Consider the following 278780-nt stretch of genomic DNA (forward strand, 5'->3'; position numbering starts at 1 on the left):
AAGATTGGGTAACACTGTTCTATAATTTATTCTATGACTCCCCTTCAATAGCATGTATTTATTGTCCAACATATTCATCCTTCTTATATCTACACAATATATGACTATCCACCTTTCCCCACCCTACCCCATTTTTCTGACACACTTCTTGTGAATTGCTACTTTCGAGTCACCTTTAACTAATTAATGGGGCAGTCTGTGTCTGCCCTTCCAGCCAATTTACATTAAAGCACAGGACAGAAAATTAAACTTATCAAATGCTCTGGCAAGGAAACTTTAACTAAGTAAAGAACCAATAACCAGGATGATTAGGGGACTGGAGACTAAAACATATGAAGAACGGTCGCAGGAACTAGGCCTGGCTAGTCTAGTGAAGAGAAGGACCAGGGGAGACATGATAGCATCTTCCAATATTTGAGGGGCTGCTACAGGGAGGAGGGGGGTCAATCTATTTTCTAAAGCTCCTGTAGGCCAGACAAAGAATAATGGATGGAAACTGAACAGGGAGAGATTTAACCTGGAAATAAGGAGAAATTTTCTGACAGTGAGAACAATCAACCAATGGAACAGCTTGCCCTCAGAAGTTGTGGGAGCACCATCACTTGAGACTTTCAAGAGGAGATTGGACTCCCATCTGTCAGAAATGGTGTAGGTTCTCCCGCTTGGGTGGGAGGTTGGACTAGATGACCTACAAGGTCCCTTCCTTTTGTTAATTTTTATTTATTTATTTATTTATTTATTTGATTTGCCAATTGTTTACAAGATAATAAGTATAAGTGTATACATAGTTGTGAATACATGAAATGGGTACATATAAGAAAAATAAAAGAATAAGAGAAACAATAGGACAGGGACGGTAGGCACGTTGGTGCGCTTATGCACGCCCCCTATATTCATGTAAGGCTGAATGTGAAGAACATTTTGCCGATACATTAATCTGTAAGGACAATATCTGTTATTTAAATGCAATGAGAACCACCTTTCTTTTCAGGATCCTTTCAGAGTTGCAAAAATCAGGAAGTCATTTAAAGAACAGCAAGAAGTTAAGAGCTTTTTCCAGACCACTGTGAGACTATCTGGTCACTATCCAGAAATTCTGCAGGCCAGCCAAGTATTTATACCAATATTAAACAATCCAGCCAACAAAGCAGAAATCAACGCACCAGCTCCCAATATTGAAGCATGAAAGACAAAAACTGCGGGTAACAGAAGGGCCGTGGTTTTTTTTTTTAATAGATTATCACCTTGGTTTGACATCTTTAATTTCATCTGCCAGTTTGTCAGTAATAATCACAACAGAAATAGAGCTGGAGCTTTGATCTTCTCAAGTAATGCAACAGAAACACACATGCTTGCAAAGAGAATGTACAGATGTTCCCTGCTGTGTCTATCCCACCCCTAAAGAGCTCATGGGAAGCTGCTACCTCCTCCCCCTCCAGTAGAAGAATGAAATATTTTGAGGAATATTTTAAAAAGGCAGGATCAAATATTTCCCCTAAAAGAGAAATTAAAAAAAAATCTTAAGAGAGATAGAAATTCAGAGCCCCATCCCCCCTGACCCCAAGCAGATACTGAGCTGGGGTAGCTTTTAGAAATGCGGATTTGGTAATCCATTATTCCCTGCAGCAAAGTCTGAACAAAGACAGATTAGCCTTCACCCAAGAGCCAACACAGGGCAAAGCCATTGCCATAATAGGAATTATTGCATCACCCTCCAAACTTCAACCAAACTTAGCTCAGACAAACACTTAGGTTTTGTACTTTGCCTATAGAGCCAGCTATGATCCCTACATAACTCCCACATGGCACCATGGGAGTCTGACAACAGCCAATAGAATACATGTTCTTGCACAGCAACAGGAAGCTCAAGTTCAAAGCCCAAGAGAAGTTATAAAAAAAACCCCACTCTCAACTCCATATGGTCAGCTGCCCAGAATGACATGGGCTTGGTGGTTCTGCTTCATCAATAAGTGGACCCTCTTTCCAATCAGCCTCCAGCCCCCATTTTGTCTCCAGGGCCTTTCTCCTGGCTTGGAACTGAACCAGGTGGATATTTCTTCAACAAGCTGTTTTAGATTTCTCCATAAAAGAGTTTAACAAAACGCTGTATGCAATTCCTGTGTGGCTCATCTTCGTCTCAAATTAGATGTTTTGCCCAGATGTATATTGCTTAACCAGAGCAGTAGACGTGATCCTTGGACTCAAGCTCTAATGTCCAGTTGAATTATTTCTTCTGGGTTGTCCAGAAGACATCTGCTTTCGCACGGCCATAGATCCTTGTCTGTGCAGAAACAAAATAGAAATAAAATAGACCTGCTAAACTAGATCAGGGCCACTATACCATAGTTTACGCTCTGGGGATTCCACAATTGGATTGATAAGAGTGCTCCTCATGTAAGGCTGAATGTGAAGAACATTTTGCCGATACATCAAGTGACGGTTGCTTCTCTTTCAACCTTTGCTTTGTTTGGAAGACTGCTAGTCTCCGGATCTGGCTTACAGCCAGAGTCCATACAAAGCAGAGGCAGGCTCTGCACACACTGTAACAACCAGTCTGCCTAGTGCAGAACCGAAAATGTGAGCATGTGGGCGCAGGGATTAACTAAACACAGGGATTAACTACGTGCGGCAGTTGTGGTGAGTAGAGCGGACAAGACGCGGAAAGCAGCTGGGCTGCATGGGCAGGGCGACCGAACCAGATATATAGGATGGGATAGCACCAGGGCGGGTGAGTGGGCCCAGCCGGTGGTTGGAACTACCGGTACAGGTGAGCCAGTCTGAACCGGCAGCAGAGCACCACTGATACAAAGTACATGCGACTTTCCTCTTTTCCCTTTGCACACTGTAAGGCAGAAAGTCCTGGAGACAAGCAGGCTTTTTGCTGGAGTATTGTCCCTTTTTGGACCTTTAAGAAATCATTTCTAAATGCTGTAAATGGATTTGATTCAATGGTGGGTTTCAAAGTAGTTTACCACCGGTGAGCGTGGCTTGGTGGGCGTGCTTTGCATGCGTGCACACATTTTGCGTGTGCACACGCACCAAACGCATGCTTTGCGCACGCGCAGAGGCTGTCCTGCTCACCTCCTGCAATCCTGCCCGCTCTCTGTGTCTCCCACAGCTGACGTGCGGCACTCTGCTGTGCCGCGCAAAGCCGCTGTGCTTCAAAAGCAGGACATAAAGGTCAGTATGGGAGCCCAGGTGGGCAGGCTCAACAGCGGATCGTCTGAGAGAACCGGTCCAGCCTCAGCTGATCTTTGGCGCTACCAGCTCAGCAGAACCAGGCCAAACCGGTAGCATCCCACCTTTGGTTTGGTTCAACTCATAGGAACATGCTGTTCGAATATGAGCCCTTGTGAATGAATCAAAGTGTTCCAGCCAGGGATGGCTGCAAAATAAAGGTACTAAAGCCCACCTGAAAAAATACAGAGAAGAGCAACCAGGATGATTAGGGGACTGGAGACTAAAACATATGAAGAAGGGTTATAGGAACTGGGCATGGCTAGTCTAGTGAAGAGAAGGACCAGGGGAGACATGATAGCGGTCTTCCAATATTTGAGGGGCCGCCACAGGGAGGAAGAAGGGGTCAAGCTATTTGCTAAAGCGCCTGTAGGCCAGACAAGGAATAATGGATGGAAACTGAACAAGGAGAGATTCAACCTGGAAATAAGGAGAAACTTTCTGACAGTGAGAACAATCAACCAATGGAACAGAAGTTGCCCTCAGAAGTTGTGTGAGCGCCATCACTTGAGACTTTCAAGAAGAGATTGGACTCCCATCTGTCAGAATTGGTGTAGGGTCTCCTGCTTGGGCAGGGGGTTGGACTAGATGACCTACAAGGTCTCTTCCAACTCTGATTATCTATTATCTCTCTACCAGAAGAACAAGGGACCCTCAAGGCTGGAATTAGCCTCGTCTGACCAATTAAGTGTACGTTTCACTTCTCTGCAACAGAGTCACCTTTGAATATCACAGAAAATTTTCTGCAATATGCTTTTTTACGCCGCCCCAAGATATTAATTTCTTTTTCTTTTCCAATTGCAAGATAGCTAAATTCTCCTCCACCCCTCAACATTTGGTTTCTCAAAGTAGGGTATATTTTGTATTCAGGAGATTTTAGCGCATATATTTTGCCTTCTGCCACACAAATTTCCTCTTTCTGGGAGACGATCATAGCAAATCCTTCCATGCAAATGTTCAAGCTGCTCTAAATTCATGCTCTTTAACTTCAAGCTGCCCTAAAATCTCTTATGCAACTTGCTGGAAAATAACATAGCTGACTTTCTTTCTGGTTTTTTTTTTTCTTTCTTTTTTTCCTTCCAGGAGAGCTATGGGTTTTATACACCGTTGGGGTTTTTCTTTTAATCAAGAAACATGGTTATTAGCATACCGCATCACAGAATAACGGCGTTAAGGAACAGTACCAATCATTGGCACCGGATGTGTTCCGTAAAGAGACATTGCAGGTGGTGCTGCCACACAGCTGTTCTCAGCTATTTTTGAGGCTTTGATATTTTTGATCTGAAGGAGTTGAAATGAAAAAGAGATTGTAAAAATGGGAGCCCTGCCCCTGGACATCACGCCAGTCAAAATCAGAATGGGAACTGGTGAGATTTCCCTAGCATATGGCCTTATGGCTGTTTTAACCCAGCTTTTGACAATACCAGAGTTGACCTTGGCTGCTTTCTTAAGCTGTGCAGAACTGCCCAGATAGTATTTGTTGTGATCCATTGTTGGAATGTATTTCTATGCAACAACTAACAGTGTTTATAAGTTTGGATTTATGGTATACATACTCTTGCTTTTTTGTTCTAAGTAGAGTTTCCTGTTTCCTATTACAGTTGAGTAGTAAAGCACATGGTGACTGTACTCATTGTTTGCTCTTTGGTGCTATATATAAACAGTACTGGAATGGGGACCAGATGGAAATCCCAGATCTATGGATTGAATTGGGGAATCAAAGAACTTCCTGGAAGCAGCCATGACAAATCATTTCCATATGGTTGCCTTGACAAGGCTGCCATGGCCTTGTCTAGGCATTCAGAAGGAATCAATGTGGATCACCCAAGAAGCCCTTCTCCTTCTCTATTGTTTCCATGGGTTTTTTTTTTTTTATAGTTGGTGAACTATAGGTAGTCCTTACAACCATTTGCTTAGCGATTGTTCAAAGTTACAATGACACAGAGAAAGTGATTTATGACTGGTCTTTGCACTTAACAGCATGATCAAAATTTGGATGCTTGACAACCGGCTTGTATTTACACAATTTGCAGCATTCATATGTCATGTGATCACCATCTGCAACCTTTCCAGCTGGCTTCAAACAATCAAAGTCAATTTGGAAACCTGGACTCACTTCACAAACATGTGATTCGCTTAACAACTGCAATGAGTTGCCCAACTGTGGCAAAAAAAAGGTCATAAAATTGAACACAACTCACTTAATCACCACCTTGCTTAGCAACGGAAATCCTGGTCCCAATTGTGGTTGCAAGTTGAGGACTACCTCTATTCTGTGGATGTATCGAGTGGTATAAAGATATACGAAGTGAAGAAATCCTCCATTCTTTGGCCATTAAAATCACTTGCGGCATTGACTTTGTGAACAGGATGTTCGGGGGGAATACAAAGTGTGTGTCCGGGTAAAAATAATCAAGATGGTGGCACTGACCTAAAAAAATAGGAGGGGCTTGAATTGCTCAGGGTTTTTTAAAATCTATTTTTCTCCCCCTCCCCCAACTCTACTGGTTTTTCAAGCTACTCTAAGGAGGAGGGACATTTTTCAGTGAGGAAAAGAGTGTCCACACAAAGTTGTGCTACTCTCTTGGTTTGCTATTAAGTTCAATTGAGAAACAACTTGCTCAGTTGCTAAGCACAAGTAGAAGCAGAGGTGGTATTCAGCCAGTTCTGGCAGGTTTCTGGAGAACCGGTAGCAGAAATTTTTAGTAGTTCAGAGAACTGGTAAATACCACCTCTGACTGGCCCCACCCCCATCTATTCTCTGCCTCCCGAGTCCCAGCTGATCAGCTGGGTCTTCTTTTGATACTGTGATGACCCAGGGCGTGGCACAAAAATAACAAAGTCACAAAAGTAGATAAATCTCTTTAATACCTCCAACTTGGCCCCCAATGTCCAGTTATCCTCAGCTGGAGTTCAAACTCTTCCAAAAACAATCCACAAAAGGAAGAAATGCAGTTCAAACCCAAAGTACAGATAAAGTAGAAATTAAAAAACCAACAGAAACCACGCTGAAATAATTAACACGACAGGCCAGGATAATAAATTACAGACTTCCAAAAGATAACGAAACACACACAGTTGGGAGGACGCCAAAACCCAGATAAGACTTGACAAACCAAAATAATTCACGCTTTGCTTCCAGTGCAAGCACCCTCTTTATCCTGTTTTCCCAGCTGCAGCTAATGAAGGGAATCAGGGCCTTTTTCTCCCCTGTAACCCACGTTACTCCCTTATCCGTTCTTCCCTGCGTGCCGTAGGATGAAGAGGGGGTGGCCCTGGGTCTTCCTCTGAATGCCCAGCTGGACTGTGCCCTTCCTCCATTTCTTCCACAGCCACCGGAGCCACACTCCCACTCCCTGTCAGCTGCTCAGTCTCCCCCTCAGAATCAGACTTCAACAAGGGCATGACAGTTGCCCTGCACAGGAGAATGGAACTGGAAAGCAGGTTAGTGGAGTGGGGAGGAAATGGAGATTTTACAGTATCCTTCCCCTGGAATGGGGTGGAAATGGAGATTCTGCAGTATATCCTTCCCCTGTCATGCCCACCAAGCCCTCCCCACAGAACCAGTAGTAAAAAAAATTGAATACCACCACGGAGTAGAAGAGTCCACTTGAGTTCAGCAGGGTCTTGAGGCAAGGAGAAAAGGAGGTGGCTTCTTCTTAGAAGAATTGCACAGAGAATAAAGCAGCTTTGCAAAAACGGACAATATTGGCAAGCAGCTTTTTGTGGGAGCTGAATACATTGCTTAATGAACAATAATTATTTAACTTCTACTTATCCAGCTCCTCTTTGAAGGGCATATTATTTCAAGTATTTTTAGATGTGAAATGAGGGCAGCATGATACAGGACTTTCAAAAATAAAAAGTGGGAGAAAAATCATGTTTCCTGACATTTTTCAGCTCTTGAATCATGACAGCTTCCTTTTAAAAAAAAGAATAAAAGAATGATAGCTTTGAATTATACCGAGCGCCTACTTTTAGCCAAAGAAAATTATAGGTTCAGGTAACTCAGAAATGAAAAGAAAAGCAACTTTGTAAAGATTTGTCACGTTAACCTTTTTGTTCACATTTTAAAAAAGAAAATGGCAATGTTCTTTCTTCGTGGATCTCAAAGAGACTGTCTGGCACTATATTGGTTTTGTTCTTTACTGGAATTGGCACATCCAAAACATTCAACATGAAGATAGTTCTCCCTCCCCTCCCTCCCCTCCCTTCCCTCCTTCCTTCCTTCCCTTCTTTTCTCCCTCCCTTCCTCCTTTCCACACCCAAAACATTCAACATGAAGATAGCTCCTCCTCTTCTTTCAACTTCTTTTCTTCCTCCCTTCCTCCCTACCTCCTTTCTCTCCTTCTTTCAGGAAGGATTACTGAATTTAGTGGCGAAATGAACTGTTCTCAAAACAAAAGGACAATTCATAATTGGACGATGTGACCAACCAGGGGTGGGGAGAATGCTTGTATAGTTAAACAAGCTATTGTTTAACTATACAAGCATTGCACGGGGAAAAACCAGAGTTGGTTTTGATTCTTCAGTACCAAAATGGCGTGTTCAATACAGTTTTGCTTTTGGGATTTCAAAGTTCCTGAGAGTGTCTATTTTTCTTGGATTTGCTAGTCGGACAGTTGACACAAAGGTTATGCAATGGTTGCCAGGCAACCATACCCAGCTCCAAGTATGTGCATCAGGAATTACCAATTTACTACCTCAGAGCAGTATGTGACTACCAGGGTATTCGGATTTTCACCTTTAGGCCTCAACATCCATCCTTGGTTTGACCAGAAAAATCGGTTGAACAAGGAAAGGTGGCCACAAACTCCTGATTGGCTCTCAGCGTAGATGACCAGGCTGAGCATGAGGGTGGGGTCAAATGTGTTATCAGTTTGGAGTCACTCTGCTTTTTGTACTTGAACCTATCTCTTAGAGTTATTCTGAAGAAAACGTGGGTATGAAGGACATGAAAATTCAAGATGCAGTGATGAGAAAGGAAACCTAGACAAATTCATGAAAGACAAGCTATCAATAACAACACATTTTTACTTTAAATCCTGGAGGCTGGTGTTGGAAGAAATATCCTTCTGGGTTTAGTTCCAAGTGGGGAAAAAGACACTGGATTCATGGAAGTCACTTGAAAAGAAGGTTTAATGGTGGGCAGGACCACGTGCCTTGCAGCTCCTGAGCGAAAATGGAAGAGATGCTGAGAGTCCCTTGGTTTTATACCATGTCTGTTTTTAAGAGGGCTTAGGGCGGCGGGGGGCGCACCACGGCACCATCCCGTCCTATTGTTTCTCTTTTTTTTTCTTTTCCCATTTCTGTTCACAACTTGTTACACTTTCTTTTATCTTGAAACAATTGACAAATCAAATAAATAAATAAATAAAATAAATACCCTCTGTTGGGCCCCACCTTAGTGTTTCCTGTTCCTGTGTAAGAAATGTATCCCAGGAGCTAACTTTGTAGGCTTTGTCTGGACCACATGGCTTCACCTGAATGCTGGCTGATGCAATCTTCCCAGGTCATTTGGTGAGATGGGTAGAGGACTTTGTTATGTAGAATACTCTGGCCCAGGCCTTAATGGCCCACCCGTTATCAAAGGTGGGGGTGAGCTTTTGCTTCTAAGGTGAGTTTCTGCTTCTGAGTTTCTACTTCTCTTTTTAGGGGAAATATTCTGCCTTTTTAGTATTTCCTGGAATATTTCATTCTTCTAGGAGAGAGACGGGTGCTAACTTTTTACACCGAGAGATGTTGTTGAAGGCATCTCTCTCAGCAGATTGTATGTGAGGATGTAGGGAGTGAGTCATACATTTTTTGTAGAAATAAAATAAAATAGACCTGTCTGTGGATATCTCTTAAGTATCTGGAAACTATGGAAACAGACAGCTGGACTAAATAGGCCTTTTTATCTGATCCATTCTGAAATTAGTTACGTTGTCAGAGGGGAGGGGGGAATCAAAATTGAAAGAGAGAGCTGTCCATACGGACACCAATGCATTTCTTGGAAATTCCTTAATCGAGGAAAAAGATGAGTAATAAACCTTCCTTAAAACAGTTTTTGCGGTTCTTCTATGCAGACCTAAAACACTGACCTTTCGCAAAGTGCTATTTTCCACGAGACCCCGGTCTTCGAAAGAAGATATTTCAAGAGCTGGGCATCCTTATTATTCCCCTCCCTATCGGCTGGAATAAAAAAACAACATAAAAAATTAAACACCTAGACTGCATTTATATTAAAATGGCATTTGGAGCGCCTTTGTCACTTGCTGGAGGCCGCCCAGACTCTGCCGTACTCACACTAAGTAAACCTGTGAATAAGCTGCTGTGTAGGAAGGCCATGCCTACACAAGGAGGAAAATGGGATGTGTTAGAGCCGAAAGTTAATGGTAGAAGTCGAAGCAGGGGATAGGATATTAAATAATCAGAACTCCGCAGCAGGCAATGATGGGCTATTTTCCACGCGTGGCTCTGGTTCTTTTAAGTGCACAATGGATGCCCGGATCCTGTCGACCAGACCTAAGGGGAGAAGGGAATTCAGATGAGGAGCACTGAAGCTCAGCTGCCTGATTATCCTTTCATATATTCAAGAAGATACACAGATAGATCAGCACGTCTTTTCACTCTGCAAACATCCAGCTTACGTGACAATCGGTAAATGCCCTGCTCCAGTCTGCTCCTTCTTTGTGAGAGGAAGATGGTGTGGTCAGAGCAATGGGGTTCTTCTGCTCCCCTCAGGCCCAGTAATGAGAGAAGCAATGGATCCTTTATTTTTTATATTTTTTGTGGTCTCTGCATACAATACTCGACATATTTTTTTTAAAGCCACTGAAATATGAATCAGTTTCAGAAATAAATAGTGGCTTCTCCATTCTCTAGTGTGAAACTCAAGGCCTGAGGGCTAGATACGGCCCATGGGGTGCTTACATCTGGCCCACAGGCCACCTTGGAAGAGCAAAGGAACAGCCCAGGGTGCCTCTGCCAGCAAAAAATGGAGCTCGGGAGGGCCGTGCACAGCTCTCCTAGACTCCATTTTCAGCTGTGATGGCCTCCTGCTGCTCTCTGCCAGTGAAAATGGAGCTTGGGGGGGCTGACCAAGCTCGGTTTTCACTGGCAGAGGGCAGCAGGAGGCCGTTGCAGCTGAAAATGGAGCTCGGGAGCCTATTTTTGCTAGCAGAGTGCTTGGACCACCACAGATGCCCTCACCACAAGTTATTTCAAGCTGGCCATGCCCAGCCTGGCCACGCCCACCCTGGCCCCTGAGGTCAAACACAACCCTGATGCGGTCCTCAATGAAATCGAGTTTGACATCCCTGTTCTAGTGCCTTCTTCCCTATTTCCCCAACTTAAAATACACTCTTATTATTCCTTTTGGAAAATTAGGCCTCAAGATTGCCCCTGCAGGATATACCAATCTTTAAAAAAAATAGAGCATTACATAATGCTACTTTCATCTGTATGATCAGTGCAGTACATTCCTCGCTTATTTTTATGAATCGGTTATGCATAGCTTCACATCCATGTTTTATGTATATATTGCCTTCAGAAGTTGTGGGTGCTCCATCACTGGAAATTAATAAGAAGAACTTAAACAGCCATTTATCCAGAATGGTATAGACTGCCATGTGGGGTGAGATTGTACCAGTTTGCATCTCTTCGCTAGAACCGGTTAACATTCTAAGCAGTTTGGAGAACAGGTTGTTAGAAGAAATTACTGTCCTACTCCTGTAAGGAAGGCAGGAAGGAAACATTCTGGTGTTGCTTACAGAAACTGCCTCTCCGTTAACCCTTATTACCTTCTTGGCAGGACTAGACTTCCTGTCTCAGGAACGTCTCTGGGGTTTTTTTCCCCTCCTTTGCTGTACTTTGCTTGTGTGGAGTGACCATTCAAAGGTACAATGGCACTGAAGAAAGTGACTTATGACCCTTTTTCACACTTACGACTGTTGCAGCATCCCCACAGTCATGAGAGGTCAGGCGAGGAGACGGGTGCCTCAATGTGAGTGATGTTGAGTTGGCCACACCCAGCCAATAACATGACCACCAAGCCATGTCCACCCAGTCACATGACCACCAAGCCATGCCCACCACCTAAGCCACGCCCACAGAACCAGTTGTTAAAAATTTTGAATCCCACCCCTGCTGCCATGGTGGCGAACCCATGGCATGCGTGCCAGAAGTGGCACACAGACCAATCTCTCTGGGCATGCCAGCCATCGCCCATTGCTCTTCTGGGTTCCAGTGCATGCATGCATGCCAGCCAGCTGGTCTTTGCATGCACGAGAGTGCTGGAAACCAGAAGAGCAGTTCCCAGGTGCGCATGTGCATGCTGGGAAGCTGAGCCTCTGGTTTCTGGCACAAACATGCACACCGGCCACCTGGTCTTCTCACATGCATGCACACCAGAAACCGGAAGACCAGGTGGTGGGCGCGCATGCACATGCCAGAAACCAGAAGCTCAGCTTCCTGGGGCTGGGGAACTACTCCTCCGGTTTCTGGCACTCCCGCGCTCATGTGCCAGGGAGCTGCTCTTTCGGTTTCCGGAGTTCACACACACATATGCGCACACTCCCATTTCAGCACTCGGTGGCGAAAAGGTTCATCAACACTGGTATAGAATCTGCTGCTTGTGTAGAGGGTTGGACTAGATAGAAGACCTCCCCCCAAATCTCTTCCAACTCTGTTATTCTATCTCTCATTTCCTGACACTTCTCTTTCCTTCAAAATTTAAATATTCCTTGCAGGAATTTTTCATTTCACTTTTTTTCCCCAGCATTGTTACAAGCCAAATCTGAACTACAAGAGAAGTAGAAATTAATGTCAAAAGGGTAATGGTTGAAAAGATATGTTGACCATTAACAAATCTGTTCTGTTTCAACTTGGTTCCAAGTAGATCTACAGAAAAGCCAACTATCTAGATCAGTATTTCTCAACCTTGGCAATGGTTGAGTTCAACTCACAGAATTCTCTAGCCAGATCTTCAGAATTGGCAATATTCTTCTATTCGGATTATTATGCCTTGATGGATGTCAACAAAACACACTTAATAATGTATAAAGATCAGTGTGTCTAAATATTTTGAATCATCCTTCAGTAAAATAACACAGCATAATGCCATTAGCATTAATCTATAAACTCCGCATATGATTTGATTTTGCACAAACACGGAAGCAGTAAAAGAAGCACCAGTTAGTGGATATTATGAATTCAACATTCAACAAACATTAGAAATTCATCAGATACATGATTGAACCCAATCAGTTAATCAGGACGTGATTGCTTCCAATTATGCCAAATTTCTTCAACTGCTTTAAGATGATACAGGGAGACTTTGACTTATGACCAGTTGCTTATTGACCATTCAGAGTTACGATGGAGCTACCTGGGAGCATTTACGATGCAGTTCTGAAGTGACCAAGACAAAACTCACTTGACAAATGTTTTACTTAACCACAGAAATGTTGGGCTAATTTGTGGTCGTAAGTCGAGGACTACCTGTATTTGAGGTGGGACAGTTTCAAGCTTTTCTTCTATGAAAACCACCTAAGGTTATGTCTGCAAAGATATGGAGAAAAAAATTGTGCCTCTGCCTACCAGCATCCATCGGTATTCATCTGGCTAATGTCCTGTCAGTGTGAGAGAGAGTTGAGGGCTGTTTGGAAAGTGAAACAGTATTTGCTGTGTGAGGAAGGAGACAGCAAGGAGCCTGGGCGTGGCTTAGCTCAACTGTTCTGTCCTAAAGCTGCTTGGTGCTGTGAAACTAAAACTGAAACTCCTCTGCTTGTGTTTTGCATTTGGAAGATATTTCTTTTCAGGTGGGGAGGGGGAGTAGAACTCCTTAGCATCAGAGTGTGTTAATAATAATAATATAGGAAAAACTAATGCTCTGATGGTCATTTCGAAAAATCCTTTCTCAGTGAGCACCTAGAAGCCAAGAGGAACATACGTGCCAAATTTCAAGTTTGTAGGCTTTTTGGTTCTGGGGATTTTGTGATGATGCGTGAGTGATGTTTCACTTTTATATAATGTATATAGAAGTTATATCCTTCAGAAATAGAGCAACATCTAAACCTTCTGTGTTCCTTGAAAACTATTTCTGCCACACAAGAAATGTTAACCAACCTGCCGATAATTATCTTCTCTCTTAAATGGTTTATGTAGATCTAAACAGCATTTTGCACTTTGTGATATTTTTACATTATACATATTATATCCAGGAGACAAGTAAGGCTGAAAATACAGTAGTCCTATTTTAGGAAAATGCATATCAACTATTATTGATTGTGTCGGAGTGGTTCCTTACAAGAAAGGACAGGCAAAGGTTTTAAGATAGGAAGGATTTCAGGGCTAAATTATCTGTAGTAACCATGTGCTTTTTTCAAATATGAGTGCAATTTCTCATGGAAATGATGGCCCTTCAGAGGCATGGATGTCATTAATGCCAAAGAGTGGGGCATTTTCTCAGATTTGATTTGTAACTTTAATGTTCCTCTATTAAAATTGGTCTCGGAAGAAAGAAAAGAAGTGTGTGAATCACACAGTGGTTTCCCACACTGTGGTTTGCTTTCCCCCCCATTTTGCAGTTGAAGTAAGTCATCATCAACTTCTTGGACCAGAGGTTGCTTCCATAGGCAACATCCCAGTTGATCAACACAGCCACCAACCTTTTTTCGGATTGGCTGTGTCCCCTGCATGGACCAGACACACAGGAGAACCAGGACCTAAAATGAAATGAAGGCATTTTGGCTCCCAGGTGTTTAACACACTCATCATTCAGATTTGGCATGGCTGCAAACTAGTCCTTAAGCTACCAAAGGTGTTTGTGCCAAAAATGGGGGCTCATCTCTAAGCTTTTGTCTACAAAGATGCTTAAACACCATGAGCCACACCCATTTTTTTCTCCTCTTTTAATAAGCATGCTGCTCTTTTTAATTTTGGCTGGTCCAATTCCTTTTGGACAAAATGTATTACCAGCAAAAACTATGCAATATTGTACATGCTTTGAAGAACTAGTGACAATGAATATTGCACTGAATTCTTTTTCCCCTCTGACTTAATTTTTTTTGGGGGGGGAGAGGGAATCCATCTGCTGTAAAAGTTTCTTTGATTTTTCAAGCTAAGCCTCACCATTTTGTGTTAAGACTCACCAAGTTAATTTTAGGCAAATGATGAATGTGATCTTTGCTTTGTAGGTGGGAACAGATGCTATTTATGAAACAATTCCCTTGAGGGGGGATTTCTAAACCTTTCCATCACTTAGAAACAGATGGGCTTTGCTTTTTTACAGGATTTCTTTTGCTTATGCTGCAAACATTTTATTATTTCTGTCCAACGAGGAATGGATACATAGCATGAAGCATCAGGCTAATCTCTGACTCCTGATGTATCACACCGATGCTCCTTACAGGCCGCTTTAATGTGCTCATGAATCATGCTCTGATTCATAGCCAAACTTTCTGGCACACTTGCAAATACACGGGGCTGTGGAGTCATCATCTCCCACCAAAACAACATCAGAATCCATAGAAGGTGAGCATATCACATCTCTAAATTTGTTTTTTCTGCATTTTTGCCCCTCAGCATGATCATGACTAGGAGTGTTTACAACAAGGGTGTCAAAGTTGCGGCGTCACATGACATATCATGACTTTCTTCCCCTTCACTAAACCGGGAGTGGGCGTGGCCAGCACGTGAGCGCATCTGTCCCACAGGCCTCAAGTTTGGCACCCTTGGTCTACAACAGGGGTGTCAAACTCGATTTCATTGAGGACTGCGTCAGGGTTGTGTTTGACCTTGGGGCAGTGGGGGGGCGTGACCAGGAGGTGTGGCCAGCTCGACGTGCCTCATCGAGACTCCATTTTCGGCCACAATGGCCTCCTGCAGCCCTCGTCCAGTGAAAACGGAGCCCGGGCTCCGTTTTCACTGGCAGGGGGCTGCAGGAGGCCCTCGTGGCTGAAAACGGAGCCCAGGAGGGCCGCACGTGGTCCTCCCAATCTCTGTTTTTGCTGGCAGAGGCACTGCGGGCCAGTCCTTTGCTATTTCCAGGCTGTCCCCATGAGGCAGATCTAAGCGACATCCTGCCTGCGGGCCTTGAGTTTGACACCCCTGGTCTACAAGGTATGATCAAAAAAGCGACCAAAACACAGCTCAGGAACCTGTTTTCGCTGCCAGAGGGATCAGGCCACCATAGGCACCTCTAACATGAGTGATGTTGAGCTGGCCATGCCCACCCTGGCCACACCTACCGGGACCCCGATAAACACAGCCCTGATGTGTCCCTCAATGAAATTGAGTTCGACACCCCTGACTTAAGGGGTTGGGAGTGGAAGGCACCATTTTATAATGGCTCTCCTGTGCTGCAGAGCTCCACATCCTCTCCTCTGGTTTAACATCTATATGAAACTTGCACGTTAAACATATTAAACTCTAAATGTTAAGCCTGGCTCAACATTTACATGTAGCATCAATATGCTGAGGAAGCCCAATTATGTATCTTGATCCTGGGCCAATCAACTGATTCTCAGCATCTTGATACCAGAAGAATTACGTGGAATAAACGAATCAGCACTCACGTGTTGGGGTGGTTCACGGTTGATCTATTGACTTCACAGCAACCCAGTTTCTATGTTCGGCAAGAATGGTTGACCCATGTAAAGCTAGCACTGAGAGCGGCTGCTCTCAGAGACACTGATGCTGTTGAGGTCTTGTCCCAATGTCTAAACAGGCTGGGGAGGAAAAGTTTCAGGCTCAATCCAGACAAATTGAGTTGCTTCTAGATATTTCGGCCCCATTGATCTTGGATGGGATTGCATTTTCCATTCAACACCAGTAGTGCACCATTGGGGGAATTGTCTCAGACTCATAGCTCTGCTCAAAAAGACGTTAGTAAATAAAAATAAAGAGGCTCCCAAGCTTTCAATCATATCATTAGGAAGTAACTTAATTCTGCCCATTCAACATTGATTTTGGGTAAAAGTTGCTTTTTTTTATAAAAAAAAATCAATATTTACATGGTGTGTTGTGAGTTAATTTTATGAGTTTGCTTGCAAGCAAATTTTATGTGATAGACTCAGGCAATAGATTGCAGAAAGGTAGATCTCTGAGTGAATCTGTGATTCTGCAAGCACCTCAATCTGCCTGTCTGCTTTGCCTGATTTTGGCTCTTTTTAATTAAAAAAAATTCAATATTTACATAAATATTTACAATATTTACATACAAGCCATGCCCAGCCAGTCACGTGTCCACCAAGACACGCCCACAAATTAGGCCACGCCCACAGAACCAGTTTTTAAGAAATTTGAATCCCATCCCTGGTTAGAAGTTCAGAAGAGTGGCGTTTTCTGAAGTGTAATTCTAGGTCTGCAATTAGAGGAGGTAATACTTGCTTTTCCACCTGCATTGTACTATTTATTACATTTCTGCATGGAATACAATTGAAATAATTTACTCAAAGGCAGAGACGAAAACCCAAGAGCTGTTGCTGCCCTGGTGTGAGAGATGATGAAAAGAGAATGGGTAGTAGCCTTTTAAACCATAAAACAAGTATGCTTTTCAGGAGTAACTCAGGGTTATCTTTTCCATTCTTCTTTATGTGACTTCCTGCAGGCATAAAGCTATCATATTTGCGTTCAGTCATGGGACTGATGGCTGTAGCCCCACATTTTAAAAGTAAATTGAATCCAGCACTTTGAGGCAAAAGAATTATATCCAACTGACAAAGATCAATGGCAGAAAGGTAGATTTGGCACTGACATACATTCACACAATGTGGTTGTGTGAATTCCCAGCAAAGTTTGGGTGAGAGGAAGAGAGTTAAGGCAGTACCTTCTTAAGAGTTCTCAGAGGATATCTTTAGTGAGGGAATAGTTTGTTATGGCAAGATTTCAGTCTAGGGGAGAGGAAAAATAAAGGAAATTGCTTAGAAGAAACTCAGTTTATCTCTCTTTGTTTTTGGACCTAATGATCAATCTTGCCAAACTTAAGCAAACCACATCAATGATGCACGATATACTTTGACAACTCTTAGGGAGGAGCAAGGGACACAGTGGCTCAGTGGCTAAGGACGCTGAGCTTGTTGATCAGAAAGGTCGGCAGTTCGAATCCCTAACGCCGCATAATGGAGTGAGCTCCCGTTACTTGTCCCAGCTTCTGCCGACCTAGCAGTTCACATGCACGTAAAAATGCAAGTAGAAAAATAGGAAGGCAACAGCGTTCCGTGCACCTTCGGCCTTTAGCCATGCTGGCCACATGACCATGGAGACATCTTCAGCGCTTCAGCTTTGTAACAGAGATGAGCACCATCCCCTTGAGCCGGAAATGACTAGCACGTATGGTGCAAGGAGAACCTTTATCTTTATGGAGGAGCTCTTCCTCCCAACCAAGCTATCTAAACTTTGCTGTCTCTTGCTCCTCTAGGGTGCAGCTCCTCCCTCCAAATACACAGCATGTAATTTGCTCTGGTCCTGGCTCTAAACTCAGATGCTGAGTCTGAAGCTGAAGAAGCCCCTCTAGCTGGTTCTGTGGGGTATCAGTTTCAGGAAGGGCAGAGCCAGACATTACTCACAGTTGCACCTGAGCATCTGGACTTGGATCTGGACTTGTGGAAGATGTAAGGCTTTTCAGTCCCTGCATCAGACAAGTAGAAAGGAGAGCAGAATGGCGAAAGTCTATTAGGCTACTCGTTTCCCCCAAAATAAGATCTACCCTGAAAATAAGCCCTAGCATGTTTTACACGTGTCTAATATAAGCCCTACCCCCCCCTTCCCCAAATACGTAAGCCCTACTTAAGCACCTGCCAGGCCAGCTACCCGCTCATTCTGTCCGGTTGCTCACAGTGCTGCGGCCATGAGGTGAGGCCAGTGGGGGTGGAGCTGCCCCACATTCCCTGCACCGGCTTACCTCAGGGTCCCCGCAGCCAAGCCCTCCACACCCCGACAACTGCTTCATGGCCATGGCACTGGCACATCACTCGGCCACCTGCTCCGTTGCAACCACAATCAAGCGGAAGCCATATGGGGTCCTGCTGGACAGGACTGCCAGAGCTGCCGCTGCGAGGTGAGGCAGATGTCGGGGCATGGGTGGCCTGGCTGGAGGCGCCATGAGGTAAGCCAGTGTGTGGTACATGGGGCAGCTCCACTCCTCGTGGTGGCAGCACTGGTGTTCCTCACAGCCTCACGAGCAAGCAGGAGAAGTGGCCTCCTGTACATGGGGGGTGGAAATAAGACATCCCCTGAAAATAAGCCCTAGTGCTTATTTTGGACCCCAACAGAAAATAAGACTGGGTCTTATTTTTGGGGAAACACAGTACTTACCAAGCCAGACTCAGCAAGTGAATTTTGTTTCTTGGTCCTTTTGATTGGCTGACGATCTTGACTCAGCTCTGAAAAGCTTCTTCCACATGCTGGGGTTCTCAAAACAAACCTTTCAGACAAGCTTTATCCTTGTTTACATTCTTATCAGTGATGGGATTCAATTGTTTTTGCTACCGGTTCTGTGGGTGTAGCTTGGTGGGCGTTGCAGGGGAAGGATACTATAAAATCTCCAGTCAGAGGTGGTATTTGCCGGTTCTCCGAACTACTCAAAATTTCTGCTACTGGTTCTCCAGAACTTGGTCAGAACCTGCTGAACACCAGCTCTGTTTGTTAAGTTCTGTGTTTGTGGGTTATGGCTGGATCCATAGTATCTTCCTTTCTATTTTCTTAGAGCTGGTCTGAAGAAAGAAGACTTTGTTATGACAAGAATATCATAGCTGGAGGTAAAGATGGCATTTGTCATAGGTGTCTTCTACTCAGTGGTGGGATTCAAAAAAATTTACTACCGGTTCTGTGGGTGGGACGGGGCTTGGTGGGCGTGGCAGGGGAAGGATACTGTAAACTCTCCATTCCTACCCCAGTCCTGGGGGAAGGTTATGTCGTGACCTAGGCTTCCTTAGAAAGTATAGAAAACAATCTTAACTAGATTTTTCCTGCTTGTCGGCCGCGAGCGGCAGGAATTGCAAAGCTGCGCGATCCCTGCCGCGCTAGCCCGTTTTGGGGCTCCGACCCAGACGGAGACGAGCTAGGCTGCCCTGCAGGGGCAGCTGAAGGTAGGGGGGATCCGGAGAAGGGTTTGGGGGTGTTGCAGACCCCCTCCCGGCCGGCAGAACCCCTTTTCCCAGGACGGTGCAGCGGCGGAACCGTAATGGCCGCCACAAAGAAGCTGGCAGCCGGGTAAGAATGCGAGGAGGAAGTGGAGAAAGTGCTTGAGAGGAGAAAGTTTTTCTTGGTTCCTAGGACTCTAAGACATATTTAACAAAATTCCTGAAAAGTATGACTTTCTGAATGATACCTTCGAGAAAGAGGAAAAAAGTGGCAGTTTAATGGTGCTGAAAGGATAGCTTACCCCTCTTTTTTACGGAATAAAAAGTGAACATTAAGAAACCTATTTTTTTAGGTGAAAACTGGCTCTAAGCGGTGAGTGGGAAAAGAGGGGACTTAAAAAAAATATTTGTATGCTAAGACTTTGTTGGAGGAGATGCCTTAGGATTGAAAGACTAAAATATATTGTAATAAGACTTTAAGAAACAGATTTGGACTTTCCTTTTCTTTAATTGATACTACCCCAGGAGGAGAGTGGGAACTCTGTCTTGGTTTGGACTGACTGAGAACTTTGGGATTGGTCTCATTTTTTCCTTTGGAATATTCTGGCTGTTGTAAGAGAAAAGAAAAGAAAAGATTTATAATGGCTTCTTCTATCGAGGAACTGAGAAAAGACTATGAGCAAGCAAAACAAAATGGTAAAGCTGGTTTGAAAGAAGCCTTCCTTTTTTTTAGAAATGGCGCTTATTAATTATCAACAAACATTGCAACAGATGAAGACAGCAGAAGAAGAACAAAGAAAGGAAGCCATCTTTAATAAATCTCAGAACTCGACCAAGAGGGAAGGAAGAGGAAAAAGAAGAGAAATAAAGGACTTAAGATTTAAAAAACATTTAAGAAAGGGAAAAACAAAGTGCAAAATCAATATAAGGATGGTAAACAAAAGGGAAGAGGAATGCGACAGAGAAGGGAAGCCAGTAAGGCAGAGGCTAGAAGAAGGGGGCTAGAAGGGGGCAAGAAAGGTTTGTTGGGGGAAGAAAAGAAAGGGAAAAGGTGGAGAAAAGTTACAAAGTTTTGAAATTAAAATGAAGAAAAAAAGAAATTTTTTAGAGATAAAGGATAAGTATAATTTCTTCAAAGAGATTTTGCAAGGTACATAAGATGATATTGTAGTATTGTATCAGAAATAGAAAATTTAAATGGCTTGAGAGTTGATAAGAGATTAAAATGTTGGAATGTTAATAATGATTGGTTTGAAAATATAATATGAGGGGAGATTTAGAATATTAAACTTTAATTAAAGAGTTTATTAAGATTATGGTATTGATGTTATTATAAAACCTTCATTATAGTATTTTTGTTTTTAATATTTTAATCTATTGCTTAACTGAGATTATGATTTATGTATTTAATTAAATTTTAGATGTATTATTAAGATAGTTAGAATGTATCAAAAAATCGGATTGGGTATTTTAAAGATTAAAAGATTATTAATTTAGTGGGGAGATAGAAAGGCATCATACTCTGATTAGTGATTTCAGGAGATAGTTTTCTTTTTGGAAATGGTTTAAAAGGAATGAGACAAAGGTTAATAGAGAATGGACAAAAGATATAAATATAAGCTGTGAATCACTCAAAGGCTTTACATACACTCTTCTTTAAGATGATTAATTAAGATGCAGCCAGAGAATTCAGAAGAGTGTAAATATGCCAAACCAATAAGAGTCAAAACAGGATTTTTAGCTTGAATGGTAAACGAACTAATAAGTCTCTGATATGTAATGAGCCTGATCTAAGTTGACCCTGCTTTTCAATGCTAGCTCTGCGCATACCCATTGCGAAGGAAGGCAGCCGCTGACTGACAGTCTGTCAAGCCCCATCTTTGCCTCTAATGGCGGTGTCCTCCTACGGATCTTCCTCAGCCTCCAGGCCTGGCCCAGGTTCCTCCCCAACCTCTTCACTACTGTCTAACTCTGCTGACAGCTCCATCACTGCCAGTGGGCCACAACAAAATACTGCAAAATCCCATTCCCTCCCCACCCCACTAGACTGCTTTCCAGCTCCGTTCTCCTATGCAGGGCAACAAAAGAAGACCCAGCTGATCATCTGGGACTTGGGAGGCAGAGAATAGATGGGGGCGGGGCCAGTCAGAGGTGGTGTTTGCCAGTTCCCTGAACTACTCAAAATTTCCACTACCGGTTCTCCAGAACTGGTCAGAAGTGGCTGAATACCACCTCTGCTTCTACTGGAGAATTCATGGATAAAATCTGCCAGGGATGTTCAAAATTACCCTCCTCCCCATTCATAACAAAGAGCCATCATTTTCTTTCTCAAGAAGTTGGGTAAATCCATGAAATTAAGAGTAATCTTACCTGCTCCAAGGACAGCAAGATTTTCAGGCATTTAAAATGCATAATTAATCTGAAAAAGTGATGGTTTTTTTGTGTGTGTTTTGTGAACTGAGCCCAAAATAGACTTTAATCTTTTTTTTTCTAAACTATTAGACTGCATTTTAAATACCAAGGGGATTCATATATTGACCCTGCTAAGCTGTCTTTAACCAGTTAATTAAACTCCAATTGCCTAAACTCACAAAATGTGTTATGTGAAAATCAAAACAGCAGTATGAAATAGGATGACACATGAGCCCAGCTTACACAGTAACATTCTGATTTCCATAATTTGTGCAGATCATAAATATTTGAAATAGGCCATTTGACACACTAAGAAATGCTCCCTCCTCCCAAATTAGCTATAAACAGGTGAGAAGGGAAAAAAATCACCAAGCCACACCTGTAATGGCAGAATGAAAGTGGGAATGGTGGTTGCAGATAGAAAGTCCATACAGAGAGTGGCAAGGACAGCCGAGAAGATTATAGGAAGCTCGCCTCTTGTTATTCAGGATACTGCTTATAAGCACTATGTGCTCAAAGCATTGTTAGAGACCCCACACACCTATTTCATGGTCTGTTTCTGTTGCTTCCCTCTTGGAGAAGGTTTTGAAGTATTTCTAGCAGGACTGATTCTGTAACAGCTTTATTCCCTATGCCATCCATTTGGTAAACTCGTAAGGTTCATTTTTCTCACCATATACATTTATACATCCAGATTAGACTGTGGTGTTTCTCTGCATCATATGACATATGTGGGTATATGCATTTTTGTATTTATTTATTCATTTTGTTATGTTTATGTAGTGTATGTTGGAGATAGAGACCCTTTGAGAGCTGCATGCAATTACATTTTAATGTAACTACATTTTAATGTATGTCAATTAGTGTACATTAAATTATAACAATAGAATAGAATAGAAAGTTATTCTGAGTTCTAAATGGACTGGGCAGAAATCAAGAATACTGGCTAGAGACCTGGCAAGACTTTCAACCTCTTCCCCCAACCCTGAGACAGAGAGATTTTATAGGTTGTCAATTCCCAGGCTGTCTTTTCTCCCTTCCTCACCAAAGAGGCTTTCGGGCCATGATGGGATTCAGCTTCTTGCAAAACGCAAAAATTGCAAATTCTGCCAAACGCACTTCAGGAGCTGCTGAGGGAAGAAGTCATGCAAACCAGGGAAAAGGTAGGAAATGCGAGGGTAGATTAATTCAGACTTTTTCCAATCACAGAACCTATGAGTTAAAAATCAAATATCTGAAGCGTAGCAGCCCACCTAGTCCATATCTTTCTCTGCTTCCGTACCTTTTAATACAGAGAAAAGGCACTTTAATCCATGCTGTGATTCCTAGGTCAACTTTGCAGGCATATAATGCATTACCTTTTTGCTGGAGCAGTTCTTCTAAAGAACCAGAGATGACAAATCTTCTGCAGAACTCAGCTTTTTGCAGTCTTTAGAGGTGTTTCTAAGAAGTGTGGGTAGTGATGGAAGGGAAAAAAACTTGCAGAGTTGAGGGATGAGATCCGCACTTAGCACAAAGTGTTTTTGGTAGCATAAGAGTTTAGGTTGGACTCTTGGAGGTTAAAGGTCAGAGTTTTGGAGATTCTCAAGCAAAAAAAAAATCCCCAACCTACTTCTAGGAGGGGATCTGGAAACTTTTACAAGGCAAGGCTCACCTGTTAATCAATTGATGCCCCTGAAAAGTTGGTATCCTGGTCTTACCCACTCCCTTAAATGTAAATTTGAAGTTATCCAAGGGAGTCCTGTATGTGAGATTGGCGAGGATATACAGTAAATCAAATATAAATAATTTTGACTTGAAAACATTTATTTGCAATGATAGGTATTAGCAAAGTTCATTTAAATTAAAACAATCCATATCAGTTCAATATATCAATATATCCCCTTCACTACTTAACAGCACTATAAATAAATACACAAACCAATGCAACAGGCACACTCTTTACCTTTTTGCATCCAGGACCACTTTGACAGTTTAGTGAAACTTAGAGATCCCTTTACTGAAAAATATATAGCATGATGTGAAATAGATTGCATTACAAAGGAAACCAACTATGCTCAAAGGCAGTTGAGAAAAATATTGGTGTGCCCCCAAAACAGAAATATAGGGTTTCACAGGCTATTTTGTTAATCCACGTAATAATTTAGATAGGCTTATCAAAGGTAGCAAACCTCTTTGGAGCTAGAAGCCAAACATCATTTGGTAAGTCTATTCGAACATTATTTTAGGGAAAATAAAACTGCTGATTCATTCCCAGGTGGAAGCTGAGATCCTAAAGCGCTCAGGTGAACAGATCACAGTTGATCAAATTACATGCCTGGATGTTTTTAAGCCAAACTTGGATACCCATCACTCAGGAAAGCTTTAATTGGGATGCTGACACACACACACTTTCCATTTTACTACAGATTTTTAACTGTAAAAGCCTCCTCGATGTCCAGCTCACTTTCTGGTCTACCTTTCAGGGGCGTTTTTGCCACCGTTTTCAACCTCCAAGCCCAGGCATAGGATCTCCAGGTGGTGCCCCGTCTAAATGTTATGTTGCCGAAGTCTGCCCCCTGCTGAAGAGAAAGAGGACGACACTGTTTCAGCCCTGGCTGGATCCCTCGAGGATCCATGTTGGTAAGCCGTGTGTCCCGACCACCCCTTCGAGCCCTGGGATTTCCAGCTGGTCTCCCATCCCGGCACGAAACCGGTAATCGGCATCCGATATCCTTACGCGCAGGAGGGCGCAGCGCCCCAGCCTCAAAGTCCTCCGCCCGGTTGCCCAGGCGACGCAGGCCACGCCCCGCGACGCGCCGACCTCGCCTCTCCCTGAGGGCGGGGCGGCGGCGCTTGCCGGAAGCGGAAGCCGCTGCCGCTCCTCCCGGGGAGCGCTACGGCCAGGAGGAAGCGGTCGCCGCATGAGCCCATCGGCGGTGGGTCTCTCTCGAGTGGGAAAGCCCGGGCAGGAGCGGCGGCGGCGGTGGGTTGTCGATGGCAGGCGGTCCCTTGGAGGGGGGGCGGGCTTTCAGCGCCTTCCTTCGCCGCCTTGGAAAAGCCGGCCCCCACCACTGGCACTGAGGATGGGGTGGGGGTTGCCCATGGCTTCTCCCTTGGACGGGAGCTTCCGGTTCTAGCGGGAGGGAGCAGCAGGCGGGGAGGCCTAGACCGTCCCTCTGTAGGGAAGCCCAAGCCGGAAGCGCCGGGGGGCGTGGCCTGAGCTTCCCTGAAAAGCGCGGGAAGGCCCTGGTGGAGGCCTTGCCTGGGACGCCCGATAAGACCCCGATGGGGCTGCCGTGTGAAAACACGCGCAGTTTGAATGATAGTGTTCATTGTTGGCTTTTGCTGTAGTGTAGAGCGGTGTTTCGCCATCTCATCCCCTTTAAGATGGACTTCACCCCCACCCCCCCAAATAAATCAACTGGGGAATTCTGGGAATTGAAGTCCACCCAGGTGATGCGGTTGAGAAACAATGGCGTAGAGAGAAATACAAAGCCTCATTTCAAAACTGCTGGCCGAGAGAGAGAGAGAGAGAGAGATGGTTGTGGAGACACGTTAAATGTATTTTTCTGTTCCTAGTATTAATTCTGAATTTATTTCTCCTCTGGAAAGTGTAGAGTAGTCCAGTATTTGAGGGGCTGCCACAAAGAACGGGGTCAACTTATTCTTCAAGGCACCTGAGAGCAGGACAAGAAACAATCCTTGGAAACTAAGAAGCAACCTAGGATTAAAGAGAAACGTCCTAAAAGTGAGGAAATATTGGGACAGTTTGCCTTCAGAAGTTGCGGGTGCTACATCACTGGAGGCTTTTAAGAAGAAACTGGACAGTCACTTGTCTGAAATGGTATAGTAAAAGTAGCTCCATATTCTGTCTTTTGGTTACAGGCTCCCTCCTCCTGTGTGAGGAAGGAGCAAAACTAAGGCAACCAAGCCTTGTTCCTAACGCTGCATGTGTGATATAGTCTCTTGTAGGGGGTCCTCTTTCTTCTTTACTACTTTCTCCATTTTGGACCTGCAATCACAGCATTGGGGTTGTTGCAGACACATAGGAGTCATTTTGTTGCTTCTGACCCAGATCTTTGGGTCATCATCCTTTTGGGGGCATGTTGGTTGGAAAACTGGCTTTTAACCCTTTTCGGCAGCCAGTTTGACTGGGCTAGGCTTGGTATCCTTGCTTTTCCTCCACAGCATTATGACCTCATCAGCTACCCATCAGAGCTGGGTAGCAGATCCAGGCACAGTTTTGCTGGTGGGGGCTTCTCAGTGGAGGGAGACCAGGAAGAAAATATTTGTGGAGGTCCAGATTTGCAAGGAGAAGGCTTCTGTGCAATTTATGGTTGGGTGGCACTAGATTCTTTAAAGAAACATCTTGTTGGTCAAACAAGAATTCCTATCCAGAATCCCTACTGCCAGGAATAAACACATAAAACTTGATGACTATTGGATAAATCTGGAGTTTTAAAGAGACTGTGGGAAGTCTAATAAAGTGGCTGCTTTGCAAGATGACCTGTCACAAAACAACTTCATGGAAGAATAGAAAATGAACCTGTCCTCCCACTATTTTCTCTATATAAAAGTAAACCATGGTTTTACTTTTGCTTTAGGGGAAGATATGTATGCACATTTCCAAACAACACACTGGGGTGTGACCATTTTCAGTTTCCTAAGAATTCTTGACTGTATGCAAGAACTAGAGCATACTTGGAAATTCCATAGCAGATGTTGATGCTTTGTACTGTGCTAACTTTTTTTATTTTATTTTTAAAACCCTTTAAGATGTGGAACTTGCATGCCTCCCTTATTAGGAACCAAAGAGTTGCTGTGTGAAAAACCCTGGCCATCCAGAGTACTTTGGGGCTGTTTTTATAGTATCTTTTTATAGTATTTCATCCAGCCAGAGAGACATCAGATGTGTACATATAGTGGCAAGGATGATGGTTAGTTGCAACCTGTCAGCAATGTGCATTTTGGCTCTCAAGAAGTAACTCGGCGTTCCTTTTTCTTCAAGCCCCAAGATAGACTAGAATCTTCCCAAATCCATATCCTTCATAGCTTTTATAGAACCAGTGTCTCTGGGAAACAACAGTGAGACATCTGAACTAAATTTGCCTCTTCCAACAACCCAATTCTGTATGAAGATGTGGAATATAAGTAATGCCATTCAGCAGATCATATTCTCATGTTACTGTTATTACTGGCATATCCCAGTTTTTCTGGGGGATTTCAAAGTAGCTTACTTTGTCTCTTCCACAATTTCATCTGTGTAGCAGCAGCTCTGGCTGGTCAGAAGTGACAGTTCCTTGAGATTGTATCTTAGTAAATAGGGTACCTGAAATGTTACGCAACATTATTACTATCTTTGGTTTCAGATATTTGTTGTATAATCTACTTAATACCTCTTTGGTTATCAGGCTATAAAGGTCTTGGTTTTGTCATCCTTTTTTCTAAAAACTAGATCTGAAAGACAACTAATTATTGCTTGCTGTGATGCAGTAGTGCTATAAAATGGCTAAGAGAGTGGCAGAGACTGAGCTGACTGACAGAAACTGGGATCAAGAAGAAGAAACTGAGGAGGTAAGCGCTATTTCATTAACTTAGAACGGGGCTCTCCAAACTTGGCAACTTTAAGACTTGTGGACTTCAACTCCCAGAATTCTGGGAGTTGAAGTCCACAAGTCTTAAAGTTGCCAAGTTTGGAGACCTTTGACTTAGAGAGCAACAGTACGTGAAGTACACAAATGTATGTCACTGTATTTTTGGTATATGGGAAAAAAAATACTTTGCAAAACTGGGAAGGTAATGGGCCAGTCTGTCCACTCTTTCTTGAATGTACCAAGAGTCGAGACCTAAACAGACACAGGGAAAAATCCATTTCATATAATTTGTCTCTCTATGAAAAGTCTGGGGTTACCAGTGTATTGGTTATTGTTGTATTAAAGTTGACCTGTCTTGTGTGATTAAAAAAGATGAACTCATGCAGACTTCATTGGTAATGCAAGCCAGTTATAACTGGGCTTATTGTAACCTTTGAAATTTGGACCTCTGTTTTATTCCTGATGATACAGAAACAAGCTTCTTTAAACTTTATTATCTGCCCTGATGGGGCCTCACTAATGAGGGAGTCAAGCCAAAAAGTAACTCACATTTAAGTGCTTCTGTGATGAGCAAGGGAAGGAAATCACCCATTTGTGCTGAGCCACAGGTATGGCAAGGTTGTGTAGGTTCTTTGTGTAATGGCATTGCCTTCAAAATCTCCTGAGATTTTGATAATTACACCCCAATATCTTGCAAGGTTTCAACCATGCAGAGCCAATCTGGAGCCATGTGCATCATTTCAACTATTTGTTTTCTCTGCCTAATATATCCTGTTAGTGCGTTGTAACAGGGCTGAGTTTCTTCCTGGGATTGATGCTGAGGTCTTGGTAGTGATGGCTTTCACAATGTTTAGTCAAGATGGCTAGTCATATAGATCAGTAATCTATAAAGCAATTGTTTCTATTGAGAATATTACCAACAAAACACAGTTTGAAAAACAGTATAATTAGGGTAGCTTTTATTCACATGTGTCATTGGGTAATTGTGTTTCAGTTCATGTTGCAGTTTCATGCAACGTAACAGCTACAGGAGAAATCTGCTATTAAAGTTATATTTTGACATAATATCAGCATGATTCTGACTTCCAAATTCTCCAAACAGATCTGAATTTTGCGAATGCTTCCAATAAAAATTGGTAACTATTCCAAGCAGTGGTGTGAGCTTTCTAGAAAATTTTGATTTAATTATCTATCCTTTGTGTATATCTTCCATGTCTTCCATGTTTTATCATCAGTTTGCTTAAGATGTTAACTCATTCTTTAGTTGGCTTAAGATTATTCATTATTTCGAGTAAATCATAAGTAGGCTGCGATCCTGTGATCCCCATGTTGTGGATCGCACCATAGTTCAGAATTCCATTCTCCTCTGAGGGGAAATTTGTTGATTCCTTTCCATCCGTTATGGAGAAAGTTTTATCATTGTCCACATGAGTGTTTCTCAGCCTTGACAACTTGAAGATGTGTGGACTTCAAACTCCCAGAATGCCTCAGCCAGTATGTTGGCTTGAGTATTCTGGGAGAGTCCGTACATCTTTTAAGTTGCCATGCTTGGGAAACACTGGTTTATATCCTTTGACTGTGTGCCCAAGTTATTCTTGTGTTTATAATCAAAATCTACTAGTGTGGGGCAGCATGAAGATGTTGGATTGGCCCTGTTCCAAGAACCATGTTCCATTTCCCTTTCAGCCATGGATCCCCCTTGGGAGACAGAACTACCCATCCTGTCCTTCTCAGCCCAATCTGCCCCCCAGTTGCTGTAGGAGAATAACTAGACTGATCACTGTAGCCCATTTAGAGCTCTTGAATGTACTGATTGTCCTCAACACTATGTCTCTTGGTTTAATGATAGTTCAAAATTACAACCTGGGACTACACCATCAGAAAAATGGTCTTACTAACTGTACTCACACGTACGACTGTCACATCAACCCCTGCAGTCATGTGATGGTAATTGAGGTGCATGACAGCTGGCTCTCCTTTACAACCGGTTGCAGCATCTTACAGCCACATAATCGCAATTTGCAATCCTTTTGGCCAACTTCTGGCAAAATCTGCCCACTGTACAAATTGTCATAAATTTGGGTCCAGCTTGACTTGCAACCCCAAGAACTTATAATAGAAATTCAGGTGCCAGTTGCAGTTGTAAGATTAACCTATGAAGTGGGTTTTATATATAGTTTTAGTTTACTTTATTGTCATTGCACCTCATACAACGAAATCAAACACCATCTTCAGTGCACATCATGACCATGAAAATAAACATAAACACACATCCTTCATCCTTCACTCATTGAACCCGAAACCCCCGACACTACACCAACACTGCACTATACAGCAGAATTCAAAAGAGCTACTGCCCTGGGATAGAAGCTGTTTTTCAGCCTATTTGTCATTGTTTTTATTATTCTGTACCATCTGCCAGATGGTAATAGTTTTAAAAAAAAGGGTTCCCAGGATGAGATGGATCTTTGAGAATCTTCTGAACTTTCTTAAGGCAGTGGGAGCTCTAAAGCTCTTCCAAAGAGGGGAGAGGGCAACCAATGATCCTCTGTGCAATGACGTTCACCCTCTGGAGTGCTTTCCTATCTGCCCCTGTGCAATTGGCAAACCATACAGAAGTACAGTATGTTAAAATGCTCTCTATGGTGCAGCGGTAGAAGGTCACCAGCAGTTTTTCATTCACTTGTTGTTTTCTGAGAAGCCTCAGGTTGTATAATCTCTGCTGGGCCCTTTTGACCAGGGCTGCAATGTGGGCACCCCAGGTCAGGTCCTCTTTTAGGGTAACATCCAGAAACTTAAAACTGGCCACTTGCTCTACTCAGTTTCCATGGATAAGCAAGGGCTGGATGTCTGATCTGTTCCTTCTCTAGTCCACTATAAACTCCTTGGTCTTATTGGTGTTGAGGACCAAGTTATTGTCTCCACACCACGAAAGCAACCGGTCCACCTCATCTCGGTAGGCAGACTCATCCTGTATATATAATATGTATGTATATGTATATGTATATGTGTGTGTGTGTGTGTGTGTGTGTGTGTGTGTGTGTATGTATATGTATATATATATGTGTGTATGTGATCTTGGTTATTGGTTGTTCGTAAGATTGAAGTATCTAGGAACGTTTGATTGAATTCTCACTCTGAGAAGCACAGAGCTGAAGACAGAAGCCTGAAGATGATGAATGAGACTTCATCAAACGTGCCTGTATGTACCCGAGAACCCAGAAAACATGTGTGTGTGTGTGTGTGTATGTATGTATATATATATATATATATATATATATATATATATATATATATATATATATATATATATATATATATATATATATATATATATATATGTATGTATATGTATGTATATATGGTGTATATATGTGTGTATATATGTGTGTGTATATATATATATATGTATATATATATATGTATATATATATAGTATATATATATATATATATATATATATATATATATATATATATATATATATATATATATATATATGTGTGTGTGTGTGTGTGTGTGTGTAAGAAAGAAGTAATTCCATAATTAAAAACTAACATGAATGTTGGAATCTCTTACAGGACATCCTTGTTATCTATAAATAGAAATAATTACGGCTTTTCTGAAAGCAATTTAATGATTTCTAAAGTTCATTGAGTAAATTGCAATAAATATGCTTCTTAAAAATAATGACTAATTTGAGGGAATCTGTCAGTTGACATATTTTGGGAAATATTTATGGAAAACATGTTCTAAATATTTTGAATAAGTCAGCAGCTATGATATCCACAAATGATTCTTAAGTAATCATCCTCAGTGATGTTATATAATTTGAATATGCCAAGCGATTGCTTATTGCAATACAGGTTGAACCTTGTGGTAGATGATTACATCAAAGCGCTGGAGTTGTTTTTTCAGGCTTTTTTCATTTTGCTTGTCTAACAATGTAAACATTCTCTGCAGGTAGGAACTTTCTCCGTGGCCAGTGAGGAAGTTTTGAAAAACAGACCAATTAAGAAGGCAAAGCGTAGAAATTTGGTGACTGAGGTATATATAATTTATCATTTTCAAACAAACTTTCTGCTAATTTGTCTAATTCCTTGCATTGCCTAAAAATAGTTTTGTCACAAACTGCTAGCTTATGATATAAACAGAAATCTTAACTAAATACTTGGACTAACATACTCAGTCTAATATAGAATTGAATTTCTTTTAAATTTTTGATGCAAAATGTCATTTGAAATTCTAGAAGATTCATAATGCATGAAATGTCTCTCTGAGGGAGCATTTGAAGAAGATAAGAATTCTGGAAGATTTTCATGTTTCTAGCCATTATTTTTCTAACAGCTGGGGAAGAGAGAACTTTCTTTTTGTGGTTAGGTCCAACTATTAAAAAAACTTAGCTTTTCACTATTTGTATGGATCCCTTACACCAGGGCTGTCAAACTCCCGGGCCTCGGGCTGGATGCATCTTGCGCTGGCCACACCCGGTTTAGCAAAGAGGGGGAAGTCCCAATATGTCACGTGACACCACCACGACCACGGGAGTTTAACACCCCTGCCTTACGCTAATTAATAATAAAGGAAATTGAGTCCCCTTCCCAGTCTTGAATCTCTCATCCAGAAACGGAATGGATTATGTTGGTAAACACTTGTATATTTTAATAGTAAAAACTTAGTTGGCAGAATGTAATATTGTACTTTCTTCAGGATTCTGATAATTCCAAACAGTTATTCAACTTCTATTATATGTGCATCTGAATCATCTGAATTGGAAAACCAATATTTATGGAATTAAAAATGCTGTTATTTAACAGGTTGTTTTTTTTTATTCCTGTTGATTTGTAGTGAATCCCATATGCTCTTTCCAAACTCAGTTTATGACATAAGAAAATGCTGGAAGAGCTAGTAGGATCTAGGGACTGAACTCAATGTTTTTTAACTTCAGCAATTTTTAAATGTGGTTTTGAACCTCAGATTCCTCCAGGCTTTGCTAATTCTGCAAATCCATATGATTTCCAAGTCTAGTGAAATTGCCCTCCCTGAAACTGAAGCTGAGGCATACATTGGTTTGTGAACACTCTAGTACAGGGGTCCGGTCCACGGCTGCTTAGGAACTAATCCTCTGCAAATCCATATGATTTCCAAGTCTAGTCGGTGGCGGAAATTTTCCTCCCTGAAACTGCGAAGCTGAGGCATACATTGGTTTGTGAACACTCTAGTACACAGATCATCTTTTAGAATTATGTACTCTTTAGTCATTTGTAACTTAATGCTTGAAGAGGGCTAAAATAGCTCTGTGTTACTATTAAGGATGTGTAGAACATTCTGAATTCAAAACATTTCTGTTTCAGCAGGTCAGAATAACCTGCTTTTAAAATAAGAACAGGGAATTTAGAATTAAAAACATTTTGCCTGCTCTGACTAACTATTGATTTGTCTTTGTACAGCAAGAAAAGATGGCTAATGGCCTTTAGTTTTGGGTCAGGGGATTGACTAGTTTATGCTGTTGGTATTTTCCCTGAGATGGAATCGGGGGTATTTTTCTTTAGCAGTGGTCCAATATAATTTGAATTATACTATGCCTGCCTGCCTATCTATCTAAACCAGGGGTGTCCAACCTTGGCAACTTTAAGACTTGTGGACTTCAACTCCCAGAATTCCTCAGCCAGCTTTGCTGGCTGAGGAATTCTGGGAGTTGAAGTCCACAAGTCTTAAAGTTGCCAAGGTTGGACACCCCTGATCTAAACTATCATCTCCCCAGTACTTAACAATGCTAAATCATATTTTAACCTTTTTGACACGATGGAGTGGTTTTTTAAAGCAGTGATCCATTATAATTTGAATCATACTATCTATCTAATCTATCTGCCTATCTATCTAATTATCTGATCATCTCCCAGTACTTAACAATGCTAAATCCTACTTGAACCTTTTTACGGAGAAATTTTTAAGTTGCTGTTGAGTAATTATAGGATTTATGTGGTTTCGCCCCCTCCCCTGCCCCACTGGTTGATGGTTCATTTCTAGAGAATCGGGCTTTTCAAAGGCCACACTGTGAACTCCAAGTCCAACAGAAGGTGCCTTGTAATGTGCTGAGCGTCGCTCAAAAAAAAGGAAAGTGGTTTTTCAAAATGTTACTTTGGAGACATGCTTGGAGGCTCCTGCCCAAGATATTTTGAGTTTAAAAAGGCATCCTTCCATGGAGATTTTGTAGAAATGGAATGGCCTTTTGTTAAAAGCAGTGGCTGAAATAACTGGAAAGTGCCCACGACAAGCAACATTTGGGAGAAATAAACTAAGAAATCTATTTTAGAGGTAGCACTAAGCTTTTATCTTTGAACCAGCTTCTGATTCCTGATTACGGTGGCCATCAGGAATATCTGGGGTTTACTGCAAATGCAGCCCTCATGGAAAAAAATAATTCTGAATAGGCACAGGATGGCCTTGTAATCTGAGAGATGCAGAACAACTTATTTCTGTTTTTTTTTTTTTTTTCCAGTCAGAAGGTGGCGGAGCTTTTAAGGGATTTAAAGGTTTCGTTTTACCTTCCGGGACTAATATTTTTTCTGGTTTCGGGAATGGCTCTGGAACAAAATCTTTCGGAGGGTTATCCAATGGTGGCAGCAGCTCCAGCAGCATTACACACAGCACATCGCTCCCCAGCTTAAAGACGACTTCAGAAACAGAAACGACATTTAGTAAGTTCATTCTTTTTCTTTTCTTTTTTACTAGGGGGAAATAATCTTAATATCTTCCAATAAAAAACATGTTTTTTTAAATGCTCTATGGCAGGGCTCTCCAAACTTGGCAACTTTAAGACTTGAGGACTTCAATTCCCATAATTCCCCAGACAGCATGGCTGGCTAAGGAATTCTGGAAGTTGAAGTCCACAAGTCCTAGAGTTGCCAAGTTTGGAGACCCCTGCTCTATGGTTTAAAAAGGAAGGGTCACCTGAGGAGAAAGCTGCATTTAATCTAGTAGCATGAAGCTATATTTTAACATAAATCCAGTAAGTCCTTGATGGCAATTTCTGTTGTGAGCAAGGCAGTTGTTAAGGCAGTCATACCCGATTATACAACCTTTTTTGCCACTGTTGATAAGTGAATTGCTGCAGTTGTTAAGTGAACCATGCGGTCCTTAAGAGAATCCGGCTTCTTCCATTGACTTTGCCTGTTGGAAGTCGTCGGGAAGGCCACAATGGCAATTTTGTGTGACCTCCTGATACTTCAAATGTTGCAAATAAGTGCCGATGACTAACTGTCCTACTATTAATGTGAATCTGTCTCTGGAGATTCTCAGTCATCCAGGTAATAGTTTTCCCAAAGATGCTTTTTTTCCCCCAAAAGGCAACTGGACTTCCTTGTTTTTTCTTTGAAGACATTTCGCTTCTCATCCAAGAAGCTTCTTCAGCTCTGATTGGATGGTGGGGAATGGAAGGATTTATGTTCCTTGCAGACAGCTGGTCACTTGCATCCTTTTAGAGCAGGGGTGTCCAACCTTGGCAACTTTAAGACTTGTGGACTTCAACTCCCAGAATTCCTCAGCCAGCAAAGCTGGCTGAGGAATTCTGGGAGTTGAAGTCCACAAGTCTTAAAGTTGCCAAGGTTGGACACCCCTGTTTTAGAGGGTCGTTGAAGCCACTTGGGGGTTTAATCTGTGTCCCCAGGGTCATCTGAGTAGTGCAAATGGGTGTGGAGCCTCTGCAGGATGTTCTCTGCCTTGTGTCCCTTCACGGTAGAAGACAGGCGCAGGCTGTTGGAGATGAGTCTGTTGTCTGCATCTCAAACTGAAGCGCAAATGGTTCCTGTAGTCTGCAATTTTCTTCTGGAAATCCGCTCATACTCCCTCACCATTTGAAGGAGGTTCATCCCAAAGTGGATATAGCTAAATGTCTGAAGAGTCAGAGCTGAAGAAGCTTCTTGGATGAGAAGCGAAACATCCCCAGAGAAAAACCAGAAAATCCAGTTGACTCAAAAGTCCCAAAATGTCCCAAAAGCATCTGTGGGACATTGATGTGAATCATGTGGCTGTGGGGATGGCAAGATGGATATAAGTGCGAAGACTGATCACATCTTAATTTTTGTTCAAATTGTAACTGAACAGTTGCTAAATAAATGGTGGGAAGTCAAGGGCTACCTCCATCCAGTATTGCCATTGGAACTGAGTCCCCAAGTTTTGAGGGCCTGTTTGGAACTTGGGGTACGCTGCAAAACCCATCCTTGGTCTCGGTGTTATTCTGCAAGATCCTTTCTTGGAAGGTTTTGGTTGTGATGTATGTTTTGCATCCTTAAAGAAGTACTTCTTCTAAGTGCCATTTGGACCCCATTCTTCACACCTTTCCAGACATAACAGGCAGCAGTTGTTAGATAAAACATAGAACCTCTAAGAGAGAAAATGAGTGTTCGTGCTTTTTTGTTACTAAGAAATACCAATCGGCTGGATCTGGTTACAATTCAAATAGCGCTATCTGAATCATTTATTGAGTCTGGATCCAGATCTCAAGAGGGTTGAAAATGAGGTTCATGTAGGTTTGCAAGGGCTCAGTGATGATCCCAAGGCCTGGCTAGAGGGTGACCCTGCTTTTAGAACCTCTGATCATCTGCTTACCTGTCTCCAAATTGCATCTTATTTATTATATGCAGGTTTATTTCAGGTTGTTTTTAAAGAGATGTTTACTATCATGGGATTTTTTAAAAAAAACAAAAACACCTCTATCCTTAATATCCTCAATTCTGATTATTAAATTTGAAATTTGGTCTCAGGAAAAGAATGGATTCAATTATCTCTGATCTCATGCCTTTTATTTTTCAGTATAATTCAGAAAGTTACTCTCAGTATGATGAATGTAATAAAGATGTTGGGGAAGAGAACACTGTTCACGTTAGAGCAGATTTATGTATATAGCAATTGCAGTAGCCCTTAGACTTATGTACCACTTTACAGGCCTCCCTAAGCCGTTTACAGCATATTGTTTCCAACAATCTGGGTCCTCATTTTACTGCCCTTGGGCGGATGGAAAGCTAAGTCAACCTTGAGCTGGTCAGGATTGAAGGAATGGAACTGCTGGCAGTGCGAGCAGAATTAGCCTGCAATGCTGCATTCTAACCACTGCATCATCAGGCTCATATAATATAATAAGCCCATAGAAATTACAGATTGCTCATCTTTTGAACTAAGTTGTTTATAAACCTGCATTTCTGTGATGGCTGGGTGAGGAGGGTGGACGGAAGTTCCTTCTTTGTGACTGGTAGGGAAACAGAAGTAAAAAAAAAATTATCAATCAGCCGAAGAGGGATTCCTTCCTCGGTCAGCCAGCCTGCCACATCCCGCTGCTCGGCTGTGGGAAAACTACATTCTTTCTACAGTAGACATCGGAGTGAAGAAGGTTGGCACAATAAGGTGGGGTGATCCTTCTACCTGTCCTGCCCCATCCCTAAAGCAGAAGTCCTGGTTGGCTTTTGGATATGACGCTGCTGCTTAAATTGCATGAGGCTCTGGGCCCCTTTTGTGCTTGTCCTCTGATTATATTCCTTACATTCAGCTATAAATTGTCCCCAATCAAAAGGGTAACTTTTCTACCAGTTTCCAGCGGAAAGATGAAGAACAGTATGTGTTTTGAACAGTAGTTCACCTGAAGTATTTATCCTGGAGAAATCTATTTTTTTTCCAAATCCTTCATCATGAAGCTACCAATTTGTCCCTGAACATTTGGGCGTTTCTATTAATATTTTAAAAATGCAATCCCTGAAACAACCCAGCCCCCCAAATATTGTTATTTGACAGCAGACATTGCAGTGCTTGTTAAGATCCATTTTGCAAAGAGCTAAGCTTGTTACCAAGAAAGCAACAGGTGGTTTAATTTAATAGAACTTTCCTTAGAGTTTTAATCATTCTGACGTCTTGAAGGATGCTGGATGCGAGTCCAAAGATTATATTGTTCGGGTTTTTCTGGTTGTTTTTTTTTTCAGTATTCTTTCTATCAAAATGCTGGCCTCATACTTGTTTAGGTAATGTGGCTTTTAGACAGGCTGCTAGATTTTGGAGGCCTCTCCCTTGCTTTTTTTTTTTTTTTTTTTAAAGGTGATTCTCCACAAAGGTGGTTTGTAATAGCAGTCCTTCGATATTTTCCTTTTTTCCAGATTCTGTGGTCTCCAGAGGCTCAGCAAATGATGTTAGAGTTGAGAAGTCCTCTGCACATACGGAAGCCAATAGTGAGAATCCAGAGCCCTTGTCTCCCGGACTCACTCAGACCAAAGCCTGCAACTCGAAGAGCTATCATAAACAGTTGGCCGCCCTCAATTGTTCTGTACGGGACTGGATAGTCAAACATGTCAATGCCAACCCGCTCTGTGACCTGACCCCCATCTTCCATGACTATGAGAGATACTTGGCTGACATAGAGCAACAGGGCTTTGATGGCAACGGCAGCTCTGGAAGTGGCGGCGGCGGCAGCAAAGCCTCCGAAGCTCAGCCTCGCCCTGCGTTTGGGAGCACGAACCTCCCGCAGAGCTCCACGTTTTTCTTCAACAGCAGCAAATTGGAGGAGGCCCCTGGGAAGAAAACGGAATTGGAAAAGAAAACAGAACTCAAACCGGCAGCTGCCTCTTCCTCCTCCTCCACCACCACCTTGTTCATTTTTGACAAAAGTGACAAATCTGGTCCGGGTTCAGGGCCGACCGGGTCTGGATTCTCATTTTCCTCTGGAAATGGAGGGTTGTTTGGCAAAGACGCAAGCCAGGCTAAGGTGGCTTCTTCCTTTTCCAATAATGCATTAGACACTCCGGCCGAAAAGGCTGGCAACGCACAAGGTGAGTATGATGTTGTTTTAGAGATTGAGAAACGCTGTGGTCCCATTTAAACTCTCTGGTGGTCTGTCCCTGCATTCGTTTGGGGGTTGGACTGTCAAGGTTTACAAATTCACTGTCATGGTTCCGAGTAAATGCTCCCAACCAATTCAAGACTCTGAGGCCTTGGCTTCCTCAAAAATCCTGTATATTGGGTACAACCTATCGGCACGGTCAGGTGTAAAACCAACACTGAGTAATCCCCACGCTTTTGGTATCATTAAAGAATAGATCCTGTCCACCACCATCCCTTGTGTCACAGGCCACGTTAGCCAACCAAGCAGGCAGCACTCCCTCCTGCCGCTGCTGGGGTGCGTAGATCTGGCCTTGGTTCTTAGGCGCCCTTATCTTTGTTATGAGGGGCACATTGGAGCAAAGCATTGTACATTTCATAGCCCCCTCCCTCTGTCCCCCTCCCAATAATTATGGCAACTAAGAAAGAAAGCAAGAAAATAGGGCTTCGGCTAGTGTCGTTTTGAGAGTCGACATTCACCACATTTGTTTGGGGAGGGGTGATTATTGGCTGCATGTCCATTAGTGTCCAGATTAAATGCGAGGTACTTTCCCCCGATCTCTCTGTTGCAGAGAATCGAAAGGGAGAAGCTGCAGGGGAGGAATTGTTTGGACTGCCAGGGAGCATTTTGTAGCCCCTCGTGGCTTGTCCCCAGCCACCAAGCTGCCTTCTACTAGCCAGAGCGTGTTTTGTGCTTCTGCTGGCAGGCTATGACAAGCAGTCTTAAGCCTGGCTCAAACTTTCCCCGGAGTCCTGCTAACGTATACAAAAAGGACTCAAGTTATCGATGCCTAAATAGCCAAATAACCACGTTGCCAGGGACCTTGGAGGTCTTCTAATCTAGGGATGCCCAGCCTCTGGGCCGTGGCCTCTTCAAAACCGGGCCGCGCAAGCAGGTGAGCATACTTGCGCGTGCAGCTCCATTTGCACGAGTGGTGTGCGCCGTTTGCACAAATGGAATGTGCTCGCTCATAATGGGTGCCTGCCAGTGGTGGCATTCAAATTTTTAAACTACCGGTTCGGTGGGCGTGGCAGGGGAAGGATACTGTGAAATCTCCAGGTGGCATTTGCTGGTTCTCCGAACTACTCAAAATTTCCGCTACCGGTTCTCCAGGACTGGCCAGAACCTGCTGAAGGCCACCTCTGGCGCTTGCCGTTGCACAAAACTATCTCGTCTCTTCCCTCTCCCCCCCCCGCCAGTCTGCCAAGCTGAAAAGGTTGGGAACCTCTGTTTTAGTCCAATCCCCTTCTTGAGCAGAAGACCCTGTGCCATTCTGGACAAATGACCGTCCAATCTCTTCTTGAAAACCTCCAATGGTGGAGCATCCACTACTTCTGACGGCAAGCCATTCCGTTGGTTAATTCTTTGCAGTGTCAGGAAATCTCTCCTTAGTTCTAGGTTGCTTCTCTCCTTGATTAATTTCCATCTTCTTGTGTTGCCTTCTGGAGCTTTGGTAAATAGGTTAACCCCCTTTTCTCTGCGGCAGCCCCTCAAATATGGGAACACTGCTATCATGTCACCTCTAGACCTTCTTTTCTCTAGACTGGCCATAACACAATTTCTTCAACTGTTCTTCATATGTTTTAGCCTCCGGCCCCCTTAATCATCTTTGTTGCTCTTCTCTGTATTCTTTCCAGAGTCTCTACGTCTTTTTTTATATTGTGGTGACCAAAACTAGGTGGAGTATGCCAAGCGTGGTCTTACCAAAACCATCCCTCTGTTAATGCAATCTAGGATTGCATTGGCTTTTTTGGCTGCTGTAGCACTCTGCGGGCTATATGTAAGTGGCTGTCTATTAGGACTCCTAGATCTCTCTTGTAGTTACTGCTGTTGAGCCAGGTTTCACCTAATGGTACCTGTACATTTGGTTTTTCTTGCCTAAGTGTAAAACCTTTCATTTCTAACCATTGGATTTCATTTTATAAGATAGGGACCAATGTTCATGTTGTTGAGATCTTTCTGGATCTTGAGCCTGTTTTCTGGGGTTTTGGCTATTCCTGTCAGCTTGGTGTTGTCTGCAGATTTGATGAGTTCTCCTTCTATTCCCTCATCTAAATTGTTCAGGAAGATATTGAAGACAGAACCTTGGGGTACTGCACTGCTTACTGTCCTCCATGTAGATGTATTTCCATTAAGGACTACACTTTGAGTGTGGTTTGTCAGCCAGTTACAAATCCATTTGGTGGTGATGTTGTCTATCCCACATTTTTCTGTCTTACCAAGAAGTAGATTGTGGTCTCCTTTGTCAAATGCCTTACTGAAATCCAAGTATATTATATCCACAGCATTTCACTGTTCCGCTAATTTAGTCACTTTGACAAAGAATGAAATAATATTTGTTTGGCATGATCTGTTTTTGATAAAATGTTGGCTTCTGGTTATAACTTTGTCTGTTCCAGTTGTCCGCAGTTTTGTTGCCTGATTATCTTTTCAAGATCTTCCTATGTGTTGATATCAGGCTGATTGGTCTGTAGTTGAAGATGGTTCAATGGTTCCAAGATCACATCTACCAGCTAATTCAGAACCCTGTGATGTAATCCACCTGATCCTGGTGATTTGAACTCATCTAGAGTGGACATGTGATCTCTTACCATTTTATTGCCTGTTTTAATTTATATTTCTAATTATTTTTTAAATTTGTTGCAAGTCTCTGTTCATTCTGAGTGTTAGCTTTCCTGATTTCATCTTTGTAGATTTGGACTATATGCTGGTATTCTGCCTTAGTTATGTGTCCTCTTTCCAATCCTTTATATGTATCCTTTTTGTCTTTCAGTTTATCAGAGAGTGCTGGTTTCTTTTTTGATTACTTTTCTTTTTCAAAGGCATTGTGGTGGACAGGTCTTTTATCATCACTTTTTTCAGAGTCGCCCAACTTTCTTCAGTTGTTTTCCCATTTAAGATTTTCATCCATGGAATCTTTCCCAAGTTTACTTGAACTATATCCCGTTTGCTCCCCAAACTTTGAGCATTAGTATGTAGGCATCTTAAGTCCTTTATGTCTTACCCTCGGTATGCTTCCTAAATGTCCTAGGACATTCGAATTTGAATTTTTCTTATTTTCCATCATCCCTACCTCCTCCTTGGATTGGATGTCTTGGGGTTTATGCTTGGGATTAGGTCCTAAAGATCCTAAAAATTGGTCAGTTTTGAGCCAATTGCATCAAAGAGGTGTGTACACCCTTTAAATTCAAAAGTGGGATGTTCCAATTTACCAGAGGGAAGTAGGAATGGTTGGAAATGAGCTTGATATGATAGAAACAAAACAAAGAGCTGGCATTCAGGCTGGAAATAACTGTTTTTAAGCTTCAAACGTTTCGAAATACAAAATGTTTTGAATGCCTCTGAAATATTTCCATATATTTTCATTCAGGGCCCACACCCAACAAGATTTTTTTACATACAGCAGTACAGTTTCCCAAACAGTAAAGTTTCTGGCATGAAATGTAATTCTGATCTGAAATACTTTTCCCAGCAGGGGTTGATGAAGAGGAGGAAGAGCCTCCCAAAGTAGTCATTAATGAAGTCAAAGAAGAGGACGCCTTTTACTCAAAGAAGTGAGTTGCTTTGGGGCTTGCAAGTAAAGCTACATGATCAGCATTGTGTACATGTATCAAAAGGGGGCACGATGGGTTGATGGTTAACACTGCTGAGCTTGTCAGCTGGAAAGCTGAGAGCTCGGGTTTGAGACCCAAGTGCTGTACAATGGGTGAGCTCCTGTTCCTTGCCCCAGCTCCTGACCCCCTAGCAGTTCGAAAGCATGCAAATGCAAGTAGACAAATAGGTACCACATCAGTGGGAAGGTTACAGCTTTTCATGTGCCATGGGGTATAATGCTGGCCACGTGACCACGGAAATGCTTTCAAACAAGAGTGGCTCCCTCGGCTAAGAGATAGAGATGACCACCGTCCTCTAGAGTTGGATATGACTGGACAGGAGAAATCTTTACCTTTATGCGTATACTAAGTTTTATAACATGGTATGCGGCTACCTCAATTGCTTTAGCTACTATGTGGGAAATCCTCAAGTTATGACCCTAATGGAGCCTGCTGCTGACATTCATACCTGGTCATGGTTGTAAAGTGGATGGGTCGTGTGACCGATCCAATTTTATGAAGTTTTTTTTTTTTTTAAGTGAACACCATGATCATAAAGTCACCCAGTGCTTCGCTGTGGGCATGGTTTTGCCAGAAACTGGAAATAAATGCTGGCTTGTGACAAAACCGTTCTCAAATGCGGTCACATGGCCAGGAAACACTGCAAATCACAGTAAATGCAGCCCAATTCCTGAGTGCCCGAAGTGTGGTTACAGGACCATGGGGAGGGGCAACTGATGGAACTCTGAATCTGGGTTGTGTGTAACCCCCAGGTAGGTACATCAGAGCTTTTGAATGGTCGCTAAGTGCTGGATTATAATTTGAGGACTACCTGTATCGCTTGCATTCTGTTTCTTTACAACTCAACTGCTTGCATTTACCAGTTGGTTGCATTTATTACAGAATATGCTTAATGGAAGTATTTATCTTCATTCAGCTGCTTCTGGTCTATTTCCTGAAAGTGACCTACATGAATTTTGAATCCTTTTGACATGTGATTCAGTCAGAATGAAAAAGAACTCATTGATTTCTGTAGATCCTCCAGAATAATATTTGAAAACTAATACAAGATACTTAAAAAAAAAAACATTAACTCGTTATCTTGGTACAGGTTCAGTCGAGGGCATCTTCAATATGTGTACCTTCACTTCCCAGACAATGTGCTTTTTTTAATAATGAATGAAGGCGAAAATATGTGTCCCAAGATAATGTTGCAGGACCCAATCTTTTTCTTTCTTTCTTTCTTTTAGGTGCAAAGTCTTTTACAAGAAAGATAACGAATTTAAAGAAAAGGGAGTAGGAACGTTACATTTAAAACCCTCCAGCAATCAGAAGACTCAGTTATTAATAAGGGCAGATACCAACTTAGGTATGTGACTTTTCTTAAAAATTGTTTTGCAAAATACGCCTTTATTATAGGGTTTAGGCTTTTCAAAAATCCATGAATTATTGATTGGCTAAAAACACAATTTAAACCGTATTATGGAACAAACCCCCCACAATTTAAAACAATGAAAGTATAACAAAAAGTAGCAAAACATCCAAGGTGTCCTTAAAATTCCCTACCCAGCATACTGGGAGTTGAAGCTCATACATCTTAAAAGCTGTTGAGGTTGAGAAGCACTGGTCTAAATAAAAATGTGTTGCACGTTGTTAGAAGAACATAAGGGGAGTTAACTGAATCCCTTCTAGCAGAAACTTTTTCAGAACTTGCTAACAATATTGAGAAAAGCCTTCTCATGTTGCCAGTGTATACCTGATAGCCTAAGAGAAAATCTGAATGCCTGAGTAACGCTAAGTACGTAACACTAAGACACAGTATGGTCTTTTTGCTGGCTTGTTTCAAGTCAAATTGGGCTTTATCGGCTATAACCAAATCCTTGTACTGTGTCCCAAAACACGCTAGCACAGGGGTGTCCAACCTTGGCAACTTTAAGACTTGTGGACTTCAACTCCCAGAATTCCTCAGCCAGCTTTGCTGGCTGAGGAATTCTGGGAGTTGAAGTCCACAAGTCTTAAAGTTGCCAAGGTTGGACACCCCTGCGCTAGTAGTTTCACTAGTAGTAATGAACTGGTTGTAAGAGTTGCATGCTTCATAAGCCAGACCAGCTTCATTCCAGAGGCTCTTTCCAGGCACTTCAAAAGCTGAGCCACCTACCTAAAATACATTGCAGTAGGTCATCTGAGTTGAAAAGAAGGAAGAGATCACATTGCTAGGTCTGAGATTTCCCCATCGGTCTCAACTATATCTCATGAACTGTTGGAAGCCCAAACATCCAGGGAACACATCTAAAGTACACGCTCGAATCTCCAGAGGAGATGTAACACTGTCCAGGAAAGCTGGTTTTGAGTGACACCAAGGCTCTGCTCATCTGGAATCGGGTTCAGTTTGTTCTTATTCAAAACTATAAAGCCCCGTGACATGCTGTAGGCAGGTCCCTTGCACGTAAATAAAAAGGAGAGAGCATTTGAGAAGAAGATCTTGAGAATTAATCTCTGCAAAGATTGGGCCTTCTGGAAAGCAGTCCCATTCCACCCAGGAACCCTGAAAGGTTGGTGGTATCAGAATGCACCAAGAGGCCCAGCAAAAGTATTATGGGTACATTCCCAGTGTGAACCATTCATCTAAGACGACCAAAGTAACCTTATCCCAATAAACAGGCCTTCCCTCCATGAACCTGCCCAATGTTTATTTCAATTAATTTTTTATATCCCCAGACTCATACAACCCTGGATACTTTTAAAGGAATGTGTGAAATTATTTTAAGAAAAGGGCCACTAAATTATAGTGAGAGATTATGCTGCATAAGCCCAATAGATATAAATGTGTAATTTTGGCCCTTATGTCTGTCAAATAGCTACTAGGTTACACACACACACACACACACACAGGCATCATCAGATGCTTAGTGTTGTGGTTAGCTGGCAGCAGGTGCGTATGGCTGAGGAGGCCAGGACCATTAGGGAGTGGACTGCTGCCTTCAGAGAGTGTGGGGGCAAGTAGCAGTGATGAGGAGGTTCCCAAGGAGCCTGTGCCAAGTGTGTGTGCACAAAGGATTGCTCAGAAGAAAGAGCAGCTACAACAGCACTGGCGACTCGGGAGTAAGGCTGCAAGATAATGGCCCCTCTTTCAAGAAGATAAAAGCCAGCTGTGAAACGAACGTACTTTGTAGAAGGCAAAGTCATTTTGAAACTCAGCCTCGTGGACATTACAGTATCCTGAGTTTGTATTTGAAGATTCTTGTATTGCAAATTATTTCTTCTCTGGTATCTTCTGGAAAGTCTTGCAGTTTGGCAAGGCTTGTGCTTATTACAGCTAATTATTTTGTAAAAGCATTACAAGGTTTCTCTTCCTTTTGGATTGTGTTTGATTTTTTTGAAAAGGACGGGTCAGAACACTTAGCAACAAGCTCACCTTTAGAGGTGGTGTGATTTTTAGCCTTTTCAGCCAGTTTCTGGCCCCCACAAAAAAACAAACCCACCCAAAGGAATGAATGGCTTCACCTAAAAGATTTCTGGATTCACTTAACAACCACCCCGCATGGATGCTTCAATTTATAACCGTCGTGATGTAATAGAAATTGCAGACTCTATTACGGTCACAAAGCCAGGGACTACCTATAATTCAAGTTAGGTTTCATTGTTTTCCCACAGTAAATTTGACTTTCCTTCCTTGCAGGCAACATATTGCTGAATATTTTGCTGCCTCCCAAGATGCCGTGCTCGAGAACGGGGAAGAACAACGTTCTCATTGTTTGTGTCCCAAACCCCCCCATCGACGAGAAGAATGCCACAGCCCCCCTGCCCATATTGATAAGGGTCAAAACAAGTGAAGATGCAGATGAGTTGCACAAAATCTTGCTGGAGAAAAAAGAGGAGGCCTGAGACTTGGCGTTTCCAGTCTCGGGTGGAACCGTTGCCGCTCTTTTCCCCACTTGACTCTCTAGTAGTAACTTTTTAACTCATTGCTCTCCTATTTTAAGGACTGTCTTAGAATTTCTGAAGGGTTTGAATGAGGGGCAAAAAAATAGAAGGTGGCCGATGAAACTTATAACCTTAGCATGGATCTTTTCTCCTCTTCCAATTCGAAATATCTACTGTGCAAACCATCTGTCAATAAAACTTGCATACGAAATGCAAAAAAAACCTCGATTGATTGTACATGAAAAGTAAAGTTGCTAAAAGCCCCCCAATTCGTACCTATTCATCTACAGATGGTGTAGCAAGAAAATTATGTGTTCGAGAAGGGGAAAAATAAGATAGGCAAACTGTTATTTTCCATCTGGATTTGAAAGCTTTTCCTATTAGGGAAATTCCTTTTACAGTTTGTGTTCTGTTAAAACCTTTGCTTTTAAGTAACAACTGTTGGGAGAACTTTGATTTTAGGGAGTCCAGGAGATACTTTGAATGTTATCTGGAGAACAATTCTGAAATAATTGTCATGTCTTGGCACTTAACCACAAGATTCAGAGCCCAAAGAAGGTGGCGTCAAGAAGCTTGAGGCAAATTCCTGAAAACCTTCATTCATCTTAATTCTAATTAAGAGCCCATCGATTGGAGAATTTGGTCGGGGCTGTTTCTTCCTTCGTGTCCTTTAGCTCTTCCCAATCTGTGTTTTGCATCAGTTGAATTTACAGCTGCCTATCCTCTTGTTAAGTTGGGAGGTGCAGGTAGTCACAGCAGTTCATTTAGTGACCATTCAGATACAGAATGGCACTGAAAAACAATGACCATTTTTCACACTTAGGACCTTGTCAGCATCCCCACGGCCATGATCAAAATTCGGACACTTGGCAACTGACTCATATTCAGGGGTGGGATGCAAATAATTTTACTACCAGTTCTGTTGGTGTGGCTAAGTGGATGTGGCCATGTGACTGGGTGGGTGTGGCTTTTTTCTCTTTTTTTTGGCCTGAGCCTCAGGGAAGCTTCCTGGGGGAGGGGGCGTTTTTGCTCCCAGGAGGCTTCCCCGAGGCCCAGAAAGGCAAAACACGGAGCGTGGGGCCGCGTAGGACCACCACCCTATGCCCCTTTTTGCCTCCTGGGCCTCAGGACAGCCTGGGTGAAGCAGTAAGACAGCGAGGGGGATCCCTGCACAGCTGATCGCTGGAACAGCTGATCGTTGGGAGAAGGGGAAAAAAATGCCTTAAGGAGTGACTGGGCGGGGGAAATGCAGTCAGCGATGTCAGGCATGCGTGGGATGGTGTGCATGCGCTAGAAGGACTGGGAGGGGAGGAGCCAGCCCAGGGCACGATTTGCCTGTTTTCCGAACTGCGCAGAATCGTAACAGCCGGTTCTATAGAACCGGTCCAAACTGGTAGAATCCCACCCCTGCTCATATTTATGAACTGTTGCAGGGTCATGGGGGTCTCCTTTTGCGTCCTGACAAGGAAGCCAGCTTCACTTAACAACCGTGTCGCTAAAGAACTGCAGTGATTCCCTTAACAGCTGTGGCAAGTAAGATCGTAAAATGGGGGAAAAAACTCACTTTTCAAGGACATTTTGGGCTCAATTGTGGTCGTAAGTCTGGGACTACCTTTACCCTCTTGATCCTTGTACTCGGTCCTCAAGTTCTGCAGTTGTCCATGGTTGTTTAAATATCTTCTTATTGGAGACAGAATGTTCCACAAGAAACTCATCATAGTGAATCCCCCAAAATAAGAACGAGTACTATAGAAGAAGAAATATGAGTTAATGCCTTCTTTAAAAAAAATCAGATTGAAGTTCTGGATACCTTTAAAGGAATGTGTGAAATTATTTTAAGAAAAGGGCCACTCTATAGTGAGAGGTTATGCGGCACGAGCCCTATAAATATAAATGTGTAATTTGGGGCTTTATGCCTGTCAAGTAACTCCTGGGTTAATTTGTTAATATTAAAGTGGGGGAAACATGAGAAATGCTTATGTGCATATTGATATTCTGGAAATATTCATATTGAATGGCCAAGAGTGTCAGTAATAGTATTCTTATCTTTTTGGAAGGTGTCTTTAATATCCTCCATGATTTTTTCCCCTTTTTACTCTGATTTGAAGCCTGTACAAGTGAATTGTCTGCTTTTTCTGATTAACAGACAACTGATATATGCATATTTCAAACAAAAATTTTATTTGGAGACGCTTCATCTTACAGGAATATATGTTTGTAGGTATGCATATGGCAGATTGCAGAGTAAAGCGTGTATATAGAAATGATCCAAGTTGAAGAGAAACTGACATTTCAAACAGGAACAACAATTGTGCCTGACATTTTGGAAAGCTGCTTAAAAGGCTGAAAGTGTGCTCTTGGGCAAGGCAAGTCAATTGATTGCTGGAAAGGTATAAAAATTAAATGAATAAAGCAAATAATATACCAGGACAAGTAGAATGAGGATAGGAAATCCAGACACTTATGCAAAGAGCTACTTTTGAAAATCTAAAGCTCTAAAAACAAGTTTAGCTCTTCAAAAATGTCACGAAGGATGGGCTTCAGAAAGGAAGAAAAAGGGCATTTTAATGTCAAGGAGCTTTTGATATTAGCTGTCGAGCCTAATGTAGGGCTTACGCTTCGTTTTCTGTGTTTCCTGCCCCCAGATGATAATGTTTTTCATTGGTTGACATTGGGTGGCGCAGAGCAAGGTACACTCAGGGTTGGGAAAAAGGCTAGGACATGCAAGTGTAATCTGCTTATTTTAATGTCTACCTGCACGATTTCTACCTGCTTACGTTTCAATCTATTTTTAATGAAACACGTTTTAATTAGTGGGGCGTCTTCCCTGTTGCTTGAAATTAGATTCCGGTAAAAGAAATCCTGCACTGTTTTGATGCTGACCAAAAGTGAAGCTCTTACAAGGAAAGCCAACATCACAAGCTACTTCAGGAAAAAAAAGTTCTATGAACTAATTATACCGGCTCGTTTTGGGGAGTGTGTGTGACAATTGCCTCGCCTTGTTCCTTGGGGAATTATTCCATTGAAAGAGCCTGGGACCTATGCAGAAATGTTTATTTCTGCATCTTTTGGAGCATTTTGCTTTAACAGATTAACAAAGTTGGAAGGGATCTTGTAGGTCATCTAGTCCAACCCCCCCATCCCTGCCCAGGCAGGAGACCCTACACCATTTCTGACAGATGGCAGGCCAGTCTCTTCTTGAAAGCTTCCAATGATGAAGCTCCCACAACCTCTGAGGGCAACTTCTGTTCCATTGGTTGATCTGTCAGAAAATTTCTCCTTATTTCCAGGTTAAATCTCCTTGTTCAGTTTCCATCAATTTTGCCTTGTCTGGCCTTCAAGTGCTTTGGAAAATAGCTTGACCCCTTCCTCCTCTCTGTGACAGCCCCTCAAATATTGGAAGACTGCTATCCTGTCTCCCCTGGTCCTTCTCTTCACTAGACTAGCCAGGCCCAGTTCCTGTAACCGTTCTTCATGTGTTTTAGTCTCCAGTCCCCTAGTCATCCTGGTTGCTCTTCTCTGCACTTTTTCTAGAGTCTCAACATCTTTTTTATAGTGTGGTGACCAAAACTGGATGCAGTATTCTAGGTGTGGTCTTACTAAGGCTTTATAGAGTAGTATTAGTACCTCATGTGATCTTGATTGTATCCCTCTGTTAATGCAATTTAGGATTGGATTGGCTTTTTTGGCTGCTGCCACACACTGCTGGCTCATTTAACTGGTTGTCCACTAATACTTCAAGGATCCCTCTTACATTTACTGCTATTAAGCCTGGTTTAACCCAGTCTGCTGCTCTTGAAAACGTCAGTCAGCTCTTTGTGTGTGTTTCAAGCAGCTTGTGTGGATCGTGGGAGTGCATTATACCACTTTCTGCAAAAGGTCAAGCACTCTTCCTCCCCTCATTCCCATAACTAATTTATACATTCAAACTCTGTCATTTTCTAAAATAGAAGAATTAACTTCAGGATTAATCCATTCCTTGAAAAGATTGAAATTATGGCAAGAATCAGAGTTCTTAGGTGGAAAAAGGCATGCATGTAAACTGTAAAATTCTGGTCTGGGTTGTGTTTCTTTGCTCCTATCCTGCCTTTAAGAACAGGTCTTCTTTTTGTGATAATTTTGCAGGATCTCATAAGAATTTGTTTTAAACTATTAATGTGGTTCCCCTCTTTTTTCTGGTGCAGAAATGTCCCTTTAAACAAGTCAGTTAAAAAAAAATAATCTTTACCGTAATGACCCTATTTGATGAAGGTATGTTGTCTTAATTTGCAGCAAAATCACTTCTCAGCTTGTAAAGTGGGATTTTCTTCTTGTAGTAATTATTTCCTTGAACTCACAAAAATCTTGGGTCACGGCAAAAGTAAACCGTTCGGAGCAACTCAACCCCCAATTTTGTCTTTTCTCCAAATAGCAAAATGGGGCAGATAGAATTCCACCGATGCGATGAACCTGCTTCTAGGCTGTATCATTTTAGACTGTCTTCCCTAATCCGGTACCCACTGTGTAGTGTTAGGACTACAACTCCCATCATGGTTGGGCATTGTTGCACAGCCAGTCCAGAAACAGAATTATTGCAATCATAAAGGGGTAAAATCCCCTTTGAAATATGATTTTCCTGCAGATTCTGTGGAGATTTTTATGAAGGAGAAAATGGGTCTTGTAGTTTCTGCCCCACTGCTCTCTCATTTGAAATGCATGTCAGCAAAATACATGCAGCTACGTAAAATAAACAGGTGGGCCTCTAACTTCTTGTATTTCCTTCTAAGGAGAAAAAAGGGTAAAGGCTCCACCATTGTAACATTCTAAATTATTTTCAACAAAAGCTGCTCCACATGTCCTACAAGTGACTTGATATACTGCATAGTGCATGGAAATAATGCATAAGAACTTAATGAATTGCATTTAAAAAAATAATATAGTTCCTTTTCTACTCACTGTCAAAACAAGTTTCTGATCTATGCACTACCATCCAGGCATTACTCTAGGTCTAACCATTGGTCGTTGAACAAAAGGTTTTTCACCTGTTACCCAGAAGCTGTGTTTTCTGGAGAAGTGGAAAAGAAAAGAAAGAAAATCTATAGAAATGTGAATAAACAAATGAGATGTTGATTCTGAATTGGATTATTTGTGTGGTTATGTAAGAATAGCATAAGCACAGAAGTCATTGGCTTGAGACACTTCACGTAGCTTTGTATGTCTAAAAATCTTAGTGCGATAAAGCTTTCAACAAACAGGACTCGTACCAGTGTTGGAAAAAGCAGTGTTGTGGCTTGTGTTGACCAAGGCTCCTTGTATGACGTTGGAAGTTTTTGTACGAACTGTAGTTGGATATATGTTCTCTTGAGTGAAACAAAGTGTATTTCTTTGGTGATCTCTGAGCTTGGTTGCTTTCTGGCAGATGGTTGATTCCTCACATTAGATCCTTACGGGCACTGATGATGTAACCTAGTTAAGGTAATGAAACATCTGCAAGAAACCAACCAAGCTCAAGGACTACTCATTTCAACCCTGAGCTACAAATATTCTCCTTTATAAGTAAGTGTATTTCTTCTCACCTGGACTATGTTCCAAATCTGCAGGAAGCCCAAGGCAAGTCGGACTGAAATGGAACAAATTGTCAAGTACCCAAGGCACAGCAGGTGGCTGCAACCCTCCCTCATTGCCAATCCGAATCCCTTTGTGAAGCTCCGGTTCCCATCTGTTGCTCTGGAGGACTGCAAAGGGCACCGTGGCAGCTATTCCAATAACTATAGTAAGAGTGCAATTACCACTTGGGTAAAATGCCATGGAGATTGGGAGGAGGAGCAGCCTGTCCTTGCAGTCATGGGTTCCCCAATCAGACTCTGGAACTGCAAAGCAAGAATGGACAGCAAGAAACCTGCATTTTTTTTTAAAGAGGAAGAATAAATAAATGATTATTTTTTTAAAAAAGGTAAGTAGAGAGTTCCCATTTGGGGAAATTAAAGCTCACCCACTCATTTAAAATCCACTTTTTTTTTTCTTTTTTAAAATAAGGAAAGCAGGGTGTTTTTTTTAATCAAAACCCAAATCTTAACCTCTTCAGACAACAAAATACAACTTTAGCATTATTCTAGAAATATATTTATAATTTCTTTATGGTCCGAATATCACCATTTGTACTTCTGCATCAACAGGATCAAACTGATGTCTTAAATTTTTGAGTGGCAAGCCAAACTAAAGTCTGAGTAACCGGCAGTTCAATAAAAGGTTGGTGACAAGAACCAGTTTAATATAGTGATGATGGTAACTAAAGTACAAACCAGGAGACTGAGTTCTAGTCGTGCCTTAGGCATGAAAACTGGCTGAGTGATTTTGGGCCACTTATTTTCCCAGCCTAGTCCAGTTCATGGGATTATTGTGATGGAGGAAACAGGAGTCTCACAAATGAAAGCGGGACTTAAATATAACAAATGAATAGTCAAATGATCCAACTCCACTAGGTTAAATGATGACATTTATTATTATGAAAAATTCAGAAAAGTTCAATGCTGCCACTGGCAGTGAGATCATCTCTTCCCTCTTAAAGTTTTACATGACTTAATTCCAAGAAAGTGGGAAGTAGGCATTTTGCTGAAATCAAAACCACATATATATACATTGCCAGCTTTAAAAAGGTAGACAGAATGAATGTTCATCTGTTTAATTAAAAAGGAACAACGAACACACAATGAGTCTTCCAAATCTTTTGGAGGACATCTCCAAAATGAGAATTGGAAGGAGCTGCAGTTTACTTTGATGAGAAATGTTTTCGGTCTGCCTCCTGGAAGTGTGGAAGCAAAATGCTGCCTTGGTGTAGGATTTCACATCATTCAAATAATGATTTGCACTACTCAGGTCACCCTGAGGACACAAATAAGCCATCAAGTGGCCTCAACGACTTGTCTAAAAAGGATGCAAATGACCAGCTGTCTGCAAGTAATATAAATCCTTCCATTCCCCACATCCAGTCAGAGCTAAAGAAGCTTCTTTGGGATAAGAAGCAAAACATCTTCAAATAAAACACAAGGAAGCCCAGTTGCCTCCTGAAAAAGCACCTTTGGATCGATCATTCAAATAACTTCCTCTGGGTCCTTGAGTGAACCCAAAGTTGTACAATGGTTTTGCTTTGTTCTTCAGAAATAAGGTGGGCGAAAGGAGACCACACGGGGCTTCCCATAGCAGCCTTTTCCCTTAAAGCGGAATTGAAGCAAACTCCCCCTTTGAAGCTTTGCCCTCTCCCACTTCTAAGCCTTCTGGAACGTTCTCTCCCTAAGGCATTATGAACCCATTTGCTATCAGCTGCTGTTTCCTATTGCAAGTTCTGAAGCAGCATCATTTTTTCAGAGCCCCAGCTTGTCAAGACATCCCAGAATTCTGGGCTCCTCCATCTCAAGACAACAGGTGGAGATTCAAATGTTTTCCGTGCTCTTTTATCTGGCCGTCTCTCGGTTCAGGAAAAACAACCAGCTTGACCTTCCGTTCAGAATATTGAAGAGGGGGCATTGGTCCACCATCTGAGGGCCATAAGCACTTTTTTTTAATCAAAGCAAAAATGGGCTGAACATTGTGCCAGCATTTTGAGAGCAAAGCCTTGCCTTTGGCAGCCGGTATTCTGGCATAAACTCAACCTGCAGGCAGGGAGAGGTCAATCGTTATGTAGTTTTTAAGCTTTGACTTTGAATCTGTATCTCAGTATTTTTCAACCTTGGGAACTTTTAAGATGGGTGGATTTCAACTCTCAGAATCCACCAACAAGCTGTGCAGAGTTGAAATCCACCCATCTTAAAGTTCCCAAGGTTGAAAAATACTGCATTTGTAAGGTACAACATCTGGTTACCCAAATTCTTCTAGTCATCCATTAACCAATGGTTCCATTGACCTTTCATTCCAAACATTAAGAGAACTACAAAGGCGGAGTTGATATAATACTTTGATATAATACTTGGTGGTAAATTAAGGGTAGTATTTCAGATTCAGCGTGTTTCCTAAATACCAAGGAGGGTTTTTTGTTGGAGGGGCGAGGAGGAGGCCAAAAAAACCACAGGATTGTGGTGGGTTTCTTGAATTATCCCTTTTGTAACTGCATTTCATCACACACACACAGCAAATCCTCCTGCCAAATGCTATCGTCCTATTGATACAAAAAGTAAATGAGATAGTGATTTATAACCTGCTGATTTATAAGGCTTTCCCATTGGGTATCTGTTGGGCAGAGGTGGGTTTCAGATTTCCTGGTGTTTCACCAGGAACTGTGGTTGGCATCTTCAGAGGTAGAGTGATCTGCCAAGCATACCACAAGCAACTGAGCAGGGAGTGACTGAGCTCCTGTTTTTATAGCCAGGTGTCCTGACTTCTGATTGGTCTCTAGCCAAGTGGTTTCTGATTGGTGCAGGTTACTGAATTCTTTGTGTGCCCGATGCCAATTGATCAATTTGATGATGGTGGTTCTTCATTGGTGTTTTATGCTGGCTACTGATTGGTTGTAGGTTCTGATTGGTTAATCTCAGCAGCAGTGTCCTAACTGGATCCTGGTCCAAGGAAGTTTCTGTTTTGCACAGTTTTGGGAGATGATTTCTGGTTGGTCCTGCATTGGGGTAGGATCTTGATGTGGCTCAGGAGAGGACGCCTGATGTGATCACTATGTTGTAGCACATATTCCCACTGATGATTTTTCAAGTCTGTCTTAATCTGGCATGCTTCTTGTGTTCTTCCAATCAGATGTGGAAACTGTTTTATGACCCAATATCCACAGCTACCGGGGATGCAACAAACCCCAAATGCTGTGAACGGATCTCTACCATCCTTGGTTGATCAATGGATTTTCTTAGCCAACCTTTAGATGACTTTAACATTGCCCTTTTCTAATTTTTTTTAACTATTGGATCAATGGCCTTTTCTATGTAGGGCAGAAATGTATTTCTTTAAAATGATGTACAAAATCAACACTCAACCAGTCAAATCACAAAATGTTAAAAATAAAAAATCTGGCCCCAATCGATGCTTCCGTGCCGTCATCAAATCTTCTCCCAACAATGTGGGGGAAAAGCTGGGGGTCTATAAAGCCTTATGAGAGGCTAAAAGGGTTGGAGGCCTCCCTATGTGCAGGAGGTAACGTTTGTCTTGCTCAAAGTCTGAAGATGTCATCCACAGTTGCTGATGAAATGTCAAGAAATTTGTTGTCTAGAGCAGGGGTCTCCCACCTTGGCAACTTTAAGACTTGTGGACTTCAACTCCCAGAGTTCCTCAGCCAGCAAAGCTGGGAGTTGGCCGCATGCCTTAAAAGTTGCCAAGGTTGGAGACCCTTGGTCTACATCACCACGCTCATTAAACCCTGAAGCCAACACTGCTTCTTGACCAAGTCTTGCCAGGAGCCTCAATGCAGAAAAAGAGCTTCAGAGACCTTGAGTGATGGTAGTTTATGTCAGTGGTCGCCCAGGAACCACTGGTGGGCCATGAGAAAAATTTGGTGGTCCACAGAGAAATGTCACCCCCAAAGCAATTAATCCAGGCTGCGCGGGAACACAAGGCTGCGCCGCCCACATGGTCCGTGGGAACACAAGGTTTGCGTCGCTTGCATTGCGAACAACACAACGTAGTGAGGGGAGGGGGAAAGGGCAGTGGGGGGGGGGGGGAACTTGCCCCACTTACCCCAAGCGCCTGGCCCAGCCACCGGGCTGCTTCTTTCTGCTTCTTTCTTCTTCTGCTTTTGGCTGCATGAAAGGAAAGCAGCCAAAGTCTTTCTCTCTCTCCCCCAAACTCTGCCAGGAATGAGTCTTTGGGACCCTACAAGGCCTCCTGCTCCAAGAGGCTGCACCAGCACAAGTCTCACAAAGACTCATTTCTGGCAGAGTTTGGGGGAGAGAAAGAAAGACTTCTGCTGCTTTCCTTGCATGAAGCCAAAAGTCTCTCTCTCTCTCCCTCCTTCCCTCCCTCCCTCCGAGAATGGATCTGGAGACGGTATCCTGTGATCCCAAATAAAGAATGATCGATCGATAGGAAAACGGGGTGGGGAATTTTCCTGCAGAATTTTTTTTTTTTGGGGGGGGGGGGATTTTCCCAGGGTCTCTGGTCTGCAGGATTTAAAATTATGAGTCTGGTGGTCCCTGAGGTCCAAAAGGTTGGCAACCCCTGGTTTATGTGATCCTACTTCTGACCTTCACAGGCTCTCCACCAGCAAAATGATATTCAGCTTTCCGCTGGCTTGCAACAACTCCCAATAAAATCAAAGTCCATCTGTGTTTATTCAGGCTTATATCCAGAGAACTTACCCAGGGGTGCTTTTCGTTTTCTCACACCCTTCCGAGCTGCCAAGCAATTTGTTCAGCTAGGCATCTTGCAGGGACCCGCTCCTACAAAGAGTAACTGGGTACAAACTGAATGAGCTTAAGGCATGACATTCAGTGGGAAGTCAGTTTATCCTTATTAAACCAAACTTCAGACTCGGTTCCCACAACCTGTTTAATAAGATGGGGAGTATCTGTGTTGTAAGACCATAAAATGGAATCAATAGATACAATCAGATTTAGCAAGCCCTAACTTGCACAAGGTTAAATTAACTCTCTCAAGTCAGTGGTGTTGCAGGCCCAGCAACACCACATCAATTGTCCTCTTCTTCTTAGCTACACCTCAAAGTTAAAGAGCTAAGAACAAGGAGTGGCTTTAAAAGTCAAGTCTCTTCCATCCAGAATATACCTGCAGTGAACAAGCCACACCCATTTGCCCAGCCAATGAGCAGGTGAAATCTTGCTGAGGAAGGCATCTAGATTCGGGTTCTCCAACCTTTAAGGACTTGTGGACTTCAACTCCCAGAATTCCTCAGCCAGCCATGCCGTGTTGCCTGAGGAATTCTGGGAGCTGAAGTCCACAAGTTTTAAAGTTACCAAGGTTGGAGAACCCTGATCTAGATGAAGCTTTCTTTGGGGTGAATTGCTGCTTGAGGATTCTATGATCGCCTAAGGAGGATTTTTTTTCACCCAAAGGGAGATTTTGGATTAGGACAGGTCTATAATTAGTAAAGAAACCTGACTAGATTAGTAGCAAAGAGGCTATAAAGCTGTGATGGCGAACCTATGGCACGCGTGCCACAGGTGGCATGCAGAGCCATTTGTGCCGGCATACGAGCTGCAGGCAAACTTACCTCACTGTGCATGTGTGCACCTCAGAATTGATTTTCGGCCAGCTTGAGGCCTTTTCAGCCTCCCAGAGGCTTGAGTAAGGCTTCCGCAGGCTTTGCAAGCCGAAAACTAGGCCTGTTTCATCACTTCCTGTTTTTCTGGAAATACCGGAAGTGACAAAACGGGCCTAGTTTTTGGCCTGTAAAGCCTGCAGAAGCCTTCCTCAAGCCTCTGGGAGGCTGAAAAAGGTCTCAAACTGCCCAAAAATCAGCTGTGAGGCGCAATGCAGGTGAGGGGGTGGGGCATGCATAGGGGTTGTAGGGGGGCACGCATTGCCTTCTGGGTGCTGGCACGCGGGCGCAAGTGTGCAAGCACGCACACAATTTTTGGCACAGGAGCCCAAAAAAGGTTAGCCACCACTGCTATAAAGGGTTATATCATATTATGGTCAATATATGATAAGGTAAGCCAGAATTGGTGTAGGATTAAAAAGAGGGCATCCATGAAGCAAAGGAAAAAAAAGAATGGATCTTGGGTCATTTAATCCCAACTGCCATCTTTAACGTTGCACTTCTCTCCCTCTCCCCCCCTCCCACACACACTGGGCACCCCTCACCCTAATCCTTGTGTGGTTCACTTCGAGTTTTTAAAGGCGTACACACGTTCATATGTAAACAGGCTGAGCTTCATCTTGTAAACACACAGGGGGAAAAAAATTGTATTATACATTTAAAATAAAAAGTGCAAATCCACCGAAGACGAGGAAGGAAGACGCCTGACATCATACGCCGGTATCTCCTTTTAAACACTTAAAGGAGAATCCATTTTAAAATAATAATAATAATAATAATCAATGCATGTGTTTCCAGGAAAGTAGTGAAATGCCCTCTTCTACTACAGCTACATTTTTATGCAATCTTCAGACACGCATACAATTGAGCAACGATCCCAAATCCACAACAATGAACTCTGTGCTCTCTCCAGAATTTTGCCTCCCCGTTTCTAGAAGAACATCGGGGAGAGCGTTAAATAAGAACGAGCCTTCTTCCGTTAACTGAGAAACCACAGCAACACACACACACACACGTCAGTTTGAGGGGAACCATTTGAGCTGATGGGATAGTCAAAAAGGGTTTTAGGAACTTACTTTGATTCATTTTAATTTTCCAATTGTCCAGGCTGAGGTTCCTCTGGATTTCCTTCCTGTCCTCCAGTTAGTGTATTCTTCCTCAAATCAGAAGCCCCCAAATACTAGAAGCCAATGATGCCGGATCTCAACCCTTAAAAGACTTTTTTTTTTTTTTTTAAAGCTGGGCTTTTTTTTTTCTTTTTTTGCTGATCTTTGGTAGGTGAAGATGACGTCTCAGAATTCATCTGTGCTACGAGGCTTTACACAAAATATATTCCCTTTGAGAGAAGCAGAGAAACCTGGCCGTCGGATTCCCCTCAGCTCCTCCATGAACCTCCATGATTTCCAACCCCTTAAACTTCCCCACTGATGTTATGCTATTTCACGATCCTAACAGATTAAAACGCTTAAAGGAGGCCGAGGTTTTGCTTTCTTATGCACATGAAAAGAGCAATGTTCATTGACTCATCAGTTATGAAATCCTAGGCAAGGTTGTCTCACAGTATATAAAGATTAATGCATTTTGTACAGGTTGGTTTCCAGTTATGAAAGTAAATTATGAAAGTAAACGCTAACCAATGGTCCATAAAACATCGCTGTTGGAATTTTTTTTTTAATATGCAGCCCCTACTTCTATGATGGTGGTGGGTTAGTTTTGTTTCCCCTTGTTTCCTTGTTTTCTTTTCTTTTCTTTATTTTGCTTTAGAAATCTTCTACCAGTTTTACGATAAAAGCCAGTTCTGTTTCTCTTAGGGGAGGAAAGAACAAAGAGGCACTTCTTGATTGGCTGGTAATTCCTAGAGATCCCTTTTTTTTCAGAGTCATGTTCCTGACACAAGTAGCGGCCGTGTGACAGAAGACAGCAAGAGATAAGTTTTATTTTTAGGCACTTGGCTGCGAGTTTTCCAAGGCAGCACACGGCTCTTGGCTATGACATCAGAATCGGTTTCTGTCGCACCTCCAGAATATCTGGGCAAAAGAAATAATAATAATAGGATGACAGAGGGTTACAGGGGGAGGTTCAAAATCCATCTCTTCTACTACCTAGAAATAACCTACGGGGGATACTTGGACTTCATTTCCTTCAAGAGGTATGGAGACCATTAATGAGGCATTTATGAGCAACAGTGTGGTGGAATGTAGTCTGGATTCACAAGAGGGAGGGGCTGTTTCTCAGAGGGCAAAGAGACAGCAGAGCTTGGAATGCCTGGGGGGAAGGAAGAGGACAAGGCCAGAGCCTTCCTAGTAGTTCGCAGAGTGTTTCTATAGTTATTGCATATAGTTGCTTTAGTCTGACAAGATTCTGTCTGTAGACAAACAGCGCTAAAGAAACCACTGAGAAATTATCCATATATTGTTCTTGGCTTCTTTACATGAATTATTCTTGTGAGTCCCTTTTAAATGAAATAGTTGATCTGTAACTAATTATTTGCCTTTATTTCAACTGAGCCAGGTCAATCTATAGAACTATAGATCTAAAAATCTGGTGCACAGATGCCACTTCACATTTTTCTTTACTTACGCATTAGCCCTGATTTGGATCCGGGCCAAAACCAGATTGTCAGTCCAACAAGGCAGATCAGGTTTAAAAAAAAACAATGCCATATAAGTCCAGATTATTTTTATTGCAATAGCTATAATAATAGAATCTTTCTAATCTTCTCCCCTCCCCTTCAGGTGAATTAGGGAGGGGCTTGTCTGAGACATTTTCTCAAGTTACTTTCTTGGCCTGGGCTCAGGTAATTCTTATTTCACCCTTGACTTACTACAGAGATCCCCAAACTTGGCAACTTTAAGACTTGTGGACTTCAACTCCCAGAATTCTCCAGCCAGCCGTCTTAAAGTTGCCAAGTTTGGAAACCTCTGACTTAGTAGCTGCTATTCTCTTGTCCTTCAGAAGCCTTTTACACAGACACGTTGGCATACCGTATTTGCCGGCGTATAAGACGACTGGGCGTATAAGACGACCCCCAACATTTCCACTCAAAATATAGAGTTTGTTATATACTCGCCGTATAAGACTACCCCCTCTTCCACACACCTTCCACTTTTGCACTTTTTTTTTTTTTTTTTTTGACGCACTTTTCTGCTTTGGACAATTTTGAAATGAGCTAATCCAATTTTGAACCAAGAATATGCAAATAGCTATGGAGTTTAGAAATGAGTTTTAAAAATATTTTTCATTGCTTACCATTAAGCGTAAAATATGTTGTAAATAAAATGAGAACACAGGAAACATTCTCTTCTCAATACAGCTGATCTCTCTCTCTCTCTCTCTCTCTCTCTTTCTCTCTCACACACACACACACCAAAAAACCCGGACACTGAAAAGGCTGCCAAGGAACAGTATATTCAATGCCTTCTCTTTAATCAAGAAACAAGGAATTCCTTAGAATCTTTTTTTTTCCCCAAGTGGCCCTCTTTAAAAAAAAATATGGAGGTAACACTTTCATTCAAAAGTCTTCCAGTATTTGGAGTCGCTCAGACATATTGAAGTGAGGCAGGAGAGTCAGTGAAATTTGAAATGATCCAGCTACCGTTTTCTTCCCCTCCGCCCGAAGGCCATTATCTCCACGTCAAAACGAACGAGGGGAGGCAAAGAAGCCAAACACGCTAAAAAGGATCTCTTTATTTTCCTACACAAGGTCACACCTACTTTTCCGCATTCAAAGGACAACCTCTCCTCACCACCACCACACACACACACACACCCCAATACCCCAAACAATGTTCTGAGCATTAATCACCATTGCTACATTAACCTGGTAAATTTATACCCTGCCTCCCCAGTGTTGCTTTGACGGCAGGATTTCACACAGCGGGCGCTCGCTCGCTCTCTTCTCCGCTCTCCCACCGTTCGCACATGTTGGAAGCACCGTAAAACCTGATAACCCACGCGGGGCTCCCCATCCTTAACCTACAGCCGCCCGCATGCAAAACCTGCGTGCAAAAGAAAAAAAGAAAAAGAAAAGTACGCCGCACGTGAGGATCTTCGAATCCTCTCCTCCCCACACCGCTAAGGAAGGAAGAGGGGGAAAGGTTGCGCAGCGCGTGGCGAGTGACACCCGCCACACACACACACACACACACACACACACACACACACCCCGCCCCCCAGCCTCCTCCCGGCTGCAACTCAAGCTCGAAGTGGGAGTCTGGAGTCCTCCCGGCGTATAAGACGACCCCCACTTGGAGGCATGTTTTTCAGGGCAAAAGTCATCTTATACGCCGGCAATACGGTAGTTTCATTCTTCTGCAACTTCCCTCCTAAAATTTCCTCATCTTCCAAGTCTTCATCAATCCCCAACCCAAGGCCCCACTTCTCCCTTTACCTCTAGCCAGTGGAGACCTTGCCATGCGGACGGAAGATAATGGGAGTCCAGCATGGGCACGTGATTCTCTATCCGAGATGAGGAGTGGGACTGCTAGGACTAGAACTTCAGAGGGTCCCTCAGGAATAATTGTTAAGACCCTGTTTTCTGGAAATAGCTGAAGGAGTTCCCAACAGAGTTTCTGGCTCACAGGAAAGCTAAATTGTGCACCTACAGAGATTTGCACCAAACATTTTTATAACACATGCTAAAGGGACATGGTGGCTCAGTGGCTAAGACGCCGAGTTTGTTGATCAGAAAGGTGGGCAGTTCAGCGGTTCGAATCCCTAGCACAGCGTAACGGAGTGAGTTCCCTTTACTTGTCCCAGCATCTGCCAACCTAGCAATTATGAAAGCATGTAAAAATGCAAGTAGAAAAACAGGGACCACTTTGGTGGGAAGGTATAACAGCCGTTCCGTGTGCCTTCGGCATTTAGTCATGCCAGCCACATGACCATAGAGATGTCTTCGGACAGCGCTGGCTGTTCGGCTTTGTAATGGAGATGAACACCGCCCCCCTAGAGCCGGAAACGACTAGCACATATGTGCAAGAGGAACCTTTACCTTTTAATGTCTGAAGGTGAAAGATGTCAGATGAATGAGCAATGGGTATCAGTGCTTTGATTTTCTGAATGTCCCCATAGAACTCTTGGCAATTTTCAGAAAATTTAAGAATCTGCACTGAGATTTAGGAGGGAGGGAGGAAGGAAGGAAGGAAGGAAGGAAGAAGGAAGGAAGGAAGGAAGGAAGGAGGAAGGAAGGAAGGAAGGAAGGAAGGAAGGAAGGAAGGAAGGAAGGAAGGAAGGAAGGAAGGAAAAGTGAGTTATCAAACTCATTGGTAGATAAGCAGAGAAGAAGCACCATTGTTCCACCCTCTTCATTCATTCCAGGAGATACATACCTAAGGAATTTTAAGAAGGTAGGAATTGAAAAGCAGAGCAGCCTTACCAGTTAAAATCCGATGCAACGGCAGCGTGACATAGGTTAAGTGTGCATAGAGGAGGAAGTTTTCATCCGTTCGGTTCAACTTCAGCCAAGAACCCACAAGGGAGCGTCCAGTTCCAGATAATGACCGGGAACGTAGGTTTGTTGCGTTATGCAAATCTGTCAGAGAGAAGACGACTTCAGGAAGGAAATGGATGCATATTAATTTCTGTAAAGAATCAAACTAGGCGGCCTGGTTGGCTCAGTGCCCCCATATACCAGACATCATTGCTGAGGGAAAAGACGTCAAATCCCGGCCTTCCAGTTCACTGTCACATTTAACAGCAACTTGCTTTATTTATGTGGAGAATGTTTCCTTAGTTCAGTGATCCCTCTCTCTTTTTTCCCAATGATCTTTCAGGTAAAAAAAAGGACTTTAGCCTTGAATCCTTGATAGGGGAAGGAAGAACTGAACCCAGTAACTGCATTCAGTCTTTCACTGATTGTTTTTCACCCCCCTTTAATGTGTATTTATGGCAATAGAATAAAAGGAAAGAAAAATACCCATAGTATTTTTAGTTAACGGAGGAGGAGGAGGAGGAGATGATTTATGCATCTCAGCAACCTCCTGCTGTGGGTCTTCTCAAGCAGGCAGGCCGAAGATCCACTGAAAGACTTTGAGGGTATCTGCCAAACATTGAAGACTTTCTGAATTTGCTGTGAACTCTGCCTCTTCCCAGACTCTGACTTCCTCTATAGCAGTGGTCGCCAACCAGTGGGCCAGGGACAACCAGTGGTCTGCGAGAAAATTTTGGTGGTCTGCAGAGAAATGTCATCCCCAAATCCCACCCTTGAATTCAAAAACTCCAAATCCGATTTAGCCATACTAGTTTATTCTGGCAGCTCACAGCTTTTGGGTGGTTCTGAGGTCTAGGACAGGGCTGTCAAACCCAACGCCCAGGGGCCGGATCTGGCCCATGGGGTGCTTAGATTTGGCCTGTGGGGCCACCCTGGAAACAGCCAAGGACCAGCCCACAGATGGCCCTAACGAGCTCCGTTGTCGCTGGCAGAGGGTTGCAGGAGGCTGTTGCAGCCGAAAACGGAACTCGGGAGTCCGTTTTCGCTGGCAGAGCGCTCAGGCACCCCCGACACGAGTGACATCGAGCCGGCCATGCCCACATTGGCCACGCCCACAGTGGCCCCCTGAGGTCAAATACAACCCTTATGCTGCCCTCAATGAAATTGAGTTTGACAACCCGGTCGAGGACAACTCGCCGTGGCCAACTCGCCATGGCTACTTAGCCACAGCCAACTTGCTGTTGCCAACTTGGTACAGCCAACTCGTCACAGCCAACTCACCATTGGGACAAAGGTTACACAATATTGAAGAAATAGTGAACTAGAATCATTAAGGAAAGGATGCAAAAGGAGGGACAAAATGAAATGGGAATAACAAAAATTAAAATACATTTTAATCGTTATTTTTAAAAATGAAATACAATGGTCGAATTTGGCCTGTTGTGAGTTTTCCAGCGGTGAATTGGCTGCGGTGAATTGTCCTGTGGCGCGTTGGCTGTGGCGAGTTGTCCGGGGCTAATTGGCAGTGAGTTGGCGGCAAGTTGGCTGTGGCGAGTTGTCCCATTCCGGCCTCTGAGAATCTCTCAGCCTAGCAAAATTCAGAAGCAGACCGTTGAATGGGGACAGTTTGATTCCTCTCCCACTTTCCCTGGGAAGCAAACCCAAAGAACATCGAGAGCCTTCCAACAAAAGCAAGATGCAGAAAAGGCAGAAACATCTGCCCACCCATTCATCCCATTTCATCCTTCCTGACTCCGTGGCCTTTTAGCATAATAGCAATAGCACTTAGACTTATATACCGCTTTATAGTGCTTTTCAGCCCTCTCTAAGCGATTTACAGAGTCAGCCTCTTGCCCCCAACAATCTGGGTCCTCATTTTACCCACCTCGGAAGGATGGAAGGCTGAGTCAACCTTGAGCCTGGTGGGATTTGAACTGCCAAATAGCAGGCAGCTGGCTGCAGAAGTAGCTTGCAGTACTGCACTCTAACCACTGCGCCACAGAGGCTCCTATAATGCTATAAAGCAGTGGTCCCCAACCTTTTTGTACCAGGGACCGGTTTCAAGCAGAAAATTTTTGCAAGGACCGGGGGAGAAGGAGGGGGCTTTTCCTGTCGCCGCAGCTATTCCAAACGCCCGTTCACCCCCACCCCCACCCCGCCCGCCCGCTCAATCCACAGTGTCCCGTTCTGCCTGCCTGCCTGCCTGCCTTAGTTTCTGGTTGTTTGGGAGCAGCTTCGGCTGAGAATAACTATTCGCTCTTTTACTCAGCCGAAGCTGTTCCGATTCAACCATTAACGAAGGCAGGCAGGCAGGCAGAACGGAGCACTGGGTTGAAATCCGCGCGGGCGGCGAGCGGGCGGGCGGGCGAGCGGGCGGACGGGGTGGGGGGTGGGGGAGAAACGGGCGCTCGGCAACAGGAAAAGCCCCCTGCTTCTTTGAAGCAGTTTCTTCCTGTGCTGGTGGAGGAGCGAGAGAGAGACTGAGAGAGCTGACCCAGAGAGAAAGACAGGCTTCGGTTGCTTCCTCCCTCCCCTTCTTTCATTTGTGTCCTTGATCCCTGATCCCAGCAGCATTCACCGAAGGTGAAGAAAGCCGCCATTTTTAAAAAATCTTTGCGGCCCGGTAGAGAGTGCTCCACGGCCCGGTACCGGTCCGCGGCCCGGTGGTTGGGGACCCCTGCTATAAAGAAAGGCTGGTGTCCACCCCAAGCTCAACCGAAGCGTTCTCCCCAATTCTCACACCTCCATCTTCATCATCCCGAAAGAATTCCTCGCTGTCGTTGGCTGAGTGGGATTTCTTCATCTCTGCGATTCGATTTCGGGTCACTTTCCTCTTGAGAGACGGGGAGAAAAAGGAAGGCCGGCTGTTGCGTTCTGGAGTTGGAGGGGTGCTGAAGGACGTGACCTAGGAAGGGGAGAGAAAACAGCAACAGGTGAGAAGCAACTGAGGTTTATATTGATCGTCTTTGATGGTAGCCAATTCAGGCCGTCCTCGACTTACAGCCATTCAATCAGTGACCATTCAAAGTTACAACAGCACTGAAAAAAGCGACTTATGACTATTTTTCACACTTATAACCAGCAGCAGCCCCATGGTCGTTGTCATCATCATCATCATCTTTTAATGATCCCATAATCCTTTGCGGGGTGGAGTCTGGGCAACTGAATGGAGCTAGCAGTGTGTGTTAATGGCCAGATGCCTTTCCTGTTGCCAATGCGGAGTTTTGTTCAGCAGATATATTCGCATTGCAGCATCCCCATGGTTATGTGATCAAAATTCAGATGCTTGGCAACTGACTCATACTTATGAGGGTTGCAGTGTCCCAGTGTCTTGTGTCCATCTTTTGTAACCTTCTGACAAGCAAAGTCAATGGGAAAGCCAGGTTCACTTAACAACCGTGTTACTAACTTACCTAACCCTAACCGCAGTGATTCACTGTGGCAAGGAAGGTCGTAATAATGGGGCAAAACTCACTTAAGAAATGTCTTACTTACCAACAGAAATTTTGGGCCCAATTGTGGTCATAAGTCGAGAACTACCTGCATTGCCTTCTAACTGCAGACCAATGAATAAAAAACCCCAATTCATTTCTGTATTATTATTATTATTATTATTATTATTATTATTATTATTATTATTATTATTATTATTATTATTATTAATAATAATAATAATACTTTGAATGGTTCTATCATTCAAAATGGCTTACACTGTACCTTTTGGTGTTCTGAATAAGCATACATAAACCAACTTTCACTTATGGACACTGATCCATCCCCTGACTCTGTTCAACAAGGTTCCCTAAAATATTGAGGTGTTTAACTCAGAAATGACCAATTGGCTGTCCATCAGCCCTAGTTGACACTTGGAAGCTTTCTAAGGTGAATGGTAGCGGAGTTGAACGGCATGCTGAAATTTCCACTCATAAAGCCAAGCCATCGGCTTCCACTATTCTGAGAAACAGCTTTTAATATATTGCCTCTTGTGCTGAATTTTATTCTGATGCTCTGGTCAAGGCCGACCAAAATTGCAACAAATGGCAGAGACAACATGGCGCACTGTCTCCAATAACATACTTTGTTAAGGTAATAAAGATTTAATAGCTGGCCAGATGCTGTAAGGCTGCAAGCCAAAATGATGAACTGAGGATGAGTCAGCAGGGTACTGTCACTTTAAGAAGCTGTCTATATAAGGGACGCCATGTGAGGGCGTCTTTCTCTCTCTCATGTTCTATCTCCATTGTGTAGTTCTCCGTGTAGAGTTGAAGATTGATTGATTGCCTGGTATTTGCCTAACACGTGTATGTATGTACAGCATATAGCAGTCTTGTATATTAACCACTGTTAAAAGACAAAGACTCTGTGTCCTGGGTTTTGCTCCTGGGTTTTCTCAAAATAGTAGTCACGCTGTAAACACTCTGATAGACTTTATTCTTTCAAGAAGCTCACGAAAGGAGAGAAAGGAGAGAAAGGAGAGAATGTCATTAACAAAGTTAACTTACTCGCTCATGCAGCGGTGAGCCTGGGTTTGAATCTTCTTCTGTACCGTAAGGAGATGTGTCACCCGTGGAAATGCGACCCACTGCCATTTCCGCATGTCCCTTGGCCTGAGGCCCCTTCATACGCACAAACTCCATATTATTGTATTTATAAAAACCAAAGGACATCCTCTGTGCCATTTTGGCTGCCACGCTCACCTGCAAAGGGGAGTCAACATTCAAGCCACTGCATCATTGACATGAACTGGCATGGACCTCTTTCAATTCAATTTTTCCACGGTGGCGCAGCGGTGAGAGTGCAGTACTGCGGGGCTACTTCTGCTGCCTGCCAGCTGCCTGCAAGTTAGCAGTTCGAAACTCACCAGACTCAAGGTTTGACTCAGACTTCCCTCCTTTTGAGGTGGGTAAAATGAGGAGCCAGATTGTTGGGGGCAAGAGGCTGACTCTGTAAACTGCTTAGAGGGGGGCTGTACAAAGCTCTGTGAAGCAGTATATAAATCTAAGTGCTATTGCTATTTTCTGTGAATTGGGCACTGCCTCGGTTACCATTAGGGGACATAATATCTTAAAGAAAGATATGATCAACTCTCCAAGAGTAAACAGCAAATTTTCCCACATTCAATCACCATCCTTGTAGACTTTTTTGATTGGACCTACCACTGTTCTCTAATTGTGGCAAGGCTCCGGAAAGTAATATTAAGAGAAATTTCTAACAGAATAACAGAGTTGAAAGGGACCTTGGAGATCATCTAGTCTGACCCCCAGCTCAGGCAGGAAACCTTACACAATTTCAGACAAATGATTGTCCAATCTCTGGATGGAAGTTGTTCCACTGATTAACCGTTCTAACCGTCAGAAAATATCTCCTAGGTTGCTTTCTCTTATTTAATTCAGGTCTGTGCCATTTGTGCTACAGGAGGTTACCCGGGCCTGACCCGGTATTTAATATCTATACAACAAATCTGTTTCCTCCCATTTTGATCAGTGGAGGAAACACTGCCTTGTTTTAAACAGGTGAAATGATTGGAGGAGGGACAGAAGACATCAAGGTCCTTCTTTCCCTAAAAGTAGGCTTCGAACTCCTGCTCTAAATACAGACAAGAAAGCCTTTCCGGTTGCCCCATGTTGTTTGTCTAAGAGACAATCTCACCAGGGGGTGGGCTGCTGGGGGCATGCAGGGGTTCAGGAGAGCCCCGAGCTAAGATTATGTGCAGTTCGGAGAACCCCCAAATCCCACTCCTGCCTGGCCCTGCCCACCCTGTCCTGCTCCTCCCAGGAGCCACCACATGGCCCGTTTTGAATGCAGGTAAGTGCAGGGTGCGCGCAGAGGCTTGGGAAGGGCAAAAAACGAGCCTCCGGGAAGTTTGGGAAGGCCAAAAATGGGCTCATTCCCAGCTTCCAGAGAGCCTCCAGAGCCCGGGGAGGCTGTTGTCATGCCCCTGTTGGAGTCTGACTCCAAGGGAGAGGCGGAACAGCCGACAGGGACTGGAAGTGTGGCTCCGGAGGTTGTGGAGGAGGCTGGGCAGTCAGAGGAAGACACAGGCCCATCCCTTCTCCATCCTAGGGCACACAGGGAGGAGAGGATAAGGGAGAGACGTGAATGGCGTGGTCTACTGGGGGAGGAAAGGGCCTTGATCCTCTTCATGGGCTGCAGCTGTGAGAACTGGTTAAAAGGACGGACATGCGTATGGGCCAGTGCTGGAAACAAAGCGTGGAAATATCTCTAGTCTGTCGTTCCTCTCTGAGTTTGGCGTCCTTCCCAGTGTGTGTTCCGATATCGGTGGACGTCTTCAAGCCCTTATCTTGCCTGGTTCCCTTAATTGCTTCAGTGTGGTTTGTGTCGTTTTTTACTCTTTATAATTTATAGGCATTTTTAGTTTAAACGGCATGTCCTCCTTTTCGTAACTGCTTGTGGGGGAGTTTTTTGTCTCCATATTTGGAGCTTTAAAGCAAAGTGAAGGAATAAAAGGGCCTTCAGTTGTTTTTGTGACTGTGTTTATTTTGTATCCCACCCTGGGTCATCACAGCTGTTTTTGCCCTCTGGGAGGCTCGAGGAAAGCCTCCAGAGCCCGGGGAGGGCAAAAACACCCCCCTCCGCCAATGGTGTAGGAGGCCGACTAGGCCATGCCCACCATGGCCACACCCACCCAGCAACCGGGAAGAAAATGCTTTGTTAAAATTTTTGAAGACCACCCCTGAACCTCACCATCTGAAGGACACTCACCCTGTTATCATAGACCTTCTTGAGGGCCTCATAGCGGATGGATCCCTGGAAAATAACACCTTGGAAAGTGTTGCTTTTGTCACTGGCCACCAGCTCCACACAAACCATCTCGCCTTCCCCTACAGTCATGTCACTAAATACCTAACAAGACATCCAAATAAATCAAAGGAAAAAAATAAATAGCTGTAGAGAAACTCAAGGCCATTTGTCATTGCCTATGGCTAAGTCAGATGACAAACTGAGATTTAATAGCAGCGCAGGGGTCTATACCAGGAAACCAGATTCTCAGTAAAAGGTCTGGGGGCACGGAATCTTCTAACCATTTTTTTAAAAAGTAATTTTATTATGTAAAAAAACACCCCTAAGTCTATAATATTTCCTATAATTTACTGCAAACTAAACCACCATTCAGATCAATGTTTCCCAACCTTGGTCATTTTAACTTGAGTGGACTTCAACTCCCAGAATTCCCCAGTCAGCCTAGCTGGCTGGAGAATTTTGGAAGTGGAAGTCCAAACATTTTAAAATTGCCAGGGTTGAGAAGTGCTGATTTAGATAAGGGAAACAGTGTGAAAAGGCAGACTCAGAATCATAATTAATACCACGAATAAAAAGGACATTTAATGTATCTTAAGCACAATTTTTCCAAGCCTCTAAAACCAGCAGTTTTGTGATGCAATCTAAAAAAGTAGGTGATTTTTAAAAATTAGGCTTTATTAATATTCGATGCAAGTGATTTAATACCTTTATGTAGCAATGTTTTCTGCCAATTTACAGTGGTAAATTTAAATTCTAAGTAAGCAGAGCTATGGATCTATAACCTAAACAGCACTAATTGCACCATTAAAATTATTATTATTATTATTATTATTATTATTATTATTATTATTATTACAACTAGGGGAAAATAAGCAGGAAAAAGAAAAGAAAAAAAATAAAGGATCTTTACAAAATTTGTTGTAAAACTTCAAAGTAACCATGATATAAATTTTCCATATTAAAATATCTTCTATCATTCTGAAATTTTACGTGCATATAAGTGTTAGATTACAACCTCATAATTAATGACTGTTGCCAATATAACTCAAGTCATACGTTAAAAACTGAGATAAAGAAGCTGCAGTAATTTATATCTTATCTGGAAAATTTGGTGTGTTGTAGAAATCATGAAAAACTATCACTATCTTATGTTAGGAAAAACCCAATGATTGGATGTGTTATAAGATGTGATTTCAAAAATTTCCACATTCAAGTTAATCTCCATATCAGATTAATTTTTTTAGACATGGAGTTAATTTTTATAATTACCGTATTTATCGGCGTATAACACGCACAGGCGTATAACACGCATCTTCATTTTAAGAGAGGAAATTTCAGGAAAAAAAATTAAATTTCTAAATAAAAACTTTGAAGCAAAATAAGGGTAGCTCAGAACTTTTTTTATTAATATTATTACCACTTATAAGGTAAATCAGTGGTCCCCAACCTTTTTGTACCAGGGACCCGTTTCAAGCAGAAAATTTTTGCAAGGACCGGGGGAGAGAAGAGAAGGAGGCTTCGCTCTCGCTGCTCCACCATCCAAGGAAGAAACTGCTTCAAAGAAGCGGGGGAGCTTTTCCTGTCGCCGCAGCTATTCCGAAGCGCCCGTTTCACCCCCACTCCCACCCCGCGCGCTTCAATCCACAGTGTCCCATTTGCCTGCCTGCCTGCCTGCCTTAGTTTCTGGTTGTTTGGGAGCAGCTTCGCTGAGAATAATAACTATTCGCCTCTTTTACTCAGCCGAAGCTGTTCCGATTCAACCATTAACGAAGGCAGGCAGGCAGGCAGAACGGAGCACTGCGGGCGGGCGGGCGGGTGGACGGGGTGGGGGGTGGGGAGAACGGGCGCTTCAGGGAAGCTGCGGCGACAGGAAAAGCCCCCGCTCTTTGGAAGCAGTTTCTTCCTGTGCTGGTGGAGGAGCGAGAGAGCGACTGAGAGAGCTGACCCAGAGAGAAGGACAGGCTCGGTTGCTTCCTCCCTCCCCTTCTTTCATTTGTGTCCTTGATCCCCGATCCCAGCAGCATTCACCGAAGGCTTCTTAACATTATATCGGCATATAACACGCATACATCATTTGCCCCTATTTTCAGGGGAAAAAAGTGCGTGTTATACGCGATAAATACTGTACACACACTCCCAAAACTTCCACATTCTTCTACACGAGGGAGCCAATCTGAGAAAGGACCTACCTCTTCAAAGTTGTCAATCATAAAAAATATGTTTGGATAGCTAATCTTCGATTCCTCGCCCTTGCTGTCCATGGGGTGTTTACTTGGAGATGCGAAGACTTGCTGGAAAACACCATTTGGAAAATATGATATAGCTTGATATGTATGTATGTATGTATGTATGTAATGTTATTCAGCTTTGTTCGGGTATTTTCCCGAACAAAGTCACAGGTCATAGCATCAACTTCAATGGCACCAAAACCCTAGCCACTATAGAAAATCCCAGCCACAGAATCATCAGAGAAGCCATAGAGATTGAAAAAAGACCAGAAAGCATGAACAGAAGAGATGATTCCACCAGACTGTCAATCATTTGGAAGCCTGCACTCACAAACAAAAAAATCTCCACACCACTAGCCAGGCAAACACCTGGGCACAAACAGATCCCCCCTGATACCTCCAGCTCAAACACACCCCAACCAGGCACCCAGATGAAACGGAGCTTCCTAACAAATGATAGCCGTCCATTTACTCGGAGCCAAGCTGCACTAAAAGCCTCCGATACAGGAAACACAATGCTGCCAGCCAATCAAGACACAAAAAAAGCCACAAAACAGACAGAAGATATTAGAAACACCAATCAAGCAGAACACAGCAAACTCCAAGACCAATAAACACAGACCAAGACTCCCAACCAATCAGGATGAAGAAAAAACCATTCTGGCACAGCAGTAGGCTAGCCCCAAATTTAAAACTGAAACAACTGTAAAAGTCTGACTCACAGACAAACACAATACAGAAGCCTGATGATGGCAGATGAGATTCTGCCGAAACGTTGCTACAACTTTAAAAGCACAACTATAATGACGTGGGAAATGTACAATCACGGTCTGGTAACTCCTGCGACGCAGCTGGAACTAATCGTATCGGCTCTGCCGTTCCATTAGACTATTTCAGTAACGTGGAGAGGGGGGAATCTGCTGCTTGGGTAACAGTTTATCCTCCATATTAAATTACCCAGGCCTCGTGCTCTGGAGAGGACACTCCAGCTTTGCATACCGCATTGAAACAACACAGAAAGTGGCAGTTACTGATTTCATAGCATGATACCATAGTCTCTTGAGACTGGAGGATGCCGATTCAATACTGGGTCATGTGGCCAGGAGGTAAAGAGGACTCCTTTAAGATGGAGCACCTCCATTAAGATGGATTTTGTCATAAGCTCCAAGCTGAATTCAGCCCATTTTCAAACTGGATTTTTCTTTTTGCTGGCTCTCCCCACCCTTTCCCCTCACAATACAAATGAGGCCGTGTTCTGTTCAGTTTGGGGAGGTTATCCTGCAGATTGATAGGCAGACAGAATCCTGAACTTTTCCCCATAATTTCTTTCAGTCACTCTGTTGACTTGGGAATAATATGAAGAGGTCTGGCTTGAAGAAATGGGAAGGAGAAGAAGAAGAAGAGGAGGAGGGCTTACCTCTTAATTTGATGAATGTATTATGACAACTTGACATGGGGGATTTTACTAAACCCATTTGAAATGCTCCTTAAAGCTATTCTCGGGTTATGCCTGGGGCTATCACTAATTAAAACTACTTGAGCTATATAAGAACGCCATAACATTAGTTCATGGGGCGTGGGGAAAATGGGGCAAAATTGAAGCCAAAAGGAGGAGACACCCTTCAAAGTTCCCAAATTGCAGAAATACTCACCTGGGACTTCTTTTTATGGATGTGAATATCCCCTCCATCGGAACGAGTACATACCGCACACGTCACTATATAATCCAGCTGAAAGAAAATCAAAGTATTGGTAATGAAACACCAATCAGGCATCATGTTTCTCATTAGGTTTTCCTTTGTCTACATGTCCAGATCCGCCAATAGAAAATATGAGGTCCTTCGGTTTTCATTTAATGAAATAATCTGAAGCTACTTCACCACAGAAGTCTTTCATGTTTCATGTTCAATTGCAACTAAAGATCAACACAATCCTACTGGTCACTTACTAGGTTTTCTATAGCTCTTGCCCCTTCTTGGATCTATGGGCTCTTATCTCTCCATCGTTTCTCCTTCCAACCTTCTTTTCCCTAATTTGTGTGCATCTGAAACTTTCTCAGACTTCAGGTTTTTTTTTTTCTTCCTTTGGCTCAGCCCATTCCTTCCGTCCTGCATCCACCTGAGCACTGAACTGAATAGATCAATTGCTGAATGGCAAGTGAATTCTCCTTCCTGCTCTATTGCTCAGCAAACCATCCAGAGAAATTCCAGCCACCTCCAGTCATAAAATTATTTAAGCCAGTGTTTCTCAACCATGGCAATTTTAAGACATGCGGACCTTAATTCCCACATTGTGTGGACTTCAGCTACCAAGATGAGTGGACTTCAATTCCTCCCCCCTGCTGGCTGGGGAATTCTGGGACTTGAGTTCGACAAGCTTCAAAGAATCATACAATCATAGAGTTGAAAGCAACCTTGGAGGTCTTCTAGCCAACCCCCCAACAAAGGAGTCCTTGTTCCATCCTAGAAAAATGGTTGCCCCATTTCTTTCTTGCAAATATCCACAGATATTTTCCATACCTCCAGGAGGCAAGCTGTTTCTTTGATAAATTGTTCTCACTGTCAGGAAATTCCTTCTTATTTCCAGAATGGATTTCCTTCTGATGAGCTTTCCATCTGTTGCTTTTTGTCCTGCCCTTTGGAAAATAAGTTGACCCCTTCTTCTCGGTGACAGCCCTTTAAGTATTGGAAGAATGCTATCAGGCGTCCCCCTGAGCTTTGTCTTCATTAGACATTTCTAAGTTGTCAAGGTTGAGAAACACTGCTTTGGGCCATTACAATGTGGCTTTCAAATGAGAGAAGAGCATAAAAAAGATTATTTAAAGCAGGCCAAAGGACAAGAAAAACTCAAAGTTATGGAAGAGTGATTTCCATGGAGGCCAGCAGATTCAACGCTTGGTAATTTAGCTGGTTAGTTGCCTTCCATCTTGAATCTGCAAACTCACAGCACAGCTACCTTTCTGACATATCAAAAGATTAAGGAATAGGACAGTTTCAATTATATCAATATTCTTTGAAGGAAAAATGTTCAAACTCTTCCTTAGGAAAATACCACACCATTGCCGATCAGCCTTACAAATAAATAATCCCTCAAAGGTGGAATAGAAATCTAACAAATAAACTTTTATCCCACAAAATAAAATATGTTTTCAAAATTTAGCTGAAGGGCTGTTGATTAATCTATTAATTCTTGGAGTTGAGATTAGACAAGGAGAGGGGAAAAATTAAGATGTGGGGGCAACATGAGGCTTAAACACCTCTTGAACCCTCCACTCCAAACAAAGTTCCAAATATTTCGACCCTATTCACTTCTAGAATTTAGAATCATCCAAAGGGTTTGTTCACACCTTTGTCCCCTAACACAGGGGTCCTCAACCACCAGGCAGCGGACCGGTCCCGGTCCGTGGAGCACTCTGTACCGGGCCGCAAAGATTTTTTTAAAAAAAATGGCGGCTTTCTTCGCCTTTGGTGAATGCTGCTGGGATCGGGGATCAAGGACACAAATGAAAGAAGGGGAGGGAGGAAGCAACCGAAGCCTGTCCTGCTCTCTGGCTCAGCGGCGGTTTCCTCCCGCCTCGTTCCTCTCTCAGTCGCTCTCGCTGCTCCACCAGCCCAGGAAGAAACTGCTTCAAAGAAGCCGGGGTGTGTGTGTGGCTTTTCCTGTCGCCGCAGCTCCTCCGAGCGCCCGTTACCCCCCCGCCTCGCCCGCAGTTCAATTCAGTGCCCGTTCTGCCTGCCTGCCTGCCTTCTTCGTTTCGGAGCAGCTTCGACTGAGAATAATAACTATTCGCCTCTTTTTATCAGCCGAAGCTGCTCCGAACGAAGAAGGCAGGCAGGCAGGCAGGCAGAACGGAGCACTGTGGATTGAATGCGCGGGCGGGTGGGGTGGGGGTAAACGGGCGCTCGGAGGAGCTGCGGCAACAGGAAAAGCCACCACCCCCGGCTTCTTTGAAGCAGTTTCTTCCTGGGCTGGTGGAGCAGCGAGAGAGTGACTGAGAGAGGAACGAGGCAGACACCTGAGGGAGGGAGGGAGACACCTGAGGGATGGGGCTGAGGGAGGCAGGGCCGAGGCGCTCCTGAACTTGGTGGTTTGCTGGCAGACGTTTTATTACCCGACTAGGTAACAACATCAGATGTTACCTAGTCAGGTAATGAAACGTCTGCAAGCAAACCACCAAACTCGGATTCTTCCCCGGTCCTTGAAAAAGTGTTTGTGCTTGAAACTGGTCCCTGGTACAAAAAGGTTGGGGACCACTGCCCTAACACACTGAAATACTTGAAATGTTTTCAAAAAAAAAAAAAAACAACCACCCAGATTTATTTATGCTCTTGGCTTATTGCAAGAATTTGTTGGCAGCGTTTCAGTTTCAACAACAGAACACTGAAGGTAGATGAAATCACAAATTAAAACCCAATTGGACAAAACAATATCAAAGGTTTGGTTGGTTGGTTTTTTTAAGAAAAGCCAAAAGGAGGGCAACTTTCTATAAATCATTACAATCTCTGGAAATGAAACAAAATCACAAAGGAGTGTGTGATGTCTGGCACTTTGATTAATAACACCAAAGCTAATTTAAGACTGACAAACCTCCACAAACAATTTTTAAAAAGCAGTCTTTTTTTTTTTTCACTCCAAGTGGCTGCTTTGTCCAAGAGGCACTCACCAAGCAGAGAATGAATAACACATAGTATCTTTGTCCACTCTGCACTGCTATAGGAACATCAGAGTACATGTAGTGTCTTTAGTCAAGCTGAAATTGCTGAGGAACAGATAACCTTACTACAGGTTTAAACAGATGGAAAGTCTCAAAATGACCAAGTGATTGATAGATCGTGCCAATTCAAGCCAAGGTACCATTCTTATTCTCAAAATACCCTGCAAATTGCAGGCATCCCCTCTCCTAATGCCAGCAACCTTTGGAGAAGAGAAAAACTGAAGTCACCTTCTGCAGTATAAGGTTCAGGTACACGCTCTCCTCCCAATCAATATCGGGATCTCCCAAACCTGGAAGCTTCTTGGAATCTCTGCGGTACACTTCAACTTCAACCTGCTAAAACAAAGCCCAACAGTGTAGGTAAGAATCACACTAGAACTGGAAATCTAATATTTGGGGAGTTCAGAAGCTTCATAAGGAAGGACGATGATTAATTCACAGGCTCAGGATCAAGTCACACACATTCAAGTCAAATATGGATAGCAGTAGCACTTAAGACTTATATACCGCCTCACAGGGCTTTTACAGCCCTCTCTAAGCAGTTTACAGAGTCAGCCTATCATCCCCAATAATTTGGGTCCTCATTTTACCCACCTTGGAAGGATGGAAGGCTGAGTCAACCTTGGTGAGATTTGAGTCAACCTTGGTGAGATTTGAACTGCAAAATTGCAGGCAAGCCAGCAGGCATCAGAAGTAGCCTGCAGTACTGCACTCTAACCACTGCACCACCGTGGCTCATACCTGAACCTAAGTCCTCCATTTTCATCCCATATATTCAATTTGAAGTAGGAAAGAGGTTCCCATCGCTTTCTTCTGAACAAACAGCCCTTAAGAAAAGTTACTTTTCCTGTGGTAGATTTCAGTAATGTAGTGTCTAACATCTTTCTTCCATTCAGTATTTTTACTCTTATTGCCTCTTCTGTCACATTATTGCTAAGTTATATGCCCTTTATCAAATAATGACCCTGATAACACTTATGAGATATCTACACAACACTCTACATTTAGAATGTGGCTTATAATATCCACCAAAAGAAAATGACAGATTGGTAATATGTTGATTTCTACAGTGAAGAGGTTGGCTAATCTTGAAAACAACTGAACAAGGTTAAGAAAAGTTGGTATTTTCCATTTAATGTTGATATTTTGGGGTCAGCAGGTTGGAAATTAGTGATTATGGTGGCATCTTTTGATTATGATTTTGTCAGATCACAAACATAGCTAGATCTGTAGCCCAGGATAAGTACCGTAAGTCAGGAAAGTATCTTAGAAGACTGCAATAGCAAGGCACATTGATGTTGTTGTGAAGAAACCTACATGGAGATTGTATAGTCCCTATGGGTCATGCTTGATTCTAGGAATTCTTTATCTTTTAATATTGGCTTCGTTCCTTGCCAAAACTGCTATGTATGTAAAAGTCCTTTGAGTACTGCAAAAAGCTTATACTTTTATCAATTAACAGTTGTGATATATTAAAAATCCATTGTGTTTGTTGAGATCTTTTGAGATGGCCTGAAACCTTTTGATGTGGCTTCAGCAATCTCTTGCTCAAGGATGCTGTTCAATGTTTTTCCAGAAATGCTGAAAGGCTCCAATATTACAGTAGTTTGTCCTTGTTTTGAGCCCCGAGGTCAAACTGGGTGTCCATTATTTCTTTTGTGGAAAGTCTGTCTCGTTTGTCCTATCCAGAATCCAGAGGCCCACTGCTGACACCCTACATACACCTATTCCATGCTTCTGATCAAATGAGTTGCTGATCACCAAAGCTTATGTCTTTTAATGAAATGTGTTAGTTGGGCAAATGTGTTAGTTGGGCAAGGCAATATTTAGATTGTAGTGATTTTAAACATTGTGTAATTAGAATTAGGGTCCAATTGTGTTCCATCTACCGATAGAAGTTGGGCCAGTCAGTGGCTTTGCCTGGAACAATTTGATGGAATCCAGACCCAATCCAACCCTCCCTCCCCCAACACAATATAGTAAAAATTTCTCAATAGCTGTTTTACGGCTCTGTCAGGCGTGGGATTCTACCAGTTCGAACCTATTCGCTAGAACCGGCTGTTAACATTCTAAGCAGTTTGGAGAACCGGTTGTTAGAAGAAATTACTGGGCTAATCCTGTAAGGAAGGCAGGAAGGAAACATTCTGGGGTTGCTTACAGAAACTGCCTCTATGTTAACCCTTATTACATTCTTGGCAGGATTAGATTTCCTGTCTCAGGAATATCTCTGGAGATTTTTTCCCCTCCTTTGCTGGTACTTTGCTTGTGTGGAGTAACTATTCAAAGTTACAATGGCACTGAAAAAAGTGACTTATGACCCTTTTTCACACTTACGACTGTTGCAGCATCCCCACAGTCATGAGAGGCCAGGCGAGGAGATGTGTGCCTCGATGTGAGTGATATTGAGTTGGCCACACCCAGCCAATAACATGACCACCAAGCCATGTCCACCCAGTCACATAACCACCAAGCCACACCCACCACCTAAGCCACACCCACCACCTAAGCCACACCCACAGAACCGGTTGTTAAAAATTTGAATCCCACCCCTGGTCTCTGTCCTTCCAGAGTTACGCCTTCCCATTTTGTTTCCATAAAATGGGTATGAAAACTGCTGACAATGGAAGGTATATATGCTTATTCCTAGAAGATGCCCAGCCAGAGTAATTTCTGGGAAATTCAATGATTCAATCTTCTACCTGTAGCTCTCAGATGTTTTCTCATAAATTCATTCATTCATTCATTCATTCATATATATGTGTGTGTGTGTATGTGCGCGCGCATAAGTGCACCATCGTGCCTACCGTCCTTGTCCTATTGTCCAAATTTATTCGTACCTATTACCTTGTAAGTGATTGACAAATCAAATAAATAAATAAATAAAATAAAATAAATATATATATGGTATTGGCGTATATATGATACACTAAGGAAGGAAATAGCTGGTGACACAAGGTGTCATCCACTTTTCACCCTAGAGGGAGAGGAAAATATATGGAAAGCTCTTATCGGTCATCCAGAGTTTATTTTAGAACTAACCACATAGGAAAATGTAAATGTTCTCAGTGAAATGCAGCTTCAGCTTTCAAGATCGTGCCTACAGCATGCAGCTGATGGTCTTCGATGGTGGACATCATTTTACAGGCTGCACTTATGCTTGCAGTTTGGCTTTGAGTGTCTCATACTTTTTATGTGTGTGTAAGCCACTAGGAATTATTGGATTCCAGTGGCACATAAATGAAAACAAGGAAATAAGTAAATTGCATTGGGTTTCAGCAAGTACTGAAAGAGTTGCAAATAATTCATTGGAAAAGGAAATACCTCTATTAACACGTCCTACTATAATTTGGTTGATTTATAATTCAATTTGCAGTTATGCTATTAAAAAGTAGCAGCTCTGTTTTCATTAGTTTGAATGCAGGAAGAAATGGATAAAATGTCATTTGTGGTTCAGGTAAAGTCAGGAGGGAAGCAAAATGGGGGAGATAACAATAATTCATAGAGAGTGAAATATTTGCAGCAAAGAAAGAGCGAACAGCGCCTTAGCATTTAAAATGAAGAAGAGCTAGACCGAGATTGGACAAATTATGAGCGGATTATCGATGAATCTGTATTCTGAAGATTAATGCATTATCTCTTTCTTGGAAGATCAGTAATCTAGGGACAAATATCACAATTTCTATTCTCACTGCCACCATCAATTCAGCAAACCTCCATTCTCTAAAAGTTGAGAAGTTTACACGCTTGTATCTTTCAGCAAAGTGAACTGTTGACTCAGACAGAAAGAGAAAAGTCTAGCCCAGGCTTGCTCCTGTCTTAGAGTGAGTTATTTTCCTTTCTATTTAAAAATCACAAGTGCACATCCCAGCCTCGAGCTGTAAACTCAACTCTTTTTAGTGTTTGGTTTGAAGAAAAATCTCAAAAATGCTTAGCAGGTCATTTTTACTGCTCCCCTTTTCTACGTGGCAGATATTGCCAGAAACTGGACAATTAGTGCTATGCAGAGTCCTGTTTGCTTCCAATCACTTTCCAAATATAAATATAAATAAATATAAAAATATAAAAATATAAAAATATAAAAATATAAAAATATAAAAATATAAAAATATAAAAATATAAAAATATAAAAATATAAAAATATAAAAATATAAAAATATAAAAATATAAAAATATAAAAATATAAAAATATATAAATTCTGCTCTTGGGTTGCCAAAAACGAACATCCAGATTCATTACGTGATCAACCCTGATTTAAGAGATGGACTGCTGGGGGTTTGCAGGGGTTTGCGAGATCCTCTAGCTAAGATTCTGCAGTTCAGAGAATCCCCAAATCCCACTCTTGGATGGCCCCACCCACCCACCCCTCCCTTCCCAGGAGTCCCCACATGGCCCATTTTGGATGCAGGTAAGTGCAGGCCGTGTGCGGAGGCTTGGGAAAAGTAAAAACCGGGCCTCCCGGAAGTTCGGGAAGGCCAGAAACAGGCCTGTTTCTGGCTTCCGGAGAGCCTCTGGAGCCCACGGAGGCTGTTTTCGCCCTCCCAGAAGCTCAAGAAAAGCCTCTGGAGCCTGGGCAGGGCAAAAACTCCCCTTCCGCAATGGTGCAGGGGGTGGGCTTCAAAAATTTTAGCAACAGGTTCTCTGCCTGGTTGCTGGGTGGGTGTGGCCATGGTGGGAGTGGCCTCATAGGCCTCCTGCAATACAGCGGGGGTGCCCTCCCCAGCTCCGGGAGGCTTTCCTCGAGCCTCCGGGAGGACAAAAATGGCCTCCCCAGGTTCCGGAGGCTCTCTGGAAGCCGGAAACGGGCCCATTTCTGGCCTTCGCAAACTTCTCGGAGGCCCATTTTTCGCCCTCCCCCCAAGCTTCCGCACACGCCCTGCACTTACCTGCATCCAAAACGGGACATGTGGGGACTCCTGGGAGGGGGAGGATGGGATGTGCGGGGCCAACCAGGAGTGGAATTGGGGGTTCTCCGAACTGCACAATCTTAGCTAGGGGCTCTCCTGAATCCCTGGGAACCCCCAGCAGCCCAGCCCTACACCCCTGTATGCTTTTCTTCATGGATTTTAGCAGAGCAATTAACTGTTTATGTGTATGAATTATGACCACAATTGGGATCAGAATTTCCAAGGCTAAGCAAGGCAACTATTGCTAATTGCAAATATTAAATGAATCACTCAGTAGTTCAGCCAATCCCTCACTGTCTTTGCTTGCCAGAAGGCATCTGGAAAGATTGCAAGTGGTGATTCCAGGACCCGGGATGCTACAGATGTCTAGTACAAATATATGGAGGTGACCAAGTATCCAAATTGTGATCGTGTGAACAATGGGGATGCTGCGGCAGTTGCAAGTGCGAGGACCAGTTGTTAAGTCACTTTTTTCAGGGTCATTTGTAACTTCAAACTAAGCAATGGTTTTAAGTCAAGGACTACCTGTAACGTCTTCATAAATCATGTTGAATTGCATTCTTGGAAAGTATATAAATGTCTGCGAATCTGTCCATCTTTTCTTTCTTTTTTTAGTTTTTTACAGTAATAATAAAAATGGTAGAAAATACCTAGCATTAGTAGAGTCAATGTTCAATGTTATTTCGATCCTTGTAAAGTCCTGAAGTGCGTTTCAGAGGTGGTATTCAGCCAGTTCTGACCAGTTCTGGAGAACTGGTGGTGGAAATTTTGAGTAATTCGGAGAACCAGCAAATACCACCTCTGACTGGCCCCGCCCCATCTATTCTCCGCCTCCCGATTCCCAGCTGATCGGCTGGGTCTTCTTTCTCCAGAACTGGTCAGAACCTGCTGAATACCACCCTCTGTGTCAGCTGTATTGTATGACAAGGAGTATTTATTAAGCTTGAGATGAGAGGCAAAGCTTCACTCAGTCTGATCAATTGTAAGTGACAATCAAGTGTGGAGTGGATCAGCCTCCAGGTGACATCAAGACAAGCCAGGAGATTAGGAATGGTTGTTGTGTTGAGATCAGGCCATCTTCCATGGCCTAGCTAATCTCACCATTTATAACATGGATTGTGGAAGAAAAGAAGCTGGAATGTCAAGATTGAACTGCTTTTCTTCTTTCAAACCTCATTGGCTTTTCAACTTGCCAATGAACTATGGGGAGGGAAGGGTGAAATGGAATGCTGAGAACGTATGCGGAGATCGTGAGAGTCAAGGTCACCACTGCAGGTGCTGGAGAAAGAGAAGGACTGTTCCCATAACAAAAGGATGTCTCATAATTGGACAATGTGATCGCTCAGCAGTAGAGAAAAGAGGAAGCTGTTGTTTAACTAGGCAAGACTTTGTGAGGGAAAACCCGTGCTGGTTTTGTTTCTTCAGTACCAAAATGGTGTATCCAATAAAGATTTTTCAACCTTGACAACTTTAAGATGTGTGGACTTCAACTCCCAGAATTCTCCAGCCAGCCATGTCGGCTGGGGAATGCTGGGAATTTAAATCCACACACCTTAAAGTTGCCAAGGTTGAGAAACACTGGCTTTTTGAATAGGCCTGAAGTTTAGGTGGGCCCATCATTAGCAAATAGCAGGCAACATAATAGGGGATTTCATGCATATTTATGGAAGCCAAAACTCAGGAGGACTCTGGTAGCCCTTTTTCTCACTTACACATTTTATTAAAAGGCAGAGGTTTTTGTGAGCATGCAAGAAAGCATCAAAAGGTTTCTCTAATCAGCTCTGATTTAATTCAAATTGGAGACTGGCAATTTGAAGAGAGAAAGATTTGAACATGCAATTTGAGAGCAAAACAATTCAATTCGTTTTGGGATCTAATTTAAAAAGGAGACCTTTTAGATTGAAGCTGCCTATCAATTTGACAAATAAATAAAAATTAACACTGATTGCTTGCCACAATATCCTTTGCCAGATACAAGGATTATTAGAATCGTTTATTACTGTATTCCTTTAAATATGCAAACACTGTTTTATTGCAGTAGTAATCAAGAGGGAGCTACTGAGTTCAAAAATGCAATATTGTTCATGCCCAAGGGGATTTTACATCAAATAAACAGAATTGGTACAAAATTCCTGTTTGTATTCAATCTAAGAAGTGACAGGTGAAGATGGCTATAAATCACAAAACATTAATTTCATGCTTCACAAATGAAGCAAATATTTAACCAAGTGAGACTTGTTAAACCCACATGGGGGAAGGGGAGGGAACTTTTGTCAAACTAGTTTTGCTTTTCGAGATTAACCTGAAAAGAGAACACAAAATCAAATATATCAAATAGTTGCCTGCATTTGTATGAAAGTATGTCAAAAGCTGCATTTCTAGAAATATTTTCAAGTAGAGAGAATAAAGCTGAAATGCAAGATTAATAGGAGTCATTATTCTCTTTTGGTTCTGGGAAAAACTGTCAAAAGTCCAAATGAACACAAATTTAAAAGCAGCTCCAATCTTTATGCAATATTATGAGATGTATAATTTACATTCATAACCGCAGAAGATTTTTCTTTACAACATAGGATAATGCTGTATTTTTTTTTCTTTATTTTAACCAGCGATTCAGGCTGGTTGGGGTGAACCAGATGTTGGTTAATTTACATCCGGTTTGCCAAACCGGTAGTTGAATTGACTGGCTGGTCCCGCTTGCCCCTCCCCTCCCCGCCCTCCCAGGAGTCTCCACGCAGCCCGTTATGGATGAAGGTAAGTGCAGGGTCTGCGCAGAGGCTCTGGGAGGGTGAAAACAATCCTCTCAGAAGTTGCGGAAGTCCAGAAATGGCCCTGTTTCCAGCTTCCAGAGGGCCTCTGGAGCCCAGGGCAGCCTGTTTTCGCCCTCCCAGAGTGCTTCAAAGCTGCCCAGGCCCAAGGGAAGCCTCTGGACTCTGGGGAAGGTGAAAAATGGGCCTCCCGGAAGTTCCTGAAGTCCAGAAACGAGCCTGTTTCTGCCTTCCAGAGGGCCTCCAGAACCCGGGGGCGGCCATTTTCACCCTCCCAAAGGCCCAAGGGAAGCCTCCAGACTCTGGGGAAGGCGAAAAACGGCCCTCCTAGAAGTCCTGGTAGGCCACACCCACCATGGCCACGCCCACCCAGCAACCGGCAAAGAACCAGTTGCTGGGATTTTTGAATCCCATCCGATTTTAATCATTTTCTTCTCTCTGTCTCTGATTCTCTCTGCCTGCCCTCTATAAGAGGGGTCCCTAACCCCTGGTCCATGGACTAGCGCTGGGCCGCGGCATACCAGAAACTGGGCCACACAAACAAGCGAAGCCCCATCCGCAGCATGCAGGCAGCATGCAAAACCACGCTCCCTCCAGTCCATGGAAAAACCTTTCTCCGGTTCCTGGTGCCCAAAAGATTGGGGGGCCATTGTTCTAGAACATTCTCCCTCCAGGGAATAAGAGAGACACCCTGTTGGTCTTTTGGAAGGCCTTGAAGGTTACAGGTCTGGGTCTGGGGTCCCGCGTGTTTGAAGGCCCCCATTTCCTGGCTATGCTAACATCTGCCCACTATAATATTTCTTAACTGCAACCGGTATGTATATTTAATTTTCCCTTTTGGGCTCTGCTTTTTAATTGCTTTTATGTTTATTTGCCACCAAGAATCGCTTGCTTGAGATGAGTGAATGAATGAAGGAATGAGTGGATTGATCGATCAATCAATCAATCAATCAATTTCTTGGATTGTATCAATGTCATAAGATAATGTTTTAACAGTGTTCCCAGCCAACACACCTTGCTTCAGATTTGCACCAAAGAAATATATTTATTTTAACTGAGTAAAAAAAGAAATCTCTCTTCAGTTGAAATCAGTATCTGTGTCTTTGATCTACTTTCTAATTTTCTCTCAGCTGAAGAGGAAACCCGTTAGCCATTTATGAAAGGAGAACAAAAACGGCCTTTCTTGGGAGTTCCAGCTTGTTAATCAACCTACCTTCTTTTCTTCTACGCCATCTCCGCCAACGTAGGCCAGCCTCCTGCGAACATAAAAGAGCATATCATCTTGCCTCGGGGCCCATTTCTCCATAAAGTAGGTGGAAAACATCCATGTCCAGAATACGATGCGGTCATCTTTGAAAAACCCTAGCAAGGAAGTCAAAGGAAGGATTAAGAATCAGAGATATCAGATTGCATTCATTGAGTTTAATATAAAGGTATCAACAGAGGTGGTATTTGGCAGGTTCTGGAGAACTGGTAGCGGAAATTTTGAGTAGTTCGGAGAATCAGCAAATACCACCTCTGACTGGCCCCGTCCCCATCTATTCGCTGCCTCCCATTGAGTCCCAGCTGATCAGCTGAGTCTTCTTTGGTTGCCCTGCACAGGAGAACGGACCTGGAAAGCAGGTTAGTGGGGTAGGGGAGGGAATGGGAGTTTTGCAGTATCCTTCCCCTGCCACACCCACCAAGCCATGCCCACAGAACCGGTAGTAAAAAATTTTGAATCCCACCACTGGGATCAATTGGAAAATTGGCAAGCAGCTCAGATGGCCTCCCTGATGCCCAAGCCTTGTCTCATCTTATATGAACCTTGTTATTCATTTAATTTGTATCCTACCTTTATTATTTTTACAAATAAAACTCAAGGCTGCAAACTTATCTTCTTCTTTACCTTCCTCTTCCTATTTTCCATACAACAACCCTGAAAGAGACCCAAAGTCACCCAGCTGGCTTTCATGTCTAAGGCAGGACTTGAACTCACAATCTCCTGCTTTCTAAGCCTAGTGCCTTAAGCACGAGACCAAATCGGCTCTTACGACATCTAAGTTCCCATATCACTTTAGGACAAAATCCAAGCCTAGCCATCTCTATATTTCTTCAGCTGCAATGCTCAGGACTTCCCACAACAAAGACCACAATTTCATTAAATCCCCTCTATTGTAAAAATCAGTAAAAGATAGAAACACTTTCAGGCAAAGTGATCACTGTTGAGAGGGAAAAGTTTGCTTGCTCAGAAACACACGTGCATGGTGGGGAGTATTTTCATGAGGCAAATCATTGTGAAGCTCATTAGAATTTGACCTCCATTTATTACTGTCTGTTACTTAAATCTGTCAGGCAAAAAAAAAAATGGAGACTCGCAGCATCTCGCCAAGGCAATTTGGCAAGATTCTCCTACATCAATAACTTCATTGCAACCCTGCGTCGGTTTGCTTTCACATTGGGCTTGAAAAAAGTCATTTCCCAACCGTTTGGCAGGGACCAAAAGATGCAAAGCAGAAGCAAAGAATTGAGTTTGACACCTGTCAAATAAGCATATAAGCAGGAAGTACTTATTGTAAAACATCCCAGAACAATCTCTGGTGTAATTTAACATGAATTTAGGAACGTTCGAAAGCATGAATGGGAACCTGGGAGTCTACACTCTGCAATTCCCTATCCCCATCATTTTCTTATCATTTCCTTTATAGTTCAGCAGCCTTCAAGCCTTATGGCTTGAAATAATTCAAAAATACATATTTAAATCAGTAAGAAAAGTCTTTGGATCAGGGTTTCTCAACTTTGGCAACTCTAAGATGCGTGGACTTCAAGTCCCAGAATTCCCTAGACTGTCTGGCTGAGGAATTCTGGGAACTGAAGTCCAATACCTTAAAAGTTGCCAAGGCTGAAAAACACATCTGGATACCTATACCAAGCTGCAGAAAAGTTTTTAAAAGTACAAACCCATTTTTTGATAGATAAAGGGAAACTAACATGTTATTTCAGTAATCTAAATATATTTTTCTATTTATTCCTATGATGTTCTTAAAAGCCAATGACGTAATGAAGAGAGACTCACCCCTGCAGCCAATCTTAAATTGGATACTCAAGTAGAATTAGGGTAAAGTATTACTCTACATTTCAGCTGCAAGCAATGTTGGACAGTACACCAGGTGTAACAAATGGCTCAGCTAATCCTCCATGAAGGTTCTAACTCTTCCATCAAAATTCATTCATTCATTCATACATACATACACTCACACACTCCAGGCTTAAATTTTCATGTTTAGAATAGTGAAATAACCATAATGGTTAATAGAGTTTTACTGTTAATAACACCAGTGTATTTTCCTCAGAGCCAGCAACGTATATTTGATTTAGTGAAGGTTTCCTTCATTAAGAATAACAAATTAAGAAATGAATAGCTCAACTAGCTCTATTTTTAAGGTTGGGTGCCACCTGATCCACTTATAATTGCTTCCTTCTCCTTGAATTTACACAAAGCACAGAATCTCCCTGGTCCTAAATCCAGTTTCCTAACCATTACATCCCATTGGTCCTATACAGTGCATTTTTCTAATCCAAAGGTTAATCACTGATTAGGTCTATTATCTAAGATGTTCTGCTCATGCAAATTGGCATTACCACACACTACTTTAGAAAGTGATTATCTTAACAGTTATAACCTTAAAGGGATCAGGAGCTTCAATGACCCTGAGAGCAATGCTTAAGGGAGCACGAGCGCCATCCTGGTCGAGATGAAAGGGCAAGGGGTGAAGTGAAGGAAACACCCCACCCCAGAGAATGAAATATTTTGGGGAATAATAAAATAGGCAGAATAATAAATACAGATTTGGTAATCCATTCAGAAAGACTGGGTCAGACAGAAACTCCAGATAAGCAATTAGGCAAGACAAGATTAGCTCAGACAAACACTGAGGATTTGCGTTTCCTCTTTTGCCTATAGAGCCAGCCATGACCCCTACATGACCCCATAGAAATTAAAAAGGTATAAAATCCCACCCTACTCGCAACTCCATTTTGTCAGCTGTCCCAGGATCCCATGCTGTTAGTGGTTCTGCTCATTAATAAACCAACTTTCTTTCCAATCAGCCTCCATTTTATTCCCAACTTGGAACTGGAACTGGATTTTTCTTCCTACAGGCTGAATCTGCCGTCTGTCAGCAAGCTTTGTTCATGAGTTCACGAGATAAGCGAAGCCTGGAAAGCTATGAAAAACTTAAAACACTGTTATCCACCTTCCATAAGATGAGTTCACGCATTAGAAATAAAACTGTTTTCACAGCTTCACTTCACAGGAAGCAAAATAAACAAAGTCTACATGGCAGAAAGTCAGCACTGATATTTCAACTCTTAAACTGGCTGCACTAACAGAAACACCCCAGAATTAAAGGGCATCCGTCATCTGGTGCACCGAAGTTGTAAGCACAATCTTTCCCGTCTTATTAAACAAGGTTACTAACAATCTGTCATTGCCCAATGATAAATTTCATAGAATAGCCAGAAAATGATATAAACAGCGGCAACCTGGGAGGTCACTGTGTCCTCAAACTGATATTTTCTCTTACAAGAAACTGTTTGTTTTGACTATCAATCAGCATTGCAGGGTCATTTTAACTTTCTGAAAAAGAGAAACTGAATTCTGCAAAAACTATTTTTCCTCACCCAGAATTTGGGACATCCTGGTTAGTGCTTTATTTTTTTAGCAGCGTAAAAAGAGCCTTCAGTCATTGTAGAAACAGCTGAGAGAATTCTCCAACAGTCTGAAATTTTAAATCCATTCTGGATTGTTGAAAGAGCAAAGGGGAGATGAGATGTTCTTGCATCCAGTGGGAGGGAGTAACCACTGCTAGATACGGAGCAAAGCAAGCTGCGACTTGAGGTTGTGAAAATATTGATAGAGTAACAATGGTAACTGAGCAATAGAGGTACTCCTTATGACCACAATGGAGCCCAAAATTTCTGTGGTTAAGTGAGACATTTGTTAAGTGAGTGTTGCCCCATTTTATGGTCTTTCTTGCCATAGTTGTTAACAGTGGTGGTATGCTACCGGTTTGGCCCAGTTCAGGTGAACCGGTAGTAAAAATCTCTATCGGTTTGGCAGAACTGGTAGTAAAAAAAAAAAGCCTCCAACTATCAGCTGAGAGGATAAAAGACCGAAAAGCGCATGGGAGGGGGAGGGTCACTCCTAGCTTTTCCTTTCTTCATCCTCTCAGCTGATTGGCTTATTAGGTGCGTGAGCGTTAAGGGCGCACACACGCACGCACGATCACCACCGAAGCGGTAGCTAAGGTAGGATTTTGTTAAGTGAATCACTGCAGTTGATAAATTAGCCCAGTTGTTAGTGAATAGCAATAGCATTTAGACTTATATACCGCTTCACAGCCTGACTCTCTAAGTGGTTTACAGAGTCAGCTCCGTATCACTGGCAAGAGTTGGTTCATTTCAACACCAACCCGAAATTTTCGTTTTGACTGAAGAAGTTACTTGGATGAGTAATGAAGCGCCTCATTTTTAATAAACTTTGGTCCAATTGCCATGATTTGACCTTTTTTGAGATCTGCCAAAGCGCAATCTGCACTTGGGAAGGCACTATCAACAAAGAATCATTTATTATGTTAGGGAGTCATGGTACCACAAAACTTGAGAATATCTGCCTTAGAAAAAACACAAGTTAACCCACTGCATACTAAGACATAACTTACTTTAACCATGGGCTTACTGATCAAGCCACAATGGCCTGATTAATGCATGGAAACCATAAAGCATAGTTTACAGGCCACAAGTAGGGCGTGTCAAATTTTCCAACTTTCAATTTCCAAACATTAGGGGTGCTCAAAAGTTGTGACATGCCTTGGGGATTGTAAAGGTATTTTGATTACTTTAATGTAATTTGGATGTGTTTGATACATAAACATTTTGATACATTTGAACATTTTATTTGTTTCATTTGCAGCCATGTTCACTCATTTCATTAAAACAAAACTGAACAAAGCTTAGAATAAAACGTTAATCCGGCCATTATAGACCTTTCAGATTTTTGCTAGGGCTAACACAGGAGGGAGAAAAGAGGGGTAGGGAGAAGGGGACAGAACGTGACAAGATACCCATTTCTTGGAATAAGCTTTTAGCCAAATATAATTTAGATTTTTCCCTTGTTTCTGTTTGGACAGGTATTTGCTAAAGGCTACTTAGATAGAAACATAATACAATCATCTGAGAAAATGAAATGTAGAATCATCTGATTCAAACAGTCTTCTCTCTTCCAAATTAAAGGCTTCAGGAACGGGGAAATTATTTCAGGGTACACAATTTATTTACCTCAATCTACAGTCCAGAGGAGAAAAACATGTCAGAAATGAGCTGATGCGGGGATAGAAAGAATCAATAATGATTATGACTTGGAGTTACTTTAGCATTTCACCTGAATCCCAATTTAACCTCGGAGAAAGCTGCTGTGATATTTCATGAAGCGTGCCAAGCAATTATTCTGTATAGCAACATCAGCCTCAGGGTAGCAATAAGTCAACTAACTGAACAATGAACCTGAGCAGGCAGAGCTGCTCTCAAGCAGGTTATGTATGGCAGAGCCAAATAATATTTCCCTTTATTAGACCTTTCGATTTTTCACCCATTAAAGGAGAGATAACTCTTGTGCCCTGAAGAACATTTCTCTCAACACAGATACCCACAAATGTTTACAAAATTCTCAAAGTTCTTTTGTGTTCTCGCTGCACCTTTATGAATAGAATAGAATTCTTTTATTGGCCAAGTGTGATTGGACACACAAGGAATTTGTCTTGGTGCAAATGCTCTCAGTGTACATAAAAGAAAAAATACATTCGTCAAGAGTCGAGAATCATAAGATACAACACTTAATGATAGTCATAGGGTACAATAAGCAATCAAATTATACTAGGAAACAGTCAATAAAAATAATTAAGATACAAACGACAAAGTTACAGTCATACAGTCACAAGTGGGAGGGGATGGGTGATAAGGAGTGATGAAAAGATTAATAGTAGTGCAGACTTTGTAAATAATTGGACAGTGTTGATGGAATTATTTGTTTAGCAGAGTGATGGCATTGGGGAAAAAACTGTCTTTGTGTCTAGTTGTTCTGGTGTGCTGGGCTCTATAGCGTCGTTTTGAGGGAAGGAGTTGAAACAGTTTCTGTCCGGGATGTGAGGGGTCTGTAAATATTTTCACAGCCCTCCTTTTGACTCCTGCAGTATACAGGTCCTCGATGGAAGGCAGGTTAGTAGCAACTGTTTTTTCTGCAGTCCTAATTATCCTCTGGAGTCTGTGTCTGTCTTGTTGGGTTGCAGAACCAAACCAACAGGAGCAACACAGACTTCAGAGGATAATTAGGACTGCAGAAAAAAAACAGTCCTAGCCAAAGATATTTTGCTAATTGGACAAAATAAAAGAGGAATAACCATACTCTCCTTAAAGGCAGTATGAACATATTGATTCCTTTGTAATCACTGTTTACTGGTGAATCAACCTGCAACTATCTACAACTGATAAATTCCTAGTTTCAATATGACCTCCCTTCAACCTGGATTGACATCAATACATACAGTTTGATTACCATTTTAGTCTTTCATCCATCCATCTTCATCATTCATTTATCCTTCACTTATTTGCATGTTTTCACCAATTCCCATTTCATTAAATGAGACTTATCGGCTTGATTAAACCCTTCCTGTTTTTCAGATGGACAACTTATCTATTTTTCTTTCATTTATTCATTTCATTTATTAATTTAGACCAGGGGTCCCAAACTCAATTTCATTGAGGGCTGCATCAGGGTTGTTTTTGACCTTGGGGGGGCAGGGTGTGTGTGGCCAGTGTAGGTGTGGCCAGCTCGACATCACTCGGCCCGGCTGGGCTTCATTTTTGGCGGTGACAGCCACCTGGCAGCCTCTGCCAGAGAAAATGGAGCCCGGGGAGGCTGTACCCTGAGCTCCATTTTCACTGGCAGAGGCACCGCGGGCCGGGCCACTATTTCCAGGGCTGCCACGTGGGCCAGATCTAAGCACCCCGTGGGCCCAGGCTGGCCCATGGGCCTTGAGTTTGACACCTCTGATTTAAACTCTTTCCCATTTACCTACTCACTCTTCCACCTCCAATGTCAAACCCAGATGGACCCTATAAATATGAATTTATGTGCCCATCATAGCTTTAATCCACTGAAGTTCTTATAGAACATTTTTTTAATAAGATCGAGAAGATGTAGACCGGATTACCAACCTTAATCACACCCATATCACGTGCTGCATTCCCTATCAAGGTCCAGGTATTTCATTTTAGAGTGAGTTTGGAAATGTGGAGATTTTTTTTTTAAGTTGCAATATGTCAATTGTGGACATTAAGTCCCACTTTTTATGTGTTACTGAGTCCAGGATGGAAGGGAACCACTGTCTATCAGCAATCATGATTAGAGGCAGAATCCTGCCATGAGGTCAGCCTCAGTTGCTGCATGATAGATTAGCCTCATTTATATCATTGATCCAATATGCAGAAATGTAATAAAGGGGTAATGAAAGAGCCAGAAAAAATATTTGCAGCAAGAAAGATCAAATATTCTATTTGGGGGAGGGAAAATGTTACTTTAATTCTCCCTTGCAATAAATACATTTTCAGGCTCAAGCTTAACTTAGGGGACTGTCCCTTGGAGCTGTTGCGTGCAATTATTTTATTGAAATAATTATCACTGGTAAGAATAACAGTTTAAAACAACAACAAATCAAACAAAGAGTGTTAGTGACCACTATACTGAAATAAAAATGTGCTTTTTAAAAAAATGTTCAGTGCATCATTAAATAATAAGTGCTAAAGAACATTGATAAAATTACCCTTGAAGAAGGAAACCTAACTTGGTCAAAGGCTTTTTTTTTCATAGCTGCATTTCAGTTTAACATTAATAGAATATCTTGAATATGAAGGATGTTGCCTATATTGCTCCTAATGATGCCATGTCTATACATATTTATTATATGCAATCTCTTGTTCCCTGAAGCACAAATAAGGCTAATGAAATTCCTCACCGACACAAGATTAGAACCTGATAAAAGTATGGAGGCTCACCAAGGTATCTGCTTCATTGGGCTAATTCAAAATTTGCTTTCATTTAAATGAAATGAAATGTAATGCAGAGCACCAATTCTTGCCTCATCTCCATTGTAGCTACGAATCTGATTCCACAAAGGCAAATGGACATCCTGAGTGGCGCAGCGCAGTGTTTTGTTTGGAAATTTCCCTCTTCTGTGCAGAAAGAATGAAGTGCTCAAGGAAACAGCTGGGGGAAAATCCCGCAGAACCCAGGGGAAACAGTACTACTACAAAACCAATGAGCAGAAGCCTCTCAGCCATGAGAAAAGTACCTGAATTTCCAGGGATTTCAAAAGATGTGAGGAAAAGCAGATTTGACCTACGTATTCCAAAGTAGGCAGATCTTTGGCATGTATGTGACTTTTATTACATCTACAATAAAGCCACTAAGTTGTGACTGTGAATTTTTTGCTGCGAGCAAGTTCCTGAACACGGAGTGAAGTGTCTGCAGCACTGCAGAAACTTTAACATGGGTGGACTTCAACTCCCAGAATTCGCAGTCAACATGCCAGTCGGTGGTGGGATTCAAATAATTTAACAACTGGTTCTCTGCCCTAATGATTTCTTCCAACAACCAATTCACCAAACTGCTCAGCAAGTTAACAACCAGTTCTCCCAAAGTGGTGAGAACTGGCTGAATCCCACCACTGATGCCAGTAAAGGAACATGACCATGATAGAGATTTGCTATATCCATTCATAGCACAACCGATTGGTGAAAAGTGCCTTAAGTTCTTAAAAAACATATAAGTGACTCAAACACCCTCCCCAAATTCACTAAACTATAAAAGGAGGAATATATAGCACAGACATACTTGCAATAATTCTATTATTATGGCCAATCTCAATTTAAAAAAAATACAGTTTCAGCCATTCTCTGAAGTTGATTCCTTGGTCTGGTCTACATGATGGAGATGACAGAAAGAAAACCACATGGGAAAGTGATGGAAGGAGGGGAAGAGGGAGGAGAGGAGGAGACACTTAGCTAGCCAGCCAGGTCACACAAATCAACCCTGACAATCAATGGAGTGACAGATGCTGCAGCCAGATTGCCAATCTAAGAACCTCACTAGCAGTGGCAAACACCACAACAATGGAGTTCACCTTTCCCTCTTCCAATAAATTAGTCAGGAGACAGGAAAATCCAATGTAGGTCACGGCCAGCCAAGGCAAGTGCTAGACGGAGGCTTCCATTAATCTTCTTTCATCGATAAGCCCTGCTCACTCACTTTCACAGGCTCTCCTCAGAAAGGCCAAAGCAACATTTGCGGCATTGTGTGTCACCTGCTCTTCTCCTTTCTTGACGAGCTGCAACATGGAGATGGATGTAGAAAAGCAATGTGGCTCACAATGTGACCTCACAACTCTGCAACCCTAACCCTGACCGTCTGGCCCTCACTGGGTCTCCCCATCTAAACCACCCCCATCTAAAACTTAAATTACAAAAACTTTGAGAAATGTGCTTGTGTTTCCCCTATAAAACACAGTGGTTTTTTTTGATGTAGGTACATTATTGCACAGTCCAAGTCATCTCTCAGTGGCATTCACCATCCTTACAGAATTAATAATTCCACCGGGATTACACCCCAAAAAGATGAAGATATGTGGGGTTTGGATAGCAGAGGTTTTGTTCAAATTCTTGGCTTGTTACTGCTTTGATTCAGCTACTTTACTTGTAACCTAAGAGTACTGTAGTTGTGAGTATAAAATAGGCAACATGCCTGCTCTTTGAACCTTCTTAGTGTTAAAGTTGGATATAACAGTGATCCCCAACCTTTTTGACGCCGCGGCCCGGTACCGGCATCAGCTGGGCGCCGCGGCCCGGTACCAGCATCAGCTGGGCGCCGCCATCATCTTTTTTGATGACCCGTCGTGCTTCCGGTGAGCTTTCCCTACCCGGAAAAGCTCACCGGAAGCACTTTTTCATGAAAAAAAGATGGCGGCGCCCAGCAAGCCGCGGCCCGGTAGGAGTTGTTCTGCGGACCGGTGGTTGGGGACCCCTGGGATATAACATTACATACTGCTTTCCTGTATTCTCTCATTTATTTCTTACAATTAACCAATTTAATTTGATTGTCTCAATAGCAGTGCATAAAATTAATCTGCTCTTGGGACTAGATGTATCAGCCACAAGAATTGGTACCATTCTAAGAAGTATTCATGCTATTCAGTTGCTTTTTTTCTATTCCCGATGACAAGAATAACAATTTTACAGATATTCAATTTCTAATAGCTGACCCTGCCAAGCAGCCAAGTATAAAGCATTATGAAACATTTTACAGAAAGGGTAGCTTAATACCAAATGAATTCAAGTGGCTGAGCTCCCACAGTTCATCAGAAAATAGGAATTCAAAGATTTCAATCATCTTTTTTTTTTTTTTTTTGCAATTGGAAGGAAAAGAATTCCCCTAATGCTTCAGAAGCCACCATGTCCCTATTGTTTCCCCCTATAGTTGACAACAATTAACAGAGTAAAATCCACAGGGTCTCTTTTCCCTTTATGGATTGGTCCCCATCATCTAGTATCCAGCACAGCCTACAACACGAATATCTGATCATAATTAGTATTACTGGTGGATCAATTTGAGGATGATCCTAGATAGTTCTTCTCTAGTTAACTGGCAACTACCCAATTGCAAAAAAAAAAAAAAAAAAAGCAAAACTTGTCATAATAATGCAGGACACGAAATCCTTGGTTATTTTTTGTCTTAGCTTGTATCTTGGCAATAGATGTTAACTGCGTTTTGACAAAGCTGGTCATTATAATATCAATATCAATATAATATCAATATCAATATCAATATTCAGCAAATATATGTATTCAGCAGTTAAAACTGAATATAAATGTACAATAAATATTATCAACACTGATTACCACCAAAATATATGGCCAACTAAAATCCAGGAAATTTCAATCGAACCATAAATAAAATGGCATTCAAAATGCCCAGGAGGATAGGTTTATTGGTAGAAGACATTAAGTGGGGCCTCATGCTGGTTTTTTAATAAAGAAAGTTCATTCAACACCATAATGACTTTCTATCTTGTGATCAGACAGGGAAGGTATTAATGATTTCAAGCTTTATGAGGGCCATCTAGTAAGAGGAACAATTTTAGGTACAGTCCCAAATTAGAATTTACAAATGAGAAACAGGTACTGGATTTTAACACTTCAGAAGTTAAACACAGTACAGGCAAGAAAAGGACAGTGGCATTGATTGCTTGGAGTTCAGTGTTATACTACATATTCTGCATCAACTACAATGTGTTGATTGCCTTCATCCAATACTTAATCCACCTGAGAAGATGCCAAAACATGGGCCATTTCATTGTCCACACATTTGAAGTACCAACCTAAATTCCTTAATAAGCATTTGAACCTCTAACAACAGGTGAGTTATTATCCACCAACCACGCAATTATATCATGACAGAGTTTCTCTTGGCAACTTTTAAGATGTGAAGAGTTCAGCTCTCAGAATTCCAATATCAGCCAATTCAGACTGTTTATTTAATATCGTTCACCCATAGCTATAGCCAATAGACGACTTGTCTAGAATAAAAATAGTGAAGAAGAATTTATTAAATTCATATGCCACCCGACTCCCAACGATTGTATGCTTGTCCTTCTCATCTCAGAAGAACGTCAGATGAAGAAGAGGTGACGTGACCACAAGGGCAGAATCTAGATGATTTGCAGATGAGGACATGGGAAGAAGAATTGTGGCACTCATCCCGAGTCATTGAGTAGGCCGAAAATTGGAAAAGACAAGAGGCAAAATGGAATATTGGAGCAGATGTCCTTCCTAGATGAAGACCTCTTATATTATATATTGTTGATTGTACCCTATGACTATCAGTAAGTGTTGTATGTTATGATTCTTGATTCTTAAGGAATGTACCTTTTCTTTATGTATACTAAGAGTATTTACACCAAGACAAATTCCTTGTGTGTCCAATCACACTTGGCCAATAAAGAATTCTATTCTGTTCTGTTCTGTTCTGTTCTGTTCTATTCTATTCTATTCTATTCTATTCTATTCTATTCTATTCTATTCTATTCTATTCTATTCTATTCTATTCTATTCTATTCTATTCTATTCTATTCTACTCTACTCTACTCTACTCTACTCTACTCTACTCTACTCTACTCTACTCTATTCTATTCTAGAGAATGAGCAACAAATAGCTTCTCGTCTTCTTGGAAAAGTCCTTGTGCTCTGCTTCAAGCTTGATTTTCAGAAGATGCCAGCAACTGCCATTCTTGATACAGTTATGAATATCAGATGCAACTAACTTATCTGCTCCTTATGACCATGGCATCTGTTTTTTTGGTCTGCATTCCAACAGCTTGACAAACTGATATCCTGGCTTATCGGATTTTTTCCATTCTCCCTCTCTCAGCCCTAGGAAGAAGACACTTCAATTTATTCCCTTTGTGAAAACACTAATTCTACTTGAAGACAATAATTTTGCCTTTGACACAACTAAAAAATAGAAGACAAAACTAATGTCTTTAAACTTGATGAATTTTTGATGCATTCTGTTCTTGTTCACTGCAAACATCTGTCATACTTCTGCTTTAGCTTAGTGCATTTGATAAGAAGGAATCTATCTTTGTTGGAAGCCTCCGGCAAGAATGTTTCTACCCTTATTATCAGGTATCTGGCATCCAGGGAGACTTCATCTGCCTTAATGTGTAAATTAATGGAAAGTTCTGACTTTTGTCCTTGAAACGTATCTGAAAGTTCTCAGAATCTGGAGATGGCTTTGCTGTTACAATCATTCATAGTACTCAGGCAGTGCTTTTAAGTATGGTTTCTTGATATCATTGTTATCTATATTTTTCTGGTTTTTAGTTTAGTTTAGTTTTTTGTTTTGTTTCCTCAAGCATATTTTAAAATACAATTGAAGAATTTCAAACAAAATCCTGGAGAGATTTATAACATTTATGCTCTGTGCCAGCTTTCATGGGCTGCTAAAACCTGACATTTTTAGCCTTATGATAGGTAACCAACAAAAGCAGCTATTTTAGACTCAACAGTTACCCCCTTGATTTTCTATAAGTCATCCAGTGCAAGAAGGGAGTGAAGGAATGGTTTCCTGAAGAAGTTTAGGGTAATCCATTTTGATAATCTCCTGTATAAGAGGAGGAAAAAGAGGGGGTTGAGTCTCTGTTTATTAAGCAATAGAAGTGAGTAGCCCCTCCTTTGCATCCAATCTGACTCTTGGTGACTTCATAGAGGCATCTATGTTGCTTTCTTGGCAGCATTACAAATGAGGTTTGCCATGAGTTGTTTTCCAACTTTCCATCCCTAGAATTCCCTAGTAATCTTGCACTCAAGGATTAACAAAGGCCAAGCTTGCCATTATTCTAGAAAAAATTGACATGTCCCTCAAGTTGAGTTCAATTTTGGTTGGCAGCATGGATAAATTAGTGTTATTTTCTCAGTAACAATGAGGAAGTAGTTCCCCACCACTCCCAATTTAACACACAGCCGCGGGACTTCCTTGGTAGTCTTGTTACTCAATTTCAAAGACTTTCCAAGAAAATGAAGTCTCAACTATGCTCATTTACAGAATGGGAATTCTTCAATCTAAAAAATGCATCCATGCCGGAACTGTGCCAATTTAACACACAGCCACAGGACTTCCTTGGTAGTCTTGTTACTCAATTTCAAAGACTTTCCAAGAAAATGAAGTCTCAACCATGCTCATTTACAGAATGGGAATTCTTCAATCTAAAAAATGCATCCATGCCGGAACTGTGCCAATTTAACACACAGCCACAGGACTTCCTTGGTAGTCTTGTTACTCAATTTCAAAGACTTTCCAAGAAAATGAAGTCTCAACCATGCTCATTTACAGAATGGGAATTCTTCAATCTAAAAAATGCATCCATGCCGGAACTGTGCCATATTTCTTACAAAATGCCACAGAAATGTTTTTATTACTACCTGCTATATTTCAGTCTCAAATTCTTCTATTAACTTGGTGGCTGTTGAAGGCTTTGTCATCCAACTGGCAATATTTTTGCATTTCCCTTCAACCAATTCCACTCAAGGTGGTAAGATGGCCGACTCCATGAGGCCTCTGCTCATTTTTCAAAAAGGTAGCTCTGGAAACCTTGTCAGCATTTTTTTTACCATCACTAATAATAGCAGAGAATTCTAAATAATGACCTTCCAATCTTGGAGATATTCCAAATGCAGTTCCAAGAGACCTACTGAATTAAAGGAGAAAAAGAAACCACTGAATGGTAGCCAAAGCATATGTTGCTTATCCTTAAGGCAACCACATCTCACATTAGTAAGGAAAAAATGTAATTTATGGCCAGAACGAGCAAGATTTTAGAGCAGTGTTTCTCAACCTTGGCAACTTAAAGAGGTGTGGGATTTAACTCCCAGAATTCCCCAGCCAGTTAGGCCTTAGTTCCAGAACCAAGCATACATTTAGCAGGCATAAGATACAACTGATGCACCCAGACAGGTTTTATTCAAGCTTTCTATTGGCAACTGAACTCATGGCCCCTTATGCTTTTGATGACTAAGATTTGGCTACATACGCCTAATACTTCTCAACGAGAATGTGACCAATCACATGGTCCCTGTGGTCAATATAACTGAAAACACCCTACAGGATATAGCAATAGCAATAATACTTAGGCTGACTCTGTAAAATGCTTAGAGAGGACTGTAAAGTACTATCAAACGGTAGATTTACGGTATATACCATTTCATAGTACTTTCCAGCCCCCTCTAAGCAGTTTACAGAGTCAGCATTTTGCCCCCAACAATTTTGGGTCCTCATTTTACCAACCTCGGAAGGATGGAAAGCTGAGTCAACCTTGAGCCTGGTGGGATTTGAACTGCCAAATTGCAGGCAGCCAACAGTCAGCAGAAGTAGCCTGCAGTACTGCACTCTAACCACTGCGCCACCGAGGCTCATATTCCCCATATAAAGACTCAATTCTGGAATCCTTCTTTAAAAGGCCTGGGAAAATCCTGCCATAGATTTTGGAAGGCATCTTGGGGGGGAAAACAGCACTAACCTGGAGTGAAATTAAACTTCTGATGTCTTAAAACCTTGCTTAGCACTTTAAGAAGCTAGACAGAGTTTATAAAGAGCATCATGGCTAAACCTCATTGCCATGCTTTGGCTATTCCAAGAAGCCAAATATGATTTTTTTTTTTTTAATGATGTTTCATCACTTAGAATAAAGGACATTGAAATGTCCTTATTAGTACAATGGAGTTAAAGGCTGAAGCATATTCCAGTACATTTTTCTCTGTAAGTTCATGGGCAAAACCTACAGTATTTAAATGCAAATACAAGTTCTGTCTGCAAAGGAAGGAAAAATTAACTGTGATGCTTGACACTCATTTCAAAAGTGAACAAAATTCACGTGTTTCAATGTTGACGTCACTACTTTTCAGCAACAGACACAATCCCCAGCATTTCTAAGCTGCCAAATTCTCAGCTAATTCATGAGAAAGGGTAAGGGGGGAAAAAACTACTGTCATGACAATAATACAAATGGAATGACACAAATGCACAGAAATTTGCCTACTACAAAGGACAAATGAAATGGAAGTAGAAGATACCATCACAGGAGGAAATAATTAAGAAAAATATTGGAATGTGCTGAAATGAGTAGATTGACATTTGAAATTAGAGAACAAGAGGATAAACAATTTTATAAAATTTGGGATCTTTTCTATCAATGGTTAGATAACAAAGTACAGTAATGAAATGTAGATTTCTAGAAAATAATAAATATATAAAGATGTACTTTTTTATTATAACTACAAAATGATTTTAGGATAGATTTGGGATGATAATATGAACTGTTATACAATAAACTAAGTAAATTATGGTTATCTTGTAAAACATGAATGAATAAAAGTATAGTCAAATGATTGATTAATAATGATACTAAGGTATTTAGTTTTTGATTGACAATATGAGATTATATGTAATGTAATTGTAATTGAAGACTACAAAATGGAAGCACAAAACAATTTGTAAACCAACCGGCACACTGTATGTACACCTATGGAAGATAGCTTGATGTTTTTATGTTTTGTTTGTTTATGTTTGTTTTTAAAAACCAATAAAATTTAAAAAAAGAAAAGAAATGGAAGTATCTATGACTTAATGTCTATGGAGATTCTCAGTCATCCAAGTCATGATTGTCCCAAAAGTGCTTTTTCAAGAGGCAACTGGACTTTCTTGATTTTTTTTCTTTGAAGACATTTTGCTTCTCACCCAAGAAGCTTCCTCTGCTCTGAGCTGAAGAAGCTTCTTGGATGAGAAGCAAAATGACTTCGAAGAAAAACCAGAAAGTCCAGTTGCCTCTTGAAAAGGCACCTTTGGTGTTTCTATGACTTAATTACCAGATTGTCAGATGGGAAAAATTAAAAGTAGTTCTCGTGAGGTGCTCTCTGAGCTTGCTTGTTTTCTTGCAAGACATTTCATTACCAAACTAAGTAACACCCTCAGTGCTAGCGTTACCCTAATTTGGGTAAAGAAATGTCTGCAGGAAAACAAGCAACCTCAGAGAGCACCAAGGATCGGTCATGTCAACCCTGAGCTTCAAATATCCTCCTTTAAAGTAGTTATCCTTCTCGAAGTCCAAAATATATACAAGTATGTGTGCATAACCTTGTTTTTTGAAGCAAAGCTAATCGGTAAATCTATGATGTGGCTCTATTTACAGACGTTGAACTTTAAGACTGCCAACAGCAACAGTCATAATTAGGATTTATATATCTCAGAACAAAATACTCAAATTCCTTGTGCTGAAGTCCCTTTGAATGGATTTCAGCTGCCCCAGATTTCATACAGCACTGAAAAAGAAGAGAGAAGTTTGTAAGGAGAGGCAAGGAGAGAAAGCTTTCCTATCATATGTAAGTCTTTGCTTCAGTGGTGAGATTCAAAAATGGGCTTGGTGGCCATGGCAGGGGAAGGTTACTGCAAAATCCCCCATTCCCTCCCCACCCAACTAACCTGCTTTCCAGCTCCGTTCTCCTGTGCGGGGCAACAAAAGAAGACCAAACTTATCAGCTGGGACTCGTGAGGCAGAGAATAGACGGGGGCGGGGCCAGTCAGAGATGATATTCCGAACTACTCAAAATTTCCGCTATCGGTTCTCCAGAACTAGTCAGAACCTGCTGAACACCACCTCTGCTATGCCCACCTAACCAAATATCAGGCTAATCTTAGCAGACATCTTTGCAAATGATTGGTTCCAAGTTAGACAGTAAAATATTTAATTAAGCACAGAATGAATTTTACTGATTTTCACACAGGAATCACCAACCAAAATAGCACATTGTAAGTACAAATCAGGAGAATATCTCTCCTGTGGATCTCTTTCCTTAGCCAATTCTATAACTCCAGTCTTTCCCTTTGAACGGAACGGGACAATTCAGCGTCGCCAGCTTGGCTCCCTATGAAGGCATCCACTGTGATTAATTTTATTTCATTTCCACTATAAAGACAGGCGCTTTCAAACCCTAATAATCCCACCAGAGAACCAACATTGCAGGTTTCAATCTGCAGCTCAGCTGATCTAGTTCAAAGCAACTGATATAATATGATAAGTGTAGGGACAAAGATCCACGCCAGAGTCTGAAAACCTTCCTAATGCACACCCAAAATGAAAACCCAAGATAATTACAGCAAGATTGCTCTCTCATTTAAATTCCAAGGTGAGCTCATGGACGTAAATTGACTTCATTAATGATATGCTTTTGCTGGCAACCAGAGAAAGAAGTGGGAGCATTGGAGCATCAGCCTTCTGCTTGGGCATGATTAAGCTAGAATTCTAGTTAAACAGACAACATGTGACTGACTGTGCACCCAGCAATTCTCAGGCAATGTACGAAACAGCAGCTGGAGACTTTAAAAAATTTACAGTACAGTAATTACTAGCTGGATACCCGTGCTTCGCTAAGAAATTATGTGATCGGGCTTAGTTTTTTGGGAGGAAAATAAGGAGAAAAAAATTCTGCCTCTGCTTACCAGCATCCATCAGTATTCATCTGGCTAGCATCCTGTCAGTGTGAGAGAGTTGTGGGCTGTTTGGAAAGTGAAATAGCATTTGCTGTGTGAGCAAGAAGGAGACAGCAAGGCGTCTGGGTGTGGCTTAGCTCAACTGTTCTGTACTAAAGCTGCTTGCTCCTGTGAAACTAAAACTTGACTCCTCTGCTTGTGTTTTGCAGGTGGGGAGGGGGAGTAGAACTCCTTAGCATCAGAGCGTGTTAATAATAATATACGAAATACTAATGGCCATTTTGAAAAATCCTTTCTTAGTGAGCATCTAGAAGCCAAGAAGAAAATACGTGCCAAATGTCAAGTTTGTAGCCTTTATGGTTCTGGAGATTTTGTGATGATGCGTGAGTGGTATTTCACTTTTATATACTGTATATAGATTAGTTTGAAGCCAGTTCTACAAAGCACAGGACCCAAGCATAATTTTATTCATATAAACCAGGGGTCCCCAACCACCGGGCCGCGGACCGGTACCGGGCCGTGGAGCACTCTTTACCGGGCCGCAAAGAAAAAAAAAAAAAAAATGGCGGCTTTCTTCGCCCGGTGAATGCTGCTGGGATCGGGATCAAGGACACAAATGAAAGAAGGGGAGGGAGGAAGCAACCGAAGCCTGTCCTGCTCTCTGGCTCAGCTCTCTCAGTCGCTTTCTCGCTCCTCCACCAGCCCAGGAAGAAACTGCTTCAAAGAAGCCGGGGTGGCTTTTCCTGTCGCCGCAGCTTCCCGGCGCCCGTTTCACCACCCGCCCGCCCGCTCGCTCGCAGTTCAATCCACAGTGCTCCGTTCTGCCTGCCTGCCTGTCTGGTTGTTTGGGAGCAGCTTCGGCTGAGAATAATAACTATTCGCCTCTTTTTATCAGCCGAAGCTGCTCCGAAACGAAGAAGGCAGGCAGGCAGGCAGGTAGAACGGAGCACTGTGGATTGAACGCGAGCGGGCGGGCGGGCGGGTGGGGTGAAACGGGCGCTCGGGAAGCTGTGGCGACAGGAAAAGCCACCCCACCCCCACCCCGGCTTCTTTGAAGCAGTTTCTTCCTGGGCTGCTGTAGGAGCGATAGAGTGACTGAGAGAGGAACGAGGCAGACACCTGAGGGAGGGAGGGAGGCAGACACCTGAGGGATGGGGCTGAGGGAGGCAGGGCCGAGGCGCTCCCTGAACTTGGTGGTTTGCTGGCAGACGTTTTATTACCCGACTAGGTAACAACATCAGATGTTACCTAGTCAGGTAATGAAACGTCTGCAAGCAAACTACCAAACTCGGATTCCCCCCGTCCTTGAAAAAATGTTTCTGCTTGAAACCGGTCCCTGGTACAAAAAAGGTTGGGGACCACTGATATAAACCATTACTGCACTCACCACTACATAGTCAAAAGCCCTGGGGCAATTATATCCACTACCCCAAAAGAAGTTCAAATGTGAAACAACATTCAAAGACAATTGGACTAAGTAGATTCTTTCATGCAGTGACGAGGGCAATAAGAAGATATAGTTATCTTCAGCAAATCCCCATCAGGTTTCATATATTAGTTCAATAAAATAAGAAATGTTGGCCAACACCAAGTTCTGACATTCTGTAAGAAAAAAACAGTTCAAATCTACAAATTGAGATCAGTAACACTTTGGGGTCAAATTACACCACATTGCTAACAAATGTTTTTAGCCACCACATTACAAAAAATATACTGGAGACTTTGGGAAAAGTGCCGAGAAGAACTAAGGTGATTAAAGGCTTGAGACTAAAACCTATGAAGCATGGTTGCAGGAATTGGGTATGGCTAGTCTAGAGAAAAGAAGGACTAACTAACTGTTGACAGGATAGCAGAACTCCAGTATTTCAGGGGCTGCCACAAAGAAGCGGGGAGGGGATCAACTTATTTTCCAAAGCACCAGAAGGTAAGACAAGAAATGATGGATGGAAACTAATCAAGGAGAGAAGCAACTTGGAATTAAGGAGAAACTTCCTAACATTGAGAACAATCAACCAGTGGAATGGCTTGCCTTCAGAAGTTGGTGCTCCATCACTGGAGGCTTTTAAGAAGAGCCTCTTGTCTCTAATTGTATACGGCAGTGATGGCTAACCTTTTCGGTACCAAGTGCCCAAAGTGTGTGCTTCCCCCGGAAAAGATGCCCGCTTCCCACGCATGTGTGCACATCCCCCGTGCATGCACCCTGCCCCCGCACACTCCCTGCCCCCACATTTTATTTTATTTTTTATTTTTTTTATTTATTTATTTAATTTTTATTTATCAATTGCTTACAAGATAATAGGTATAAGTATAAACATAGTTATGAATACATGGATACATATAAGAAAAATATAAAAGAAACAATAGGACAGGGATGGTAGGCACATTGGTGCGCTTATGCACGCCCCCTACAGGCCTCTTAGGAAAGGGGTGAGGTCAATAGTAGACAGTTTAAGGTTAAAGTTTTTGGGGTTTGGGGAAGAAACTACAGAGTCAGGTAGAGTATTCCAGACATTGACCACTCTGTTGCTTAAGCTGTATTTCCTGCAATCAAGTTTGGTGCGATTAACCTTGAGTTTGTATCTATTGTGTGCTCTTGTGTTGTTATGGTTGAAGCTGAAGCATTCGTTGACAGGTAGGACATTGCAATGTATGATTTTATATACCATACTTAGATCAGACTGAAGACGGCGTAATTCAAGGTTACCTAGGTCTAGAATTTCGAGTCTGGTGGCATAAGGTATTCTGCAACGAGTAGAGGCGTGGAGAACTCTTCTTGTGAAATATATGCACATATGCCCAGCAGAGACCCAGAGACCAGCTGGCTGGCGGGAGGCATGCATGCATGTGTGGTGAAGCTGAGCGGGGGCGACGGCTTGTGTGCCCACAGAGAGGACTCTGTGTGCCACCTCTGGCACACGTGTCATAGGTTTGCCATCATGGGTCTAGGGTCTCCTCCTTGAGCAGGGGTTGGACTAGAAGCCTCTATTCAAATTGCATTGATTGTAAACAAGGCAGGACAAAAGTACATCTATAAACAAGCTGCCAGATCATTCAGACACAGAACAATGGAAAGGTTGGAAGATATCATGGTGATCGTTTAGTCCCCAGTAGGAATCCACCTTTGCAACAGTTTAGACAAAACCACCAAACATGCTGTAGGCTCATGAAATTAATAATGCATTTAATGCCCTTTACTTTATTCCCATGCTAGATTAAGGCGGGGGAGGGGAAGAGCTAAAGCTAAAACTCTCCTTTCTCCGATTGCATCCATGTAGATCTTTAGGAAAGAAGAAAACTTGGCTTCATTCATGAAAGTCATGGGATCAATGCAGGGGTGGGATTCAACTGGTGTTACTACCGGTTCAGTGACTATACATTTTGCGCACCAGACACGCTACACACGCGTGTAAAAAAAACCTTAAACTGTGCCGCCCGGAGAGCTGAAAAGCACTGCGCGCAGGTGTGCAGCGTTTGAAAAGCCTCTTTTTTCCTGCTTTTGCAACCTCAGCTGTGCCGCGCAAAGCAGCTGAGGTTGAAAAAGCAGGAAATAAAGGACAGGCGGGCAGGTGGGCCAAACAGCAGCAAACACAGAACCGGTTTGGTGCCTGCTGCAGAACCGGGAGCATCCCACCCCTGGATCAATGGCTCAGCCTTGAGAGCTGAGTGTCTGTATCTGCTGAGAGAATAATGAGCTTCCTTATGCATTTTGTTGGTTCTTGGGAGAATCTGCTTAACCTTTCAAGAACAACTGATCTTGAACAACTGTTTTTCACCTAGCATTTAGGCTGGAGAAATAAGTCATTGGTGGTCTTGCTCCACTTACATATTCCCGAGTCCTAGTTTCCTTTTTATAAATCAAGGCTAACTTGGGAGTGTGAAGGACGGGATATAAGTATGATATTGAGAATGAATAAAAAGGGAGATCTTGATTAAAAGTAGGTTCTCCTGTTGACATTAAATATGTGTCATATTTTATTTTAATCCAACAGATTCACATGCAAGGGCAATTTTGTGGCACTTATGCTAGGCTTTCCCGAGGTAGCATATTCCAGATGTGCTAAATCACAGTTGTCATTAATTTTCAGCAGATTTACTTTAAAGCGTAGATGAGAGAGACAGACTCCCTCAGTTCTACATTATCCAAACAAAGCCAAAAGGGGGAGAAAGCTTGATGCACAGAACTGAAAATAAGCATTTCACACTACAAAGCCAGCACCTTACTCTGCAGCCAAATTCAGCAGTGAAGCCACTCTCCAAAAAAATCATGTTGTCCAATTACAGTCTGAGGTAAAATCTGGCAGGCTTTCATACTGTTAACGTGTAATACTTAATATTTAAGTATTAATGTCAACATTTAATAGCTTAATACTGTTAATGCTAATATTTAATAGTTTAATACTGAGCAGGGGATTGGACTGGAAGACCTCCAAGCAAGGGGGGGGGCTGCTACTGGTTTACACAGGTTTGGGCAAACCAGATGCTAATGTTACATCTGGTTCGCCGAACCGGTAGTTCCGACGACTGGCTGGCCCCGCCCACCTCGCCCCTCCCAGGAGTCCCTACACGGCCTGTTTGGATTCTAGGTAAGTGCAGGGCCCACGTGGAAGCTTGGGGGGAGGGACGAAAAAACGGGCCTCCTGAGAACCTCTGGAGCCCAGGGAGGGTGAAAAATGGGCCTCCCAGAAGTTCTGGAAGGGTGGAAACGGTCCTGTTTCCGGCCTCCAGAGGGCGGGGAGGCCGTTCGCCTCCTGGAGGCTCAAGGAAAACCTCCGGAGCCCAGGGAGGGGAAAAAGCCCCCCCGCCCTTGGTGCAGAAGGCCGTCTAGGCCACACCCACCATGGCTACACCCATCTATCCACCGGGCAGAGAACCAGTTGCTAAATTTTTTGACGTCCACCCCTGCCTCCAAGGTCCCTTGTTACTCTACTGTGACACATTTCAGCCACTGGGGCAGTTGTGCAAAATCTTGTTCCATGGAACGGGACAAACCATAGATTGCTCCTGTTTTCTTTCCAAATTAAAAAAAAAAAGTAAAATAAAGACTGAAAATAAAGACTGTCGAGAAATCTTCTCTTTGGTTTTTTTTTTCTCCCTGGGCAGTCTTCTGAAAGCACACACAACACTGATCCCCATTGTAGGAAGCAGCTTCTGCCTCCAGGATTCCGTGTAAGTCTGCCATGGAAATTAACAGACATAACAAAGAAACAGAATTAATCATTCCACTTTTTATTCATCTGTGATTCATTAAAGTTGATTAAGAAGCACGCTGTCTAAACTCTTCCCTAAGGATGTTGTTGAAGAAGCTACAAGAACTGTAAGCTTTGATTGGGTACATTTTAGTCACATATAATTATGGAAAGTTTTGATCTTTGATGTTTCTCCTGTGTGAATTAGGACTATGCAAAGATTTTGAGGAAGCTGCAGTGTAAGATTTGGTGGTGCAGATAAAGCACCTTTCTTGGAGTGGTGCAGTGGCCTAGAGGTGGACCTCTTGCCTCACAATCTGGAGACTGTGAGTTCGATCCTTGGTGGGAGGCAGATATATTCTTATTGTGCCCAGAGAGAGAAATATCTGTTAAACAAAACTCCGCATTGGTGACAAGAAGGGCATCCGGCCATTAAACACTCTGCTAGCTCCGTTCAGTTGCCCAGACTCCACCCCGCAAGGGATCATAGGATCATTATAAGATTATGATGATGATAAAGCACCTTTCATCAAAGTGTGGAAGGAGCCATAAACTTTCAGGGTTTTGTGTGTATATGTGTGTCTGTGTTCTCCAAAGCTTTGAAAGGTATCTCTTTGCTTCACTAGCACATTTAACACACAGGCAACACAGAACACCTTTTAAAGCAACCATGTGGATTTTGTAAATGACTCAACTTCTTTAATGCTCCAAAGAGAGAGGTTTTATTCCCATTAATGCTCTTTATAGATTGCTTCTTTTGAAAGTTTTGCCAACCTTCACAGGAGTGCATCACAAGTCCCCAATGTTACACTTTCCTGATCAGAAACGGAACTACAGTTCAACCTCAGATACCCAAATGTCAATCATCCAGAACATTTGCTGAAATGTTCAAAGTCCCAACATTCAATTCAGCCCGATCCATCCGTCCGCATGATTTATGGAGCCACAAAATCAGTAGAGGGGATTGAAGCTGGATGAGAAGTTGTCCTTCAGAGCAATTCTTCTCAAAAGGAAACCTGGCTGCTACGGCATTTGCCCGAAAAACAGCTGATTGCTGTAGCGTGGGCTTTGTGATTGTAAATCCAAGAAGGGAAATAAATCCAAGAAAATCCAAGACAAAACTTTGAAGAGAATCCAAAGAAATTAACTCTGCCTTTTTGCTCTGGAGCTCTCGCTAAACGCGTCTTTCTTGGGCTGAAGACTGAGACAAAACTGGGACACAGTCAAGACAAGCATGGCTACAAACTTTAAAAGGACTCAGTCTCTGGGTAGGAAGACAGAGCTAACCCATTCTTTCATCAGCACACTGGAGGAAGTCTTCTTCTGAGGTCCTCACTTTTTGTAGCAAAAGCCTTTTAGAGAACCCACCCAGGCAAACTGAAATAATCACATAAAATCACATTTAAAAAAAAAAAATACAACCAGCAAGTTTGTTGGAAAAAACTATTCTGTGAGCGGGGCAGGGGTGACCATATATTTAGTAGGATAGGGAGGGTGATCTCCTCTAGACATTTTGGACAAATTCCCCAAAAGCCCCATCAAAGGTAGCAAAATGGTGAGGAGACCCACAGAACTTTGATCAGACTTTACTTTTGAATTCAGAACACAGGGAAGTATCAATCGCCTTATTCTTGCTGACCAACCATTCATCGCACCATTTAAGATCCATTTCCAAAACGCTTCTCTCTCTCCCACTTCTTCACCGATTGACTGAAAAAACCAAGGGTGTCAAACTCAATTTCATTGAGGGCCGCATCAGAGTTGTGTTTGACTTTTGGGGGGGTCAGTTTGACATCACTTGTGTTGGGGGCACCTGTGGTGGCCAAGTGCTAAGACAAAACTTCCCTCAGACCTTCCCTCACTCTCATTATAATCTTCCTCCCTCCCTCCCTTCCCTCTTCATTCTCCTTTCTTCTTCCTTCCCCTTTCCTTATTTTTCCTTCCTTGATCTCTTCCCATCTTCCCTTCTTTTTCTTTGTCTTTCCTCTTTCCCTTTCTCCTTTCCTGTCCCTTCTTGCAAAAGGGGAAACATTTCTCCTTTTGTTTTGTTTTTAGTGTGTTTTGCTAGCCCCCTGCCAGTGAAAATGGAGCTGGGGGGGGGGCACGTTTTCACTGCCAGAGGCAGTCATGGCCGAAAACGGAGCCTGAGAGGACCGCACATGGCCCTCCCAAGCTCCCTTTTAGCTGGCAGAGGCACTGCGGGCAAGTCCTTTGCTGTTTCCAGGGCAGCCATGCAGGCCACAGGATCCCCAAAACCATGTGTGTGAGAACCGAGAGAACCTTACAGTGAGAGCATAAGAGATGCCCTCCCGCACACCATTTCATGCGACACTTAAAAGCTGGCTGCCCTTTCCCTTTCAATACATCTTGAGGGGTATTGATTGTTTAATTTTAGTATTGCTTAGTTTTAATTTCTTGTATGCCAACTCAGAGTTATTGCTATGAGACCAATAGCATAAAAATTAATTAATTAATAAATAATAATAATAATTAAAAAAAACATAAAATAAAATTCCTTCTCCTCAAAAACAAATTCTTTATGTACGCTGAGAGCACATGCACCAAAAACCAATTCCTTGTGTGTCCAATCACACTTGGCCAATAAAGAATTCCATTCCATTCCATTCCCAGGATGCCATTGTAACGTATCTCATGGGGCCTCATCAATAGCCAAGAGGGGGCTCGACCCAACCCCTTTCCAGGACTGATCTATAAGTTTGACCACGTTATCTTGGAATATGGGACGTTAATTTTGCTCTGCAGAGTTTCTCATTCCACTCTTGCCTTTCTTCCTTCTCTTTTTATGTATGAACACAAAGCAACTAATCTGTTTACATAAAATCCTGATCTGCCCATCTAAAATTCTGTGGTCTCTCTGGGTCTTGCTGCTAATGAAAGATCCACAGGATATTAAAAATAAATAAATAAGATGGAGATCCAGGGAAAACCCAGCAGAAGACCATGTGGGGGAAACTGTCCCACTCTTTCCATTTTTTTTGTGCTCTGAAGATCCTTCCTTTTGTATCAGTGGATCTGTGGTGGGGGGGGCATCATGACATCATCACACACATGATGCACAATGCCAATTGCACAATGACATGATGTCACATATGATGTCACCCTGGTTTGTTCTGGTCTCCTCTTGCTAAGTGACAACCTCCATCTCATATGGGAAAGAAGTTTCAAGGAGTTACCACCGTCAGCTGAGGACCTTTACTGGGATCAAATTTTATGGAGACAAATGGAAGAACCAGGTCAGATTCCTGCCTAAACACCCTCTCAGATGATACTGATTCGCGTAGGGTTTTGAAAACTTCCACATCCTCACTAAAACATTGCATGGAAATTAGACATGAAAGTCAGATTATTTTGATTTCCCTGGCTAGGAAATTCTATTCTCAAAGAAATGAAAGCAAGTTTTAGAGCAAATATTCTTTTCACATACTCTAGACCTGAGCTCTGCCAAGGAAAATAAGCACTATGGCACAAAAAACCTTTTCACAAACACAAAAACAATGCACAATTCCTACAGTCCTTTAATTGTAGTTCCTAAAGTTCCTACAGTTCTTTAATTGTGCAACAGATCCACAATAAAAATTAGCGCAAATTTAAATTAGATATGGAAAAAGTAAACATTTTCTGAGCTGGCTTTATGGATATGTCCATGAGGTTTCCTTGGGAAAAACTGTATTTTTTTGCCACTGCCTTCTTCTGGATATCGCTTCTGGCTTCCCTTCAACAAAACATTCCTTGGCTGGCTTAGCGGCCTCATATCCATGGACTAATCAGGTTTTCTATTGTTGAGACACGAGATGAGCAAAGAGAAGCCCTGAAATATCATCTAACAGAGTTGTGCAAAAGCCATGTTGCATACCATTAAATTAATATGAGATGATTATGCAAGGTGTGTCCCAGAAGACAGAGTTTAAAAAAAAGAGAGTATCTAGAATCTAGGTCTTTTTTTTTTAATGTGGCACACACCAAAACAACACAAAGAAAGAAAAAAAGATATTCATCATGGTTTCCCAATTCGAATATAGTTTTTGAGGGCAGATCAACATTTCTGCTTCCTTTATCTTGTAAGCACCTGATTTCTGATTGTGTGTATACGCCACAACTGAACAGAAATGTGGTAATTCGAATCATGAACAGACATAGCTCAAACCCATAGCTCAAACCTCAAATTCTGCTAGATTTCTCTTTACCAGGAGTTGAACAAACCACAGTTTAAAACTCAAGACTTGTTTTCCTACCAATTACGGCCTCCTCTCGCCTGTCTCTGATGTGCTTGGGAGAAGTGAAAGGGGATGCACAATGCAATATTTGTACAGGGGAAAGGACACAGTACAGAAATGTGTTCAGCTGCTTCTGTTAGAGTTGAAGCCACAGAACACGCCAGCTCCAGAACTTACTGTCATTGCAATAAAACACCCAGAGACTTTTAGCTACTAGGAGGTTATTTAAAAAAAAAGAATAAGGAATAAGCAGAGGGAGCAAAATGCAAATGCTAGTATTCCTTGTTACAGGCCTGCAACAGACCACACAGATAAATTGGTTTTCAAGACAATTCCACCTGTAATTGAAACCCTCATGGAAACTAAACTATCTAATTTTTCAAGCAGTTTCTTTTCCTCTTTTCCTTTCTGCTTACTTTTTTCATAACATGCATACACAAAAACAATTAGCAATACAGCGGAAGCCTTAGTATTAAGCGTCATGCTTAAGATAGGAACCTTCATTATACAGCAACGTTATTTAATGCATTTTGTAATAAACACTCCGCTCTAAATATATATTTTAAGCAATATCATGTTCATTAACATTAATATTTTCAAAAAAAAACCCCACCATTAATACTGTAACATACATGCCCAAGAGACTGCCTGGACTGCAGTTTTCTTGGCAAGGTTTTTCAGAAATAGTTTGCCACTGTCTGTTTCCTGGGCCTGAGAGAAAATGGCTCGCCCCAGATCACCCAGCTGGTTTTATGCCTAAACCTCAAACACTAAACCAAAATCTCTCTCCGTCTGTCTCTCGACACAGATAGAAATAAGAGATACAGGAGGCAAAGGTGATATCCAGCAGGCTCTGACCAGTTCTGGAGAACCGGTAGCAGAAATTTTGAGTAGTCCAGAGAACCGGCAAATACCATCTCTGACTGGCCCCGCCCCCATCTAGTAGTATGTGGAATATTGCCACTAATCCCTGAAAAACAAACAAAAACGTGTTGTTGCAGAAAATCCCCCTGGGTAATAGGTCAGAGAAATTGCAGCAAACTCTCCTGCTAAGGGCTTCTGTTTGAACAGTAGTTAATATTACCAGGCCTGTAGAAAAGGCCTGGATTGATGGAGAAGAGAAAGCAAATAACTGGTAGCGGTGGAGAAAAGCATGATTTTTTTCCTGACTAAAAATAGAATAAAAAGATATTAGAAGCAAGAATTTGCTATTCAAAGATCAGCAAGTGCAGCAGAAGAGGGAATTTACAGTACTATCCTTCTAGAGCAGGGACCCCCAACCCCCAGTCCACAAACTGCCACCAGCCTGTGGCATGCCAGCAACCGGTCCACGCAAACAAGCAAAGCCCCATCTGCGGGATCATAGGTGGGATTCAGCAGGTTCTGACCAGTTCTGGAGAACCAGTAGCAGAAATTTTGAGTAGTTTGGAGAATCGGCAAATACCACTTCTGACTGGCCCCGCCCCCATCTATTCTCCACCTCCCAAGTCCCAGCTGATTGGCTGGGTCTTCTTTTGTTGCCCTGCACAGGAGAACAGAGCTGGAAAGCAGGTTAGTGGGGTGGGGAGGGAATGGGGATTTTGCAGTAACCTTCCCCTGCCATGCCCACCAAGCAACTCACATACACAACCATTAGTAAAAAAATTTGAATCCTACCACTAACAGGAGATAGTCCCCTACTTACAATAGTTCATTTAGTGACCGTTCCAAGTTACAACAGCACTGAAAAAAGTGACTTATGACCATTTTTCAGAGTTACAACTTTTGTAGCATCCCCATGGTCACATGATCAAAATTTGGAGGCTTGGCAACTGACTCGTATTTATGATGGTTGCAGTGTCCCAGGGTCACGTTGTGATCCCCTTTTGGGACTTTCTGACAAGCAAACTCAACGAGGAAACCAGCTTCACTTAACAACCGTGTCACTAAACAACTGCGGTGATTCTCTTAACAGCTGTGGCAAATAAGGTCATAAAATGGGGAGAACTCACTTAGCAAAGGTCTCACTTAGCAAGGACATCTTGGGCTCAATTGTGGTCATAAGTCAAGGACTACCTGTACCCTCTTGATCCCTGTACTTCGGCCCATAAGTTCTGCAGTTGGCCGTGGTTATTTAAATATCTTTTTATTTTTATTATTATTTTTATTATTTTTATTATTATTATTATTATTATTATTATTATTATTATTATTATTATTATTATTATTATTATTATTATTATTATTATTTATTATTATTAATTATTATTATTTAGTTTTCAAAATTTAAAAACAAAAAATAAAACTTTATACATCATTATATCAACATCAAGACATCTTTTACATTTATCATCTTTCTATATACACATTTCTTTCATTATACGATTCAACTTAATATATAAATATAGATAGATATGAATATAGATATAAGTATTTACATAGTTTCTTATTCTTTACCTAATTGTCATTTTAATTTCTTTTTATTCTTAAACCATTCATACCAGGCATCCCAGACATTATAATTATCATGGACAATTCAGCTGCCAATAATATATCGACTCTTCTTTATCTCTTAATTTCATTGTCAGTCTGTCCATCTCTGCACAGTTTAATTTTTTTTTATAACAACATCCTCTGATGGTACATTTTCCTGCTTCCAAAATTGTGCATAGGAAATCCTAGCAGCTGTTAAGATATATAGCATAATGTATTTATCTTTTTTATTATATTTTTATGTTATTATGCCTAATAGAAATAGTTCGGGTTTGGGTTCAATTTTCTGTTTTATTATTTCTTCTAGCCACAATCAAATTACATTCCAATATTTCTTGACCTCTGGGCAGGTCCACCACATATGAAAATATGTACCTTTTTCCTTTTTACACTTTCAACAGCTTGGGCTTAGGTTGAACATTTTTGTTAGTCTAGCAGGAAGAAGGTACCACCTATAAAACATTGTATATAGATTTTTGTTTAAATATCTTCTTATTGGAGACAGAATGTTCCACAAGAAACTGATTGTAGTGAATCCCCCCAAATAAGAACTGGGAGTACTGTAGAAGAAATTCAGAAGCCAGGTTCACTTAACCACCGTGTTACTAATTTAACAATGGCAGTGATTCAATTGTGGCAAGGAAAGTAGCAAAAGGGGGCAAAACTCACTTAACAAATGTCTGACTTAACAACATAAATTTTGGGGTCAATTGTGGTCATAAGCCAATGACTACCTGTACAGATTAGATAGAGATGTTGATAGATATCAATCTAGAAGAGGAAAAAATATTTTAAAGGGATCATGCAGAAACTCATTCAGATTTGAACAATGCAGCCTATAATCTACAAGAAAAGATTTCCAGCAGAAATTTTTATTTATATATATATATAATATACATCCATGCCCCCAAAGAGGAGAGTTCATGACCAGAATGGGCTCAGCCCCCAAAAGAGACCACAGTTTTAAGGCCTACTCACTCTGGACAACGTTTATGGCACCCCCAGTCTGACTGGAATTACATGCGATCAACCAAATGTTCTAAGTCTTGTGGATTAGAAATGGCAGCATTGTAGAAACCTGGAAAAGTTTCTTCGTGCCCTGTTTAGAATATTCTTTTTATACATCATTTTGTTATATTTTAAGATGCAAATAATACGTTAAAGCAGGGGTCCCCAACCACCGGTCCGCGGACCGGTACCGGTCCGCGGAACAAGTCCTACCGGGCCGCTGGTTTGCTGGGCGCCGCCATCTTTTTGATGAAAAAGTGCTTCCAGTGAGCTTTTCGGGTAGAAAGCTCACCGGAAGCACTTTTCATCAAAAGATGGCGGCCGCGCTCGGTGAGCTTTTCCGGTAAGAACTACCGGAAAAGCTCACCGAGCGCGAGCCGCCATCTTTTCATCAAAAAGATGGCGGCGCCCAGCTGATGCCGGTACCGGGCCGCAGCGCCCAGCTGATGCCGGTACCGGGCCGCGGCATAAAAAAGGTTGGGGATCACTGCGTTACAGTATGTTATTGGGTACAGTCAGTGTTATTTACGCTCTTAACCAAAGATTATTAATATTATGATGATAATTTAAATCTTAATAGATAAGGAAAAAGGTTGTGTCAATATTTTGGCTTCTGGGATGTTCATGTAAAATTGTTTGAATTTTATATTTAAAACTGAAGGCAATAAACTTGACAGCTTTAAGACTTGTGGACTTCAACTCCCAGAATTCCTCCTCCAGTGATGTTAACTCAGGAATTCTGGGAGTTGAAGTCCACAAGTCTTAAACTTATCAAGTTTGAAGACCTTTGCAATAGACAATTGTAAAATTAAATTACAGTAAAATTAAATTACATTAAATTACAGTGTATTGTTATCTAATAGCAGCATTTCTTAATTTAATTCTAATATTCCTACCCCAGAAATACTTGGATCCTTTATTTCAGGCAGTAAAATGCATTTGGCCCATCCTAATATGAAAAAAAATATCCAGTATTTTCAAAGAAAATTAAAGATCAAATCAGAGGGTAAAACATGAATTGTAGATATTACTAGACTAGAATAACATATATCTTTTATACTAAATAAACTGAATCTTCTAGAATTTTCTAATCTATACAGTAGGATTAATGTTGGCTTTATTGAGTTTTTGCAGTTATATATTCAATGGCAGATCCTTTGGAAAAAAGCTGTAAATCTTACAAGATACAAACTTCTCTTCTTTCTAGCAACAATTATTCAGGACCTTTTAAAAGATTAGGCAAATGAAGAGTATAATCATTTTTGCCAGGGGCAAAAAAAACCCAAAATATTTCAAGACAACTAGAATAGGTTGATTAATGTTGCAGATATTATTAATAAAGAGAAACAGCAGGTAATCCAATATACAGGTAGTGCTTGAGCTTATGACCACAGTTGAGCCCAAAACTTCTGTTGCTAAGTGAAACATTTGTTAAATGAATTTTGCCCCATCTTGCCACATTTAACTGTTCTTGCCACAGTTGTTAAATGAATCACTGCAGTTATTAAGTTCGTCACAAGGTTAAGTGAATCTGGCTTCCCCATTGATTTTGCTTGTAAAGTGGTCGCAAAAGAGGATCATTGTCAACTCATAAACATTTTCTATACACTTTTTATAGTTGACAACAGAAAGAAGGGGGGGGGAGTTTCAAAGAGCAGGCAACAGTGTAGAATTGACAGTACATTCCATTCATATATTCTTCAGACTGATTAGATGGCTGAAGCTTCTGCCTCGAAAAAATCTAATTGGAGAGCATGATTGATGACTCTTGGCTATGGATGTGTTTCATTGGATGATACACCCAGAGGGGTGGGAGGGAAAACAGGATCAAGGGTGACAGTGAATTACATATTTCAGAGTTGGCTACACCCAGGTTAGTGCCGGATGTAGAATGTTAACTTAAATTAAATCCTCTTTAGTTTTTGGGACTGTGGCTCGAGGCTCATGATTTAATTGGAGTAACTGCTGGAATCCTGACAATCATATGATCCCGGGACACTAACTGTCATGAGTGTCAAGCATCCAAAGATTGATCATTTTGACCATGAAGATGCTGCAACCGTCATAAGCGTGGAAAAGGGTCATAAGTCATATTTTTCAGGGCTGCTGTAACTTTGAACAGTCATTAAATGAACTGTTGTAAGTCAAGGACCACCTATAATTGTTCACGATTTGGAGGCTAGGAGGGGGAAAAAACATTCATTCCATTTTTCTTCTTTCCAACCCAATGTAATGTTGGAAATCAATTATGAAAAGGGATTCAGGATTAAAATGGCTATGATGGGACAAACTAATGAAAAACAGAAATTTGAACATAGGTCAAGGCCAGACCAGGATTGCAAAGGGAAAAAAAAATCCAGAAAAATCCTGTCTCCTCCCTTGTATCTCTATGGGACCAGAAGTTATTTGGGATGCTACCAAATCACTTTCTGGAGTTTCTCAATCTTAGCAATTTTAATGGGTGAACTTCAACTCCCAGATATTTCCCAGATTGCATGTTGGCTGAGGAATTCTGGGAACTGAAGTCCATCCATTTCCAATTCTTAACTGTTGCTGAAATCGAGAAACATTGGACTGTTCCAGTTAAAGACATTCTGTCTCCTAATCATGGGACCCATAGCCCACCCTGAGCTTCCAACTACACCTATACGTACAAACATACATGTAAGGAACAGAGATGCACCGATAACATATATGTCTGATTAGACCTATACACCTAAAGCATGGCACCACTGAAGCAAATGCAGATTTTACAGCAGGCGTCTTCAAACTTGGCAGCTTTGAGACTTGTGGACTTCAACTCCCAGAATTCCTCCTCTAGTCATGTTAGCTCAGGAATTCTGGGAGTTGAAGTCCACAAGTCTAAACTTGCCAAGTTTGAAGAGCCTTGTTTTACAGACTGAATATCCCACCAAGGCAATGATCGGAAAGATGATCTCCTAATCAACCTTGAAGTATTTGCAGAATGTGCCAAGTAAGGTTTCGCAATGGGTCTCACAATTCCTAGGCATAAATAGGATTGAAAATTTGTGGGAGAGCTCAAATACGGAGTGTAACACACCGACCCCTAAAATTATTTCCAAATTAGAAGAATTTTGCAAGGAAGAGTGGGAAAAATTTCTGAAGGGATTAGCTCTACAGAAAATATCTGGATATGGTCATTTGTATCCAAAGATGTAATAATATGATTTTCCAGAAGAAGGTGGGCACCAAAGAAGGAGCAGCTCATCACTTGGATCCCATCGGACGAATCTCCTTAGCGGACGGGACCTTCAACATGACTCTCCAGATGGACCTGATGGGATGGGTAGAAGAAATTGGGAAGAAGGGATCCCTCAAGTAGCCTGTCCCCAGGCCATGGGGGGATTTAATTGCCAAAATCAGGACCTTGAATTTTTATTTATTTACTCATATCCTACATTTCTTATGTTTATAAATAATTCAAGGCAGCTAACATACCCAATATCCCCTCCTCTTCCTATATTCTCCACAACAAGAAGCCTGACAGTTGAGTTGTCTAAGAGAGAGTGTGACTAGCCCAAAGTCACCCAACTGGCTTTCAGGCCTAAGGTAGGATTAGAACTCAGAGTTTCTAGCCTGATGCTTTAACCACACCACCAAAGTGGCTCTTTGGTGACCAAATTGAGAAACACTGTTTTAGAGTCATAGTATCCTTCCTTTTGGAAGCAATATTGTGCGTCTTTTTTCTATATGACCACCAAAACACAGCCATCACTAAAAAGTTAACAGTAAACTTTACTGATTTTCTTGTACTACTGTAGGGAATATCCTATTACCGGTACTTTCCATATCTGCTTGATAATCACATGTAGATTAGTCAAATGTATGTCCATTTATCACCAATCAAAGCAACCAGATTAGCAAATCTATCAGCAGTACTGCAAAATCTTGAAGGTGCTTACTGTTGAATAGTGAACTGATTTAATTCTTTCAATTTATGCACAGATTGAGTTGCACAATTTCTGTTCTTAATAGTTTAAGGTTCCTCAACCTTGACAACTTTAAGATGTGCGGACTTTAACTCTGGGGAACTTTGAGAGTTGAAGTCCACACATTTTAAAGCAGCCAAGGTTAAGAAACACTAATTTAAAACATTCCAAGACTATTTCTGAACTGTAAAACAAAATCTCGCCCTTGTATTTTACCGATAGTAGCTTCACAAACACTAACACAGAAAAATTGTTCCAAGAATCAGCCAAAAAATGGCTGTGCCTTCTTTTCATCGCACTTGTTTAGTTCTCCTTACTAAGGAAAACAACAACTTCTTTTTCTTACCTAATGGCATTGATTTTTATTTATAATTTAATTTTTTTAAGGCTGCCCAACCCACAATAATTCTGTCATAACCATCACATTTGAAATATTAAGATGGCTCTTATAAATTGAATCCCATTGAATAAAGTTGTTTTTCAACTTGTGAGTTCCCTGAAGAGGATGGTTATTCAACAGCATTAATTAAAGTGCAAGATTTTTATGCTAGACAGATTCCAATATTCTTGCACTGGATAACTAGAGAAATAAAGATGTAGCCTGAATTATTTTGCCAGAGATCTGTATTGCATGTAAATCTACCTGTTTCTCTAACTGATTTCTTTGGCAGCTGAGTTTGCATTGTAGTTCAAACATAACAAATTGGGCTGCAGATTTTTCTCTAGGTTTCTAAACAGAGCCACAGTTAGAAACAAGCACAGGGAATCTTTTTTTTTTATAGCAGTGCATAAAACACAAAAGGCTGTTCCCATAATGCACTTAGGAGGTCTTGACAAATGCTATGAAGTCACGGATTCAGAGCAGGGAGGGTAGCACTTCAAAGGAGGGTGGAAAGGGAACAAAAGGAGAATGAATCATGGAATGATCATGCCACTTCTAAGGCACAGCCAAGACTGTGAGCAAGGATACTGTATTGAGAGCTGTCAAGGAAGGAGGAAAATGGTCATCAGGCAAAGTAGTGGCAACATTTAGCAGGCAAATGAAAAGATCAAGCAGGACCTCAAAGGCCACAGAAGACCTGCAGTCCAGGGGTCTCCAACCTTGGCAACTTTAAGACTTTGTGGACTTCAACAAAGCTGGCTGAGGAATTCTGGGAGTTGAAGTCCACAAGTGTTAGGGTTGCCAAGGTTGGAGACCGCTGCTCTAGCCTGTCTTAGCTGAGCTTCAGTCAGACAATAGCAAGTGTGCTGTCTCTCTAATTTTCTGGCTGAATATAGAGACAGTTAGTTAAACTCTACAAAGGCTTCCATACAAAGTTTCTCTATTGGATTTTATTAGGCATCCTCAAGGTATAACTCACAGTTATGTTGAGATTCATCTAATGTTCACAATCTTTGCATAGTAGTTTAGCTACTCTGCCTGTGAACAAACTCCCCCCAACCCAACTAGAGATCAATTCAGTGACCAGTCAGGATTACTGATGTAACCACATGACATGAACTACATCTCCCATGAGGCATTAACTACATTTCTCATGAAGCATTCCCTTAAGGGGACAGCTCCCAATTCCCAACTAACTATATACTGTCTGACCAGCACAGCAAGCCATGGGCATTTGTGATGGGCAGTTCCTCATCTAATTAAGACAAAAATGTTGGAAGGAAGCAGCTGCAAACTGTGATTTCCTTCCTTCCCCTCTGCCCCCCATACCAGTATTTCTCCACCTTGGCAACTTTGAGATGTGTGGAATTAAATTCTGGGGAATTCTGAGAGTTGAAGTCCATACATCTTAAAGTTGTCGATGTTGATGAACACAGCTCTAGAAAGTGGTATTCAGTCATCAGGGAATGTCTTCTCCACCAACGGTTGAACTGTTTCTACAATCTGTCCACACTACTCTGCTTGGTACAAAGGATTCTGGGAAACCAACGGATGCTCTTAATATGGGGCTACTGGGACCATTTAGAACCAGTTTGGCCTAGTGATGAAGGCACCAGGCTAGAAACCAAGAGATATGTGCACTAGTCCCACCTTAGGTGTGAAAGCGGGGCGAGTGACCTTGAGCCTGTCGCACTCTCTCTCTCTTCTCAGCCCAACTCACCTCACAGGGTTGTGTGGAAAATAGGAGAAGAAACAAGCATTATGTATGTTAAATTTATATTTACTGACAAAGAAATAAAGGCTATAATAAAGAGTATGTTCACAGCCCCAAGTCATTTATTAAAATAATAAAGACAGGATTATAAATATCAATCAATCAGAATAAATCACAGGAGTCAAACTCACCACATTACATTGATGTCACATGACATATTGCCACATTTTTTGCCTTTCCAGAGCTGGGGTAGGCGTGGCCTGTGCATGATGCATCTGGGTCACGAGCCGCCAATATGACACCCTTGGAACAGATAATGTATTTGTTGTTTCCTAATGACCTCCTAGTAAGTGGAGCAGATTCCCATTTTGGAGGGGGAGGGGAAGATCTGGCAAACCCTCTTACAGAAAAGTTCATTCATCACTTCCCATCTTTTGCTGAGAAATCTCCCAGTAAACCATGGGAAATACACCTTAATACACTTATTAGATTCCAATCCAATAAATGCTGTGGCCATTCAATTTGTTTGCAGAATTAAGCTGTAAAGAAGACATCTGTAAGATGCTTTAGCCAACTGAATAGAATAGAATAGAATAGAATAGAATAGAATAGAATAGAATAGAATAGAATAGAATAGAATAACAGAGTTGGAAGAGACCTTGGAGCAGTGATGGGATTCAAAAATTAGTTTTACTACCGGTTCCATGGGCGTAGCATGGCATGGTTTGGTGGGCGTGGCAAGGGAAGAAATCCCCATTCCCTCTCTATCCAACTAACCTGCTTTCCAGCTCCGTTCTCCTATGCAGGGCAACAAAAGGAGACCCAGCTGATCAGCTGGGACTCAATGGGAGGCAGAGAATAGATGGGGTCAGGGCCAGTCAGAGGTGGTATTTACCGGTTCTCCGAACTATTTGAAATTTCTGCTACCGGTTCTCCAGAACTGGTCAGAACCTGCTGAATGCCACCTCTGCCTTGGAGGTGTTCTAGTCCAACCCCCTGCCTAGGTAGGAAACCCTACACCACTTCTTCAGAGGATGTTGGAGACGGGATTATGTTAGATCCTTGAATGTTACATATTCCAGAATGTACAACAGGTGTTCATCCAACATGACAACAACAACAACAGACTCCAACTTGGGGAACACGAAGGCCTTTTTTCTGTCTAGGAGGGGATTTAATTGTTTACACTGCATTCTAGAAACTGGAGCATACATCAGAAACATGTTATATTATGGCCTGTGTTAGAAACAAGGCAGGAAGACAACGGAGAGGCGATTTCAACCGGTATCCTTGAAATAGGGAAGCCTTTTAAAAAATAAATAAATAAAAGCTCTCAGAGGCTTTCGGGTGAAGCAAGATCCAGCAATACCTCCCAACACAGAGAGCATTAAAATGACAGTTTCCTCATCTCTGCCCAGCAAAGTAGCGGAGACACACCTTTGCTACCCTTTTGTGAGGCAAGGCAGGCTGGCCCAAAAACTAAAACTAAAGTGCACTTCACAACAGCCCCCTCCTACTTCCCCTCTTCAGAAATTAAGCCAGGAAAGAGGAAACAAACTTTGTTTTCCTCAAAAGAATATGAGTCCAACTCCCACAGATCTGTCTTATTAAGAGGATCTATTCTAGCAGGAAGTAGAGACAATTCTCATTTAGGGGAATTATTAGGCCTACTACTTATATCTACACAGGGAACAATTGTATCTCCCACATTTAAGAGTCTTTATGCAAGAATAAAGGTTTATTTATGAAACCACAAAAGGATCTCTTCCCACATTTAACAGGACGGAGCTTCTGGTAGCAGTTCAATCACCCTAATTCAGCAACTAGTGGCCGGTGTTTCATTTTGGCAATGATGGGCACTTTGGAGAATACAACTGGGTGGCTTGCACGCATGAATCATCAATCAATCAGCTGGAAGGGACCATGGAGGTCTTCTAGTCCAACCCCTTGCTCAAGCAGGAGACCCTATATTATTTCAGACCAAGGTAGGCCTGTTCCTTTACCACAGTGGGGAGGCAGAAATTTTTCCCCAGGTACTTTAAGGAATCCTTTCTGCACTGAAGCAGAAAAGCTACCAAGGCACAATTTCTGTGCAAGGCGGGCGCCCACCTCAAGGGTCTCCAGCTCTTTGCAGGTTATGGGCGGGGTGGGGGGGAAACGAGTCCCTGAGCAGGTGCAGAGGGCTTCCGAGAAGGAGGGTCAGCGCAGAGAGAGGGGTGGCGGAGCGCCTGCATTTCTCCCGACCAAGCAAGGCGGCGACTTTCTCTACCAGGGATGCCCCCGGGTCGCCTTCGCCCCCTCCAACCCCACCGGCTGCTGCTTCCCCTCGGCATCTCCAGCCGGCCCTCCACTCACCGAGCCCACTGATCTCGTGGCGGAGGCTAACGCGGGTCCTCTCCTCCACTATGGCCCGCAGCATCTGCTGAAGGGAGCGGTCCAGCTCCCCGCTGTCGCCGTCCTGCTGCTCGGGAGCCGCGAAGGAGGCCATGCCAGCAGCGCCCGCCCAGCGTCGGGCATCTCAAGCGCTCGGGCCGGATTGCCCCTCCCCTGCCCCCCAAGCGTGGGGACTAAGGCAAGAGAGCTACTGCGGGGACATCGCCGCCGAGCGGCCTGCCTGAAATGCCCGTCCCTTCCCAGAGAGAGGCTTCCCCGTTGGCCGGCGCCGCTTCCGCCTCCGCAGGCAGCAGCAGCAGCAGCTGATCTGCAGCTGGCGGCGCTCGCCTTTTGGAACGTTTCCTGCCACCCGCTAGCTCGGCGCGTCGCAGCCAATGGGGGGCCGCGAAGAGGGGAGGGGCGTGGCCGAGGCCGGGCTGGACCCCTGACGTCACCCACTCCCGGACCGCGAAGCTGCAGCCGAAGCGGGGAAGCCTCGGAAAAGCCAGATGGGCGTCCGTCGTCTTTCCTGCAGCCGGTGGGCGTGATCCACCGCCGTGCCCAGGCCTCCGGCTCCCTAGCACCCAACATTTGGGCGTCCCGCTGCTGTCGAGAAAAGGTGAGGAAGAGAATCGGGACTGGCGTTGGAATTGCGGTCGTGCAACCCCACTTTGAACCTTAATTGCAATTCCTAAATTATTATTACGGACCCTTTTAATGTCTCCCAGGGACCAAGCAGAAATGCCCCGAACCGGTTGCATTGTAGAATTGATTCCAGTCCAAAAGCCCCCCAAAACAAAGTACCGATATCCTCCAAAGGTTTAGGGCAGGGATTTCCAAACTTGGCAACTTTTTTTTATTTATTTTTTATTTTATTTTTATTTTTCTTATATGTATCCATGTATTCATAACTATGTTTTTACTTATACTTATTATCTTGTAAGCAATTGACATAAATAAATAAATAATAAATAAATAAATAAATAAATTAAATAAATAATAAATAAATAAATAAATAAATAATAAATAATAATAAATAAATAAATAAATAAATAAATAAACCTTTGAGACTTGTGGACTTCAACTCCCAGAATTCCCCAGCCAGCATGAATGGCTGAGGAATTCTGGGAAGTGAAGTCCACAAATCTTAAAGTTGCTAACTTTGGAGATCCCTGGAAGATGAGACACCGTGGTGGACAAAATCATGCTTTGTAGGTATTGCATTTAAAAATGAAGGCATTTGATTAGTAAACACCTTGCTTTTTATCACCTGGATGAAATTGCATCACACACAAAAACCATGATTGTACAAGTACACTTGCATCACGATATGGCATAGATGTCCATGGGGACGGCTCTGTAAATCTGTATCATATAAATATAAATCTCTCTAATATAAAAGCAAAATACCACTCATGCATCATCACAAAATCTCCAGAACCGTAAAGCCTACAAACTTGAAATTTGGCACTTGTGTTCCTCTTGGCTTCTAGGTGTTCACTAAGAAAGGATTTTTCAAAATGACCATCAGAGCATTAGTATTTCCTATATTATTATTATTAACACGCTCTGATGCTAAGGAGTTCTACTCCCCCCACCTGCAAAAAACAAGCAGAGAAGACAAGTTTTAGTTTCACAGCAGCAAGCAGCTTTAGTACAGAACAATTGAGCTAAGCCACGCCCAGGCGCCTTGCTGTCTCCTTCTTGCTCACACAGCAAATACTGTTTCACTTTCCAAACAGCCCGCAATTCTCTCACACACTGACAGGACGCTAGCCAGATGAATACTGATGGATGCTGGTAGGCAGAGGCAGGATTTTTTTCTCCTTATTTTCCTCCCAAAAAACTAAGCCCGATCACATAGTTTCGTAGCAAAGCATGGGTACAGAGCTAGTAATCAATAAGTCATCACTCCCATGGGCCATCTTTGGCTCGGGCATCTTCTACAGATGCCCAGCTGGAAGCTGGCTCTCTCGGGGTGGCAGACTAGCGATTCATGTACCTTCAAAATCTGGGTTTGCACAACAGATCCTCTTACCAGCTGGAGGACTTCGTGATCAGGGGAACTGACATACAAATACCATACAGGCCCAAATCAAAGAATTTCAGTTGGTGAGGCCCAGAAAGAGAGCCTTCTCTGCTCTGGCTCCCACCCTCTGGAACATTTTTCCCCAGAGGTGAGGTGGGCTCCCAACCTTCCCTTTCAGAAGGATATGGAGACCTGGCTGTACCAATTGGCCTGTGGGTTGAAAAGTGATGCAACGCTGGGGGTGGTTAGTACCGTGTTTCTCACAAAATAAGGCTGGGCCTTAATTTTTTTGACCCTGAAAAACGGCTAGGCCGTCTTTTCGGGGTGACTTAATTCCTCCCCTTGCATCCTCGGGCGGGCGGCGATGGCTTGGATGTTGACTTCAGCGTTGGTGGGGCACTTCGTATCGGGAGACCTTCCACCACCGTTGCTTTCCCTTCTCCCTGTGCTGCTGAGGCGTTTAGAGCAACGCCCCGGCGTTTGGCGCAGCCACACGTAGCCAGCCAGGTCTCCTCCCTGCAATCGGAGCCCGGCAGAGACACTCGGCTTCAGGCGCTCCTGTCGCCACCTTCCCTTCACCTTCGAAGGCAAAGCCAATTCTTTTAAAAACGACACCCTAGTACCGGTACGACAAAGCCTCCCCTGCCCGAGAGGGCAGCCCAACCGCACATGGGGAGGTGAATCTCCCGGGGCCACAGCACAGGATCGGCCCACCCCGGGAGAAGCGCCCAGCCACCGTCCCTGCCTGGCGCCGGGCAGAGCGTGAAGAGCTTTGCCTGGGGTGCCCAGCGCAGCTGACAGGCAGGCCCTCCTGCCCGGAGGCGGAGCTCTTGCCAAGGCAGTGTGTGCCTCCCCGCTGGACCCTCTGCTCATCCCACCAGGGCCGCACCAGAGCCGGGTGGGCTGGGCAGAGCTGGGAAAGCGAGCCATGGGTGCGCGCCCACCTGCCAAGCGAAAGAGCCGGGCCGCCCCGAGCTTGGCTTCCTTCCCAAGTCCTTCCAGCCCGAACCCGAAGGGGCCACCGGGAGAGGCCACCCAAGGCAGTGATTGTGCCCACCTGTCGGCAGACAGGGAGGTGAGGCGACAGCAGCGCTGCTTCCCTGACCGGCAGGTCCAGCAGAGAGAGCCCGAAGCCGCCCATCCTTTTCCACCCCTCGCCCAGCCCGTCCCCGTCCCCACGCAGCTCCAAATGCGCCGGCAGCTCCAAATGCTGCAGCGGCATGGGCATCGGGCAGAGGCGCTCACTTGGCGGGGCTCAGCTTGGAGGAGGACACGGCGCAGGCCGTCGCCTCGCCTCACTGTCCGTGGACGGGTGGGCACTATCACTGCCTTGGGCGGCCTCTCCCGGTGGCCCCGTTTATATGTCTAAGTGACTGAAATGTTGAGAGATTGGAAGAGTACTACATTGCAGATGTCAAGGAAAACGGATTATTAAAAGCCAGTAAGAGATCTGTTAGCGTGAAGCCTCTCCCGCTGTCAAGAATTAACACTGGCGCCCACTAATGATTATGCCCTCCACCATTAAGCAGAGCCTTTGAATTCTTAAAACGCTCATATTTTTCTAGCCAAGGTGTTGAAAGAAAAATCCTTCTGGGTTCAGTTCCAAGTGGGGAAAAAGACCCTGGAAACATGGAGGCTGTTTGGAAGGTTTAATGGTGGACAGGACCACATAGCCTGAAGCTCCAGAGTGAAAAGGAAGGATGATCACATACTTCAAGGTGACGGAAGAGATTAAGAAAAAGGGCTGATGTGCTGAGAGTGCCTGGGTTTTATAACCTTTGTTGGGATTTGAATTTGAACTTGTATTCTGATTGGTTGTCAGCCTCCCATGGGGCCATGCAGGGGCAACTCTGTAGGCTGTCCTGAGTTCCAGGCTTGGTAGAGCCTTGCTGGATGATGCACTGAAAGGGCTTTTGAGCAATTGCTATAGCTTTACCTGGAGATCTTTGTTATGTAAAGTATTCTGGCCCAGGTCTTCATGGCCCACCTATTAACAAAGGTGGGGGTGAGCTTCTGCTTCTGAGGTGAGTTTCTGCTTCTGAGTTTCTACTCTTTTTAGAGGAAATATTCTGCCTTTTTAATATTTCCCAGGATATTTCATTTTTCTAGGAGACGGGTGGGTGCTAACTTCCTATAAAGGTAAGTGCGCAGATATACATAGGCCCCAAACCTTGTCAGATTATCGTGGTATTTAAATCAAAATATCTCCCCTACCTCATTTTTCCTTTTATTAGTGAGTTTGGTGTTCTCTTTTCCTAATGTTTCTTCTTTTAAAAAAAACATATTTAGCTGTTTTGGGAATGTTTGCTTATAATTTGTAAATACCATTTAAAAGGCGTTTAAAAACACACATTAGCTTTGCTCTCTTCCCTCAGAATTGATATCTTCCAGGAGTATTTGACTCTTAACTCCCTAACTCAACTCCCTAACTTGGCAAGCTAGCCTTGCCAAGGAACTGAAGCTGAATTTCTCTGAAAGGCACCAGCTTGGAGAAGTCGAGAACGCAAGAAATTTTCAGCCAACTTTGCCTCAGTCAATTAAAAATGCCTGAACTGGCTGGGTCTCTCTTGTGCTCCTGTCCCTGAAGGGGGATTGTCCATTTAGCAAGCCATTAAGAGACTTCCAGAACATTAAGGCTAATTCAGTCCGTCCCCAGCCACTCATACTGATCATCTGGTGGTGCAACTCCCAACAGTGGAGGATTTCAGCATAGTCCCACTTAAGTCTGGTGGATGTTTTTCCTACATGTGGGAAAGTAACTCTTAGTCTGAGGTTCCTGGGGTCTTGCTCATTACATATGAAGTAAATAATTATGTACCTTTAAAAACCTTCTAGAAAGCTGTTAAGAGTCTTCCTGAAATGAAGCTTTGGCATGACAGTTCCTACCACACAGAAGAGATATTGCTGGAGTAATGGAATGTAAAAGGCCTGAGATGTTGTTCCATTATAGCAGGGGTCTCCAACCTTTGCAACTTTAAGACTTGTGGACTTCAACTTCAAAGCTGGCTGAGGAACTCTGGGAGTTGTCTAATTGAAATCTCTATAATGCAGGGGTTTCCAACCTTAACAACTTTAAGACTTGAAGTCCACAAGTCTTAATGTTGTTAAGGTTGGAAACCCCTGCATTATAGAGATTTCAATTAGTCAATCCTTAAAAATGGCTTTCCAAAAATGTAAAGCCGGAACAAGTTACCCTGTTTCTCCAACAATATGGCCTCCCCAATAGGAAGTCCCAGCATGTTTTATAGGCATGAAATGAAATTAAGCCCCTCCCCCAAATTAAGGCCTATTAAAACATGCGAAATGGGGGAATGGGGGCTTGCCGTTAGGAAGTATTTTTGTTGCACACCTGGATATGGTGCTGCCTGCGTTGACCCCAATATGAAGTGCCCCACCAACGCCGAGGTTAACATCCAAGCCATCGCCCGCCCGCCCGCCCGAAGATGCAAGGTGGGGAATTAAGTCACCCGAAAAGCCATTTTTCGGGGCTCAAAAAAAAAAATAAGATCCGGCCTTATTATATGAGAAACACAGTAATTGTTTAAAGCATGTACATTTCAAAGGCATGTTGACAACTGGCCCCAAGTTGTCAACTTAGCCAATTAGGAATGACATTATTTCCATGTTCAGCATTTGCAATTATATTTCAAGCTTTGGGATGAAAAGACTCCAAATATCTTTGATTATCTTTAGAGATGCAGAGATGGACAAGCACAGCCACTTGTCCGTGTGGCCAGGAAGTATGAGTCAAATCATTTGACTCATACTTCCTGGCCGCATGGACAAGTGGGGGTTCTGTGAAATTAAAGTGAGACAGTAACTACCGATATATATCCATTTTCTTCACCCCTTTAGAGGAAAACAGGACACAAACATTACCTAAATTGTGCCACCAATAATCATATTCACAACTGGTCAAATCCCACATATGCAACTGTAGATGAGACATTCCATTTTTAATGCAAGATTTCTGATCAACCATAGTGTCCTGTTGTGGGGAGTATATCCCAAAAGAACAGTGCCAGAAACCTCACAGCACCAGAAACCTCAGAAAACAGTGCCAAGAAACTCAAGCCAGCTCTTTAAGAATACCAAGAATCACCATCTGAAAGAAAAACTCAGAGCAGTCCTGCTAACAGTTGACAATAGAAACACTTAAGTAGAGCCGTTAAGATAAGAAGAATCAGGCTAAAAATAACTCACCAAGACAAAACCAGAACTCCTTTTTTCCTGCCCCAAGACAAGATAGGAAAGACAAAGGTCCTGGGACAGGATTAACCCATTAAGGCAGGAACACAGAATCCAGGGCAATCACTTTGACTAGAGGCACACAAATAATCCCATCAAGCTGCAGGAGCTTCAAAGGGGAATTAAGCATAAAAGACTCAGAGACACAGCCCCAATCTGCTTGCAAGCCAGGAGCGATAGAGCTGTGTCACTACTTTTCTTGCCTTCCTGAATTAAAGGATCTCTTTTCTGAAAGCTGGCTTCCATGTCTATTTCTTGTCAGCATCGGTGACTGTTTCCCAGGTGGGAAACGAACACAGGAAATTTCTTTCAACACTGTCTCCTAAATGAGCAGACGCCAACCAGTGGGCCGCGGTCCACTGGTGGTCCATGAGAAAATTTTGGTGGACTGCAGAGAAATGTAAAAAAAAAAAAGCAACTAATCCAGACTGCGCAGGAACACAAGGCTGCGCCACCCACATGGCCCACGGGAACCCTCCCCGCCCACTCCTCACCTGTCAAACTTGCCTGTTAAATTGCTATTTTTCCGACCATCAGCTGTTCTATTGTGCCGGGAGATTTAGATTAGCTAGAAAGCAGGAAATCATTGGATTTCTTGCTTTCTAGCTAATCTTTAGAACTTCGGCTCTGCCAAACCTTCCTTAGGACTGAAGCAGTGCAGACTCAGCTAGCAGATGGCAGAAAGATAGATCTCATAGAATCTTTGATTCTGTGAGCAACTCAATCTGCCTGCCTGCTTTGCCTGATTTTGGGTAAAAGTTGCTCTTTTTTATAAAAAAAAAAAATCAATGTTTACATATATGGTGTGTTGTGAGTTAATTTTCTGAATTTGCTTGGTAGCAAATTTTATGAGTTTGCTTGCAAGCAAATTTTATGTGACAGACTGAGCTAGCCAATGGCAGAAAGATAGATCTCTGAATGAATCTGTGATTCTGTGAGCAACTCAATCTGCCTGCCTGCTTTGCCTGATTTGGGGTAAAAGTTGCTCTTTTTTATAAAAAAGTCAATATATAAATATTTATAATATTTACATACAAGCCATGCCCAGCCAGTCACATGACCATCAAGCCACACCCACAAATTAGGCCATGCCCACAGAACCAGTTAAGAAATTTGAATCCCACTGCCCTACCTCTGTGTGTTTGTGTGTGGGAGGGAGGGAGGGAGAGAGGTTAGATCAGATCTCTCTCTCACCAAAGTCAGCAAGCCACCGTCAGTCAAAATTCGTATTGGTGGTCCCCAGGATTTAAAATTATGAGTTTGGTGGTCCGTGAGATCCAAAAGTTTGGCGACCCCTGTCCTAAACCAATGTTTCTTAATCTCAGCTACTTTAAGATGGGTGGACTTCAACTCCGGGAATTCTATGCTGGCTGAGAAATTCTGGGAATTGACGTCTATCCTAAAATGGCTAAGGTTAAAAAAATACTGTCCTTGACCATTCTCCTCTGGCCAACCCTCTAGATCTGACCACATTCTACAGATTATGGCCAAAATGTGGATGTCCCAATAGGGTTGGTGATCTCAGGGAAATGGAGAATATTGTCTACAATATTTATAATGCCAAAGAGGCACTTCTTTAGTCTTTTAGAAAGAATATTGATGTTTTCATTGCAGAATGTTTTAAATAAAGTTTAAATTTAAATTTTTAATCTAAACTTTTTAATTTAAGTTTTAATTCATTTAAATAAAATGAAGCCTAAATAAAGTTCAGTGCTGGTTTGTCTTCGAATTACTGTACATGTATTGTACTTACAGCTACTGGTACTAGACCAGAATTTAAGTCGACCACTAGAGGGCAGTAAATAACTACAGTTTTTTTTAACCTCTGCTGTCCTCTAATGGTCATCTGATTTTTGAAGTCCACATCTGGTAGGCCTATAGTTATCCTGACTCCTATCCCTAGCTACTTGCGACAGAATTAACTGAAATAAATATACTGAACCAGCTCTCCAAAGTGTCCAGAAATTAATGGGAGTTCTGATATTAAAGACCTGTAGCTTTCTCAGTAGGTTGGGTTTGTATTAAAAAAATACGCATGATTTACCATATTTTTTGGAGTATAAGACGCTCCAGACTATAAGACACACACTCGTTTTTGGGGAGGAAAATAAGAAAAAAGAATTTTTGCCTCTGCCTACCAGCATCAATATTCAAATACAACTTAGTATTTGTTTGACTATGAAAAGTAACCACAAAATATCTTCCTTTGGCACCAGTGGGGTTTAGAAATGCTTTCCTTTTAAATAATAGGAACTGTCTTTAGACTGTATTCAATTTCTATTCTACATTAGATTTAGTCCTGCATGGAAGAATTCTGCACATTACAGGATAACACTGAAAAATATAGAAGGTGCAATAGAAGGTGCTGAATCTTTCACAGATGTTACCATATCTTACATTTTTTTAGATATTTTCAGGAGGGAGTGGTATAAATGCAAGTTGAATTCCACAATGTCCTCAGGTGATTTGTCAGATATGGTCTTCTTGAGTGAGGTAAGAGCATGATCAAGACTCATAGCAACAATAGGCTCTGTTTCAATGTGATGCAGTTAAATATTATGGGCTGTGAAGGCATGTAGCGGAACCTGTTAGCACACCTGATCAACCAAATGAATAGCAGGTCAATGGTGGAGTAATGGGCTGGGTGAGTTTACTTGGGAGTTGAAATACTTTCTGGCCAAGTTCTGGGTGAGAAGGCATTTAAGATGACATCCCACTCGGATTATCAGTCGGGCAATATTTTTTTCTTTGTGCCTTATATTTTTTCCCCCTTTTTCTTTGGTGATTTTTATTTAAAACATTTTAAATAGCATTCAAAGTTCATAACCAGATTTTGTCCAATAGAATAGAATAGAATAGAACAGAACAGAACAGAACAGAACAGAACAGAATAGAATAGAATAGAATAGAATAGAATAGAATAGAATAGAATTCTTTATTGGCCAAGTGTGATTGGACACACAATGAATTTGTATTCGGTGCATAAAACATAGATAAAAGATAGATTCATCAAGAATCATAAGATACAACACTTAATGATAGTCATAGGATAATAAATAAGCAATCAAATAATATCAGGAAACTAAATAAAACAATATAAAATGCAAAGATACAATGTTTAAATTTAATTTAATCAAATTTAAATGAAAAGATAAAAAGTGAAGAGATACCTCTTAAAAAAAACAAAATTACACAATGCAAGTACAATAATGTTAAAAACCAGGCCTAATATGGTTTCAGAGAGAGATCGTAGGTCCTTTGTTCCATTTTTTTTGTATACTATTTTTTTTTGTTCCAAAAGACCACCTTTAGAAACGATCATTGGAAGGGAAAGGTGGCCATTGAGAACGTGGGTGGTTTTTAAATCAACTCTTATGAGTGCTTTATTTGTGGCTGCCCTGTTGAGAAGTTAAAACGGATATATGGCTATTCCCAATGTCTTCTGTGGATGCGCAGCTCATGCAAGAAGAGAAGCAGAGAGTGGGATGTGCATTCAAAGAGCGCTCAGTCCAGATTATGTGTGAAACCGATGCACAAGTCAAGGCCTTGAATAACAGGCAGTCCTCGACTTACGACTACAATTGAGCCCAATATTTAATGTTGCTAAGTGAGAAATTTGTTGAGTTTTGCCGCATTTTAACTGAATCAGTGTGGTTGTTAAATTAGTAACACAGTTGTTAAATGAATGTCGCTTCCCTATTGATTTTGCCGATCAGAAGGTCGCAAAAGGTGATCACATGACCGCAGGAGACTGCAACCATCCTAAATACTAGTCAGTTGCCAAGCATCTGAATTCTGATCACATGACTGTGGGGATGCTGCAAAGGTGGTAACTCTGAAAAATGGTCCTAAGTCACTTTTTTCAGTGCCGTTGTTAACTTTGCACGGTCACTGTTGTAAGTCAAGGACTGCCTGTACTTGGACAAAAGGATGAAAGTTAGGCCAGCGAATGGTACAGGTAGAGCCAGACGGAATCTGGACTAGATTTTCTTTTTTCAGGTTTCAGTGTAGATTTCTGAACAAGACACTGTTTTACTGGTTTAACCTGTGAGATATTGACAACCGAAAGGCCAAGCAAGGAGGTTTCATGCTTCACATTCCTGAAGCTGCTCATTTGACCACTTCATTTCAACGACTCATTACTTCCTCCAGTATCCTGTGTCTAATACTTGGCATTAGGAAGGGGAATTGCACTGTTTGCTGTCTCTGAATGACATACCGAAAAGCCCAGCTTAGCAACATAGACTGTAATCCTATCCCTGAGAAGGTCACAAATACCAGGTATTGTGGTTTGATCCAGAGATGATATTCAACAGGTTCTGACCAGTTCTGGGGAACTGATAGCGGAAATTTTGAGTAGTTTGGAGAACCGGCAAATGCAACCTCTGACTGGCCCTGCCCCCATCTCTTCTCAGCCTCCCATTGAGTCCCAGCTGATTGGCTGGGTCTTCTTTGGTTGCCCTGCACAGGAGAACGGAGCTGGAAAGCAGGTTAGTGGGGTGGGCAGGGAATGGGGATTTTGCATTATCCTTCACCTGCCATGCCCACCAAGCCATGCCACGCCCATCAAGCCACGCCCACAGAACCAGTAGTAAAAAAAAATTGAATCCCACCACTGGGCCCGCCCCTATCTATTCTCTGCCTCCCGAGTCCCAGCTGATTGGCTGGGTCTTCTTTTGTTGCCCTGTACAGGAGAACAGAGCTGGAAAGCAGGTTAGTGGGGTGGGGGGGGAATGGGGATTTTGCAGTAACCTACCCCCAGGAGTGGGGAGGGAATGGAGATTACAGTATCCTTCCCCTGCCACGCCCACCAAGCCACGCCCACAGAACCGGTAGTAAAAATATTTGAATCCCACCACTGGCTTTGATCCTTCAGAAATCTCATCTTGCTGAGTGTGAACCAGAAAACGAAGGCACGGGCAGGAAATTCTTGTTTGAGAATAAACAAGGGGTTCTGCAGATACAGTAAAAAATTATAATAAAGATGGTAGCTGGGATACGTGGTCAAAGCTCTGCCTGGTTTTTATGTCCTTGGAGTACATTCAGATGGGACAAAGCCATTCTTTCCATTATAAATACTTTGGTGCGATTGTTTGGCTAGACCCAATGATAAGAGCTATTGCATTTTTTTTCTTACCTTGAGGAATTTTGCGGCATGAAAGAGTCAGTATAACACACAGAGGAAAAAGAAATAAGCAAGGGAAAAAAGAATTTGGTGCAAGATAGGAGTCCAATTTTCTCCATATACAAATGAGCTTGACTGAAAAGATAAAAAAGCTTGAGTTTAGGTCATCTGGACCAGCAGTAGCCAACCTGTGGGCTGGTGGGCGTGAGAAAATTTTGGTGGGCCGCAGAGAAATCTCACCCCCAGAGCACCCGCACAAAGCAATTAATCCAGGCTGCGCAGAAACACAAGGCTGCACCGCCCACATGGCCCATGGGAACCCTCCCCGCCCACTCACTCCTTACCCGACAAACCTGCCTGCTAAATTGCTATTTTTCCTTTTTCCGACCATCATCTGTTCTGCTTTGCCAGGAGATTTAGATTAGCTAGGAAGCAGGAAATGGTTGGATTTCTTGCTTTCTAGCTAATCTTTAGATCTTCAGCTCTGCCAAACCTTCCTTAGGACTGAAGCAGTGCAGACTCAGCTAGCCAATGGCAGAAACACAGATCTCTAAGTGAATCTTTGATTCTATGAGCAACTCAATCTCAACTCAATTATGGAACAGCTTGCCCTCGGAAGTTGTGGAAGCGCCATCACTTGAGACTTTCAAGAAGAGATTGGACTGCCACTTGTCAGAAATGGTGTAGGGTCTCCCGCTTGGGTGGGGGGTTGGACTAGATGACCTACAAGGTCCCTTCCAACTCTATCTGTTATCAATCTGCCTGCCTGCTTTGCCTGATTTTGGGTAAAAGTTGCTCTTTTTTATTAAAAAAAAATCAATGTTTACATATATGGTGTGTTGTGAGTTAATTTTGTGAGTTTGCTTGATAGGAAATTTTATGAGTTTGCTTGCAAGCAAATTTTATGTGACAGACTGCACTAGCCAATGGCAGAGAGATAGATCTCTGAATGAATCTGTGATTCTGTGAGCAACTTAATCTGCCTGCCTGCTTTGCCTGATTTTGGGTAAAAGTTGCTCTTTTTTTATAAAACAATGCAATATTTGTATAAATATTTATAATATTTACATACAAGCCATGCTGAGCAGTCACATGACCACCAAGCCACACCCACAAATTAGGCCACACCCACACAACTGGTTAGTGGTCCCTGGCATCTAAAATTATGAGTTTGGTGGTCTCTGAGGTCCAAAAGGTTGGCGACCCCTGATCTGGACAATATGAAAGAAAGGCTGAACATCCCTAGAAGAGGACAAGGTGCATAGCAGGAAATAGATGATAAGAATCCCTCTGTATAAATGAGGGCCTTGCATTTCTTCTGTGTCTAGGCTGCTTTTAAGGTGCTTGTCCATTGTCCATCAATTTGGACTCCTACATACATCAGACAATAATACAATTGAGCGAGTCCAGAAGTATTTCACGAGAAGAGTACTACACTCCTCTGCTTACAGCAGAATACCCTATATCATCAGGCTTGAAATTTTGGGTTTGGACAGCCTTGAACTGTGCCGCCTAGGGTTAGACTTAAGCATAGTACACAAAATTATCTGCTACAATGTCCTACCAGTCAATGACTACTTTAGCTTCAACCGCTACAATACCAGAGCATACAACAGATACAAACTCAATGTAAACAACTCCAAACTTGATTGCAGAAAGTACGACTTCAGCAACAGAGTGGTCAATGGCTGGAATGCACTACCTGACTCTGTTGTTACAGCCTCAAACCCCCAAAACTTTAACCTCAAACTATCCACTATTGACCTCACCCCATTCCTAAGAGATCTGTAAGGGGCGTGCATAAGTGCACCATGGTGCCTACCGTCCCTGTCCTATTGTCCCCATTTATTCCTACCAAATTCCTGTATTCTTACTTATGTTTATACTTATACCTATTATCTTGTAAGCATTTGACAAATCAAATCAAATCAATCAATAAATAAAATGTGGTTCCATCTGGTTTGGTTCTTTCAAGGAACTCTCCAGCTTGAGTAAAGCCATCACAAAATCTTTGGGTGACCTGGGATGGGGAGTGAAGTGAATTAAGTAGGGCTAGATCTTGGATGAGAAACCTACAAGAAATCTCAGAGTGAACATCTTGGCCAGGAAATCTGAAGAGAAATGAAGAAGGCAGTGTCAAATGGGTTCTGTATTATGGAAAGAAATGTCTACTAAAAAAGAAAGGACTTGTCTCAGATTTGGAATTTTTTTCTTCGAGATTGCTACTCATGGGATCTACAATTAACGTTTCCTTAAATAAGTAGCCCTGAAATGCACTGAACATTTTTTTAGCTTTCAACTGAACTCGATTGCAAAGTTGGGGAAGAAGACTGCAACATTTTCATGTGGTTTCCAACACATAACCCTGAAATCATCAGAGAGATCCAGCTTGACTCAAGGGAAGCTTCTGTACTTCCAGCAAGGCTGATAAATTACCTGAAATTTGGACAATCCGTTCTTGGAGGAAGAAAATAAAGCGCTAAAGTAAGCTATATGGATGTACTGGGATTTTCTTCAAAGTACATAAGCCTAAATTTCTTCTTTTTAAGATTGTTGGACTATACCAGGGATCTGCAACTTGGCAACTTTAAGACCTGTAGACTTCAACTCAGCAAGCTGGCTGAGGAATTCTGGGAGTTGAAGAAGTCTTACAGTTGCCAAGATTGGAGACCCCTGTATTACAGTCACTTTCTCAGTAGAAATAACTCCAGTGGACTCAGTAATACATGACTACTTTTGAGCATAATACATAGGATTACACTGCAAATGATATATAAATAATAATGTGTTTGCAATGGTCTCCTCAATTAACAAGGTAAGGAACCTGAAAATAACACTGTCTGGTTTCTGCCCAGATTTCATAAAGCAAAAACTTCCTTATAGATCAGCTTCATGCTTTGAATATTTGAAAGAACCCCTTGCACAACAGATATCCCACCTTACTGGGTCCATGGCCTGATTCTCTGGTTTACCCTGTTTCTCAGCCTAGTTTTATGTTTGCCAGACATCAAGGACCTCCCCTTTTTTTTTTAAGGAGAAAATCTATCCTTCTGCTCATTGCCTTTCAGTTGTCAAATCAGGTGGAATTCAGGGCAGCTTCTAGGACACCAGAAGAAAATAAAATCTTTAGATTCCAGCCATGCGAATTTATGGTGTGAATCTGGGTTTGCTTCTGTTTTTCTCTGGCATCTTGAGATCAGGATGGACCATTCCATTAGAAAATCTGGAGAAAATCCGTAAGTATGACCTTCTTCAGTCAAACCGAGATCAGGATTGCATGAACTAATATAGACTTGCCCAACTGGAGCTATTCAGATGTCTTAGTTCAGAAATTCCATGATGTGTAGCCAGAAAGACTGTAGGGATTGCAGGTCAAGGTTATCTAAAGGCACTCCAAGGAGAAGGTCCCATAATTACATCAAGTTGGCCAAGGCCAATTTGCCAAAATGCAGATATTCATGATATTCCAAGAGTGTGAAGAGAGCCAAATAACTTTATTACATCATGCTAATTCATTGCTTACTCGGACAATCTAGGGACAAATTAAAAGGGAAAAATATTTTTCTGTTCAGACAGACTCAATTCTAGAACATTATTTTCATACATTTTATTTTAGGATTTTCTCTTTCACTGCTACAAAGTGGGATTGCTAATCCTTCTCTGCAATGTCTCCTGTGGTTTAGGAGGTGATAAGGAGAAATTTAGATGTTTCATCAGCTTTTCTTTGTTAATTGGTTGGTTGGTTGGTCGGTTGGTTGGTTGGTTGGTTTCTTTTGAAGAAACATTGAAGTGCTGAAGTTTTCTTCCCTTAGTATTTTTATTTTTTTAAAAAAAATAATTCAACCTTCTGGGTAGAGTTAAATGATGCTTTGTGGAAGAGAAGAAGCAGTTTTCATAACATTGCAGGCTTTTTATGTTAATACTTTTTGAAAACTTCATTTCTGAATGAACTGCACCGGGCTGTCATATTTCATGAAAAATGAGCCATCCTGTGGCTTACAGACTGAAGAAATACACTAATATTCCTACTGATTTCATATTTTTTAGCCCTGGATTTCTCCACTAACAACAGCATGCTTCTCACCACCTTCATGGGCAGCAATTTTATTATTAATGTTCCAAAATGTGTGTCTTCCTCCAAGTTTAAGTCAACCAAAGTCAGAGTAGCAGTGGCTCAACTTCCAGATGCATCCACTTTACCAGGTAATTACCTTGAAATAAGTGAAGTCTTTATTATGTTTAACAACTTAAATACAACATTGGGAACAGATAAGAATAAAATTCAGGCTGAGAAATTGCATTCCTACAATCAAACTCTTCTCATCTACTAAAGTTTCACAGAAGTTTCTCAAAGGAGGATCTTCCGTGCTTTCAAATTCTGATTTCTAAATCAGTTGTGCAAACAACTTAAAAACACAATAGCTTTTAGAGAAGCCATCTGTCTTTTGTTTACAAGCCTCTCAACTTCAATATTCATGCTTTCTAGTTACTGGAGACGCTTAGTTCATTTTTAATAATAAATGCCTTCGTTTTTTAAGGCAAGGTCCTTGTAATGGAAACATATTGTTCCTCTACCCCAACTAAGTTCACACATCTTAAAGTTGTCAAAGTTGAGAAACACTGCTCTACTCTTTGGATAAAGATGCTATGGGAAGAGCAGTAGTAACTACATCAAGGAGGAAGAAGGAGCAATGAGAGTTCTAGTAGGTGTAGAATGAGAAAATTCATTGTAGGCAATGGGTGTAGAATATCCAGAATTGGAAAATGAGAGAATTCATTGTGGGAACTGGGAAGGGAAGCTCTCATTAAAGTGCAGTGGTTAGAGTGCAGTATTGCAGGCTGCTTCTGCTGACTGCCAGCTGACTGCAATTTGGCAGTTTTAATCTCATCAGGCTCAAGATTGACTCAGCCTTCCATCCTTCTGAGGTGGATAAAATGAGGACCCAGATTGTTGGGGGCAAAATGCTGACCTCGTAAACCACTTAGAGAGGGCTGTAAAGCACTGTGAAGTGCTATATAAGCATAAGTGCTATTGCTAAGTGCTAAAGAGAAGTCCAAGAGGAGATCTGAAATAATTACATTTTGTACCTCTCTTGAAAATAATCAAGCATAGTCACGGAGAGCAATCAGAGGTGGTATTCAGAAGGTTCTGACCAGTTCTGGAGAACCGGTGGCGGACATTTTGAGTAGTTCGAAGTACCACCTCTAACTGGCCCCGCCCCCATCTATTCTCTGCCTCCCAAGTCCCAGCTGATCATCTGGGTCTTCTTTTGTTGCCCTGCACAGGAGAATAGAGCTGGAAAGCAGGTGAGTGGGGTGGGGAGAGAATGGGGATCTTACAGTATCCTTCCCCTGGAGGGGGGAGGGAATGGAGATTTTACAGTATCCTTCCCCTGCCATGCCCACCAAGCCACACCCACAGAACCAGTAGTAAAAGAATTTGAATCCCACCACTGAGAGCAATCTAGAGCAATCTACATGGGTAGCCAGTGAAAGTACCAGCCCTTTGAGCTAGACCAGGTCAGGATTTAGAAGGATTCCAGGAGTCCCAGTTTATTGCTGTAGTGTAGGGCAGAGGTCTCCAACCTTGGCAACTTTAAGACTTGTGGACTTCAACTCCCAGAATTCTCCAGCCAGCATAGCTGGCTGGAGAATTCTGGGAGTTGAAGTCCACAAGTCTTAAAGTTGCCAAGGTTGGAGACCTCTGGTGTAGGGTATAATAACAGAATCTTGAAAGCCAGCCAGTGTTTCTCTCTGCTGTCCTTTTGACTTGTTTGACTTCCTTCCCATGGATTGGATGCCTCTTGTTGGGTTTATGTGAGCTTTGGATGGGGAAAATCTCAAAGCTGATATCCAGGCTTGGAAAACTGTCTGCAAAAGAAAGTTGTGCTTTCTTGATGCGATCAATGGCATGGAGGGGTGTAAGGAATAGCCAAGACTAAGCTTGAGTTCAAGGAGATTTTCACCTCATTCTGAAAAAAAAAAGAGAGAAAATAACAGTCCTGAGTAGGGTCCGTGACTCAAGCTGGAAATATTTTCCTTTCTGGTCTTGCGTGAGGAAAAACTTGCTAATCAACAATTTCAAAGAACTGCAGAAGCTGCTGTAGCATCTGCCACATTTGTTCTGAAATGGTTAACGGGCCCTTGTTGTTGCAGCAATTCAGCTGTTCTGTATGAAGTGGAGGGTTAGTATTCACTCCCGCTTTGGACAAGGGCGTTCAAGAAAGCCAGAGTATGACATTTGACATGTTTAACAGATTAACAGAGTTGGAAGGGACCTTGTAGGTCATCTAGTCCACCCCCCTTGCCCAGGCAGGAGACCCTACAGCATTTCGGACAAATGGAAGTCCAATCTCTTCTTGCAAGTCTCAAGTGATGGCGCTTCCACAACTTCTGAGGGCAATTTCTGTTCCATTGGTTGATTGTTCTCACTGTCAGAAAGTTTCTCCTTATTTCCAGATTGAATCTCTCCTTGATCAGTTTCCATCCATTATTCCTTGTCTGGCCTTCGGGTGCTTTAGAAAATAGCTTGACCCCTTCTTCCTCTCTGTGGCAGCCCTTCAAATCATGGAACACTGCTATTATCATGTCTCCCCTGGTCCTTCTCTGCACTACAGTAGCCACGTGTTGTGCTTTCTTTTCCCAGGTGCCCAAAATGGCTGTTTCCTTCATGGAACTAATCTATAATGTAATTTAGTATACTGTAAAACCTAGCCACTGTGCTTTTTAAATCCAAGTTTCTGGTTTAGAGACGTGGGAGCCCAACTAATTTGGAGATCTATAACTGTGTGATAGTTTAGCTTCAGTCCTAAGCAGTGGGTGAAATCTTAACCAACAAATTCAATATGAATCTACAAAGATCACTTGCCATTCTTTTTCTTCAAAGCTTTCTATATTGCTTGGCATTAATCAAAATATCTCCAAACAACTTAAAACAACATCGCTCCATCTGCTGGGTTTCAAATGTAGAATTGAGTCCAGAAAAAAAAAATTATTCCACTGAGATCTAGTTCCCCATATAGATTGTGTATGGATGATCCACAAATCTCATTAAGCTAAGGCTTCCCTTGATCCCTGCCTGAGATCAACCTTGCCTGATCTCAAAAGGCTGAACAGGGTTGGACTATCCTTATTAGCCCAGGATGAGCAGCCCAGGATAATTAGTTTCACTGACATATTTTTAAAAAGTCAGTTAAGAAGAGGAAAAATGAAACCCCTTCCACACAATTGCTAGAAAACCATATCATTATGCCAGAAAGTGTTGGCTCAACTCAAAAGGTGCCTAGATCTTGATTTATTTAATGTGTAACATAACTAGCATAATAATCTAGGGCAAGGGTCTTCAAACTTGGCAGGTTTAACACTTGTGGACTTGAATTCCCGAACTAACATGACTGGAGGATTGTGGGACAGGATTGTGCAGTCACTGTGGGACTTGAAGTCTACATATCTTAAAGCTGACAAGATTGAAAAACATTGATCTAGATCATCATCCAGGGGTGGGATTCTACCAGTTTGCACCTATTTGCTAGAACCGGTTGTTAACATTCTAAGCAATTCTAAGCAGTTCAGAGAACCAGTTGTTAGAAGAAATTACTGGCCTAATCCTGTAAGGAAGGCAGGAAGGAAACATTCTGGTGTTGCTTACAGAAACTGCCTCTCGGGTAACCCTTATTACATTCTTGCCAGGAGTAGACTTCCTGTCTCTGGAACTTCTCTGGAGTTTTTTTTCCCCACTTTTGCTGGTACTTTGCTTGTGTGGAGTGACCATTCAAAGTTACAGTGGCACTGAAAAAAGTGACTTATGATTGTTTTTCACACTTATGACTGTTGCAGCATCCCCAGAGTCACAAGAGGCCAGGGGAGGAGATGCGTGCCTCGATGTGAGTGATGTTGAGTTGGCCACGCACAGCCAGTCACATGACCACCAAACCATGCCCACCAACTAAGCCACACCCACAGAACGGTTGTTAAAATTTTTGAATCCCACCCCTGTCATCATCGTAAAGCTTCCTAGTGTCTCCTTGGCTGATATTCTTTGATCAAGTGAGGTACTAATACCACTCTATAAAGCCTGTAGTAACCTACACCTAGAGTACTGCATCCAGTTTTGGTCAACACACTATAAAAAAGATGTTGAGACTCTAGAAAAAGTGCAGAGAAGAGCAACCAGGAGGATTAGGGGACTGGAGGCTAAAACATACAACGAACGGTTGCAGGAACTAGGCGTGGCTAGTCTAGGGAAGAGAAGGACCAGGGGAGACAGGATAGCATCTTCCAATATTTGAAGGGTTGCCACAGAGAAAAAGGGGTCAAGCTATTTTCTAAAGCACCTGTAGGCCAGACAAGGAATAATGGAAACTGAACAAGGAGAGATTTTACCTGGAAATAAGGAGAAACTTTCTGACTGTGAGAACAATCAACCAACAGCTTGCCCTCGGAAGTTGTGCGACCGTCATCACTTGAGACTTTCAAGAAGAGATTGGACTGCCATTTGTCAGAAATGGTGTAGGGACTCCCACTTGGGCAGGGGGTTGGACTAGATGACCTATAAGGTCCCTTCCAACTCTTCCCTATCATCCTGGTTGCTTTTTTCTGCATTCTTTCTAGAGTCTCAACATCTTTTTTACAGTATGGTGACCAAAACTGCGTGCAGTATTGCTGATGTGGTCTTACTAAGACTTTATAGAGTGGTATTATTAGGTATTGATCAAGTAGTAGTCCAGATATTTGTAGCCCATGTCTCCTTGGTCTAATTTTTTTTGTCATAGCTCATGTAGAATTATCAACCTGGCAAGGCAGAGCCTAGAAAAGCTAAATTCTTCCCCATTTCTGCCCATTTGAAAAGTTTGTGATTCTTTTTCTGGTGATCAAACAGGCCAGCGATTTTCATGTTTCTGTCTTTCTCTTTTCTATTCTTTTTCAGGCGTAACAGATACCGAACAGATTGAGAACCTCCGTAGGACTCCTCAGGCCCAGGTGTATTTTGCAGATGAATTCAAAAGCGTCTCCTGCAGAGTGACCAGGGGACTTCTGGTTCTTGACCTGGACGATAGCCAATATGAGTTGATCAGTGTGGTAGGCTACCAGGTGGGGACAGAGTTCTGCCGTCAAACCAAAGGTCCCTTCTGCAACCAACCTCTTAAGCCATCTACTTTTTATAGGTAAGTAGCTCGATATCCACGCTTTGCTACAAAACTATGTGGTTGGGCTTAGTTTTTGGGGAGGAAAATAAGGGGGAGAAAATTGTGCCTCTGCCTACCAGCATCCATCGGTATTCATCTGGCTAGCATCCTGTCAGTGTGTGAGAGAGTTGAGGGCTGTTTGGAAACTGAAACAGTATTTGCTGTGTGAACAAGGAGACAGCAAGGAGCTTGGGCATGGCTTAGCTCAACTGTTCTGTATTAAAGCTGCTTGGTGCTGTTAAACTAAAACTGAAACTCCTCTCCTCTGCTTGTGTTTTGCATTTGGAACAGATTTCTTTTCAGGTAGGGAGGGGGAGTAGAATTCCTTACCATCAGAGCATGTTAATAATAATAATATATGAAACATAAATGCTGTGATGGTCATTTTGAAAAATCCTTTCTTAGTGAGCACCTAGAAGCCAGTATGTGCCAAATTTCAAGTTTGTAGGCTTTACATTTCTGGAGATTTTGTGATGATGCATGAGTGGTGTTTCACTTTTATTGCGCACCTAGAGATATATAAATATCTCCCTTTTTTCCAAGACTTCAGTTTTCCTCTGTAAGGAAGAACTCGATATATGACCGGTCATTTAACAAACATTCCAAATTATGATGGACTTTTAAAAAAAACTACTTACAGCCCATCCTCATAGTTATGACTGCTGTATGCACGCAGTCACATGATTGCATTTTGGGTGTTTGGCCCACTAGCTTCCATTTATGACCAGTTGCAGCCTCTCGTGATTTGCTACAATTTTTTTTTGCCTTTTTTCTGGCAGAAAATGGCACAAAACACCCAATGGATATGCTGGATTCGCTTAATGACTACACGACATGATCACAGTGACTTTCTTTACAATGGTTATAAAAATGGTTGCAAAATCAAGTCCTGTGCTGCCTCCACTTACGACTGCAATGACATATGACTTAAATTCTGGGCTCCGCTGTGGTCATGAGTCAAGGATTACCTGTATTTTCCATGGGCAAGTGGGATGGACTGGATACTGTGTGCCCCTCGTGAAGGTGCTTTCATGCTAACCATTTAAAGCTGAACTTCTGTAATTGCTTGTACAGTTGTCTTTGAAGTGGCTCCATCCCAATAATTCAAAATGGCCACTGCAGTTGTCAATCCCTAGGCCACACACGTTAACGCCTATTAAAAGGAGACAGGCCATGGCTACCCTTTTTTAACACAAGGCCCCTGTGTTAGTGCATTGCACATGTCATGCATGCAAAAAAAAGATGTGGAGCTTTAATAACCTTGACTTTTTTGATCCATCTCGATAGAATCTTCTGTTTCTTTATGCTTTATGGGGTGTCCTCATTGGATGGTTTCCAGCCATTGTTTCTTGAAGTTCTTCCTTCATTTTTAAGGGTATTTCCAAAAGAAGCATTTATTTTGCTCTCTTTTTGCTTAGAAACAGCATTTTATAAAAGTCTAGGAGATACCAACAACCATTTATAATTTCTCCATCTTTTTGAAGCTCTTATCTTCCATCAACTTCCACATTCCTAATCATTTTCTCTTTATCTTTTCCTCGTTCATTCATTTAAAGGGTGAACTACTTTTTTTTGGATGACAAGTCTGTCATAAGAGCACATACAGATTGGTCAACAGCCATACAGACCAGGAATGGTAAGTTTCAAGATGCTTGACTAAAAACACAGGTACGTTAGTAGGGAATTATTTCTTGGCTGTTTTGTGAACATTTTATCATCTCTCTCTCTCTCTCTCTCTCTGTGTGTGTGTGTGTGTGTGTGTGTGTCTGTCTGTCTGTCTGTCTGTCTGTCTGTCTGTCTGTCTGTCTGTCTCTATATTTCTCTCTTTGTCTGTCTGTCTATCATCTATCTATCATCTATCTATCTTAATCTCTATGTCTGTCTATCATCTATCATCTATCTATCATCTATCTATATCTTTATCTCTATGTCTGTCTGTCTGTCTATAATCTATCTTTATCTGTCTGTCTGTCTCTCTGTCTCTCTATCATCTATCTATCATCTACATACATACATACACACACACACACACACACACACATATATATATATATATATATATATATATACATACATATACATATACATATACATATACATATACATATACATCATATACATATACATATACATACATACATACATACATACATACATATATATATCTGTCTGTCTATCTATCTATCTATCTATCTATCTATCTATCTATCTATCTATCTATCTATCTATCCTATGCCCATATCAACATTCTTGAGTTAGCGGGGTTTTTTTTCACAGCAGTGTATCTTAAGAAAGTAGCTAAAATCAATAGTTGATTAGTTATTTCATTAGTATAGGAAGAAAAGAAAGTTCCCCATTAATTTTTTTTGTTTTGTTGACCCACAACTCCCTGGCTGGATCAATCCATTGCTTTAATCCAGAACCAGGCAAATCCCAGCAGCAGCATCTTTATTTGCAAATGAACACCATAACGTACAGCTACAGGTGAGGGCTTTCTTGCAAGGATGCTCCCTAAGTGGCAAGTTTGGTGGGCCAAATGAGAAAATTTAGAAGCATCCTGAAAAATCAGTGAAACTGGTGGCAATTATCCCCCTGGGAGCTACTTCCTGGGCGCACCTTCAGCTCTTGCTGTCATAAACGCCAATTCATCCCCCAAAGGTTGGCTATTTCTGTACATGACTTTAACCATAGTTTGGGGAACAGAATGATCCATCCACAATGCTAAGCCATAAGCCATGGTTTACAAAGTTGTATGGTTGAATTCATAAATTGGAGCTGCATAAATATTCAGATGAAGCAGTGGAGAGTTCTCTCTCTCTCTCTCTCTCTCTCACACACACACACATATTCTTGTAGAAATGTGTATCAAACTCATAAGCTGCTTTTTCGCTGGGGACCCATATCGTCAAAGTTTAACAACTTTGTAAGACCAGGCAATGCCGGTGTGAGTGTAAGGTGCTCAGATTTATTCTGAGGTAAGATGGGCACCCAATTAAATCAATCAATCCAGTATTCAGAATATATAGTAACAGAATTGGAAGGGACCTTGGAAGTCTTCTAATCCAGCAATCCCCAATCTTTGCAGCTTGGTGGCCTGGCTTGGGGTGGGGAGAGGGGAACCAGGCCGTGTGAGTAGTGGGCTGGCACACAAGCGCATGCATACACAGTTCGACTGCAAGCTGAGCTGAGCTGCATGTGTGTGCGTGTGCACCGGCCTGTCACTGATGCAAGTTGAGCTGTGCATGCGCCCAGGGGTGGGTTTCAAATTTTTTAGCAAGGGGCTCTCCATCCTAATGACTGGCTGGGTGGGCGTGGCTGGGTGGTCATGTGGCTGGGTGGGCATGGCTAGATGTTCATGTGATTGGGTGGGTGTGGCCAACTCAATATCGCTTCTTTGCCCTAATTACTTATATATATATATATACATACATATATATATATATATATATATATATATGTATATGTATATGTATATGTATATGTATATGTATATGTATATGTATATGATGTATATGTATATGTGTATATATATATATATATATATATATATATATATATATATATATATATATATATATATATATATGTATATATATATATATATGTGTGTGTGTGTGTGTGTGTGTGTGTATGTATGTATGTATGTATGTATGTATGTATGTATGTATGTATGTATGTATGTATGGCATTCAGCTTTGTTTGGGTATTTCCCCACGTCATAGTAGTGGTGCTTTTAAAGTTGTAGCAACGTTTCAGCAGAATCTCATCTGCCATCATCAGGCTTTTGTATAGTGTTCGTCTGTGAGTTAGACTTTTACAGTGGTTTCAGATTTAAATTTGGGGCAGTCTATTGCTGTGCCAGAATGGTTTTTCTTCATCCTGATTGGTTGAGAGTCTTGGTCTGTGTTTATTGGTCTTGGAGTTTGCTGTGTTCTGCTTCTAATATCTTGTCTGTTTTTTTTGGCTCTTTTTGTATCTTGATTGGCTGGCAACATTGTGTTACTTTATTGGAGGCCTTTAGTGCAGCTTGGCCGGGTAAATGGACGGCTATCATTAGTTAGGAGGCTGGGTTTCATCTGGGTGCCTGGTTGGGGTGTGTTTGAGCTGGAGGTATCAGGGGGATCTGTTTGTGCCCAGGTGTTTGCCTGGCTTGTGGTGTGGAGATTTTTTTGTTTGTGAGTGCAGGCTTCCAAATGATTGACAGCCTGGTGGAATCATCTCTTCTGTTCATGCTTCCTGGTCTTTTTTCAATCTCTATGGCTTCTCTGATGATTCTGTGGCTGGGATTTTCTATAGTGGCTAGGGTTTTGGTGCCATTGAAGTTGATTCTATGACCTGTGGCTTCCATGTGTTGGACTAGTGAGGAAGTGTGTTCCAGCTTTTTGACTGCATTTTTGTGTTCATCCAGGCGGGTGCTTATTCTTCTATTGGTCTGTCCAATGTATGTGGCCGGGCATGATGCACAGGGGACTTCGTATATGCCTTGGTTTTCCAGGTCAATTTTGTCTTTGGGGTTTCTGAGGATGGCTGCTATTTTTCTGTCTGTTTTGAAGGCAGTCTTGATGTGGTGTCTGTATAGTATCTTACTAATTTTGTCTGTAGTGCCTCTTAAATCTGAAACCACTGTAAAAGTCTAACTCACAGACTAACACTATACAAAAGCCTGATGATGGCAGATGAGATTCTGCTGAAACGTTGCTACAACTTTAAAAGCACCACTACTATGACGTGGGAAAATACCCGAACAAAGCTGAATGCCATACATGTAAGTACCCACGAAAACTTAAGAAAACAAATACACACACACACACACACACACACACACACACCAAAAAGTTGTTTATTATTTCGTGCATTTAATACTTAAATAAAAGACTGGGTGAAACCAGGCTTAATAGCAGTGACTGTAAAAGGGATCTTGGAGTCTTAGTGGAGTTTCTGGTGAGTTACATGATTCTTATTATTTGGGAATTAATCCCCTCGGAGGCTAGTGGCTATGTTATCTGCTTTTCTCAATGGCTCTCCCTCACAATCATTGAGTGGATTGTTTATCTAGCTTGCAACACTTTTACAAGGTGTGAAATGCTCTTGGCTGAACGCCCAGAAGTTCAATTAAGCCTATTAAGAGCTTTCTCTTGCTGCTTGTCTTTCTGAGGTTATTGTGGGCTCTCCGAGCCCCGCAGAGTCTTAGCTAGGGACTCTCCCAAGCCCCTGCAAGTCCCCAGCAGCCCACCCAGTTGTGAATAGACCATTGCCCAGTGGTGGGCCAGGGGTGGGGACCCTTTTCTAATCCAACCCCCATAGAAGTCCTCCAAGGTGTCTTCCAACTCTGCTCTCCTGTATTCTGTGTACTGGAAATACCGGTGCCGCCTGGTCTTATAATGCTGTTAAAGGTTGACTTAATGCAGATGGAAGGAGGTGAAGAAGATGATCGCAGTCCATGGGCAGGGAAAAGAGATCCAAGAATAGCTTAAAATGGAGACCTATCCCGACCACATTGTATCTTAACTAATTCTAAACATCAGTTTTATAAGGGAGATCTTCTGCTGCCCAACTCTTGGCAGTAGGAAAAACAACCTTTGTCGGAGGAAATGTGGAACCTGTAGGAACTTGAAATCTGGATCTCTTTTCATGTATGAAAATAATTTGTTTGCTGATGTCAACTCATTTCTCAACCTTGCCTGGAGAGCTCAACTGAATTCTTGGCTTCCATAGAGGAAGTTATGAACATTTCCAGGCTACGATGTTGATTTTTAGACCTGAATGTAATTTACAGACATAACAAGGATCCAAATCGGAGTTTCTTTTGATATTTCTTGTAATGTTTGCCTCTTAACTATGTATTTCTTTGTGTTCCAGTGGCCAACTATGAATCAGCCAGTGTAATGTTTGAGCGGTCAAGCGGCATGATCGTAATTACTATTTTGGTTTCCGTGGGTGGAGCTGTCCTTCTAATTGCCCTAATTGTGGCAGCTGTACTTTCCAATAAAAAGTAGACAGTTCCTTTCTTCTGGATTGAAAATGATTGTACATATGGAGGAAGAGCAGAATTTACTTGGAAATCAAAGGAGATTCTACAGCCCCAAACCCCCAGTCAAGGAACAAACAGCATGAAATAAAACAGAATATCTGCAATTTCTCTTACATGATTCTTCAGATTCTACGTGCATTAACTTCAAACATATATTTTGGATGCATTTTGAAACCTTTTTCTGCAATGATAACCCTGGATCCAGCAAATAAGCGCACCCCAACGTGCCAACCGTCCCTGTCCTAATATTCCCTTTTATTTGTATCAATTTCATGTATTCATAATCATGTTTATACTTATATTTGTTATCTAATACATACTTCACAAAATAAATAAATAAATAAATAAAATTATTTTAAGATACCTATTATCAGTATTGCCCTTGTTTTAAATGTACTAGGGTGGCAAAGCTTGGTAGGCTGATACATAAAATATGAAATAATTCTGCGTAAAACTGGGCCTAACCAAGTTCCTAATTCTAATTGCCTACAAAAATTCTACAAAAGTGAAGCAAGACTATATTTAACTATGGGTGTCCATAGGGGAGGCACTTCATTGCAAATATGACATGAATTATCTATTTTTGATGAATATTTTGGGCAATGACATATTCTCATGGATTCTACCAGACATCGCTAAAATTAACGTCTCTTAATTTGGACAGTTCCTAGTGGGCAATATCTATATACTTCCCATTCCCTTTTTCAATATCCCTCTTCAAAGAACATCTCTATGAAGCGCAGAGGCTGATTAAGTTGTCAGACTTTCATCACAGATGCTGAGTAGAAGCCATTGAGGCTGCCTCATGGAACATGACGTCGGCCTGTATAGAATTGTGTAACGCTGATATTTATCTCAGCCCATTTGTTCACTGTCCATTATCAGTTGTGTTTTCCACAAGCTCACTGTCTCTGAAACATATTTCTTGATGTGATTACTCCCTCCAATGTTTCCCAACCAAGTCTTGTGTAATCCAGTTGTGTGATAATAATCTCGTACCGTCTTAGAATCAGACAGAGCAACATACTCTTCTCTTATAATTTTCCAAAACCGTTTTATCAATTAGAGCCTGATCTTCAACACTTGCTCTGGGTTTTGTCTATTTCTTTCTATTCGGCTGGTAGCAGGCTATTGTTTTCTAGATGTATCTTGTAGGGCATCTGTTATACCAGCCAAAAGTTTAGATTATCTTGCCTGATTTCATGTCTGTGATCCTTTTTTTTTTCTTTCCATTTAATTGTTTTTGATTATCAGAGATTCCCTGGACAAGTCCCTGCAGTTTTCTCAGTAAGGTTTTTCAGAAGTGATTTGCCATTGTCTCCTTCCTAGGCTGAGAGAAAGTGACTGGCCCATGTGTCAGCTTTGGAAGCCATATTTTACTTACAGCAGTCACCTGGCTGGCTTTGTGTCCAAGGTCAGACTAGAACTCACAGTCTCCTGGTTTCTAGCATGCAACTTTTGTCAATATAGTTGTTGTGGTTCGCTGGCAGCCGGTGCAGACGGCAGCGGAATCAGACAGTGGAGAAGAACGGCGACCAGTCAGGGAGTCTGGAGAGGACTCAGACGAGGGTCGTGCATCCGATGCAGAGATGAGTCCAGGACCATCTGGGAGTGGGATGCTGCCTTCGGAGTCTGGCAGCAGTGAGGCAGAGGATCCAAGGGAGCCTGTTCCCAGTGTGCGTAAGCACAGAGCTGCTAGAAGACGAGAGTAGCTGAAACAAAAGGGGTGGCTCAGGAGTAAGGCTGGGAGGTGATTGCCCCTCCCATAAGGGATAAAAGTCAGGCCAAGAAGATGAAACCTTTGCAGGAAGCAAAGTAGTTCGATTGGTTCCGAGTCATCCTGGAAACTCTTTGTACTTTGGTTGGTTTTTCTTGTACTTCGGTTGGTTTCTTTTCTAGTTCGTTTGATACTTCTGTTTTTGGCAGCACTTCACTGAACTAAAAGGTGTGTACTTATTTTGGGGGACTGTTTGAGCTTAATTCTGGCTGGGAATGAAAACAATTCCTAGCGCTGCAATAAAATGTTTTGTTTTTAAAACAAGTTTATGAATAATTATGGTTTATGAAGCCTGGGTCAGGACAATAGTAATATTTTACCAGGAGATAAATCTTACCAGCTGTACCCCAGTCGCTTATTTCTCCTCTATGCAAATACAGCATTTACTTAAATGTTTGAGTCAAAAACTATGCAGCTCATCTATTCCTGGAGCTGTCCAATTCTTAACCATTTGGCCTAGGGGTGAAGGCACAAAGCTAGAAACTGGGAGATGGTGAGTTCTAGTTCCACTTTGGGCATCTGGGTGACTTTGGGTCAGCCCAACCCACCTCACAGGAGAAGGAAGAGTGTTAGATATGTTCATCGAGCTATTTATAAAAATAATTAAAGAAAGATTAAAAATAAATAAATACTTTTTATAAAAAGTAAAAATTGTGGCGTTTTTCTCAGGTTCCCATATGCCACACATTCCATTCATCTCTTTTTTTTTTACCATAAAACATTCTAGTTGTAAACTTTCCTCATTATTTTATTATTCAGTATGGTTCTTTTCTTGTTCAGGCTTGGATAAAATCATGTCTTTGTCATAAATAGGTTATTCTGCTTCTACTGTACAACACCGCAGTTATATCTAATAATTTATTATTATTATGGACATTGCTACAATTTGCTGTTTAACAATGTCCACAGTTTTTTTTTAATCCTTCTCATATCAAGCTGGTATTTTCTTACTAAATATTATTTGGCTTTTTATTCTTCCTTTTATTGTCCTTCAATTGTTTCTGTTTAAAATTCACTGAATTTTATCAACATTAATTTGTTAAAAAACAATGCATAATAACAATAACGTGTGTGTGTATGTATGTATGTATGTAGTGTGTATTATAGTGTGTGTGTGTATGTATAAATATAGCATCATTTTATAGTATATAAATATATACACACTATAAAACTGCTATAATAATCTAGGTCTGTGTAAGAAGAATAAAGCTAAACTAAACTTTAAGAAGTCTTTTGAAACTTTTAAAAAGCTAAACGAACTAAAAAGAAAACTATTTAAAAACAAAGGCCTGAGATTTCTCAGTGATCTCCCAGTAGTAACAAAATCTGAGCCTGCTTAAAGTTTTGAAATAACATCCGTGAAATGACTGGTGACTCCATGTCCAAGCTGATTGTATTGGTACCAGTAAGAATTCTGGCTTTCCTCTCTGGGATCCTTTTCCAGACCTCTTAGTACAGCCTACAATCTGGGTCCCCCCCCCCCCCCAATAATCTGCCATCCAAAGCAGGGTCGGACCTGCCTGTACATGGATAGGAGACCACCAGGAGATCCTGGGAAGTCTATGCCGGAAGAAGGGCCCAGTAACCAGGAGCAAAGCTGCTATCACCGCTAATGAAGTATAGGCTCCATTCACCAAGAGGCGCCCCCGGGAGATCCAGCCCGTTTCTGCCTCCGCGCGGCTTCGAGCCCGGGGCTGGTCCAGCGGCGGCCTCGCTTCCCTCTGGAGCGTCTCTTGAGGGAAGCTCCGCGGCTTCACCGCCCTTCCGCGGAGGAGACTGTAACAACCGTAGCTCCGCCGGCGCTGTCGCCCTTTGCGCGCTCTTCTCTCTCTCTCTCTCTCTCTCTCCCTCCGCCTGGGTGTTTCTCCAGCCAGGCAAGGCGGAGCCGGCGGAGGGCCGGCCAGGGTTGCGCTCCGCCCGGCCTTCCGGCCCTCCTTCTCCACCCGGACAGCTGGAGCCGGCTAGGCCGGCGACCTTCGGAACTAGCGGGCGGTGAGGTGAGGTCAGGCCAGGCCAGGCGCGCTGAGTCCCGGGCGCGGCGGGTGAGCTGGCGGGCGGGCGGCGTCGGTGCGCCCTTGGAGAGCCTTGGCGGGCGGACGCCCTTAGTTGACGCCCCGGAGGGGTTTGGAGGGGAGAGGAAGGATGCGGGGACTGTGGAGGGCCGGCCGGCGGGAAAAGCGAGTTAACCCTGCGGCGCTGGTGAGCAAGTCCACGGGAGGGAGGATTGTCCCTCCGGCCCTGAGTGGGAAGCTTGTCCTGGGTCCGGCGGTTTTCGGTTCCTTACTCCCTCTTGTCCTGCTCTGGAAGACAGGTAGTCCTCAACTTTCGACCATCCTTGAGCCCAAAATTTATGTTGCTAACTGAGACATTTGTGAGGTGAGGTTTTTTTAAGTGCCCTGTTTTGCAACCCCTCTTGCCCCAGTTGCTAAGTGAGTCGTTGCAATTGTTTGTAAGTTAGTAACGAAGTTGTTAAGTGACTCTTGCTTCCTCCATTGACTTTGCTTGTCAGAAGGTCTCCAAAGAGGACCCCAGGGTCACTGCGATCGTCATAAATATGAATCAGTTGGCAAATGTCTGAATTTTAGGTCAGGTGGCCGTAGGGATGCTGCCACGGTAATAATAAGTGTGAAAAATGGTCATAAGTCACTTTAATTCAGTGATGTTGTAACTTTGAATGGTCACTCAATGAACTGTTGTAAATCGAGGACTACCTGCAAGGTTCACACCCCGATCCAAAGGAAGGGGCTCTGGTTTGACACAAGGGCTCTGGGCGCACAACCCTGAACTGGATTGGCAAAGAAGCTGTTACAACTGGCTGCATTGCCCCCAGGATGAGCCCAGATTTCCCTCCTCCCAACACACACACACACATAGAGAGAGAGAGGGAGGGAGAGAGAGAGAGAGAAACAGAAAGGAGGGAGTAGAAGTGCTTTGGGGCATATCTATCTGTCGTCTGTCTGTCTGTCTGTCTATCCATCTATCTATCCATCCATCCATCATCTATCTATCTATCTATCTATCTATCTATCTATCTATCTATCTATCTATCTATCTATCTATCTATCTATCTATCTCTACCTGCCTATCTATCTATCTATCTATCTATCTATCTATCTATCTATCTATCTATCTATCTATCTATCTATCTATCTATCTATCTATCTCTACCTACTACCTACCTACCTGTCTGTCTCTCTTTCTCTATCTATCTATCTATCCATCCATCCATCCATCCATCCATCCATCCATCTATCTATCTCTACCTACCTACTACCTACCTACCTACCTACCTACCTATATCTATCTACCTACCTACCTACTACCTACCTACCTACCTATCTATATCTACCTACCTGCCTATCAGTCAATCATATGTCTATCTATCTATCTATCTATCTATCTATCTATCTATCTATCTATCTATCTATCTATCTATCTATCTATCTATCTATCTATCTATCTATCTATCTATCTATCTATCTATCTATCTATCTACCTACCTGCCTATCTGTCAATCATCTGTCTATCATCTATCTATCTATCTATCTATCATCTATCTATCTATATCTGCCTACCTACCTATCTGTCAATCATCTGTCTATCATCTATCTATCTATCTATCTATCTATCTATCTATCTATCTATCTATCTATCTACCTCTGTCTGTCTATCTATCTATCTATCTATCTATCTATCTATCTATCTATCTATCTATCTATCTATCTATCTATCTATCTATCTATCTATCTATCTATCTATCTATCCCTGCCTGCCTACCTGCCTGCCTGCCTGCCTGCCTGCCTGCCTGCCTGCCTACCTACCTACCTACCTACCTACCTATCTATCTCTACCTACCTACTACCTAACTATCTGTCTATCATCTCTCTCTCTGTCTGTCTCTCTCTTTCTCTGTCTCTCTCTCCCTACCTACCTGTCAATCATCTATCTGTCTATCATCTATCTACATCTATCTGTCTGTCTGTCTATCTATCACTGCCTATCTAGCACTAGCACTTAGACCAGTCCCCCCCCCCAAATTGGCAACTTTAAGACTTGTAGACTTCAACTCTCAGAATTCCTCAGCCAGACAAACTTGGCTGGCTGAGGAATTCTGGGAGTTGAAGTCCACACGTCTTAAAGTTGCCAAGTTTGGAGACCTCTGACTTATATACAGAGTTTTACAGACTCAGCCTTTTGCCCCCCAACAATCTGGGTCCTCATTTTACCGACCACGGAAGGATGGGAGGCTGAGTCAGTCTTGAGCCGCTCCATGGCTTCTTCCAATCGGCTGAGCCCCAGAGTCAGCGGGGACCCTCCCGTCTCTCTTCAGAAGCCCTTCTTCCAGTCCACCCCCCGCCCTCCCCAAACACACCCCTGTCAGCAAGCAGGTGCATCTGCAAAGGGAGGGGGTCAAGAAAGTGGTTGCCATCCAGTGCCAAGGCAACTTCTGCCAGATTTTTCGTGCTCCAGATTTGAAGCAGCTGGCATTTCATGGGAGCCAGGGCAGCCGCCCTCCCTCTCCCCAACCTTGGGGAATCTCCCCCCTCCCCCTTATTCTTCACTCCCTCCTTTGACACAGGTGGAGCAAGGGAAGGAGGGGCTTTCTTTTCTTTTTCTTTCTATTGGTAACCAGGTGAAACTGTCCAGGATTTGGGGACTTTTCCCTTCTTGGTTGACGGACAGGAAAGAGATCATCTTGACTGTTTGGACCATACTGCTGGGTACTTTTGCTCAGCTGTAAACCTATAAAAGTTTATAGACTATGTCATGTCCATTCAAACAAATTAAGGCTGGTTTAAATCCAACTAGTTCGATACCCGTACTTCGCTACAAAACTAATGTGGTAGGGCTTAGTTTTTGGGGAGGAAAATAAGAGGGGGACATTCTGCCTCTGCCTACCAGTATCTATCAGTATTCATCCAGCTAGCATCCTGTCAGTATGTGAGAGAAACTGAAACAATATTTGCTGTGTGAGCAAGAAGGAGACAGCAAGGAGCCTTGGCGTGGCTTAGCTCAACTGTTCTGTACTAAAGCTGCTTAGTGCTGTGAAAGTAAAACTGAAACTGAAACTCCTCCCCTCTGCTTTTGTTTTGCATTTGGACCAGATTTCTTTTCAGGTGGGGAGGGGGAGTAGAACTCCTTAGCATCAGAGCGTGTTAATAATAATATAGGAAATACTAATGCTCTGATGGTCATTTCGAAAAATCCTTTCTTAGTGAGCACCAAGAAGCCAAGAGGACCATAAGTGCCAAATTTCAAGTTTGTAAGCTTTACGGTTCTGGAGATTTTGTGATGATGCATGAGTGGCATTTCGCTTTTATATATAGAGACAGAAGACAGATGTGTGAACCCAGCTTTTGTTCCGACTCACGAATGATTATCCTCCTTTTTCTTGGCTTTGAAATCTTAGTTTTTCTGTTGCTTCCAGAGCTTTGCCAGGGACCGAGTGGCAGCTGTCTTTGGTCGAAAGAAACAAGTAACAAATCCGGTCTTCAGTTGCTGATTCAGTTTTTGGAAACTCCCTTCTCTTATAAGGTAGGTAAAGGATAACTTGCCAATAGGACAGGATGGTGACATGATAGAAGTCTTCCAATATTTGAAGAGTTGCCACAAAGAAGAGGGAGTCAGCCTGTTTTCCAAAGCACATGAGGGCAGGACAATACATAACAGAGAGAAACTTATCAAAGAGACATCAAACCTAGAACAAGGAGAAATTTCCTTTTCTTTCCCTGTCTATTTTTATTTTATTTAAAAAAAGTTAAAATACAAAACAGCAGATTTGTTTTAAAGAGACAAACAAACAAAGGAAAAACACAAAACAAACATTTTAAAAGGGCATTAAAATGAATACATATACACATATTATCCCCCCAGTTGAATGTTGATTAATATATTACAATAATATTAGTTTCCCTCCCCTTGCGAAACAGACCCCCCCCCCCAAATTTTAAACCTCTAAACCAGGGGTCACCAATCTTTTGGATCTCAGGGACCACCCAACTCATAATTTTAAATCCCACGGACCACTAATATGAGTTTTGACTGACGGTGGCTTGCTGACGGTCCCATATTCCAGAGCTGCAGTCGTCACAGGACTGGCCCTTTGGTCATCCCGGAGCAGCTGCTCCTCCACCTGGGTGCACCGGCCTGCCATGCACTGGAGCAGCTGCTCCGGGATGACCAAAGGGCCAGTCCTGTGACTACTGCAGCTCTGGAATATGGGACCGACTTTCCCACCAATGTCAGCAAGCCACCCTGGGGCGGATTTCCCTCCCCTGCTATTGGTCTTACCTTCCAGTTCCAGCTCGCGTGGCTCTACTCAAGGTAAGGTTTGCGCTCGGCTGAAGGGTGGGGTCCAGCGGTGGGGCGGGCCATGTGGGTGGCACAGCCTTATGTTCCTGTGCAGCCTGGATTAATTGCTTTGGGGAGGACATTTCTCTGCAGAGCACCAAAATTTTCTCACGGACCGCCAATGGTCCCCGGCACACCGGTTGGCAACCATTGGACTAAAAGACCTCCAAGGTCCTTTCCAGCTCTATTAGTTTAAGTTCTAAGACTGCAAAATCAAGTTCAGCTTTTTGGACTGCAAATCCTAACATGACCACAAGATGCCGGCAAAATTTTCTTTATATCTTAACTGTCATCTACCGTAGTAATTCTGAATTTTGCAGTTGCCATCTCCTGGTAGGAAAAATGAACACTATGGCAACAATTGTGCAAGCTTTGATTATAAAAATTAAATGATCCTATCAATAGTTTTGTTACATGACCAGAAGGTGAGATTTGTTTTAAATAGCTCTGAATTCAGGGTGCAGATTAAAGAAGCAGTGGATGTAGATATCCCCATTAAAAAAGAGAATCGATTGAAGATTAAACTTTGACGGCAAATTAATTTAACCCAATTTGTAATATATCTATATATTATATTGTAATATAATATATCTAATATATCTATATAAAGAACGGACTGGAGCCGAGACAGCCAGGATGTGATATGACCATTGTCTTTTACTTGCCTTACATTGATTGTGTTACCACGTGGATGTTATGATGAATATTCTTCAAATGACTGACATCGGCTTCCTGACAAGGAGTGGTGCAATAATAATGATTCATGGCTGGATGTCAAGGGAGTGGTGTTGTAATAATGATACGAGGCAAATGGGGGTACATGAACTCATCGAGCAGGGGAAAGGTGCAGTGACCATGTTTCTTTAATTTAAGGATGCCGGATGTTCGGCAGCGAAGGCGGCCGGAAGGTGGCTATAGTAATTATGTTGTTATCCAAAGTATAACATGTATAAATACAGCTCTGGGTTGCAACCCAGAGCTGACTTTAAACATAATTTGATCGCTGTTACCTGTTGTGGTGGTGTGGGAGATGAATAAAAACTTCACTGAAGCTACACGAATGAGTTGATATCTTATCGTTCACCCCCTCAATATCGGACGAACAGCTGACAATATCAATTGGAATTCTTCTCCTTCTGTTTCTTTTCTTGTTAGGGCAGTGATCTATCTCTATCCTTTCCTGTCTTTTTTCTGTTCTCTTTCTTTTTTCTTCTTTTTTACTGTTCTATCAGGAGCAAGGCAGGGAAGATATGAATACTCATATCCTTCTCTCATATTAATGCCTCTTTCGGGTGGGGGAGATAGGTGGCTTAGGCAGGGAAGACGGTCAAACAACTACTGAAATCCAGAGGGTTGTTTTGGTGGCACCAAAGACATGCCAAAAAACCTGGCTCTTTGAGGACACTATATACAGCTGTATCGTAGATGCAATAGCCTCAGATCGGAGTCAATTAAATTTAAATCAATTGCAGAAACAAGCAGACCAAACCAATTCCTGAGAGACTGTGCAATGCATCTAGCAGGCTTAACTTTCTCTTAACTAACTCTTAATTTTCATGACATTTCCCTGCAGATGCCCCTCTTGAGATGCCTTTTTTTTTTTTAGCCAACTGATTTTTATTATCATTAATGATGGGGTTAATATTTGTGATTTGTCCTGGCTCTACTTATTTCTGGAATGTGGTTTCTCACACAACAGAGTGTGTCTCTATGGCAGTATTTCTCAACCTTGACACCTTTGAGGTGTGAGGATTTCAACTCCCAGAATTCCCTAGCCAGCATGTTCATCTAGGGAAGATTCGGAGTTGAAATCCACATATCTTAAAGATGACAACATTGAGAAACACTGCGTTAGAGTCTTAGTGTCCTTCTTTTTGGAAGGATTATTGTGCATCTTTTCCTATAAGATCACGAAAACACAACCATCATGAAAAAGCAAACAGCAAACTTTGCTGCTTTTCTTTTCACTGCGGAAAGGAATATCCTATTATTTTCCATATCTTCCGTTCTCTGTGGGATTCTCCAGATTTAATTTCAGCTAAAGTGGTTACTTCAAGGAGATGGTTGCTGTACAGTTTTTGTTTCTAAATGTATTTAAACATTTGTTAGTACTCGAATTGTAAAAGTAGTAGGTGATGAATGATGAATTCAGGATCATTATTTAAAAACTAAACGAAGGGTCAATAGGAGATTGATTTAAACCGGCTTTTGTTCTTGTAGAATTTTATTCACGATTTAAATTGTTCATTTAAACCAGGGATCTCCAAACTTGGCAACTTTAAGACTTGTGGACTTCAACTCCCAGAATTCCTCAGCCAGCATAGCTGATTTAAACTCTGATTTAAACTCAACCTCTGTAAAGAGTAATTATTATGATTGCGATGGATATTAAATATATTCTTTGGGAAACGTGGGGCACGGAAGTATCTCTGAAGTGTTTACATATTGAAGCTCAGAAACAGCTGACAACCTTTTCTGAGTAATATCCATTGCTATTATTTCTTTGACACGCAATGTTCTGGAATTGATCTGTATCGGGGTACCTTTGTGGGATGTGTGTGTGTCAAAATCTGCAAGTTGGCATGTGCAGTGATGCACAGATCAGGTGTTTGAAAGAAAAGGGAATTCAATTTGGCAGCCTGGTGAAGAGAGCTGTGATCCAGGAGAGGTTCCTGCCAGGTTGTCCAAATTGCTTTGTCTGAATTTTATTGAACTACGTTTTTAATCAAATTAATCTCGTCAGTTGGTGTAGCTGCTCATTAAAAACTCCTGACTCCATGCAATTCTTACTTCACAGGAAGCGGAGACAGAGAATGGAGCCCTCAAAGAAGACGACGTTTAAAAATGAGCAAAAATCAAGGTAAATAAATGTACAAAAGGTTAAACTTGATAATAGGTGTCCTGGGAATGGAGTATGTGTGTCAAAAAATAAAAAAAAAATGGCAGTCACAACCATGCAGTTGAAGGATTGCCTGTTCTTTTATATGTGATGATGTGGAGCAGGATTTCGGGGTTTTGACCCCTCTGTGGGAAGATGATTACTGATGATAATTTCACAAAGCACCTTTCCTAGACAGAACACCTTTCTGTTCTCTTTTTTATTTGTCTCACTACTGTTGCCATTTCATAATAATCCAATTGTTTGGCGCAAGAGGATATTCCTTGAGCCTAAAAGCAGAAACCTCCTTTTTAAAAATCTTGCTTCTTAACATGTCCTTTTTCCATGTAAATCAAGACTGTGCCCATTCTTTTAATCCTGTTGATTACACCTAAAATCAATTTGCTTTGTTAAAATAAGGGCAACTTTGGCACCCTTTAAACTTACTGTAATCTTTGTTTTTCTCCTTTCAGCTCAAGGGTAAAATCAAAATGGGAAGCTCCACCTAGTATTTGTTTCTCCAGAAAAGTTTTTCCCCATCCTAGTTGTTTTTTCCTTCCTTCCTTCCTTCCTTCCTTCCTTCCTTCCTTCCTTCCTTCCTTCCTTCCTCCCTCCCTCCCTCCCTCCCTCCCTCCCTCCCTCCCTCCCTCCCAACTAGAGATGGGAAAGGCTGGTGAAAAAACACCAAAATTGGGGGGGAAATAGATTTTTTTCTGGTTTTTTCCATCTTTTCCCAAAGTTTGGGGGGGGGGGAATGGACGCAATGAAAAAAAACAAACCCAGGTTTCCCCCCCACCTCATTTTTTTCCAAATGTTTTTGGGAAAACCCTGTTTTTCCCCAATTTTTCCACCCCAACCCCCGGCATTTCCATCTCTACTCCTAACAGCCCTGGATGGCTTGGTTAACTCCAAAAGTTATTTCCATTGTTAATTCCAGAATCTCATAATTATTTTGCAATGTGACGTTCTGTTCCTGATAGGGGATTAGATATTTTTAATCTATAATCAAGTGACTGTCTACTTTAGAGACATAGCAGTTGTGATCCAAAAACAGAGTTTTACTGGATTTCTCTTTTAGGAAATTTTTGAAAAGCCTTATACGGAAGCAGCCCCAGGAACTCTTGCTAGTAATTGGAACCGGGGTGAGTGCTGCTGTTGCACCAGGAATTCCAGCCTTGTGTTCGTGGCGGAGTTGCATTGAAGCAGTCATTGAAGCCGCTGACCAGCTGGAAGTGTTGCATCCTGGAGATGTAGCCGATTTCCGCCAGAAAGTGTCCAAAGACCGAGATTTGCTTGTGGTTGCACACGATTTAATCCGAAAGATGTCACCGGTGAGCATTTTGTCAGATAAGGGATCTGAAGTGAATGTTATTCCTGCTTTGAAAGTGAAGATGTAAATAGATCTGTATCCCTGGTCAGGCTTTCCATTGTAGATTGTCCTTGACTGATGACTTAGTGACTCTTAAACCAGTGAGGGAAAGGAAACGTATGATCCAGAATCAAAATTCCTGCAGTCAGGCTCCTTCCACAGTCACAGAATTTTGGGCACATGACAGTGTGATTGCATTTACAACCATTTGCAATGTCCATCATAAAATTTTATGATGGTTTTGCTGAAAACCAGCACTTACTTCCAGTTTGTCTCTCAACCAAAAAAATCCTACTTAGGCAAGTAGCTATTTTATGTTTGGACAAATAAGGGTTTCTTCTGGCCTGAATTTAGCCAGGTAGCAAAAGTAATTCTGCAAGGGGGTTGCTATCTCCTTCCCACAGAAAAGTGTTCGGTGTCTAAGGTGCACACTTTTGAATCTTCTACCTCCTCCCTCACTTGCCTACCTATAATTAGTGAGGGATAGATGCATGGGGTGATCCATACCCAATTGTGGGAACAGCTTTATTCTAGAAAGGCAGCAACGAAACTGACTCCAGACAAGATTACAATTTGCATAGGATTGCAATCTTTCTTACCGAAACAAAAACACTGGCGTGCTGTCAATTTTCATTTTATGGCTCGAGGGGTCTTACAGACACCTGCAATTATTCCATCAATCAAATTCTAATCTAACAGGACATTAAAATGCAGCCTAACCAATCATTAAAAACCACTAGCAGAAAATGCCCTCTAAGAATTCTCTTAAGTGCCCAGGTAAAAATAAATATTTTCAGTTCCCTCCTAAAGTAGAAAAAAAAAGACTGTCCTAATGGCATATTTTCTTGGCCCATCAATGGAAGAATCAGATTTGCATGTTGAAAGTTTCAGGGGATAAGATGATCTGAAGAGTGGAGAGTAGCCCTGAAGATAGTTTTGGTCGCCACAATATAAAAAAGATGTTGAGACTCCAAAAAGAATGCAGAGAAGAGCAACAAAGATGATTAGGGGACTGGAGACTAAAACATATAAAGAATGGTTGCAGGAACTGGGCATGGCTAGTCTGCTGAAGAGAAGGACCAGGGTGACATGATAGCAGTGTTCCAATATCTCAGGGGCTGCCACAAAGAAAAGGGAGTCAATCTACTCTCCAAAACAGGACAAGAAACAATGGGTGGAAACTAATCAAGGAGAGAAGCACCTTAGAACTAAGGAGAAATTTCCTGACAGAACAATTAATCACTGGAACAACTTGCCTCCAGAAGTTGTGGATGCTCCAACACTGGAAGTTTTTAAGAAGAGATTGGACAACCATTTGTCTAAAGTGGTGTAGGGTTTCCTGCCTAGGCAGGAGGTTGGACTAGAAGACCTCCAAGGTCCCTTCCAACTCTGTTATTCTATAACTTCTATAATTCATGTCCAATGTGGAAATGTTTTGCAGCTCCAGACATCATCCAAAACTTCTAAGATGTACATCATTCGATTTCCCTGAAGCTGTTCTGTTTCCTTCTGCAGCGCACAGGGGATGCTAAGCCCAACTTTTTCCAGGACTGTTTGATGGAGGTGTTTGACAACTTGGACCAACACATTCAGCATCCTGCTCTCCTCCTGTCCATCCTCCAACTAATGGAACGGGGCACAATGGTGCTCACCACCAACTATGACAACTTACTTGAAATCTTTGGGCAACAGCAGCATAAAGCTATGGAATCGCTTGACCTGAAAGATAAAGACAAGGTATGGTGTCCCTAATAGATACAGGTGTGAGCTTCTGTTGGAAAATGTGAAAGGTTGGCCTCTCTCAGATTTTGTCAAAATGGATAAGGACAAAGATGTGAAGAGGTAAAAATGGCAGCTCAAAGGTGCGATCCGATCTGTGCTGTTCTAATGTGCATCATAGCTGCCAGTTTTACCTTTTTTTTTAATAAAAATTTTATTTGGGTTTTCACAAAACATAATACAAGTGAAATTTCTTTTTTTGAGAATAGCATGGTCCCAGGTTATCACTTCTCCACACAGACACAAATTCAATTTCATATTCATCTTTGTGTTCTATTCCATATCTTATTACTATTTTAACATTTTCTCAATAGTTTTTCCCTTCCCTTTGTTTTCTCAATCTTACTTTTAATTATCTCATTCCTAAATTCAATTTCTAAATTCATATATATATATATATCTTTTCTAAGTTTCAATACCTTTCTAGTCATCATATTTATACTTTTGTCTGTCCTGTTTCAATTTCATATTTTCTTTTCTCATTAAACAAAATTTTCTCCTATAGTTACTAATTGGAGTATGACACCTTTGTATCTTTTAATTTTTATCAATTCTACTCTTATTTAAATTTCAGTTTATGCCTTTACAATTATAACATTCAATATAACACATAACTTCAAGTCAAATTCTGCTTGGTACATTCTTAAAATATGCACTAAGTTCTTAAAGAGAAAATATACAGCATATATAACAATAATAAATAAAATACTTATTCTATTCCAATTCAGCTCTATCATTAATGTTAGTTATAATCTTTGACATCTTTAACATTCCTTTTCAATAGGATATCATACTTCTAGGAACACTTATAATATTTCCATAATTTTTTCATGTTTCTTTCATATTCCTCTTCACTTAAATTTTTATAACACATTTAATTAAAATGTTCCCCTCCTTTCCTAATTTCATTCTCTCATTCTCTTTATTTCATTTATTTCTTAAACATTCCATTACATTACAATGAGTATTTTATCTATCATTTTAATCACACTTGTTTCTTATTTTCAAAGTTCATTTCTATTTCTAATATAACAATACTATCTTATGTACCCTTGCAGAATCCCCCTTTCAACTAAGTTTTCACCCATTATCTCTGTGTCTTGTACGTTTTCCTTGTTAATGTCCTGGTTCTGTCCTTTATAATTTCTTTTCCTTTCCCTCTTCTCCCTTCCCTTTTTGACCCCTTCTCTCTCTAATTCTGATTCTCTCTTCTGTTTCTTCCTCATGTTATAATTACTTTTCAAACGATTCTTTTTTTGGGTTGTTTTTTCGGATCTTAAATTTTTCACTTTCTTTCCCCCACTTTCCTTTCTTTTCCCCACATAGAAATACTTGGTCATTAAAGATGGCTTCTTCTTTGTCCCGCCCTTCTTGTTCTACAGGCATTTCTTGTTGTTTCTCATAGTTCAGGATCTCTATTTCTAAAAATTGAAATACGAAGCCAAAATAACCTCTTCCTTCTTGTGCCTCTTCTTTCTGTTTTTTAAGTTCCATTCTCAATTCTTCCAAGAGTGATACCATTTTAAAAACTTTTAAACCACCTGATTAATTTTAGTCCTTTAGATCTAATAGCCAAAAATCCAAAAATCACCAAGTAATCCAAATAATCCAAAGCTGTTTCTTCTTGCTTCTTTTTTCCACTTTCTCTTCCTGGGGTTCTCTTATCTTGTTACAAAGTTTCAGTTAAAATGTATCTTTTAGGAATCTTGTTAAAATTTCACTGTTAATTCCTTTCACTTCCAGGTGGTCTCCTCCCTTTTTCCAGATCCCACCCTTTTGTTTTTTCCCTTCTTTTAAAAGTTTTTGAGAAGCCAGAGATCTTTATTATCCCTTTGACATTTTATTTTCAGCTTAAATACCTGTTACTGTCAAAGTGGATTTTTGCCAATTTCTTCCTTAAATCTCTTAGTTGTCAATATAGGGAAGAAAAGAAAAAAAAACAAATCCTTTCCCTTCCCTCTCTCATTCACCGCTTCAAAGTCTTCTTTGGAAACAATGTTGTTCTTTATAATTCAAATTCCAGGGTACCTTGTATTGTTGTTTTTCCAGTTCGACCCGGTCAGCCAAAACCTTTCTCTTCTTATCTTCCTCCTGCACATTCTTTTCCGGTCGAGTTCTTTTTTGAGGTGGCCATTTCTGACCACCGCTGCAACCGCCTTTGGGAAAGGGAGTAATGGCCAGCTGGGGAGGAGAGATGCGGCTCTCCTCGACCCTGCTGGCAGTCTCCCCCCTCTTCACCACCTTTACGGGGTGGCTTAGCCCCAAAACCAGCCGGCTTGGCGCACTCCAGCGGCGAGCACAGATTGAAACTGCGCACGATCGCAGATTTCGGTCTGTCACCGAAGAAGCTCAAACTGGATCTGATCCAGTTTTACTTTTTTGATAATACCCTGTGGGCACCTGGTATTTTGGGTAGAACCAACTTGGGGAAAAAGGTAGGTTATGTTCTTTGCCATATTCCTTTTTCCCCCATAGCAGCAGTGTCTTTCCAGCGTGGCAGCCTGACATGGAGGGGCGTGAGTGCAAATGGAGCATAGTGTGTGTGAACACTGGCTCACTGCTCATGTGAGTGGAGTTTCATGTGCCTGCCCATTGCTTGTGAGACCCGGTTTCAAACAGGCCACGGCCTGCTAGTCAGCCACGGCTCGGGGTTTGGGGATCCCTGGCTTACCGTCTTCAAAGAAGATATTTTCTTCATTACACAATGATCTTTAGATGTGTGTGGTTCTTTCTTTTTTAAGGTGTGTCATTTACTAAATAACTATATAATTGTTTTTCTTAATGCCCTTTTAATGTCATTGGTTGAAAGTCTTTACAAATCTTAATTTTTAAGCAGCTAGAGAAGGTTGTTTCTTTGAAGATCCAAGTGTTGGAAATGGAGATACCATCAATAAGATGGTAAAGAACATTGCTCTTTATTTAGGCAGTGCATGGCTAGCTGGGGAATTCTGAGAGTTCCAAGTCCACTCCTGTTAAAGTTGCTAAATTTGAGAAACACTGGCCTAATGTTGCACTCTACTATCTGGGCATCCACAGTGAGGAGGTCATCATGAGGACCATAATATCATTTTACAAATTGCATAAATTGACCTTTGAATGACAATGTCATGAAATATATGAGTTCACTGTGGTTTCTATATGAAGCAACCAAGCAAGGCCCTAACAACTCTGCCATCTAAATGTATGAATATTGTGTTCTGTTGGGGCTTGGTCTCTTTCTGCAGGTTGTGTTACTGAACAACTGGTCTCTCCTCAGGTTCTCCAGTGGGCAAAAGGACACCTCAAATATGGTGTCCTTCATATTCATGGTTTGTATACTGATCCCTGCGGAATGGTGCTGGATCCCTCAGGATATCAGGAAGTAACCCAAGACCCCGAAGTAATGGTATGTGGATCCAAAGGCCAGACAGGCTTTTTTATTGAGGAGCTGTGGTGTTGCAATGGTTAGAATCCAGTATTGCAGTCTAACTTTGCCGATTGCCATCAGTTCGATCCTGACCAGCTCAAAGTTGACTTTCATCCTTCCGATGTCGGAAAAATGAGAGTCCAGATTTTTGTAGGCAATATGCTGTTGTTGTAAAACTCTCAGAGAGTGGTTTAAAGCACTATACAGCGGTATAGAAGTCCAAGTACTAATACTATTGCTATTATTGTTGAACTATGCAGACTTATAGATCAGCAGTGCCTCTAAACTACCCTGAGAATTGGAAATAGCTGGTGGACTGCATTTATGCATCCTCTTAGGACAATGATCCATTTATGTAACCTTGTTGCTTGTATCCTTATGATTTATATTGACTGTTTCCTAGTGTGATTTGATTGCTTATTGTACCCTATGACTATTATTGTTATACCTTATGATTCTTGACTCTTGACAATTGTATCTTTTCTTTTATGTACACTAAGAGCATTTGCACCAAGACAAATTCCTTGTGTGTCCAATCACACTTGGCCAATAAAGTGTTCTGTTCTGTTCTATTCTTATTCTATTCTGACACAAACAAGTTGGGTCATGAAACCTGAGTTAAAGCTTTACGTTCACTGCAGCTGCTGTGGAGCAGATTCATACACTGAGAAGCATTTGGCTGACATGGGAGAACTTATGGATCTACTTTCACAGCTTCCTAGAAATCAGGGTGGGATAGACTGACTCCTCAGTGAGCTGTCCCTGAGCTTAACTCAGTAGAGAGATCTTAGCTAAAGCCTCCCCAGTCTAAGATTACTGTATGCCTTGCACTTTGCCAACTTATCTCAAATGAGGTCAGCATCCGAACAGTTCATGACACATTTAGTTTTAATAACTGCTTGGTTTTTTTTTATTATTTATAGGAAGCACTACAGAACCTATACCGGAGGAAATCTTTTTTGTTTGTGGGCTGTGGGGAGACCCTGCGTGATCAAATCTTTCAAGCTCTCTTTCTGTACACGGTTAAAAACAAAGTGGAACTAGAACATTATATGTTGGTGCAGAAAGAAAATGAAGACCAGTTCTTTAAATTGCAGGCCGATATGCTTGTGCATGGCATAAAAGTCGTATCCTATGGGGATTGCTTTGAACATTTCCCAGGGTATCTCCAGGATCTCACGGCACAGATCTGTAAACAAAGAAGTCCAGGTGTTGTATGAAAAGATCTCTGGGTTACCGTTCTGCATGCTTGTGCTCCTTTAAAATATGTTTTAACCTTAACCTTTAATTATGGGATGGAGTTTATTTGATTGACTGACTGTTGTTGCCAGGGCAGGAGGGAGGGATAGTTTTTTGTTGCTTTTATATTGGGTTTTTATTTTTGTAAGCCGCCTGGAGTCACTGAGAATGAGTTGGCTGTCTATATAAATGTTCTTAAATAAAATGTTCTGAAATAAATAAAATGCTACTTAGTTGAAAAATTGGGAGATTGCACCGATACAAATTCCTTATAAAATAAAGATGTCACGTATCTACGCAGCTCCTCCATTTTATGTTCTTTGATCATTGTCAACTTAGAAATGAGTTTTTCAACTAATGTTGATTATATCAATGCCTAATTTTAAAGTAAAGCCGCAATGGGTACAACGCACATAATAGGCAAAACTTTGATTACGCTGTGGCTGCCAACATCTTGATTTTTTTGAGCAGATCTGCTTTGATTCACACATTAAACACACCAAGCCAACCATTCTGTGGTACCCAAAGTCTTACACATCTCTATTGCTTAAAATGTTGTCTTGGGTCAAAGTATACATTGCATTATATTATTTGTTTACGTTTAGATCCACTTTTGGAAGTGGGGGAGAGAAGGAAAAAGGGGAGGGGAGGAAGGAAGGAAAGAAAGGAAGGAAGGACCACTGGCATCACAAAGGAGAAATGCTAAAATTTAATTATTCTCCTCATTGCATTCTATTGTTCCAAGCGTGTCTCTTTGGGGTCGTTGGTGCTGAGATTGGTTGCTCTTAGCTTTTCTCTTTCAGCACTGATGTTGTTATTTAATTTGGTAATTAAATGTCTGTAAGAAAATAATCAAGCTCAAAAAGCACCAAGGAGCTATATTTCAACCTGAACTACAAACATTCTATCAACTTCTGTGCCTTTCTTTGCTATGGGAAGTGTTACTACAATAAAACAGAATTAAGTTATTAATGAAACTGAAAACACAAGATGTATATGGGTTACTGTTAATTTTTTTTAAAAAAATCCATAAAGGCATATTTTAAACAATTGTATCCAGGTTAATTCATTGCTTAATTTTCTTCTTTTTTCCAGATGCAGACAGGGTGGATAGCACAACAGTTTGGGGTATATATATTTCACATATTTCTTCAAATTTCAAATGATTTCAAATCTCTTGGTATGGGGCTTTAGACATGTCCACATCCCCCTCTTGCAATTTGCTCTTAAAAACCTGAATTTGATTATACGACTTCATTGACTGCAATAGAACTTATTTTGTTCTCTAGCAGAAGTGAAATTTGGCTTACAATGGATGCTTAGCAATAAGGGGGAGGCTGTGTTTCAATGGTTGTTTTATGTCTTTAATGATTTTAATTTAGTAGTAGATTTTGTAAGCTGCCCGGAACTTGCTGGAATGGGTGGCTATAATAAATTTAATTAAGTACATGCATATATACATACATAAAACATGCAGCGTGGAGCTGCTTGTTCCAGACAGTTTTTCCCCTATATTAGGGACTGATCTGGGCCTTTTGGAGTTGGTTCTTAAGTCTCCAGAAGAATATTGCCTTTTACAGAAGTACAAAGTCCCTTTTGCCCCCCTTCCAATTCAAAACAAACAAGCAAATAAATAACTTCTTAAAGGATGAGGCTATCCTGAACAGAGGGGGAAAGAGGAAGAGTTCAACAATTAAAAAAGACCTCATTCATGGATAAATATTAAAGTAGAATTAGTTTATCTGGCTGCGTTTCCTGTCTAGTCGACATGGTAAGGCTGACATCAGTCTTTCAAGTATGAAAGTATACTTACTTATTAGCGTTGGGGTTAGATTAGTTACCAAAATACCAAGAGTATCCGTTTGTAAAGGCAGAAGAAGACCTAGAATTTAAAGCCAGGAGGGAAGATCAAAGAACATTGATATCTGTATATAAACAAATCTACAACTTCGTTCTTGGTTATAACAAAGCAATTCTGCTGATTTTGTCTGTGAGCTTTCTCTTAGATAAGGCAAGTACGTACTAATTAAGAGAGCCAAAATGTAAAGCTGTATGACTCCCAATGATCCTGCTGCTAATTAAGGGTGTACAATCATTTTGGGGGAAGGTGTATTTCAAAAAAAATTATCCAGGAGTGTCAGCAGTGGGGTGTCAAAATATGTGAGATGATGGTTGTAGACCTGCCATTTTGCAGATTTGGATGTTCCCCATGGACACCACTGGTTTTCACCTCAAGTAAAATGAAGCTTTGTTAACATTATACCGGCTTTGGTGCTGAATTATATACTCTTTGACTACCCCCACCCCCACCCCAAAAAAAACCCGTTTGGTGATATTTTTGACTCTTTGAGTCTCTGTTCTACCCTTGTGGATAGGATAAGAAAATAACATATCACAATAGAGTCAGAGTGAAAATGACACCAACATTTTCACAAAAGTCATTAATGTTGGTAACACTTCTTCCTGCAGGGCCATCATGTGCAGATTGCACAAAAAGGTTAGGAGAGAGTGGGAATGACGGAGCCAAGAAGGCTAGGCACCTGAAGGATGGTAATTATTGTTCAGTATTCTTGTACATTTGTATTCTTGAACTGTTGTAAGTCATAGACTGCCTGCACTGGGCAGCCAGAAAGACATCTGAATGTATTTGGAAAGCCTTCTCTGGGTTTACTTTTGGGAGGGCAGGGCAGCTTTACACCTTAGTCTTATCCATACTGAGCTGTGGGGATCGTTGTATTATGTCCTTTGTAGCATGTGTGAAGTTTCCTCAAGGGTTGTATTGCCATGGTCCAAAATTCATTAGTATCTCTCACACCAACTCTTTCCTTAACAGGAGTCATCATAATGGTGTGAGAAATATCAAAGTGATTTAGCCATCTGTGCAAAACAATTAAGATCAGCCCAATATTTATTGATATATATTGAGGTGGGAACAGCGGAGTTGGGTGCAGTTTCATGTAAATGTTAAAACATCAGCATTGGAGACAAGAGGGAACTCTGGAGTGGTCATCATAGGTCAAGATCTTGAATGAGTAGATCTTCTCCACGCTACCTTCTGACATGTCAGGAACAGCCAGAACTATTGCACAACAGTGACATACTGAAAGAATGGACACTTGTGTGTACACAGAGAAAAAACACATTAAAAAACTTAAGTAGTGAATGATTGTTTTGAAAGTCCAATTAACTCTTTTTTAGATTTTGCAATTCTCTGCAAGAATTGCATAATGTTTGACCTACTTACTGATTGTTCTATTTGGCTTTTGAGTCATTTTGCAATTGATGTCTTTCTTCCTTTTGTAAATCATGAGTGGTGTGAATTACTTCATGCCTTGCTTTGTACAAAGAAGAAAATAATGCACTGTGTTCTAGTCTGAGGGTCACTGTTAAGGGGTGGAGACATTTTTAAGATTTCAGTGCTCCTTATTCCATTCTAATAGGAAAAAAAACTGATTTCAGGAGCACTCAGTAGTCAGAGATGACGGGGTGGAACAAATTTTGAGCCCTGCACATCTAATTCACTAAATTTGACTTGGTTTAACTGAGAGCACTCCTTTCTCCTATGGTTATGGCATGATAAACTATTTTAAATCATGTGGGCCGAGAGGGACAAAACTGACTTTTATGTTGTTTTAAACAGATCCTGCTGAAGGTGGTGTCCTTCTGTGACTGTACCAGACCGCTCCTCAAGAAACAACTCCTTACTTTGGCCATTTGCATCTGCTGGGAGTCAAATAACGGATAGGTGGAGACTTCTTACAAAGTCTGCTTTGGAGGGGAGATCCATATCATATCCAATCATTCAAATTTCATAGCTGCTCTTGAGGAAGAACAGGGATCTAAATATCTCAGGGATGAAGTCTTGGAAAAGAGGGAGCTATGGCCTATGAAGTGGCATTTAGTTTTTAACTTTGGACTCCTCTCATCTTATTTCAATACATGCACTGTGAGTTAAAGCACAGGAAGCCTTTTCCTTCCCTTGAAGGGCTACATGACACCTTGTGAGGAAAAAGGCACCCAATCTGAGTAACATTCCATGTGTCTAGGCAAAGAACTCTTGAATTTTTCCTAGCGTAGTACTGGGAGTTCTCATGCAGGCAGTTGCAAAAGATCAGTGACAAAATGCTAGTCGTGTTTCTGAATCTTAGTAACTTGAAGATGTGTGGACTTCAACTCCCAGAATTCTTCAGTTAGCATGGTGGGAGGAATTCTGGGACAAAGTCCCAATACAGTATCTTAAAAGTTGCCAAGGTTGAGAAATGCTGTGCTAATGTAATAAAGTTTATACATTTTGTAAATTCTTGAAGAAAAAAACTTGAACAAAATGTGAAATTTGATGTGCGTTAATTTCTTTGTATTTGAATAAATAAATTCATATATAATTCAGAGATGTTCTGTTGTGCATCTATTAGATCTGAAGAAACCAACAATTAAAAGTTGATGAACTGATATAAAGTATAATGCATCCTTTACCTATGCAAGATGTTTCTCAGTGCCACATAATAAAAATGATGTGTCTCAGTGTCATACAATAAATATTAAACGTATGTTACTATGAAATTAGATGGTAAATTTCATTCCAGCTTGCAATAAAGTTTAGTTCTCCATATAGAAAAGACTCATAGCAGATAGGACACTTGATATCTGAAAGCTAGAATTGTTTTATTTAATAATCTTCAAATACAGTGGACAAACTTCATTCTATATCAAGAACTACTAATTGAAATCTCCAATGAGTATGTCACTGTCTATAGATGTGAAACTAGATTAAGATTCCCTTGAAATGCCCCCAAATTGGCAGTTTATTCTATAGTGACCAGAATGATAAACAGTGACGTACATGCAGATATTTCTAATACCATTCCAAATCCCAGATCAAATAAAAAATGCACAACTAAAAGACAAAACTAATACACAAAAGCAACCAAAGCTTTATAGCCTTCGATACTGCCCTCCCCTATATAATACTTAGTCTTAATCCTACTGCTTTAATCTATTTGACAGCTTTATATGTGTTGCTGTTGGAAATATTTATGTATATAACATCTTTCAAGTTAATGATAAACCTACAAGAAGAAAAACAGATTAGAAAGTCTTGTTTTGTTCAATCCCCTCTTTTTTTAAATTACAACATGTACTACACTATTCCTTTGTTTGAATTTCTAGTTTGGGTCTTGGGTACAGCAGATATGAACAGCCAACGTTCACGCAAAAAAAGTACACTTGGCTGATATAATGCAGAAAGTTTACCAGTTCTACATAAGTATTTCATGGTATTGTTTTAAACTGAAGTAAGTGATTTAGTAACTACACATTTAACCAGTACAACAGGGATCATATAACTTTATCTAGAACTATAACTTAGTGAAACCAACAGGCATTAAATCAGAGAGCTCTTCTTCCATTTCTGCCTTTCATTCTCCTCAGTCTGGATATCGAGTAAGATCGAGGGTCAGTATCTGACTAAACATAAAGTCATCTTGCTGAAAAGGGAAGAGAGATTGGGCACACATTATCTTATTGTAATGACACAGGGATAGTTTTCATAATCATTAAAAATTTCATTTAATTGAAGGGTTTCTCTTTCATCTCTGAAATAAGTTGGGAAAAGGCATTACTTACCTTGGAGCAGATGCCAATTAAAGCATCTGCTTTAGAATAGAATTCTTCCTTCAAAGAAATAACTATAATTTGAAACCTTTCTTCTGATTGCTGCCTAATAAAGCTTGATACCTTTTTGGAGGAAAAAAGAGATGGCTATGAAAATTGCTAGTTATATGAAATACAGTATGATTCAGAAGGAAATTTACTTTATAAATTGGTAAATAAGCTGTTGGGAAAAATCAGATTATCAAACTGTCATTATGGTATAAGAGGTCTATATTGGCTGAAAATGCACTATATTTTATTTATACACACACACTCTTCATTATACAGTATTTATTATTTAAATGTTAAATTTAGAAAAGAGGAAGAATGCACCATTATAAAAATAACTTATTTCTGAGTTACTAAAAGTTATTTCTTTATAAGTAACTGAGTGCCATAAACTCCAAAATATGTTAATTGACATTAGGAAAAAAATGCAAGATTATGCAGAATAACATTAACATTCAATTGGGAGCTCTATCCAAAATAAAAGCAATTCCTCCTCAGAAGGGAGAGGAACGGGGATTGAGAACTGGGAAGGCATGCATCCAGGCCCCTAAAGATGGGGGCCATTCAGAACCCACTGGGGCAGTTAGATGTTAGTGGAGGAAGGCAGTCCTGAGAGGAAAGGGACAATTCTTTACAGCCATCTTGCCACCTGCCAACTCACCGCAGACAATTCCACATTGGATAACTCAATGCAATAAATGTTACCTGCCACTGTTTCTTTGAGATTATTTCCATTTTTGCCAATGTCTTGTACAGCATAAGGAAGATGACCTTGATGCAGAAAGGCAGGCTAGGATACAATTCTAATCCTACTTTAGGCATGAAAACAAGCTGGGTAACTTTGAACCAATCCCTCTCTCTAATCCCAACACACCTCACAGAGTTGTTGTGATGGGAGATTAAACCACCTTGAATTATACAAATAAACATTGGCTATAGATACAGTAAACAGAGAACTGGATGACTTACTTTTCCAATGTTTGTGTTATCTAGAGCTGCATCAACTTCATCTAAAACAAAAAAGGGAGCAGGCCTAAAACTGAAAAAACAAAGTAAACAGAATTAAATGATTTATTAAAAATTAGTGAGAGGTCAGTTCCTGTGAATTGAAGGCTGAAGGCTGCCACCTTTATAATTCAAAAGCAAATAAAGAACCCAACTTTGTAGGACGAAGCCTTGATTACAGTACATGGGTAACTGACTCACAAATTCTTAAAAATATGTGGTCTAATTACCAGATATTGAAGGCTTATTTTTGCCTGAGTTTGGGGGAAAATGTTTTCAAGACATTAGTCATTATCCTCTGAACTGGATTTGGAAATCAATGATGTGTACAGTTAGAATCAGTTTGAAGACTGAGTGCTCCTCCAATTATTGTCAAGTTTATCAGGTTTAAAATCTGTGATATGGTTTGGAAAAGGCAGAAACAGTAGCAAGATCCAGCTTGTTACCTGTGCATCGCAAACACAAGAGCCAGAGCCGCAACAGACTTTTCTCCACCTGACAGGTTGTCCATTGGCATAAATCGTTTCCCAGGAGCTACACAGTTATAGCCGATGCCTCCCAAGTAAGGTTCTTCGGGATTCTCTGGACTAAGGAAGGCCTACAAGACACAATATTTTTTCATTCAGTTCAGAAGTAGAGGATGTTAAGCTCAGTTTTATGATGATCCCATTCTTTGCTAGGGGCAGCAGAGAGTGTTTCAAAAGGTAGTTGGGCTGCTACTTCACAGTGTCATTGTTGCCTTGAGTTCCTCCAGATCTTCCACCACGGGAGATCTGAAGTTTGGTGTTTGGGATTTATTGCAACCAGAATTCTGAGGACATCTAATTTTCTCTAGCCATATAAATTCACAAAGCTGTTTGGTATCAGAATGGCAAGAGATCTGAAGCTTAAGTGAGATATAATAAAAAGGGATTCAACCTGCACTAGATAGATCTGCTTTCTTAAGGATCACAATAAGAAGCTTGTACTTTTAAAAGTATGTTCTGGAATAATCAATTACTGATTGAAGTTTGCCTCCTCCCACATACACCACTCCATACTTTGCCCCGGCCAGATGCAATCCTTCAAAGTGCTCCTACCAAGAGAAAAACATCTCTGGTAACAACTCTCAGTGACGCAATGCTTTCCATTCTTCAAACTTACCTGCTTTTTTCCCCCGCAAGGCCATGAGACTTCTTATTTATTTTTCCAGATATTAAAAGACGTCTTAGGAAAGTTTTAATGGATTTTGAGGTCTTCGTGTTTTAAAGTTTTAAGATCTCTCAATGTTTTATGGAACTGTTTAACCTGTATTTGTTGTTTCATTCTGTAACTACACTGTATTGTTTATACCTCACTTTAGCAACTTTCATGTATACTGCCCAGTACGGAAATGGCATACATAAATTAATATCAGGTTCTTAATAGTGATGTATGATACACATATCTATTGTCAAATGTCTAGTTTTAAATAATCAATATTAATGAAATAATAACCTGAGCGCTGTTGTTTCTACAAAGTCTCTTATAGATTTGATCAATAGCAACTGACACATGTTCAAAACATTGGCTGAATCTCTCGTATCTCTTTTTTTTCACTTTTTCAAATTCTTGCCTACAAAATCTGGCTTTCTTCCTATGGACTTCAAATGCTATGGAAGATTAAATGGAATAAAATGTAGCAGTTAAGCATTAGAACTGATAATAGTAAATATATTACTTCACCTTATCAGCAAACACAAAAATAACTATCATTAAAAATATGTGTAATACAGTACTCTAAAATTTAAACATACATTCTATTTTAATTTATAGGCAACATTTTAATGAAGGAAAAAAATAACCCTCAAGTGGCAATATTTGGTTCTGATTTTTTGTCCTTCCTTCAAAATAACTTATCTCCCTGAAAAGAATATATTATTTACTGTAACAATTCTCTTTATTTACAGTATTACAATACAGCCGTGAACACAGTGGGAAATAACAAAGTCATACACATTTGTGTCCTACTGCGCATACCAGCACTACGGCTTATTGTGCTGCTATTCTTGAGCTTTCTCAATCATTTAAAGTCTTCAAATGTACAAGCGTTTAGGTAGAGAGTACATATGCTGATCTATATTTATAAACATACATGTATACATACAAAAATGAACTGAACTGGAACCCAAATCTGATTCACTGGCAAAAGTCCAAATTAGAGATAAAACAAAGTGAAGTGCTAGAAAAGAAAAGTGCCTCCATTCCACAAATAATTAATGAAAAAGAGTTGAGCATTAATTACCATTGACAGATTCTTGGAATCTGCCTATAACAGTATGAAACTTCTCCAGTGCTTTGAGATTTGGTTCTGTTGTTTTTAAAAAAACATTTTCTTCACATGCCACTTCTTGCTGAAGTTGTTCTAAGTGAGTCCCAATCTCTTTGTCAGATTGCAATTCCTAATTGTAAAATGAAACAATTAGTGATGACAACAATCAAGAAATATTTCTGAACCGTTAGAAGGACTGATTAGAAGTCTCAAGAGGTAAACAGTAAGCGGAGTAGATCTATTAACAGCTACAGCATTAAACAATATACGGGTTTTGAATGGGGTGGGGCGTTTTAGAGGGTGAAGCGCGGGATGGGGACAAGGACCAATAAAGGAGCACGCCGCCCTCCGTGGGCTCCCCAGACAGGAACGTCAAGGGGCGTCTCCCCCCCCCCCCCCCCCCCGCCGGGGGGCTCGCGCCGCCGCCGCCGTTGCAACAGCGAGATCGGCCCAAACAAAAACTAAGGCGCAGGCAGGCGGTGGGACCGGTGAGCTCGGCGGGGGGGGGGGGGGGGGGGGTCCCTAATGAAGTGCCTCAACGTAATAAAATTATATAGAATTTTAAAGAACACAAATTATAGCATGGCTGTTGAAATGCATCTTTTGAAAGTCATACTCCATTATTTAATTACTCATTATATCCTGGGAATTTCTGCAGGGTCGGAAAAAAATGTCAAGATGCTAGCTACAGTGATGCTATCAAAATTCTGCCTACTTTTTATGTGTGATAACAGCAGGCTGAGCTTCAAGTGTATTCTTATATCGGCCATCTTGATGGGGGTTTTTTAGGACCACACCTTGTAAACACTTCTATTATACTATACTCTATATATTCTATATAGTATATTCTATACTCACTGTTCACTGGAGAAATTAGGCTTCTCGGTAATAATCTTATATAGGCGTGATACTGAAGCTACCCAATTCTAACTATGTAAACTTCAACTTTTGGAATCTGAATCAAACCAGATGTGAAACTGTCTGATTGTGAGTTAAAGCACTTTAAAAAAAATCTGAAGTAGTGTAACCTACAAGAGTAGTTAAGTTTATTCATTGAAAGGCACTTTCAAGATTTCTTTATAAAGTCTTGAATAAAAATCATAGTGTACTTGACTGAAATATCACTTCCCACATCTTGAATTGAAATGATTTTTTAAAAGATATTATAGGCCACACAGGAAACCACAGCAGTATGTTGCATGTTTTTGCCATTGTATTCAGTTGAACAGAAAATGTTTTTTATGCACTACAAGTATTATTCAACCTATGTTTGCAATTGGGACTGAATTTCAGTCACAAATATGACCGGACCCGATTTTGCAATTTATTACAGTGATTAAGCAAACCATGTAGTTGTAATTCTAAATCACATGGTCATTAAACAAATCACAGAGTAGTAAGTTGCTTAGAGTAATAATCAATATTATATATGGAAAAAATATAATTATATTACCTTTAAGTGTTCTCTAATACTGCTATAGTCTATCTGAAGTGCCGCCTCTCTTTCATAGATATCTGCAGAAACTTGTGTGCTTTGAGTATCAGGTTCCAACTGTAAGAAATAGTTAAGTCAGTATTAATATGTAAGAGTTAAAATAAAGAGCAACACTATTTCACTTCTCTGCATCTCGCCAATATTTAAGGAATTAAAATGTCTTTATTATGTATTATGTTTTATATATTTTTTTTAAAAAAACACTTTGGGATGAGAACTAAAGATTGCTCATTTTTAAAAAGGCAACTGGACTTTGTTTTTCCTTGAAGACGTTTAGCTTCTCAACCAAGAAGCTTCTTCAATTCTGGTATCTTTAACTCTCGTATTTGCAATTTCAATATTCACCTTCTAGCTCTTTTAAAAATCCAGTTTAATGTAATTGTATTGGCTTACACAATTATGAAGATTTTCAACATCTAATTTTTTCTTAATGATTCTGCCACAAAGGAAGCTACTGTACCTCAATTTCACTAATGTCATCCAAAGATCCTGAAAGAAGGCTTATCCTTAGATCTTGCAGCTTACAATCAAGAAGCCTGTTATGTCTCTCTAATTTCTTCTGTTCCAGAGAGGTCTCTATAGCTCCTGCTTCCTTTTGTAATGTTGCTAACTCTCTGCCAGAAAAAGAGAAAGGCAACTAAAATGTGACATTGGTATTTCAGAAACTTTAAAACTATTATGACGAAAATTTCCATGTAACATTCAGTCACCCTAACACAACACTAGAAAAGATAATCTCAGAATACTTTTCAATTACGCTTTTAACCAGCATTATCTTAAATGTAACATAGCATTCTAGATCTTCAGCACTTTCTGCCCAAATTCAGGACATTAATTGCTCATTGGACAATTCCAGTAGTGAGAGAAATGAGAGAAATAAACTAACTGTAGGAGAAGAGCAGGCAGAACTGGGGAGTGGAGTAAAATGCATCTTCAGTTTAAAGTCATTGCCACAAGAGATCCATATCCAGCTCCCCTTGAATTCCACTGACTCTTATGTAACACTAATTTAGTTGACCAGACTCTTCTGTATGGGCTTCAATAAATTGTTTATGCTGCAACCTACATGAATGGTTCCAATTAGTTGTGCCTAACACTAACCAGGATTTTTCAAAATGCAAAATACCCTGCCTGATGTTCCGTAAGAGAAAAGATTCATTTATATACAGCCAGGTTTTTTTTACTGGTACATCTTTACTTCTTGATCAGAGTTTCCAAGAGGTTTTTTTAAGAACAAAACAAAAAAACAACATAAAAAATTTCTGCACCTTGAAAAAGTTTGAAAACTTCAAAACATATAAACAAGTTTTTAGGTTTTCAAACTTTTTCAGATATTTATCTATTTACATAGACAGGGGATTGTTCATTTATATTTATTGAATGCTCACTTTACCTTTCTGTGTTTTTAACATTCAAGCTTAAAGTAAATATGCAGAATACAGTAACGTATTTTATGAATAGAATATAGTAATGTTTTTTTATTGAAGTGATTCCTATTTTTTAGACATACAAATAAAGCTTTGTTCATCTGCTAAATATTGTTAGCCAACAAAATTTTCATTATTTTATCTAAAGAGCTTTATAGGCAATATTTTAAGGGTCCAGGCATCCAACGTAGACATAGCTCATTAAAGAAATTTGGAAATGTTCCCTTAAAGTATTAGAATGGCATGTCGCATAACAGTGTGCATAGACATGCATATATGCCCTGAATTTTGACTTAAGATTCAAGCTCATCCTATAACAAAGGAAATAGAAATACATAGAATGAGACTGATCTGATACAAAAGATACACACATACAAAATGGCTTTTAAATATTTAACTCATAACTCTTTGCTCTGGAGATTATTCCAGGATTCTATTAATTCTGGTGTGCTTTGAAGAATTGCTGCTAAGGCATTGGTGTCCTGGGAATTTACTTTGCTGTGCAAAACAAGATTTATGGATGTGTATAGTACAGATAGCTGAGAGATTCAAGAAGATTCATCTGAGAGGCCTCAAAACAGAGACTTGATAACTTGTAAAAAAATGAATGTGGTGCAAAGTAAGTTCTATGCTATACCAGATAATTAAAGGATCAGGCTCCACCATGGACATTAAGCATTAGTTAGAAAGAAAAGTGGAAAGAATTTCATCTTGATAAGAATGAGATGAACAATGTCAAGATACAGAACTAGTATGTCTGCTGAAAGTGAACTGTCCCAATTCACTGCCTGTCATGGAATCATTAATATTGTTAAAAAGGCATCCTTATTTATAAATAAAATATTAAATAAAAATAAAATGAATTTAATAAATAAAAGTATTGCAGATTGTAAATGGTTCAAATGATCTGGGAGCAAGCTGATTTAACACTGGAGCAGATAAGATGGGAGTTACCAGAGATCTGAGTCTTCTTATCCATCCAAATAACTTAATCACTAAAATTTGCATCCCTGAAAAAAATAATTGAATTAGTGTCCAGGTAAATTTTTAAGCATTTTCCAAGGCATTAGACTTCCACCTTAAGAGAAAATGCAAACTATGAAGTCAAGAACTGGGTGTAGTCCCCATTGTTTGAAAGAGGATTTATTATTATAGGTGAATTAAAGTTCAAGGTAATGTGAGAGGTTCCTAACTCAGGACGTTTTAGGTGAAATTAATTATATTTCCAACAAAAAAATCAGTTACCTATTTAAAGTTAATAATGTCTTCCTTGATTCTTCAACTTCACTCTGTGCTTTTGCAACATCGCTTTTACTAATATTCTGCCTTTCCCTAAGCTGCTGTAATTCTTCCATGACTTCATTTACCATTTGTAAAAAGTTTTCTTCATCCTATATAGGAAAAAACATGTCATTTTTTAAATAGAAATGCCAGATTGTTAAACAGGTTCAGACTGTTAAACAGACTGTTAAACAGACTGTTAAACAGACTGTAAACAGACTGTTAAACAGCAGAATATTGAATGAAGGATGCCAAATACAGATTAATGGTAATAATATGAAAATTAGTGACTTTGCCATGATTGTTAACTTCTCAAACATGCACATGAAATTTTACACAAGTTTCAATAAAGAATGTCCAGATTTCATTGTTAATTATCAATACATAATCTACATTTATAAGTAATTTATTCATAAGTCATACTTAGTACTAATCTAAAGACAGGGACAGAGGCATCTCAAATCTTCCAGATACTGTTAGACGCCAACCACCATCATTCTTGCTATTCGGACGTGCTGGATGTGGCTAACATAATCTGCAAAACTTATATATTCTCCTTTTGATAGGGAATACAAAACATCAGTATAAATGAACAGATGTAATGTAATTTTGTATAAGTAAACAACAAAAACATATATACATTTCTGATTAAGATAAATTATGGAGAAAGTAGATTTACATTTTTACAATTCCGATTCTAAATTAGATTTAATAAAGTAATTTATTAATTTACAGTATAAGAAAGTCCTACAGGTGTTCCTATAATCATTAATTATTTAGAGTAAGAAGTGCTGTTATATTTTTAACTGACTTGCATATATTTCAAATTATTATAAAACTATTAGTTACCTTTTTCAGGTGAATTATTTCAGTTTCTTCTTTGTGAATTTCCGCCTTTAGCACACTATTCTTCTTTACCATCTTTTCTACAAGACTGTTAATAAACTCAACTTGTGTATTCAGTCTTGTCTTCTGGTTTTCAAATTCAGATCTTTCCAAACACAGTTTTACAAAATAGAAGACAATGTAAACTCAATTTATTTTGTCAACTAGTGAGGATTTTTGTTTCTCACACAAGAAATATACAACAGGGTTATCAGGAAATTCATGAATACTCTTTCCTAAAATTTATAATAAAATATTTAAATTCTGCAGACTGCAGTATGCTGGATATTTTACATAGATAATAAATGTACTTATGGCAAACTTTTCCAGATAGTTCAGCAATGGTTCTATCCAACCTAAAGGATATTAACTACTTTTACTTCTTTCCCAAAGCTCAATTTCTCCTTTCATCTACCTCATTTTATTAAAAAAATTCATTTTCTATTCACACAAACATTTTATCTTTGCAGGAATTTCCTCTTCCTATATAGATATGAAATGTATTAAAGATTGCACTTAACAAAGAAATTTAAAATGAGTATTCTTTTTCAATTCTGAATAATTACCTCTTGTTGTCAATTTCTTCTTGCTTTTGTATGTGTTCTTTTTCATATACACGAATGTTCTCTACACCAATGTCTTCACAGAATTCATGAAAAACATTGTCTTCAACCTATTATATAACCATCCACCACCCAAAGTACAAGAATTAAATATATTTTCTAAAAACAAGAATGCTTCATTTCTCTTATAAAGAAATATGGAATAAGACACAGGAATTTAAAAACCTGTCCTTTGTTATGTGAATTTTACCAGTATAAGAATATTCTTCTAGGTAGAAACTATTAGAAGAATGGGGAATTATTTTGCTATTACATGTTTTCTTCTTTAAGTTGACAAAATCACTGTGTTCTTTCACTATCTCAAATGCAAGAATTGTGGTTTGGTTTCTGTGGCATTTCCTTCTGTGGCATCTGCTCACATTTCCAATATTATATAAACGTTAATTTTAATTTACTACGCTGTTATAACACCACTTACTTTTGCTGAAACGATTGGGAAAATGTTGTGAAACTTAATGAGATTCATTCTGTTTCTAATAAATTTTCAAAACAGGATAGAAAGAATATTTTAAAAGTTTGTCTGCATTTTAAATCCCATTTTGTGTTTTTTTATCGCTTCAGATGCATTCAGCAATTACTACTTTCAATGTTTCCATTCAGAGAATAACAATATTCCATTCCATTTCAATTTTACACTGACAAAAAAAAATGTTTTTAATATTCTTTTGAAGACAAAAATAAGTCATTGGATTACTGCGTGGATTCCACCCCTTAGTTACTGTATAATAATTGAATATTTCATCTAGGAATCCAACAATTGTTAGTTTCTAATTTCAAAAACATGACCAAAGTTAAATTTGATCCAATGTAAAATTTGATCCAAGGCTTTTCAAGGGAATGTACAACATCACATTCAAGGTCACATTCCACAAAAATGGCTTCTTAGTGATAAAAATATTCTTTATTTGAAAATATTGCCTATTAGCTAGAATAAAAAGACCCCAAGCCAGTGCTATATGCTAGCCAGCTACAATTCCGGTGCTGCTATAATGGAAAACCTATATACCTCATTAATTTTTTTTTTGAGCTCATTCATATTTTCAGTTCTTTGTAAGACTCCGTCATTCAGCATAGTGCATTGGGACTGTGTATTGACCATTTCACTTTCCAGCATAGATTTTTCCTAAAGAGAAATAAACATGAAGAAAATTTAGGTTTATTTAATGAACGACTATTCTAACTGATTAATAAGGCTGTGATTTAATAAACTTGGTTTAGTGGACTTTGAACTTAAATAAAAGCTGCTGAACAAGAATATAGTATACTGGCAGATCAAAGAGTATAGGGATAGCAGACACACAGCAGATCTTAGGATAAGTCTTGCTAGGAACTCTTATGAGGAAGAGGTGACACATATTCGCTTTAGTTTATTTTTCAACTATGTCAGAGTTCTTGTTTGGGCTGAAGTAAACCTCTAATTTTGGACATTCTACTTTAATTGAGACTCTTGCTCCCAGTAGTTCTGCTGAATAAAAAGTTTACTATAGTGATCAAATTTTATTTACCTAGCTAAGTAGCAAGACCCAGTCAACAACTGACTTCAAAGAGCTAAACAGGGTCAGACTTGTTTAGTACTTTAATAGGAGACATCCTGCAAACCCAAGGATTTTTTGAAAAGTTGAAAAAGCATTCAGGAAGAGGAAATGCCAAACATGGCAGAGTTTGTGTAATTTAGTATTTAGTATTTTTAGTATTTATTTGATTTGTCAATCGTTTACAAGATACAGGTATAAGAATAAACATAATTTTGAATACATGAGATAGATACTTATAAGAAAAATAAAAAGAAACAATAGGACAGGGACGGTAGGCACGATTGGTGCGCTTATGCACGCCCCCTACAGGCCTCTTAGGAAGGGGGTGAGGTCAATAGTAGACAGTCTAAGGTTAAAGTTTTTGGGGTTTGAGGAAGAAACCACAGAGTCAGGTAGAGTACTCCAAACATTGACCACTCTGTTGCTGAAGTCGTATTTTCTGCAGTCAAGTTTGGTGCGGTTAACCTTGAGTTTGTATCTATTGTATGCTCTTGTATTGTTATGATTGAAGCTGAAGTATTCATTTGCAGGTAGGACATTGCAATGTATGGTTTTATATACTATAATTACCAGAAGTCAAATTCAATTTAAAGTAAATTTAACTTTTACTGTAACACTTTATAAGATTATCCCAACATGGGTTTTTTTTTTTAGATCACAGCAACAGTATTAAAGAAATATATCATAAAAATACTACAAAACTTAAAACAAAAATCTAACTTAACTAAACAATACAATACACAAAACATACTACACAGATTTTCAAAAATAAAAACAACAAACTTTTTAATTATAAGAGATTAAAAATACATTATTTAGACAAAAGAAAATTTGAAAGCCTAATTATACCTTGTAGAAATTAGCCAGACGTTTTTTCTTGAGAATCTCTAGTTCATTTTGTGAATATTTGTATTGTGCTTGAATTCCTTGGCACTGAACTTGTAAATGCTTTAAATCAGCCTCCTTATGTTTAATTTTCAGTAAGATCTATGGAAAGATGTTGTACAGTGTAATAAAGGGACAGAATATATCATACAAAACCCCAAAATGAAAGAGTTCATCTATTAAACCTGCAATTGTCAATCTAAGTAGTAGGAAGAGAACAGCAAAGCCCAAGAGACTCAAACAGAAATGTTTCCCTCTCCACTTTTGTTCTTAAGCCTTCCATTTGGAGAGGAAGTGGCATATCTTGCCAGATAAGAAAAAGGTCTTAACCTGGAGAAGAGTTGGAGAATCAGAAGAAACACTCATCTGGGGAAGTGATGCTCAGTGTAAATTAGGATCCTTTTTGAAATTACATTCTGGATTTATTTAAGCAGTTTCATTCTATCCTTAGTCCTATTTTGTTCTAATTGTACTGATGTATTCTAGCTTGGAAGATTAGCTGTGAGTTAAGGACTGTGTCATTCATGGTATTTTCCTTTTATCTTTTATCTTCTACCACTGCCTTCAATTCTCAATTAGTTCCTTAACCTACTTAATAAATAACATGTTTATTAAGTATACAATGTTTAAATATTCCAGTATTTAAAAATAATTATGTGAAATCAACCATTTCATTTTGATAGTTTTATGGCTTTTTCATTAGAATATAGTGCCACATATAAAAGTTTGTAGCGTTACCTTTAGTTCATCCATTAGTTTCTCCCTTTGTTCCTTAAGTTCATTTACTTCTTTTTCTTCCCAATATTTAGCCTTCATTTTCAAATAACTTGAGCCTCCAGAAATTATTCCAGATTTCAAAAACAAAGTTCCGTCAAGAGCCACTGTCTGAAAATTGAGAAAAAGCAGAAACAGAAAATTAAAAAGATAACTAGTTATTTCCATCATCCTTATTACTACCACCCTTTTGTTCTGCCTTTTTTATATATAATTTAAGGCAGTGAACTGCCTCTTTTCTCCACAACAACCACCCTATGAGATGGGTTGGACTGACAAACAGTGACTAGTCTATAGTCACCAGCCAGCTGTCATACCTAGAATTCACCATCTCCTGGTTTTCAGGCCAGCACCTTAACCACTATACTAAATTGATTCCTGGATAAAAATTGATACATTGTTGATACTTTTGACAAAATATTTGTTTTTATTTTTGCATTCTGCTTTATAGGAGTAGAATCAACAACAATATTTAGAATAAATATTTCTTGACTATCCTACATTTGGCTTTAGGGTTCATGTTATCATAACAGAATCAGAGTACAAGTAGACCTTGCTTAATGACTGTGCTGTTTAGCAACCATTTGAAGTTAAGAAGATGTTCAACAAATTGCAGGAAATATGACCAGCAACAGAGTGGTCAATGTTTGGAATACTCTACCTGACTCTGTGGTTCCTTCCCCAAACCCCAAAAACTTTAACCTTAGACTGTCTACTATTGACCTCACCCCTTTCCTAAGAGGACTGTAGGGGGCATGCATAAGCGCACCAACGTGCCTAACATCCCTGTCCTATTATTTCTTTTTTTTTCTTATTCGTATCCATTTCATGTATTCATAACCATGTTTATACTATTTTTTATTATTAGATAACCCTGTTATCTAATAATTGCTTGACAAAATAAAATAAATAAAAAATAAAATAAAAAATAACTATGACCAATCCTCACATTTATAACTATAGCAGTGGTGTCCCTGTGATCTCATAACCAACATTAAGACTCTTCACAACCAGTAGGCATTTATGATTATTGCAGATCAGCAGTTACATAATCACCATCTGTACACTTTAAAACCAGAAATTAAGACCAAGATTAATCCTATATTAACAATCAAGCAGCTAACAATACCCCAATTAAGTAACTACCAACTTACTGATACCAAGCTAACAGTAAACAACAGTCTTATCAAGGAACCACAACCATACTCCCACTACCGACAGGGTAAGCCACTAGTATATAAAAAGAGAGCAAATCCTACTCCCTTCTAGCACTGATGAAATTCCTAATTGGGTAATGAAACGTCTGCAAGAAAACAGCCAGGCTCAGAGAGCACCTAGTATCTCACAATTCTATCCTGAGCTATATATATATATTCTCTTCTATTGATGCTTTACAACCAGTTTTCAACAATGGGAATCAATGGAGAAGCCAGCAGCAGCAAGTCATGTGACATCTCATTTAACAACCCACAGTGACTAACTTAACTGAGTGGGAAGTGACATCACAATTCCATCATGGTCATGTGATGCTTCACTTAGTAACCATGTTGCTTAGCTACAAAGTTGCCAGTCCCAATTGCATTTACTAAGCAAGGGCTACATGTATATTTCAAATACTACTTTCATGCTTTTAAAGAGTCATAACATATTTTAAGGACTATCAAACTTTTCAGTCCATTATGAATTGAATCCATGCTAATTAAAACTGAATATTTCAAAGTAAAAAAATTAAAAGCATCCACTTTCCTTGGCAAGTAAATAGAACTTTCAGAACAGCAGCATTTAAAAAATCAGTACCTTGCCATTTCTAAAAGCCAACAAGCAGGGAAGAGATTTAAACCTGGAACAGTACTTCAGCTGTACAAAGATACAGCCTGACAATCTACGTTCCAGCTGATATATAGTTCCATCACAGCCAAAGCTTATTTGACTAGCATCCCAAACCTTTATTAAAGACCGTTTAAAAACTAGATTTTAAAACTCAGCCCTCCTAGTACTTACTTTCAGTCGATGTGGGCCATCAAATGCTAACCGTTTTGCATCCTTTACTGTTTCACATACAAGGCCATTTCCACAGGCAAACTGAATAGCTTTCTTCAATGGAGGAAAAGATGTTTGTATGACATCTATCAGCAGTTTTGCTCCTCTTATTTCTCTTAACTGTTCATGGATTGGTTCAACCTACATATAAAAAGGGGTGGGTAAATCTCATACTAGATAGAGATCCTGACAAAATGACTTGAGTTCCTTCTATTAGAAAAGCAGAAAAATATTTAAATAATATTTGGAGGAACAAAACCATCTAAGAAAAACTAATGCACATTTTATTATTAACAGACCAATTTGAAGTTAAAGACAAAAGAGAAACCTATAGATATTAGGCGATGGACATCAAAACAGAGTAAATGAGATAAAATGGCAATCCAAAGTATGCCTCCTTATATTCATGTCAGAATACAATAAAAATTATGAATAAAATTTAAAATATTATGATCTTTCCATGAAAGATTCTGAGTGAGGGGAACAGAAGTTACTGTGTTTTCTTTAACTGCTTACTTCAAGATAATCCAGAGGAAGGAACGTTTCTGGCTCAGCTCTTTCTTCCTTGAGGAAATGAATGCAATTTCTAGCTGCCTTTTCTGAGGCCACAACAATTGCAGTCATGTATTTGCCAAAGACTTTGGTGACAGCAAGCTGGTATTTTTTATGGATGGGGTGACACAAGTCTACGAGTCTTCCAACCTAAAAGAAAAATAGCGTATTAATTTGCAACTACAGGTAGTCCTCGACTTATAATTCATTTAGTGACCATCACTGAAAAAGTGACATGACCATTTTTCACACTTACAACTGTTGTAGCATCCCCATAGTCATGTAATCAAAATTCATATGCTTGGCAAATCGTTCATATTTATGACGATTGCAGTGTCCTGGGATCATGTGATCATCTTTTGGGACCTTCTGACAAGCAAATCAATGGGTGAACCAGACTCACTTAACAACCATATTACTAACTTAAACGACAATGATTCAACTGTGGCAAGAAAGGTCATAAAATGGGGCAAAACTCACTTAACAAATGTCTCATTTAGCAACATAAATTCGGGGCTCAACTATTGTTGTAAGTTGAGGACTACCTGTATTCATACTTTTTTGCATAAAATTACTTCAACCGATGGAGACACCAGTTGCCAAGAACTTCCTATAAACGTGTATGGAAATACAGCAAATAAATAATGTTGGTCTTTTGTTAGTCCCAAAATGTGAGTCAGCCCAATAAATTACTTCATATTAGGGCTAAAAGTACTTGGTCTAAGTATTAGGGCTAAAAGGTTGGTTTTAGTAACAGAATATTGCCACTCTGATTACTTTATCCTCTTTTATGCAATAAGAATTAAGGAACTGCCTATCTGAAACATTCTGGCATGCCTCCCTCCTTGTTTGGGCTTACGTAGTGTTTCCCACCTTGTTGTTTTGGTAAGGAATTTTCCCTCTCTCTGTCAAGGTCTTCCTATATATTATTCCCTTGCATCTTTTAGCATTCGTATAAAGCTGCCGAGCCTTGGTGCTTCTAACACCAAGGGGAGGGGCTGAGTGAGATATCAACAGTATGCTGATGATATCCAACTGTATTTCTCCACTGCATGCCAAGCAGGAGATGCTGTGGGGGGGTCTTGACTCAGTACTTGGAGGCTGCAAGGGACTGAGTGGTATGGGACAGTGTCTGAATCCCAGCAGGATGGAGCCCACCACTTCCACAGAGTTATGAAGGAGCTTTAATTTGAACTTGTTTATCAATATTAGGCCTTCCTGGGACAAAATCCTTCCTCAGCTCCTGCAATGACTGCAATTTGCTCTATGTGGGCCGCCCTTCCAGATGGCCCAAAAGCTGTTCCAACTGGATTCAGTGGATTCAGTGAATCAAGACTTAATGGACACAACACTTAACATGTCCTAATCATAGCAAGTGCCGTGAGTTCTCCCCAAGAGGTCAGAGTTACAAATACTCAAAGCCCCCTCAGTTTGGAATAGTCTGCTACCCCACATCAGGGTGGCTGCACTTTTAGGAAGGTGACTTATTGGATAAAGCTAATTAAGCAACAGCAAATAGTATTGATTGTTAATAGTATTTAATTCACAACAGATATTACTATTTTTGTGTTTATAATTGTACATAATTATAATTTACAATTATAATTGTAAATTATTAGCTTCTGGTGAGTAGGTAGCATATGTATATGTTTGTACCTAAATTAAAAATTGATGTCAAGTTCTTGAAGGTTTGCTTCTGATTAAACTAGCCTCCCCCCCAAACTCTTCAGCTCATCGACCCCTTCATAAAGCTTCAGATTATTTAATCAATACTCAAACATTTATTATATGAAAATAATTTAATATATACTTCTTTAACTAATGGTTCTATGAATAGTTCTATAACAAACAACTGCACCACCATTTGAAAACCACTGGCATTAACAAAATCACCATCAGTAAAGTGCAGAAGGTAGCTTTTCTTGGAATAGCTTACATCCTGTGACGATACCTTTAACATCACAAACAACAACATCTGCCCATCCATGTCCTTGGGAAGGACTTGATAGATGGATAAAAATGCCAAATCCAGCCTGAACATCTGGCTGATTGTGCAATGAATCATCTTCATTATCATCATAGCTTTGGATAGTCCCATCAACCTTTGAGGATCAATACTGACCACTTGGGAAACCTGGTTTAAACCCATATTGAAAAATATTACTAATCTAGATAGAAGTAACAAGGGAAATGGATAAAGGAGTGCATTTAATATCTATAAATATTAATGGGTTAAATGATCCAGTTAAGAGAAAAAGAGTATTTTTTAAGTTAGAAAAACAAATAACTGATATGATTTGTATTCAAGAGGTTTATATTAAGACACGTGATCAAGGATATTTAGTAAATAAAAAACTGAGGAAAATGTATTCAGCACTGGCAGAAGAGAAAAAAAGAGGGGTAGTACTATATATAAAAGAGGACATACTCACCAAAAAGAGGACATAGCCTCAACATTGATTTATAAAGAGGAATTGGGAAGAAAAGTAATGGTAAAGGTGGTAATACAAAATAAAAAGACATTATTAGTGGGGATATATGCCCCCAATAAAAATCAAAGTGAATTTTACAAAATTTTATATGAGAAATTAATAGAATTTGGTAACTCAATAATTTGTACTATAGGAGATTACAACACAATAACAAACAATAGTCACGATTATGCCTGTGAACAAAGACAAGAAACGGAATACATTGCCTAAGAAATTTCTAAAGATGGTTGAAGAATTAGAACTTGTGGATGTGTGGAGAAAGAGAAACCCAGGAATATCACTGTTCACTTTCTACTCCAGCCCACACAAATCATGGACCAGAATAGATATGGCTTGGGTAAATAGTGAGTTATGCAAGGAGATTCAGGATATAAAGATTTTGGCTAATACGTGGGCAGATCATAATCCGGTACAGATAATATGGAAAAATAGTCTCTATAAAAAAGGTAGATGACACTCAATTCGCAACTATTGAAGGAGGAAGAATATATTCAAAAAGTTAGGGAAGAACTGACCAGTTTTTTTTAAATTTAATAAGAAACAGGATACCTCATTGCAGAATCTATGGGATATTATGAAGGCATATTTAAGGGGAATATCGATAGCTTTTACAGCAAACAGAAATAAAGAAAGAGAGGGAAAGTGGAAAGCTCTAATAAAAAGAACAGAGAAAATGGAAAATAAGCAAATGGAAACCCTGGGGGACGAGCAAATTAGAAATGAATTAGCGCTAGTTAAACATGAAATGAATATTTTAGATCAAGAGGAATTAATTAAAAAATTATTATATACAAAACAAAATTATTTTGAGCATGCAAATAAATCCGGTAAGTGGCTGGCATATAAATTAAGAAAAGAAAATCAGAAAAGAACGATATATCAATTAGAGGATAAAAATGGAATAATAGAGACGGATCTGGAGAGAAAAAAGGAAATCGCAAGAGAATATTTTGAGGATCTTTATAAACAAGGGGAAGTTGATTTAAATAAAATAGAAGAATATTTGAAAGAAGGAATTCTGTACCCTTTATCGGATGATAAAAAAGAGCTGCTTAATAAAGTAATAACTTTAGATGAACTAAAGGCGGTTATTCAAAAACAAAAAAGAAACAAAACGCCAGGTCCAGATGGGCTACCAAACGAATTATATAAAGAGATAGGTGACACACTAGAGAATATGCTATTAGAGGTCTGCAATGAGGTATTACTGGAAGCTAAAATTCCAGAATCATGGAAGGAAGTTTACATAACATTGATTCCGAAAGAGGGTGCAGATGCCAACCAAATAAAGAATTATAGACCAATATCTCTTTTAAATTCAGATAATAAAATTTTTATGGCGATAATGGCAGAAAGATTAAAGAAAGCACTTAGTAACAAAATTCATTCAGATCAAAATGGCTTTCTCCCCACGAGGCAGATTAGATATAATACAAGAATAATAATAAGACATATTAAAATATTATGAAAAACATCCAGGACACCAAGTGGCCTTGGTCTTCCTGGATGCGCAAAAGGCTTTCGATAACTTAAATTGGGACTTTATGAAGAAGCAGATTAACTTGATGGACTTTGGAGGTAATTTTGTAAAAATGTTAAATGTAATTTATGCTACACAAAAGGCTAACGTATTATTAAATGGAGAAATTACTAAATCATTAAAGATAAGGAAGGGTGTCAGACAGGGATGCTCTCTTTCACCTCTGCTTTTCATAACAATTTTAGAAACTTTGTTGGAGAGAATTAGATCAAATAAAGAAATTAAAGGAACCAAAATTAAAAGTCAGGAGTATAAATTACAGGCCTTCGCAGATGACATGGTTTTTGTTATAGAAGATCCAATAGACTCAGGACCAGCTTTACTAAATGAAATAGATAAATTTGGAAAACTAGCAGGATTAAAAATTAATAAGGAAAAAAACTAAAATGCTAGTTAAAAATTTACCAAATAGTAAACAAAAAAAGTTGGAAGAAAAGATGGAATTACAAATTGTAAATAAGACCAAATATTTAGGCATCTGGTTAAGAGCTAGAACATTAAATCTGTGGGAGGACAACTACACTAAATTACTGAAACAGATTGAAAAGGATTTGAAAAATTGGAATAAGATGCAAATTTCGTTATTAGGCAGAATAGCAACAATCAAAATGAATGTTTTACCCAAAATACTATATCTGTTTCAAACAATTCCGATATTATTGGATAAAAGCTTCTTTAAAGAATTAGATAAAATTGTGGTGAAATTTATCTGGGCAAAGAAAAAAACAAGAATAAAAAAAATATATTTACAAGATAACAAAAGCAGAGGTGGATTTGGACTCCCTGTCTGGGAGATCTATTATAAAGCGGCGGCATTAGTATGGATAAAAGTTTGGATCAATTTGAGGAATTTTAAAATTGGAGGGCCACGACTTACAATTAGGGTGGCACGCATTTTTGTGGAACCCGAATAGCCAAAATAATCTATACTTTACTAGACATGTATTCCGAAAGTCATTAATTAAAATTTGGGCTGATATTAGAAGAAATCATTATACCAAAATTCCAAGGTGGTTTTCAACGATGGAGGCAATGTTTCACTTAAATACGATGGATATCAGTAAAAAACTGAAGTACCATCAAATATTAGATAAAGAGGGAAGAATTAAAACGATACAGGAACTTGAAGCACTAGGGATAGTCATTGATAATTGGTCATATTTCCAAGTAAAATTGAGATATAATAAAGACGTAAAGGAATATGGAATTGAGGTAAAAGATACGCATTTAGACAAAATACTTTCAAGTCCTGAGAAAGGGTTGATTTCTAAATTATATAATTACTTATTAGAACATGAAATGGCTGAGAGAATCGTGAAAGGACCTATGTTAGCTTGGGAAAAATTTTTGGTTACAGTATAGATCTGGATGACTGGGAAGAAATTTGGCAAAAAAATCTCGTATTAACTAAATCAGTAGCACATAAGGAGAATCTGTACAAAATGATGTATAGATGGCATCTGGCACCCTTTAGACTGGCCAAAATATTTCCGACAGCAAACCCATGCTGTTGGAAATACAAAGGGAAATTTGGTACTTATTTTCATTTATGGTGGACTTGTCCTGAGACAAAGAAATATTGGTTAAAAATAAAAGAGTGGATAGAAGAAATTATAGAGTGTGGCTGGAATGGAAACCGCAACTGTTCCTGTTGGGAATGATTAAAGGGGATTATACCCCTAAAGTAAGATATTTGACCATCCACTTATTGACAGCGGCACGGATTTCATTAGCACAATATTGGAAGAATCCAAATGTACCACCGATACATATTACTATTCAAAAAATGAATGAGTGTGCCCAATTGGAGAGGCTCACACTCAAAATCAAAGGGAAGGAGGACACAGATTATTATAGGAAATGGGATAAATGGTACAACTGGGTAGACTGTAAAGGGAAAACACATAAATGAACCCAAGAAACAAATTATATTCAGCTGTCTATATGAAATGTATAAGAATAACAAAGGTGTTAAATCCACTTTTCTTCTACGTTATTATTATAAGCATTATACATTCACTATATCTTTTTATTTATTATTTAAAAATTATGAATGTATTATTAATTAATAAATAGTTATAAACCAACAAGAAGATTAGTAGAGTATTGTGAGTTGCTTAGTGATTAAGATGTGATAGTAAATGGAAATGTGAGAAGTATCAGTAATGACTATTAGGACATATCAAATTCGATATCAAATGTAAACAGGAATGTGTTATGTATACACTATTGGTTTTGTATTTTTAAATTTGTATGTTTTTAATTCTTGTAAATAAAGTTTAAAATCTAAAAAAAAAAGAAAAATATTACTAATCTGTCTTGACAATTCTTGCTGCATTTATCCCCGTGGCATTGAGCTTGTTTTTAATAGCGTTCAGTATTATTGAATAACAAAGTACTATTAAAGGAGCTATCTTATTTGTAAATGATGTGAAGTGAAATTAAAAGAATTAGTCTATTTAATTACCACAAAATCAGGATATAATCTTTTGAGGCTCTCCAAATTTTCTGCCCTCTTCTGCTGGCGTTTCCCTTCATGGACATCAATTCTAGCGTTCTGCAAATCACTAACAACTTTACTCAGTTCTTCATTTATTTTGCCTATTCTGATCTTTGAAGTTTGAATCTCATTTGTCAGTATTTCTTCTTGTTGCTTTTTTTCTTCTAAAGATGCCCTTCAATTCAAGCCAAAAAGTAAAAGAAATAAAATAAATTGGACAAATAATTTAATGTCAAATAAAGTTATCATAAATTATGATGGCCAATAATATGCTAAACTGTTCTTGAATAATCCATTTGGACAAATATGTAAGTTATATAGAAAGCCAAATTAAATTATTAATTTTAATAGATGCTATAAATACATACAAGCATGTCCTACTGTATTCCTCAAGCTTCTCCATTCTTCTTTCATTATCTTCTATCTGTTGTAAGACATGCTTTATATTCTCCTAAAAATATGTAGTAATATACATTAAAAATTGGTTTTACATATAAAATATTGAAAGAATTTTACTGAATTTTAAAATTACCATTATTTACTTCTCATAAAATGTTTTTCAGTTTACTACAACAAAAACAACTTTTTCAGTACCATTCTTCTTTTACTGATGTGTACTATAGGTCAGGGGTCACCAACCTTTTGGACCTCAGGAAGTACCAAACTCATAATTTTAAATCCTGCAGACCAGAGACCCTAGGAAAATCCCCAAAAAATCTGCAGAAAAATTCCCCACCGTTTTCCTACCAATCCATCATTCTTTATTTGGGATCACAGGATACCATCTCCAGCTCCGTTCTTGGTGGGAGAGAGAGAGAGAGAGAGAGAGAGAGAGAGAGAGAGAGACTGACTTTTGGCTTCATGCAAGGAAAGCAGCAGAAGCCTTTCTTTCTCTCCCCCAAACTCCGCCAGAAATGAGTCTTTGCCAGCGCAGCCTCTTGGAGCAGGATGCGTTGCAGGGTCCCAAAGACTCATTTCTGGCAGAGTTTGGGGGAGAGAAAGAAAGACTTTTGCTGCTTTCCTTGTGTGTAGCCAAAAGCAGAAGAAAGAAGCAGAAAGAAGCAGCCCGGTGGCCAGGCCAGGCGCATAGGGCAAGTTCCCCACTCCACTCTTCCCCCCCACCTCACTACCTCGAGTTGTTTGCAATGCAAGTGATGCAAGCCTTGTGTTCCCATGGGCCATGTGGGCGGCGCAGCCTTGTGTTCACACACAGCCTGGATTAATTGCTTTGGGGGGTGCTTTGCGGTGACATTTCTCTGCGGACCACCAAAATTTTCTTGCAGACCACCAGTGGTCCCCGGCCCACTGGTTGGCAACCACTGTTATAGCTTATAATGAAAGTTTTCCTCTTGATTTTATCCTCTAAAATAAGGAACAGTTTATTACATACAACGTAGCTAGATTTTGTCGAGCAACAACTGAAATTCTCAAAAAGAAAATTAAGGGTACTGGCATTGATAAACTCAGTGAGATTTTCTTTTAAAAACTTCTAATCTAATGTTTTTTTACATCTTTTTTCTGGGCTTCAGAGGCCACACTTTAGTCTATAGTTTTAGTATTAATATTTAAAAAATTTAAGGAGATATTTTAATGTTTCAATTTTACAGTATTGTGCTAGCAGTACTAATTTTTAGTTACCTCCTGTCAGTTGTAAGTTTTAATGGAATTATTGAGGTGGATGTAATTGTTCCTCTTTGTATTTTACAGTGGTCCATGACTAAAATGAATTTTTGTGGTGGTTTTCTCAATACCACATTTTTTCCACAATGTACCAAAAACAATAATATATCACAATACATTAGTCACAAAAAGGTTTGTGTGTAGGGCAGAGATGCTGGGAACTTCTCCAGTACTTCCTGTAATTTCCCCCAAATGCATTACTAAAGAAGTCTCCTATTCAAATAGAACAGTACTTTTTATGCACACTAAGAACTCTTATCACCAACTTTGCAGAGTTTGCACAATCCTTTTGAACTTTAAGCCCTTCTTCTCAGGAATTAGTAATCCTTCCGGCAAATCCAATATCCTTTTCTGAATGTGACTATGGTGCTCCTTGTCAGACACTGGATCTTATAATGTCTAGCTGCCATTTGAGCACTTATACAGGAAGAAAAGCAGACTTCCTCCAACTAACGAATACTGTGCTTAATTGTTTATAAATGGCCAAGATATTAATATAGAGAACACATTCTATTCTTATGAATCAACATAATTTAAAATGCAACCTATAACTAATGATTAATTTCTTTTTTTTTTTTTTGAAAATTTTATTTGGGTTTTCACAAAAACAAAATACAAATAAAACATCTTTTTTGAAAATAGCATGGTCCCAGGTTATCACTTCTTCATACAGACACAAAACTCAATTTCATGCTCATTTTTATATTCTATTCCATATCTTATTACCATTTTATATTTTCTACATAGTTTTTCCCCTCTTCTAATTTTCTCAACTTTGTTTTAATTATCTCAATTCAAATCATTATATTTATACTTTTGTCTGTCCTGTTACAATTTCACATTATCTTTTCTTATTAAGCAATTTTTTCCCCTGTAGTTACCAATTAGAGTATGACACCTTTATATCTTTTAATTTTATCCATTCAAGCTCTTATTTAAGCTTCAATGTATAGCTTTAAGATTATAGCATTCAATGTAATACATAACTTCCAATCGAATTCTGCTTGGTACATTCTTAAAATAGACACTATATTCTTAAAAAGAAATATATATATATATGTAAATAAAACACATTCCATTCCAATTCAATTCTATCATTAATATGCATTAAAATCTTAACATCTTTAATATTTCTTTTGAATTGAATATCATACTTCCTTGGGAACACTTATAAACTTTCCATAGTTAATTCTTTTCCCCCCATATTTCTCATTTATGAGAATGATTTATATTTTTATAAATCATTACTAATAATTAAAAATGTTCCCTTTTAATTCTCTCATTTTAATTCATTTATTTATTAACAAACATCCCACTGCATTACAATGAATATTTTATCCATCATCATATTTTCTAAAATTATTTCTATTTGTAATATAACAAAGCTATCTTATGTACCTTTGCAGAATCCCTTTTACAATTAAATTTTCACCCATTATCTCTAAACAAACTTATGGTTACAATCCTTGTATCTTTTCCCTGTTTCTCCATTTCTTGTTTCTGTCTTTTACAACTTCTTTTCCTTGCCTTCTTTTCCCTCTTCTTCTCCCTCCCCTTTTTACCCCCTCGTCTCTCTACTTCTAACTCTCTCATCTGTAATCCCCTCTTCTGTTGCTTTCTAATATTATACTTATCTTTCAAATTGTTCTTCTTCATTTTGGTTGTTTTTTCTAATCTTAAACCTTTCACTCTCTTTCCCCCCTTTTCTTTTTTCCCCCCACTTAAAATTATTTGATCATTAAAGATGGTTTCTTCTTTGTCCCAATCTTCTTGTTCTGCAAGCGTTTCTTGTTGTTTCTCATAGTTCCAGATCTCCATTTCTAAGAATTGAAACATGAAGCCAAAAGAACTTCTCCCTTCTTGTGCGTCTTCTTTCCATTTTTTAAGTTCCGTTTTCAGTTCTTCTAAGAGTGATACCATTTAAAAAACTTTTAAACAACCACCCAGTTAATTTTAGTCATCTAGATGCAAGAACCAAAAATCACTAAGTAATCCAAATAATCCAAGGCTGTTTCTACTTGCTTCTTTTTTCCACTTTCTCTTCCTGGGGTTCTATTATTTTGTTACCAAGTTTCCATTAAAATGTATCTTTGAGGAATCTTGTTAAAATTTCACTGTAAGTTTCTTTTAATTACAGTTCCATTCCTTAATTCCAGGCAGTCTCCTCCATTTTTCCAGATCCTGCCCTTCTATTCTTTTTTTTTCTCCTTTCCAGCTTTTAAAAACTTTTAAATATCCAGAAATCTTTATTATCCCTTTGACTTTTATTTTCAGCTTAGATGCCTATTAATGTCAAAGTGGATTTTTTTTTTCAGTTTCTTGCTTAAGTCCCTTAGCTGTCAGTATAAGGAAGGGAAGAAAAAAAAAACCTAATCCTTTCCCTTCTCTCTCTCCTTCGCAGCTTCAAAATCTTCTTTGGGAACAATGTTATTAAGTTTAAATTCCAGGGTACCTTATTTGTTGCTTTTACTGTTTGACCCGGTCAACCAAAACTTTCTCTTCTTATCTTCCTCCTGCACATTCTTTTCCGGTCGAGTTCTTCTTTGTGGTGGCCATTTCTGACCACCGCTACAACCGCCTTCGGGAAAGGGAGTAATGGCTAGCTGGGGAGGAGAGATGCGGCTCTCCTCAACCCTGCAGGCAGTCTCCCCACTTTTCACCACCTCTATGGGTGGCTTAGCCCCGAAACCAGCCGGCTCGGGGAGCTCCAGCGGCGAGCACGGATCGAAGCCTCGGAGAGACGAGGTTTCGGTCTGTCGCCGAAGAAGCTCAAACCGGAAGTCCTCACTAATGTATAATTTCTTGAATTCTTCAAACTTTACAAAATTGATGACACATTTCTATCATATGTGTAGTATAGTATTATGTGCTCCTTCTATATAATTTTATTATTGTTATCCATGTGCTCTATGCCATACGCTAAATAAATAATAAATAATCCATCCAGCATTGTGTGTGCAAATTTCTAAGCCATTTATAAATACCTGAAAGACCACTCGGCCTAAGACAGAACCTTAGGATCAGGGGTGGGTTTCTACCGGTTCTGTCCACCTCTGTAGAACCGGTAACTCTGAAGAGCAGCAGACACAGAACCGGTTCTATGTGTGCTGATGTTTTTGCCCACCTGCCCGCCCAGGCTCTTACCTGATCTTTATTTCCTGCTTTTTCAACTTCAGCTGCCATGCGAAGCACAGCTGCAGTTTAAAAAGCAGAAAAAAAGTGCTTTTTGAAAGGCTGCTTCTCTGCACACAGCGTGTTGATGATATACAGGCGCGCACGCAGCAGCGTGCAGGGAAACATATTGTAAATCACCGAACCAGTAATTAACCCTGTTGGATCCCACCCCTGCTTAGGATACTCCACTGAATACCTGTACCTTGGAGACATAGATCCAATAAGGATTACATGTTGGATACTACTGTTCAATCAATTCCAAATCCATCTGTTAGTGGGACTATCCACCATCCATCTCACACTGTTTCTCTTTATCAAGAAAGAAGCTATGGTCATCTTTATTAAATGTTTTACTGAAACCTACTAACTATACCTATCCTAATCTACTAATCTAGTTGTCAAAAAAGCAATACAATTTGTCTGCTATACCCTATTTAAACAAACTGATTCTTGTAAAACTATTGCTTGATTATCTTCACTAGGATTTTTCCAAACATTGATGTCAAAACTAAACTTTAAGTCTTCAGCACAGCCCTAATAAAAAAGGAGCTCATTATTTTTAGAACATTTTTTTGGTTCTCAAATCATGATTAATATTTATATATACCTCAGTTTCTTTTTGTCTTTGCCGATCAAATGACATCTTTTCTATATCCGCCTTCTGCTCCCATAGCAGTTTTTCCCGTTGCTGAGTTAATATGGCTACTTTTTTATGAACTAATTCTTTCAATTTCTGATACTGATTTACCTGAACACAAACAGAAAAAACTTCATTATGTGTATGGGATTGTATCCCTAAATAAATCTATCAATCATAATCCAGTATTGAATTTAAATTCTGAACTTGAAAAAAATGCATCATGTATAACCCAGGGAACAAAGTCAGTGGGGAAGCAACAGTGACCCTAACTTAATGGCTTAACTTAATCACTTAACAACCGAGGCAAGAAAGATCATAAAATGGGGCAAAACTCACTTAACAAATATCTCACTTAGCAACAGAAATTTGGGGCTCAGTTGTGGTCGTTAGGTCAAGGACAGAGATACTTGTAATATTATAAAAATAAATTATTATTTATTTAAACAATTTATATGATCACATATCACAACATCTCACAACTCTGGTTCACTAACAATATACTGTTAACATTTCCATCCGCTTGTCTAATAATGACCATACCTTGTTTTAATGCATAACTTTTGGGTTCCTGCAATTCCAGTGTTTTCCTTTAGATGGCTTTCAATATTATCCTCACTTCTGCCATTATTGGATAATTAGAACCTATTACAGGTGATCGACTTACAACCACAATTGAGCCCAAAATTTCTGTTGCTTAGTAGCAGTTGTTAAGTGAGTTCTGCCTCATTTTATTACTTTTTGCTATGGTTGTTAAGTGAATCACTGCAGCCATTACGTTAGGGTCACTGTTGTTAAGTGAATCTAGTTTTCCCATTGACTTTGTTCCCTTGGTTATACACGATCCAATTTAAAGCCCTAATCTGCTCTTTTGAATATTACATATATAATTTTTATTTGCCTTGAAATTTACCTGACTTTCTTCCAGAAAAACGTCTCTTTCTCTATGTTGTGCCTCTTCTTCAACCCTTTTTTCAAATGCTCTCCAAGCTTTATCAATCTCTGTCAGCTCTAGCTCCAATTCCCTTTTGCCTTCTTCTTGCTTAGCTTGCTCTTTCATATGATCTCTTAACTTATTTTTAGCAATGTCAACTTTTTTAATTTGGTAAGAAGTTTTTTCCTTTGCTTTAATATACTGAGACCTCTTTTGATTCAATATAACTTCTAGAGCCCTAGAAAGGAATACAATTTTCAAAAAAGCTTATCCTGAGAAAGTCCAAAAACTTCTAATATAAATGGATAAGAGGTACACCTTATTTGTTAGATGCACTTACCTAATTTCTTTTTCAATGTGCTGACTGCTTCTAGTTAACCTCCCAAAAGCAGATTTCTTGGCTTTCATGGTTTCTTCCTCATGAGAAACAGCCATTTTCTTAGTACCGATTATCTTAGTTTTTTCAGCCACTTTATCATTGAGAAATTTGATTTTTTGCTCATTGTGATACAATCGGAAAAGTTGCAACTGCTTTTTATGTTCTGTCAGTTCTTCAAACAACTCCTGATAATGTTCTGCCTATAATCAACAAAATGATTAGCTATGAACTCATACGTAGCAGTATGCCATTCAATTATAAAGAGTTCAGATCCATCCAAGCCTCAACACCATCATTTTTATCTAATAATAAACAAATTTTAATCATGAGTATTGTTAGACATATACAATAGTATAGGAAAGGATTGTATTCATATTAATGATTGGCTTAGTAATACGTGTTCTTAAAAATATAAAATTACATTGTTATAGAATTCTTAAAATTGCTTAGTAAGAGTTGGAGATTCTAACTAGAATACACAACAACTCATAGGATGCTATCCTTCCTTCCTCTCCCTCTCTATTGAGTTTAATTATTTTAGGTATAGATCAGGATATGAAGGAAATCTGGCTGCAATTTCTGTCACCCTACTGTTAAAATATTTAGCTGCTTCGCTAATAGTTTAATTCCATGTTAAATTAAGAACATTTTCCATATTGTTTGCACAGCATTAATATAATTTCCTACAGTCAGACTAACTGTTTTAATCTTAAAATATTTCAAATTTCAAAAGGACTCTGATAAAATTAATACTCCTTGAGTTGATTCTGATATTCAGAATACTCTCACATTTTTTGGAAAAATTCTGACCAAGGGTTAGTACCTTCTATGCAATCTTTCTTGTATTACCACCATTTTATTTATAACATAGTCAAAATAAGGCAGGAAAATTAACAGTACCATGGCATGACTCAATCTTTATTCTTATGACGAGAATCTCATCAGAAAACTTCCACCAATATCATAACATTTTCATTTTATATACTAACTTAAGAACCAAAAGTCCTTTTTTCTGAATTCACCTCTTCTTTCTCTAATTTTGCGCATTTGCACTCAGCCGCAATGTTTTTCTTCTTGTTGTAACTGAACTGTGCATCTTCTTCTGCCTTTTGCAAATCCATCTTCTTTTCTGCATATTCAGTAGCAAGCTCTCCTGAGGTACTAATTTGTTCAAAAAGCTGAGTTCTTTCTTTGGGTTTCTTCATTGCAATTGCTTCAACTTCACCCTGCAATAATAATTCTAACATTAGATTAACAGTATAAAAAGGAAATTCATGTTAAAACCAACACTGGTTTTTGCTATATTTCAGGATATTACAATTTTAAAAGGATTTTCCTTCCTGCTACAAAATAATTCTTAGTATTTTGTATGTAAAAGTCACAAATATTCTCCTAGAAGTTTAAAAAAAGCCATCTTATCCCCCACATTCTAACTATTTGGATCAAAAAAATATTACCACCAATATAAACATGAATATAATGCTATATTAAATTTTGAACACAAATATTTACCTGAAAAACTAGGCAATTCTTTGCTCTTGCAATTATGCCCATTTCTTCAAGTGCCTTTGTATACATAGAGCGGTTGACAGCAGTGTCATTAATAAGAAACTCAGACCCACTGCCTAATTTTGAAAGAAGCAACAAAATAAGTTAATACACAATCCACTATTTTAAAATGTACACAAGCAGTGCACACAAATCCAACATTTGGAAAATAAATAATAAATCTATTTTCACAGCAAAACATTCTAGAAAATTTTTACACTTAACTACAGATCACCTCATTATACTGTTCTCATTACAGAAAACCAATAAAACAATTTTTGGAAGAAATATTTTTGTTGCAAATAATTGTTATTCACAGCTTTCAAGCTAATTTTTGGGCTAGCTCCTTTGCAGGAAATATAGCGTTTTTGATTTTCTAACTTTTTTCCTCCTCTTTTATCAGCTGTCTTGTTTTGCTTGACCATTTTTCCTAAATTCCCTTCTGCATAACTATAAGGCTTTCTTTCTTTCTTTTTCTTTCTTCTTTCTTTCCTCCCCCGCTTTCTCTTTCCCTTCCCTCCCTTTCTTCCTCAGGGATACACAGCTTGGACCTAACAGCAAACTATTTTTTTTAACAAATCTGAAATTCAGTAGTTTCTATACTGTTGCAAATTTTGCATTGCACGAGTATTTCACTTCATATTTAAAACTATAGTTAATTATGCATATTGTAATTCTGCATGTTAAGCAGATAATTTGCTTATGCACCTAATAATTCGGTTGTGTTTTCGTTCCTAAACTTCACTTGCTTATAATTTTTTTTTAAACTTTGGTAGTAACTATGAGAAAGCTCTAGGAATCCTAGTGGACAATCATTTAGTATGAGCCAGAATGGTACTGTAACTGCCAAAATAGCCAATGAAGTCCTAGGCTGCATCAACAAAGGGTGAATATTAAGATCACGTGAAGTATTAGTGACGCTTTATATTGCACTGGTAAGTCTACATTGCAATACTGCATCCAATTTTGGTCACCACGATATAAAAATGTTGGACTCTAGAAAGAGTGCAAAAGAGTAACAAAGATGATTAAGGGATAGAGGCTAAACAAGATATGAACAGTTGTGGGAACTTCTTCTTCTTCTTCTTTTTCTTCAGCGTTTGTCTCGCGCTCTGGCGAGGTCCGCTAATGTCCTTGAGTACTGCTTCCACGCCCTCTGTCTGCCACGTATGTCAGGTCTGCCTTCGCGGTCTCTAGATCGGCCTTGATCGTGTCCATCCAGCGTTGCTTAGGTCTACCACGCGGTCTCGCTCCTCCGACAATCACCTTCATCGTAGATTTGATGATGGATTCTTCCTTGGCGCGACTCACATGGCCGAACCATCGTAGCCGGGACTGCCTCATGACCGTGGGGATGGGCACGACGTTGAACCGTCTGCGCACTTCTTCATTCCTGACGCGATCGAGTAGGGTGAGGCCTACCGACCATCGGAGCATTCGCATCTCCATTGTCTGGAGTCTGCTTTCAACTTCTTTGGTCGTCGGCCAGCACTCTGCACCGTATATGGCCACGGGCGCACCACAGAGTTATAGATTTTCGCCTTCAGGCGCATCGGCATCTTCTTGTCACAGAGGACGCCCGTGACGGACTTCCATTTGCCCCACGCTGCGTTGATCCTGGCTGCCACCTCAGTTTGTAGTAGGCCTTCTTCCCCAAGGGTAGTTCCCAGGTACTTGAAGGTGGAGGCGCGCGGTAGCTCCTGCCCATTCACGTGGATGGAGCCTGTCGTTTCGTTGTCAGTGGTCAGGTATTCGGACTTCTTTAGGTTCAACCGGAGCCCGAACTGCTCGAGGCGGTCGTGCCACTGTTGGACTAGGTGCTCGAGTTCAGCCTTGCGCAGGTTGGCCAGGAACACAGTTGTGGGACTGGGAATGTCTTATCTAACAAAAAGAAGGACTAGGATGACATGATAGCAATCTTCCAATATTTGAGGGGCTGTCACAGAGAATAGGGAGTCAACGTATTTTCCAAAAGCAACTAGGGGCAAGATAAGAAGTAATTGATGGAAGCTTAACAAAGAGAGATCCAACCTAGAATTAAGGCAAAATTTCCTGTCAGTTAATTAACTTCCAATTAGTGGAATAGCTTGCCTCCAGAAATTTTGGATACCCATCATTGGAGGTTTTTAAGAAGAGATTAGACAGCCATTTGTCCAGAATGTATAGGGTCTCCTGATTGAAAAAAGGTCCTCCAAGGTCCCTTTCAGCTCTGTTATTTTGTATATTTATTTTTTCTATGAAAAAATATCATTTTTATAACAAAATATTATCATGTATTTTATTTGTATGTATTCGTTTTGTTTTCAATGTTTTTTAAAAAGTATTTGGTGTATGCCTTTAAAATAAATGTACACTGGCAGTTTTATTCCTAACAACAATTACCTTGATATTTTATTTTATTTAGTAAATATAATATTAATAAATAAATTAAACATCCACCTTGCCTGAGGTGACTCTGGATGGATTAAAATGAATAACAGCAACAAAATAAAACATTAGAACAATAAATATGAACATTAAAATTGACTTAAAAATTAATGAAGATGGAAATGAACAAGATACACATATGGAGGAGATGGGATCTTATTAACTACCTCTAATATAACCCCCTCCTATCCAATTGGCAAAACCTGGTCTTTAAGTCTTTTCGGAAGGCCAAAAGGATGGGTGCAATCTTACCAAGGAGGCATGATGTTCCAGAGGACAGGAGCCAGGGCAGAACATGATATTATTTGACATTGTCCAATATGTAATATCAAGTATTGATATACTTGATCCAATCCATAGATTTTCTGCTTTCTCATGTTTAGAGAATCATATACCAGACAGATAAGATATTACAAAACTCTGTAAAATGTAAATTTATCCAACAACCTATGACTACAAATTTGCCACATTTAACAAAACAATGCTAATGTCTATATTTGTTTATATATATTTTTAGATTTCACAAATATTTAATTTTTAGAAAAAATGCACTTGCCTCGAATAATCCTTGAAAATCTTTTTTCTTCCCCATTTTCTTCTACATACACCATTGTTACACGTCCACTTGAAGAAACTGTCTTTCCAACATGAGCCCCATGTATCAGTTCCTGAATGTGCTTCACTCTTAAATTAGATGTCTTTTCACCCATTACAAAGCTAAGGGCATCCATTATATTTGATTTCCCTTTAATTGCATAAATTGTGAAAAAAGCTTTTTACGGATGCAAATTAGAATTACAAATATTACCATTTTAAATTTCATGAAAACATTTTCACCAATTCACCCTACACTGATATTTTCCTAATTGCTTGCAATACTTCAATAATTAATGATTTTCTGGTTCAGATCCTACACTAAATCACAATTTCCCCCTCTATTTTAAATGTAGCCACAAAAAAAGCAATTCAAAAGTTTTCATTTCTATTTTAGAAAAATCTCAGGGAGCCATTTTTTAATATTAGAGGGTAGAAACAGTGATGAACCTTAACAAAGACTTGTGGTAAAAGTTTTTGTTGCAAATGCTGTTGTAATTTAGAGAACACATAGCAAAATATCTACCATCCCAGCAGGATCTTTTTGTGATCCAACAGTATTGCTGAAAATCAATATAACAGCAATGACTGCTGCTTTACTAAAAGCCATCTTCCAGTTTGTTTTTAATAAAAATATTTTAAAAAGTAGCCTATATAAGGAACCTCGTGGACATTAAAAGAGGTTGGTGAAAAAAGCTTAAGCCCATAGGCACCATGTTCCCTGTTTGCTGTAAACACCTAGTAGTAGACTCTTAATGAACACAGGAAGTTTCTTCTAAACATATAATCCATTCTCCTTCTTCCCAAATGGAATGTCATCTCTTGTACAGGTGATTAATGTTCTACTGCCAATATAAATTAAATAGCTATTTATATAACTTAATCTGTGTATACACTTTAATCAACATTTTGCTTACCTAAAGCATTTTTGCTTTTCAACAACAATTGTAAAATAAAGACCAGTCTAGGAGGGCCCTAATCAAAGGCAACTGCTATAAATCATTTATATACATTACCTGAGCCATTGGGACCAATGATACAAGTGAATTTTTTGAATGGTCCAATGCATTGTTGTCCCCGCCAGGATTTGAAATTCTCAACCAGCAAAAGCTTTAAGTATCCCATCTATGAATGAGGAAGAAAAGCAAAAGGAACACCGCCATGATTGATGATGGAGCTAAAGCAAGAACATTTCATATATTGCCTGTTTATTATGTTGGTACAATCAGTGTTCATAACATCATATTTAAGCAAATTTCCCAATTTTCTGATTTCAGATTTACTTTTGGATATTAATCTTATTCCACATTGGCTAAATTCTGCTACATTATACAGAATGTGTGCAGCCATCTTATAGATATGTTGTTAATTTTAACCATTTGTTCTTTACATGTCTGTTTTACATTACTGAGCTTTATTATGCCCTGGTCTTTGGCTGCAATTTTTTTTCATTTGAGGGTATTTGGAATGTGTATATACATCTATATCTACGGTATCATTGTCTTTAAGCATTAATTACTAAGGAAAGGCCCAAATGTTTAAAAAGTTAAGATTCCCTGAGTGCAGACTAGACAAAACTGTGGTGGATCCATTATCTTTTTTTATTCCACTTTCAAGTAGTCCCTTGCATTTATAGAAACATCGCTCTTGAACGTGGGCATTTCCAGCATTTCCTCCAAATTGTCGTCCCTTTTAGAAGAGATGAAATATAAGCATTTCAGGGACACATCTGGAGGAGCAACCTGATTCATCAAAAAGCACCCGGTGGTTTTTTTTTAAATATTTCACGTGTATCATTTAGGTATTTTTGTCAACTGGATTCAACGCAGCTGTCCCTCAAAAGGGGGTTGGGGAGAGGAAAGGAAATAAAAATCGCTGAGAAGGCAACAAAAAATGGACGATGAACCACGCGGTTGAAAATTTTAACCGAAGTACCACCCCGCCAGCTCGGGCAGGACAAGCGCTTGAAATGTGCAAAATAACGGGCGGGGGCGGAAGACTATCTTCCCCTTCCAGAGGTCGGCGAGGAACGATAAAAGCGCTTATACAGGAGGTTATACATTTAATACATAAATTCTGACCCTCCGCCTCACAGCGTAACAACCTCCCTTCCCGCCAAATCGGCCAATGTCGCGCTGCACTTGAGGGGAGAGGATATCCCGCGAGACTTCCCCCACGCTCGCCTTCCCCCACGCTCGCCTTCCGAGGCTTTGCCGCGCCCTGACAGTTCCTTGCCTCAGTTCTAGACACCTGACGATGAGACGTAGTTGCGCCACTCTAGCAATCAGTTAATCTCTATGCTGACGGGAACTGCGGGCAAGAGAGCCTCGATAGCTCGAAGCTCATTTCCTTAGCAACGCAGAGTTGTGGAGACTGTTGCTAGGCGCCGGGATGCTGAGCATCCTAGATAGCTATCCCGGCGCAAAGCATCTTCTTTCGTCCTCCCTGCTTCGGCAGGACTGCAGTGGCCGGCTATGCACTCCCGGTCCGAGGCAGCGGTGCGGGAGCGGAGGCGCTTCCGGGAGCTGCAGAAGCAAAGCCAGATCTTTGATGCCCGAGTCAGGACTATCGGGGTAGGTGGTTCTGTAATTATTTGGATTTTCTTGATTGTCGTTTAAATTTAATTCTTTGCACGAAGTAGTACGGGGATAGTTTTTTCAACACCAGCTGCGTAACTTTATGCATTTTTTAAAAAATCTCTCTTATTTTATACACAAAAAGAGAAAGGAGGAAAGTTTTCCTTCTCAGAAACAACATACAATGCCTAAATAATTATTCAGACTAATTTTACGAAGGATACACAATTGAGTGCAATCCTTTGAAAGCTCCTTATAAAATAGTTTCAAGGAATTCCAAAAGGAATAGAACCAGATACAAAGTTAAACAGAACATGTATCTGAAAATTTGAATTGCATGCTTATTGTTTATTAGGTGCAAATACACAATTTGACAGTAGGCACCGAAACTTTTGCATACAATTATCCACTTACTGCTGTGTTCTCTAAAATATTATGAAATCTATTTGCTTAATTCTACATAGAAAAAAATAAATGTATAGTCTTCCAACTTGGCAGTAAAATGTTTAATAAATTACAGAAAGAGAAGCTATATCATGTAACAATTTCTTAGCTATGTAAGCTTGCATTTCAGCCACAATTTATTCCTGTTTATATTTTTAAAATAAAATAATGTTTTTTTTATTTTGATAGATTTTCACTGAATGAAATTTATATTTCCTGCAAGTAATATGAAATTTTTCTTTTTTATTTATATCTAAGACAATTTATCATCAGGCAACTCATATGTTCTTTTGTAACTTTCTAAAGTACTGCCCATAATGTAATCATTAGCTTAAGAGATAAACACAATTACCATAAAATTATGTGGAAAACAAAAAGTAGTATCAAGTTAAAATCTGGTAGAGAAAAGATATTTGTGTATATTATTGATTTGGAATATGTTGCAGTTATGAAAATGGATTTAATTTTAGCCAGTTATTACATAAAATTAATATTGTACTTGTGAGTGGTCTGATATTATTTACATAAGTGACTGTTCAAGTTGACGTATGGGTAGTGTGATCATGGTTATCTGAGTTAATCCAACTCTTTGTGCTTACATAATACAAAGAAATATGAACTAGCCACATTGATTTTTCTGTAAATAATCTAGCCACATGTGATATATAAAATCATCCTATTTAATTTTGTTTGTTGGAGCATCTGTATGATATGCACGTTGACCTTTAAAGGTTTTAAAAAGAATTGTAAAGCTAGGCTACATTGATATGTTTTCAGCTACGTAATTTTCTTTTTTTATAAATTATAATTCTAATAACTCTTTTCATTGGAGTTATTAAATATCTGGCATGTTAACTAGCATGTTTTTAGTGTTGGACTGATTATTTTTTGGTCCTTAAAATACAAAAGTCAATCTTGGAGATATGTGACATAATTGAATTAAAAGTTCAATAGTTCTGTATCTATGAGTTTTTAAAATCTATTTAACGGGATACAGTGTAATTCTAGTTATTTATTTAGTTTTAATTCATCAATAAAGACTAGAATATTATTTTCTTGCCTTTAGTTGTCTCAGCTTTTTATTTCCTGAAAATAGCAGTTAAAGCTGAGCTTATTTTGGGAAATGTCCTCTTTTGGAGTTATCATCTTTGATATGAAATCTGAACTAAGTTTTTCTTCATGTCTACCACAGATCGATAAGGAAGCTCTGGACGCCCAGGTAAAAGACAAAAAGATTGAAGAAGCAATCCAGAAGGCCCGTGATGATTCCATTGGTATATATCGTATCATTTTTTTAAACAATCTTTTGTCAGATAGCTATAAAAATGAGTTCTCTTTCAGCCCTTCCACCATAAAATTTTGATTCCATTCCTATTCCTCATCCATTCACCTAAGATTTTCCTTGGGCAAGTAAGATAGTTGTAAATCACAAGATAATTGAATTCTGCAAGGTTTGGGTTTGGATATCTTAGTGAGAACTTCCATCACACCCCTCTCCCTTTTTCCAAAATCTCAGTGTATTCATCCCAGTCTTGAGAACTTTTTGCACTCAGCTGGGTTTTTTTTAGTACATACTAAGATAGCACTGCAAGATTGGATACAGATGGCTCAAAAATTAGCTTTTCTGGGCTTAGTGGAGCTGCAAGAAGTACCATTGTGAGATATGAGGAATATTTACTGGCATAGATATTAGCTCTATGGAAGTGTCCCTGTGCAATATTCTTTTCAAGGAATATTTCAAAACATGGGTAGTCCACAACTTACATCTATTTTTTTTAGTGAATATTCAAAGTTATAATGGCACTGAAAAAAGTGACTTCTCACTGATCCTCACACTTACAACCATTGCAGCATCCCCATGGTCATGTGATCAGATTTTGACCACTGAGCCACTGGCATGTATTTACAATGGTTACAACATCCCAGGCCAGGAAGCTGGAGTTGCTAACAATTGCATGATTCATTGCATGATAGAACCGTGGTGGCGCAGTGGTTAGAATGCAATACTGCAGTCTACTTCTACTAACTGCTGGCTGCCTGCAATTTGGCAGTTCAAATCTCACCAGGCTCAAGGTTACTCAGCCTTCCATTCCTCTGAGGTCAGTAAAATGAGGACCCAGATTGTTGGGGGCAATATGCTGACTCTGCAATATGCAATATTCTGTAAACTGCTTAGAGCTGTAAAGCACTGAAGCGGTATATAAGTCTAAGTGCTATTGCTATTCACTTCACAAGTGCAGTGATTGTTTAACAACTATGGCAAAGAAGGTCATAAAATTGGACGCAACTCGCTTAATAGCCACTTTGTTTAGCAATGGAATTTCTCGTCCCAATTGTGGTCATAAGTTGAGGACTACCTGTAACCATGAACTGCTTCACATGGAGATGAAGTACATGAATATATAATCTGAACAGGTAAAAGAGAGCATTAATCTTATTTGGGTTGGAACAATTAACTTCAGCCACTGCTATTTAAGTTCACAAATAATGTGGTTTTTTTTAAGGATTAGAATCACAGCCTTTTTTCCCCTTCTAAATATAGCTGCAGAAATGAAACAAAATGATAAGATCCTCTGCATGCTTGACCAAAGACAGAAAAGAGATACCCGGATTCTAAACAAAGCTATCAATGAATTTCGTCAAAATTATCAGAAACCAGAAACAGTGCGTGAGTACGATCTCTTTGACCCACAACGCCTGCAGAAAGATACTGCTGCTCGCCTTGCTGACAGCGACCCACGCTGTACCATATCCAGCTTGCAGAAGTTCATGGGAGAAGATTTAAACAGCAGGAATAGGTGGAGGTTCCAGCAAGAGCAAAACAGAGAATGGCTTTTGCAGCAAAAGAAAGAAAAGCAGAATGCACTGGCAGATAAAAAATATGCAGGTATGACCGAATCTACAATAGAGGACCCAGATTGTTGGGGGCAATATGCAAATAAGTATTAGATATTGTAAATCGCACAGAGGGTGTTGCAAAGCACCATGCAGCAGTCTAAGTGCTTATTGGTATTGCTAGTTGCGGGACAAGGATTTACTACCTGGCACTTGTGACATAACACTTGTAACACAAGAATAGTGGGGTGGCCTAGAGGTGGAGCTCTCGCCTCACAGTCAGGAGGCTGTGAGTTCGATCCTAGGTAGAGGCAGATATTTCTCTCTCTGGGCACACTGAGAATATATCTGCTGAACAAAACTCCGCATTGGTGACAGGAAAGGCATCCGGCCATTAAAACACTTTGCTAGCTCCATTCAGTTGCCCAGGGATAATGGGGTCATTAAATGAAGATGACTTGTGAGATAACTGATTTGTTACAATTTGTAGATGAACTCTACAAGCAGCAGAGACTGGAGCTTGATGAAAAGGCTATGAATCTCCAACGAGCAGATGAGGAAACCAGACGAGCAATTTGTATCACTACTACAGAATTCAATCAAGCCCTGGTAAAGCAAAATTGGTTGTTATTACTTAAATATAGTACCTGAGAAAAGGTATGACATTGTAATTGCTTTTTTTTTTTTAAGGCAGCTCTTTTACATTTCAAAAAAAGATAAAATACAAATTAACCCAAAGAAAAAAGATTAAAGGGGAGAGGGGATCAAATGGGGAGATCGGGAAAGTAAAAACAATAGAGTAGACTAGATTGGATTGGATTGGATTGGAATGGAATGGAATGGAATGAATAGAATAGAAATAGAAAATACAGAACAGAATGGAATAGAATGGAATGAATAGAATAGAATAGAAAATATAGAATGGAATGGAATAGAATAGAATAGAAAATACGGAACAGAATGGAATGGAATGGAAGATATGGAATGGAATGGAATAGAAGAATAGAATGGAATGGAATGGAATAGAATAGAAAATATGGAATGGAATAGAATTCTTTAATGGCCAATTGTCATTGGACATACAAGGAATTTCTCTCTGGTGCGCTGGCTCACAATGTACATATAAACAGTAAGGTGATAGATTATAGATCATAAATCATAGTTAACAATCATTAATCATAAGATACAAACAAGTGATAAATCATAAGATACCAATAGAAGGTACTAGGAAAGATAAGACGATAAGTACTGTGGGAATTAGGTGACGAGAAAAGAAAGAAACGAAATATAAAAAGAATTACCTCCAACTTTCTTCAGTACAGGTACAAATATATATATAATAAAATAACCTCTCACTGTACATTAAAACGTCACATAGAAAATAGACAAACTAAACAGTCCAATTCCCCCCCAAACCATATAACTACTTATTCTAAATTTAAGCATAAACCTTAAGTATATGTAGACACACACACATACACACACACACACACACATAAAATAAAATATAGTAATTATTGAAGCAAATGTTCAATAATTATGGTGTTCAAATTAGTTTTTAAATGTTAATAGTCTAGGATATTTATTTTCATATAGCTGAAATAGCCTTTACAAATATTTACACTTCAGCTTGAAAGTAAGTCTGATTATTGACTGTTATCATTTATTGTTGCACCTGTTCCAGAGTCTGGCTTGGGATAAGACAAAAAAAATCTTTTATTGGGTGGATTTTGCAAATCGTGGGAGAGTCGACATCATTGAGGAGCATGACATCATTGAGCAAAGGACACAAATTGCATAAAGAGATATGAATCTGTAATGTATTTTCTATATTGTATGAATTCATTCAAATTTATTAGCCACCCACCTCCTGTGGAAGTTTGAACTTCTTGGAGAATGAGATGGATATAAATAAATACTGTGTATCTGATAAAGCAGATATATTTCAAGGTTTGAATGATGTAAATTTGCTCCAAAATCAAGTTAAGCTATATAGAATTCCTGCCAGAGCTTAACTTGATTTTGGAGTGTATTTTGAATTTACCTCATTGAGATTTGGAGAGTATACTTAAAACCCAGCATCCAGTCCAATCTTCAAAGCCCTCTACTTTTATGAATGATGGTTCCCAGATCTGAATATGTAATCTCCATGCAGCAGTAGTTATGGCATGATCTCATAGTTGGGTTAGCAGTAATTGTTTATTCATTTATTCAATTTGTCAAGCGATTATAAGATAACAGGTATAAGTATAAACATAGTTATGAATACATGAAATGGATACATGTAAGAAAAAAGAATAAATAGGACGGTAGGCATGTTGATACACTTATGCACACCCCCTACAGACCTCTTAGGAAAGGGGTGAGGTCAATAGTAGACAGTCTAAGGTTAAAGTTTTTGGGGTTTGGGGAAGAAACCACAGAGTCAGGTAGAGTATTCCAGACATTGACCACTCTGTTGCTGAAGTCGTATTTCCTGCAATCAAGTTTGGTGCAATTAACCTTGAGTTTGTATCTATTGTGTGTTCTTGTGTTGTTATGGTTGAAGCTGAAGTATTCATTGACAGGACATTGCAATATATAATTTTATATACTATACTTAGATCGGACTGAAGGTGGCGTAGTTCTAGATTTTCTAGGTCTAGAATTTCAAGTCTGGTGGCATAAGGTATTCTGTAACGAGTAGAGGAGTGGAGAACTCTTCTTGTGAAATATTTCTGGACTTTCTCAACTGTGTTAATATCAGATACATAATGCGGGTTCCAGACTGATGAGCTGTATTCAAGTATTGGTCTAGCAAATGTTTTGTATGCTCTAGTTAGTAGTGTGATATTACCAGAGGAGAAGCTACGCAAGATTAGGTTAACAACTCTTAATGCCTTTTTGGCTATGTAGTTGCAGTAGGCTCTAGCACTTAGGTCATTAGAGATGAGAACTCCAAGGTCCTTGACAGAGTTTGGATCCTCAACAAGGTCTTGACTATTCAGCTTGTATTTTATTTTGTGATTTTTTTTGCCAATATGTAAGACAGAGCATTTATTAGTTGAGATTTGAAGTTGCCATTTGTCACCTTGTCATTTGTGACTGTCCTTGCCCTATCTTGGATGCCATGCTGAGCACTCAACATCGTGCTCATTTCTGATTAAGCCTTATCCTAAGCATGGGAAGGAAACTGGATTGTTTTGTATCACTGTATATTTTTGAACCTCTCCAGAAGATTGAGTTACTCATGCAACTGAAGCCACAATACTTGCTTGTTCTGACTTAGTGCAATGTAAGAACCTGATCCATGCGGTTTGTTTCATGACTTGGAAGGAGGTGTAAATCCACCACAGAACTCATTGGCAGTGTTGAATAGAGTAATGAGGAGGGAAGAGCAAAGGCTTCCCTCTAGTCCGCCTAGGCAGGAAAAGAAATAATTTAAAATGATTGGTCTACTTTTCCAGGTGGGAAAAAGAGATAATCTCAGTGGCTGAGCTGCCTGACAGCTCCCTTTAAAAGAGGGAGCTGTAGGACAAGCACCTCACTTCTTTGTACTGGTTTACCAAATAAAGAGCTGTTTGTCACTTGCTGTTTGTCACAGCTCTCAAGTTTGTCACAGCTCCAACTTAACAGGCAGACCTGAAAGGACAAGAAGCATCACCCAGATCAGGATGTCAGTGTATATTTTTATTTTGCATCATGTGCGCAATTGTAATTTTTAATTTGTCAGAATGAGAGAAGAGTTTTAAAAGACTTCGCAATTCTCTCCTTAGTCTCTTTTTACTCTTTATCTTATCTTACTTACCCTGTCTTTATTTCCTACCGAAAATCCTACAAAACACAATTGCTGAACTTGATTTAAACATTTGCCATCTGGTGAGGGCCAACCCTCTCTCACTTTGTAAGCATTGCTGTGATTTTTTTTTTAAAGGCTGCTGAGTCTGAACGTAAGAGAAGACTTGAAAAACAGCAAGAAGAAGAAGCAAACGAGAGGGATATTTTGAGCCAGCTTCAGGGGGATCTGCTGACTGAAAACCCACAGCAAGCTGTCAGCTCCTTTGGACCAAATTGTATCATCACGGATCGATGGAAAGGAATGAGCCAAGCTCAGCTGAAAGAAATCCAGGATATTCAACTGCAACAAGTTCTGGAGAAGCGGGTATTCCCTTTAAAGAAATAACTTTGTGGAATAACAACCTGGAATTCTGCATGGTGTGATCAAAAAAGTCAAGATGGGCTTCTTTTTCTCCTTCTTTTCCTCCTTCCTTCTTCCATAAAACATTAAACTGCCAGGATGAAGCCACCTTCCTGGCTTTGTCATTGACTAAAAATAAATCATTATCGGTACATGTTTCTGATAGTAACCGACATACTAACAGATAGGCCGGGCTTGTGCCTCTCCACATTCACATATAGCGTGTTGTTATCCGCTAAGAGGCTCTTTGAAGGGTCCTCCAAAGTGTATAAGGGAGGTTGGCTCCTTCAGCCATTTCCTCATTTTCCAGCCATTCCTTGCTCGATGGTCTCTTTCCTCTGTCTTTGATCTTCCTCCATCAGATCAAACTTGGGAAAACAAAGATGGGCTGCAATAGTCTGAGGAAAGCTCCACCTGTTTTCCAGATGCATCCTGCATGCCACACACATAAAACACAGAGGTGGAGCTTTAATGGCACTGTTACGTCTTCCATCTTGATCTGTTTGACCACACTCTCCAAATGCTCCTATCTGCAACCTTCACCTTCCTACACCATCATTACTTCGGCAGGGGCTGTTGGAAATCGTAGCCGTGCAACAGACTAAGGACCACAGGTCCTGTTTAATGGGTGGTAAAGGGGAAGAAGGGGAGCCTAAACCAATCTTTGTACATTAGGATTCCAGATAGCTTGAACCTCCCTGACTCCTTCAACTCCAGAAGGACCTTGGGAAGAGTCCGGGTCCTTAGCAGCCCATCTGTTGAAAGCTATTAGCAGCACAGAAAGATGGATGGGGGGGGCAGGGGTGTTTCATTGCTGACCACAGACCAGCTTTCTGATTCTCATGCAGAGGTTAGATGAAGAGGAACGCCAGAAAAACGCAGAATGGGAACGGAAGCGGATTCAGGAGGCCAGAGCTGAATTGCTCTATGACCGTCATCAGCAACGGCAGAATCGGGACTTGCGGAGAGCGTTAGATAATTTTAATGTGCAGCTATCCCAGGAGCAGAAAAATAAGTAAGACATTTTCTGGATGCCCACTTTGTTTTAGCCCAAGATGAGCCCAGAAACTCCCCCGGGGCAAATTAGCGGGGCTTGGTAGCATCAGCATCTGCTTCTGGCAAGACATGTGGTGCCTCCAGAGGTTTTAAGGCCTGGTACCTTTGCCCAGTGGAGTGGCAGAATAATCTGCCTGCCGTTATTTAATTCTCAACAGCTTTCCAGCCTGCCCAATAACCCTGCTCTACAGGTGCATGCATGTACAAAGGGGTGGGGCCTCAGTTACGCTGTCATGTTCATCATTATGTGTTTTATGACTGCCCTCAACAAATACCGTTGATGTCAACTTATTTCAAAGCACACTTTTTACTAGTGTCTTAGATAATTTTTGGGGGATGGGGTGGGGAGTCTTCAAGTCAGCGCTAACTCCTGGCAAGTGTTTGGATAAATCCTTGCAGTTTTCTTGGCAAGTGTTTTTGAAAATGGTTTGCCATTGCTCCCTCCCTGGGGCTGAGAAAGAGCGATTGACTCAAAGTCACCCATTTGGCTTCGTGCTTAAGGTTGGACCAGAAAACCATGGTCTCTGGGTTTCTAGCCGCCTCTCTTAACCATTTCACCAAACTGGCATTCTGATTTCTTTATCCCATTTGTAAAACAAAACAAAACATTGATTTCTTATTGATACTGAGAATAAGCAATCTCATATTTAGAGACCTTAATCATTAACATGTATCAACTGTTGTTGTTTTTTCCAGACAAGCATATATGAATGAAGAAGTATATACAAATTTTCCTTCTGGCCAATACTACTCACAGTTTAACACACTTGCCCGATGATGTTGGAGCCGATATTCTCATATAGAAGTGCAGCTTATATGTTTGTAAAAATATTTCTACTTTCTTGACATAAATAATAAAAAATATAACATTACAGATGATTTTCTTGCTCTAAATGGGTTTGCAACTATGGGGGAACATATTCTGTCCTCTATAATTACTGACTGAATGTATAAAGGCAGATAGATAACTCCACAAAGCAACCATACAAAGTCTTTTTATTGGGTCATCAGGCATCCTCAAGATAACTCACGGTTACATCGAGATTCATCTCAATGTCCCACTCTTTGCATAGCTGACTTTCTGGTGTAAAAGGATGGTAATTTTTCACCCCCAAAATGAAGGAGCAAGGGGTTGAGGCAGCAGCATGTTGCTGGGTTCCAGGCAAGAGTGGAGAGATCTCCCCCAACCCACCAAGGATCAATTCAGTGACCAATCAGGATTACAGATGTGGCCACATGACATGGACTACATTTACCATGATGCATTCCTTAAGGCAGGGGTCAGGGAACTTTTACCTTTTACCCCCAAAAAATTTATAAACGCCGACGTTACCCCTTGATTTGAAAGGAAGGAAATCATATACTATTTGAATTCAAAATGTTATTGGATGTATTTAAAATTACTTTGAAAGCTTCAACTTACTTGAAAACTTCAGGTTTTGGAGAAATGATGTTGCTTCATCTTGGATACGAGATCATCAATATTGGGACATTTTGATGTCAGAGCAATATGGATACAGTCTTCCGGGTCCAATCGATTTCTTTTCTTTGTTTTTATGTTCGTAAGAGTGGAAAATCCTTGTTCGCAAAGGTAGGTTGTTGCAAAAGGCAGCAACTTTTTGAATGCTTCCTCATGTGCAATTTTGAAGGCCTTTGCAGGTGTTGACATCCAAAAATTTGACAGATCTGCTTTGTTTTCAAATGTAATCTGTGCTTCATTATTGCATCGAAGCTCAAGAAGTGACTCTGCCAACCCTTGAGGCTCTTCTGGTACAACACAAATTTCACATTTAAAGGGGTCTACAATCCAACTGACAGCATGTGAATCAAGATCTGGAAAGTAATCAGAGAACCGCCTTTGAGTTTGGTAAGATGCCTTATAACTGTATCCTTGATGTCTTCAAAAGTAATATTTTCACAATCTTCCAAGAACAAAGCTAACTTTGAAAAGGTAGCTATCTTTTTCTGTTCAACTTTTTGTCTCCAATATAAAAGCTTTGATCCAAATGCAGAAATCTTTTCTCTGGCTGAAATTATATTTATGTTTTTTCCTTGCAATTCTTTGTTCAATACATTAACATGCTCAAACATATCTGCTAAATATGCAAGATGTGCAACCCACAAGGGGTTTGTAAACTTCTCTGCAAGAACATGCTTTTGCTCAACCATAAAACTTTCAAGTTCAGTTTTGAGAGCCACACTCGGTTCAGAACATTTCCACGTGAGAGCCACCTCACTTCTGTATGATAAAGTAGGTCTGTATATTCAGCATCACCAGCTTTACATAATTCACGAAATAATCGTGTGTTTAGTGCATGTCCTTTGACAACATTGACAATCTTGATAACATCATGCATGACGGCCTCTAATGTAGGTTCCAAATGTTTCACAAGCAGTGCCTGGCGATGGATAATACAGTGGTTTACTTCAACTTTTGGATTTCTCTCTCACACAAAAGCCGCAAAACCATTAACATGACCCAACATAGCTGGAGCTCCATCAACAGACACAGCAAGGCAGTCTTCCCACTTTAAATTGACGTCATTAAAGTATTCATTAACTTTATTGAAGATATCAATTCCACGAGATCGCAAGTCGAGAGGAGAACAAAACAACAATTCCTCTTCAATTAAATGTAAACCTTTGTAGCGGACATATACCATCAGCTGAGAATTACTACTAACATCCGTAGTCTCATCTAGCTGAATAGCAAAGTATTTACTCTCTTTTATTGAGGAAATAACTTGTTGCCTCACATTTTTGCTAAAATAGAAACTCTTTAACAACTCTTGCAGACAAGGGCACAGAATTTAGTTTCTTGGCTTCATTCTGACCACACATAATCTCTGCCATTTTCAAAGCTGCTGGTTTAACCAAATTCTCACCAATAGTATAAGGTTTTTTGTTTCGGGCAATCAACCAGGCCACTTCAAAGCTAGCCTTGGATGCTGAACATTGATTGAATGTACCTCTAAAGTTGCTGTCCAATCTTTGTCTTTTGACAGACATTTCCAAATTGACAAAATATTCCCGTGGTTTTGAAGCCAGATGTGGGTGCAAATTATCCAAGTGTTTCTTCAATTGACTCTTTTGAAAGATTCTGCAGTCAGTACTTTCAAACAAACAACACACTGTGGTTTCATTATTCCTTTGTCATCAATTTGGGTAAACCCATAATCAAGGAATTCTTCCTGGTATATTCTTTTTCTAATTGATGTCATCTGAAGGGCGAAAAAGACATTGATTGGAAAAGTTGTAACCCTGACTGCCAGGCTGTGTACCGAATTAGCAGGGTATATCATCAGTATCAATGGCTGCCAGGCTGTGTACCGAGCTAGCAGGATACTTTCAGTCCACTCGGGAGGAGGAGGAGGAGGTGGTGGTGTGGTGGTGGCTGGCGTTGTTTTCTGGGCTCTAGGCTCGCGGGCTCAGAAAACACAGCCGTGGCTAGCTTCGCTTGGCTTCGTTTCTCAGCCCCAGCTGCTTCAGTCCACTCGGGAGGAGGAGGAGGTGGTGGTGTGGTGGTGGCTGGCATTGTTTTCTGGGCTCTAGGCTCGCGGGCTCAGAAACAACGCGAGCCGAGGTGACTTCAGCTCCGCTTGGCTTCGCTTCCTCAGCTCTTCCTTCTCCCGAGTGGACTGAAAGCAGCTGGGACTGAGGAAACGGCCTGCGGAGCTGAAGCCACCTCGGCTCGCGTTGTTTTCTGAGCCTGCGAGCCTAGAGCCCAGAAAACAACACCAGCCACCACCACACCACCACCTCCTCCTCCTCCTCCCGAGTGGACTGAAAGCAGCTGGGACTGAGGAAACGAAGCCAAGCGGAGCTGAAGCCACCTCGGCTCGCGTTGTTTTCTGAGCTCTGCAATGCGTCAGGTCCTTGTGTATGTAAACTATACAAACAGAATGTCGGAAATAAAATGCCTGGGGGTATGAGAACAGCCGCGCCAGCGACCGTCCTCATTACCCCCAGGATTTTCAGTTTTACCCCATTTGGGGTAATTTACCCCTGTTCCCCGACCACTGCCTTAAGGGGACAGCTCTCAATTCCTAACTAACTACCTCAATTCCCATTACCTATAAACTGTCGGGACAGCACAGAACATGCAAAGAAGCCTAAAGCCAGTCAGTAGAAGCGACTGGCAAATGATGGAGGCAAGTTATCAGCCTGTAGGGTTGAAGCCTATTTTCCCCTCCAGCCACCCAAAGGACTTGCAGGACCTGCCTTCTTACCTTTTTGCATTTTTTTTTTTGAAGAGGAGCCCAGCCAATGTGATGCAAGGCTCAGGCAACCTCGTGCTTTTCTGCAAGCAAGTGGTACTTTATGCAGCAGAGGGATCTGTATTTTAAGGAAGGTCCACAAACAAATGGATCCTCTAAAAAAAACCAACTCCAATCCCTTTAGGCCAAGAAAATCATCAGAGGATCATCATCACCTCCTCTGCCAAAAAAAAAAAAAAAAAGTGGCGGGGGGGAAGGAAGGTTAAAGTTGGATTCTGCTGGTTAGTAAAGCTGGATGAGAGCAGGCCAATTCCTGCAAGTCCCTTGAGTAGCTGGTTTGCAAAGTAGGCCTCGTCCTACAGGTTGCAACTACCTCCATGCACTGGTTGCTTCTGATGACGGGCTTTTGGCGATCTTGTGTGTCTGAGTGGCTGGTTTGGGAGCCTGTGGTGACCTGGGGAAATGGCGGGGGGGGGGACACTGCAGCGTGGGTCTATGGCAATTCGCCACAGCCAGCTCACCACAGGACAACTTGCTACGGGACAAGAGTTACACTAATATCGCAGATAGGGTGGAATAAAATCATTAAAGAAGGAATGCAAAAAGAGGAACAGAATGAAAGTTGAATGGCAAAAATTATTTATTTTAAATAATTAAATAGAATTGTTAAATTATCCTGCAACAAGTTGTCTTGCAGTGAGTTAGCCGTGGCGTATTTGGTCGCTGCAAGTTGGCCGCAGCAAGTTGGCCATGCCCAATTGTCCTATTCCCTTGCAGCATCCCTGCAATCTGTCATAAGGATGAACAACCACAGGGACACTGCAGCGGCCATAAGTACCTTTGTGTGGGTATGGGGTGTGTGTGACTGTTGTAACTTTGACATATGCTGGCTAGGAAATTCTATGAGTCGAAGTCCAAACATTGTAAAGTTGCCAAGGTTGAGAAACACTGATCCAGATCTTAATAATCTCAAAAAAAAAAAAAAAATCAACTAAGCTGCTTTGCAAGACTGAGAACACAAATTTGGCTCCAGGCCACCCACCACACTAAGTCTGGCCAATAAATTCTTATTCCGGTCTTCCCACGTCTGTAAATGGAACAATGTGGGTTTTCCCCCTGAACTAAAATTGGAAGAACTTTTCATTCCAGTGAGACAACAAAGAACTTTCTGCCCCAATGTTTTTGTGTAAGTGAGACATACTTCCTGGAAGAGTAAACACGGAGTGGTGACTGATGCCAAAAGATCAAGTGGCAGGATTGTGGGGCAAAAACAATAATTCTGCCATAATCTCTATGCCATTAAGTATTGGTTGGTGGAAAGAAGAAAGGCAAAGCAGGGTATCCTGCAGAGATGAAGCAGGAAGCCTCTTAAATGGGCACATGGAAATTTAATAATGCAAGTAATTGGCTTCTAATCTCAGCATCAGCAGTGAAAATCACTGCCATATTCAATGCAAACACTCCAAACAATATCAGCTACATTTCTTTTCTCTTGAACTTAAGCTTTTGTTTGCAGAGAATAGCTAAGAATAAAAAAGAACTCTGTAGAGGCTTTTTAACCAGAATAAAGCCAAAACCACAGAATTCATTCTATCTGAAACCCTAGCATGAATAGCCAATATGTTGCAAAATGCAGATTAAACTATTTCCAGTTTGAAGAGTATATAGGACCGCTAAAGAATGTGAGGAATTGTCAGCTGCCCCAACTGGGTCAATAGAAAATAATGATTCCTAGACTCATAGCTAAAGAAAGTATGGTTTACTGAAGCCAAATGATTACAGTGTAGCAAAGCTAAATCTGGCATTTTGTGCCCCCAACCAAGCATTTAACAACCCCCCTTGGGTGCTGTGTCCCCCCCTCCCTAGTTATTGGTGAGTGACCAATCATATTCAAACTAATTATTTTGGTAATGGTTCTCCAACCACCTGGGCCGTGGCTCATCCAGAACCTGGCTGCACGAGCCACTGGTTGGCGCATATGCGCAGGCAGCTCAACTTGGGCGAGTGGCAAGCTGAAGCGTGTGCACGCCAGCCTGCCACTTGCATGGGCCAGTTCCCCCCACCCCCTACCCTGCTAGGCCGCCAAGCCATAAAGGTTGGAGACTGCTGCCTTATTGAACATAGAATAAAACATAGAATAAAACATAGAATAATAAGAGTTGGAAGTGTGAGACTGGGGCGCCATACCTAAAAGTAGTGAAGGCACGTAAGTAAGTGGAGGGATGGGACAAAAGCCAGGGAAAGCTCTTTCAGGGAAAAGAATTAAATTGTTAAGGAAACAAAAGGACAAAAGTTAGACCTGAGCACATGGCAAACCTCTCCCCAAGTCCCACCAACAAAGGAGTTGGGCCTGCTTGGGAAGCCCCTTCCCCACCAACAAAACAAGGACTTTGGGGGATAAAAAGGGGCCCTGAACCCTGCCCTCTCTCTGAGCCAAAGATGGCTGCAAGTTCATCCACAGGGGACCCAAGTCAACCCCAGTGAAATCAAGCCCACTTACTCTTCTCTTTACTGGTAGCTTCCTTGGCTGGATAGGAGATGCTTTCAGTGGGTCTTTTGGGGAGATTTCAAAGGGGACTTGTAGAGTGGCATAGAATAGAATAGAATAGAATAGAATAGAATAGAATAGAATAGAATAGAATTCTTTATTGGCCAAGTGTTTTCGGTGCATAAGCTGTCAGCGTACATAAAAAATACATCAATCAAGAATTAGTGGTTTAGCAGAGTGATGGCATTAAGGAAAAAACTTTGTGTCTAGTTGTTCTGGTGTGCAGTGCTCTATAGCGTCGTTTTGAGGGTAGGAGTTGAAACAATTTATGTCCAGGATGTGAGGGGTCTGTAGATTATTTCACAGCCCTCTTTTTGACTTGTGCAGTATACAGGTCCTCGATGATGGGGGACTTCTGACAGTAGGGGCAAGGGGTGCAATTAGATTAATTTGTTGTGACTAAGCAAAGCCTGGCCTTGTTATTATTGTGACACAAGAAATAAATGATGAGAATAATGGGAGTTTAAAGAGGCCTTAGAGGTCATCTGTCCAACTGCCTAGTAGAGCATGTTTTTCAACCTTAGCAATTTAAAGATGTGTGCACTTCAACTCCCAGAATTCCTCAGCCAGTACCCGGGGTCCTCCCTCCACAGGTCTTTCCATAGTTTAGCTGTCCTTCATGCTGCCTGTAGGGGGTAGTCTACACTCTGACCTTTAAGGCCTAGCTGTCTTCCACAGGTAGTGAGAAGGACATCTAAATCTGGCAAAAGACCCAGCGTCCTCCATTTTGTGGCCGCTTTCACGAGGCGATTCTTTTTCCCCCCTCCATTTTAAGGGTGGGGAAAAAACACAGACTTTTTTTTTCCTTTTGGCTTCAGCTGCTCTCTTCTTCAGCCTGGAGTCAAGGGAGGCTTCCCAAAGGGAGAGAGGTTGGAGGGCTGAGGTGTGAAGGTGAGTTTTACCACCGAATTGGGGGTGGGGGTGGGAAGGAGAAAAAGACCAACAGCCCCTCACGGTTATTTTTGCGACCGTCATAGAGAATCCGAGGCCTTCAGAGGTCATCCAGTCCAGCCCCTGCTCAATCAAGGAGACCCTCTGCCACCCTGACGGAACCTTTGATGTGTTTGTGTGCAGTTTAAGGACATTCTGTGCGCTCAGTTGTCCTGGGAGCATTGGAGGGCCTGGCCTTCCATCTTTCACCTCCCTGTTTTCCCCCCTTTCTTTTAGTCAACAGCCTTTGCCTGAGGTTTGCCTGCTTAGCTTGTAACCCTTCATATTGCAAAGGGCGCGCAGGCTGTGGGGTATTTTGAAGGTGCACCCTTAGCATCTATCCACAGCTTGATCAAAGATTTATGACATAACCCAAAACGTCATGAAACATTTCCCGGTGCTGATTGTGGACAGGGCTGTCTATATATAGGGTCATTCAACAAGGCTAACCTTGAAGGTGTGCCCAGCTTTTGAAGAACACACTGGGAGCTCCCTCCTTTTTGAAGGCGGTAAGGAAACCCACCTGAAAAGATGAGCCCATAGGAGGTCATAGGGCATCTATTTTAGACCTTTAAGATTAAGGACAGCAGAGATCCATCGTTACTTGTCCAGAATGTCTTTTCCTACACCATTGGCCCCTGGTCTTTTGGGGGGATTGGTAGGAGGGAGGCCAGCAGAAAGTCTCACTTCTAGATAAAGTACCTAGATGTCATCACCCACCCTTTATTTTCTAAAAATGTTCCTTTTAGGCCACAGAAGCTTTTGTGGGAATAAAGGGTGACAGAGGCTGGCACTATGCTTTGCAGCACACCAAGTCTTTATTGCATTTTGTTTTTGGTATTTAGTTTTTTTACCTCCAAATTGGAGGGTGGACACCTTGGTGGACATCTATAAAATTCGGGTTGCCCATCCCCATCCTAAAAGACCATCAGTCAAGAAACTGCCAATCAACCTAAAAGTAAATGACCCACCAACCGCCATTGGGACAGTAGAACCTCCAAGTCTATCCCCACTTAACAGGGCAAGCCATTAGAGAATAGAATAGAATAGGATTAGAATAGGATTAGAATAGGATTGGATTAGATTAGATTAGATTAGGATAGAATAGGATAGGATAGGATAGGATAGGATAGGATAGGATAGGATAGAATAGAATAGTTTATTGGCCAAGTGTGATTGGACACACAAGGAATTTGTCTTGATGCAAATGCTCTCAGTGTACATAAAAGAAAATATACATTCGTTAAGAATCAAGAATCATAACGTACCACACTTAATGATAGTCATAGGGTACAATCAGCAATCAAATCATACTAGGAAACAGTCAATATAAATCGTAAGGTACAAGCGACAAAGTTACAGTCATACAGTCACAAGTGGGAGGGGATGTGTGATAAGGAGTGGTGAGAAGATCAATAGTAATAGTAGTGCAGACTTTGTAAACAGATGAACAGTGTTGAGGGAATTATTTGTTTAGCAGAGTGATGGCATTTGGGGAAAAACTGTCCTTGTGTCTAGCTGTTCTGGTGTGCAGTGCTCTATAGCGTCGTTTTGAGGGAAGGAGTTGAAACAGTTTATGTCCAGGATGTGAGGGGTCTGTAAATATTTTCACAGCCCACTTTTTGACTCATGCAGTATACAGGTCGAATATAAACAGAAAAAACCCCACTCTTAACTAGCACTGATGATCTAATTTGTGTAATGAAATGTCTGCATGTCTCAGAGAGCACCAAGAAACCCTCATATCTGAGTAGAGATACCCCACATCATAAATTACAATATAACATATAATTATGGTAAATTGTACATTGAAACATAGGACACAGATATTCTCAATGCAATTAAAGGCAACCCACAACAAATTAGATACTCTCTCCAGAATGACTTCTGAAAAGTATTTTGTAATAATTTGTTGTTTCCTATCTTAATGGATTAACTGCCATCAGGTCATGTTGGCTTAGTGTTCACATAATTTATTTTGTATTTTTCATGAGATAATCAAAGCTTCTTAGATACAACATTAATCATTTCTACATTGATAATGGGACTGGCAGCTGTATGAAAAAAATATATAAAATATACATCAGCAATCGAGTTTCAGAGAGTTTGGCATTTCTTAGAATGCAGTCTGGTCCTTGATTAGAAAAACACCGTCTCATTTCGTGGGAGTGCAAGTGAGGAATGTATAAAAAGGTTATTTACATCTAAAGACAGCTTGGTAGTTTAAATACAGTAGATATAGAAAGTCTACACACACCTGTTGTCAGTTTTTTGCTATGAAAAACAAATCAGACCAAGATAATTAACTTCAATTTTTTTCCACCTTTAACATAACATATAAGCTATACAACTCAATTGAAAAACTGAAATCTTTTAGGAGGAAAAATAACAAAAATACCATGGTTGCACATTTTAAACCAATCTTTTGTTGAAGCACTTTGATTTTGTGACAGCATTCAGTCTTTATGTTGTAAGTTATCAACGTGACACATTTTGCTTTTGGGGTCTACCCACTCTTCCATGTAAAAGTACTTCAAATTTGTCAGATTGGAAGAGCTCCTCCTGTGCATAGATAGCCCTCTTCAGATCACCCCACAGATTTCCAATTGGGATCGTTAACTTATACTTAAATAATCCAACTCTTATAAATATAGTGATGCTAACCTTAATATTGAAGTAGTTAATCAAATTCCTTAAAACTAACTGATATGGAGGTAAAGTCCATGAAAATGTAATGATTTGTCACTTTCTCTGAGCATTTCTAACATGCCCAATAAATGGATAAAACATTGTTTCTTATAAGGAAAGATTGCTGGTTGTTATAGTAGAAATAGCAACGTGGACTTTATTCACATACACATGCACACAGATGAAGGCATTTTAAATATTTTTTAATTGAAGAAAAAGTTTGAGGATTCAAAGTTTGATTTTAAAAAAACTAAAAGGCTAATTTTTCTCTGGTCTTACAAAAGATGATGCAAATTTCTAAGTTGTCAGAAAAAGAGGAACTCCAATTATTTATTTTATTTATTATTATTTTATTTATTTAGCGTATGGCAAATACATAGACTTATGATGGCTCAAATGTTAATGTCCAGTCCACCCTATATTGATTGGCTGACTATGTTGATTCATTGCTATGTATTTAGAGCCAGGAGTTCTACAAAATGTCTGATTGCCAACTGTCATTAACTGCCAATGCTTCAGTGTAGTCTGGCTTCCAATTGAAGAATGAGGAGCTGATGGATAAATATCTCCAATTGGTTGAAAAGAGAGTTTGAGAAAAGACTGAGCAGGTGAGAAATTTTCAGATAGCAACCGTGACTTTTTCTTCCAGAATTTCATATTAGGTTTGGGAAAAATAAGAGATGACTCTTTTCAACAAAACATTCTAGCTCTCCATGTTGAGTGCCTTTATCTGATCTCAGTGAGGCCTTGTTTCCTGAAAGATTTTCACTTCCAGTAATAGTAGCAGTAGCAAAAGAAAAGAGAGCACTGGGTCTCTTTGGAGGATCTTTTACCTGCTTTGCTGTTCATTGACTTCAGCTCTTGGCTTCCCCTTTATTCTGTATTTCAACCCTCACCAATTCAGTTTTCTCCATCCTTTTGTTCATATTAGAAACTTTAGAAATTGTTTTGAATTGATTTGTGCTGTTCTGGTATGTAAGAAAAAGGAAAAAAAAGTTTTTAAGATCTGAAGATTCCTTTGTTGTAGTAACAGATTATGTAATGCTAAATACTAAAAGTAAAATTTATTAACTTGAACTTAAATAATCAAACTTTTAAATATAGTGGTGTTAACCTTAATACTGAAGAAGCTAGTCAAATCCCTTAAGAATATAATGGAGGTATAGTTATGATCTTGAAAGATTTACTGATTGTCAAATTTACTGAGCATTTCTAAAGTATCCAATAAATCATTCCAGCATTGGTTCCTGTAAGAAGAACTTGCTAGCTGTTGTAATAGAACTAGCAAAACTACATTTATTAAAAAGCAAGGTTATGTATAACAAACAAAATGCCTGATATTTTTAATTAGTTTTAAACAAGTTTGATGATTCAAGTAAAAACCTACGGGGGGCTAATTTCATTCTTGTCTTGATATTTTACAGAATGGAGAATCAAAACCTCATTTGTAAAATTCAAGAACAAGTTGTGGAGAAGGTGACCTCCTGAGAAAAATAATGATCTTAAAGGTGAGGAATATTTAGATAGCAATCCTGACATATTCTTTCAAATTAAAATTTATTAGAATCTTGAGACAAGATGTAAACAAGATACTGAATAAAAGGAATATTACTTTCATATGTGTGTGTGTGTGTGTATAAGAAAAAATCAATGGATTGTAAATAATAAAAAATAATGGAGTGTAAAAAATTAAAAACGTAGTTATACTTGGTGATTCAAGTAAAAAAAATAAGGGGTAATTTCTGGTTTTCATAATTTACAGAAAGACAACAGTAATTTCAAAGCTGTTGTCAGAAACAGAAGAGCTTTGAATGAAGAACAAGAAGCCTACGTTTTAAAATCTTGAAATAATTGAAGAAAAAGAGGTGCTCTGTAAATATTTTAAAGAAAGACTGGTCAGGTGAGAAACTTTGATAGAAACCCTGGCTTTCTTTTCCAGAATTTCATATTAAATAGCTCTATCCCTATGGAGCTTCACAGGGAAACCTCATAGCGAAATCATCTTATGCAGGAGATCCATGGTTATACCCCACTAAGTAATATAGAAATTCCATGGGGGATGATGGATTTCACATGGTGTAAGAAGAATGTCTCCCACATCTTGAATTTGGCTCATCAATCTGCTTTCATTAAAGAATCATACATTTCCCATGTCACTTATAGAATATTGAAAAGTAGCTTAGGATTTCTGGGATAATGTCAGTTGAAAAACAAATAACAAAATCATCGCCCATTCTTGTTCATGAGTTTTTACTTTCCTTCTCTATTTTAATTAAATATTTTGTATTTGTTCCTCCAGCCTGGAAACAGGATGGTCCAGTGAACAACAGTCGAAGAAAGCAGATGAGTTACAGGCACCACGTTCATTCCTGTCCCAACCTGCTGCACGGCCTAAAAAGAGAGACAAACCACATGACAAAAAGCAGTTTCAACCATATGCTCGATAGAGGGGAAAAAAACCAGATTTGTAGAAATGCAAGTGTCTCTTACTCCAGCCCTCCACACTACCAACATGCTGCGGCACAATAAAACTGACCACAGTTTGCATCTGTTCCACAACCCGCATAGCCTCGGTGCCATCTTCAAACATCAGAGGTGGAGATCAGTAGCGGAGACATCCTTTCTTCAAATCACTGATGTTGCATGGATCTAAAAGCAAACGTATCAGAACTTTCTGTATTAAGGCCAGAAGAGAAGGACAGAGCAAATACAAAAATTATGTTTAATAATTGAAAATTGTAGATGGGAGAAACGAAGGGACTTTCCTTGAGATAGAGTCGAAGTCCTTTTCATCCATTGTTCATCCTTGGCTATACAGTGGCAGGGAGGAAGAAGTCACAGCTCCTCTACTGTTATGTCACCTGCATGGGGAAAAAGGTGAAAAAAATAAAGACAGTGGTAAAAGAAGGGAAGCCTTTGCCTATCAACAAAATGAGAACACCTGAGGGATACAGAGATGTTGCAATTTGATCTCTTGGCCACCCTCCTAGAAACCACAAACAGGTCGTCCTCAAGTTACAACAATTACGACAACATTGAGTCCAGAATTTTGGTCAAATTTTAAGATCATTTTTATAATAGTTGTTAAGTGAATCACCTGGTCCTAAAGCAAATAATCTGGTCATGAGTCTAAATCCAGATTATCCAAAGATCAATTTTGTGATTTCTTTTTTTGGCCAAGAAAGCAACAAAGAACATTACAAAACATGATCACATGACCACAAGACACTACAACTACTCATAAGTGTGGAGTGATGGCCAAGCACCCAAAATGCGATCAAAGGACTACAGGGTTGGTGCGGCAGTCGTAGCTTTGATGATGGGTCATAAGTACCTTTTTTCCAGTGTGTCTCAAGTTTGAACAGTGTTTAAGTGACCATTTGAAAGTTGAGGAGTACCTGAACCCAACTTGGGATACAATGCGGGAGCTTGTTGTCTTTCATGTGATGATACCTTCACACACATGCACGCACCTTCATGTTTCAAAAGAAAGTTACCTTCATTAATGAATCCGTTCTCATTTTCAGCCAGCGCAATTTCCACTGGAAATTGTGGAAACGCCTACTGGGCTTCGGTGACCTGGAAGAGACACAAAGAAGTCCATCATACTGTGGCCAAAGTGTCTGGCAGAGCCATTTCCCATCTTCCCTTCGGCCCATCAGTACAAGTATTAGCCACAAGACATCCCGTCCAGGGATTCCTTAGTCCACCATCAAGTGAAATGATAGGAAAAAGGACTGCCTGCCCTTTCCTCCCAAGAGTGAGGTTTGATGAAGACGGGGGTCCCAAAAACAGTGGAGGACCCAAAGTTCTTTTCATTTTGGCTATATATGGTGATCCTAGGTTGATGGTTCCTACAGGAGAGTAGCTGGTTCCAGGCAGACGAGAAGCATTGCCGGCCATTTTCCTCAAAGTGCTGTGGAATTGGGACAAAAAAGATAGTAGGAGGAGCCCCCAGTCACTGAACAGTCAGATAAAGAAACATAGGAAGCCAATGCCGTAATGGATGCAGTAGTGAAAACCAACGGTGGGAACTTTTTAAGACTTGCAAGATTGTTAATATAGTCTTTCAATGAAATTCTGTTGTCTTCATCTTGGGCTTGCCTTAAATGCGTGGCATATAACAGGCCATATAAATGTCCCATAGATACAAGAAAACAGCAGCTGGAAGGTGTCACCCTTTGCCATCAAATCTCCTAGTCAATCCGTCAGTGGAGTCCATTCAATTGCAGGGTCTTTGATCTTTCCTCCAGCCTGGAAAGTGGGTGTTCAGTCAGCATCAGTTGAAGAAAGCAGGTGTGTTCCAGGGACCACGTGTGTCCCAAGCTGCTGCATGACCTAAGAAGAGAGACAAATCACATGGCAAAAAGCAGCATCAACCATATGCTTGATAGAGGAAAACCCCAGATTTGCAAAAACACAAAACCCTCCACACCACTAACATGCAACATAATAAAGCCTCGGTGCCATCCTCAAACATCAAAGATGGAGATCTGTAGCGGAGACCACCTTTCTTCAAATCGCTGATGTTGCATGAATCTAAAAGCAAACATATCAGAATTTTCTGTATTTTAAGGTCAGAAGAGAAGGACAGAACAAATACAAAAATTATGTTTAATAATTGAAAGTTGTAGATGGGAGAAACAAAGGGACTTTCCTTGAGATAGAGTCGAAGCCCTTTTCATCCATTGTTCATCCTTGGCTATATGACGGTGGGCAGGAAGAAGGTCAAGGAAGCAGTTCAATACAGAAAGATCCATTCTTGAAGCAATGAGGATGATCCAAGGATTTAAAAGCACAAATATCAGGATTTACTGTATTTTAAGGTCAGAAGAGTAGAACAGAGCAACTACAACATTTACATGTAATAATTGAAAGTTGTAGATAGGACAAATCAAGGGACTTCCCTTGAGATAGAGTGGAAGTACTTTTCATCCATCCTTCCGTATCCATCCTTGGGTAAATGGTGGTGGGGGTCAACACGTCACAGCTCCTCTACTGTTAGATCACCTGCATGGGAAAAAGGGTGAGACAAACACACCTTTGATGTTCCCCAAAAAAGTTACCTTCATTAATGAAACCATCCTCATTTTCAGCTAGCCCAACTTCCACTGGAAATTGTGGAAATGTCTGCTGGACTTCAGTAAGTTGAAAAAGACAGAAGTCCATTGTACTGTTGTCAAAGTATCTTGCAGAGCCATTCCCGATCTTCCCTTGGGCCCATAAATACAAATAATAGCCGCAAGACATCCTGTCCAGGGATTCCTTAGTCCACCATCAAATGAAACAAAAGGAAAAAGAACCCCTGCTTCAATGCCCTTTTCTCAAAGAGAGGTTTTACAGTGTTGGTGTCCCAAAAACAGTGGGGGACCCAAAGTTTACAATGTTCTTTTCAGTTTGCTACATACGTTTATCCTAGTTTGATGGTCCCACAGTAGAGTAGCTGGTTCCAGGCAGAGGAGAAGCATTGCCAGCCGTGTTCCTCAAAAGTGCTGTGGAATTGGAGCAAAAAAAAAAAAAAAAAACCTTTGCTGAGAACTTCCTATTCTCAGGAATCTCATCATCAAAACACATGTGCAATTTACAGTAGGTTCTATAGGCCTTTAAAGGTGCCCACTCCCTCCATAGGTACTCTCAGCTTCTTATATCCCAGCCTCTTTGGAAGGAGGATCCTTTGGGATGGCATTTCAAGCAAAGAGTCCTATAAACACTTTTGGTCTTTCATCTGCAATTCTGGCATTACAGTTAAAGAGGCCTCTTAAAGGAGAGATCCCTGCTTGAAGGGCAACGGCTCTTGTGACAAACCAAATTCCCATGCTACTTGATGCCTGTCCTCAAGAACAATCCTCCACCTAGATTGTTCCCAGTGGAGCATTTTACTGGAGTTTTAACACCCAATTCAGTGAATGTTTGTACTGGCCCAATTTTCCTTCAAGCTCCCCTGGGACTTTAAGACTTACCACCCTTCCCTTCACAATAAAAATTAAATGCCCCGTTGTTGCAGACTGCTGAAGAAGGCCTCGGATCATGAGGCCAAAGGCCTCCTCCAGCAACAACTTCTTCTCCCTGAAACGAAAGACAGATGATGACGTGTGGAACGTTTTCCCAGCTGTTCCAATACCAGAAAGGAAGTCCCAGAAAAGTTGCTGAGTTGCTGGTACCTCTGAAACATTCTTGTCTCCTTTTTACATGGAGGACAACCACATGAACCCAAAGATCTCCAGGAGGGGAGACTCAGTGTGTGGGCACATGGCTGGGGGAACCTTGCTGTGAGATCAAAGGAATGAAGAGGCATCAGTGCCCATCTTAGGGAACAGCCCTCGGGTTCATTTTTCCCAAGAGAATAGCAGGCAAAAGGAAGAAAAGGCTGACCTGATGTCATAAATAGCAAGTAATGTAGCTAGTCCTGTTGTGAAGCTGCTTAAATTGTTGTCCTCCATCAGAGTCTGATAGGGAACAAGAGTGGAGAGAAGGGAAAGTCAGCCAGGGTGCTCCAGCCCTTCCCTTTTTCTTTTTCCCAGCCCCTGTTGACCTGCTCTTTTACTCCAGCTTCCCTGTCAGTAGAAAGGAAACTGAGCCCCAAGTTAGGGACCCTTTGCACAGGCCACATTTTGACAGTCTAGGGGCAGCTTTTCTCTCCTCCCTTCACTGCTCCTGTCTCTCTGTCCTGCTTTAGTTGCCTTCAATTGCCACCTGCCTCCCTCCCAAGACAGCAAGGCTGTAGAGGTTCCTGTTTCTTGGCTTTGGGACTGACATTTACCCGCTCTGCTTCAGCTAAAACAGAGTGGTGATGGAAGAGAAGCCCTGAACGACGCTGTACTCCTGCTGCAATGGAAAAGAGTCAGGGTCTAAGTGTGGGAGTCTGTGGGGTATCTTGCCCCCAGAATCCCCCGGGTTCTCTTTCAGAAATGAAGGTTGAAAAACCCTTCTGAGTTTCTCTCTATCCCAGGGATAGAGACTGGGATTCACACATGGGAGAAAAGCTTAGCTATGGGACCCTCTAATTCCAAGGGGCACCTAACTGGTTGGTCTGTCTTCTTCATCCACTTCTGAACCTCTTCCCATAATTTCTGACTCCTCAATTTCGGTCTCTTCTACGGCAGGCAGCTTGACGTATATTCTCTTCTTTTTCAATGTCCTTTTTCATGACGAGAATCTTCTTTCTGAACGTGTTGTTTCTGGGAAAATCTGGGAATGGGAGGCAGGTTCTCAGCAAAGTTTTGGGTCTCCCCAAGATGAAGACACCCCCACTCCCAAAATCAGGCTCCTCTTTGCAGCCCAAGTTTCCTTTTCCTAAGAGGACAACAAATGGCTGCTCCCACCACTGGAATGTCCCAATCCTCTGAGAAGTTGGCTGCAGAATGAGGAAGGTTCCCTAGAGCCAAGCAGCCTTTATGAAGACCTACTTACATCCTGGAAGCCATCTTCACTCTGATCAATTTACAACTGACAGTGGCTGACAGTTGAGCTTGGTGGATGACGTCAAGCCATTAGAATTCCCAAGAAGACAACAGAGCTCCCTTGGACCCTATCAAAGCTTACCTTTTCTACACACACCAATGCCAGCCCAAGGTCTCTTGGAACCTACTAACAAAACATCAAAGCTATTTATTATTTTTTGGCACAGAAGGCATGGCTCTGATTGTAGACTGCCTCTTTATATGGAAGCTCCTCTAAGCTAGCTAACTGAGCAAGATTCACTGATGCATACCTTGGTCAGCGTCCAGCCCTATTCCCTTTGTGTTGTCATTCTGGTTTTTGGTATTTTTTAAAAATCTCAACATCCTATATAGGCTGTTACTTCTGCTTAGGTGCAGACACCTTATTCTGAATACCAAAGTATTATTAGATAATGCTGTGTTTAATGGAAGAGAGAGACAGGAGACAAACTCTCTGCCCTAGGTTTTTAAATTCAGACATCATTTCATACAGCAGTGCAGGCAAGAAACCCCCAAAAAATGTTTAACAGATTCTACGCAAGAAACATTGTATGGCTTAATGAAGCTGAGCCCCAAATCATGGGACCCTCTTTTAGACAAATTCCAAAGTTCAGGGATTCTGCTTTTTCAGAAAGCCAAAGAATCAGACTGTTCTTTTTTTCACAAGGGATCTACACTGCCTGTTCTAGCTGTGTCTGTACTTTTGTAATTTGAAGCTCAAAATGCAAAGCAAGTACAATAACAACTCAGTACGTCCATAAAGAACAAACAGTGTAGCTGGGGGATATGTTATAACAACACTCTAATTACTTTCAGGATATCTATTACTAAACATTTTAAATATTATAAGCACCTAAATAGACTACCTAATTGAAAGAGCAACAAGAGAGAGCTTCCTTGCTTGTATCTTTAATGTCATGTCTAAGAAAGACCACAGCAACTTATGCAAGCTTTCATTGTTGAAATTTGAAAAAGAAAAATCTACATATATTGGAATTTCTAGAGGAAAACTGTTTGGCAGGTTCAACCTATGATCACCACTCTGGCCAAGAAGAAACTTCTCATTGCTGATATGGCTGCTTTTTTTCTTTGATACCACTTAATAGTTCTGATGAGGAGGCAAGCCGCCTGATCCCTTGCTTCTTCCTTGATGCATTTAAAACTGGAAAACATGTAAAATATTTCCTTCCACAAAATTGACTGATTGATCTTTGGGTTGAACTCCACTGGGTTCTGTATCAATGAAGTGAAACAGAAAAGTTGAATCTCTGTATACATATATAAAAGCCAAGTACCACTCATCACAAAATCTCCAGAACCGTAAAGCCTACAAACTTGAAATTTGGCATGTATATTCCTCTTGGCTTCTAGGTGCTCACTAAGAAATTTCAAAATTTTTCAATCATTAGTATTTTTTATACAGTAATTAACATGCTCTCATACTAAGGAGTTCTACTCCCCCTCCCCACCTGAAAAGAACTCTGTTCCAACTGCCAGTTGCCTCACATTCTGTAATCTCAGTTCAAACTTCCAGACGTTCCATTCCTTCACTCAGGAGTGGTCTGGGACTCCTTAAAGTAATAAATATTGGTACCTCACCAAAATGTCTACGCCAGTGATGGTGAACCTTTTACAGACCGAGTGCCCAAACTGCTACCCAAAACCCACTTATTTATCACAAAGTGTCAACATGGCAATTTTACCTGAATAATGAGGTTTTAGTTTAGGAAAAACAACTCACATGTAATTAACGTTTTTTCTCTGGAAAAAAAAAACACAATAAGAGCGCTTTCAATGATACAACTTTTTATTGAAAAGTAAAACTTTGCATTTGGCATGTTTTTGATTAATGTGACTTTTGCTGTTGTATGCACGCTGATAATTTTTCTACCCTTGGCTCATCCTTTATAAGTTTGAGAGCAACACATGCAGCACTCAGGTCATCTGTTAGTCTGTTTTTGGTGTCAGATTTGATATAACTCAAAGCTGAAAACAGCTCACAAGCATAGGATGATCCAAACAAAGTAAGAAAAGCAATCCCAAGTGCTTTCATTGACTTAAAATTATTTGGCAGACAATTCCACACTTTAAGGAGTTCATTTTCAGAAGTATCGGTAACTGTCAGAACTAACTGTGCTGTCCTTTGTCATCCTTTCTGTTCTATATTAACATTCTTGAAACCCTGCAAACCGATTGGTCCACACGGACCAGAACCCGATTGGCCGACTGACTGGCCGTGATTGGGTCGCGACGGATCGCCCGCGATTGGCCGAACCGATCGTGGGGAATTTGAACGCCCGTCATTGGCCGGTGAGCCGCATGCAGCCCTATATGAAGGGCTGCCGCGGCTCCAAGGTTTTTGTACTGATCTGAACATAATAAAGAGCTGAATGTTCACAGTTGGTCTCGCGTCTTCCTGAGAACCGATCTACCCGATCGAAAACTTTGTATCTTCAAAAGTGTTTCATGCAGATCACAGAATTTATTTTTCCACATAGAATTTTCTTGAAATTCCAGTAGCTCAATTTCTAGATTTTCTAATTCTAACCAGTTAAGCAGGAAAGATCAGGTTCTTCAAATTTGGCTTTATCTGGAGAAGTAAGAAAACACAGGATTGTCTCCATCTTATGTAAAAAACCTGTTACTAAAATTCACCTCTGCAGCTGCTACAATGTTAGAAAATTCTGTGTAGGTTTCCTGATATAGGATTGTCTGCAAATGAATTTTCGAAGTGCATTTTTAGATTTAGAAAATATTTCAGCTGCCCACTTTCAAGGTCTTTTTTAAAAACTACAGTTTTCTCTCAAATGTTTTGATATCCTTTCTGCTGTTTTCCCAAAACCTTATAGTTATTTGTTCAGTACATTGAAGTGTACTGTAAAAATCTGTAAAAAAAACATGAGGTTGGTAAACCAGGCCATATCAGTGAGCTGTGGATATTCCTGCCCTTTTTCATTCATAAACAGCCTAATTTTATCCAAACAGTCTACAAATCTCTCCAGGACTTGTCCTCTGCTCAGCCACCGGACATTATTGTACATAAGTAAACAATTATACTATGCCTGAACCTACTCAAAAAGTGCTTTAAACTGTTGAAAATTCAGAGCACGAGCTATAATTCACCATTTTGAGGACATTTGAGGGCATCTTCAAATTTTTTGCTGCTTCCCTGGCACAAAGCTTCTTGATGTATAATACAATGGAACTAAATGACTATGCTTTGTTTCTGTAACAAACAACTGTATGAAACCAGATATTGCCCCGCCATAGAAGGTGCCCCATCACTGGAAAGCACTTTTTCTGGTCTCATGTCTTGTGACAAAAAAGCCTGCATCAGTGGGGATGTCAGTGGGGAGCTGCTGACTAACATCACTTGCCATGCACTGGACTCTGCTAAGTGGCACCTCAGAGATGCGTTTAATAATTTTATCCCTGTTTGGGAAATCATGAAAGAGAATTACTCCCAGACAACATGGTTATTTTGATAATATCTCCATCCGAGAGGGGCTTACCATGTTTTACTATACACAGAGAAATTTGAAAACTAGCAACTATCAGATGATTTGTTCTGGAAAGATAGTTGGAAAAACTTAGAGACTAGGAATGATATTTTTCAATTTCTCTTCAATAAACTCAGTTGCGCCAAGTTCAACACTTTTGTGGTTGGTCTCAAAGTGCTGTTTGACACTAGATGTGAAACACACAACACTTTCATTACACAGAATAGTAACACTTTCCCACTGCATTCAATCACTCCAAATGACTCTGTCCAGGCCTCTTGGAATGATCTTCCACTATCTTTGCTTTTTCTGCTGCACTCATTTTTGGGTATTCAAGACTGAGTCTACAAAAACATAAAATGAAAAAAAAAAGAGGCATCCAATACAAATCTAATCCTGTACCAAAAATAGCTAACTATTAGTTAACACTAAAGCAATGTATATTCCCTGAATCAACCAATCTACAGCAGTGATTCTCAGCTGGGAATTCCTTTTGAATTTGACCACCAGCGGGAGTGGGAGTGGGAGAAAACAATTTCACAGAAGAGGGGATGGAGAGGGCTGTGGAAGCTTTTCTTGGCAGCAGTGGTGGCATGGGCTGCAGTGGCATGGGCTGCTAGAGCAGTTTCTAGGAGAGGAGCCGGCACCCTGCTGTGTTCTGACCAGGACTTCCTGAGACTGTAATTAAGCACACGCTTAGTCCAAACAGCTCACCTTTTATTTCAACACTGGGAACTATGTTCATCCCCAGCCCGTAATGAGTCCCAAACAGTCTCTCGAGATAAGCACCAACCTTTATCTCCTTTGAATTGCTGCCAACAACTAAAGTGCCAAATTAACTGAAAAAGTCAAATGAAGTACAAGGTCCACACAGAGCTTCAAGGTTTAATCTGAAAAGAGCGAATGACGTTGCTTCCTGCAAAGGTTCCTGTCCCTTTGCATTTCCTTTATAATCTTATGGGAGGGGCAATCACCTCCCAGCCTTACTTCCGAGTTGCCCCTTTTGTCTTAACTGCTTTTGCCTTCTGGCAGCTTTGTGCATAGTGCACTGAGAACAGGCTCCTCTTGTTCCTCTGCTTCGCTGCTGTCAGATTTTGGAGGCTCCGGAGTCAGCACATAATTCTCAGATGGCCCTGGCCTCATCTCTATATCAGACGCAGGACCCTTATCCAAGTCCTCCCCAGACTCCCAGACTGGCCCTTGTTCTTCCCCACTGACTGATTCTGCTGCCATCTCCGGAGGCTGCCGGTGGACCACAACATATACCAAGGGTCTTCAAACTTGGCATGTTTAAGACTTGTGGACTTCAACTCCCAGAATCCCTGAGCTAACATGATTGGAGGAGGAATTCTGGGAGTTGAAGTCCACAAGTCTTAAAGCTGTCAAGTTTGAAGACCCCTGCCCTATACCATTTCAGACAAATGGTTGTCCAATCTCTTCTTAAAAACATCCTCTGTTGGAGCATTCAAGTTTCAGAGGCTAATGATGCCGTGTGTTAATGAAATAATCTGTATAGTAACCAATGTTTTAACACCAATAAGGAATAAAAAAATAAAATTCCTCGAATAAATTTGTCCCATTTCCCTTTCCTAAGAGGACCAAAAACAAGTCGGTGTTTTCCCTCCTTGGAACATCCCAATCCTCTGAGATGGGGAAGGTTCAGGGGTGAAATTCAACCACCCCGGCCCACCTTGGGAGAGGTGGTAGGGACCATTTGAATCGTTTTAAAAAAATCGCCCCTAGTTTTTGTTACTAGTATACCAAGCCACGCCCACAGCCACGCCCACAGAGCCGGTAGGGAAAAGAAATTTGAATTTTACCCCTGGGAAGGTTCCCCAGAGTCCAGCAGTCCTTGAAAAATCCAGCTTGCAACTTGAATTTTTCACTCCCTGAGGAAAGGGTTTAACTTGAGAGAAGCTCAGAGCTGGAGGGATGAGGACACAGGCCCTGGAGTTTCCAGGCCTCCTTGCCTTTAAGCATGAGGTGATTGTGAGTGATCACCTGGTCTAGCATTTCAACCTCACAGCAATACTGGGCCAATACCTTTGAGAAGCCACCCCCTAAAATAATAAAAACAGCCCATTTTGCTGCCAAGGAGGACAAGCTTCTTGGAGGTGGACTGTCTGAATGTGGAAGCTCCATTCAGCTAGACTGACTGATGCATCCTCTCTCCTGCTATTAAACTGAATTTTGGAGGCCCGTTCTCTGTGAGTTCTTAGTGGATCTAAAAAAGTTGGCCTGGGCTCTGGGCCACCATGAATTGAGAGATGATCTTTCTGTATAGATTGCCATAAAGGAGCCCAGTCCTGAAGACCTTCCTCCCCTCTCACTTCCCCCATATCTCAGGGCAAAATGCCTGGCAACCATGATGCTCCACAGGTCTTTCAGTCATTATTTTGTTCCTCCTCTGGACAATTTTGAACATAAGCTCATGTATGCCTTGTACAGCCAGCCTCTTTCCCCATTCTTCCTCCCCAAAGGAAAAAAAAACTTTGAAAAAAGCCCCTGAAGAAGAGAGGGACAAGATGGACGCCCAAAGGCTAAGTCCACCCTCTTTGTTTCTGAGGTATCTGAGGTTGATGTGAGCTTTTCCTTTTCAGTTTTTATTGCATAGTTTTGAAACAAAAAAAAACACCCTTTTTTGCCTTAATATTTCATGTGAGACTTCTGGAAGAGTTTGAAATAAAACATTTAATTTTGAAAGAACCATCTGTTTAACTGCCGCAATTTGACCCAGAATATTTACATATATATTTATCCCACATTTTCATTTTATTTTTTCCACATTGAGGTGAAATTATTACTAAATAGTTGGATAATGTTTTAATAATATTAAGTTCAGATATCAAAAAATCACTTTCTGAAGGTATATTTAAAACCCCAGCTAGGAGATATTTGATCTTTCGTGTTGACAAAAAAAACTTACCACGGGTTTTTTTTTAAGTGTTTTTAAACACAAGTTTATTATTTTTATAAATAATTCAAGGAAGTGAATAATCATCCTTCCCCCTCTTATTTTGCCAATAACAACAACTCTGTGAAGTGGGTTGGACTGAGGGAGAGTGACTGGTCGAAAGTCATCCAGAGGCTTTCTTGCCTCAGGCAGCACTTGTTCTATCTTGAGATACCTATTAAAGTAGCTTTTTCTGTTTTTTCCCCTGATTCCTCTAATTCTCCATTTATTTATTTTTTGCCCTGATCCTGCATCTCGGCCAGATCCAATCTAATGTCTGTTATGGCTTTCTGGGCTTTTGCCAGATGGAGCTCGTTTCCCCACAGAGCATCAGCCCCTCAGTCAGTGGTCTGGGAAGGCTCGGAAGCCGGAGGAGTCAAGCCTTTTTCCTCAGCTGATTCCCTTCTTTGGCTGTCCCTGCCAAGCCCTTCCGAATCCAAGGGGCTGATTCATCCCCTTCTTCCTTTAACTCTCCTTGAAGGTCCTTCACCTCATTTTTTTAAATCAGGTCGACTTTCTTGCCCTCAGATGAGGCATTTTCTACTTCGCTGCTGGGCTCCTGGATTCTTCCCTCTAGGCCTCAATTCTTCAGCCATTTCAAAGATGGCTCCCTTTTAGGCCTTGTATCTTTTGTTAGCCTTGCTGTTTGGCTACATATTAGTTAAAGGAAAATGGCAGGGCTCAGCCTGAAAGCTGGGCCAGAGGGGCAGCAAAGGGCTCAGCAGGCCAGAGAAGGACCCAGAGAAGACAAGTTCAAGTTCAAACCTTTATTGTCAATGTGCAACATGTATACAAAGAAATTGAATGAGCCTTCCTTGGTGCAGCCCACCCAAGAATACAGAATACATCTCAATAAATAAAGAAATCCCTAACTCCAAATAAGTAATATATAATATTACACCGGTATATATACTGGCACTGTAATTGTATACACTGACAATGGCTTTAAATACACTGACATTGGCTTTAAACCCATAAAAGATTCAGCACTGGTGACAAAAATGTTTCATATTGTTTTCAGAATCACATATAATCACAGATTGACAGATTTGGGTGGTCGGCTAACTTAGTCACTGTGTCAAAGAATGCGATAGTTTTTGTCTGGCATGATCCAAAGTGACTTTGGGCCAATTCATTTGTCAACTCCAATCTACTTTTCAGAATTTCCGTATTGGGGGAAAATTGGAGGAGGGAGTATCACAAATACCACCTTGAAATTCTGGACAGAAAGTCAGGATAGAAGTTTAATAAAGTAATCAAAGCAAGCAGTCTTCCACTTTCAACTGTTATTGAGCTTGCAATTAGGGTATTGTATACTGACGATCATTAAGCAAATCATCAAGGACCTTGACCAATTTTACAACTCTTCTTGTGGTGGAGTTTAAGTGAATGTGGCAGTCATAAAGCAAATGCCATGGTCATTAAGTCCATTTTTTGCTGGACCATGAGTGTGGGTACAGCCCTCAGAACTCTGAATCTGGGTCATAGATAGCTCTGGGCTCCATCGTAGCTTTGAATGGTTGCTAAGTGACCAGTCATAAGTTGACAACTATCTTCAAAGAATTAATGAGTTTATGACACATGGACAGCTTCCAGAAACCTAGGTACACCCTGTTCTATATTTAAAAAAATGCTTTAAACATAGACATCAATTCATGACAACAGAGCACAAAACTGCTGAGCAGGACAGTTGTTAAATGAGTCATATCCCATTTCATGACCCCTTTGCTATGGTTGTTCAGTGAGACATAAGTTGTGAAGTGAATAGTGTGATTGTTAAGCCAAACTGGCTTTCTCCATTGATTTTGATTGACCGAAGCCAGCTAGCTGGAAAGGTTGCATGACTCTGGGACAGTGCAACTTTCATAAGTATAAGCCAGTTGCGAAGTGTCTGAATTTTGATCACGTGACCATGGAGAGGCTGCAATGGTCATAATTGTGAAAAGCGGTCATAAGCCACTCTTTTCAGTGCCATTGTAATTTCAAATGGTCACTAAACAAACTGTTGTACGTTCAGGACTCCTGGGGGTGGAGGGCTGGATGATGTATCATGGTCTTCCTATTGCAAGGAAGAATCTGGCCTGTGGCTCCTTTTGAAGGCATCTGGTGATAATCTGGTGCAGAAGAGAAGAACCTCTGTTGGGCCATCATTCTTCCCTGCTTCCAGATGATGCAGTTGCAGGTTGGAGTGCCTAGAAGCATCTCTTTCACCTCTTTCCAAGTTCATTCACTAGGAAGAAGTCCATTAGAGCTCAGCTGAGCAGAAGACTGGACTAGAAGACATCCAAGGACCCTTGCAAGCCTTTTTACTCTAGGTTCTATGTTCTACACACACACAGGCTGAGGATGTACTTTTACTTTTATATAAAATATCTACAGTGAGCCTCCGATGGGCCGGGGTTGCCATTTGTGGGAGAAGGCTTACAAGGATAATGAAAAACAGTAGATTCATGGTGTGGGAGGTAGACAACGAAGAAGCAGCCAGCCAACAATCAGCTGGAGAGCAAGCCAGCAACAGAAGAAAGAATTAGGCCCAACAGAAAGATTGCAGGCCTCTCAGGCCTCTCTAGAAGTACAGCAGCCATGTGGGTGGGGCAGGCGCATGCAGGGGGTGGGGTTAAATAGGCAGGAAAGCAGCAACGGTTATTGCTGCCTTAGATTTGGTGGCTATGTGCTGGTGTTTCCAGGCCTGCCAGAATTAAAAGCATTTAATTGAACCTTTTATTTCTGTTTCTTGGTTTTCAAGAATCGGAACAGTGACACTAGCCATTTCTAAACAACAACAGACTATCTAACAGCAAAATCCAAAATCAAAGTTACATTTTGTTCTACCTCGTGCTGTTGGTCAAAATTCGCTCTAGGTTTTGCCTTGTTCTACCTTATTTTCCAATAGACAAATGAATCGGAAAATGATTTAAAAGCATTTTATTAGAGGACTTTGATAAAGTGGGGGAGTCCCTATGGGAAGGGGGAACCTGGCTAAAATGATTTACATTGACTTTTATATTATCACAACAAAGAACTTCAAAGCAAAAGTTCATTGGTTTAGAAATAGTCATCTGTCCAGTTACATCACATGAATTAAAGCATCCAATAATATGTGAACATAGTCATAGAAAAAAGCATTGTATTCTCAGTAAAAGAAACACTTGCAAAGGAAAAACATCAAAATGTGTCTGGATAAAAAACATTCCCTGCACTTCCCAAGGTTGAGCTAGAATCTTTGCTTTGATCATGGAGGCTTGAGAACAGCAGAAAATTAAACTGTTATCTGCTGTGTATCGAATCCTCTTCTGCCAGTCCTGGTTTCTGAAAGAAAGGCATTTTCTTGAAAGTGGAGGCTTATGGGATATTATTAGTCATACATTTGAAAAGCAAATTTAAAATACAAAAAAAACCCCATACTTATCCAGTACAATAGTGCTATAAAAACATATACCAACTCTTACAAAGTTCATCCTCTGTGGCCCTCAAAGCATAAAGTCAAAAAAGGTTTCCATGCTGAAACAAAATTTTCTTTAATCAAAGCAGTCAATTTAGTGTCTTTGTTAACTCCATCAACTTTTGCAGCCATTCATTGTGGGAATCAAAGTATCCTTCCATTTTTGTGCATATTCTTCCTCTGTCAGCATATATAACATCAAAGTTCCATTTCTTTCAAGGTCTTTATCCATTTAGCCTAAAAGAAAAGTCTCTGAATTTATCTTTATATTCACTTTAAGAACCTTGTAATGAAGAAGTGAATCCACTTCCAACACTGCTTTTCTTTGTCGCATGTCCACAGAAACAGTAAAAAGTTCCTTCTTTACATTTATATTTCAAACGGGAAGTCCTCCAAAGTCAGGTCACCTATGTGGGGAAAAAAGGTGAAACAAATGAAGGAAAGAAGATGGCAAATGGAAGGAAAGCCTACACCTACGAGCAAAATGTGAACACCCGAAGGATACAGAGATGTTGCAGTTTAACGTCTTGGCTACATTGCTGGAAACCACAAAAGGGTCATCCTCAGATTATGACAATAATTGAGTCTGGAATTTTGGTCAATTTTAAGAACGTTTTTATAATAGTTGTTAAGCGAATCACATGGTCCTAAAGCAAATAATGTGGTTGTGAGTTCAAATCCAGATTATCCAAAGGAAGTGTTTTGTGATTTATTTATTATTGCCCAGAAAGCAACAAAAGCTATTGCAAAACGTGATCACGTAACCACAGGACATTGTAAATGCTCATAAATTTGGACTTCAGGGTGCTGCAGCACTTAATTTAACATTGATGATCAATCATAGGTACCTTCATTTGTTACTTTATCAGTAATAAAGTTATCCATTAAAGAAATCATCTTCATTTTCAGCCAACCCAATTTCCATTGGACTTTGCTGGGCTTCAGTGAGCTGGAAGAGACAGAAAGAATTCCACTGTACTGTTGCCAAAGTGTCTTGCAGGGTCATTCCCCATCTTCCCTTGGCCCATCGACCCAGGAGTCAAAGCAAGAGATCCTCTCCACGATTCTATAGTCCACCATCAGGTGGAACAAAAGGAAAAAAGAAACCCTGCCTCCCTGCCCTTTTCTCCCAAGAGAGGTTTTAGGAGGATGGGGTTTAAAATCTTCAGTTTTCTACATACGTTGTTCCTTTTGGTGAAGAGAATCTTGTTCTTCACGTCCTTTGTGGAGAAATCTGGGAAAGGAGAGGGAGGTGCTCAGCAAAGTCTTAGGTCTCCCCAGATGAAGAAACCCCCCAAAATCAGGTCCTTCTTCCCCTCGAGACACAACCATCTATTAAAATCTTTTCCTGCTTCACAGAGCTGATGGATTCTCCTGACCATGAGAAACCTTCTCAGTGAGGCCTCAGGCAAATCCTGCTCTCTATCCACCCCCTCCCCACTTGCCAATGTATATAAATAAGTGCAGGTGAACCATCTTAAAGGTTCCCTGAAGAGCCAAATGGAAGCAGAAGAACTTGTGGGGAGTCTATACAGATGCAGGAGCTGCAGGAGGAGGGGGGACTTAGTGGGTGAGGAACAGCTTGGCCTCTGACCTGTCCCTCTGGGCAACCTTGGATCTTCAAAGATGTAGATGTGCGTCCTGCATATCCCTGCATCTAGGTAACCACTCCGAAAGGAACTCCTTCCCTTTCCCTCTCAGGGTCACAGCCCAATCCAAAGCGTCCACTTACCACATCACTCCACTTTTTTGAGCTCTAGATCGATGATGAATCTGACTGGGTTATTTTTTCTAGGAGCCTTGGTGCTCCCCTCCCCTCCACCAGCTCCTGGGTCCTTTGCCTTCTTTGTTCTGTCTGCAAAGTACCACAAAGTTCTGAGAAAAGCCCTAGAAGAGAGAAAAAGGAATGTAAGGAAAGTCTAGTTTCCATGATCACTTTGATTCGAGAAACCAGAATGGAAAAATGATTCTGCTTGCTTGGGCTCATCATTTTTAACCTTGGTTTGGTTTCACATGACATGATGTGTCCCACAGCCATGTCAGTTTCTCAAATTTTAAAAAGGTTTTCCTAGTTCATAGGTTAAGGCTGCTAACTTATCCAAATCAATTAAGTACTCCACCAAGTCTTTTAGCACCAATAAGGAATTAAAGACAAAATTTCTCTGGAACACATTTGCATCCCTCCCCCCATTCCCCTTTCCTGAGAAGACAAGAAATGGCTGTTCCACACAACACCCCGCAGAATGTCCCAATCTTCTGAGAAATTGGCTACAAAATGGGGAAGGTTCCCCAGAGCCCCTCAGTCTTTATTTATTTATTTATTTTGTCAAAAACTTACAATACAATAGAAATAAGAATAAACATAAGTTTAAATATAAGAAATAGGAACTAATAATTGGGGAAAATAGGACAGGGACGGTAGGCACGATTGTGCGCTTACACACGCCCCTTACAGACCTCTTAGGAATGGGGTGAGGTCAATAGAGGTTAGTTTGAGGGTAAAGGAGTGGGGGTTTGAGCAGGTGACAACAGAATCAGGTAGTGAGTTCCAGACATTGACCACTCTGTTGCTGAAATCATACTTCCTGCAATCAAGTTTGGAGTGGTTTACATTTATATCTGCTGTGTACTCTTGTGTTGTAGTTAAAGCTGAAATATTCATTAACTAGTAAGATGTTGTAACATATGATTTTATGTACTATGCTTAAGTCCAATCTTAGCCGGCGTAGTTCAAGGTTGTCCAAGCCTAGAATCTCAAGTCTGGGGGTGTAGGGTATTCTGTTGTGAACAGAGGAATGTAGTACACTTCTGGTAAAATACTTCTGGACTCGCTCAATTGTATTTCTGTCTGATATACAGTGCAGATTCCAGACAGCAGAGCTGAATTCAAGTATTGGTCTAGCAAAGGTTTTGAATGCCCTAGTTTGCAAATCAGTATTACCAGAGGAGAAGCTTTGTAAAATTAATTTTACAACTCTTAAAGCCTTTTTGGCAATACTGTTGCAGTGAGCTTTGGCGCTTAGGTCATTTGATATGAGAACTCCAAGGTCCTTGACAGAGTGAGGGTCATCAACAAGGTCATATCCGCCTAGCTTGTATTTGGTATATCGTTTTTTCCCCCCCCCAATGTGTAGGACAGAGCATTTGTTGGTCGAGATTTGGAATTGCCAACTGTTAGACCATTCAGACACACAATCAAGGTGTTTTTGAAGGATGGTAGCATTGACGGTGGTGTTGAATAGTTTCACATCATCAGCGAAGAGGACACAGTTGCTAATCAGGTGATCACAAAGGTCATTTATATAGAGTGTAAAGTGTGTGGGTCCTAGAACGCTCCCTTGGGGGAAACCGCTGATAACTGGTGCAGGGTTTGATAGGGTGTTTCCTATTTTTAATATTTGTTGTCTGTTTGACAGGAAGGCAGTAATCCACTTGTGAAGGGATCTGGAAATGCCATAAGAATTTAATGTTAATAGTAGTTTGTCATGTACCACTGAGTGAAAGGCTTTGCAGAAGTCAAGGTAAATTACATCTGTTGCTTTACCCTGGTCAAGTAGTGTAGTCCATATGTTTTTGCAGTGTAGAACTTGCAAATTGCAAGACAATTTTTTTTCTGAAACCAAATTGTTTATTGGAGAATAAGTTGTTTGATTCTAGGAGGAAGGTAATGCATTATTAATAATTGATTCCATAACTTTGCACGTGACACAACACAATGAGATTGGTCTGTAGTTTAAACTTTCAGGCAGGGGTCACCTTTTTTGAAAATAGGGATGACCATTGCTAAAGACCATAGGTTTGGTAAGGAGCTGGTTCTGAATGATATCTTTATGATGAGCTACTGACATTCTAGATGTCTGATCACCAATAACCGACAGAAAGTGGCAATTGACAGGCATGAAAACAATTTCAAAGCCATCAGAATCCTCATGGAGATGACAGTCCTCCTTTGGGTTCCTATCAAAGCTCACCTTCTCCACTTTTTCTACAGACATCAATGCGAGTCCAAGGTCTCTGCTAACCTACTAACTACTCAGCAAAGCTGCCTATTTCAAATGGGAAGTCAGAGCTCCTTTAAAGTTGGGTCACCTGCATGGGGGGAAAAGGTGAAACAAATGAAGGAACGAAGATGGCAAATGGAAGGAAAGCCTATGCCTATGAACAAAATGAGAACATCTGAAGGATACAGAGATGTTGCGGTTTACCTCTTGGCTACATAATTTGAGTCATCCTCAAATTATGACAATAATTGAGTCACAATGGTGGTGCAGCAATTTTAACTTAACTTTGATGATCAGTCATAAGTACCTTCATTTATTCCTTTATCAGTAATAAAGTTACCTTCATTCATGAAATCATTTTCAGGCAGCCCAAATTCTACCATATGTTGCTGGACTTCACTGAGCTGGAAGAGACAGAAAGAATTACGTTGTACTGTTGCCAAAGTGTCTTGCAGGGTCATTCCCCATCTTCCCTTGCCCCGTTGACCCAAGAATTAGCAGCAAGAGATGCTCTCCACGATTCTCTAGTCCACCATCAGGTGCAACAAAAGGAAAAAAGAAACCCTGCCTCCCTGCCCTTTTCTCCCAAGAGGGAGGTTTCATGAGGATGCGGTTTAAAATCTTCAGTTTTCTACATACGTTGTTCCTTTTGGTGAAGAGAATCTTGTTCTTCACGTCCTTTGTGGAGAAATCTGGGAAAGGAGAGGGAGGTGCTCAGCAAAGTCTTAGGTCTCCCCAGATGAAGAAACCCCCCCAAATCAGGTCCTTTTTCCCCTCGAGACACAATCATCTATTAAAATCTTTTCCTGCTTCACAGAGCTGATGGATTCTCCTGGCCATGAGAGACCTTCTCAGTGAGGCCTCAGGCAAATCCTGCTCTCTATCCACCCCCTCCCCACTTGCCAATGTATATAAACACGTGCAGATGAACCATCTTAAAGGTTCCCTGAAGAGCCAAATGGAAGCAGAAGAACTTGTGGGGAGTCTATACAGATGCAGGAGCTGCAGGAGGAGGTGGGACTTAGTAGGTGAGGAACAGCTTGGCCTCTGACCTGTCCCTCTGGGCAACCTTGGATCTTCAAAGATGCAGATGTGTGTCCTGCATATCCCTGCATCTAGGTAACCACTCCGAAAGGAACTCCTTCCCTTTCCCTCTCAGGGTTGCAGCCCAATCCAAAGCGTCCACTCGCCACATTGCTCCACTTTCTGGCGCTTCACATCCACAATGAACGTGACTCATGTTCTCCCAGGAGCCTTGGTGCTGCCCTCCAGTTGGCAGCTTGGAGATCTTGGAGCACCAGCCCCTGGCTCCCTCTTCCTTTTCTCTCCAAAGCAAGAAAAACATCTGAAAAATGCCCTAGAAGAGAGAAAAAGGAATGTAAGGAAAGGGACCAACTAAAGCCTAGTTTCCATAATCACTTTGATTCAAGAAACCAGGGTTAATTCAAGAACACATACACATACCCCGGTTTCCCCTTTCTTAAGAGGACAAGAAATGGCTGTTCCCCCTCCATCCTCCACAGAATGTCCCAATCCTCTGAGAAATTGGCTACAAAATGGGGAAGGTTCCCCAGATCCCAGCAGCCTTTATGAAGACCTACTGACATCCTAGAGACCAAGACGCCATCTTCACTCTGATCATCATCAACTGACAGAAACTGACAATTGACTGGCATAGAAACCATTTCAAAGCCAGTAGAATCCCCAAGGAGATGCCAGGCCTCCTTTGGGATCCTATCAAAGCTCATCACCTCCACCTTTTCTACACACACCAATGCCAGCCCAAAGTCTCTGGGAACCTACTAAGTACTCACCAAAGCTGCCTATTTCTCATTTTTGGCACAGAAGGCATGGCCCTTTGGTTGTAGACCTTGTTTTGTGGGGAGTCTTTTTGTTGTTGTTGCAGAAAAAAGGTCAGTCTCCTGGTGTTTTTTCTGCTTAAGTGCAGACACCTATTTCGTCATGCCAAAGTATTGTTAGACAAACTCTGTTTAATGGCAGAGAGACGGGAAGAGAGAGATTCTTTCTCCTGATTTTTAAATTCAGACATCATTTCTCAAACAGCAACGCAGAAATTTTTCTGCTTTGGAATACAATTGTTATTGAATAGCTGATTGATTTTACCTAATAATATTAATTCCAAATATTACCAGAATTTCCTTTCTGTGAGTGTATATAAAATACTATCTATCTCACCTAATTTTTAAGGAAAGGTATGGAAGTCCCTGAGGTGTGACTTTTACAAAAATTACTGTTAACATTGATACTTCTGCAAATTCTTTCAATTAATTCTTAATGTATTACTGGAATTTGCAAATGACAATGTATCATCTGCAAACAGGCTTAAGAGTGGCTAAGATTCCAAATTCTGTCATTTCCTTGAATTTGTATGTAAATCAGAACTCTTCCTGCCCAATCCAAAGCGTCCACTCGCCACATTGCTCCACTTTCTGCAGCTCCACACCCACCATGAACGTGACTCATGCTCTCCCAGGAGCTTTGGTGCTGCCTTCCAGTTGGTAGCTTGGAGAACTTGGAGCACCAGCCCCTGGCTCCCTGGCCTTCTTCCTTTTCCCTCCAAAGCAGGAGAAATCCCTGAGAAAAGCCCTAGAAGAGAGAGAAAAGGAATATAAGTGAACCAACATAAAGCCTAATTTCCATAATCACTTTGATTCAAGGGTAATTCAAGAACCCTCCCATCCCCGCCCTTCCCCTTTCCTAAGTGGACAAGAAATGGCTGTTTCCGCCCCCTCCTCCATGGAATGTCCCAATCCTCTGAGAAATTGGCTCCAAAATGGGGAAGGCTCCCCTTAAAAAGACCTGCTGACATCCTAGATGTATGATCATCATCAACTGACAGAAACTGACAATTGACTGGCATAGAAACACTTTTAAAGCCAGGAGAATCTCCAAGATGACAATCCTTTGTGGGAATCAAAGTATCCTTAATTTTTGAGCGTAGAGTATTCTTCCTCTGTCAGCATATATAACATCAAAGTTCTATTTCTTTCAAGGTCTCTGAATTTAGCTTTATATTCACTTTAAGAACCTTGTAAGGAAGAGGTAAATCCTCCTCCAACACTTCTTTGCTTTGTCCCATGTCCATCAACAATTGTAAAAGGTTCCTTCCTTACTTTTACATCTCCAAAGAGGAAGTCGCAGCTCCTTTAAAGTTAGGTCACCTGCATGGGGAAAAAAAGTGAGACAAATGAAGGAAAGAAGGTGACAAATGGAAGGAAAGCTTATGCCTATGAACAAAATGAGAACACCTGAAGGATACAGAGTTGTTGCAATTTATCTCTTGGCTGCATAATTTGAGTCATCCTCAAATTATGACAATAATTGAGTCATAATTTTGGTCAATTTTATGAACAGTGCTGTTAGTGAATCACATGGCCCTAAAGCAAATTATGTGGTCATTAGTCCAAATCCAGATTATCCAAAGGAAGTGTTTTGTGATTATTATTATTTTTGCTCAGAAAGCAACAAAAACTATTGCAAAACGTGATCGCATAACCATAGGATGCTGCAAATGCTCGTAAATTTGAACTGGTTGACAAGCACCCAAAATGCGATCAAGGGCCTTTAGGGTGGGGCGGCACTTTTGATTGAACTTTGATGATCAGTCATAAGTACCTTCATTTATTACTTTATCAGTAATCAAGTTGCCTTCATTAATGAAATAATCATTTTCAGGCATCCCATATTCCACCAGATGCTGCTGGACTTCAGTGAGCTGGAAGAGACAGAAAGAATTCCACTGTACTGTTGCCAAAGGGTCTTGCAGGGTCATTCCCCATCTTCCCTTGGCCCATCGGCCCAGGAGTCAAAGCAAGAGATCCTCTCCACGATTCTCTAGTCCACCATCAGGTGGAACAAAAGGAAAAAAGAAACCCTGCCTCCCTGCCCTTTTCTCCCAAGAGAGGTTTTAGGAGGATGGGGTTTAAAATCTTCATACATACGTTGTTCCTTTTGGTGAAGAGAATCTTGTTCTTCACGTCCTTTGTGGAGAAATCTGGGAAAGGAGAGGGAGGTGCTCAGCAAAATCTTAGGTCTCCCCAGATGAAGAAACCCCCCAAAATCAGGTCCTTCTTCCCCTCGAGACCCAGTTCCATCTGTTAAAATCTTTTTCTGCTTTACAGTGTAGGAAGGGAACATGGGGAACTTACCCAGACAGTATTACCACTAAAAGAAAAACCTTAGTTTCAGAAACAAAGTCATCATTAGAAGCTTCTAGGGAAACATAAACTGGAGCCAAATACTACTTAAATTACAGGAAACTGCAGCTCCAAACATTAAAAATAAGAAGCCATTCAAAAGGCAGCTCCAAACATATTGAATAAGAAACCATTTAAAAGTCAGCATCAAACAGCAGCACCAAACATATTAAAACACCAAAATACATTAGAATAGAAAATCATTAAAAATCTCCATAGAAACAGCACAAAAAAGAAAAACGAAGCAGAGTAATTAAGATTTCAGTATAGTGAGGTGGTGTTGAAAGGCTTTAAAAATGCCTTTCTTCTGAGGGTTCAATTTTCCTGCTGGGAGAACTCCAGTGCAAGGATTCAGACAACTGCTTGGAAGCTGGTTCTTTTTATTTTTCAGGAAGGCGAGAGATAGCAAGAAGTCTGCGTTCCTGGGGCTAGCTCGCTTTGTATGATAAGCCCCCTGATTTATATACCTTTTTCTCATTTTGTGTGTGTGTGCTTGTGTTTGTATTTCTTAATGTTTTAAATCCTGTCAGGGGTTGTCTTCATTTCCACCGGAGGGTAAACTCTGTGGGGTGCAGAAGGCAAACTTTGCAGGGTGGTTTGATTGGATTATCAGTTTCCTAATGTTTTCCTGTGGCAATCTCCTGTCTGTCTCCTTTGCAATATATTTTGTGTCTTTTGTCTGTTTGTTTAGCTGATTTGGCATGTCTTGTGTTTGTAAGGGTTTTCTTTTCTTGTTTCCTTAGTTTTCTTAATTATTTGGGCTTTTGTCTAAGGGCTTCTTTAATACCTTTTATTTGATTCCTTTTCCTATGCAAGTTTGTTTTATGGCTGGCCTGATGTTCCCCTCGGGCTTTTCCTGCTTAGGTGTCACCACTGTCCCTCATGAAGTTCCCTTTCCACAATGGAAAAATAGGAAACTCAGATGCAGAAGGAGACGGGCCACAATAACAAGGGGGAAACAAACAGAAAGGTGCTAAAAGTCGATCAAAAACACAATATTAGCTTTTGGAAACAAACCTGGGACGAATAGACAATGACATTATAAACACAATTAAACGCTAGCAAGCACTTCCTCGCCAGTCCTCCGGAAGAGCAAAACAGGATCAAAACCATTAAAACTGGGGGAGTCACAAAAATGAAACGGGATTAGAACCATTAACACAGGAATCACACAAAGCCGTAAGAAAGACTAGAAAACAAACTTCAAAAGGGAAAAAGAATTACTAACAATTCATCAGCTACCCCAGGAACGTGTGTCCTTGCTGTTGCTCATACTGCTGCCGCTTGTATCTCCTTCCTGAAAAATAAAGAGACCCAGCTTTCACGCAGCTGTTCCACTCAAATTATTTTGCCCCCATCGGCTAGGCTTCCCAGTGGGAAATTCGAACCCAGCAGAAGAAGTTTAGGTAAAAAAATATCCAACAACAGAGCTGGTGGATTCTCCTGGCCATGAGAAACTTCTCAGTGAGGCCTAAGGCAAACCCTGCTCTCTATCCACTTCCTCTCCACTTGCCAATGTATATAAATAAGTGCAGGTGAACCATCTTAAAGGTTCCTTGAAGAACCAAATGGATGCAGAAGAACTTGTGGGGAGTCAATATAAATATAGGAGCTGCAGGGGGACTTAGTGTGTCAGAAACAGCTTGGCCTCTGACCTGTCCCTCTGGGCAACCTTGGATCTTCAAAGAAGCAGATGTGCATCCTGCATATCCCTGCATCTAGGCGTCCACTCCAAAAGGAAATCCTTCCCTTTCCCTCTCAGGGTCGATAATAGATCTGACTAGTTTTCTCCCAGGAGCGCTGGTGCTGTTCTGTATTCTGTACATGGACAGCACAGCTGCCCTGCAGTTGGCAGGTTGGACTTGGAGCATCAGATCCTGGGTCCTTTGCTTTCTTTGTTCTGTCTCCAAAGCACCAGAAATATCTTTAAAAAGCCCCAGAAGAGAGAAAAAGGAATGTAAGAAAAGCCTAGTTTCCGTAATAACTTTGATTCAAGAAACCAGAATGGGAAAATGATTCTCCTTGCTTGGGCTCATCACTTTCAACCTTGATTTGGTTTCACATGACAGGATAGGTTCCACAGCCATGTGAGTTTATCAAATTTTTAAAAGGTTTGCCTAGTTCACAGGTTAAGGCTGCAAACTTATCCAAATCAATTGGAAAGTACCCAACCAAGTCTTTTAGCATCAATAAGGAATTAAAGATAAAACTTCTCTGGAACATATTTACTCCCCCACCCCTTCTCCTTTCCCAAGACGACAAGAAATGGCTGTTTCTCCTCCACCCTCTATGGAATGTCCCAGTCCTCTGAGAAATTGGCTCCAAAATGGGGAAGGTTCCCCAGATCCCAGCAGCCTTTATGAAGACCTACTGACATCCTAGAGACTTAGACGCCATCTTCACTCTGATCATCATCAACTGACAGAAACTGACAATTGACTGGCATAGAAACCATTTCAAAGCCAGTAGAATCCCCAAGGAGATGCCAGGCCTCCTTTGGGATCCTTTCAAAGCTCATCACCTCCACCTTTTCTACACACACCAATGCCAGCCCAAAGTCTCTGGGAACCTACTAAGTACTCACCAAAGCTGCCTATTTCTCATTTTTGGCACAGAAGGCATGGCCCTTTGGTTGTAGACCTTGTTTTGTGGGGAGTCTTTTTGTTGTTGTTGCAGAAAAAAGGGTCAGCTCCTGGTGTTTTTTCTGCTTAAGTGCAGACACCTATTTCGTCATGCCAAAGTATTGTTAGACAAACTCTGTTTAATGGCAGAGAGACGGGGAGGAGAGAGATTCTTTCTCCTGATTTTTAAATTCAGACATCATTTCTCAAACAGCAACGCAGAAATTTTTCTGCTTTGGGATACAATTGTTATTGAATAGCTGATTGATTTTACCTAATAATATTAATTCCAAATATTACCAGAATTTCCTTTCTGTGAGTGTATATAAAATACTATCTATCTCACCTAATTTTTAAGGAAAGGTATGGAAGTCCCTGAGGTGTGACTTTTACAAAAATTACTGTTAACATTGATACTTCTGCAAATTCTTTCAATTAATTCTTAATGTATTACTGGAATTTGCAAATGATAATGTATCATCTGCAAACAGGCTTAAGAGTGGCTAAGATTCCAAATTCTGTCATTTCCTTGAATTTGTATGTAAGTCAGAACTCTTCCTGACCGGACTGCCCAATCCAAAGCGTCCACTCGCCACATTGCTCCACTTTCTGCAGCTCCACACCCACCATGAACGTGACTCATGCTCTCCCAGGAGCCTTGGTGCTGCCTTCCAGTTGGTAGCTTGGAGAACTTGGAGCACCAGCCCCTGGCTCCCTGGCCTTCTTCCTTTTCCCTCCAAAGCAGGAGAAATCCCTGAGAAAAGCCCTAGAAGAGAGAGAGAAAAGGAATATAAGTGAACCAACATAAAGCCTAATTTCCATAATCACTTTGATTCAAGAAACCAGGGTTAATTCAAGAACACATACACATACCCCGGTTTCCCCTTTCTTAAGAGGACAAGAAATGGCTGTTTCCCCCCCATCCTCCACAGAATGTCCCAATCCTCTGAGAAATTGGCTACAAAATGGGAAAGTTCCCCAGAGCCCAGCAGCCTTTATGAAGACCTACTGACATCCTAGAGACCTAGACGCCATCTTCACTCTGATCATCATCAACTGACAGAAACTGACAATTGACTGGCATAGAAACCATTTCAAAGCCAGTAGAATCCCCAAGGAGATGCCAGGCCTCCTTTGGGATCCTTTCAAAGCTCATCACCTCCACCTTTTCTACACACACCAATGCCAGCCCAAAGTCTCTGGGAACCTACTAAGTACTCACCAAAGCTGCCTATTTCTCATTTTTGACACAGAAGGCATGACTTAGAATAACTTTATTGTCACTTTGAATGTACATTATTCAGCATACATTAAAATGAAATTTGCATACCGCTCTCAAAGGGTCACTTTTGAGGCATGGCTGTTTGGTGGTAGATTTTGGTTGCCATTCTGGTTCTTGGTCTTTGTTGTTGTTCCCTCTGTCTAGGGTGAACTTCTTTTGTCATATAACTGCTTATTAGCAGGCATCTATTTCTTATGCCAAAGTATGGTTAGAGAAAGCTTTATTTAATGAAAGGTGGGGGGGGAGAAATTATCTGTCCTGGTTTTTAAATTCAGACATCATTTCTCATATACCAATGCAGGCAAGAAACAAAAAGTTGTGGGACAGATTCTACCCAGAAAAATATTTAGTTTAATGAAGTTGAGCCCCAAATCATAGGATCGTCTTTGGACAGGTTCCAAAGTTGAAGGATCCTGCTTTTTTCAGAAAGCCAAAGGATCAGATTTTCTCTTTTTATCCAGGAGGCCTAGATCTTCCAATGTGGACTGCCTCTTACAATGGAAGCTCTATTAAGCCTCTCATTTGAGTGAGACTGATTATGACAGCTTTCTGCCAGTTGTTTTCCTGGCAGTTTCCCCTTGGTCCACATCACGGCTGAGGTCCCACCATTCTTTCTGTTTGAATGAAGACACCCTCCTTTTTCTTCTGGCCAATTCTCTTGTAGAGAAAGAGAAAAAGAATATTCCTCCCCAACCATGTCCCTCCCCAAGACAGAGTACCGTGTCTCATGATCAGCAATGTCTTTCCACCTCATCCTCTTCAGTCCAATTGGTTTTCAACACCAAGATGCATTCTCCAACAGGTGAAACCCTAAATCCAGTTCCTGAAGAAATGTTCCCAATGAAGAATCAATTCATGTGATCATCACCCAGATGACCTGACATCAGCTGTGTTTTTTTTAAGGGCAAAGCTTACCCAATTTGTACCCCCAATTTGTTCATTTCTCCCTAGCAAGTATGATCCAGAATTCAAGAACCTCTGCTTTAGAGAGTTTTCTCAGGTTTAATATAGTTCCCCCAAAGGTTTAGGGTACTTTTATTTCTGTTAGTCTCTTAATAGTTCAACTGTCTTATCTTTGCCACTGACGTATCGTTGAATTGAAATTAAGCTTTGAACTTAATTTTGGTTTTGCACTAAAATCTGAAGTAGTATGATGTTGGATTTCAGTTAATTCTCAATTTCAACTTGGATATCAGTGGATATCTTGCATTAGGGGGAGTTGGAAAGCTATTTACTGTTTTTTTTAAAAAGTTTTTTATGGCTTGTGATTGTTTTTGGTATCATTTGTGTGCTATCCACTGCCATCAAGCCACCAGAGAGAAAAGCAATGGAAAGAACAGCTCATCCACAGACAGACAGAGACAGACAAATAAATGCTGGGTACTGCAAGGTTTCCCTTCCATAGTTTTCAAACTTGAGGGAATAATAGGCCCCAGATCTGCTGCTGCTAATATAATCGTAAAAAATAACTCCTCATCTTTGTGTTTCTGAGGTCTCTTGTACATACAGTATATTCTTTCTATTAATTCTTAACTATTCAATTTTGGAAATTAAAATTTCATTAATTCATTAACTTTGAAAGAGCCATTGTTTTAACTGCCAGAATTCAAACCACAATTTTTAAATATATTTATCGCACTTCTTTCTTTTTTTTATTTTTTTCTGCATTGGGATAAGCTTGTTATTAAACAGTTGATTGGTTTTTTAAAATAATATTAATTCCAAATGTTACATGGGCATGTATATAAAATACTATCCATCTCATCTAAAATTTTAGAAAAGGTATGGGAGTCCATGAGGTGTGACTTTTACAAAGATTACTGTTAACATTGATACTTCTGCAATTTTTTTCAATTCAATCTTCATTTACTTAGCTGTATTACTGGAATTTGCAAACGATAATGTATCATCTGCAAACAAGCTGACAATCTCTGGCTTATGAATTACTACGATTCCTAACTCTGTCGTTTCCTTGAATTTTCATGTAAGTCAGAACTCTTCCTGACCGGACTGCCGGTTATTGAATAGCCCTGTAGTGTCTTCCTTCCTCGAGCCAATGAACAGCCAAAACTGCCCAATGCTTTGAGTAATCACTGAAAAGAGGCTATGTATGAAAAATGGCCAGTTTTAGTGGCTCCTCCTGAAATCCTTGCCCGGCTTCAGCAGTTTGTCGGCTCAAGAAACAAGAATACCATCCACCATTTTTAGTACTGGGCAGCCTGTTTGTATCTTGGAGTTGTCCTTAAGTCAGAAGTTCTTCACCTGGGGACTGCCTGTAGATCATTTTTATCTTCTGTTTTTATCTCTAAAATTTCTCTATTGCGCTGAAGAGGCACTGCTAGTGTTTCTATCAAAATATTAAATAATGGGATGAAAAGACAACCCTGCTTGGTACTTCTTGAGACGCTTCCTGGACAAATACAATTCACCTGAAAGAGACTTATAATTATTTCTCTTTAGTAATTCTTCCATTAGACATTTGAAAGTCTTTTTTCTTTTAAGATAGCAGGACTAACTTTTTTATTTTCTATTTAAAAAACCACACTTTATCACCACTCCAATTTATCTTTTAGTCCATCAGTTTTTTCTTTTTTTTTCTTTTTCTTTTTTAAATTTAGTAAATTTTATTTAGTTTTCAAAATTTAAAAACATAAAATAAAACTTTATATATTATTATATCAACATCAAGACATCTTTTACATTTCCTTATCATCTTTCTATATGCACATTTCTTTCATTATACAATTTCAACTTAATATATAAATAAATATAGATAGATATGAATATAGATATAAGTATTTACATAGTTTGGTATTCTTTACCTAATTGCCATTTTGATTTCTTTTTATTCTTAAACCATTCATACCAGGCAGCATCCCAGACATTATAATATATCAACTCTTCTTTGTCTCTTAATTTCATTGTTAGTCTGTCCATCTCTGCACAGTCTAAAATTTTTTTTATAACAATACCCTCTGGTGGTAACCAAAAAATACAGATTTTTAAGAAACAAAATATAGTAGAGAGTACAAGTTCTTTAGATAACCAAGAGAAGGAATAATGTCCAAAGTGTATTTATTGATTCAGTTTGTACAGCTGTCCATCTCAAATAAGGGACACTCGGTGGCAAACAATCCTAAAACCAATTAAAAACAGAATACAGGACAACCTTCGTCTCAGGAAGGACAATGTTCTAGAAGGGAAGTCCTATGTCCCCTGTCCTTCCCTCCTTTCAGTTCCCAATACTTTCCCCACCTTAATGTTCCAAACTAAAGCTACTTTCATGAAATGAAACCATCCTATTTTTAGCCAGCCGAATTTCAACAGGAAATGGTGGAAACTCCTGCTGGTTTTCAGTGATCTGGAAGAGACAGAAGGAAGTCCATTGTACTGTTACCAAAGTGTCTTTCAGAATCATTCCCTGTTTTGGCTCATCGACACAAGTATTAGCAGTAAGACATCCCATCGAGGGATTCCTTAGTCAACCAAAAGGAAAAAGAAACCCTGCCTCCCAGTCCCTTTCTCCCAAGAGAGACATTATATCAGGATGGGGGACCAAGTATAGTGGGGAACCCAAAGTTTACAATGTTCTTTTCATTTTGCTACATATGTGGATCCTATTTGATGGTTCCTACAGTAGAGAACCTGACTCCAGGTGGATGAGAAGTATTGCCAGCCGTGTTCCTCAAATTACTGTGGAATTGAGACAAAAAAGCTACCTTTGATTGGAACCTCCTATACCCAGGAATCTCATGGTCAAAACACACACGTGCAATGTAGGGAATGTTTTGTTTAAGCCTCTGGAGCTGCCCTCTCCCTCTATGGTTACTCCCAGCATCTTAAATCCCAGACTCTTTGGAAGGAGGAAACTGTGGGATGGCATTTCAAGCAAAGGACTCTACAAACACTTTTGGTCTCTTATCTGCAATTGTGGCCATTGAACATTACAGTTAAAGAGGCCTCTTTGTGTAGAAGTCCCTGCATGAAGGGAAACAGCTCTTGTGACAAGCCCAATTCCCATGCTACCTGATGCCCGTTCTCAAGAACAATCCTCCGCCTAGATTGTTCCCATATTTTGGAATATTTCACTGGAGTTTTGTGATTCCGTGAATGTTTGCACTGACCCAATTTTCCTTCAAGCTCTCCTGGGACTTAAACGTGCCCTTCCCTTCAAAATAAAAATTAAATGCCCCGTTGTTGCAGACTGCCGAAGAAGGCTTCTGAGGGTGAGGCCAAAGGCCTCCTCCAGCAACTTCTTCTCTCCCTGAAATGAAAGACAGAGATGATGACGTGTGGAACATTTTCCCAGCCGTTCCAATATCGCCTATTCACCCATGGCGACCCGAGGCGGCTTACACAATGTAAAACCATATTTAAAACAAAAAATAAAATAAAAACAATAAAAACTAACAAAAAAATCAAATAAATTAGTAAAGTCCAATAGAACAAAATTTGGGGAAAAAAAAAACCCAGAAAATCAAAAACCAACTCCCTTCCCCCTCCCTGATGACAGTAGATCACACTAGCCACTTGATGGGCTCCATCCCTCTCTGGGTTCCCCAGGCCCGCTGGCAAAACCAGGACTTTAGTGCCTTTCAGAAGAGAGCTAGAGTGGGGGCCATTCTAATCTCTGAGGGAATGATGTTCCAGAGAGACGGAGCCACCACGGAGAAAGCCCTTATTCTGTGTCCCACCAGGTATACCTCCCTCAGAGGTGGGACTCACAACATTCCCTGCCTCCTCGCTCTAATGGGTCATGTGGATGTGATTTACAAGAGATGTTTCCTTAGATAACCTGGACCCAAGCCATGAAGGGCTTTAAAGGTGACAACCAACACCTTGAATTGCACCCAGAAGCAAATTGGCAACCAATGCAGCTCCTGCAGGAGAAGTGATACATGTGCACCCCAGGGTCTGCATAAAACCATGCGGGCCACTGCATTTTGCACCAACTGCAGCTTCCGGATGCTCTTCAAGGGCAGCCCCATGTAGAGTGCATTGCAATAATCAAGACGGGAAGTGACCAGGGCATGAGTGACTGTGAGTAGGGACCACTGATCCAGGAAAGGGCATAACTGGTGCACAACCTGCAGTTGTGCAAAGGCCCTCCTGGCCACGACCGCCACCTGCTTTTCGAACAAGAGTCGTGAGTCCAGGAGAACCCGTAGGTTACACACACGGTCTGTTTGGGGTAGTGCCACCCCATCCAAGACTAAAGATGGTAATTCTCCCTGAACCCACGAACCCCAGACCCAGAACCATTCAGTCTTGCAAGGGTTTAGTTTCAACCCATTGCTCCCCATCCAGCCCCAACAGCCTCTAGGCACTGCTCGAGGGAGGACACAGCAACACTTAACTCACCACGGGCCGACACAAACAGCTGAGTATCATCAGCATATTGGTGATACCTCAGTCCATGATGATGGATGATCTCACCCAGCAGCTTCATATAAATGTTGAATAGGAGTGGAGAGAGTACTGAGCCCTGTGGAACCCCGTAAAGCAGTGGGTGAGGGTTGGATCTCTCCCCTCCTATCAACACTGACTGAGAGGGGCTGCAGAGGAAGGAAGTGAATCCAGACAGCACAAGGCCTCCCACTCCCATCCCCGAAGCTGCCCCAGGAGAATCCCATGGTCAATGGTATCAAAAGCCACCAAGAGGTCAAGTAGAGCGAGGATGGATGCACTATCCCCATCTGCTCCTGCCAGAGATAATCCAAAAATGTGACCAATGCCGTTTCTGTCCCAGATCCAGGCCTGAATCCTGACTGGTAGGGGTCGAGATAATCCGTTTCATCCAGAAATCTATGGAGCTGCTGCACGACCACCTTCTTAACAACCTTCCCCCAAAAGGGAAATATTGGAAACAGGTTGGAAATTATCCAACTGGGTGGAGTCCAGCGATGGCTTTTTAAGAAGAGGTCGGACCACAGCCTCCTTAAAGTGCTGGGGCACCGTCCCCTCCTGTAGGGAAGCATTAATCACTGCCAGAGTCCACCCTCCTGTCACCTCCTGAAAAGCTTCCACAAGCCAGGAGGGACATGGGTCTAAAACACAGGTGCTTGCACGCATACTTCCTAGGATCCTGTCCATTTCCTCAGGAGCAACAGGGTCAAACTATTCCCAGATAACAGGGCAAGAACTTACCTCAGGAGATTCCATTGGATCAGCCAGCATCTAACTGGGAACGAAGTCAAGTGATTTTGCAGGGTTTGGATTCTAACAGTTCGCACCTATTCACTAGAACCGTTTGTTAATATTCTAAGCAGTTCGGAAAACCAGTTGTAAGAAGAAATTACTGGGCTAATCCTGCAAGGAAGGCAGGAAGGAAACATTCTGGTGTTGCTTACAGAAACTGCCTCTCTGTTAACCCTTATTGCCTTCTTGGCAGGATTAGACTTCCTGTCTCAGGAATTTCTCTGAAGTTTTTTCCCCCTCCTTTGCTGGTACTTTGCTTGTGTGGAGTGACCATTCAAAGTTACAATGGCACTGAAAAAAGTGACTTATGACCATTTTTCACACTTACAATTGTTGCAGCATCCCCACAGTCATGAGAGGCCAGGCGAGGAGATGTGTGCCTCGATGTGAGTGATGTTGAGTTGGCCACACCCACCCAGTCACATGACTACCAAGCCATGCCCACCACCTAAGCCACACCCACAGAACCGGTTGTTAAAAATTTGAATCCCACCCCTGTGATTTTGTCTTCCAGAAAATCCGCATATTCCTCAGCGCACCCCTTCAGGTCATCTCTCCCAACTGGTGCTGGGGTTATCTACGCGGCCCACCAGAGGGATCTGAAAATTTTTGGTGGGCTGCAGAGAAATCTCACCCCAAGAGCACCCCTCAAAGCAATTAATCCAGGCTGCGCAGAAACACAAGTGCCTGAGCTGCCCACATGCCCCGCGGGAATCCTCCCCACCCACTCATTCCTTACCCGGTAAACTTGCCTGCTAAATTGCTATTTTTCCTTTTTCCGACCATCATCTGTTCTCTGTGCCAGGAGATTTAGATTTAGCAGAAAATGGTTGGATTTCTTGCTTTCCAGCTAGTCTTTAGATCTTCGGCTCTGCTTTTAAGTACAGCTGGACTTCCCTTAGGACTGAAGGTTTGCTTGCAAGCAAATTCAGTGCAGACTCACGACAAGCAAATTTGAAAGACTGAGCTAGCCGATGGCAGATAGATAGATAGATAGATAGATAGATAGAAAGATAGATAGATAGATAGATAGATAATTGAATGATTCTGTGAGCAACTCAATCTGCCTGCTTTGCCTGCTTTTGGGTAAAAGTTGCTCTTTTTTATATAAAAAAAATCAATATTTACATGCATGGTGTGTTGTGAGTTAATTTTGTGAGTTTGCTTGCGAGCAAATTTTATGTGACAGACTGAGCTAGCCGATGGCAGATAGATAGATCTCTGAATGAATCTGTGATTCCATGAGCAACTCAATCTGCCTGCCTTGCTTTGCCTGATTTTGGGTAAAAGTTGCTCTTTTTTAAATAAAAAAATTCAAATTTATATAAATATTTATAATTGTTAAGCCTAGATTCCCCAACGGGTGTTAAGGAAAACAAACTAAACAGAACGTGCAGCGAGAAGTCAGATAGGAAGACAGGTAAATATGTGAGATAAGTTTTCTAGTTAACACGCAGTAAAATACAGATACGCTTGTGCTATCAAAAATATAGTTTATTCCATTTAAGAATTATAGCATAGTCAAATAAACGGTCCATTAGTCATATATCAATTTCAGTCAAGTCTTGTCGGGGATACTCTATTTGCAAAGTCCGTGATGAATAGCCAATGTCAGTACACTTACAATAAATCAGTCCAATCTTATCTTCTCTCCGTTGAGAAAAATCAACACTCCTACAAGAACGCAGTCATCAATCCATCCAGTAATTAGGGATCAGTAAGCCAGAGAGAGAGAGAGCTGCATTTGCCTCGCTTCATATATAGTGCTTTTACAACCACACCCTTAATTACATTCTTGCTGTTAAAGTTACACACATTTTAACTAACAAACCATGATACCATATTTATTATTTTTACCCAAACCAGTTAGGGTAAACAATGTTATCCCTAACAATAATATTTACATACAAGCCATGCCCAGCCAGTCACGTGACCACCAAGCCACACCCACAAATTAGGCCATACCCACAGAACCAGTTAGTGGTCCCTGGGATCTAAAATTATATGAGTTTGGTGGTCTAAAAAAGGTTGGCGACCCCTGGTATATACCGTCTCCCCATGTGTTTCATCCCTCTCAGTTCCTCTTTATGCCACGGGGCACAGAGAGGTCTATGGGTGAGGAGAGTCCGCAAGGGTGCAATCCTATTCAGAGCCTCAGTCAACTTCCTATTCCAAACAGTGACTAAGAGCTCAGCTGAATAGCATAATAGATCTGCAGTTATAACCCCCAGCTCCTTCTGGAACTCATTTAGGTCCATTAAATAGTTGGATAATCCTTTTAATAGTATTAAATCCTAGATTTACTTTCTCTGGGTATATTTAAAATCTCAGCTATTAAATCCTTGATCTGTCCTGTTGAAAAAGAATTTACAAAGTTTTTTTTTTAAAAATTTAAACATATTTTTAAAAAATATATAATTCAAGGGGGATGAACATACACAATCCTCCTTCCTCTTGTTGCCCCCATAACAACAACCCTGTGAGGTAGGTCAGGCTGAGAGAGAGTGACTGGCCCAAAGTCTCTCTGGCTTTCTTGCGTCAGGCAGCACTCGAACTCAGTGCCTCCTGGTTTCCAGCCAGGTGCCTTAACCACTAGAGCAAATTGCCTCTAATACTATCCAGGACTTTATACCCATCCCTTTTTCTTTTTCTTTTAGTCCAGCAGATTCTTTCCGCTGCCTGCTCACAACACTTTTCAGTATACTTTTGGCTTTGGCTTTTAGAATCATAGACTCATAGGGCTGGAAGGGACCTTGGAGGTCTTCTAGTCCAACCCCCTTTCGATTGGCCTCAGGAGAGAAGAATCTATGGACACCCTTAATCTGAAAAAAGCTTTAACTCTGGCAATTGTTCTGTCTTGAGATGAGATACCCATTAAAGTAGCCTTTTCTGGGTTTTCCCCCCTGATTCCTCTAATTCTCCATTTATTTCTTTTGCCCCGTTCCTGCATCTCGGCCAGAATCAATCTAATGTCAGTTATGGCTTTCGGGGCCTTTGACAGATGGAGCTCATTTCCTCACAGAGCATCAGCCACTTGGCCAGCGGTCTGGGAAGGCTCTGAAGCCGGAGGAGTCAAGCCTTTCCTCGGTTGATTCCCTTCTTCTTCATTCCCTTCCTCCTTTAACTCTCCTTGAAGGTCCTTTGCCTCATTTTCTTAAATCAGGTCGACTTTCTTGCCCCCGGATGAGGCGTTTTCTACTTCGCTGCTGGGCTCCTGCATTCTTCCCTCTAGGCCTCAATTCTTCAGCCATTTCAAAGATGGCTCCCTTTTAGGCCTTGTATCTTTTGTTAGCCTTGCTGTTTGGCTACATATTAGTTAAAGGAAAATGGCAGGGCTCAGCCTGAAAGCTGGGCCAGAGGGGCAGCAAAGGGCTCAGCAGGCCAGAGAAGGACCCAGAGAGGACATTGACTTTAATCCCATAAAAGGTTAAGCGCTGTGGTGACAAAAATATTCCACACTCTTTTCAGAATCACCTATAGACAACAGATTTTTCTCAACAATTGAGTAAAACAATTAAGGTAAATGATTAAGCTTGCCGTCAGAAGTTGTGGGTGCTTTATCACTGGAGACTTTTAAGAAGAGACTGGACAGTCACTTGTCTGGAATGGTATAGAATGTCCTGCTTGAGCAGGGGGTTGGACTAGAAGACCTCCAAGGTCCCTTCCAGTTCTACTCTGATTGATTGACTGACTGACTTGGGGTCTAATTTATTTATTATAAACTGCCCGAATCCTGCCTGGGCCTGCAGGAGCCCATTTGAAGCAAACATGAGGCAGAAAAGCTGCTATCTAATGCTGCTGCTTTTATCTCCATTGAAAAATATGAGGGGAAAAGGCCCAGCAGACATAAGGGCTTCCTTCTTTGACCTGAGAATAGTCAGCCCCAAGGCTTCTTCTCCCTTGACCAGACCCCTTTACTGACTGGCATCTGGATTTTTGCAGCCCAGATGTGGTGGGCTTAGGAGATGAGGAAAGAAAATCCTTCTTGCAAGCCCTTTGCCTTCCTTGGTGCCTCATGGGCTACTTTACTCCCTGGATTTCTTACGTTGTTCAGATCCAACTGGTTAATCCAAATGGTAGCTTGTAGTTTCTGAATCATAATTTATGCCTTTTGTGTGAATCCTGCAGATAATAAGTTATCTGCAATAGTAAAGTGCTCTTCGTGTGTTTTCTTTTTGTTAAAGGAAGCCAAACACGTATATTTCATGACATCATGTGTTGTAGAAACTCAACTTTGGCCTCGTGGTGAAGGGACCAGCCTAGAAAGTTGGAGACTTACCCATGAAAGCCAGCTGGCCAGTCATTCTCAGCTCAACCCACCTGACAGTTTTGTTGCTGTTGGGAAAAGAGAAGGAGAAAGGTATGTTGGGGTTGTTGTTTTTTTGCTGCCTTGAGTTATTTGTAAAAGTGATAAAGGTGGGATATGAATGAACAAACCTAAGAAAATAGGTCAAATGAGTACAGCATGTTTGATTAATGATGGGGAACCTCCAAGTACCTTTTCATAATGCTAATAATTATAAAAAGTTATGGACTTTAAGTAATAATGCTGTCCACTTTCCTATTTTTGTTTTTCCTACTTGCTAGTCTGTCAGAATTACTTATATACTCTTGTAATAGCACTAGCACTTAGACTTCACAGTGCTTTATGGCCAGGGGTGGGATTCAATTTTTTTAACAACCGGTTCTGTGGGCATGGCTTAGTTGGTGGACAAGGCTTGCTGGTCATGTGACTGGGTGGGCGTGGCCAACTTGACATCACTCACATCAAGGGGTGCTTCTCCTCGTCTGGCCTCTCATAACAGTGGGGATGCTGCAATGGTTGTAAGTGTGAAAAATGGTCATAAGTCCCTTTTTTCAGTGCCATTGTAACTTTGAATGGTCACCAGTTTTAGACCAAAACTCAAAAAGGGTATGTAAACTCACGTTTGAATGTCAATCTTTCTAGCTAACCAAGAAGCCTGGCTGAATGTCACTCATCTTGGTTCCTTGTCATTAAAAGCTTCTTCCTGGCAGCTCTGCTTCATTATTCAATTATTTCTTCAAAGTGCTAACTCCAACAGGGGAGTATTTCCTCTCAACAGCAGTGTAAAAAGCTTAAAACAACCCTTCCCCTTTAAGAAATTACCAGCAAAGAAAAAAAAACACCTCCTTTGGAGACAGTAAGTCTAGGCATACTGCCAAGAATGTAAGAAGGGTAGAAAAAAAAACAAAATATTTCTTCCAACAATCCCTTTTCTGAACTGCTTAGAAAGTTAACAACCCGGTTCTAGAGAATAGGTAAGAACCTGTAGAATCCCACCCCTGTTTACGGTCCTCTGTAAGCAGTTTACACAGTCAGGATATTGCCCCCAAAATCTGGGTCCTCATTTTACTGACCTCAGAGGGATGGAAGGCTGAATAAACCTTGAGCCGGTGAGAATCAAACTACTGGTAGTCAGCAGAATTAGGCTGTAATAATGCATTCTAACCACTGCATCAACACAGCTCTTAATAGGAATGGGAATTGCTCCTTTGATCCTCATTAAACAGTTTGCCTGAAAATTCAGTATTACTAAAACACTATGTCTAAAAGTGTACTGTACAAATCAGATATCATATCATAGAAGATAGAACCTAAAATATAGAATAATAAGGTTGCAAGGGACCTTAAACCAAAACCCGCCTGCCCATGGCAAGAGATCCTATATCATTCCTGACTTCCTTTTGGCTTGATGGGATCGTAGAAGAATAAGAGACTAACAAAACAGAATAATAGAGTTGGAAGAGACCCTTGAGATCCTCCAATCCAACACCCCCACCCAAGCAAGAGACCCTATACCTATTCAATCTCTTCTTTAAAACCTCCAGTGATGGAGCACTCACAACTTCTGAAGGCAAGCTCTTCCACTGGCTAATTTTCTCACTTTTAGAAAATTTCTCCTTAGTTGTATGTTGCTTCTCTCCTTGATTACTTTCCATCCATTGTTTCTTGTCTTGCCTTCTGATACTTGGGAAAATAGGTTGACTTCCTCTTCTTTTTGGCAGCCCCATAGATATTGGAACACGGCTATCATGTCGCATCTAGTCCTTCTCTTCACTAGAATAGACAAACCCGATTCCTGCAACTGTTCTTCATACGTTTTAGTCTCCAGTCCCCTAGTCATCTTTATTGCTCTTTTCTGCACTCTTTCCAGAGTTTCTACATCTTTTCCATAACATGGTGAGCAAAACTGGATGCAGTCCTCTAGGTCTTACTAAGGCTTTACAAAGTAGTACCAATATTTCATATGATCTTGATTCTATCCCTCTGTTAAGGCAACCTAGGATTAAGTTGGCATTTTTGACTGCTGCTGCACACTGCTGGCTCCTATATATTGGGGGAAATAAAAAGCACACAGCACGGCAATACAAAGGGAATTGGTCGGGAAACTGACTCTTGCTCAGTCAGCTAGCTGAGTGGGGCTTCCATAGAAAGAGGCAATCTACAACCAAAAGCTATATCTTCTGTGCCAAAAGATGAGAAATAGTCAGCTTTGGTGATTTGTTGTAGGTTCCTAGAGACTTTCTTCTGGCATTCATGTGTGTAGAAAAGGTGAAGATGATGATCTTGAATAGGATCCCAAGAGAAGATCAAAATCATATCCTTGAGGACTCTACGGACTTTATGATGTCATCTATCCAGCTCAACTGTCAGTTTCTGTCAGCTCTCAGTGATCTGAGTGAAGATGGCTTCCAAGATGTAAGTAGTCTTCAGAAGGGCTCCTGGACTCTGGATAACCTTCCCCATTAAGCCCACTTCTCAGAGGATTGGGAGATTCCAGGGGTGGGAACAGCCATTTGGGGTCCCTTTAGGAAAGATAAATAAGAGGCAAAGGTGTTCCAGAGCAGTTTTACCTTTCATACCTGATTGGTGCTAAAAGTCGGGATTGATTACTTTCCAATTGATGGGGATCACTTAGCATCCTTAACCTCTGAATGAGGGAAATTTTTGAAATTTGATCAACTCAGGTTCCTATGGAACATGTCCAGTAATGTAAAACCAAACCCAAATTAAAAGTGATGAGTCCAAGCCAGGAGTACTAGTTTTCTGCTCTGGTTTCTTTCATCACAGGGTGTTGATATGTGATTGAACATGTATTCGATTGAATCAAAGCGATTGTAGAAAATAGAATCCTTTCCTTTCCTGATATTCCCTTTTCTCTCTTCTAGGGCATTCTTCAAGTTTTTTTTTTTTTTCATGTTTTGGAAAGAAAAGAAGGAAGGAAGGTGAGCAATGCAGGAGCTGGTGCTCGAAGTTCTCCAACCTGCTGACTGAAGGGCAGGACCAAGTCTCCTGGGAGTGAAGCAGTCAGGTTTATTATTGACATTGAACTCCAAAACGTGGAGCAATGCGGTGAGTAGATGCTTAGAATTGTGCTGGGGCATTTAGGGTGAAACATTCAAAGTCAAATAGAGGGAAGAGTCAGAGGCCAAGCTGCTCCTGACCCATCAAGCACCCCCTCCTCCTGCAGCTCTTCTGTCTATACTGACTCCCCACAAGTTCTCCTGCTTCCATTTGGCTCTTCAGGGAATCTTTTAAGATGGTTCAGTGGCCCTTATATAGATAGATAGATAGATAGATAGATAGATAGATAGATAGATAGATAGATAGATAGATAGATAGATAGATAGATAGATAGATAGAGATAGATAGATAGATAGATAGATAGATAGATAGATAGATAGATGATAGATAGATAGAAAGATAGATAGATAGATAGATAGATAGATAGATAGATAGATAGATAGATAGATAGATAGATAGATATATGGGGAAGTGGGGAGGGAGAATACATAGAGCAGGATTTGCCTAAGGCCCCTCTCTCATGGCCAGGATACCCACCCAGCTCTGTGAACCAGAAAAAGCTTTTCAATATATGGAATGGGGTCTCAAGGGAAAGAACGCTGCAAAGATTGGCCTGATTTTGGAGGGTTTTCTTCGTCTAGGGGAAACCTAAAATTTTGTGGAGGATCCCAGCAACTGCCTCTCTTTTTTTTCAGATTTCTCCACAAGGGTCAGCACCAGGAGGAAGAAGTTCCCTTCATGAAAAGGGACATTGAAAAAGAAGACAATGTGCGACATGAAGCTGCCTGCCGTAGAAGGGACTGACAGAGCAACTAATGTTTGTGGCAAGAAATCCATGAGAGGACCAGGAAGACAGGCCAACCAATAGGTACCCTTTAGAATTAGGGGCTCCCATGGCTGGGCTTCCCCCCCACCCCAGGTGTGAGTGAATCCTAGTCTCAGTGTCCTGCAAAAGATTCCTCAGGATGGAGGGAGACCCAGAAGAGTTTCACACTTCCCTTCTGAAAGGGAGAACATGGAGGATCCTTGGGGCAGGACACCCCACAGCCTCCACAATTTACAACTTGGCTATTTTCCGTTGCAGCAGGAGCACATCATGGTTCAGGGCCTGTATTCTATCACCACTCTGTTTCAGCCGAAGCCAAGTGGGCTAATGGCAGTCCAGGTGCCCATAAACAAGGACCTCTATAGCCTTTCTATCTTGGTAAGTAAAAGGGAGGCGGTGGCAATTGGAAGCAAGTAAAGCAGGATGTAGAGACAGGAGCAGTAGAGGGAGGGAGAAAAGCTGCCCCTGCATTTCCAGAAGGGTCAATGGAAGTTCAACCAGTCCATCAGAGAAACGGAATGCAGCTGTCATCACCTGGCCCTGCAAAGGATCCTTATACTGGGGCTAAATTTCCCTTGTGCTGACAGAGAACCTGTAGCAGAAGAACAGGTCAAAAGGGGCTGAGAAAAAAAAAGGAAGATGTGGGCTGGAACAGCCTGGCTGACTTTCCTTTCTCTGCTTCTCTCCACTCTTGTTTTCTGCCAGGCTCTAATGGAGGACAACCATTGATACACCTTCACAGCAGGACTAGCTGCATTACTTGCTATTTATGAAATCAGGTCAGCCTTTTCTTTCTTTAGCCTGCTATTCTCTTGGGAACAATGAATCCGAAGGCCGTTCACTTAATGTGGGCACTGATGTTTCTTCTTTCCATTGATCTCACAGCAAGGTTCCCCCAGCCATGGATCCACACGTTGAATCTTGCCTCCTGGAGATCTTGGAGTTCACGTCCTTGTCGTCAATAGGCCAAGAGAAGACAGGGAATGACTCTGCAAGTCACTTTGGCAACAGTACAATGGAATTCTTTCTGTCACTTCCAGTTCACTGAAGTCCAGTAGGCATTTCCAACAATTTCCGATTGAAATTCAGCTGGCTGAAAATAAGGATAGTTTCATTAATGAAGATAACTTTAAGGTAAGGGGGGGGGGGGAGGTAAGATATCAGTACATGAAATGAAGGAAAGCAAGCTCCACAACTTAATTGAATTTAATCAAATTAAATCCCTAACCCAAACCCTACCGCAAATCAAAATAACCCCTAACCCTCATCATGCTTTTCCAATATGCGTGAAATGTTGCAGTGCGCTTTAAAAAATAAAGAATGATGGGGATTTATTCTCCATCAATAATGGTTATCAATTCAGATACCTGTCAGAAAAAAAGTAGGCAACAAACTTAGTTACATCACCACCTACAGGTCAAAACTAATCCTGAAGTAAAGGTGATGAGACAGTTAGAACTTCGAGGCAGCTCAGCTTCCTCACCACATCTCTCATCTCTTGCAAATGGTTGGTGGAAGAAGCACCTTTCCATCCTGGTGTCACTCCGACGTTCTCCAAAGTCATTCTGCTTCATTCCTGCCTGTGTTTGCCAGCTGGCCTTGTGTTTCTCAGCTGAACCAACTTTGCAGAGAATTCACAAGCTTGTACATTGTAGATTGCCTGTTCTAATGCTGCGGTCCAGGAATGAAGTTGCTACTCGGAGAATAGTCTGCAGAGGCTGAAGAGAATCCTCCTTCCTTTTCTCATATAAAAGCAGGGGCAAATGGGGAGGTGAGAGAAGTACGGGAGCCTAAAAGTGGTTCAGCTTTTGTCTCAGCAAACTGGTTGGAATCCTCCCATCATAGGTTCTATTTTTTGCTTTCTTTCAGTGACGGGCGCTCATATTGGGCAGGAGAAGGACCACGAGTCACCTCCTTCCCAGGCAGGAGATGAAGGACCACTCTTGGCAGACTTCCAAGATGAATGCCATATGCTGAAGGAGCTCCTGACTGAGTTTGCCGACACTGAACAGCCTTTTTCTTCCATTGAGCCTCTCCATTGGAAGACCCCCCCAAGAAGGGCCTTAAAAGGAAGTGTCCCGATCCTGAATCTCCACTTTTATCCAAGAGATCCAGAATCGGTGTGACAAGAGGGCCCAATCCTCAAGGCAGCCATGTCTTCTGTTCAGACCCCATGGAAATCTTAAATCACCTAAATGGAAAGAAAAATCCCTTTCATTGAAGCGCCTCTTGCCAATAAATTCAAGGAAAAGCAGAAGATAACTGAGCATTATATATCCTGTAAGAGCTGGGCAAAAGGGCAGCTTCTCCAAACTAAAGAGAAAGCTGATGGAGTCTGTACTAGCGTTTCATCCTTGGGGTACAAGAACGCTCATTGTTGCCTTCACACACACGATCCAACCTTCATCCCATCATCTGCCTAAGCCACAATCACAGCCTTGGCAAAAATGTCATTACTTGTTGTGTCTTTGTCGACTCAGCCACCAAAGCCTTTGGAGAAGCAGATGCCCCTTGCTGCAATCCTTGCCACAAAGCCCTGGGTGGGATTCTGGATTTCCACACACCAGGGGTTGGAGAATCCAGGCTGGATGGGTCTTGGAATCTTTCATGGACAAACAACTGTCCCTTCGGGAGAAGATGGAGCAAGAAGCTTAGCAGGAGAGAGAGGTGGCAGCTTACTGGTCTTCGTTGGGCACATTCACATTTTATTGTAGCGATCTTGGTTCCTTCTAGCCCTGAGGCTCCAAAATCTACGGGACTGCCTCCAGCTTCCCCACTCCCACCCCCCATCTGTCTCCCCCCATCTATTCCTTTGACTGCCTGAACTCTCTTAGCCACCAACCAGGAACTTCAACTGCTCCAACCCAGTCACGGCCACAGCCACCCTTACCAGTCTTGCCACCCTGAGCTTGCTGCCCCAGCTGCCCTTCCCTGCCTAGCTGCGGAATCAGGCTGTGGATGCTGCAAGAAAACCTAGAGAGCTTCTCCTAAAATAATACCTCCTTTAATACCCTGAGTTGCCAACACTAAAAGATTTTCCTTTTGGATTAACTTTATCTATGCATTTATATGATGAAATAAGTGTATATGATTGTCTTTTTGGATCTGTAATGTAAAATGTAGAATTCATTGTTTAGAAAGAAATAAAAAAATGTTTATAAGCTCCTACTTAGAAAACTACAACATATATAGACAAGTAAAACAATTATACAGGTACTCATTGTTAGGAAATTTCTCCTTAGTTTCAAGTATCCATTTTTTCATGTCCTGCATTCAGATGTTTTTCAGAGAAGAGATTGTTCCCCCTTCTCTGTGGCAACCCCTCCAAATTAGAAGACTGCTACCATGTCACTCCAACTCCTTCTTTTCTCTAGACTACATATATCAAGTTCCTGCAACCGCTCATCAAATGCTTTATCCTCCAGTCCCGTCACATTTGTTGCTGTTCTCTGTTCTCTTTCCAATGATTCAACATCTTCTTTTGAATCACAGTGATCACAACTGGGTGCAGTATTCCAAATGTGGTCTTACCAGTGCAATATAAAGTGGTAGTGATACTTCAGGACATCCTGATAATATCTATTTGTTGATTCAGCGAGGACCACATTGGATTTTTTGGCAGCTGCACCACATTGCTGGCTCTGACTTCATTGGGGGTTCATTCAGACAACTAGATCGGTCTCACAATTACTGCTGTTGAACCAGGTATCACTTATTCTGCACTTGTACATTTGATTTTTTTCTTCCCTAAGTGTACGATCTTACTTTTCTCACCACTGAATTTTATTTTGTTGGATTGGGCCCAATGCTCAAGTCTGTCAAGATCCTTCGGGACCTTGAGTCTATCTTTTTAAACTTTGTGTCAGTGTCAACCCTCATACCCTTTTGGATTTTTACATGGCTTAGATAAGTCTCCATTAATAATAATCTTTGCTGCGACATATGAATCACTTTGTCCCCTTTAATAAATTGCTTTGCCCCCTAGTATGTATTATCATATAAAATAAAAAGTTGAGGTTGTATGTTATTACTTTATTATACTGATGCCAAATGAGTCGGAATCAATACTTTTTCTTTTCTCCTTTTTCCTACAATTTTTTTCTCTTTCCCTTTTCTTCCTTTCTTTTCTCATTATTTTCATTTCTTTTTATTTCTGTATCATATACTTTGATAAACTAATAAAATGCTCAAAACATCAATTTAATCATGCCCCACAGAAGAACATATTGTATTGGAAGAACATCAGTTTCAAATGAAGAATTGTGTTGGAAACGTACATACAATCTATAGTGTAATGGAATGTGGGGATGACCCTGGAGAACGAGGGGAAGAGATGCTGCCTAGGGAACCATGAAACAAGAGCAGCAGGAGCCGCCAGTCACTGAACAGTCAGAGGAAGAAACATAGGAAGCCGCTGCCATAACAGATGCAGTAGTGAAAACCAGCGGTGGGAACTTTTTAAGATTTGCAAGGTAGTTAATATAGTCCTTTTTGCTAAAATTCTGTTTCCTTCATCTTGTGCTTTCCTTAAATGCGTGGCATATAACTGAGGCCATATAAATGTCCCACAGATACAAGAAAACAGCAGCTGAACGGTGTCATCCTTTGCCATCAAGTCTCCTAGTCAATCCGTCAGTGGAGTCCGTGGATTCACAGGGTCTTTGATCCTTCTTCCAGCCTGATGGTCCAGTGAACAACAGTCGAAAAAAGCAGGTGAGTTACAGGCACCACATTCATTCCTGTCCCAACCTGCTGCACGGCCTAAAAAGAGAGACAAACCACATGACAAAAAGCAGTTTCAACCATATGCTCGATAGAGGGGAAAAAAACCAGATTTGTAGAAACGCAAGCGTCTCTTAGTCCAGCCCTCCACACCACCAACATGCTGCAGCACAATAAAACTGACCACAGTTTGCATCTGTTCCACAACCCGCATAGCCTCGGCGCCATCTTCAAACATCAAAGGTGGAGATCAGTAGCGGAGACATCCTTTCTTCAAATCACTGATATTGCATGGATCTAAAAGCAAACGTATCAGAACTTTCTGTATTTTAAGGTCAGAAGAGAAGGACAGAGCAAATACAAAAATTATGTTTAATAATTGAAAATTGTAGATGGGAGAAACGAAGGGACTTTCCTTGAGATAGAGTCGAAGTCCTTTTCATCCATTGTTCATCCTTGGCTATACAGTGGCAAGGAGGAAGAAGTCACAGCTCCTCTACTGTTATGTCACCTGCATGGGGAAAAAGGTGAAAAAAATAAAGGAAAGACAGTGGTAAAAGAAGGGAAGCCTTTGCCTATCAACAAAATGAGAACACCTGAGGGATACAGAGATGTTGTAATTTGATCTCTTGGCTACACTCCTAGAAACCACAAACAGGTCGTCCTCAAGTTACAACAATTACGACAACATTGAGTCCAGAATTTTGGTCAAATTTTAAGATCATTTTTATAATAGTTGTTAAGTAAATCACCTGGTTCTAAAGCAAATAATCTGGTCATGAGTCTAAATCCAGATTATCCAAAGATCAATTTTGTGATTTCTTTTTTTGGCCAGGAAAGCAACAAAGAACATTACAAAACATGATCACATGACCACAAGACACTACAACTACTCAT

General features: G+C 40.8%; 6 protein-coding genes across 27 annotated transcripts; 4 read left to right on the plus strand and 2 right to left on the minus strand.

The window, feature by feature from the left end:
• The first annotated feature begins 24579 nt into the window (after positions 1-24579).
• NUP50 (nucleoporin 50) lies at positions 24580-45892 on the plus strand. Of its 7 annotated transcripts, none has more exons than XM_087969492.1 (8): positions 24580-26274; positions 27154-27272; positions 31256-31339; positions 33795-33993; positions 37435-38103; positions 41626-41707; positions 42997-43115; positions 45426-45892. In XM_087969492.1, exons 2-8 carry the CDS (start codon positions 27204-27206, stop codon positions 45629-45631), a joined length of 1428 nt encoding a protein of 475 aa, XP_087825618.1. In that variant the 5' UTR covers positions 24580-26274; positions 27154-27203; the 3' UTR covers positions 45632-45892. The 7 variants fall into 7 exon arrangements, with proteins under 7 accessions (XP_087825618.1, XP_087825619.1, XP_087825622.1 ...); XM_087969493.1 differs by having other exon boundaries at positions 24580-25446; XM_087969496.1 differs by having other exon boundaries at positions 24580-25446; positions 41629-41707.
• Positions 45893-52128: 6236 nt separating this feature from the next.
• KIAA0930 (KIAA0930 ortholog) lies at positions 52129-124497 on the minus strand. Of its 2 annotated transcripts, none has more exons than XM_087969497.1 (10): positions 124095-124497; positions 84877-85025; positions 76219-76326; positions 72929-73006; positions 71238-71339; positions 69010-69150; positions 66789-66983; positions 65029-65191; positions 62233-62388; positions 52129-58882 (listed from the first exon to the last, which is right to left on the minus strand). In XM_087969497.1, the coding sequence occupies exons 1-10, from the start codon at positions 124225-124227 to the stop codon at positions 58842-58844; spliced, it is 1266 nt and encodes a 421-aa protein (XP_087825623.1). In that variant the 5' UTR covers positions 124228-124497; the 3' UTR covers positions 52129-58841. The 2 variants fall into 2 exon arrangements, with proteins under 2 accessions (XP_087825623.1, XP_087825624.1); XM_087969498.1 differs by having other exon boundaries at positions 76219-76323; positions 124095-124457.
• Positions 124498-124546: 49 nt separating this feature from the next.
• On the plus strand, positions 124547-151092 carry UPK2 (uroplakin 2). Of its 6 annotated transcripts, XM_087969511.1 has the most exons (9): positions 124595-124731; positions 127712-127859; positions 132797-132882; positions 137490-137998; positions 138583-138750; positions 139562-139717; positions 144441-144678; positions 146256-146335; positions 150559-151091. In XM_087969511.1, the coding sequence occupies exons 5-9, from the start codon at positions 138654-138656 to the stop codon at positions 150693-150695; spliced, it is 708 nt and encodes a 235-aa protein (XP_087825637.1). In that variant the 5' UTR covers positions 124595-124731; positions 127712-127859; positions 132797-132882; positions 137490-137998; positions 138583-138653; the 3' UTR covers positions 150696-151091. The 6 variants fall into 6 exon arrangements, with proteins under 6 accessions (XP_087825639.1, XP_087825638.1, XP_087825637.1 ...); XM_087969513.1 differs by lacking the exon at positions 127712-127859 and having other exon boundaries at positions 124547-124731; positions 137807-137998; XM_087969512.1 differs by lacking the exon at positions 127712-127859 and having other exon boundaries at positions 124570-124731; positions 150559-151092.
• An 888-nt stretch (positions 151093-151980) lies between these two features.
• On the plus strand, positions 151981-173911 carry SIRAL2 (SIR2 antiphage like 2). Of its 10 annotated transcripts, none has more exons than XM_087969503.1 (11): positions 151981-154549; positions 154819-154883; positions 157936-158042; positions 161656-161718; positions 162815-163067; positions 164621-164842; positions 168141-168269; positions 169214-169499; positions 170625-170657; positions 171999-172079; positions 173170-173911. In XM_087969503.1, the coding sequence occupies exons 4-11, from the start codon at positions 161672-161674 to the stop codon at positions 173196-173198; spliced, it is 1080 nt and encodes a 359-aa protein (XP_087825629.1). In that variant the 5' UTR covers positions 151981-154549; positions 154819-154883; positions 157936-158042; positions 161656-161671; the 3' UTR covers positions 173199-173911. The 10 variants fall into 10 exon arrangements, with proteins under 10 accessions (XP_087825629.1, XP_087825630.1, XP_087825628.1 ...); XM_087969504.1 differs by having other exon boundaries at positions 151981-154509; XM_087969502.1 differs by having other exon boundaries at positions 151981-154504.
• A 1070-nt stretch (positions 173912-174981) lies between these two features.
• Positions 174982-210066, minus strand: SMC1B (structural maintenance of chromosomes 1B). The gene is given in 27 exon segments (XM_087969517.1): positions 174982-175030; positions 175032-175067; positions 175069-175262; positions 176157-176226; positions 176639-176790; positions 177669-177823; positions 178456-178612; positions 179936-180034; positions 180438-180591; positions 182650-182795; positions 183535-183676; positions 184137-184243; positions 185200-185316; positions 186578-186715; positions 187352-187498; positions 189389-189568; positions 189944-190129; positions 196479-196686; positions 196880-196962; positions 201973-202113; positions 202916-203174; positions 203277-203515; positions 204338-204541; positions 204828-204936; positions 207843-208035; positions 208901-209009; positions 209945-210066. Coding segments are annotated over 26 exon segments (3774 nt in total). The 5' UTR covers positions 209945-210066.
• Positions 210067-210109: 43 nt separating this feature from the next.
• RIBC2 (RIB43A domain with coiled-coils 2) lies at positions 210110-219828 on the plus strand. Its single transcript, XM_026689750.2, has 7 exons — positions 210110-210457; positions 212097-212178; positions 213447-213791; positions 214230-214348; positions 217653-217880; positions 218765-218931; positions 219669-219828. The coding sequence occupies exons 1-7, from the start codon at positions 210359-210361 to the stop codon at positions 219748-219750; spliced, it is 1122 nt and encodes a 373-aa protein (XP_026545535.1). The 5' UTR covers positions 210110-210358; the 3' UTR covers positions 219751-219828.
• The last annotated feature ends 58952 nt before the right edge of the window (positions 219829-278780 follow it).

This window comes from Notechis scutatus, chromosome 6 (assembly GCF_049901735.1).
Source record: "Notechis scutatus isolate UNSWTSFEM ecotype Mainland chromosome 6, rNotScu1.2, whole genome shotgun sequence".
Lineage (NCBI taxonomy): Eukaryota > Metazoa > Chordata > Lepidosauria > Squamata > Elapidae > Notechis > Notechis scutatus.

Excerpts from the sequence above, each read along its gene's own strand:
- NUP50 (XM_087969492.1), top strand. The coding sequence starts at position 27,204 with ATGGCTAAGAGAGTGGCAGAGACTGAGCTGACTGACAGAAACTGGGAT. Across the intron at positions 27,273-31,255 it reads AAGAAGAAGAAACTGAGGAG|GTAGGAACTTTCTCCGTGGC; the intron begins GTAAGCGCTATT and ends CATTCTCTGCAG. Across the intron at positions 31,340-33,794 it reads GTAGAAATTTGGTGACTGAG|TCAGAAGGTGGCGGAGCTTT; the intron begins GTATATATAATT and ends TTTTTTTTCCAG.
- KIAA0930 (XM_087969497.1), bottom strand. The coding sequence starts at position 124,227 with ATGGCCTCCTTCGCGGCTCCCGAGCAGCAGGACGGCGACAGCGGGGAG. Across the intron at positions 71,340-72,928 it reads TCCATAAAAAGAAGTCCCAG|CAAGTCTTCGCATCTCCAAG; the intron begins GTGAGTATTTCT and ends GGTGTTTTCCAG. Across the intron at positions 58,883-62,232 it reads GTTGCATCGGATTTTAACTG|ATATTCTGGAGGTGCGACAG; the intron begins GTAAGGCTGCTC and ends TCTTTTGCCCAG.
- UPK2 (XM_087969513.1), top strand. The coding sequence starts at position 138,654 with ATGCGAATTTATGGTGTGAATCTGGGTTTGCTTCTGTTTTTCTCTGGC. Across the intron at positions 139,718-144,440 it reads AGATGCATCCACTTTACCAG|GCGTAACAGATACCGAACAG; the intron begins GTAATTACCTTG and ends ATTCTTTTTCAG. Across the intron at positions 144,679-146,255 it reads AAGCCATCTACTTTTTATAG|GGTGAACTACTTTTTTTTGG; the intron begins GTAAGTAGCTCG and ends ATTCATTTAAAG.
- SIRAL2 (XM_087969500.1), top strand. The coding sequence starts at position 161,672 with ATGGAGCCCTCAAAGAAGACGACGTTTAAAAATGAGCAAAAATCAAG. Across the intron at positions 170,658-171,998 it reads GGATAGCACAACAGTTTGGG|GGCCATCATGTGCAGATTGC; the intron begins GTATATATATTT and ends TTCTTCCTGCAG. Across the intron at positions 172,080-173,169 it reads GGCTAGGCACCTGAAGGATG|ATCCTGCTGAAGGTGGTGTC; the intron begins GTAATTATTGTT and ends TGTTTTAAACAG.
- RIBC2 (XM_026689750.2), top strand. The coding sequence starts at position 210,359 with ATGCACTCCCGGTCCGAGGCAGCGGTGCGGGAGCGGAGGCGCTTCCGG. Across the intron at positions 212,179-213,446 it reads GGCCCGTGATGATTCCATTG|CTGCAGAAATGAAACAAAAT; the intron begins GTATATATCGTA and ends TTCTAAATATAG. Across the intron at positions 218,932-219,668 it reads TCCCAGGAGCAGAAAAATAA|ACAAGCATATATGAATGAAG; the intron begins GTAAGACATTTT and ends TGTTTTTTCCAG.